Source organism: Coturnix japonica, chromosome 1, assembly GCF_054131305.1.
Source record: "Coturnix japonica strain WE chromosome 1, WE-NBRP24, whole genome shotgun sequence".
Classification (NCBI taxonomy): domain Eukaryota; kingdom Metazoa; phylum Chordata; class Aves; order Galliformes; family Phasianidae; genus Coturnix; species Coturnix japonica.
This window is the reverse complement of record NC_140663.1, coordinates 91,055,854-91,342,564: the sequence shown is the minus strand read 5'-3', so window position 1 is coordinate 91,342,564 and position 286,711 is coordinate 91,055,854. Positions and strand designations below refer to the sequence as shown.

Genomic DNA, 286,711 nt, shown 5'->3' with positions numbered 1-286,711 from the left:
TCTCATATGGGATCATATATTGCTATAAAAAAGCAATCACAAAGACCTTAATTTTCCTACTTAAAACATTACAAGGCCTGTGCCTGCTAGAGTTAGCATTCAAGAGGAAAATATGCACAGTCACTGCCTGAGAACAGTCTTGCTGAGAGAAATCTTTGAGTCTGTGTTGCTTTTTTCTTTGTGCTCAGAACAATTTAGAGTTTAACATTACCTTATCTATCTCACTTCTGTATTTCAAGGCTGTTCTTTCAATAGCTGAGTTCTTACGCTTAGTTTGAGTAATAACACTAAAAGAAAACCTTTCATTTTCTGAGTTCCATTTTTCACTCCTAGCTGCTTGGTATCTTGAGCACCTAAATATTTATTCCACAGCAGTATTCCAGCTTTATTAACCAGTGAAGTATTAAAGGGATATCCTTCTTCTAGTATAACTACACCACAGCTCTAGTGTACATTAATGTACCTGCTGTTTCTCTTTTAAATTTGCCACTAACATTCTACACAAATGTATGAGACCAAGTAAAGCATTTAGTGTTTATCTAAACTAGCAGTATTTTACAGGCAACAACAACTGATTGGGTACAAAAATCAAGAGGTGCAGACAGCCTCATAATTGTGGCACCAAAAGTCGTTGTTATGGAAACTGAGTTTTCCAGGACACATCTGCCGATCTTAAAATACTTCATCATAGCTTGTAGCTGGAAGTTTGCAGCTGCTATCTACTTATAGTGTAAGAGCTTCCTAACAGTTTTTCAGATGTCTGTGGTATAGCCAAATACAGTGCAAAGTCCTCAGTAATTACTGTCTTCTAAGAGTCCAGTAGTATTTCTCCCAAACCATTCTCTTTTAACACATCTTTAAAGATGTTTCTGAATAGAAGCATAGCTTTTTGACACATATTTTTACATGCAGCAGTGAATTAGTGACTTGTTACTACCGTGATAAAATATGAAGGCTGTGATGGTTTCTTTTAAAATTAGAAACATGCCATACTTGATAAATTGGTAAACTCCATAATTTTCACTTGCATAAAATGGATCCCATACTGCATTAAACTATTTGAATGAATATAGTTCTTAATTTATCAACTAGATGCATACTTATTATTTCTCAAAAGGCAGAAAATTATGGAAAGGGCAGAGTCAGCAGCTAACTGTATACAGTGATTTCTTCTCCTAGAAAAGATATGACAGTCAGAACTTGTTTCCTCTTACTTCAGCGCCAAAATTCAATTTGTACCCATTTTTTTCCCTTCTTCAAAACCTAAAAACCCCTCTGGAAATAACAACTGCATTATATATACAAGCCTACAGTACATGATGTTATCTGGTCTTGGAACATGTGATTATTCATTAGACTGTAAGTATTAGACTTATGTGATGTGTTCTAGCTAAAAGATAATAAATAGGATATGAGAGAAAATGCCCTAAGGTGAAATCTTGGCTTCATTGAAAATCAATGGCAAAATTCCTATTGCTATCAGTAGAACAAAGACTTTGATGTCCATGTGAGAATTAAAATAGAATTCAATTTCTCACATTTGTGAGACCTTGTGATTATTTTATTTGGATTTAATCCCCTGTTACTTCCTCATGCAAAGCTCCAATTGAAATCTCTTGTCCTTTGCAATTAGTGGGATTTTTTCCCGAGGACAGCATTTTGCCAGCACTGCATGATTTGTTCTTTTTCACTGCTTATCTTTTGTCTCTTTTACTGTTTATGTTGTGGAAGGATACGAGAGATGTGTAGAATTTTGAAACTAAGTAAGATAGGAATGAAAAACACAACAGAAGAAGAAATTTAAACAGGGTTAAACGAGATTAAATTTGTATAGCTGATGTGAAGTTAGGGAATGGATGATCTTTATTCTGTCTCAAAGAATAATGCCAAAGCCCTTACAAAAGGGTTGACAGAGTGGGTTGCTTTTCCTTATGTCTATAGGCAACTCAGAGCAGATACTGGCTTTGTATCACACAACAACCCCAAGTCCAGCATCCTACTCCCTGCTAGCTGCATGTCAGGCTGGTGGCCAGGCAGGAGCTGGCTACTTTCCTCATTTGCCTGTTTACAGCTCTGGCCACAGACAACAAAGAAGATGGCTGAAAGGTGCCACCTTTATTGGTTCTAAGATGCCACAACCCTTACCATGGCGGGTGTCATCAGCTTGTGGAGCTTGAGGGATGATAGCATCCAAGGAGAAAGGTGGTATCTGAGGTCCTCAGGGAAGCATCAGTAGTGGTAGAATGTGTGAGGAACTATAGCACGTGCTGAGGAAAGTGCTCTGATCCAGGCCCTTGCAGTGTGCTGAAGTGTGCATCCACTCCCTCTTGTCTCAGGAGGAAACAGTTGGCAAACATTGGAAAGGGTGAAAAATACCAGGGACAAAAGATTTTCTTTATCACTCATCAACATTTACTTTTATTTTTGCATTTTGTGTGCCCTCAAGCCAGAGCTGGGCTGTCCTACAGGGCAGAGATGTGACCTGGCCACACTGCACTTCTCTTCAGGAGCATGTGCTAGAAAGCCTTCTGAAAGTTGGAAGGCTTTGACATTTAGCAGGAAAATTCTTGGTAGGTAGTGAGTAATTGAGCTGTATTGCTTGAGTATCTATGTTCTAGTATTTGCTTATATCTGGTATTATCTGCTAAAACAAAAATACACCCATTAAGTATTTATGCATAAATACTTATAGGCTAAGATCACATCAGATTAACTTTTCTTGAATACATTATATATAAATTGTGCTAATACATCTAGCTATAGGCACTTTTCAAAAATTCAAGTCACACTCATACAACTGCTTTTAAAGTATAAGCTGATGGTCTTTATATTGTGTCCATCAGAACAAAATTACAGCCTCAGTGTAGTAAAACTACCTCAATAGTTAGTTAAACCTACTTATTCAGGATTTATCTGACATATTTCTTACCTTTAACTACATCATCACAAAGAAAGGTTCAGTTGTCTTGGTCATTGAACACTCCTATAGACTAAAAATATGTTTGCTGATGCCATGTTAGAGGCTGGCTATAACTGGAGGCCACAAATGTTGAAATAGAATTTACCTCCCAACCATTATGAGACAGTTACATTCCTTAATATTTTTTCATCTCCTTAGTTCATATTTGTACAGCTGATTAAATGAAGGCAATGAAATGTGTATCTGACAAAATACATTAATGTTTTTAATCCATATATTAGCAGATACTCTGAAAAATGACACCTTTAATCTCTTGGGATTATTTATTTATTTATTTTTCCCCCTGTGGTTCACCCTTTGGTCAATTTTGCAGTATATGTCAGAAATATAAGTCATTATAGAATTAAAGTACAGGGATTTTACAACTGCTGCCAAAAAAGTAAGATGATTTATTTTTATGTTTGCTTTGCTTCATAGAATCATAGGATCACTAACCTTGAAAAAGACCTCTAAGATCATCTAGTACAATGGTCAACCCATTCCCACCTTGTCAACTCTACCATGGTCCTCAGTGTCACATCTACAGGTTTCCTGAACAGTTCCAGGGGTGGCAACTCTACTACCTCCCTGGGAAACCTGTAGCAGTAACCTCACCACTCATTCTGAGAATAAATTCTTCTTAATAACCAACCTGATTTTCCCATGGTGCAACTAGAGGATATTATCTCTCATTCTACCACTGTTACCCAGGAGAAAAGGCCAATCCCCACCTCACCACAGCCTCCTTTTGGGTAGTTGTAGAGAGTGATAGGGTTTCCTCCAAGCCTCCTCTTTTCCGGACTAAACAAACTTAGAATCTTAGAATGGCTTGGATTGGAAGGGATCCCAAGGATCATCAGATTCCAACCCCTCTGCCACAGGCAGGACCACCAACCTTCAGTTCTGGTACTAGACCAGGTAATCAATCCCAGTTGCCTCAGCCACTCCCCATAAGACTCCTGCTCCGAACCTTCCTCAGATTCACTGCCCTTCTCTGGACACTCTCCAGCATCTCAATGTCTTTCTTGTAGTGAGAGGCCCAAAACTGAATACAGTACTCAATGTGAGGCTTCATCAGTGTTGACCAAGTACATGGGGATGATCACCTTTGCTATTTTATTTCTGATACAAGACAATTCACTCTTTGCTATTTTATTTCTGATACAAACCTGGATGTCATTGGCTTTCTTGACCACCTGGGCACATTGGTGGCTCGTGTTCAGCTGACTTAACTAATAAACCCAGGTCCTTTACTGCCATGCAGTCTTCCAGTCACAGCACTCCAAGTCTGAAGCACTGAATGGGGTTATCATGACCAAACTGAAGAAGCCAGCACTTGGTCTTGTTGAAGCTCATGCAATTGGCTTCAGACAATTTATCCAGCCTGACTAGATCTCAATGTAAGGCCTTTCTACCATCAAGCAGATAGATACTTTCTCCCTACTTACTGTCATCTGCAAAGTTAATGAGGGTGCACTCTGTCCCCTCATTCAGATCATCAGTAAAGATATTAAACAGAACTGGCCCCAATACTCAACCCTGGGGAAAACCATCCACGATGTCTTGTCAGCTGGATTTAACTCCTGTCACTACCAATCTCTGTACCCAGCCCTCCAGCCAGTTCTTTATGCAGGAAAGAGTGTACCTGTCCAAGCCAAGGACTGCCAGATTCGCCAGGACAATACTGCGGGAGTATATACAGTGTCAAAGGCCTTGCTGAAGTCTAGATAGACTATATCAACAGCCTTTCCCTCACCCACCAGTCTGGCTACCTGATAACACAAGGAGACGACCCCATGCTGGCTAGGCCTGATCCTTTGGTAGTCCTGCAAATGTTGTGTGATCTTACTCAAGATGATCTGCTCCATCAATTTCCCTGATACTGAGATCAAGCTGACAGTTCCCCAGATCCTCCTTCTGACCCTTCTTGTAGATGGCATCACAGTGCCAAGTCTCTGGTTCTCTACAACCTTTCCAATTGACAGGACTCCTGATAAATAACAGAAAGTGTTCTGAAAAGCACTTCCACCAGCTCTCTCAGTACTCTTGGGTGGATCCTATCCAGCCCCATAGACTTGCAATTGTATAGGTGAAGTACTTGTTTACTGTTTACTCCTGAACTGGGTTTGTTTTGCTCCCCATCCCTTCAGCCATTTCACAGTTTCAAAACTGAACTTATAGCAGAGGAATCTGAATGTTTAGTCCAATTGGTAACACTTCTGTGTTAAAAAAAAAAAAAAAAAAAAAAAGCACTGCTGTGCCTTTAATAAAAAAAAAGTAGAACTACAAATGCATTGTTTTCATTGCTTCTTTTTTTTACATAGCATATTTTTTGAGCAAATCTTCTTGTTTCACTTTAGTCAGAACAGTTAGAGCTAGGATAGTACCTTGTAACCTGAGGGTTAGTTGCAGGTATTAAAATAAATGGTAGAAGTTATTTCACTCTTTGTAGACTGCTAGAAGCTGGGGGGGGAGGGAAGGTGGGAAAGGAAGCCTCAAAGAAAAAAGATGAGAAACATTCCCTATAGTCTCCATATACTTATCAGCAAAAAATGAAACAACACTTCAGTTTTTAGCTTTTGTTTTGCTGAAAGAAATTTGATAATGCTTTTGAGTGATTTGCCTGAACACAAACAAAGTAAGAGATTTTAAATCTGAATTTATAGCTAGATTCATATATGGGTGTGATGTTGAGTTTCTACATATAATATATTCATTATTTGTGTGAATAAGATACTTTTATTTAGGATGTGTTGGGCAAATACTCAAATAATAATGTGTGGTAATAAACACAGGACAACTCGGCTGTATTTTATATAATAACAAGTGTATTTTCCATTTATAGCATCAATACTGTTCTAAAATAGTTGTAAAATTAGGAAACTTGCCTGTCATTACCATTCTTTTAAGCCAGTTTTAATGCTGCAGGCACAGAACAGGTTGACAGCTTTGGGTTTTGGCTAGCCTACACTAACACATCAATGTAAAATATTTACAAAACTCTTTTTTTTTTTTTTTTTCCTGTAGAATACCTGAACTCCATGCCAAAAACAGCTAATGAAGAGTTGAGGGAATAGACCAAGCTAAATAAATAATACTACTGGTGTTTGATTAAAAAACAAAACAAAACTAAACAAAAACAAAAAGCAAAAAAGAAAAAAACAAAAAACCCTACGGATTAATGATTCAAACTAAACTCTTTAAAGTTAGCATTGGCTATAACTCTTACAGTATGCAAATTAAAAATTCAAAATACAACAAGTATTTAAATACATTATGATTATTTTCCTGTCTGCAAATTTCGTAACATTACTGAATAATTACTAAGTAGTTTATGTTTTTCTTGTGCATGTTATTTTACCAGTGTCATTGGTAAAACTTTCATTTTATACAAATGAAACCAATTGCTTCTTCTTTTTTCTTTACTCAGTATGAGATGGCATTAAGATGGTTAACTTTTTCTATTTATTTTTTTTTAAAATTTTTCTTAACTGTTTAAAGGAAGAAAGAATATGTTTCCCATTTGATGCACAGAGAAAAAGCGGAAAAACTATAATGACAACAGAATCAACAGGACAGATTCTAGCTGACCAACCTTGTAGCTTTTTATGATGGCACAACTATGTCAGTGGACAAAGGAAGAGCCACTGATGCCGTGCATCTGGACTTCAGTAAGGCCTTTAACATGGTTCCCCATAAAATCCTCAACAAGTTTGTGGATGACACCAAGCTATGCAGTGTGGCTGACATGTCCAAAGGACTGGATGCCATCCACAGAGACCTTGACAGGTCCAAGCAGTGAGACAGGGTGAACCTTACGGGGTTCAACAAATTAAAGTGTAAGGTCTTGCACATGAGTCATGGCAACCTTTGCTATCAGTAAGAGAAGGGGGGAGGGATGTAAGGATGGAACACAGCCGTGCCAAAAAGGACATGAAGGTACTGGTTGATGGCAACTGGACATGAGCCAGCAATGTGCCCTCATAGCCCAGAAAGACAACCATATCCTAGGCTGCATCAAAGGAAGCGTGGCCAGGAGGTCAAGGGAGGTGATCCTGCCCCTCTATCCTGCACTGATGAGACCTCACCCAAAGTACTACGTCCAGATGTGGAGTACTCAAGTATAGGAGAGAGATAGACTTGTTGGAGCACATCCAGAGGAGGTCCACAAAATTGACCCATTGAATGGAAAACCTCCACTGAGGCTGAGAGAGCTGGGACTCTTTAGCATGGAGAGGAGAAGGCTCTGAGAAGATTTGAGAGCAGTCTTTTGGTCTCTAAAGAAGACAGAGAAGAAACAAGGGGACAGAATCTTCAACAAGGGCTGGTGATAGAACAAGAGGAAATGGTTTTGAACTAAAAGGGGACATTTAAGTTGGAAATAAGGAAGAAGGCTTTTTAAGACATGAGTGGTGAGGCACAGGTGTCATGGTTTAATAATTTTGTAATTTTGCTATCAGTATTCCACATCATAACATCATATAAAGCATGAATAATTTTACTGAATCTGCAACTTACAGAAGAAGACTACATCTCCCAGAGAACAACATGGTCAGAGATGGGTCACAGGACCTGGACACTAAATTATCTCTGTTGCAGGCTAGACTGACATTCTTTCGAGTTCTGGAGTTCAGGGGAGTGTGTGGGAGCCTTCACCGTGTTGCCTAGATTTTACAGTAGGCCTCTTGGTTTCAGGACTCATTTCTCTCTCCTATTTTGCTTGATTCATTAGCTCAATTTTCAATTATATTGTATTATATTGTGTTATTCTGTATTTTGATATAGTATTTAGTAAATAAGTGTGCCTCCTTAGATCGTTGCAGCTGTTTTCCTAATTAACTTTTCCTTTCAGCCTAGGGCCTCTGCGGGGCCCACAGCCCCCTGTCACGGACGCAGGTAGATTTTGTTTAAACCGTGACAGCAGGTTTCCCAGGGAGGTGGTGAAAGCTCCTTGCCTGGAGACACCCAAGGTCAGGCTAGAGGGGGATCTGAGCAACCTGGTCTAGCTGTAGGTGTCCTTATTCACTGCAAGGCAGCTGGACTAGAATAAGTTTAAGGCTCCATTCTAACTATAACGATTATATTACTTTATGAGAATGTATTGAATCCAGGTGCAAACCAGAATCTCCCCAGAGTGTCTTATAGTAATTGACATATTATTATCAACAAATACACAGCATTGTGGTTAGGTTGATATCTAAAGACCATATAACTAGAAAGATTGTCACAGTTGAAAGGGATAATTGAAAACAAATGAAAATGCTCACCCATGTCCTAGGCTAGCAGAAAAACTCCAAAGGGAATAATCTCTAGAAAGAGATCCTTCCTCAGTCACAGGCAGTCCTTAAGTGAGGTCTAGGAGAGGTGGAGTGATGTACCACCCCTTCCGGTCACACAAATGAATGGCCTTAAATTCTATGAATTTTATAAGGAAATGGTATGTTTTTATATAATGGAAATTAATTTAATTAACGAATTTAATTAATTTTCTTGGTCAATTCTTTGTTAAAGGGTTAAAAATCCAATATGCAAAATAATGTTAAAAAAGCTGGCACAAGCTTTTGTTGTGTGGGACTTTTTGCCTTTAGAGAAATCTTTACAGAATATTCCTTGATGTTTGGAAAACAGATGGTATTTAATAAGCTAATCTTTATTTGCAATGATGAGTGAAAGATGATTAAATTTAAAATTAAATTATGTTTCAGAAGTATCTTGATATCTTGTTTTGCAAAAGATTTTATTTCTTCCTTGTTAAAATCCTAACATTAATCAATGATGGATGAATGAGTGTGCTATTAAGTTTTAAATTAGTTTCCAATTCTCATCAGCTGAAAACAGCACATTGTAAAAGAAGAATGGAGAAATAAGGTTAATCTGAAAATCATGCATCTGCTGCAAGTGTAGTTTTCATGTGGTTGTAAAATTGCATATAAAATTTGGAAACATAGTTTTAAGATTATTATCATTATGATGATAATTGACATACATTTTCTATCTAAAGCTAGAGCTAGCCAAAAATATATCAACATTCATATACTTAGTCTCAGAGGGAGTTAGTGAAAAAAGTAATAAGGATGATATCTGACTAGTTGTACCACAGAAATAATTTTAGTATTTGTGATAAAACTTAGTGGGTCAAACTTTTTTGCAGGCTACAATGGGTTGCTTATTTTCCAGAGGACATTCCAGTGATCAAAGGACTAGAGAATCCTGTTTGTTGCATAGGTTATCTTCTGTCCATGGCTGTTTAACTTTATTGTTTCTAAATCACCTGTGATGAATGTTACTATCCAGTTTGTGTAGTTTCTGAATATTTATAACAGAGAAAATTTCATGTTTTTCTGCTGGAATTTAATTATTTGACTATTTTGAAAGTGTACCACCTGTTTCATTCTGTGAAACAGAACCTATTTTTCAAGCTGCATTTCATTATTATTCTAACTGCCTTCTGACATTCCAAACAGTATAGGAAAATGCTGTGTAAATGTAAAGATCAGCATTGAGAAAAATAAAATAAATTACATGTGTATTTTTTCTCATGATTTGCAGCATCTGAGGCATGGATGTGGATGTGAATGATCCAAATCATTTATTACAGGTTCCAACATCCCTTATATACATTCACCAGTTTTCTCCTTTAACTTTCTCACCTGCATTTATGAATCAACAAAACATTACACAAACACTCCTTAATTGTGCATGCATGAGTTTATCCAGTCAGAGCCATGAGCTGTTCCTAGCCACGAGATCTTCCTCCAGTCAGGGTCATTATCACACAGCCATCACGCAGCTTACTTGACTTTGTTTTTCTCTTCTGGAGATGTCCTTGGTTCTCAGGATTGCTTTCTTATGCTGTTGATCTTGCTCCACAGCTGCTGCTTTGAATAATCTTTCTTGTATTCCCACAATGATATACAAAGGATGTCTGAAGAGCAGAGCATAAAGGCCAATTCAGTAGAAGTTTGGTCAGAAAACAGAGACAATACATACCTGAAAACTTTGTTACCAGATAAACAAAGATTAGAATTAGAGGTACTAACCAAATGAAATCTGAGTAAACATGAATGAAAACGTTCAAAATGTTAAAATCCTTATTTTTGAGTTCCTTTTTGATAAAACATCTCCATTTATAAACCATAAGAACTACTGTGAAATAGGAATTCTCTTATTCAACTGAAGAATGCATTTGACTTACACCTTTCAAGCATTCCAAGTATAAGGAATAGGCTTCATAGTTGTGCAGGAACATGTGTTATTTAGATTGCCTCACATAGAGGAGTTGGACGCACTCAAAAATATGAGCTGACTAACTAAATACATGCAGAAATGAGGTGTATTTGTGAGAGAACTGAATTCCTATTGTGTATTCTGGCTACAGGGACAAGAAAGAAAGCTGTTTTGTGACTGGTTGAAGCATAAAAAATTATACTATACCAATAAAATACAAATAATTATTAAAGAAGTTTGTTTTAGAGCTGTTTACTGATTTGTACTTTGTTATGACCACAATTACTTCTGAAAATCATCAATTTTTTAACTATCTTTACGTTAAAAAAAAAGTAAATGGTGGTATATTGCGTTGGCATTTGTTTTTAAATGAAATTTTCATCTGTTCTCAAAATATTTATTTTTGTAATAATAATAATAATCACTAGGATGCACAAGAGAGTCAAGAATTTGTAAAGTAAGTAGCTAGGGATTTAAACACCTGCTTTGTCAGTTGAAAAAAGATCTCCTTTTTGTGCACTTGAAGATCTAAGAGTGACTTTGAATCTTGCTGGCACAGGGATTGGAACAAAGACAGAGATGATAAGTTTTCCCTGTGGTATTCACTGGCAGTGACATCTTTCTGCTCAAAGTATCTGTCAGGAGGATATACACACACTTGATGTCAGTGAGGAGCTAGCAAGAAAGCTGGTGTAAATCTAGCATCCAGGATCTTTCTGGTGGTTGTGAAATAGAAGCCCTTTGTCTTCTGAGCGTTTTGCAAGAGTATTCTGGGTGGAGAAGGACACAGACTATGAAATCTGCTAATATTCTGAATGGTTATGTAAATCTATGCACTCAGAGCAGGAGAAGACTACTCTTAATTAAAAGGCTGGAACTGCTTAAAGCTCATATCAATGTGCCATTGGCTCCATAGTTTTGGTTCCTATGTGAAATTAAAGGCAAAGTAAACTTGTACTTTAAATTCAGCTTTGTTGGAAGTCTATCACAATGAAAGTAGGAACTTCAAATACAAATATACTTTCTTTTTCCTTACTTCCAAAGCTTTAAATCAGTGAAAAATGAACATAGCCATTCATGTTCTCTGCAGTGAAGAGAGCATAACTTAGAACGAAGCTGAGAAACACTTGTAAGCATCAGAGTACTGACCCTGATGGCATAAGCATGGCAGTATCTACCCATGGATTTGTCAACTTTTATCTGAAAACATAATCACTAGGGTTTGATACTTTTCAGTACAAATAATATAGAGTCCTGACTTTCCTGATGGTTATTGTTTCATGAAAAATGTGCCACTGTTTGTTTTCTCACCACCTTTTACTTAAATTCTCTTTTACAACCTGGAAGATGTTTTTTTGGGGGAAATGAAAATATTAAGAAAAAAATAGCTTAAATCTTTCATTTTCATTTTAAGAAATACCTTGGTTATTTTAAAATATTCAAAATATCTATCTATATAGGTAACTTTGGGAATGAAACTACAGAAATTGGATACCATTAGTGGGATAGGACAAACAAAATGAGGAAAAAAAAATCTGTCCCTGCAGAAATTCAAGGTCAGGCTGGTTGCGTGTATGAGCAACCTGATCTAACTGTAGGTGTCCCTATTCATTGCAGAAGTGTTGGACTAAATGACTTTTAAGGGTCCTTTCCAAAGCAGATGGTTCTGTGATTCTATTCTATTGTATGATTCTGTGATACAAAAACATTGAGAAAATAATGAATTACTCGCAAGAATAAAGTTCCAAGTGGTCTCCTATGCTTATAAAGGAGATTATTTTTCTACTGTAGTAGATGTACAGGATCTTACAATCTGTAATAGACAGTCAGTGTTTGAAAGACAAAATAAGGTAATTGTAAGAGGTGTGATGCAACTGAATAATGAATAATATAATATAATATTTTATTATTTTATTATTTTATTATTCTTTTTCATTAAGGAATGCATAGTCACCCTAAACATTAAAAACTGCCCCAGGACATGTTTTCTGCAATAGCTGAGTTATTAAAAAAAAAATAAAAAATCAATCAAATGATTTCCATGAGTCTGGCCTAGAACAGCAAACAATTTCAACTTCTTGAGTAAGCTAAAAACATAATATAGCATTATGGCTACAAGTTTGTGCAAAACACAGTTACCTGTGATCCTTGAGCACCATGCATTTCACCAGTCTAGTCTGGCATTAATTTGTGCATGTTTGGAATGTTTGAACTCTTGATTTCTATCATTGGCTAATTATATTTTTACCTAATAACAAAATAAATTTTATTTATACATACTTTTTTTGATACTTGCTGAGTCAGTGCTTCCCATAACTTGCTCTAACATCAGTTTTAATTTTTTTGAGTGATATAGGCAATATAGATAGAGACAGTACTACAGTCAACCACAGAAATGCTTGCCAAAAAGTGAAAAAAAGTTTATGGTGATGCTGGATTATTTTAAAAGTGAGAATTGTAATCTTTGAATTAAAGCTTTGATTAAGATATTTTTGGAGTAAGCCTTATTGTTATAGAGAAGCACAGGTAAAGTGAGAAGAACAGCTGAACAGATCTACTTTCACCCATATTTTTTGAAGGAAAAACAGCTTGCAGAAAGAAACATAAGATGGAGAAGAAAGACACTGCACATGCAAATATCTTCTCAGTGTACACAAATTTCTCCTTCTGAACTATTCCGAACCTGTGAAAATAAAAATAAAATAAAATAAAAAAGTAGTCTGAGAAAATTAAACAAATTGTGTATTATGTCTCCTTTAAATATTTCATTTCCTCTAAAGCTACTTCTGTTGTCTAACAAGAAATAGAGAATATGTTTCATTTCTATTTTCATGATTACTGGATGAAGTGCTTCCCCATTCCTAACTCACTTTCCAGCTGTATCTGTATGGTACATTGTGAGAGTTATGTATCCCAGAATCACATAAAAGAATACTAGAGTGAAACTCTCTGGTATGAGAACACCAGTCTCACAAGCTGTTCTTGATGGACATCCCTTAGACATAGCTGAGCTCAGGTAAGTCAGTGAACACTGCAGTGTAATGACCTGAGGAGGTATACAGACTGTCATTTGTGTGAGAGATGGTGGTAGTTCACTTGAACAAAGACTAATGTTAAACTAAGCCAGTAATACTTTTGTCATCAAATGAAGAAAGACTTGTTTTTGTGGGGTTTCAGTATATGAAACTCTTGCTGATTCAGTTTCTATCCTGATTCATGGCTGAAGCAAGCCTGAGAAGGCATTCCCAGAGAAGAATATTCCCAGTCCAAGCTGTACAAGCATGGCAGTTCTTGAAAACACTGTAACTAGGACTTTTTTAAATGATCGCTTGTATTTTAGGATTTTTAGTATGGATTACATAATCTTGATCTTCAGCAGGAAATAAATATGTGTGCCTGAAAAACACTCCTCTTTGAAAAGAATATAGAGGATCAGGTTCATCTTTGAAAAGCCTGTTCACATCCCAAAGATCAAAGCAGAAGTCTTGCGGCATTTACTTTTCTCATGTTTGTTGGGTTGAAACTCAATATCAGAATACTAAAAAATATTGCAAAGGAAATTTGTAAAAACTAAGTACTACAGTAGCAAGTATGCAACCCACAGATAAAATCTCTTTGTTTTGTTCATTAAATTTTCTTAAAATCTTTATTTACGACTGAGGTTTCCCAGTTTCTATTAAAATGTTACCATTGATAATGACAAGTCAATAGCAGTATGAGAAACATTAAAACCATCATTTTTTTCACATTTGAGATTCTGTTACACTGATTAACTTAGTCCAGTGTGGTATTCTGCAATCTTGTCACTCTGAATGCATTCAAATGCAATTTTAAACAGAGATTCCTTCACTTCACCAGCAGTAGAACTACAAAGGCAGAAAGTTTCCTGGGCAATTTCAATTCTTGTTTATTAGGTGAAGGTATACATTACTAGGCCATCTTGAACACAAACTCAGTCCCATCTTGCATGCCTGTGTGCTGCAGCCTTTGTTGCCCACTGTACTGTAGTTCACCACTTGGGGACCTCCTCTCTCATCTGGGTGTTTAGAGCCTGCTTTTTGTGATTCTTCCAGACATTAATAGACTTCACTTGGATTTATATAAAGTTCAGGGATATGGGACTCTGGCTAGCCTTGTGATGTTCAGAAAGATTATGTAAGGAAATCAGAATGACTGACTGTACGAAGCCACACGTGGATTTTGATGTCTTGTACTTCTCACCATATACACAAGCTGTCAAGCAAGGAAAAAACTCTGTCTTTACATTTCATGTATCTCTTATAGCTCCAGCATCAGAAAATAACAGCCCTTTGTGAAACAAAACCCCCAAAAAACTTGTTTGCTTTATCTGTTCCCTGAAACCAACTAATGTGCAGATGTCCTACTGTCTGATCAGGATGCACATCCAGAATTTTCTCTAAATTATATCTTAGAGGTAGATGTTTTGAGCATATGCTTATATGCAAATCTGAGTTCACATTCAGCACATATTGAACTTTCTACCTTTGTCATGGTCTGTTTCCCTGTGTGCCTTACTGGATGAGTTCTATATGGCCAGAGATTACTCATGTTAAACAGTCTAGAAAAAGTCATCTGTGTAAGGCTAGAGTCTGGGAACACTCATTAGGCAGCTGTAAAGTTTTATGCTCAGAGTGATAAAAGAATGCTGTTTGCTGCCCTATCTCATATTATTTTATTCAGATGTGATTCTAGTCTACTTCAGTAGAATATTCCTTATAACACAGCGCTGATATTAGAGCTAGGTAAGTCTTATTTTTCCCACCTGAGCTAAGAGCCAAATAGCCATAACCAAGGCATTCTCAGTGGAGAGAAGGTGTGGGGAACAAAAAAAAAAAAAAAAAAAAAAAAAAAGAGATAACAATTAAAGCTAAGAAAATTGGAGCATATCTTCTTTTTTTACTCACCTGTGCAGTAAGATGTACAGTGCTGTTATATACATATGCGTACATCTGCATATGCTTTCCCTGAAATCTCAGAGGCAGTTTTTATTCAATTGTGGGCAATCCAGAGATGATTTTTCTTCTGCTGACTGAGATCGGGCTCAGTGCTACACAGGAGATTAAAGCTAAGATAATGATAATCCATTACAGTCTGAGAATCTATAGCTTGTCTGTGCTGGTACAGCACTGATGCTGTAAAGCCTTTGTGCCAGTGTCTCCCTGTTGACTGATAATATGACATCAGCTCAGAAACAAACACTGTACATAGTTAGTATACATTACACTTTAAAGGCTTTATCCACCGGTGGATTTCTATAAAATGCTGATATCAACACTGATACTGTTTTGTATTGTGTTAAAAAAAAAAAAGATTGAGACAACACATTTAAACCTGACAATACAACTCAGATATATCTTAGAAGCATTCTTTTTTTATGAAAGGGCAGTTTTATGTTTATCTCTATTATTATTTTATTTTTCAAATATATGTGGCTTGATTGAATTTGTCCTCAGAATTTAAATCTTTCTTCTTCATATTCTGGACTAGATTAAATTGTGAGTTACTGGTGTGACTCCTCTATAAGCAAGCATGGTTGGAAATTACATACCTGGGGAGCTAATTAGAATCAGTTGAACAGTGTTAAAACCAGCCAAGTATTTAAATTCTTCTGATTCACAGTAAGATTCATTTTCTGAGATCTATCACTAAATGGGTATTAATGGCTCCTTGTGCTGCCAAGCTTGGTCACTTGATGGGCTTAATAGTCTGTTAGAAGCTATTGGGTGTCTTTCCAAGACCCTGCCCATCAGATAAATATATTTGTCCATGTATGTCCTTTTCCAAGGTCTGGGTAGCAACGCAGAAATGCAAAGAGGGACAGTTTGATGCTGGGTCACCTACTACATTTCTGTAAAGAGATATTTCATTCAGCTCTGAAAGGCAATTTATCTTCAGAAATTACATTCAGGTGTCATTTGGCATGCATTTCAGATGATTTAGGCTTACCACTTTCATAAGTATTCGCTAATATAGTTTGAAACCCTACTATATCCTTGGCAGGAGTAGCTACATCTTGCCTTCGTTTGCAGATTTCTTTATTCTTTTTCCTTCTGTTTGCTATCATATCACATCTTTTTATTCAACGTCTGCCTTAGATAAGCTATCAGCAGTTACCAGGGCCATGTAAGAAACATGACCTGCTTGCAAATTACATCTCATCCTGTGTAGATGTACTCTTCGGGCACTGCAGAGTACAGAGCTTAAGACCCTTCTATCAGGTGCCTGTGGTTTCTGCTGGGGAAAAAAAAAAAAAAAAAAAATACAATTCAGGTACTTAGTAGAAATCCCATATGCTCAGTTTGAAGCCAGGGAGATTCCCTGCTGCAGGCATGACAAATCTCTAACACCATCAGAGCACTCCTACAGTGTATGTCTAATCTCAAATGACCAGGCTTCTGCAAAATACATTCTCTCACAGCAAAACTATTAACCTTGATTTAAGGGAAAAGCCAAGCATTTCTCTAGCAGCTGAGGATGAGTGTGTGGGGTATGTCTGATAGGGTGGAGGCTTTACTCTAGAGAGGATTCCACAAGGAGTGTCCCCCTAGTATCTTCTAGGATGCTGTGGTGAGAAGGCCTGGGACTACCACCCGGGTGGTGTGGTATGGTTCCTCCCTAACCAACTTCCTCCCACAGCAGCAAGATAATCAGGGTCAGGCAGTGGATGGGCCAAAACCCAACCATCCCCAGCCACCACTACAGGCCCAAGCCTGGGCAGGATGGGTAAGGACTGAGGTGGTTCCTGGCTTGGTGTGTTCCAGGACTTCAAAACAGCTTGGGAATTGCTTTCAATTTTCAAAATAATTAGAACAGTCTAAACATCTTGGAAATTACCTTCTAATATCCAAATTATCTTGCAGAAAAGTTATTTTGTGTATTTGTTTTCTGCTTTTTCATTTGTTTGGGGTGGGAGGGGAGCGGGAAGAGGAAGGTACTTCTCCTTTATACTGGAAATCCCAGCAACTCTTCTCTCTCGTCATGTGTTAGTGTTATTTAAGGAAAGAAAAACAATGACTTTGTGGGTGCTATTTCTGAAGAACAATATTAGAAAAAAGACCATTATGTCCAACCTCATTTAATTACCCATTAGAGATGATCTATAATGGAAGTAAAAGTATATATATATAAAGTATATAGATATATAAAGTATAAATATATATATATATATAAAGAATCAATTTGAAAGGCACAGACTCTCTGAATTAGTGACTACAGGTTTAAAGAAAATATCATATATAGAGTGGATAAAAAAATAAACTTATTGTCTATTCACACAGAGCTAATTCTCTGTAAATCTTTCCATGCTTTCTAAACAGTTGTAAGCATGGTTGTTTCTTTGGACTCCTGTAAAACCTCATACAGTATCTTTGACTTCAGTGAAATTATGATTGATTTGTTCATTTTAATTATAAATATTTTCATAGGTAAGTGTAAATACAGTAATGATGGCGGGCATGCTTAGTCTTTTTTTCTTTTGTTTTCTCTTATACTATTACTTTAGGAATGAGTGGAATTTTCTGGGATATGCAGAACTGATTTGCCATGGTGCATCCATTACAAGAATTTACTATTATTACACAATACTACTCACTATGGTATATTGGAATGTGTATTTGTTTTGTTTCTTTTCCTTTAAACAAATAGTAAAACAGATTTACTTCCTATCAAATGCATTGCCCTGACGTAACAACAATAATATTTAGGGCAGGCTATGGTATTTCACATAATTTAATAAAACTGGAAGGATCATGTTTTTGTTGGTGGAATTGCTTATCAAATTTAACTGTTGATTTACCAGAGGTTTACAAGAGAGAAGCTGAGATTACTTTTTAATTCTGATGAGTAAGGAGTTTACTTTAGTCAGGTGTGCATTATTTCAGCGGTTGATATATTTACACTTAAAATTACTATGAAAATTCCATATGTACCCAGTATAATTTTTAATTCCCTTTCTGGGAATTTAAATAAGTCAGCTTAAAAATTCTTTAAAATATTTACATAGGCTGTGCACACTTTTCATGCTCCAAGCTGCTGATTAGGCATTCCATGGAACCAATGTAAACATTCCAAGCAGCTATAAGGGGTTATTATATACATGGGAGTAGTGAAAAAGCATCGCATCCATGTAACAGTCAGTCATGTCAAAAAGCATACAGCCTGGATAATTGACCTGTTTGAAGTGTGTCAGACAGAGACTGGATCCAGCAAAGCTCAAATCCTCACACTACAATACACAAGTATTAAAAAAGAAATGTAAAGGTCCATAACAACTTTCCATTTTGATTTTCAGAATCAGATATTTCAGAATGTTACACCAAGTTCTAAATAAACTAAAACTTTTATTTCTATATATCTCCCTACCAATTTCAGTTTGCTCAAAACTCACTTGTGTTGGAGAATAGTTTGCAACAAGAGCGTCTGTAGAAATCAGAATTCAGAATATCTCATGCAACTGAAAACCACTCAGAGAAAGCAGTAATCACAGAAAATTGTTTGCAGACTCTGTAAACGGCAAACTCATTTTATCAGTCTGACTTCCTTACAGAAACAAGCATGCTGTTCTGAGCCACAGGGTCAAACTGTCATTTTCTCTTCATTCTCCAAATAGATGTATGAGAATTAGAGAACTTGAAATAACTTCACAGGGAATTAAACCCAAACAATTTCTTTATTTCATTTAGTTGGCTACTACTAGAAGCTTGAGTTGCTTCATAAAGATTTTTGAGTAATAATTCTGCACTATTTTCTATATAGTGCTTAGTATCTTGCCTAAACAGACACGTATATAGTTTGATAGGACTGACTCAGAGCTTAGCACAGTATAAATCTAGGGGCAGTTCATTTAAACATAATCCTATATCATTTCTGTAGAGCTGGTAAAATGAAAATTAATAGTGATAAACAATAAAGTGATAATGTACATTAATTTTAGGTTCCATTACTATTTTTGTGTTTGTTTTTCTTCTCAGAAACAGTATTTTCAGATCAAATTATCATGCTTTTGAAGGATAAATTATTGCAATATTACTGTGGTAAACTATACTCAGTCTTTAGTCAAATGATTTCTGTTTTGTTTTTTTTTTCTCCTAAGTGACCGTTTTCCAACAGAATAATAACTTCCAGTTATCTTAACAGAACACCTTGAATTAGAAGTACTAGCTAAGTCCATCTAAAATCAGTACTTCAGTATCAGTACATTTTGGCATTGTAGCTAGAAGCTTGTGTTACACGCAGTTCTACACATGCATACAAAAATGTAATAGTCAAAATCTGAAATTTGCATCTGCCTTAAAATATTAACACTGAGAAAGTTTGTTACAACAAAAACCCTACTGCTTTTGGTTTTTTTTGTGTTTGTTTTTTGTTGTTGTTGTTGTTTATCTCAGTAATATGAATTACATAAAGTCTTAGGCTTCTTGTGTTTTACCCTTAGGTTTTTTACGTGTGCATATCTACTTGTATCTTTTGGGAAAGCTTTCTAATGTCAGTAGCAGTTAGGCTTTTAAATCACCTAGTCTGAGTTTTACTTTGTTCTTGATGATATAACTTAATAGTTTGTTAGAAGTTTATTTATGAACATATACTGTACCCCATCGATACTTATACCACCTCATAATACTCAATTTTGGAAAGCAATTTATCTTAAGATTACTTTTCTGCTGTTATAGATTAAAAAAAAAATTCTTTTGCAATCTGCATAGACTGTAGCAAGTATCAGCAAAATGTTTTTCCTTTTATGGTTACAGAAGCAAGTAACTGATGAAGCAAGAAAAAATAATAATAAAAAAAAAGAAAAACAAACCAAAACAGAAACATAATCATCAACAAAACAACAACCCAACAACTTAATTTTGCATTAACAAACTGGGGACAGAATCTGTTGATGTGTTGTGTTCTACTGCCCCAGAAGAAGACTAAATATTGTACTGGGTTAGCAACTTCTGAACTTTTCCATTTATTTTCCATATATTGCTATGTCTCTTCAACTTTGAAACGTAAGAAATAAATACGCTTAGGTTACTTTATGCTTGGTATATATATGGCAAATGCAAATTTTCGTAACTAAAGCAAGCTAAACCCCTCCAGTACTATAAGATGGAAAACTGACATACTGGGAGCTGCTGTAGCTGAGAAGTGAAACCTGGAGGTCCTGGGAAGGCGGGGGGGGGGGGGGGGAAATCACCAAGTCAGCAGGAATCAGTTGAGCACTCTGGCAGTGTCCTGAGCTGTATTAGCTGGAGCATGGCTGCTAGACTAAGAGAAGTGATTATTCCCTTTACTGAGATCTTGTTAGACAATATGAATGTATGGAGTCCTTTTTATTTAATTGCCTCCTTATCCAAGTACAAGATACACATTAGCAAACATGATACACATGAAGCTCCACCAAGCTAGCCAGGGTTGGAACACCAGCCCTGTCAGCACAGTTTAAGGAGCTGGACATGGTTTGTGTGTAAACTAACATCTTCCAGGCCACAGCAGATGTAAAGATATAGCCAAACTCCTCGCAGCAGTGCCTGGTGGGATGATGAACGGCATTATGTGGAACAACGAAGATTCAGAGAAGACATAAGAAAACTTATCTCTATGAGGACAGACAAACATGAGCTGAACCAAAAAGGTTCAGTCTCCCTCAGTGAAATCTTTCAAAACTCAAGCTGACAAAGCACAGACCAACCTGATCTGTACAGTGACAACAATGAAAAGATGATAGTAAATATCCAAAAGGTTATTTTCAGGAAAAACTCACTTGTATGGAGGCCTTCAGTCTGCTGGGAAACACTGAAGCAATCTCCACTAAGCAGCAGTCTCTAAAAGATGCTGCCTTAGTGGTGGTCAGCCCTTAAATGAGGTCTAGAGGAGGTAGAGTTAAGCTTCACCCCTTCCGGGAGCACAGATAAATTACTCTCACCTGTGCTCCCACAGCTGACCTGACACTTGCCTCAGCTGATTAATCAGAGGTTCGGGCTGTGATTACCAGTTTCCCATACATAGTCAGAGTTCAAGTTGGACCTACCTTGAACAGAAAACTGGAACAGAGGTCTAACTGAGATCCTTTGCAACCTAAATGATTCTATAACTATGTTGTCTGAAAATAGCAACAATGTACAAACCCATAAAATTGTTTCCCATGTTAAATTGATTATTGCATTAACTTATTTTTCCTCCTGACTTAGATGAAAATAGTGGGTTTCTTGGTTCCTTCTGATCTACTTCCTAAAAAACAAGAATAAATATGTAAAAATACATGTTTCCTATCTGTCATATTTGTTCATCACATGCTTTGGATATTGCAGATATTCATCTATTCCACTTAAATCTTGAGAGAATGTGAAACAATCTGCCCTTTTAGGGGCAGAGTTATGTTTCAGTGCTTCTGAACTACTGTTCAGAAGCAACAAAGTGTAGGGGTTTTTAGTTTGTTTATTTGTGTTGTGCTTCTAAAGAAAGTCTGCCTTTGTTGTAATCTAGAACCACAAAAATCAGGGGTCTTGGCTTATGCTCCTCTGCAGTGACCCTTGAAATGAACAGAAGCATGGCAATGAATTGCAGAAATGTCTGCAGAGAAAACTGACAAATGGTATTTTTTGAGATCTTTATTTATAGGATACGAAAATCTGGATCCCAAATATATCAAAGGCCCAGGAAAAATTATGTCAAACTTTTGAAGTTTGTTTCCTCTGACCTTTCTACTTCAGACTTGGATGATCACTTGAATTTAATAAGGAATATTTTACCTTGATACCTCACCTTTTATGTTTAAATTATTACAGAACACTTCATAAAGCTGTAAATTAAATACTAATACTGCAGTAAATGTATAAGTAAATGTATCAGCAATTGTGCACTCATCTGTGGCTTATGCTCAGCTATGCACTTTAGAATTTTCTTTATTAAGAGGAATGTTGGCAGGGATTCCTAAGTCATACTCTAACCTTTGAGAGAAGTGCTTCATATTACTGCTGGAACAGGACAGACTTTAGAGACAGACAGTGACTGTCTTTGCAGTCTACCTTCTCAAAATAAAGGATGACACTACAACTCTATATGTCTTGATCACACCTACACATCCAACTGTCCATGAGATTGGACAGAAATGTAAAATACATTTCCACTGCTGACACAAGCGGGAAAACTGAACTTTTCAAGTGCACTGTTTTCAGGCTATCTTAAAGTGCATCTTCCCCTTGACACCCACCTCCCTCCACTCTATTATGCAAATAACTTATGTTTTAACTATCTGAAAAAACTAGGCCTAAAAGTTAAGAGCTCTGACTCATGTTAGTACATCCTACTTCATCATTCTACTCTCAGTGGAAAAAAGTCTTTTTCTGAGCAGCAGAATAGATCTCTGAAGAAGTTGTTTCTTTTGTGTGAGTGTGTGGTTGTTTTTTTTTTGTTTGTTTGTTTGTTTTTGTTGTTGTTGTTGTTGTTTTTTACTCCTCCATGAAATATAGAGCTAAACAGGATAAATTAACATCAGCAATAATGCTTTTACTTAATTGGGATAATGATTACCTTGATTGGTTCTTTAAGCTGATTTTCTGATCTCTTCATCCATTACTTCTCAGGGATATGGTTTTAAGCTATGACACAATTTATAGTAGCCTTTTATATATTGGAAGATGGCTTATGAAATTTTTTTGTTTACCAACACTGAGGGCTAGTTATGCTCTTCCTTGTATCTCGGATGATTGTGATATGAGATTCATTAGAGTCTATAGAAGATATCTGCAGTGAATGTTCTGCGTGGCTTTTTAGTTCTTTTGATTATAATCTAGTTCTCACTCCATCCTTCCGCCCCCCGTATCCCTCCCACTCCCAAAGGAAAATTATCATCCCTTTCACTGTGCTTATTGTAATAACCCAATCAGGTATGCTTGAGAACTTGGAACATTTCTCCACCTGTCACCTGGTAACAGTATCACAGAACCAGAGAATCACAGAGGTTGGAAGGACCTCTGGAGGTCAACCATTACAATCTCCCATCTAAAGCAGTTCCCTAGAGTGGATTGCACAGAAAAGCATCCAGGATGGTTTTGAATATCTCCAGAGAAGGAGATTTCACGATCTCTTTGAGCAGCATGTTCCAGTAGTGATCTCTAGGGTCCAGGTTTCTCCTAGTCTAACTAGTCCCTTGGACTCTCCAGTAGTAAGGCTGAGCATATGTTCATAATAGGCAAATCATGTTGTATAATTTACTAAAGCACTGAATTTAGATAGACTAGATTTTTCAATCTATTGCTATCACAGTAATTATTAACAGTACATAAAAGTCATTGGAAAACATCTCATGAGAGTTTATGAAGACTCGGGGTTGCATTCTGCCCTGTTCAATTTTGTCCTTTCTTGAGTTTTATTTTCTATACGCAACTTTTTCACTTGGGATGTATCTTGACTGTATCTTAATTAGAGAAGTTCAACAAAAATTTAAACAATTTATAGAAAGGCAATAATTTTATAGTTATTAGTGGAGTGGTTAACAAACATTGATTTTAACTATTTTCCCCTATAATCCAGTTTGGTTCATCTTTCTTTCAGCTACTCATGCAAAATATTTAATTCACCAATAACTTTGAGGACATCCAGCTAAGACTGTCAAAGTTTTCAAGTCCCATCTGACTTAAGGTATCATGATAAAGTTCATCCTTAGACTCAGTATTCTGCAACTTTCATGGGGCTGACTCAAGAGCTAACTGAGCCTTTGAATCCACATATACAAAAAATATGAAAGAATATTTCAGGGGATATCAAAAGCAGATAGCAGATCACAGTTGAAACTGTTCACATTAATATATGCAACTAGAGTCCACAGGAATACAGTAATTGTAGCTGCACAACAGCAGGAAGAATTTGCTGAATGAAATAATTTCAAGTGAAAGCAGAGTAAAAGTATAGTAAGTAAAAGACTAAGAAGTGGCCAGGCCTTATTTAGAGTAAATTGTGTAAACAGTCCTATAGCTGAGAGATTCATAGATTCTTCTGGGCATCCCAAGGCATTGTTTGTACGGAGAGATGTGTGCAGATTATTCTCACTGACTCCAATTCATTCTTCTTTCTCTGCTAGCAAGGGAGCTACAGCTGTGGTTTGATCTCTGGTTTGGTCTGTGCAAGACCATCATGCTAAATTGTGGCACACACAAGAACTCATGTTGAAGGCTTAATTTTTAAAGCCAAGACTTTGACAGGGCTCTAAAAGAAACAGCAAATTTACATCAGTTTTTGGATCATTGATGCACTTCAAGATTTAAGATGGAAGATTAATTTGTAATTCCTGTGGGGATCATACACAGACTTCTGGAGCACTTGAACTACTGCCAGCATCACACCCAGTATAGAGGGTTCAGTGAACTCATATTTTGATATGGTACAGCAATTACATATTCTTAAATTCCCTAAGGAATCAGGGTATCTCACTGTGATCCTTATAGTAACTCTGATGTGCTTGTAGATTATCCTCTGGTCTGAAACCATCCTGTGTAATTAATGAGATCATCACAGGGTAACAATTAAGTGTATTTTTGCATGTTCAGATTGCAGAAGCATGACAGAATGGCTCTAGAGACCTGCTCTACAGATAAATAACTCCCATCTTCAAGCTGGTCAGAGACTGTTCCTCAACCACAGAAGTGCTGGGGAGAAGAAGAAACAGAAAATTTACTTCTTAGCTGCAGTGCCTGTTTCTAAACCTGTCAATTGCATTTTAAAATACAAGTATTTATTTGTATATGCTAAAACTCTTTTGCTCCATTAAAATCACAGTGAGCATCCTGCAAATAAAGCTACACAAAGGAAAGTTGACAGCACTCTGTCCTTAAGAAAGAAGAGAAATTTAGAACAGGTGCAGCATTATGATCTTTAGAATGCTATTATGGAAACATGAGTAATGTCATTCAGAAGGTTAGCCATCTGCTTTCTGAATATCTGTCAGTGACGTAGGAACAGCAATGTAAAAGTGATGCATGGGGGGTGTCTCTGAAGTGTTTTAACAGAAAGCCTGTGCTTTTTGTGAAGAAAAATATGTTCCATTTTCAGTTTGTTTTTCATAGGTGTGTGTAGAATGTCTGTTTTGTAAACATTGTGAAAATTATTATAGTGTGATTTAGTTGTGCAGTTTGCATCCTATTTTATTGAGTTTTAGCACAACTTCTTGTGCAAGATGAAATCTGAAAACTAGTCTTTTTGTGATGGAGGGTAGTTGTATTTAAATTATTTATGAGAAATAAAATATTGGAGTGCCTTGAAATTCAGACACTAGCTACAAATATTATACTTTCAGACCCTCAGTTGTGACATAGGCTATAAGTTGATCCATGAGATGTGGGTTAAGTGTCAGCTCATAAAGAAAGAAAACACAAGAGGAGGACAAATTAACTTTAAAAAGCAGCAGAGCCTATTGGTGAGAGTCAGCACTTACAACAGCAGTGCTATACTAGATTTATTAACAAGCTATTTGAAAATGACAGAAATACCGCCCCTTAATGTTGCAAATAACAAGTAAATCTGTCTTTACAGGGACTAAACATTTTCATTATCATGCAGAGGATAAAACCTTCCTAGAAACTGACAGGAAACAAGGAAAAGTAAGTAACTGCTTAGAGACATGCAGCAGAAAAATAAATTTTAACAAGGTCAGTACAGAATTCATATAGTGCTGTAAACACATCATCAACAACAACAGCAACAACAACAAAAACAAAACAAAATAAACCTGCAGACACTGCTGGCTGCCAGGGATACAGTAGTCACATCAGCCCTAAACTCCTATTTAAAACATAGAAGATTCTAGAAGTGTTTAGTGAGTGATAATGAGACTCCATGTATATCAAAGAGACTCAAAACTTATATCAAACAATGTAATTAGGCACTGGAGTGATAGCAGAGGAAACAAGCCAACTGTGGGTGCAGGAGATAGAAATCAGACCATGAAAAGCAATTTGGCTCGCTGTGCTGGAATGGAAACACTTCAGGAGGGAAAATGTTAAATCTTTTCGGCTGGCTGATGAAGTGGTCTGCACACAATCTGACCACAGAGATCAGTTCCACAAAAGGAGCCCTTACCTGCTATTATGTTGTACAGACAGGACAATCAGGAGAGGGAGTTTATCACTTACACTTTCACAGTCTCAATTACTGGGAGAAGCACCAAACATACCTTCTGCAGGAAGCAAAGGCAGACTCGGTGCCCAGAAGCGTGATTCATTGCTTTGCTGCAGCTTTCCCCAGCTTACAGGTATAAAGTGCTCACCATAGCGACACGAGCCAGTCCAGTGCCAAGAGAGAAGCAATCAAAGCAAAATCTTAGCAGTGCACTGCACGTGTATCCTGGGGCTTCCATCAAAGCCAGGAAAACAAAAAAAAAAAAAAAGAAAGAAAAAGACTACCTACCGAGTACAAAGTGGCTGCTTTTCGTTATGTAAAACAAATGAGAGGTAGTGAAGGGATTATATAGTTAACAAAAGAGATGTATTGCATGTGCACAGAAGAGTTCAGTTAAGTTTGATATAAATAGAACAATTGAACTTGAATGTTTGGCTGCTCAACTTCAATACTCATGTAATGCAGGGTTTTGTTCGCATAATTTCTGTTGGTTGCATTTCTTCATTTTTACTGAGTCTAAAATATACCACCTACCTTCTCTAACTCACCTCACTATTTAAGAATGAGGAGATCTAGCAAGCTGAAAATTAGATATAACACTAATAAATAATTAGCTGACAGAAAGCAGAATTATCGCTTGATAGTGTGAAACAATTAGGCAGGGAGAATAATCCATTGTGGTGTGCCTTTGGATTTCCCTTCCCTAGGATGAGAAAAGACCCCAAACAAGAGCACATTACTAATTACACTATAAACATCAGCATTCCTTTTCTGGAAAAACAAACCAACCCATAGTAGTATATTATATTTGGGCCAGCTCAAGCAGTGATGCTAGTGACTGATGCCTGCTTCTGCCAGGGGTTCACTAGAAGTCAAGACTCCAATAATACATGGGAGAACTAATCGAGGAGAATCCTAACTGACATGTGTATGAAAAGGAATTAAATAGGCCAAATAAGTACAAGATTTTTTTGTGAAGCATGGCAATGAATTTTCCCTTTATATTGTATTTATTTATTTATTTATTTATTTATTTATTTATTTATTTTATGGGGGAAATTTCTTTGATTTTTCATGCAACTGTCATTTTTTATTCATGCCCACAGATGCTAGATGTGGTTTGGGCCATTGTGTCAGTTTTAAATTTAGCTCATTTGTTAGTTCTGTTGCATGTTACAAATTGATTATGATTACACTGCACAGTGATTATTCACAGGTTTGCTAGAAACATGCCCATAATTGCCATACTGTCTACAGAAATTATATGAAACAAATAGAATATTTGAATTAAATCCTGAATAAGCCAGACCCAGAGTAGATGACTTTATGAAACTAAACCTAGGATGGAAATCAATAGACACAATATCTATCTTGAGCAGTCATTCTACCATGTGGTTCTCTCTAAGGAAAATGTTTAGAAGAGGTCAATATGAACATCATTTTAAAAGTGCGCAGCCCTACTGGATGTGTAAGTAATATTTATTCTTACTTTTTTCTATTTTTATTTTTTTTTTCTTTTAATAACTAACAGTATATTAACTGCCTAGTTTCCTGACGGAAGGGAAGTAGTGAACCTGGAAGACACATTTAAAGTGAAATTATGACCTCTGACTGATTTTGGTCAGTCAGAAAAGCCATTTGTTTGCAAAGGGTATAGTGGTGATAGGCTAAGGAGCATTAAGACTTACTATGTAGAAAATATAAACTGATAATATTTTAAAAAAAAAAAAAATTAAAAAAAAAATCTGGAGTTTAGGAGAGAATGGGGGAAAGATGGCAAGTGAAAAAGATGAAAGCATTGTAATAAGAAAATACAATAGGAAAGATTTGAAATTTGGAGGAAAAGGAGCAAAAATGAGAGAGAAAATGGAAAGCCTTAAGTCATAGTATTATTTTTCTTTGAAGACTATAATTTAGTAATTTTTTTTCCAGTCTCTGTTGTCCTCTCAGTTGTGTTCATGCAAAGGACTGTTAGAAGGCACAACAATAACCATTATGTCCTGAATATTAAATTATATCAAAATTATTGTTGTCCTTCATGCTTCTGTAAACATAAAAATTCTGCCTGAGTTCGTTTAATACAATAGAAATAAGACCTTTTGTCCACATGAGATAAATTTCTACTGTTAGTTAATACAACTAACACTATTGCGAAGCTGAGGTATATTTTAAATGCTTTTTTGTATCCCAAACATACAATTACAAAAGTAGGAAGCTCACCATGACCTTATTCTAGAGTCAGTCTAATGCTATAAAAATATTAAGCGTCATAGATGGTAGTGTATCTTCACAAAGCACTTAAAGATGCAGAGAATTTGGCAGATGGCTCACAATATTTGGTAATTTTCAGAATACTTTTTAAAAAAATTATTATTTTTTTTTAAGTCCAGTTACATGGGAATTGCACAAATACAATTACAATTGTGAGATGAATGTCTGTTATTTACATTATGTGTACATATGTATATTTACTGGAAGCATTAATGTATTATTCTCAAATGGAATACTGAATTTGTATTGGTAGGTGCAGGAGTGTGTCATTCAAAATTGTTGACTATCAAGCAGTTAAAAATATTTTTCAGAATCTCTATCAGAAAAAGTATTTAAATACTGGAATCTTCAGGAATATAAGGTTTTCTTCTGTCTTGGAGAGGAATTGATACATAGTGAATCAGGTTATTTTAAAATAAAAAATGAAAGAAAACACAAACTAGTTTTCTCCACTCCACAAAAAATATCACTATATACAGTTACTTGCAAAGTGGAAAATTTTATCTGTTTATGAGTATTCAATGAGTATCATTTTTATTTCTCTGCAAAGATGCTGAGGTCTAATGGCCTAGCGCTATGTTTCTGAAATTCTTTAAATAATGGACTGGGTCCTTCTGGCTGATTTTCCTCGAGGATACAGTTGTAAGGTATGCTTTCATTTCTATCAAGATCAGTTTAAGAGGCTTTCCACTTCTCCACTTTCCCTTCGTGCTGGAAATAACATTCCCTTCAGCTGAATCAGTGCAGCTCTCTCTGTGGCATCATTTATACAGGAACTTATCACTTATTCCTTTTTCAGAGCATTCTCTGGGAAAACACAACGTCTAGAAAACAACTGTTTAGAAATCTTTTAAACAGGATTTGCCACCAGAGAAACTGTCATATGGAATTTCACCCTGGGATCATCTTCTTACTCTCAGTTCCTACTGACTGAAGTCAAACAGTTTGTTGGAGAGTAAGTGGAATGCGATGTCAGAGGAAAGAGACAGGCATGTTGTGTACAGTTGTTTTTTTTTTAAGCAACCCCGAGGGAAGTACACTTCAAAGGTGCTTTAAGATTTGTGTAAAATACAGCTACACATTTTTCTGGGGAAAAAAATGTCACAGTATTTTGTTTGGGTTTGTTTCTTTGTTTCTTTTTAAAATGAAACAGATCTTAGAAATGACAGAAAGTTGGTTTTATTTTCATGATTAGGAAGTGGATAAAAACAACTGAAAACAAAATGTTTATTCCCCCTCTACCTCTGCCAGTGAACTGCAAAATCAGTTTTCACATTACAAATGTGACTGAGTGTTAAAAAATCCCCTCTACACTGTAAAAGAGTAGAATAGAACAACAGTGTGTGTTAGAAAAGAAAAACACTGCTGTGTGGCCATGCTTGTTTTAAAATTAGTCCATTTTGTCTGCTTCATTACACATATTTTGCTTATCAGATAATTGTTCAACTGTCTGAACACAGTCACTCTTTCTATTAACAAAATTTAAATTGGAATTAACCTTGTTCCAGCCCACAGTCTTTTATAAAGAACGATATTCATGTCTGTAGACTAATTGCACTGAGAAAGTTCACCGCAAAGACATAATTAATAGTCCATAATGTTTGGGAAGGTGACATTTCCTACTTTCTTTGAACTCTCAGTTTGATATTTGAAAGTCTGTATAAGGTACTGAATCTAGGGTATTTAATCTGGAGTGGTGTCTAGTTGGTAGTTAACTGAACTTGCTTCCTTTCCCTTAACAGCAATAAAACAGAAAGGACTAATTACCCCTTTTATAGGTGCAATTTGAACTTAACACTCAAGAGAGGACGTGAGTGGTAAACCACTGTTATAGGCGATTTCACCATCTGTACCTTAAAATTGTAACTATTGAGCTAGCAAAATAATACTTACTGCCTTTTCACAGAAAAAAAAAAAAACTAAACTTTTTTTTTCTTTTTTTTTTCTTATTTTCCAAATTGCTGGAAGAATGTGATAGTGCAGTAGTGTTTTCTGGTTCGCTTTAAAATCACTTCCTTTGAATAAACACATATTCAATTTAATCGGTCATTAGTACTTAATTGAAACTCATTCACCTAATGATGAAGATATATTGATATTTTTGTGAGTTTAATGAACCTGTGTGCATTAACGTATATTTTACTTCAGCCCATCTGAAGACGGAAGCCTTAGGAGCTTTCTGCAGAAAAAATGAAAATGATTACTTTTCTATATATAGCAGAACTTATTACTGTATTTTTTTCCTATGATCAAGCAAGATTTCTGAACTTCAGCAGAATCCCTTAAGCTTAATATAATTTATTATTGCTATTTTACAGTTAAAGTTGTGGATTTCTGTGTGTTTATCTATGTTTATATCTGTTTAAATAAATGAGAAACTATTATATTTACATATGGTTTCTAAGAAAAATTTTTTGCTTTACTGGAATTGTCAAAAAAAAAAAAGGTGAAGAGTTGTCAGATTTCACCCTCTCACTGCTCTTTCTCTTCACATACATCAAATTCTGGGGCCCTGAAATAGGTGAAATTCTCTGCATGCATTATTTTCAAAACAATTTCAAGCTCTCACTCACAAATTTTGTTACGCATTCTGATGTTTATTGCCGCCAAGTACTCCTCATAAGCACTGCCTGAAGTGGTACAAGTTTTGATGCCATATAGTATGGTTGTGGCTACATAGCAGCTACATGCGTTAGTGTCCCGAAGAACTTTCTATACTGAGAAAAGCTTCATTTTTGGCACTGCGTTTCCTCTTCCTTTTTTTCTTTTTTTCTGTTTAGTTTCTCTCGCTTCACACTTGTCTTCAGTAGACAGACCAAGCAAAACTGTATTAAAATAGGGAAGTCAGTGATTGTCAATATTTCTTATAACACACACCATTGGGTATTTTGGGAGGAGACTAGTTCTGCTTTAATGTCTCACAGGATTAAAAATAGTAATAATTCCACATCGTATAAAGAGCTCTTCTTTGCTCTGACAGTATGTAAGTACTGTTCCATCCATTGACTTAATACATAGTCCAACAAATAGCTCTGATTGTGTGATTTTTTAAAAGCATTTCTGGAAATACAATTGAGTTTTAAAAGGCTTTTTAAATTCAGATAACAGTAGCTTGCAAACTAAAATACTGTTTTTTTTATTTGGGGGATACATACAAATAAATAATTAAAAGTAAATATTTTTCTAAAAATCTAAAATAATTAATATCTACTACTAGTGTAGGATACATTTGGAACAGAAAAGATGCAATTTGATTTTGAGCTTTCTGCAAAGCTTTTGGGTTGATTTTTTGAGAGGCAATTTCATGAAGTCGTGCATTACACATGTAGCTCTTGCTGTTAATATTGTTGGCTCAGTCACTAATGTCTTTAATGTCATTGCATTTTTTTATATATATTTTTACATATATGTGTATTTATATAAAGGCCATGTAATCTTTCATAGTCTTAGATGATTTTAAAACAACACTTGGAAATGCAAATTTTACTAGAATTCTTTAAATGTGTGTCTGAGGTTTCGTTTATTTTGAAAGGAAAACTCACTATTCAGCCTTGAGTGATCTCCCAAACCTCAGTAAACCTGAAGTCCATTTTGTACATGTGTTTTAATCTCTAGACCAGTAAACTTAATTACATGGTTTCTTACCACTTCACTGCATGAACCTAATGTCATGGAGAAAAAAAAATAAATCCTTGATGAACTTAAAGAATGCTTGAAGAGCATCTTAAAGCAATCTAGTATTAGAATAGTATCTTTAGATTTATTTCTTTAGCTCATTATAATTGCTTTGGAAAACATAAGGTGTTCCACAGAAGTAAATATGTCATTTTCTTTAAGATAATTTATTATTGACTCATCAAAATATTCTTTGTGACTCTACGATAATCAATACATTCTGACAGTATCTGAATGGAGATAACTGTGCTGTCTTGAAATTGATTAGAAAAGAAACTGTCTAAAAATAAGGTGGTTTTGTGAATAATAAGACCAGATGACCACTGAAAATCTTGTCAAAATTGTGTGAATTATTTGAAACTAGAGTATGGAGAAATGTCTTGGTTAATTATCATCACTTTTAAAAAATTCATTTAAAAATATCAAAATATGAAATTCAGATTTGACCCCATTTTTAGCTAACCAATTTATGAAAAGTTGTCAGAAATATTTTTTCTAGTGTATTTTTAAAAATATCACAGACATTTCTAAACCAGTAAGCAAAATCTTGTTCACACCAGAAAGAAAATAAACAATTGACAAAATGTCACTCCTTAAATCAGAATAGTTCATCAGAATTTGACATAGCTGAGGGCAGTAGATGATAGACAGCAGACAACATGGCACTAGATTTAAAACACTGGAGATGGGGAATTTTTTCCAGGCCCAATAGTGTTCTTTCTTTCTATTACACGTCCAAATATTCCATTTTATTTATAAATTCTGCCCTAGGACAAAGCTGGATTTCTGATGATTTACATTGCTTCAGAACACAATGCTTGCCAATAGTGTTGGCTGTTGCTTCCTACCATGGACCATAGTTCTAACATGAGAATTTAATAGGAGATAGAATAAAACAAGTTGAAATGGAAGACAGAGTAATTTGACCAGAAACTTTGTCCTGAACTGAACTTTTTTTTCCTCAGAAAATCTGGGTATGGAGAAAACTAAGTCTCAAGACGGCACAGAAGGGGATTCAAAAGGCCGTTGAACATAATTTTCCATTTTTCCAAGTGTTTGTCTTGACAGTTTGTTTCTGCATGATCAAGAGTGAATTAAAATTGCAGCAACCTTGCCTGGAAGTTGGATTTGTTATGCACAGAGGAACATAAGATTCCCTTCCAATCAAACACAGACCCTAACATAGCCAGCCCCAAAGTACATCATCCTCTCTATGGTGTCTGCCATTTGGGTAACCATCACTGAGTTGTCTCATTGGGAGTATTTTACAACTTCAAATTAATCTTCATTGGGCAGAGATACTGAAAAAGCAATGATTCTTCATAAAAGATGTTTCTGAGAATAGCTGGGCTTGTCCTGTCAGAAGTCGAGTAAATGCTGTGCTGGAGATGTCTCTGTCTGTGCTAGAAAGAAAGGGTACCATGGGAAATCTTATGCAGTTCCTCCATTGACACAGGTGGGGATCACTGAGTTATCTGGAGAGGAACATGCCATCTGAGAGTGTATAAAGTAAAAAATGTTCTTTGAATTTTCTGGTGTCTAGGAGCTGAAGGTTGGAGCTTTTCAACAGCTAAGCCATTTGCAACATATCCTCTGTTAGAGCTATCATTTGTACAAGCCCATGCTGCAGGCTTTCTTGCACTGAAAACCAAGATGATATCTTTTCTCTAGACCAGTGTTTTATTTTGTGTAGACAGAATGCTGAGTTGCAATTGGCCAGTAGGTACAAAATTATTTCCGGAATGACCAAAAGCAGAGAGATGCATGTACGTAAATATGTATTTATGGGCTTAAATAGATACAAGGCCTCACTTGTTGGCATGCATCTGAGAGACAGGCAAGTTTTAAAATTTGCAGATGAGTATTTTTTTTGCAAAGTATGTGAGAAGGCTGTTCGCTGCAGCCTGTGGGAAAGAACCAAAGACCCATTCTAGACCAGGGCAAACATGAGGAGGAAGCATGGCAGAGAGGAACTGTGAGGGACTGACCATATCTCCCACCCCCCTGCACCACTTGAAGAGAGGGATAAGCAGAAGAGTCAAGGATGAAGGAGGGAGTTAGTCTGGGGAAAGAGGAGATGGAGGAGCATGGTGGGAGGGCTTTTAGATTTTATTTCTTACAATCCAAATCTGCTTTTATTAGCAATAAATTGAATTACTTTTCTTCAAGTCAAACCAGTTTTGTCCATGGTAACAAGTAAGCGATATTGTTTTAATCTTGATCATGGAGCTTTTCATCTTATTTTTTTCTCTCTGACCACTTGAGGAGAGGGTCTGTGAGAGTAGATGTGTGGATAACTAATCAGTTCACCACGGAATGAAATACAAGCTTGCTCTGGATTAATCTAAAATAAGTCTGGAGAGGCATACCACCATAAAGGCCTAAATGCCTTTGTATGATGTAGATAGAGTAGAACATACTTCCAAAGAGTCTAGTAAATCAACAGAATTAATAAACAATCATAAATTCTAGAGAAGCCATCTTCTGGCATGGCTAGCAGGGCAAGGGACATGACTGTTTCCCTCTACTCTGACTTTGTGAGTCCCCATCTGGACTACTGTGTTCAGTCCCAGGGCCCCGAGAACAGGAAAGATGTGGAGATGTACAGTTGTTTCCAGAAGACAGATATGAAGATTGTCAGAGGGTTGGAGCACCTCTCCTGCAAAGAAAGGCTGAAGAAGCTGAGCTTGTTTAACTTGGAGAACAGAAGGCTCCATGGAGAACATGTTGCAACTTTCCAGTACTTGAGAGGAGTTTATAACTAGAAGGGAGTTTTTACATGGTCTGTATAAGGTAATGTCACAGCTGCCCAGGGAAGCTGTGGTGCTCCATCACCAGAGGTCCCGCAGGCCAGGCTGTCTGGGGCCTTGGGAAGTTAAGCTGGTGGATGGCTATTCTGTGCATGGCAGGAGGTTGGAATTGGATGACCTTTAAGGTCCCTTCCAACCCAAACCATTCTCCAGTTCTGATTCTTTAAATAAAACTTCAACATTTTATATCCCAGTCTCAAAGGACAAGTCTGAAGGGTGGCTATAGTTTATTACTTCACTTCTTAACGTGTAATTCACAGGATTTTAAAGTGGTGAAAAGATATTTCTTTTTCTTTGAAGGGAAAAGATATGTCTTCCACAATCCTACTTAGGGCCATAAATATGCTAGCAGGCAGTGACACTCTTGGCAAGACATCTAATTAAATTAATCTTATTGAAGAATTCTAGCTCATCTTAATTTAAGTTATGGTCAGAAAAATCGTTGCCTAAACGACTTCCTTAAATGAAATTGTGCTTGAAATTGTTAAAATTATGTTTTTGTTTTTGTTTGATTTTTCTCTAGGAATGTTCATTTGTTGTTTCAGATGACATCTTAAACCAAATTTAATTCATAAATTGTGAAATGAACAGACTGAAAAAAAAAAAAGAAAAGAAAAAAAAAGTAAAAATACTAAACAAGTAAATATGGAAATTAGTATTCCAAAATATGAGTAAAATAAGAATGATTTTAAAAATAAAAAAAAATAATAATTTTTAAAAAAGGAAGCAGCTAAATGTTCATTTTTCTTGAAAATAATATTTCATAACAATCATATCAACATTAAGAAACCTTGCTTTCAGGAGTATTTGACATACATAGTTAATAGTAATATTAACAATAATTTTCTAACTTGCACTACTGTAACTTAAGAAATTTTAAAATAATTTGGAGGTGAATTTCCCCTAGCGTCTGTGTTATGAGCAATTGTGAATAATTCTTCTCTTTCTACCTTTTCTGCAGAAAATAGAATTCAGTTTATTTTCATCATACTTATTCTCAACCTTTTTGTAAACTTGAGAATCTTTGTATTCTTTAGCCACTGTAGGAATCTTCTAGCAAATCTCATTATATTTTGTGGACCATTTCTAACTATACCGTGCCTTCTGAAATGTAGTGAATCTGAGGGCTGCAGAACTGCCAGTTCTTTTTACCACATCATTTTTTCATTTAATTTGTGGGAAAATAATCTATTTATGCCATTCCACAATGAATGAAGGTTTTTATTTTCCTTTGCTAGTAATTGTTATTTTTCTACTAGTTTCTCTAATCGCATTGAGCACTGCCCTTTGGAAACAAGTACATGAGGTTAAACATGCTTTCAAGTTGTATATTAACAGCATTAATGGCCTTATACGCAGGCATCTAGAAATAAAAACATGCTCATATATATAGAAATGTAGTAATTAGACAACTTTCAAGAGATTTCTGTTTCACTCTGCTGTCAGACTTTCCCAATGTTTATGCAAGTCCATGATTGCAACCCCCAAATAATGATTTCTTTATATAGAATTATGTTTTCAGAATATGTCTATCTTCACATCTGCACCCAGATGTCTAAAGATTCTGTTCAGATTCAGATTTCTATGTTACAAACATAGACATTGCTTTTTTGTGCCTTTATATAGCAAGTCATAATACTTTGCACTCTTCAGAGGTTTTGTTACAACAAATACTGCTTTTGTAAAGGAAAAATAAGGTTTTTCTATATTTCTTCCTAGTTTGTCTATTTCCATTGCCAGCACATGATTTCTAAGATCATGTATTTGGGAAGTAGTCTTGATTTGTATGAGCTTAATAAACTGAGATTTAAATGTATTAAAACTACCCAAGCATGTCTAAGTAATCTGAGACTTCTTTAAATGTAGATAAGAATTTAAAATCTCTGAAAGGGCAAAAAGTTCTGTGAAGTTTGAAAAACAAAAACAGGAAACCCTATATATGTGTTGCAGTTATACTGAAAGCCTTAAAATTGTATGTACATATTTGGATGAATAACTGAAAATGTGCATCAGAATGACTCTGCTTGTTCCTTTTGAGGCTGTTATAGCTAATCATAACCTAACCACAATCGCATTTTTCTTCTCTGATGCCTGTAAGGGAAAGTGTGAAAGAGTGTGGGTGAAGATGTGGTATTTGAGTTTGTTACTGGCTTTGGAGCTGTGTTTAAAAGTTCCAAAGAGCAGAACACTCTGTTATGTACAGAAGACTGTGCACTATTAACAAGTTCAGCAGCATATATATATTGTTTCCTTTGACTACATTTTCAATCTGCTATAGGAGAGGATTTAGAGAATTATGAAAAGTGGAATCTCTGCTTGAAAAGGAGTTGTTGAAGGAATTAAATTAAAAGCATCAAGAGGGAAGAGACGGCTCACGACTTTATTTGTTTGCTTATTAACAGTGATACTGTAAAAGCAGGACTGAAAAGCTCGGCCTGAATTGCTGCTCTGCACAAAATCATGCAGAAGGCCCTTACCTCTGAAGAGTTTCTAAAATATCTATTTTATTTTATCAACTCCCATGGACCCCATAAAAATGTAAGTTTCTTAAGGATATAATCTTCAGCACTACACAACAAATGAAAACATCAGGAGAAATCAAGACCCAATATCCAGTTACTGCTATAGAGTCAGGAAATCTATGGCATAGCAATAATAATCCTAGGAAGCAGACCACAAACTATGCTCCAAAGAAAGGGAGGGAAAAAAGAGAAGCAAAACAAACAAACAAACAAAAACCTTCCAACAACAGTCTCTTCCAAACTAACATAACAAGACATCCATCCTATCCTTATCTTTAATCAGGCAGTTAATTTTTGTGATTATATGAACACTGATAGAAAGATAGGAAAGGGGAGCTTTGAAAGAAGAGAGAAACTTCTGCTGATACTACTTGCTAAGTGGGCCTCTGGATTGGTTGTTATTTTCTTTGGTTGATTCATGAGGACGTGTATGCTAATCCTTAGCTGTAGTGATACTGGTTGCTTTCGTTAGCTGCTTTGAATTTCTTTTGTCCAACCACAGACGCCTCATGTGAGATCTTTTCTGGCGGATTTTTGAGACCAGAGCTTGGGTTTGAGTGCAAGAATAAACAGCCATGCCACCCTGACCTACTGCTGTTAAATCTGCAGTAAGTCTGGGTCTATCTTCACAGACAATGTTTGCAGTCATTTTAGTTCTTTCCACTGATTCACACAAGATCTGTCAGTTGCACAAGAGCTATAAATACCACAGATAATTTTAGAGTAGAGCTGGATCCCAGACACGAATGATTAGAAACAGTGCACCCCTCTATTTTCTGGCTTTCAGATTTTTGCTATTCAAGGTGATTCTGGAACCCAATACTGCAGATAAGAGATTTAATTTCTTCTTCATTTTTTTCTGTCAAACTTCAAGAGGTAGCAGAGAAAAGGAAAGCTTCATAACCCCTTGTCTATGAACTGAATTCTGTTTAAATTGAAAAATAGAGGCAAGTCATCACTACCACCTGAACTGTGTCCCAAAGTTCCCTTGAGTCTTGGATAAGGGATTTACCAATCTAAGCATGAGGTTAATTGACCTGTGCTTCATATTCATTATGAGTGTATGCTTTAGCACTGTGGGCTCAAAAGTAAATTCATATCTAGTATCTAAGCATTCACCATCTGTCTTTCAGGGCTATATATGTCTGCAGTGACCCTGTATGGGCACATATCTGAAGTTCACAATCTGACCTCATGTAAATACTTATTTAATGAATGTGGGGAAAAGTCACTGTAATGAGGATTCTCAAAGGTATTGCAACAGTGCTGGATATTGTACAAGATCCTGGATATACAGTCCCTTTGCAGTTTCATTAGCATAATTGGAACTGGAAGTTACTTTAGTTCTACTCAAATTTGGATTGATTATATAATTGGACAATAATAGTAATGCTTAACACTTTAATGGTACTTTACATGGTCAGAGAACTGTACAAACATTAACTAAATAATCTTCACTGTGCCCCGGTGAGGTGGTAATTAGAGATGGAAAAAGTCCATTACTAGATAATAAAATTCCATTCTCTTGCCAGGGCAACATACATTCACCCAACAGAGGACATAGCAGATATTAAACTACTGCTGTGTTTGATCCTTCCTTCCCTTGTGACATTATTTCAATATCAGGCTTCCCTGAGACTGTAAAAGGACTTTATAAAGTTTTAAATAAGTTGCAGCTAAGTGTTCCTTTTTCATGAAAGTAAAATGGACTTTTACTGTCCTTCTCCTTGCCTACTTTCAAAGTCGATAGAAAGCAGTATATCTGATTCTCCTCAAAAGGAATAAGGAAGAAGATGAAGCAGTTTAAAGATGGGTTAGCAATCTCTAGCTTGGAATGAAAAGAGATAGGAAAATCTTGTTTTGCCTCTCCAGAGTAAGCTCCCCTAATACTACCTAACTGCCAGAAGTTCAGCACTGATGGTATATAAGTGAGACATTTCAACAGTAACCATATAAAATCTCTTTCCATCACCAGATGCTTTGATATAAGCACTACTCTATCATTATGTCCTGTATTTCATCAGATTTCTAAGGTTGCAGAGCTCACTGGATGTTAAATAGCTCAAGTTACAATAATCAGTACAAGGATAACCTTCACTGATATCAGTTTTGACTTTTTAGTACTGTTTAGAATGACAGTTTTGTTGACAATTCCTATACTTTGATTATATAGTGATCACAGAATCATAGAATCATAGAATTATAGAATCACAAGGTTGGAAAGGACCTGCAAGATCATCTAGTCCAACTGTCTTCCCATTACCATTGCTACTACAAGCCATTAAACCATATCTCATAGCTCCTCATCCAGACGCCTCTTGAACACTGCCAGGGACAGTGACTCCACCACCTCCCTGGGCAGCCATTCCAGTGCCTGACCACTCTCTTACAGAAAAAGTTATTTCTTATGTCTAATCTAAATGTCCTCTGGTACAACTTGTGGCCATTTCCTCAGGTCCTGTTTGTTGCCCAGGAGAAGAGGCCAAACTCCTCCTCATCACAGGCTGCCTTCAGGAAGTTATAGAGTGCTAAAAGGTCTCTCCTGAGCCTCCTCTTCTCCAGACTAAACAGCTCCCAGCTCCCTGATCCATTCCTCATAAGACTTGTGCTCCAGACCCCTCACCAGTTTTGTTGCCCTTCTCTGGACATGTTCCAGGGCCTCAATGTTTTTCTTGTAGTGAGAGGCCCAAAACTGAAGACAGTACTCGAAGTTTAGCCTCACCAGAGCTGAGTACAGGGGGATGGTTACCTCCCTGCTCCAGATGGCCACACTGTTTCTAAGGCAGGCCATAATGCCGTTGGCCTTCTTGGCCACCTGGGCACACTGTCGGCTCATGTTCAGCTGAACATCAACCAAAACTCCCAGGTCCCTTTCCTTTTCACAGTCCTCCAGCCACTCAGCCCCAAGCCTATAGCGCTGCACTGGGTTATTGTAGCCAAAGTGCAAGACCTGGCACTTGGCCTTCTTGAACCTCATTCCATTCACCTCAGCCCAGCAATCCAGCTTATCTAGATCCCTCTGAAGGTCTTTCCTACCCTCGGGCAGATTGACACCACCACCCAACTTGATATCATCTGCAAACTTACTGAGGGTGCATTCAGTCCCCTCGTCTAGGTTATCAGTTTGTTCAATATGAAGAACAAATGGAAATGGGATGAACTGAAAACCTTGGTTACATCTCAGATTTGCAATATTGTTTGTAGATAGTTACACTTGGTGGGATGAGTCCCGCAGCTGGAGTGCTGGGACAGAGGGCTATCAGCTGTTCAGAAGACATAAGAACAACAAGCAAGGTGGAGGTGTTGCACTGTACATAAATGAGAGATCAGACTATATTGCCATTACCATTAGGGACGTTGTGATAGAAAGCCTCTGGGTGAGTGTTAATGGGGCATAGCAAAGCAGATGTCACTGGTGTCTCTTATCAACTGCTCATCAAATATGATAACGCAGATAAGCTATTCAGTAGGAACTTGGAGGAAATCCTGGGCTCAGTCACTTTCATCCTTAGGGGAAACTCCAGTTTCCCAGGCATAAACTGGGAATACCATCCAGTTGTAACAAAGCTGGAAAATTCCTAAAGTGTGTTGAAGATAACTTCCTGTCACAAGTACTGAGCCCATCAGGAAAGGAGTCTTTCTTGCCCTGTTTTCAAAGAACAGGAAAGTCCTTGCAGGAGAGGCAACAGTGGGTGGATGTCTTGTCCAGAGTGGTTGTGTTTTAGTTTGAGTTCAAAAATATTCATATAAGGAGAAAAAAGTCAACAGAGCTGCCACCAGGCATTTCTCAAGAAGCTAGTTATAAGCATCCCTTGAGAATTTGCTCTAGAAGGTTAAGGGGTATAAAAGAGATTGTCACTTTTCAAGAGCTACCTTTTAAAAGCAGGAGCAGGAACAGGCAATTGCACTGCACCACAACTCAAACAAGTATGGCAGAAGATAGACCTGCCTGAACAAAGAATACTTCCCAGAGTGAGGGCAGGAAAAGAAAATATATGACCCCTGGAAGCAAGGTCTAGCCTCAGAGGGAGAGTACAGAGCTGCAGTTCATATCTTCAGGATGAACACAAGAAAGGCCAAAGGCCAACTTGAATCAACACTGACCACTGCAGGGTCTGACAAGAAAAAGGACTTTATCAAGTATGTCAACAGAAAGAGAATGGTCACTTAATAAGGAAAGAGGATAAAGACGGAGACTTTGAATGCTTTTTTTTTTTTTTTTTTTTTAACCTCAGTATTCAACAAGAATAACAGATGTTGGTCTTCCCAGACCTAAGAGTTGGAGAAGCGTGACTGTGGGAGCACTGACTTTCCATGGAAAGTCAGTGGAATTGTAAGGGAAAAATGATTGGGATTCAGCCCAGAGAGCTGAGCTGAACCCTTCTCAATCACTTCTCAAAGGCCACAGGAGTTTGAGGAGGCCCTTGCTGACTGGGAGCCAGCCAACATTAATACCTATCTACAAAATGGGCATGAGAGAAGACACAGGAAACTGCAAACCTATTAGTCTCACCTCAGTCCCTGGAAAAGTTATGGAGAAGATAGTCCTCTGGAATACTGAAAGAATAAAGCTATTGTCTGACATATTCAATGTTCATTAAAGCGAATGTTCTGCCTGAGTAATTTAATGTCCTTCTACAATAAGTTGACCTACCTGGTAGATGACAGGAAGGCAGTGGAAGTAATGATTCTAGATTTAAGTAAAGCCTTTTATACCATCTCTCATGGCATCCTTCTGGACAGATTGTCCAACTGTGAGATAAGCACATGCATGTTACATGGTGTGATGAAGTGATTCAACACTTGAGTTCAAAGGATTGTAGTAAATGGGGCTACATCTTGCCAGTGAATGGTCACTAGAAGTGTCCCCCAGGGCTCAGGTTCTAGGGTATGTCCTATTTAAGATTTTTATCAGTGATCTGTATGTAGAAGTGGAGTGCATCCTCAGTAAGTTTACAGATGACACTAAATTTGGAGGTGTTGTTGACTCCCTGGAGGGACAAGAGGTATTTCAGGGACATCTAGATACATTGGAGTACTGAGTAATCAGCAGTGGTATGAAGTTTAACAAAAGAAAAAATCACGTTCTACACCTGAGATAGAGTAATGCCAGAAACACTCACAAGCTTGGTGATGAGTAGCTGGATGGTAGCTCAGCGGAAAGGAACCTGGGGATTCTGGTGACAGTCAACTCAACTTCTTTTTAAGCTATGTTTAGCAATGGTGTGATCTCACCTTGAATATTGAGTACAATTCTGTGTTCCACATTATAAAAAGGATATGAAGGTTCTTGGAAGGATCCAGAGAAGGGCAACAAAGTTGCTAACAGGGCTGAAGGCACATCCTGTGAGAAGAGGCTGAGGACACTTGGGTTGTCCTATCTGGAGAAAAGAAGCTGGAAAGTAACCTCACTGCTCTCAGAAACATCCTGAAGAGGGGAAACAGAAGGAGGTGCCGAACACTGCTCCCCGGTAGAGGGACAGGATGCACAGAAATGGCACAAAGCTGTGTCGGAGCAGGTTTGGTCTGGAGATTAGAAAAAAAATCTGTACTGTCAGAGTGTTTGAAACATTGTAATGGGATGCAATCCATAAGGACTTAGGCTTGAGCAGTGGGTCCAGGCGAACATCATTAAGTTCAATAAATACAATCATGAGATCTTCCTTCTGAATCAAGGCAACCCTTCCTACCAATACAAGCTGGGAGATGAAAGGAAGGGGCACAGCTCTGTCAAAAAAGACCTGAGGGTACTGGCTAGACATGAACCAGCGCAGGGCAAGGGAGGTGATCCTGCCTCTCTGCTCTGCACTAATGAGGCCTCACCTGGAGTACTGCATCCAGATGCTGAGTCCACAGCACAGGAGAGATGTAGACCTGTACAAGTATGTTCAGATGAGAGCTAAAACAATGAGGGATGGAACACCTCTCCTATGAGGACAGGCTGAGAGAGGGCTCAGCCTGGAGGGGGCTCCAAGGTGACCTGTTAGCAGCCTTTCAAAATGTGAAAGGGAGCTACAGGAAAGAAGGGGCAGACTCTTTAATGGGGTCTGTGGTGATAGAACAAGAGTAAATTGTTTCATGCTTAAAGAGGGTAGATTTTGATTGAATACAAGGAAAAAGTATTTTACAGTGAGGATGGTGAGGCACTGGAGCAGGTTGCCCAGAGATTTGGTTGATATCACATTCCTATAGGCTGGGCCCTGGTCACCATGATCTAACTGTACATGTCCTTGTTCACTGCAGGGTAGTTGGACTAGATGACCTCGAAAGGACCTGTCAAACAGGTCAAACAAATCTAAGGATTCTATGATTCTATGAAATACAAAGTAGGTAAAACTTGCTGGCTTCGCAATGGCTTAAGAATTTATTTTCTTAGCTCTTGGTGAGAAGGTAGACTTCAGAAAATCTCTGGCAAATTTATTTAGATCAGTGTTTTAATTTCCTAATATTGGTGCTAATAAAGAGGATTAGATAAAAACCTTTATAAATTAGCATTAGGGCTCATGTTAATCCATGAGGATTCCTTGAATTTTTTTGCCTTTTTACAGCTAGAAAAATAAATAAATAAATAAATAGTAATAGCTTTAAATATGAATATACAGCTTCTTTTAGCGTACTGGCTTTTGATGCATTTTAGCAACTCTAAATCTCAAAGCTGACAGCTGTAGGATTTGGGTAACTGAGGCTCTAGGTAATTTTCCAGGAAGATCGAAGTGGAAAGTTAGGCAAGTGGAAGCTGGAAAACTGGGAGCACCTATCTGACATACTGTTCTGTTGATAAGAATGAAAGCTTTAAGGTCCTTCAGTGAATATTTTTCAAATAATATTCATTACAAGATCAACAGAAATCATTATCTGTGAGTGCAATAGCACTTCTAAACAAAAAGCTTGATTTTTCTGTTACCATGGTTTTGTTATGATTGTTACAAATCTGAAACACTATTTCCTTTCTAATTTGGTGTAAGAGCAAAATCACCTGAACTATTAACTAGAAAACAACATAAATTTGAGTCATGCTTGTAGTCAGATGTAGTTACAATCTCTATATCTTCTCTGTTAATGTGAAGTTCTTTCTCTCAAACATTTTTGGGACCAAGAGCTTGTTTCTATCAATCAAGTGCCTTTGAACAGAAGCTAGTTACATCCATGGTGTAATTGTGGTTATTTCTTATCTCTAATATTAATGAATAGTTTTAGGCAATGATTTGATTAAAAACAAAACAAGGAAACTGTAGAAAACTTGGAGAAAATGAACTGAGTTTGCTTAAGCCAACATTGTAAGGATAATGAAAAAAACATCTGTTACCATTGAAGTGAATCATCAACCACAAAATGTGAGCTATTGTGGTTTCTTACATTTTTTGATACATCTACCTTTGAGTCAGCAACAGATAAAAATGCTAGTTTGAAAGAGGCATTTTGCATTGTTTTAGTAAGAAAGAATAACCTTGAATTTAGGCAGTGCTTTTTAAAATTACTACATGACTAGAAACCTTGACTAAAGTTAGAACACCACTGAAAAAGGACTAATCAAACAGAACCAGATAGCATGGTTTGAAAAACTTAAAATTTCAGTATTTTCAGATTCTTGGCAACAGTGTGAGATTTCTTCCATCTGAAAAAGTTGCAAAGCAAGGCGATGTCTTAATTCGCCTAGTAGATTACAGTTAAACTTGGAGGATAATTCAGGCCACCAAGCTATTTCTCTGATACAATGCATGCTGGACTGCGTTGGCTAAATCTAATATCTTCAGTTGGAGCTTTACCATAGTAGATGCCTTCTTTCTTCAGCATAACTGAGAAATATGAAAATAAAAATTATTCCAGTAGATATTAGAAATGAATAGAAGACAGAAAGGGCTGTACCAGTTTTATATCTTGGACAAGGTAAGTGGTTTTTTTTAGGTTAGCTGCCTAATTTGATAATTATTATGTGTAGAACAAGCTTCTTCACCAACCTGCAGGTGTTAAGTCATCCTGTGGGAATATACCTATCAGTGATGCAAGAAATGAATAACTTGAATAAGTTTTGGCAGACTAGAATGAAAATTTTAATAGTTGCCTGAATTGAATCTTGATAGCTGTAGGGCTACTATGATATAGAAAAGTATAAAATAAGTAATACCAAGGTCATATCTCGTTCTTCTGAAATTACATTATATAATAAACTTGAATGGTTCTATTCAAAACAAAATTTATATAATTTTGTATACATAATAATATTTTCTTTATTTTGATAGAATCACTGCACCTGATGATTTAACTGCAGATAAATTCTATGCCTCTTTTTATCAGACTGTAGTTAATGTAAGGTATGCTTGTGATCTACAACTGGAAAAATACTGGGGACTGTGGCTTCTAATTTCTGAAAAATTCAAATCCTGAAAAAAAATTGCATTCAGTTTCCTTTCAACTTTTGCTGACATTCATATTTAAGATTGTTATATCTTAAATGTATACTTAAGGTTGTATTTCTTTAGTTTTCTGATTGAATGAAAGTGTGTAGGAATAGATTTGTACATTTGTGTTTGGAAAGTGTCACAATTATAAGCAACAGTGTAAAGGATGTTTAAATTCAGAGGGGCTACAGAATTTCAGCTTTTTCTTATCTTCTATAAACATAGGAAAAAGGTGAAATTTGAGGACATTATGTGTGATAAATTGATTACTGCTTTTCTTTTTTTTTTTTTTTTCCCCTTTTCTTTAATTTATTTATTTATTTTTGTCAACATACACTGGAGGATATACGTTGTGTTGGCAAAATTTCTGGAGGCTTGCTTGTCTTTTTCCATTGGTTGACATCATTTAGTAAATTTTAATGAATAATGTTTGCCTCCAGGCCAGTATCTTAAACTTTTCCTTTTTGTATCACACAGCACCATATTTCAATATTCATGAAAACCAAAACAACTTTTGAGTACATTGATGAGAAGGACTACTAATTTGACTGAGATCACAAATGTCTGTTATTCTTAACAGAAAAGAATATTTCAGATAAGGCTCTTATTTGAGAAACTGTAATTTATACTTTGTGGATTCAGTTCTCTCTTGTAGGACTTAATTACTAGCTTTTCAGCTCCAACCTCATTAAAATTTTTCTTTGCTTTGGATTTTGATAAGTATTATAACAGTAAATGGGGGCAAATGTGGAATGATTGAAGACACAGTGACTTTATAGCATTTTTCTTGCAGCTAAGAAAAAATATTTTATTAGTTGATCCATGCAACTGCACTGTATGCTCTTTGATATTCCTTGAGCTGCTAGAAAGATATCTCCCTTCCTATAACAGCTCAAGGAGACGTCCTTTAACTAGGTGTCTCTGAAAGCACTGTTTACAGGATTGAACCTAGTGTGGTACATCTTGTGATATGGCTTGACAGATCAAAAAAATAATGATCTCACCATCAAAACAACAACAACAACAAAATTTAATATTAAATTTTATGTAGGTCTCTCTGAAAGCAATGCTTCCTATTTATTTCAATAGAAACTACAGCAAATACAAAGAGCACAATAATACTAGTTGATGGAGGAAATTCTCGGCTATAATATATTCTTTCTGAATGCAATCATTCCTCCTAACTATGCATTTTCACCAGTGATGAACAAAGCCTACATGCCACACTCATAAAAGTCTGCACCAGAGGAGTGGCACTCACATCTGAAACACACACACACACCTGTCAGTATGCTGCACTTGTATAAATCTGCATAGATGTATTGAATGTAGGTTGTCTTTCTTGTTGCTGTCATCATTGCTGAAATGGACCACCTATTGTCTCACTCTACTCACATCCACTATTTGGTCTCCAGAAACATTCAGCAACTGTCAATGAATATGAGTAGATGCAATTTTTTTTCTGTATGAAGGAATTCAATTCACATCTTTGCTTGTCATATACCATTCTATCGAACTGCCCCTCTACTGCAGTCTGTCACATGGCAACAAAATATAGTGGAATACTGGTGGGAAGATTCCATTCCACTGCTATACCACCAAAATCCACCTCTGATTTAAAAAAAAAATAAAATAGGAGACAGTACTTTTGGAACAGCCCTTATATATGAGCTATTTGTAAAGGGACAGACAATATTTGTTTTGATATCTTCTGGTTTCTAAATCTTTCATCATTCTCAGCTGAATTTGCCATAGAAATTGCTGTTTTTAATTTAAAGCTTACATTCCTCTAGTCTCCTGGGTTATGCCAAGAGCATAACAATGCTACCCTGCATGGAAGATGCGCGCAATAGCTGTTATTTTTTTTTCTTTCCAGTGTGTAGGATGTGGTGCAGTAGGTAACATAGTTCAGTGCAATGTTTTCTTCACTGTGTCTGAAAATTTACACTTGAAATCACATCTGATATATTATGTTTCAGAAAAGTAAACAATAGAAAAGTATGTAGAATAGCAAGTAACCTGAACTGAAATTGCATTGCAGATATTTCTGCATTGTGTAGCAGATCAGTAAGATGCTTCCTGGCAGTATTTCTACATTCCTGGTTTTTATTTCTTGATAGAATTATTAAAAGGTTCTTCTTTACTGACCTCCAGCTGTCAATAATGACCACTGTCAGTATTTCATCTTATCATTTTCACTTAGTTACTGCAATAGATCTGCAAACATACATAGATGAAATGAGGGATTGAACTGCTTTTATTGAATTCTATTTTGAGCACTGCTGAAGATAAATTTACAGAAAGCTCCACAGAGGTTTGAGTCTTTCCTGTGGCTTGCCAGATGCATTTTCCATTCATTCCTGACAACTAAATACTTCAGTAAAATCCACTTGGTTCTGTGGGGGTGAAGAAGATATTTTATAAAAATTCATACAGAAGTGACTAAACTAGCCACAAAGTCACAGCTGATATCACGTACACAGATATTCTACGTAAAAAAAAAATAAAAAAGAAAAAAATAAAAAAAAAAAAAAAAAGAAAAAGAAAGAAAAGATACCTTGGGGCATGCACATAAATTTTAGCAATTGATGTGGTAGTAATCACTGAAAGTAAGGTAAAATTTTAAAGATTTATTCCATTTGGCATTGCAGGGATATGTACTATATATGTGGTAGTGTGGTTGTAAACAAGATTGTTTCCCTCACAGTATATAAATATGCCCTCATATGTTTTCAGGCAATCATCTGTTGCCTATTTGGTTATTGACTTTTTTTTAATGCTAATAATCTCTTGGCTATTATCCTCTGAATATTCTAAATAGTAGGCAACAAATGAGCAGTGGGAAACACATCCCATTCTCCAGGCCCCTATTAGTGCATTTGCACATCTCTGACCCTAATTCATGGTTTTGAAATGCTGAATCATTAGCATAGAGTCCTGACTTTTACTTTTTCAAGCTGAAAAGCACTTGCAAAAAGTAGCCATCTGGCTTTGGCATAGCAGATTGAGACATTGGCTGCTCAACAAAAAGATGGCTTCCAGCTCTGACTCAGCTGTGCAGTGTAATTAAAGGTCTCAGGAGTTAGCAAAAAATGTGTTATAAAATTCCAAAGCTGAAAATTGCTTTACTAAACTCCTACCATAGGTTTGTGTCGTTGTTAGTGCTGTAAGAGATGCATTATAAATTGGAATGAACTAAAGACACTACCACTGATGAAGCTTCTCAGTCAGAAAAATGAATTGATTGCATAATGAATATTACTAAATCTCTTCTTGATTGATTGAGTCTTTGTCATATGCAACAGAGGGTTTAATGAGAAGGTTAATGTGGGTAAAATTGGTCCTTGATGCTTTTTTGTTGCTTGTTTCATCTAGGCCAGAAGATTACTAATAATTTTGCTTTCCAAAATTTCTGCAATCAGCCAGCACAACACAAGGTGACTTTTGAATCATCGTACTTGTAAGTCTTCAGTTAGAGGAGCAGGATAATGAAAATATTTTCAAGTATTACTCAAAATTTACTTGAACGTATCCTAAACTAAGACAAAGAAAGCCTGCAGTTGTAACTCTCTTCTACCATGGGAGAGTTATGTTCAGCATGAGAATAACTGTAGGATGGACTGATATAACAAGCAATGATGCTACTCTTCCTTTTGCTTCCTCTTTTTCAGTGAAATGAAAGGGCATCCAGTACTTTAAAAATGTGATAGCTGTCTGGAATCATAGAAATGATTGAGACCCAGAAGCTTTCCCTGTTTTGTTTCCTGCTAAATTCCAACACTGCATGTCAGCAAAGGTAATTAACCTAATACTGACTATTCTGTGTATTCTTATTGTGATCCTGACAGACCTAATTTAGTACTGACAGCACTAGAAGGATTCCCCATTTAACTTGTTGTCCCATTCTCCTGATAGCTCATTAGTGAGCCCTGGCTTTGCTTAATGCCTGAAACACAAAGAGTAAATTGGTGTGCATAAATCATTCACTACCTTCAAGGGACAGAATCTTTTGGCACATTCCTGGCTTATATTTCCTTGATTTTCTGTTCAGTGAATTTAGAGACCAATTTTGGATTCTCCCTACAGGCAGACTCTGTGTCTACTCTGGTATAACAAACACTGAATTTATGTTAAAGTAAAGCCATATTACTAAGCAAAGTGTTTAACTGTAGTCTGTCACAAAATAGAATTGCATCTGTGGCATTCAAAAGCAACTGGAATAGCCTCTTCACCGATGTGGTGACTGTAACAAATAGTAATGATGAAGATTTCTTCAAATGGAACATCTTATTTTCTTTAGGATATTATCAGCCAGAGAATCTCTGCATTTTCTATTATAACATATAGCTGTTCCTAATGTATAAACGTAGATGAATTTTGAATAGTACAGGCTGGTATTACATGTCATGTCAAAATGGATTACAAAGCCCAGTTAAAATGATAAGAAAATCTTGGAAATTGTAATTAATCAAAGTAATAAGAAATTTTAAAGTGCACTGTTATCATTGAGCAGAACAGTTAGCTCAAGCTGAATATGCAAACATACTGTAGTAAAAGTTAAAATCTTGACATTGAGTACATTTTTGTTATAATTAAGGCTATATTTCACTTTCCTGTAGATAAAAATAAAATATGACAATTAAAAAATATGTAAATGAAAAATGTTTTATGGTTTTAATATGAAGGTTACATATGAACAGTTTGCGTTTCTGGCTGTTAATAATAATATGATCTTCATCAGTAGCGAGTCTGTGTGGCTGAGGAACACTTATCTCGCAAATTAATTATATGTATTTAAGAAATTGGTATCTCTAAACATTATACACACAATTAGATTTAGGTATAAATCTACCAATTGTAAGCTGCACTGAACATAATTATCCAAATTTGTGTATGTGTCTCAAAAGTAACTTGAAAATTTTGTGACAAATAACATATTTCAAATATAAAATATTTGATAAAGAATACATTTATGTTTACTGGATAGAGCTGAACTCTCTCTTTAGTTTATATCTAATGAACAATGCTAATTTAACCTATTCAGAGAGTTAATAACACGAACCTTTAATAATTACTATGTATTCCACTCAGTATTTTACATGTTGCTTAGATTAACATGTATGAGAAATTCATTTTTTTTTTCTTGTTCTGCTTTCATTGCAGAGAAATTCTTATGCATTAGACACTGCTACTTATGTTGATCTTTAATAGTATTATTCTAAATGGATTCTTCTAAAATGGAGCTGACTGTATCAATGTACAAAATACAGTGGAGTTGGAGATAAAGCTACTACTGTTGGTTGGTCTGTGGTGGCTCTTACTGCCTGATGCCAAGGCCGTTACACTTGAGCACTTGTGAAAGATTGAAGCTGAAAGCAAAGTGAGTTTATCTTCGTTCTTCTCTGTTGTTATTATACTTTTGCCTACCACTCCTCTTCCCAAAGAGTAGTGTCTCTTTGCCTCTCTGATTATCTTATAAGCAGACCTACTGTAATGCACATATGGAGCACATCCAGAACACTGAGATGTTATGCTGCCTAGTGTAGTTTGCATTTTTTATTCAGTTATTTACAGTCATTTTATTTAAATTATATTGAGATTCCATGAATGTTCAAGAGCAAACCATTTTGAAAGAAGGGAGACTAAGGTGATGTGGTATAAAAACATAAGCTTTAACACTCACTATGATCAAATGTACTGAGGTTCACATGACACTACAATGACTAGCACTGTAAATGAAAGTAGTAAAACAATCATAGGATCTCTTAGGGACCAGAGGTGAAAGTTGAGAATAATTTCAGCAGGAAAACTCTTACTCTGGAATAGAATCTAGAGGAGTGCCACAGGCAAGTAGCATGACTGACAAAGAAATATATGTATTTGTCCACAAGGTCTAGTGAATTCCTTCACTTTTAGCTTCTTATTCTGAGTCAAATGCTGCAGAGTTGGGAGCCTCTGTATCTTTTGAATCTATTGCTGATACAAATGTTTGTTGTATCTCTGGATATTTTATATAAAGTTTAAAGTGGGTGGAAGCGCATTAACAGCTGGTGGTTTGTGAGGCACCAGTGGAACTATTTCTATAACACATATAAAAGAAAAAATCTAAGGCATTTCAAGTCTAATAATAATAAAGAATGAGGTACACTACTCCGTTAGATGCATTTTTGTTGCTGTTGTCAGCTAATTGATAAGTTTATGCTGTACTACTTCTGTTTGGTTTTGATTCCTCCCAGCCCATCAGTAAGAAAACTCCTGACAAAAAAGAAGTTTTCTTGCTTTCCTAAACAAGTGGTATAAGCCTTAAAGGTTGTCTAAAGAAACTTCCAAATAATTTCATAATAATATTTTGTAAAGCATTAAAGACAAAACACTGTAATTTCGCATGTGACTGAAGTGAGCCTTTGCCTGTCTCCCTCCCTGAAAATGAACAACTTGTTATAAAGAGAGCTCAACAGATTTATGTCTCAGATGCCTCTTGTTTCATTCTCATGGGCTTCTTCCTGAATGTGGAAAGCTGTATTGATTACCCCAGTGATCTACCAGTCACTTTGAATAGACTGCAGGCTTGAACATCAGACAGATTACATTATTTTGACCAACAGTATAGAACACTTTAAATTGAGACTCAGTTTTGTAAGACTGTAGCACCCTGAATGTCTGTATGAAATACATAAAATAAAGTCTCTGTGTGGTAACTGAAATAAATAAAATTTTTAGAGCCACAGGGCTTCTCTTTGAGAGGTAAAGGACTGAGCACATTTAGAATGATCTGAGTGAAAGAACAACTTCATGAAAACTCTGTCAGGATTACTCTCTAAGAAAAAAAAAGAAAAGAAAAGAAAAGACATAGCTACTTTTCCACTTATTGTTCTATTGTTTTCTACTGTCCATAATTTGACCACTGTAATAAATAAAATTTGATTCCTGTTCCAATTGGAGAAGGCTGGGTTTGATCTGAAAATAAGACAACTTTCCATTTTCTTCAAAAAGCAAGCAAACAGGGCTAAATGATAGCTTACATTCAAACTCAATTTTTATTCCTACTTTGTGTCAGCATTAGTGTCTCTAATTGCATATGGAGTATTCCTGAGAGGAAATCCATTCTCTTCCTTGAATTAACAACACAAGTAATAATGAGCAGCTGCTTTATTTTTCTGGCTTCCAAACAAATATAAAGGTTCCAGAACTTGTCGACATAATTTTGATAGTATTGTTGCCCTGCCCTCTTTTCACTTCTCATAACAAATATACATCAAGTGGTGTTTCCAAATTTCCGGGTCTCCTGTTTTGGGAAATGATTTTTTGTTCTTCTTTTTAGGCTATGTTAATTCCAGAGCATTTGCACGAGATTTTTCTCCTGTTTCACAACCCTACTGAGTTTTAAGTTAAATAACAAAGAAGTTAAAAACATGGTGATAAAACAAGTAAGAGTTTTTACATTCTCAGCTGCAAATGGGGACCAACCGACCAACCATGTAAAGAGTAGGCAATCTATTTTTTTTCCTTTTTTCTCTTTTTTCAGAAGGAGATTCCCCTTTGTCTCATCTAGTAGCATCATTAGCAGCACTGTCCTAGGTTTATATGCTTCAGATCAGACTCTGGACTCCTTTTCTGTTTCAGAATGTATTAAATGTAGTGTAGGCATGCACTGTCATGGCTGATCTGGCATTATTTCAGCCATCCACACTCAGTTATTTTCATTTGCTTGTGGGCATCTGAGGCTAGTCAGGCCATTAAACTAAATGTAAAAGTAATTGTGGTGGCTCAGTGGTTTCATCATGAGAGTGTTATCCTACTTGCCCAAACAGTTGACCGCATATCTTCCTAGAGATTCAGGAGACAGAAGGATGAACAGTGACTTTCCACTGTGGTTCCAAAGTGCTGTGGCAGGGACACTGCATGGTAGAAATGAATGACACATGCCAGTCAAGGTCTGGGAAATTACAAGTTTTCATACTATAGAAAAGGACAAGCTAAAATGTATGTATATCTACAAAGTCTGGGACATTCTAATCTAAGAAAAGTAATGATCTCTAAATTTTTTTGTTTACTTATATAAGAAGGCATTACTATCAATTACATATAGAAAATTAGATTGGTAATTTTCAGAAAAGTTTATATGGTATGCCTAGTACATTATGAATTTGATATTTAGTGGTACTGCATGGTTTCTTCTGTGAGAGTGTATTGGCAGGTTATTCAGGGATTTTTTGGGGGGAGAGTGAATAGTATACATTTTTAGAATTGCTTCTGTTTGGTTAAAAAATAATGAAAAAAGACAAAAATACAGTATTTAATAAAGTCTGGTAAATTCAGAGTAGGTCAGTTTGATCATGTGGCAGTGGTAATGAAATAATTTTGAATGCTTTTAGCTTGTGTTTTGTTCTTCTTGCTTGTTGGTTCGTTTCTTTTATTGCGTACATAACTGCATGATGTTTGCTGCCATTGAGGATGGGCTATAACAATTAAGAAAATTTGAGAACTGTGGATAGTTCTTCCATGTTTTAAAGAAAGACCTTTCATTTAAATTTCCCTTCCACGAATAACCATTTATCCAGCTGCAGGAGTATGTCCTTCCTGTCTATGTGTGACAATGATCCGTGAAATAGCAGCTGTTGTGATATGGGAGACATACAGAAGAGATGTATCAAGTTTTTGCTCTGAGATATTATCCCCCCTGATCTCTCATGGTATCCTTCTGCCATCTTAAACAAATGTTATCTTAGACTGAATCTGTGAGACTGATCTCTAACTTTAATAGAAGCTGATACACAGAACTACAAGGGATTAAGAGAGCCAAGAAAAGAGAATTCATTTTTTGCAGCCTCATTAGATCAGCCGTTTCAGAATGTGTCTGGAATGTTTGGAAGCAATAGCAGATCACAGCGCAGATCACAGAAGCAATAGCATATTGCTCTACCTGTAGGTAGAGTTTCTCTTTGATTTTAATGGTCTACAAATTTACCTACAAAATTTGGTATTTGGTCTTGTAGATCTTAATAAAACCAAAGCACTTTGCCAGGTTTGACCTAATACGAACTGAAGTCATAAATCACTAGAATTATAGGAACAAAAAATGAGTGGAATTGCTTTAGATTTTTTCATGGGTGAACTTCAAATTTCACATATTTCAGGCACAGATACATCGTCAGATTGCAGCCTTTCTTTATAAAAATTGGAAATGCAGTGCTAAACAGTGTTCTCTCTAGACAAGAGCAGAGATAATCAGACTGCCAAAGTGAGTAATCTAATCCCATCCTACTTCAGGTAAAATAAGAAAACTATAGTTAGGGATGCAGTGTCAAGTGTTTCTTCACGTGGAAGTCTGCAGAGCACTGAAAAGTAGAATACCACATGGTGGGTGGGGGAAGAGTTTCATATCTGCGGGCTCTATGTATCTGAATACCAGAAATGTTCAAACAGAGTCCTGAAATCCGGACTATGCTTCTTATGAGCACACAAATAGTAGGGATATGACCTTCAAGATACACTTAGAAATTGTATCTTGAAAGTACACTTCACTTTCAAAAATGAAGACTTTTCAAGAAAGAACTGTCACCCCCTTTTTCTAGTAATATATTTTGTACAACTGTTGTGAACAGCCGTATAATTATTTGAGCACTATGGAAAAAAAAAACCACTTCCTTTTGGTCTACCAACTTAGTTTTTGTGTGCTAGCCTGTGGTCTCTGCCAGCTGACTGAAATTGATCAGGACAATTGATCTGGTTTTCTACCTAGTCTAAGATACCTTATCCTCTGATAACAGCAATTTTTTTTTCTCTAATGATGATAGTTATTCACAGCTGCTACCCTCTCTAGATGCTTGGCAGCTCCTTCTCTGTCATGCTGAGAGCAAACAACTGGTCATTTAACTGAGAGACTACTGGGTCCCATAGTAGAATGACAGCTAAGCACCAATTGTAATCAGTGAAACAGTTTATCCATCTTTGATTCTGAGAGGAGTTATTTCTTGACATGACTAAAGGGGAAAAAAAAGGGATGAAGAGTGGATGGGAGTAATTGTTTTGTTACCCATAGCATAGACCTCCCTGCTCTCTTTCTAGAAGAATTCTGTAATTTATGGTTGCTGGGAGAATGTGGTCTGGTTGTGCATGTATAATGTATTTTTATTTGTTTAATCAGGACCATTAAATATATACTTTAGATTCCGAAGTCTGTGTACTCTACCTAGCTAGAAAGACTGAGTACACCTGCTCTAATTTGTTCTGCATCCAGTGCTTCTATTTCTACAATGGTAGAGAACGTTTACTGTCACTTAAACTCCCTAAATAAATAAATAAATAAAACAAAAACAAAAACAAAAAAAACCCAAACAACATTGAGTTTCTAACTCTCTATCCCAATCACTTACTCTCTTGTCAGCAGTAAACAAGCACAGACTGTCAGAACTGATATACTGGAAAAGAGGCAAGGGTGCTTCTCAAAGCCATTGTTAAAATACCAGCTCAAAACTCATCTTGAAAATACAGGGAAATGTAATTAAACTTTCTGGGTTCAATGAGTTTGTTTTTTTTTCTTCTTAGTAATATGAGTTAGTTGACCTAACTTCCTTTAATGTTATCAAATCAAGAAAAGGAAAAAGACATCCCTAAGTAGAACAGTAAGATAGCATAGCTATGTTATACACTGTACCTATAAATATTTACAGTCCACTTCTCTAATGAGATTGCAAGGCAACTGAAAAATTAGCTGGTTTCTTTATTTCTGTTATGGAGCATTCACCTCCTTCATTTTGCACATCTCGTGGTTTTGTCATGGTAGAATGGTCTTGAAACTGCATCTCATCCTGTGCTGTAAGCTGTTTCTATTTGGCTACCTGTTCCTTACTTCTACTTTTATCATGGTTGGTTAGCCATTTCCAATTCCACCACTTGTTCCTTGCTACTCTTTCCCTAATCACTGGTTGCTCATCAAGCTGTTCTGATTACTGTGGTTTTACTAATTTCTGTTATTTCAGCTCTTAGAATACATACATTGCTGAGCATTGACACAGCCTTACTGTATGCAATATCCCACTGTGACTTGCTGGAAACTCAAACACAATATCTCACTTTTCTTTTACTAGACCATACCTTTGCATCTGCAAAGTCATTGCTTAAGGCAATTATTTATCTGATTAACAGAGTTGTGAGCTAGACATGATTTTCCTATTCTCTTCCAGATTCAGACTGGAGGTCTATTTCTTCAACAAATACCAAATACAATGAAAGAGTGCGTGTTTTGAAAGGTCACATTTTCTTGTACCTCCTTTTCTACAAATTAGATGATTGTTCAGAAGAGTCCTCAAGCTCTCATGTTCTCTGAGAATCTACTGAAATTTTCTTTGGGATTTAGCCATCAGGTTCAGATGAGAACACTATGTCACCACTCTGCATCAGTAGAGTTACAATAATGCATAAAAGAGAATGAATGAAATCCCTAATCCCTAAACACATTTTGGGCCACCAGAGTGTGGAATCTCTTAATCTGCCTCTTTCTTTCTTTTATATATTCTGTGCAAAATTCTGAAGGCATCTGTTACAAAAATAAGGTTCCACCTAGTAAGAGTCAGAAAAAGGAAAGCAGCTTCAGAATAAATTACATAGCCACCAGATTTAGTTCACTCTCTGAATTTCTCATTAATCTCAACATAATCAATAGAAAGAAATCTTGTATTAATAATACAAAAGTAGACATAGTCAAAATGTAAAAAGGTGATCATGGAAAGGAGCTCACTTCAAATGGCTGAAACAATAAGGAATAAAAATCTTTATTGTAGGAAGATTAAGTATGGTGATTCAGTGGTGCATCTGACTGGCCATAACATAACATATTGAGGGCAGATGATAATATTAGTCAGTTTAAGAATAACAGAGTTCAGTAGCACAGCACCACCACTCTAACAACTCTGTGCTCTCAAATAGCATCAGTAAAAATGCCCTGGCCATATTGTTATCACAAAATATCAGTCTGTCATCCCTCTGACAGTCAGCACATCTTGGTCTGAATAAAAGTAGTAACGTTGTTTGCTGAGGAAATGTACTCATTTTTGAAGGTTATTAGCTTTCAGCTCCAAATTTGTTTTGCCTGGGCTATTATGGGAAAATTGTATTTGCCTTCCTGGAAGAACAGTAAGCACTTGCTTTTCATGCCATTCAATAAAAATCTATGCAAGTCTCATTAGTGCTATGATGTATCATAGACTTGACACATAGATCTATGTGATACTCCCTTTCAAAGTACCCCAAATCTGTAATGGATTCAGATATTTACAGTTCATCACAAAGAAATATATTCCCTGAAAATTAGAGTTATCTGCTGAGTAACATACATCTGCCTGATTTACATGTGCTGTATCCCCAGCTCTGCTAGCTAAAAGTACCTTTTGTTTTTCCTTACTTTTTCAGTAAGAGATTATCTCCAGATTCTGTGGATATGTTGTTTATTTGTTCTGGCTCTGGTCTGCACATGCTGTGTAGAAAGTATCTGTTAATTCCCTTTCAAAGTGAGAGCAAGGTCTTTCTAAGCAAAGGCTAGCAAACATGAGCTCTGTATGCATAGTAATAGGAGTAGTGTTCTCTGCATCAAACACTTATACTTTTCTGAGAGATCTCCTTATAATGCAGGTGCTAAAGGCATTGACTGGATCCACCATTTTTCTTGGTATGAGTTGCCTGTGACAACCATTGGCTATGGACTGTAAACTTGACACAGGCAACTGATTCTGTCTAGATTCGAGAAAACTCTGAGCTTTGAGCTCTGGCAGAAGGAACATCTCATTTCAGGAGCTCAGAGAGGAGAGGAAAAAAATTCGTTTCCTATGTGTTGTTTTCATGACCCATAAGGAATATTGAAAAGAGAGCTTGCCCGACCTCTGACTGTGATAATACTTAGCAGTGGAGAGCTGTATATCCTATTATCTGTCAATGGGCTGAAAAAACTGAAACAGATAGTCCTTTACGAAGTGTCGTTTGCAAGAAGTCATATTTTTTGTATGCTCATGAAGATACCTTAAACAGTTTAAGAAATACCTTTTTTTAAAAGGCAGTACTATAGAAGTACATTGAGAATTCCTGTCAGGTATCAATAGAAACTGCTTTACGTAAAAATCACTGAGTATCCGGATGTCATTGGCCTGTAAGATAGAGTTTGGTGTTTAAATACATATATGCACATACATATATATATATTTAAACTTGCTGCTACGCTGGCTGTAAGGCAAATAATCCATCTTGAAAAAACATTAATTTTCATCACAAAGTTCTTGCCTGTTGATAACTTTTTCATCACATTTGACTTCACTGAGTTTCTAAGAGCAAAATATACATTTTATTGGACATGAGATTTAATAACTCTTTAAAGCTAAATTATATCTGGAGTAGGAATATGCAGTATGACACGGGTATTTTGAGTTGGCTACATCTCTCTGCTTGGAGGAAATACTGTCAGTCACTCCTATCACAAACCTTGTAGTTTGTGATGAAGTCACTCAGAAGTGTACTGGTAAGCACATTTATCAAGTTCCTGCCGAGAATCTGAACATACTAGGATTCTGAGCTTTAACTCATTCAGCAGTAGCTCCATTAGACTCATGCAGAAAGGACATTTAGCATACTCATTCACAAAAATGTAGCACTTGATCAATTACTGCTAGCCTGACCTTGAAGTCTTAATTTTTAAATTGCTTTATACCATTCCTTATAAAGATGACATTTGCTCACAAATTTCTCTGCATTCCTTATTCTCAAGTTACATCTCACTAAAGGAATAGAAATTTTATTATGGCAACTTACTATCTTGATTTATAGGTTCCTTATATAGCTCAAAGACTGCCTTTGTTCAGGACATTTAAATTTATCACTGAGGTGTAGCAAATAGCTACAAATGTGTGATCATTTACTGTCCTGTAAATGATCGTATTTGTCACAATGACTAGATTGAGCTGTGAGGATGTAACCTTGTAACCTCTGAATGTTGGATGCTCTCCATCGCAAAACATGGTAGCAGAACATAACTACCAACTTCTGCTTGTACTGAATGAATGTGACAACATAGTAGCTGTTAAATAAGGTGTTACTTGCATTAGAGAAATGGAAAAGGAGCATTTGTGAGTAAATGTGAAGAAATAAATGAAGTCCAGCCTCAGATGTGATTTCTTCCGATTCTAGCTGTATTTTTTTCAGGACTTTACAGGCACAGAAGACTTGAAATTTATGTTCATGTGAAACGCATGTTGATTTTTCCCTGGTGGGCAATATCTTCCACACTCCTTACTCTCTGTGAATTTACCTTGGCAATATAGTCAGGGATGAAGTTACTATTTCTTGCTTCTGGGTCAATATCAAGCAATTCTCTTCAAGTGATTTTCTCTCGGTTACCTCTATATTTACTCTTCCTCAGATTCATTGTTTATTCCATTTTGTGGAACTGTCTTTTCCTTTTCTGTTTCTTTGGCCTTGAGTGGTCTTTCTTCAGCATCCAAGGTGAAGATAAGGACCTTGGCTATCCCTAAAGATCTGAGTATTTTATGCTACATTAGGCAAAAGACCAAATGTAGAGCTATCCACATGTATTTCCTGCATTTTCTCTCTCCCTTCCCCATCAAAAAAGATGAATCACTGCACAATAACCCTGAGGTCATTTTCAGAGTTAGTAGCTCTGAGTTTTTGAGAGTTTTTGAGTTTTTAGTAGCTTTTGAGTTTTGTTTCATCATCATCCTCTGCCCTCCCTGCTAGAGACTGAGGGAATTGTCACAGGATGTTGAGAGAGAGAAAGCGAGAGATATGGTCAAAAGCCTCCAATAGGACAGTGCACTGACTGTGCTGTCTGAAACAGTAGCTTTAACTGTATGTAGCAGATACCATTCTGGAACTGTAACAATACCCCTCTTCTTCCCTAGCAGATTCAGTCTGTCATTTATCAGGTAAGATATTATATTTGTTGAACTTACTTGTGGCTATGTGAGTAGGTACTAAGCTTATGTAAACTGCTACCTGTGCTTAATAAAGAGCATTTTGAATCATTTTAAGATTACCTTGGCTATTCAAGTCTTGCCTTCTGAATATATTGCAGCTATGGAACAAACAAATCTGAATTTCCCTTTAAAATTTTATCAGAGACATAGGTTTTAGAAGTCACTCGTTTTCTCACAGTCCATGAGCACCATCCACAGGATGAAATGCACGTTTTTGTGCCACTCGATTTCTTTGACACCGTGGTCCAGAAACAATACTTATTTCAAGACAAAAACCTGAAATGAAATTACATAACCCAATTTACTTTTGATATTGCTTAAATTACAACCAAATAGGAAATTCTGTCTCTCATCTAACCTTACCCTTTTTGCTTAAACTGGCTCATCAGTGAAAACATCATTTAGATCTCTGAACAGCTGACATGGCATTTTTAACATCTTATGGAAAGTTAATGATAGAAAATATACTAGAACTCTTTTCTCCCATGAAAATGATGTATCTGTGAACTACTTTATTTCAAAGACAATTCTAATGTATTTATACAAATCACACTACTTTGTTGAAAGCAATTGAAGAAATATTTGTTTGCCTGGGGAGAATTCATAGGAGGTTAAAACCATGAACTTGTGCATGTCTGAGTTATCTAGCTAAGATGACAGCCAATAAAAGCCAATTTTCCAAAGTAAGGTAATATTCTTTAAGGTGCCTGCTCATGTAAGAGAGTGAAATGTACTGATTTTGTCTAGAACAAAGTTAGCTTTCTTCATAGCAGCTCATATAGTACTGTGTTTTGGATTAATGACCAGATCAGTGGTGATAGCGCATCAATGTTTTAATGGTTGCAAAGGGCTCACACAGATCCCAAGACTTTTCTGCTTCTCACACTGCCAGCAAGGAGGTGGGGGTTCACAAGGAGCTGGGAGGGGACACAGCCAGCACAGCTGACCCAGACTGGTCCAAGGAATGTCCCACACCATATCACAGACTCACTGAATGTCAGAGATTGGAAGAGACCCAGAAATAAAAGCTGGGGGAAGGAATGAATGAGGGAGGACACTTGGCATTATGGTGTTTGTTTCTCCAAGTAAGTGGTGTGTATGTAGAAGTCCTGCAAACTCCTTAGACTTTTCCTACCAATGGGAAATAGCAAATGAATTCCTTATTTTCTTTTGTTTCTGACCACTGATTTTGTTTTATCTGTTGAACTGTCTTTATTTCAACCACAGGTTTTCTCGCTGTTATCCTTCTAATTTTCTCCTCCACCCCAATGAGAGGGGAGTGAGCGAACAGCAGTGAGGGGTTTAGCTGCTCCCCAGGGTTAAGCCACATCTGAAATCTGCAAGCTGAAGGGAACTTGCTTATTAAAAGGTAACTGCATGAACTATTGTAAAATCTGTCATCATCTTCAAAAATACCTGTGAGGCAATATTTCCTTGAACATTTTCATGCTGTGAGTCCACAGAGAGAAATTACTTTTAAAACACTTTTTGGTTTTTTTGTGGTTTTTTTTTGTTGTTGTTTTTTTTATTATTATTATTATTATTTTTTCCAACATGAGAAAATAAAAAATTGGGGTCTTCTAGAGAGTTATAATCTATTTTGAAAGATCCCATATCATTAATAACATTTGTACCATAGCTCGGGAATCACTGGCCTAAAAATTTGGAGAGCCTTCTGCTATTGCTTGCAATGAAACAAGAGACAGACAGCTGCTCAGTGTTTCTTCATTAGCAGAAGTTAGCCCTGACTTCTAATTTCCCCATTCTCTGTACCCCACTGCTTTCTACAACTACTGTGTTTTATTAGCTCACTCAAAACACAGTTTTTGCCTCCTCTTTAAGTATAGTTGTCTGCTTTTCTACTTCTGCTTGCTGTGCTGTTCTGAAAAAGTTGGTAGGTAAAAATGCTGAATGACCCTAAATCAGTAACTTCCAAATATTTGCTCATTCTTTTGATCCTAGCTGTATTGTATCCTAGTACAATCACTACCACAGTGTGTAATTATATCCCTACTGTCCAAATTTTCCCCATGCCATCTAGTTTTTGTATAGGTAGACCAAGCATATTTTGTCTAGGTTACAAAATATGTTCCAAAATGTTGCAAAGTAAAAGTGACCCATGTACTTAAAGTACATTTTGAGGTAAGAGTGGGGTTGATTTTGTTAGAATTCTCTCAGAAATGTTTAGTTTTGCGAAAGCTATGCCAAGAGAGCATAAGACCAATAAGAATTTCAGCTACTCAGCATGCCTTGCAGAATTAACCTTCCTCAATTATATTCTGTGCTCTCTGATGTAAGTAAGGTGGATGGGATGGAATTGCTTAAGTGCAACTGAACACACACATAGTAGTAATACAGTTGTTAAGACTGACCCAAGAACAGTGTATTTTGATGGTCTGATTTCTAGCTGAAACTGCAGGAACAGTAATTTAAGATTTGATGGATTATTAAGCAAAGGTGATCTGGGGAAGAGTGCAGGAACAATCACTGTTGGTTCCATAATCTTATTTTACAGAGCAGTAAAATATCCTCCCTGAAAGTGTGACCCAGAAATCTATGCTATATTTTTATTGTCAAACTGCTGGTTACCGTCTCACAGGTCAATGCTTAAATAATGCATCACTTTGTAGGTTATTCTCCCTGCTTCATTTCTCACAGACAGTAAGTTCTGGTATCATAGGAGTTCTTTGTTTATGCCATTAATCTCTATTAAGTTCACTGTTGAAAATGGAGGATAATGCTAGATGGTGGTGGGAAAAAAAAAAAAAAAAAAAGGTTCAACAGTTTTAAGTATTTTTCTGTTCTTCTTTAGATATTTTTCAGACTTTTTCTTGAACAATCTTTATGAAGCTAACTTATTAGACTAGCAGCTCCTTGTGCCTGATTATATGGGGTTTTTTTGTTGTTTTTTTTTTTTTGTTGTTGTTGTTGTTTTTTCACTCTGCAGCTTTAATTCTATGTTAAACAACTATGTGAGCAACTCAGTTTGTTGGGAACTACTGAGCACTCAGTGAGTTGATATCAACACGTATTAGAGTGACTAAAATGTATCACTTTCTCATTTTCATATACCAGTCATTACTGATACTCTCACATTTAGCTTGGAGCTGTTTTGAGCTTGGGAGTTCTTTTATATATTTGCTCTGAATTCACTATAATAAAATGTTGGCTCATAGTTAAAGATTCAGAATGCAATAAAGGTGATGGTTAACTCTAATAACATCCAGTCCTAGAAAGAGATACCACTTCCACTATCATAGGGAAAGGCTTTGAAAGAGAGAAATATGACTTTGTAGGGGACAGGATTTAAATTAGAGGTGATATGCCTAGTGTTAAGTTCTATACAAAGGATGTACATGGGGGTAAACAGCATAGCTTCTTCTGTATCACCAGTACGCAATAAAATGGCTATCACTTTAATAAATAGAATACAACCACTAAGAATTCTGTCAGCCTGAGTTTCTGAACAAGCTGTATTTATTGCCGGTTCAGATACTGACGTGATGAGAGGTCATGTCCTGTTCTGAAATGTCATTAATAACCTGTGTACTGCTGTATGCTGGGGGGAGGAACACTGGCATTATTTTTAACATGGTCCTTTAAGAAATTTTTGGCATAAACATCCACAAATGACACGTCTCAGGCTAGTCTAAAACATCAAATTCACACTCAGCTACTTGTCTTGACTAAAACCAGTTTGGGAGTGATGGAGGAGGTGTGATTTGCACAGACATATTTTCAAGGCAGCTATGACAGCACATGGCATTATGTAACAAAAATGCTGATGCCTTCCAGAAGGTCTCATTTGAGAGTTAATCTTCAGCAATGACCTTCCCAAATCTGGCAGGGAATATGAGCCCATTGAATACTAACCAGCTTTCAAAGCAAGGACAGGGACACTGCTGGAGGAAGACCTAAGACAGTATGTCCTCTCTATTTGCTGAGTTTAAGGAACAGGAAGGGAAAAAATAAATAAGTAAATAAGTAAATAAATAAATAAATAATGAAGGAAAAAAATTCCAAGGACAGATTTATTCACAGGAAGTAAGCAACATGGGGAAGTAAGCAGCATGGTGCATTATAAACATGTTTAGTAGGTTACTTGAGAGCCATTTCAAATTTTTATAACATGATATGCCAACTTCTGCTCAACTTTGTGCAATGCAAGCTTTACTGCAGCAGTTCCAAGGGTGCCTTATCTTGCTTTTCCACCCGGTCTGTGAATGCAAGAATCATTAACAGCTTCACAGACCACATGGCTCTTGCTTCTAATTCTAACTAATAATGTAGTTAATGTGAATGTTCAGAGCATCATTATTTGTTTTAAACAAAGTAAATACCATCTAAGTACCAGAGAAATATGAGGTCCTGTTTTACATAGTGTCCATTTGAATCCCTCCAATTTACAGGACAATGTAGTCTGTAAATTAAACTTATATTATGAACTCCTTAACAAAAATAAAACCACACACATCAAACAATGCCTCATCAACATGAATTCACAAATTAATCACTTCTTTAATTCATGAAGTCTCTCACAAATTCTCAAATTCCTAACTTGTAATTTGCATGCCTGTGTACAAAACAGTTGCCTGGGCAAAACTTAAGTGTGCTCATTCTTCCCTCCCTTCCAGTATTGCACCAGGAAGCTTGAAAACCTCACAAGCTGATCTACTTCAAAAGCTTTTATGGGTAGGATGATGTATTTATATCTGGAAATTCAGTCAATGAATTCTGAAGAAACTTCCACACTATTACAGTGCAAGAATGCAGGAGATGATAGCTGCTAGGTGACAGCAAGGTGCTAGTGGCAGTGACTACACAGTAACATATTCCTTCCTGTGCACTGAGTCTTGCCAACCCATTCCTCTGACTCTGATCAAACAGTTCATCCCCTAGTGTCCATTACAGACCATAGCACAGAATGTGTTTTAGGTCAAAATTGGAGCAGGCAACCAGAGGACAGTCATAGTTATGTAGTCATAACGTGTAACAGTAACTTGAATTCTGGAAAGAGAATGCTTACAGAATTGACAAGTTGTGTTGAAAAGAACTTAATGTAATGTAATGGCTAAGCAACTCAGAAAGCAAGAATACTGAGCCAGAAAGACACTGAAAAAGAAAGAAAGGCAGAAAAAAATGGCCCTTTATTCTTCATGGAAACACATGGAATGAAATTGCATACGAAATTCAGGGTCTTGTCACATTGAAAATATGACTGAAATTTGAAGATAAAATCAATCGTTTTCAGCAGTCATGTCAAACCATAGCTCATTCCCACTGTACCTACTTTTCTTCAGTACTGAAGTGAATGTTCTTGCTTATTTGCTTTGTTCACTGTCATACATTTTTGTTATCCTTATTATTTCTTAACACCCAGTGTAATACCCTGTTGTTTATCTGTAGCATCATAGATATGCTATTAACTGAAATTTGAGATACATATCAAGTAAGATTTATAACTGTCTACTTTTGTTTCCCAATTCCCATATCATGACCCAATTTCCTTAAAACATACAGAGTTCTGGAAAAGGGGGAAAAAAGCTTTCTTTTGTATCCGTGAGGTAAATATTTCTTTGGTGCACTTTTGTAGACAGTAGAGAGTGTTTTTCATAATCTGATCTGTCATTAACAGAGAAGCGGGGAAGGATGATAAGATCCTGAAAAAATGAAATACTGCCAAGAATTTTAGATTAAATTGTCTTTGAAATCCATTATTTAGATGTGTGCACATCTAGCATATGACTTATTAATTCTGTGTAAACATAAATTTTTGTTCATTCTGTTCAGTAACACTAATCCTATAATTTTCTTTGGTCTATTATATCAGTCTTATTAGTAGTATCTGTCTGGACATCATAGTAAATATAGTGTCAACTATGAGACCTAGTTTCCATGAACATAGATGCGACTGACACTGAAGATCATCAGGTTATTTAAATACTTGCGCATTAGCTTGAATAATTTGTTTACCAAGGTTCCCCTAAAGAATCACTAGCCAAGGAGAATGAGCAGACTCTCTAGCACTAGTGATTAGTGCTCTATTCTATTTCCACTGTCATCACATTTCCAGAAAGAATTCATAGGGAGCTTGGGGGAAAAAGTATGAAATGCTGTAGGCTGTGCTAAATTGGTAATGAATGTGCAAATGCCCATCTGGAAACCTTTAGCTTTTCAGCTAGTCAGCAACTGTTTATCTCAGCAGGTGTATCATATATTCCATTTTGTATGAAAAATATAAGTAGTTGTTTGTAAATTTTATCACCTCATGTGAACTCTATGCTGTTAATAATCTTCAGAGCGGAGATTATAAGGGCATGCACTTTATCAAAGGGTAGCTCAATCATCACCATATTCCTGCCGAGTACCTGAAATAACATTCCTGTTTTCACTGCAGTGATAAATGAACAGTTTGTTCATAAGTTAAAGAACCACACTTGTCAACCCCCAGTGGAAAAAGAAAAAGCATTTTCAGTGCCTATGGATTGACATGAAACCAAATGAAATAAAAACTTACAAAAGCAGCCATAGATTGTTGGCTATTCTAATGCATTCTCTATTCAAATGAGATATACGAATGATGTTCTATTGACATCTTCTGTTGCTCACCTAGGAGGAAACTATATATAATCTCTTAACACCAAATGTTTATTTCAAAAGTACTAAACAAAGTCCAGATACCTTTTTCAGCCTTTTCAAAAACAAAGCCATTTTTGCAATGGTATTCCACTAGTATTCCGTAACTCAAATGTCACAGCTGACCCTGGAAATTCTGTCCATAACTTCCTGTAAGAAATATGATGCAATAATTTGTTCATGACTTCTTAGAACTTTTGTGAGAAATGCAGCAGATATGAGTCACCATGGCCAATGCCTGCACATATATGTGGGTTTGGTTTTGCTTTTTGTTTCTATTGACATATACTTACCTTTTTAGGACAAGTACTTTTTTTTTTTTTTTTTTTTTTTTTTCCCATCTCTTGCCTACTTCTCAAAGACTGCCCCAAAAACTAATTTATACACTCATTTAAACCTCTCCACCAGTTTTGGTATATATGAGTTCACAGTTTATATTTGAATGGATGAAATACTGTTATTTTCCCTGCAATGACCACAGGGATCAAACTTGTTAATAGTTGGCAAGACACTAGTGATGTTGCTATAAAAGCAGGGGAAGGCTTGAAGTTGTTTGATGGGATAATTCTGTGGGGGATAAGAAAAGGATGAGTAAGACAGTTAAATAGTACCACTGCTGTTAAAGAAATGCAAACTACTGTACTTTTCTGGTCTGATCTAATTCATTCTCCTAGAATCATGACTGACCATATGTGTGAAGTCCTCTCTTCCAGTAGCTGTCTTAAAAAAGATAATTTTACTAATCATTTTCCATACCTGCATCTTCTGGATACAGTGACAAAAGTAACCTGACTGTGGAAGAAAAGCTTCTCCTGCTGCCTAACTACAGTTAATTATAGTGGGTTTAAAAGATACATAAAGTGTTTGGTTTTTTTTTTCATTATATTTTTATCTATTAACTTAGCAACAATCATCTTTCCTATATAGAATCAGGTATCTCTGTTTTTTCATCAGTTTTCTTTCACACTGTAGGGATTTGATGTTCTAATGGTTACTCCAATAATTAAGATAAACATTTATATCTGAAACAGAGTATATTCTTGATGTAGCCAATGGGGAAAAAATAAATAAATAACGATATGTGAATATATTATCATCATACATCATTTAAAGAAAGCACAAATAAAAATTGGCTGAACTGTGAGTGTTACTCTTTTGCAAATGAGTTAGCTACTGCTTTGTTTTCATTACTGTTAACATTTTATTTGCCTAATAATGAATTCTTGGCTTTACACATAAGATCTGGTCCTTTCCCTCATAACAACATTTTTAACCATTCATACTGGTGATGTGTATACAGCTATTAGCAAAAAAAGAATAACAAAACACAGCAAAATTTGAAGTAAAATCAAGGTGTAACAAATTACATGCACAATAATGGATGAAGACAGCAGATTTCACTTGCCTTCACTGTAAGTAAAATTGAACCCTACTTTAAAATAAGTCTGAAGAAATAGAGGAGTAATAAGAAGACACAACTAGATCCATGAATTACAGAAGTATTGTTTACAAACTGGTGGCTTTTTTTCCCTTTACTGTGCTTAAAATCAAAGCCTTTGTTGTTAATGATGGCAGTAACATCAGAGATTAGAGGAATAATTTTAGGTCACTTATGGCTATTTAGCTCTCAGTTTTTCTCATACAAAGGTGAAGAGTAGTGAATCAAGCGTCTTTATGTACTAATTAATTACTGTGTGTCTGCCTAAGACCCTTTTATAGTGAGAAAATACGATAGAATATTTCTTTACCTTTTCTTACTCATTTTCCTCATGTCGTTCAGTGTGGTTCAATGTGAATGCATAGAAATGAAAAAAGAAATGGAAAAGTAGGGTGGAATTTATTTTGGAGCTTACAAATGACAGTTACAGAATTGCTTGGGTTGCAAGAGACCTTAAAGACCATCCAGTTCTAACTGCCATGCCACAGGCAGCGTTGTCCCTACCAGCTCAGGCTGCCTAAGGCCCCATCCAAACTCACCTTGAGTGCCTTGTCACGGCTTATCTAGGTTTACTTGTGCCCGTGACAGGGGCCACTGCCCCAGAAATGAAGGGAAAGAAGGGAATGGACAAAAACAGTGGCAGCAATCTAAGGAGGAAACTCATTTTACTAAATATGATATAGGAATACAAGATAACACAATGTAGTACAATATAATTGAGGCTATAATATAAAAGAGAGAGAGAGAGAGAGAGAGAGAGAGAGAAAATCCCTGAAAACCGGGAGGCCTACTGTTAACTCTAGGCGATAGGGCTGGAGCGCAGAGATGACAGAGCTGGAACGCAGAGAGCGAGAGAAGAAGAAGAGAGCATTCCAGCCTCGGAGCGAGATTATATATGTCCTCCTCGGGTGATTCATCTCTGGCCGTGACGTCCTCTCGGATATGTAGTTCTCCTCCGAGAGCTGAGTACTCGGGACGCTGCCATTCCACGGAACTGGAGCATGAACCTTCCACACTTCCACATACCCTCAATTACACTTTCTTATACCATCAAAACAGTTTGTCCCATTCAAACACCTTTAATACCCTATAACCTTCCCTTAGCAATCCATATCGTTCAGTTAGAAACATAAACTTACTTTCTCTTTAACCCTTTCTCCTTTGTACATGATTCCACTATTTATACCCTCAATTAATGATTCGTACTGCATATGATGTTATGGTGTAGAATATTGACAGCAACAGCACAAAACCATGACAGCCTCCAGGGATGGGACACCACAGCTTCTCTGGGCAGCTGTGCCAGTGCCTCACTGCCTTCTGATGAAAGAATTTCCCCTAAAATATAATCCAAATCTTCCCTTCATTAGTTTAAAACTAGTCTCCATTCACTAAACTTGGAACACAGTGATAACAGACGAAATGATCTTGGAATAGGACAAGAAGGCTGGAAGAGGACAATGTAAAAGTGGTGGAGGATGCACAGGGCTGAATTCTGGGCATTTTTATTGCTATGAAAAAATTGTCCGGAATCAGTATCAGATCATTTCTTGTTCCTGTACATGTGAAATCAAGAAATGTAGAGAGACTTCCTTCTTTATCACGTGGCACCAGTTGTCCAACATGAAATGTTAGTTTTCACTATCCTAAGTTTTTTTTTTTTTTAAATGGAGATGAAAGCAAAATGAGTGGAAAAACAGGAACAGACAGATGTATTCAGAGTTCAGATGGATTCACTTATCTTTACTTAAGATGAAAAAGATTTTTCAAGCAGAAATTTAATTATTGAATTGAAAGAAAGGGAGGAAAGGAGGGGAGGAGAGAAGGAGGTAGGGAGGGAGGGAATGAGGTAGGGAGGGAGGGAGGGAGGGGGGGAGGGAGGGAGGGAGAAAAAGGAGGGAGGGAGGGAGAAAGAGGGGAGGAAGACTACCACCACAAACCAGTCACGTTTGCTCTTGTGATTAAAATAGTTTCCTAAAACCTATGTGGCTGGATCAGTCTCAGGGCCATAGCTAGCTCTTATTTTGTTCTGCCCAGGAGCAACAGTCTAACTAGAAGTCTCACATAACTTTGTTTCCCATCTACCTCTGTTAAGCTTCAATAAAAAATTGTGTAGAGAAGACTATGTTTAATTGTGCATGAAATCACCACCATGCAGGAGATGAAAACCCTTCTGAGATCTTTTTTGGACTGTATAAACAAAGTTTGCATAAATATTTTTTGTACCTGTTTTATTCATTGTTAGAAAATGTGAATCATTATAATCTGTTGTATTACTCCTTCACATGCTTGGAGTTGATAGAAAAGAAATATTTACACAGGCAGTACAGAAGCAGAACCAAGATACTTGTCTCATCTTAATATGCAGTACTGAAGGTGAAAGTTAGTGTTTCAAAATTATCTCCATTTCTTTGAATAATGATAATAGTAATTAGTAATAATAATAATAATGTTAGTTTTGCTGCCTTGACCATCTTTATCAAGAAGATTTCCACATAAATAATTTTATTGAATTTATTTCAGTATGTTACTGTATTTCCAAGGATTTGAATAGTCTTGCCAATACCTCTGTATATGCATGACTTCATAATCAAGTATTTCATGAAGCTGTCTGGAATGCATTGTTTTTTTCTCAATCTTTATATAGTGAGGAAATCATTTTATCACAAAACAGAAATGTTCTCTTATAGTGTGAATGATTATCAGTTTTCAAATGGATGAAGTTATTAAAAAAAAAGAGTGTAATTACTCAGAGAACAAAATGTAGGATTTTAAGAATAAGCTGAACAATTTCTGGTAATTGAAGATTTTATTAAAAAAGAATGTTCATTTTGCAGTGGTTTTCTAAAATTTCATAGAACCTGTAACACTAACAAAACAGCAACACCAGAACCCTAGAGAAGGAAATCAACGATGTCACTGTCAGAAATATACTTTATTATTCACTGCTTCCAAATAGTGTAGCTCAGACTGAAATCTATTCTTTCTATTAAAAATGCATAGGTTCAATATAGGAAAAAGAAGGAGTAAAAGAGCAAATCACTGGAACATCCTGCAGATTGTATAGCTGCTTAACCACTGGTAAATTATGTACATCAGAAACACAGCTGTCTGTGGGAATTTGACTGTACATTTTCCCTAATTCTAAGCTCTTAGGCTTGGGCACTAGATGCAATGCTAGGAGCAGCGATAAGGATGCCGTTTTCAGCACTGCGCCCTTAAACCTGAGTTTTGTTTTGTTTGGCAGTTCTGTTTTTTCGTTCCAAAGCACGGAGGATATAACGAGATTGGTGAAGAGCAACACTGCCCTCCTGTGGTCGGATTGCTTTTATACAGAAGTAAACATCGACTCTGGAAATACTGGATAGGCCTATTCAGCGCCTAGAATTGTATTGTTAGTAAAACTGCATGCATGGGACTGAGAACTTCAAGTTAGGTTTATAATATTAATGATTAAAAGATTATCTTACAGAAATATATAAAACAGTTCTATGCAAGATTAAAAATCACTGGAAAACAAAAATTGAGAAAACAGTAACATATCAACTGTATAGTGTCAGTAAAGAAGATGGCATGCTCAGTAACAACATTCATCCAGTATTTCCGTGGCCATTTTGCAAACATGTGTTCTCCAGCACATCAGATTCTTTTTAGTGAAACATACACAGAGAGTGCTGAAATACCCACTCTAAAAATAATCATGATGCAATTTAACTAAAAAATGAAGCACTGCTTTACTGAAAGCCAGTTCTTCAGACAGTGATATGCCACAAGCACATATTTCTCTCATACATGCAGCAGTAATTTTTATACTACACTGCTTTGAGATATTGAGTTACTATTATGCCGGATTCCACTCAATTATTAGGACTACGTAGGCTACATAGGCTGGCTGTATATAGGCTAATGTCAGTAATGTTGTTGCAGATCAGATTTATCTCTTGTTCCTGTCCTGAAAGATGTCAGCTACAGAACAGGCTTAATATTCCATTTGTTCCAAGGAGACATTTGAACTCTTTCTGCTCACAAAAATAAAAAACCTCTTTCCATACTTACTTACACTACCTCTTACATCTACCATTATACAATGTGATATGTTAATGCTGACATTTTTAAAGACCATTACAGGAAGAAGATACTCAAATTCCATTTATATTCCAAGAAAGTTGTTTAACCTACTCCTTTATACCAGTGTTAAATGTCACCTTACCAACTACTCAGATCATGGGAAATGAGGGAAGGATAAGGTTATGCAGTATATCTGCACCTAGCACAAAATCTATATATATTTCAGTCTTTAAGTCTTTCTGAACTTACATAAAAATATCAGTGCTAGTGCCCCAGGATCCTTAAAAGAAAATAAGCACCTGGCCTGATTCTTTCTTGCTACAATTTAAGAGTATTGTTTCCTGCCCCAACCATATGATGAGCATATTATTTGCTTTATCCTTGCAGTATCATTTCAGATTTACAGCAGTGTAAGAGATTATTCTTTTATACCATTGACTCAAAGCTTGCTGAAGGACACAGATGACTAAGTCCAAGCAAGTCCTGGTCAAGGCTTGCAAAATCCTTCGTCTGAGGTACACAGATGGACGAGGACAGGAGCAATGAGAGAAAGACAAGCTGCAGATTAATGGCCGGGAAGCAATCTTTTTGGTGCGCTCATCTTGAGGAAGGTGGCCGTCTCGGGGGGTGCTTCACATGATTCTTATCCAAGCACCTGGAGATGTCACGTGGGCAGGAAAAAAGGAGAATAAAAGAGGGATCAGCAACCATGACAAGAAGGTTTTTGACATAAGATTCCTCACAACCTGAAGCCTGCATTCTGAAGAAGAACAAGAAGATGTCTGTCATCAGATCCCTCTCTATGGAAGTCCTGCTTGTTGATGGACTCTATTGGGCCTACTACCTGAATCTTGCTGCCTCCTCCTGGACTTACTCTGCAGCTTCTTCCTGCTACCCACTTGTTACCCAAAACCAGCCACACTGCTGCTGCTCTCTCCCTGTGCATTTGCCTTGGACTATCAGAACAGAGAGCAATGAGACCGCTGCTGGATCCTAGTGGACTACCCCCACTTCACACAATTCCTGCTTCTTTTCTATCTTCTGCCTTCCTTTCCCCATCACCCTAAATTGTCTATCCTCCTTTTCCCCATCTTCCTGTTTAAGATTTGTAATGAACTGGTTGGTTCAACATTTGAACCGCTGTTTCTCAATCTCACACCAGGTATACATATAGCAAAGAACCTTGTCTCCCTCCTATAAATTGGAGTGAGACAAGCAGTTTGATGTGTTTTCCTAAACTCACGTATTTGAGAGAACCTTCTATATTTCATTCTAGTTTGCAATTTTGAGACCCCAGATCTTCATAATGGTTTTTAATTACCTTTGATATCAGTGCAGAGACCTTAACAGTGACAGGTAGAGCAGGAGAAATAATTTCCTTGTCGTGCAATCCTAGATGGTTTTCTGACTGTAATCTATTAAGATCCAGAAATAGGGCAGCCTAGAGGACTGGGGAAGTGATTGTTGTGCTTGGTTCTGGTGAGGCCACACCTCAAATATGATGTTGTTTAGGGCACCTCACTGCATGAAAGACATCATGGTGTTGGAGCATGTCCAAAGAAACACAGTGAGACTGGTGAAGGGTCTAGAACATAAGTCTTATGTGAAGCAACTTTCTCTCCCTCCTATAAATTGGAGTGAGACAAATAGTTGTGAAGCATTGGAACAGGATGACCAGTGAAGCTGCTGAGTCAGCATCCCTGCTGCTATTTAAAAGATGTGGAGTTGTGGTGCTTAAGGACATGGTTTAGTAGTAGACAGTAGTACAGTACCTGGAGCACTGTAACAGGCTGCCCAGGAGGGTTGTGGAGTCTCCTTCTCTGGATATATTCAAGACCTGCCTGGATGCCTACCTGTGCAGCCTGGTATAGGGAACCTGCTTTGGCAGGGGGGTTGGACTCAATGATCTCTGGAGGTCCCTTCCAACCTCTATGATTCTGTGATTCTGTGAAGTCTCAGCTATTAGACACACACGCTTCCCAGCTCGAGCAAGGAACAACAACATATCCCAGATGGTCTAGTGGTTAGAATTTGGCGCTCTCACCCCCACGGCCCAGGTCTGATTCCCGATCAGGAAATGTCATGGTCAGGGAACCATCCTCTGCAAAGTCCTCTGGGATATGTAGTTCTCCTCTGAGAGCTGAGTACTCAGGACGCTGCCATTCCACGGAACTGGAGGATGAACCTTCCAATGATCCATACTGCACATGATGTTATGATGTAGAATATTGACAGCTACGCCACAAAACCGTGACAAAAGTTAGTGGTGACTTGGTGATCTTAGATGTCTTTTCCGACATAGATTATTCTACAATTCTATGGACTGCCACTTATCCTTTGTTCTGTAGTTATATTGTTTCTACTGAAATACAATTCTTATAATAAACTTCCACAGGCATTTTTTCAGTTACCAGTCCTTTCATGTCAGCCTTCTGACAAACATTTTAAAATGCTTTGTTTCTGCATAGCAACATTTATATTCTGAAATTTTTTCATATAAAACAGGGACAAAAATCTACTTAAGTCAAAGTCAAAGTATCTGACTGGCCATATGATCTCTTCTATCCTACAGAAAATAAAATAAAATAAAATAAAATAAAATAAAATAAAATAAAATAAAATAAAATAAAATAAAATAATAAAATAAATAAAATAAAATAAAATAAACGGGGTATATATATATATATATATATATAATATTATTGCTTTTTTATTGACACTTTATTTTTTTTACAAGTGTATTTTTCAAGCTGTTAGACCATTTTTGCCCATGCATAATCTCTCTGGCTTGACAAAAATTCCTCAGAGGGAGGACCTTTTATTCTTCTTATTCTTCACTTAGAGATTGACTTGACATTACCATGTTCCTGACAGCAATAACGTGGATGGCTTTCCTGATTGTGACATAAACTCACATTTCTTGTCTGTCCAGATGCCATCTGTTTTACATTAAGAAAAAATAAACAGTGCATTTGATCTTAATTTTTTGATGGGTCTTCAAATCTGCCATCATATCACTGTCTGCTAAGTATCATAGTTCTCTCAACAGATTTCCATTTCCCCGGTCCATCTTCTCAAACAATAAGCAGTCATACTTGAAACCTCTATACGGCAGAATCCTTTTTCTTAGCATGTTCTCTATTTAGTCGTGCATGCTGTCTGTACGTTACAGAGAGGACAAAAAAATAGTATGACTGAAAATACTTAGCTTTAAGCTTATGTTTCCATGCTTTACTGAATCAAAGCTCAAATTATACATCAAGTTAAGTTTTCTCAATGATTTTCAAAATGCTGTAGTAATATGGTTCCCTCAAAGTCTAACTTGTTTAGTCTTCATAACCATGCACAATATTTTAAAACTATTCTACACTGATGGGTTGTCTGTCCCATCCAAAGACTTTTTAAAGCATGGCAGTAAACAACTGATTTTAGGAAGACTGATCTGCTGAAACAGCATAGATTTTATGTGTCTTGGCTTCTTTTTAAACATTGACAAGATTTTAAAAATAATCTAGTATTTTTGTAAGTGCAGAAACTAAACAATATGCATTAGTTTGTTAGGAAATCGCTTTTAAACATGTTTTCTTAACACGTTAATCATTAAATATAAAGTATTTAGGAGATTGTGATTGTATATATACTTAATATATCTCAGAAAGCTGGAATAAATACAGTGAAATAAGACTTGAAATATCCTGCAAAAATGCATAATGTAGCAAATATGCTTTTTGTTTTGTTTTGTTTTATTTAAATATATACGTAAGCACTATCCCCTAGTGCCTGCTTCACAACCAGCTAACATCAGTGGTATCAGTAACACTGATGTAAGTAAGATGCTCCTTCTGTGGGCTTTGAATCAGGCATACTGGCAACCATTTCTCACGTTGACCAGTTGTTTTGTAAGATTTGTTGACATAATTCCTAAAAAAGGGAATAGGCCATTCTTTTATTTATATGTATAAAAGATATAATATACATATATATAATAAACCGAAGCTTAGCTAATCCTTCCAGATATTAGAACATCTGTCCATCTTGGGGTAATAGATGGGGGCATAACTCCTTGCTATCTAAATGGTAGTATTAAAAATAAATAAATAAATAAATAAAAATGAAATAAAGAAAGAAAGCAATGAAATTGAACCTGCAACTCCAGGAAAGAACATTTTGGTTCTATTATTCTGCAAAACTGCAGGAGGACTAACACAGCCTGGGGAAGATTCTGAAATGAATTATCCTTAGCTGCACTTTCCCTTATGGCTGGATTCCAAAGCAAAGCACTTTCCTTCTATTCACTATAAATATCTTTTCTTGTCATCTCCTAGTTTATTTTACATTAGGGACATGATCAGCTTTTATCTGCTCTTGAAGATCCATTTCTGACAGAAGGTAATGACATTTTGAACTTTTTGCCTTTGCTATCACTTCAGATTTTTTCACGCAATGAAATTGGTCTTTTTTCCTTCCTAGTTTGCAGACGGTGAAAACTGATGTATCAGCCTCCTTCATGTTTCCCATTGGGTACCAAGAAATGAAAAGGCAAAATGCCTGGTCTGAAGGAGATCAGGAGACAAAAATTCAACAGTGTTGTTTTTTTCCTCAACTTTTTGTTTAGCTCGAATTTCATGTTTTCTTTGCCAACTAGGAAAGATGGAATCACTCCAATAACATTTTATGGGAATTTCTGAACTACCAAAGTAGCACTGCTGTTGATGGAGACAATGCTTTGCAATTACTTTGGTTGCTTCAAATAATATAATGTCTACATTCAAGGGAGCAGTGAATTATTCAGAGAGCTTGAAGGGTTTCCAGCTTCTGGTTCCCTCTATAGTTCACTAAAGAGAAGTAGCTGTACCAAGTAAAGCACTTATGTTAGGTAATCTGCTAATACTTTTTCTGCTGACTGAATAAAGAGACTGCCAGACAGTTTGTTGGCCTGGATCAACTTCTGCTGCTTGGAAACCAATGGCCTAATTTAGTCCCTGTGACAAGGTTAGTTGTCTTTGCTAGCCAGATTAATACATCTGTTGGTATTTAGGCTTCTCTTTGGGTCTTGTTTGTAGGGGACCTTTAAACTGGAACAAAGCATGATGCAGACAGTTTCATGGTTTAACAATTATTTATCATTAATACCCACAAAACATGGCTGGGAGCTGTTGAGTCAAGCAATAGCTTGCTCACCTCCCCCAGCAAAGCATGGCAGAGCTTTTGCTGACAAGGTTGGTATTATTCCAGTGAGTAAGTGTCAGCTTCCATGGTATTTGATAGATGGGCATCTAAACAGTTGGAGGTCAGGGAGAAGCTTACAACAGACCTTACCAAGACAGTTTACATCAGTCTTAATGATGCAGAGTTTCTAATTTCTCCTCAGTAGCTAACTATTTATATTTAGATGTTCATTAGCAGAAACAACAAAATAGTTTATCCTTTTCTCACATGCAAGTTCAGTCCAAGCAAGCGAGTAGGCACTATTGGGATCACCAATTGTATATGAGAAATTTGATGGACTCTTAGAGGACACAAAATAATGATTATCACAACTAACACTAGGTAACCCAGATGACCACAGTCACTGCTGAGCTGACAATGGAACTCAAGAATTGAAATAGCTGTGGAAATGAACTGTTATTTCATCCTACTAGAATCCTTGCTCAGACGAATGCTGTTCAAACACAAGAAAAGCTTTATGCTAGCAGTCATGTTGTTGCCAATTAGGGAAAATACTGCAATTGTGTGAATGACTGAATGGCTGGTGAAACACTTTGATAAGACTGTTTGAATCTCTCATGAACCACAGTCTTTGTAGAAGACCACAGAACTCTTCTACTGATGATGCTTGACCTATGTGTCTGTTCATCAGCACCAGAATCCCCTGGATCATCTGCCTTTCTACATATTGGCATTGGTAGGAAGTATTAAGAGTCCATACACTGTGTTCTAAAAGCAGTTTGGAATTGTGGAGTGGATAATTACCACACTCTGACCTCTCTTCAGTGATGTCTCGGTACAGTTGAGCCAGTGCAAGAAGTACAATTATTATCTGATACAACCTAATGAAAACAAATATATCTTATGGAGAACCCAGAAGGCACGTAGAAACCATAAAAGGTTTTATGACTCAGAGAAATATGTGTGGTACTTTGTAATAAGGGTTGCAGTTCATACCAGCCAGACCTAAATTTGCACATTAGCCCTGTGAGTAACATCCATGGTCTTAGTACAAGTAAAAGTACCAAGCATGTTGAAAGACAGCCTAATATTCTATTAAATATTATCTTTGGGCACTGATTATATTATAGAATGAAAAATTAAGCCAAGAAGTGGTTAAAAGAGATAAAACCAAACCAAACCAAACCAAACCAAAACAAACCCAACAGATTAAACCAAGCAATATTTTATTGGAGAATAAATTTATAAAATGTAGAAGGGAGATTTCCTCATTAACTGTTAATATTATTTTCTATTAAATATTTTTTCTAGTTCTTGTATAGTCAAATTATAATCACTGCAACATAAAGCAAATCAAAACTAAATACAGTAAATGAATGTAACTAATATTTTATTGCATTTTTTGGAAGTTCCAATGTTACTAGGAGATATAGGGTATGTAAATCTCCCACTTACTAGTGGGATAAGAAATTTTAAAAGGAAAATGAAATCATTAATGGAAGACCCTATTGGATTAGCAAAACGGTTTGATTAATTCTTGGTCATCTTAAATTCATAGAATACCGGGACTTAACTTAAATGGGAATCTGCTTTTCGACCCCTTAGAAAAACATAGTTCCCTGGGGTGGGAATGGAATAACTGGTCCAACTTTAGAAGAGTCATGGTTCATGATTCATATAAATTCCCTCCACAAACAGACTTGTACAGGGGAGGGAAAGGGAAAATCAATCATTTGTGCAGTTCTAGTAGCTGCTCTTACTGCTGCTGTAGTGATCCACAACCAGCAGCACATGGCAGAAACTCAAATTATTCAGTCCCTGCAGGGTCAAGTAGAAGATCTTAGCGAACAGTTAGAGAAAGAAAAACATTCAAAAGTCCTCCTTTAACCAAGCCCTTAGAGAACAGATAGCAAATGAGAGGGAAATTAGTGCCAGCTGCGCAGGTATTGACTTGTATCCAGGAAAAAGTCTGGAGGATGAGAGAACCCAAAAAGACAAACTAGAAAACATGGTGACTTTTCTTTGCCCTCTGATAGAAACTGGACATGAATATGAAGAGGGCGAAGGTAGGTATTCTGATGTCAGTATCAAGGAGGTCCCCTATTCTGCTACCAGGCTGGCAAAATTAAAGATTTTGGTCTCACTCCTAGGAAGTCAGAGAAAGAGTATGTGTGGAAAGTGTGGATGTCAAATCCTGTTGACTGAAAAGGAATCTGAGGGTTACCTGGGGAACTGGAATATTTTTCACTACTGGCAATCATTGTGCCCTGTGGTCCTTTACTCAAAGTGCTGCATACTGGGACAATTACTCCCTGGGACAACCAATTTTAGTTGATTTGCCCCACATTGGTTCTGTCCCTTTAACCCTCAAAGAGCATCTTAACTCTGGAAGACTCGAGATAATGAGGGGAAAATGAACAAAATTATCCATCTGGATTTCACCTACTTTTTGACCTTGGTTCATTTGGGAACAGAACATTTATTTTTCTTTTCCAGCTATGCCTCCCATAACCTTGGTTCCTCTGGAACCAGGAAGTTCTCTCACTTTTGTTTTCCAGATGCTAACGAATGCTGAATCTGTTGCTGTGACTCGCAAGTTCCCTTCTCACCCTGCTCCTTTCCCTGAGATCCCTGTGGTATCATTAGTGTCACTGTTTTAGACAGGTATCTTCTTCAGATTAATATTTGTAATTGCTTATGCTGACCCTATCACATTCGCTGACTGGTCATGGTCCCATGTCCACACTGGACATACTGGGCATATGGGACCAAATTCTAATTCTAACAGGGGCTTAACCTTTCAACTACTGTTCAGAACAGTAATGAAATGTATTCAGGAAGTAAGTGGGGCCAGGATAGTGCTGGCCAACTCCCCCAAGTACTGGAAAATGCAAGATGAAGAATAAAGGTAGGGTATCAGATGTAACAAGTATTATAAGAGCATTGCAACAACCCTGCAGTCTTCCTTGTCAGCACTGGGAACCAACCAGCAGTTCTTATCTAATGTATTATCTCAGTGGGAAAGAACAAATATAATAGACCACCAGTTAATTGTAGATGCACTTGCCATAACTCAAAATAATGTCTTCCTAGCTCTTAGTTGTAGAAGGTAAAGGAAATGCTTTACCCACTGAAATTCAAAAGGTGATCTTGGACAATGCAAACCCTATAGCTAAGTTCCCCATTTTCCTCACATTCCTTAGGATTACAATCTCATTATTCATTGATTCAAGACTTATTACCTGTTTATACCAGGATGAATTGTACAGTGGTGAAGAAATTGTTATTCTTAATAATAATCATATATATATTAGAGTATGGAAAATAGTGAGATGATTAGTTTTGATAAATTATTATTGTCACCCATCAAGTCTTACTATTAAAATAGTTTTCCTATATTAGAAGTGTTTCATAGTCTGGTGCAAAAACGTAAAAAGGGTGAAAAAGAGGGGAAATTGTGAGCGGTAGATTGTGCTTTTGCAGTGGAAATTTCCAGTATTCTTTATGTAGTGTAGGATAAGTTTGTTTTCTTTCACAAAGAAAGCTGCTGAACTGAGTGAAGTTGATACTAGGGGATTCTGACCTGAGTAGAATTGGCGCAGATACAAAGTAAGGTAAATATGCAGGGTGGGGAGAGCCTAGCACAGAATAGAATGAATGTGCTAACTTTTGGAAACATTGCCCTCCATATAAAAGTAAAGAACATACCTAAAAGCAGTAGGTTGGTAACAGACCTTGTATTGTAGTAACAGCATCAAGAAGACTGTGAACCTGAGACACTCAACCAATGAGTACCAGGAGAAGTATTACCTATGTTGGACCCAGGGTATTTAACAGAGTGGATCTCACTGACGAGGTGCGCAATTTCTCCCTTGTCTGTAGGGGATGTGTGCCCATTATTCCAATGATGTATAAACTGCTGTTCATAAAGATCTTTGCCTGATTAGAAATTTTTGATTTGGAGCATGTCTCTCACATTTAAAAAAAAAAAAAAAGCTTTTAATAAGTAGTTATCTTAAGTAATCAATAATAAAATAAAAATAAATAATAAAAAAACAAATAATAAATAAATAAAAATAAATAAATAATAAGTAATCAATACGATTGAGAAAAAAAAATACTTTATCACAATGAATTTTCTTGTAAGTTAGAGTTGTATATCTAAAATTAAGAAGCACCAGTACTTTACCAGTACCGGTTCGTCCGAATAAATAAATACAACTTTTACTGATACACTACTTTTCATCACAATCATTTCAATAATTTATGAAACATCTCTGGTCACGTGTCAATACAATTACATCTCATATGTAATGAAATAGATAAGGGTTATAACTGAATATTAGAGGAAATAAAATCTGAACAAAGTCCAAACTTGTCCATCTTAGTGTTAAAGTTCACACAACAGTCAACACTCAGTCAGTTCCAATTTCCTCAGTGGCAGTTTGCACTGCAGAATTTGATATATGCATGTACAAGCACTCTGACTGAAAAATCATTGCCCTTAGGTTCAACCATCTGTTAGGAGTAATGTGTACTCTAATACTGCTGAACAACCCCCAGTCAAAAGTGGCTTGTCTGAAAATGGTCAGGTGTATCTAGAAAGTACGGATCTAGGAGACTACTTCCTTGAACTTATAGGAATATCCACGCTCTGCATTTCTAAACCAAATTTGCTGAATAAGAGTATTCAAAGCTTCTGGTAAAATTATGTGCTTTATAGTAACTTCAGCTTTTCTCTGACACAAGGTTTGTTGTCCTAAATTCTCAGCTGGCATTTTCAGAGGAACACAGATCAAAGCACAGCACTCAATTTTCAAAAGAGCTCAGTACTTAAAATGCAAATATAACCTGCTATGCCCCCTCTGTGAAGTTTGAAAGCAGTTTATGTCATTAGATTAATATAACCATAATCTGCTGTTTGAGTTCTGAAGAGATTTCAGCCTGTCAAAGGATGACTGGAGCACAACTGACTGCCAGCCAAGTACTCTTTCCTCATTTGCACCCTACACAACACATCTCCTTTCCTTTGGCTGTTTGTCAGAATCCAAATCCATACTTTCTGTGACAGTTTGGAGCTAAGAAATGTGCTGTCATCTACTGCCTTAGATCAGTAACATGGGCTGTAAAAGCCAAAATTAGAAGAGATTTTGCCTGTGTTAAGTTTGGTTCACTATTTGTTTTTAGTGGTTTTTGTTGTTGTTGTTGTTATTTTTACCCATAAAGCCACTAATAGATTGGGTTTTAGACAGGTTGGTTATGCTCTAAGAAGGCTCTTAATTTAACCCAAATTCTAAAATTCAGTCAATTTCTATGAATTAAAAAACTTAGGCGAAATTTATCTGCCTATGGAAAAAGTTCATTTTTCTCCTGGTTTTAAAAGGCTAAAGGAATATCTTGATTAAAAATCCTTTAAAAAAGCAGGTGGAAAGAATCATAGAATCGGTTGGGAAAGACCTCCAAGATCATCCAGTCCAATCATGGATTTGCATCATCCTGTTCATAGTAGGGCATCTTTCTTATCCTGAATGTGTAAAAGAACAAACTGTAAGCTCTTCTTATAACACTCTAGCTGACTCCCCAAGTGGACATTCAGAGCTTAACTATGTTGTCTGGCATATTACTGTTAGCTGTTAAGTTTGGTAGTAAATGTTTGAGTAATAAGATATATTCTTTTCTTGTATTACTGATTCAAAATAAAACCACAAATTACCATTAACAAGCTCTTAAAGGGATAAACAGAAATGCCTTTTTTCTAACACGCACTTAAAAATAAATCACTGTAATTACAACAGAGGATCAAACTCACTCATCTGTGTGCTCTGTTGCTAATGCATAAAATCAAATAAAAACATATAATACAGAACTACACTCATTTTTCAAGAGACATGGCAGATATCTTCAGTTTTTTATTAAATTTGATCAAGATTTGTATACTAAAATACATCAGTGCTTGGTTATTGGCTAGACTGAGACTAACCTTGCAAGTGCTTTACATACTGAAGCTTTGGTTATATGTTTTTCTCTTTTACATTAAACATTTACATTAAACATTTCATTTACTTGGAAACATCTTAAAAGAGAAAAATGTATAGCATGCAACTTTTATGACCTTTTCACTACAGATGTATATACCTCTTGCTATTGATGGCCTTCTTTCCTTTGTTTGATGATATCAAAAACACAGTTGCATTCTGACAACAATTCCTCAGAATGTATGTATGTATCATCTTAATTTCTGAATATTAACTTAAAGCTGATTGATTTGTGACTAAAAATATTTATTTTTCCATTCATAATGAGAGAGGTATGAGAATGGGAATCACATTCATTTCTCATTCATCCAGTTCTCATTCCCTGTTAGTTCTGTGTAAAAATCTTGTGCAACCCGAAATAATGTGTGGAATTTTTAATGTGCATTTATTGGTTACATTTGATCTGTTTTTAACCAGTCTTTTTACTTAACCAGTCTTTGTATTATGTTTCAGAAAGACCTAAAAAATTAATTGCTTTTCTCATTTCAAATTTCTGTTTTACTATAATGCATATCAAGTCTGTCATAGTCTATTTATATTTGTATTTAAATCCTTCTATGTGGAACAGTTCTGTATCTCCGTTGACAGGTTTTCATCATTTTTTCTGTACTAATTCTGATTTCTAAAGAAGAAGAATGAGACTGAAAGCCTGTCATTGATTAAAGCTATGCAATTTAAAATATAATTGTTAGTATTTTATGTGCTGTTATATCTGATATTTGGTAGTTTTCCACACTTTGAGTAGATATTAAAGAACTCATCAATACTTTATGTAACAAGTTTTAAAGCTTTTTGCCTTTTCAGTATCTTGGGAGCACTTAAATTATTTCAAAACAGATGATAGTCTTATTTTTGCAGCACTTATAGTGGATGGTGATTAACAATATCAACACAGTGACCAAAATTTGAACTCCTGGTCACATAGTTCAGCACAGTTTTATGAACCTTTGAGAAAGTAATTACATGCTTAGTTGACCCCATTTTTGAAATCCAAGAGCATTTTCTTCATCCTTCTGCTATTCCTGTTAAAATAATTATCACAAAGAAAAAAAGAAAAAAAAAGAAAAAAAAAAAAAGAAAAGAAGAAGAAGAAAAATAAGGACACTGTACACTCTTTATTTTATTTCTCCATCATCTTGTCAAATATCCAGTGTGAAAAGTTAATTTGATGTAAGCTAAATGGAGCTTACATCAAATAAATAAATAGACCAGAGAGGTCTAACCCAGATGCCCTTTCAAATGTATTTAAAAGCATATAAATTATCTCTGCTCAGTAGTCATTTCATGGGTCAAGTATATAGGATAAGAAAATAAGAGTTATCAAATCATTCAGCTACTGAACTTCTGATCTGTTTCATCTTGATTGGGGTCATCTTGAAAGATGTACTACAGTTGTTTTCCTATCATCCCTTTCCTCCAAAACACACAATTTGACAAACGTTAAAACAAACCAATAATTGTTGCCTTTCTGATACATTAGGTGTAATGTGTGATTATCTCAAAGTATTTGGCACTGAAGTAATTCTTCTATCAATCCAGTTCAGCTTTTAATGAAAAGGAGCAAATTGAAGGCTAACTGTTTTTGCAAGGGTGTGTTTGATATTGTTAACATCACAAGTATTTTAAAAACATTTCATTTCACTTCATAATAGGTGTATTTTGAAGGACTAGACATGCTTACACTTGAAATATTGAGCATTAGGTAAATGTTTATCAGTGCTCTTTTACAGCTTATCTGGCCTCAATTTTCTCCTCATTTTTTGCACTATTTAGAAGAGTGAACTGCAAGGATTTCACATTTCTTCTAAGTCATACATACTCTCTCTGACTTGCGTATCAGTTTCCTTTTGCTTTGGATGCTGTGATCAACCAGAAATAATGTCTGTGAGATGGGAATGTGGCATAATAATAGAGGTATTTGAAAGATTTTTTTGTTTTTGTTTTTGTTTTTATCAGCCTTTATAAAACCTCAGTCAGCTAAAAGGGATGTCATATTCAGAATATTGCTACACAAGAGTACAAATATTTCATAAAAACAAAAATGGACTTTACATAGATTTTCCTAATCATTCCAAAGGCTTATGGACAAGCTATTTTAGTTCTTGTAGTATTTATTATATAGATTAGAAATAATTATTGCTTCTTCCAGAGTTGTAAAAAAAAGATCAGTTTTAAATATGTATTTGCCTAAGAAAGCCAGAGATGTAGGAAAATTATCTTAAGACTAGTACTTTTAAAGAATTTGAATTTAAGAGAAATAGGATCTACTCCCAATTTTCATAGTTAATGACCTTTTAAATATCTTCAGGTAACTAATCTGCGAAACAGCAGAACTGCTGATATTTTACAATCTGTGGTCAATAAAATGATCAATAATTAAAATAATTATTATGAGATACTGGTGTTGATGCTTTAATTTTTATTTTGATACAGAAATTTCCATTTTTCATGCTGTTTTTTATTGACAACCTTGGAAAAGACTGCTGGAGACTGCACAAAAAGAGGATGGTGCATTTTTAAGGACAGCTTTTCATTGTACAACATATACCATATTAAAACAAGTGCTTTTTCCCCATACTGATTATTTATATATCTGCAAACAGTTTAAATTCAGCAAGCATTGATGAGTGTCAGTGGATGCAATTTTTCCATATAAAGGAATTCAGTTTTGCATCTTTGTTTTATCCACACTTCCACGTCAGATGCCATTTTGTCAGACTGCCCTCTGCTGCCTCCTGTCACAATATGTAATGGAATATTGGTGAGAAGGTTCAGCCTCTACTGCCATATCACCAGCAACCAAGAATATTGTATGCATGTTTGTCAGGGCCTGTTTAACAAATGCAAGGCTGAAGGTGACAGTTTCCTGGATCACATCATTACTGGTGACAAGACATGTTGTTACCACCATGAGCAGATGTCAAACATCAGAACATGGATTGATGACATGAATTTTCCCATCTAATAAAAAGTTGAAGATGCAGTTCTCAGTGAGTAGTGATGTGCACTGTCTTCTCAGTTAGGAAAAGGGTGATCCTTCTGGATTTTGTGGAACCCAGACAAACCATTAACACTACATCAATTGCTATATCACAGCACTGTCTAGGCTAAAAGCTCGATCTTTCAGAGTCAGCCCAGAGAAGAATACAACCTTTCTTTTTCAACATGATAACACCAGGTCCTGCAAAAATTTAAAGACTGTGGAATACATTGCTAGCGTTGGCTGAACAATCACCACATCCATCACATAGTCATGATTTGGTGTCTTTACACTTCCACCTGCTCAGGTTGATGATAGATGGACTGTGCGGGCAACATTTTCCTAGCAGCAGCAGCATCATAGCAGCTGTGAAGCAGTGGGTCACCTTCATCGGTGCAGATTCTTACAAGTACAGCATGCGGAACTGTTGTTCCCTGCTCACAAAAGTGCATGACAAATGGAGATGTCTATATTGAAAAAAAGTGTTTTCTAGCTGATAATTTGTTCTACCCACTAGTGTTATTGCACTTATTGCATCTTCTGCGGTTTCCAATGAAAAAGAAAAACCTGGAGGCATCACTTTTGGAACAGCCCATGTACATCCCATCTGTTTATTGATAATACTTGCAAAACTCTATTTCTTGTCAGCTGTGTATATGTAAGTTCTCAGGTAGTGTCTCAGAGCAAATTCTACTCTGAGATAACTCTGTGAGGAGATCTTCATACTGCCAATAAATCTTCCAGTGTGAGGATAACTACGTAAAATCAACTAAATTTTCAACAGCTATTATTCCGCTGTATATGCAGATCACCATTTTGGACAGTGCTTAAGGATTGAAGGGAGAGCAATGTCCAGCTACCTCCTCTATCTTCATGTCTTGGATGTACCTTAACCTAAAGAAGTTCTACATTACCTAAGCTTTCGAACAGTTGACTTGTTACATGATTCTAAAATCAGAATGCTTATTTATTTATTTATTAGTAGTTCAAACTAATGGCTTCATTCTGAAAACAGAGACGTTGTTCTTTTGTACCTTTCACTTGACTAAAACATGTTTTTCCTGAACTGCTGCTGTTTCTGATCACAGAATCAAGTCAGTCATTTGTTGAAAATTTTTATGTCCTGCAGCATGGTAATTTCACCATACATAGTCCAGTGTTTTAAAAATATCTTTAATACTGTATGAGCTTTCAAAATCTTGTGAACTTGCCTAAGGACCTCTAGATAAGAAATAGCATCCCAGACAATTGAATATGGAACAAGTTCTTCAGACTCAGTTTTCCTGGAAGTGGATAAAAAACAGTGTGTAAACAAAGACTGTGTAGTCCTCTGATAAGTAACAGCTCCTCTGCAATACTAAGTCTTGCTGAGCCAAATAAATTCTAGAAGATGTTTATGCCACTTTTAGTCATGCAGTTTTATATAACTGATTGCAAAAAGAATCATGCATTTTCAACTGCTAAAGATTCTGTTAATTAGTAAATGAAATCCATATTTTTCATTTTATACAAAAGTTTTGCACCTGACAGACCACTACCATATATATTTCTCCTCCTCAGTACAAGCAGTCGGAAGAGTTAAAGGTAAGCAATATGTAAGGGTTTTATTTTGAAATACAACATTGCTGGAAGTTGTGCTTTCCTATGAGCCCCCTTTTATAATTTTGTTTATGATGTAAAAACAAGCTCATAGTCTGATTCTGCACTTTCACTGCAGGTCTATTGATTCAGTCCTGCCTTCCTGTGTGGAAGTCTGCACAGTAAAAGGGACAAATCATCTTGACATCTGAAAACAGCTGCCGTAAGAAAGCCAATTTCCATTTCATTTAGATAGCAGAGGGCAAGTCTGTATAGGTAACCAAAATATTTTTGCACAGATTGTTAGCCATTAATAGAATGTCAGGCATTAGGTACATTTGCAGATATTAGAGGTATTATCAGAACACACCATTCCCTCCTTTCTGTGCCAGCAGACTTATCACTCTGTGCTGAAGAATGATTAAACAAGAAAATAAACAAAGTCCAATAAGATCATAAATCCCATGGAGCTGCAGATGTAGATGCAATATAAACCAACTAAATTGTGAATCTTCCTCACTGAAGGTCTATTTCTTTGAAAATGGCCTAATCTAAAATGTCCCTAGCATGTCAATACTAGTACTTCTGAAAAATGATTGATTATCAATACTTAAATAAGTAACTAGCTTTAATTTTGAACACTGTTCATAGAATATTTACCTTTATAACTTTTTAACTATTTTTAAATTATAGAGTTCACAATGGGCATGACAAAACAAGAGCTTAGAAAATGACATGCAACTAATTTCATTAGTTTTCTATTTGTAAATTGTTTGGCAATATAATTGAATATTGTAGTTTATTATTTTTATATTAATTGCTTCAGTGTATAATTTCTGTGCTGCAGGTAGCTCATGGCTTGCAAGTGTTCACAGCTTGCAACACGGTAGAAACAATCTCTCTGATTTTGTAGTAACACTGCCCCCTCTGTTCTGGAATGGATCACACAATTTCATCATTTTAGTTATATAATAACTAAACAAATGTAATTTTCAGGAGTCCTATCAGTCTGTAGAAGACATGAAAGTGAAAAAATAAACTTTAAAATGATATCAATAGAAAAAAATATACACCTAGTATTTTAGACAGTGAAGGAGGAGGAAGACTAATAACTCAAAGAAGGATAAGAGAGTAGGAGTGAAGTCAATAGACTTCCTTGTCATTAAAAAAACATAGAAATGGGCTGACAAAAGCCTCATGAGGTTCAACAGAGCTCAACAAGAGTAAATTCCAGAATAATCCTTGGTACCAATAGAGGCTGGGAGCCAATCAATTGGTAGGGATGTCTAATTGCTGTCTTCAGCCATTTAAGCAGTAATTTCACAGAAGATGGAACCATCTCTTTTCAGAAGGGCGTAGTGAAAGGCTGAGAAGCAGTAGGCATAAATTGCAGTGAGGGAATTTCTAGTAAGACATAAGGAAAGAAAATCACTCTGCAGACAATCTAGCACTGACACAGATGGTTTTCCAAAGAGGTTCTGGTCTTCCATCTAGAGATATTCAGAACTTGTCCGGACATAGCCCTGAACAAACTAATCAAATTCCAGTCAGCCCTTGCTTGAGCAGGAGGTTAGACCAGCTGTCTTTCAGAGGTCCCTTTCAGCATAAACTCTGCAGATCTGATTCATGACTTATGGTAAGCTAGTGTTAACACTGCACTGAAGTACTCCCACCTAATTTTACACAATTTTACATTTTACACAAATGAGTATGAGAAATTGTGGAGTGTTATACTCTTTTTTCATCAGCTTATAGCCGTACAGACTGTAAGATGTTACAGTTGATGAATGAGAGCTCACTTAATTACTACCAGCTCAGCTTGCCTCTTAATTACTGCTACCAGGATATTTTTGCCAGCCAGACTTGTTTATTATTATTATTATTATTATTATTTCCTTTGTAGCAGTCATAACTGCAACTGGAGACTACCCACGATAAGTTTTGCCTTTGGCTAGAGAGGAACAAATGTTAGTACATGTACAACTTGACCATCATCACACGCAAGGTGCTAGTGAAACACTGAATTCTAAGTGATCACAACTTCATTTACTTCTCCTTTGATTCATCTTCTTTGGGCATCAATTACAAATTTAAATTGTAATAACATTTGCATGCAGTAGTGTTTAGCTTTTACTAAGGTATAGAGTGTCAATAATACAAAGTCAAAGCACACAAAATGCGACAGAGGAATCCATAGTCAGTTTGTACTCAGCTCCTCAGATTTTGGTGAGGAGCAAGACAGGTTCTAGTATTGTTTCATACAGCATGGGATATTTTAGTGGGTTGACCTTTTACAGCCACCGGACTCCAATCAGTCCCTATCCCAACCCCTCTCCTCAACAGGACACTGTGTGAAAATAAGACCAAAGATCATAGAATCATAGAATCACAAGGTTGGAAAGGACCTACATGATCATCTAGTCCAACTGTAGATCTTGTAGGCTGAGATACAGTCAAGAAGATCACTCACCATTTTGGATTTTACGTGGGATTGACAGCATGCATAAAACAGGAAAATAGGGAAGATTTATTTATTTCCAATTAAAAATAGACTAGGATGGCGAGAAACAAAGACAAAACTAAACCACCTTTTTCCCAACCCATTTCATCCCAGGCTCATCTTCTTCATTCCTAACTTCTGTTTCCCTCAAATGGCACAGGAGAATGGGGAATGAGGCCTGCTTTCAAACCCTTACAGCTACTCTCTGCCTCTCCTTCCTCCTCACACTTTTTCCCTGCTCCATTGTGGATCCACCACAAGTTGCAGTTCCTGCCAGAAACCTGCTTCTGTGTGGGATCCTGTGTGGCTGCTGTTCAGTCCTGGATTCTGCTCCAGCATGGGCTCTCTTTCATCTGTGACTTCCTTCGGGTGACATCCATGTTCTCCAGCGTGAATTCCTCCATGGCTGTAGTGTGGAAATGTGCTCCACTGCAGGCTCTCCATGGGCTGCTCTCCCCTGGGCGGCTGCCATTGGAGCCTGCTGGAATTGCCTGTGATGGATCATATTGACCAATTTTTTTTCTTTTATTTATTTTTTTTTATCTGGGACAGAAACTTTAACGTTACCTTTCTGAAGAGATTTCTTCATTTTTTGCTTACCTTGTTCAAGAATATGAATACTCAGAAATGTTGTAAAAAAACCTATTAAGTTTTATAGTGTAATTAATTGATAGGCGTCTCCTGTAAATAAACAACTGTTCATTCCAACCCCTGCAATTCTATTGTTCTGTGACTCAGCTGAATTATTACTCTTATTTTCAGGTAATTTCTATCTTATGTCAGTCCTTAGTTAGTACAAGCTTTCAGGACAGAAATGAAGCTGAGAAAATCATCTCATGAGAAATACGTTCCTTTTAGTAACTATGAAATTTTGTTTGTTTCTCTGCTTGCACTTTTTGTGTGTGTCTCTGTGGGGCTGACTGTACTTTCATGGTTAGCAATCAAGGAGTTAGAACACAGTAAGTACCAACCTTCAACTTTTTCAGGATATCTTCAGTAGAATTTTAGACTTAGAAGAGAGTACAATTGTCACTGTAATTATATTTAATGTTTCTTAGTATATTTCTAATGCTTTTGGCTTGGTTTTTTGTATGTTTATTTTACACTTTCCTCCCTGGATATTGATCTAGACAAAATAAACCAAGATAAAAGCATTAAAACAAGCCTTGAAGCAAGATGAAATGAGAGAATTTTCAGGTCATATAATTTAAGAGATGTCCTTGGAATTTAATCCAAACTTTGGTTATTCAGTCATATTCATCAAATAGCGAACATAATATTTCAAACTATGAATTTTTGCTTTTTCTCTATGTTGACTCTTACAGGCATTCATAATCCACTGGAGTCTCTGGAGAATTTTAAAGTGTCCTAGAATTCTTTGCATCTTTATTTATTTATTTATTTATTTATTTATTTAATTAATTTATTTATTTATTTAAAACTTGTTCATCTATATAATTAGGAGAGAGATCCTGTAGTAGGCTGTCATCTCCTAGCATAATGTAAAGTTAATACAAAGTACTTCTTAGAATCTACTCTATGCACATAATGCGATAAAATCACACAACTGATGTTTGAAGTAAACTAATTTTTTTAAAATTTACATAGGATGATGTTTAGATGGAATTGAAATTTTAGTTTAAAGATTTTTTTTAGATTTATATTAACTGTGCACTTCATCAGGAATGCTGTGTCTGGTTCTGGGCCCCCCAGTACAAGGGAGATGTTGAACTTCCCAGGTGTCCTTCCTTTAGAAGACACACTAGCATTAGTTTCATCATGTATGAATAATATTTTTAAGACATTTTAAAAATTACATAGGACATAATTTATTTAGAAATGAAAAAAAAAAATTTAAAAAAAAAGACAACTACTATTTAGAAACATCTGTTTAAGTAGATATGCAGCTGTAAGGATAAATGGCCTTCAAAAATCCTAAGGTAACGTAATTACTGGTTGATATTAGGAAATTAGTGTCACTAGGTTGTGTCCCTCCATCACAAGTTGTTAGCTATCTTCTCTTTTATTTAAATTCATTCTTGGATGTTAATGCTTTTAATCACATTCTAAAAATACCCTTGGTAATATATCTGTTAAACAAATGATATTTTCTATCATTCACTTTAATTCAGCTCTTATTGGAGATTTTCTGGTATGTCTCTTTATTCATTATATTAGACATATCTTCACATGCTACAGAGATTCACAGAATCAGGGAATGATTTAGCTTCAAAGGGATCTCTGGTGATGGTCCAGTCCTAGAGCTGTCTACCCAGAATCATGTGCGGATGGCTTTTCAATATCTTCAAGGATGGAGATTCCACAGCCTCTCCAGGCAATCTGTTCTAGTGCTCAGGCAACCCCACAGTAATTCTATTGTTTCCTTTAACTGTTCACAGTGCTGCTGGAAAGTTCAGCATTTAGTGTGAAATTGAAAGTAATGAGAACCAAGGACAAATTGCATTCACAGTGTTTATAGTTGTTATACTTCTGTCAAAAAATGATCTGACACTTATTTATTGGCAAAATATCTCTTTATACAAAGCAAAATAGGTAAAAATGGTTTTGATAATATATTTCTTTATATTATTGTAATTATATTGTATTATTTATAAATATTTAATTATATTTTTAAATAATCTAGCTCAAAATGCTGGAAATAGTCATGGCTACATAGGAACATTTAAAATAATTTCTGGGACATCATTCATTCCTGCTTTGCAAGATAAATCATCAGACGACTTCAAAGTCCTTGCCTTTGATGTTGAACACTTGGTAAGAAGCTATTTGTATCTGGTTAAACCAAGAGTATGTGGTAGCTACGTTAATTTCCTAACATATCCTATTGATGATGCTTTTTTACTTTCCCCAGACTGTCATTTTTAGTATGTTATGCTTGATCAGAAATCATCATAGAATCGTAGAATCACTGGAATTGGAAAAGACCTCTAAGATTATCCAGTCCAACCATCCACCTACCACCAATATTCCCCCACTAAACCATTTCCCTTAGTACCACGTCTAAGTATTTCTTGATCACCTCCAGGGACAGTGAATGCACCACCTCCCTGAACAGTCTGTTCTAGCTCCTGACCACTCCTTCTGAGAATTTTTTCTAATAGCCAATGTGAACCGCCCCTGACAAAAACTGAGGCCATTCCCTCTTGTTCTATCTCTAGTTACTTGGGAAAAGAGCAACCTGTTTGACTGCCACCTCACCACAGTCTCTAGAGAGAACTATAGTGAGTGATAAGGTCCTTTTCTCCAGACTAGATAATGCCATCTCCTTCAGCTGCTCCTTTCAAGACTTGTGCTCCAGATCCCTCCAATTTTGTTGCCCTTCTCTCAATACATTCCAAGGCCTCAATGTCTTCTTATAATGAGGGGCCCCAAACTCACACAGTACTCAAAAACGGTGGCCTTACCAGAGCTGAATACAGAGGGACAATCACCTCTCTGCTCTGGCTGATAAAACTATTTCAGATACAAGCCAGAGTGCCATTGTCCTTCTTGACAACCTGGGCACACTGCTGTCTCATGTTTAGACAAGTGTGAATCAACATCCCCAGGTTCATTATATTCTTTCTTTGTGAAAATCAGTAAAGCATCAAGGAAGTTTTGCTGATATGAGGTATGAGGAGGGAAAATATATTAAAACCATGAATGCAGTGTGCAAATAGGTATATTTTTCTTTATTTTATCAGTTAAAAATTTCTCTTTCCTATACAGATACAAGAAATCCTTCAAGCAAGTGATCTGGGAAATAAATTTGAGAGATGTGAAATTTTCCAGTTCAAGTAAGTAAAGTTAAATTTGCAAGTTTGTTGTTCTTCCCATCTAGATGAAAGTTCGGGACAGAGATTTTCTGTTGGCATAAGCTGAGATTAATGGAAATATAGTAATAGGTCCCTATGGACTCAGGTCCAGTTAAATCATATCAGTTAAGGTATTTGCTAGTGGAGCTGTCACTTGGCACCACTTAAAGCTGTATCCTGTGTGTCCTAAGGAATACATAGCATAGGTAGAGTAAGACTGGGTTAATTTCACTTCTCAATATTCTGTTATATTTTTTTGTCCTACAGAAGGCTACCAGGCAAAGCAGTTCAATAAATGCAGTGAAATCTGTGGTACTAATTCAGCCTTCAGTGTTCTTCACATGGCCTTGAGTCTACACAGCAAATTTAATAATATACCCCATGTTCATACAGTTCCAGAATACACTTCCATCCTATCAACAGCATTAAATGTTATAAGCTCAAGGATAAAAATATGCTTTTTTTTTTTTTTTTCTCTCTCTACAGGAATCCTGAAGAAGATAATGCAAACTTCAAGACATCTCAAACAGGGTAATTACACAGAAAAATTTTTGCTTAGATGTGAGAAGGAGACCAGTATTTTACTAATAGGATGAGGATGTTTAACAACTATGATTACATGTATGTTGAAAATGAGAAGTGGATTTGAATCAATAGATTGATTGTAAGAGTGAGGTCATAAAACAAATTACTTGCAAAGATGGATTATGATAACCTTATGAAGGATTTTATAATGCTATCATATAATACTAAGGGAAAAGAAGTAGGCAGCACATACAGTCTTTTGTCTCTGTGAAGATGGATCCAAGTAGCAAACTTTCATTTCTGCAAGTAGAATTAGACTCAAATCAATCAAAATTTTTCACTAAAGATAGAAGCATGTCTGAGCTAGTTGCTCAAAACTCCTATTATAAACAAAGGGGTGGGGGTAGTTAATTTTAGGGTTTTTTCATCCATTATATTTGGATACCTTTTCAGGAGAAGATCAGTTATGCCCAAGAACAACTTGTTTCCTTCCATCAACTGAAATGGAAATCTAGACATCTGTCTTCATTTCTGCTTTGAAATAACACTGGTTTATTTCAAAACTGATTTTCAAGTTGACTCTGTTAAAAAGGTGTTTATCCCTTTGGGCAACCTTGTTATTATTTGACCTTTAGAACACTCTTAAGTCATAATGAAAGCAATAAAAGCTTTTGTTTACTCAGCATGGCCTAGAGGTTATCAGAAACAAGAAATTAAAGAGGAGAGTTTTCCCTTACACTGCAAACTGTGCTCAATCCTTCAGCACAGCTGCAGGCCATATCAAAAACACTGCTGAATATGTTTCAGTTTGACAATATAAACACTTGGGAATAAAAAAAATACACACACTTAAATCTAAGTAATTGAAAAAGTATATAACTTTAGTATGCATCAAACTTTGACTTCAATCAGATACTTCCATCTAGCTACAAATATTGAATATAATGATAGTGTCTAGATAAAGTAAGAGACTGCAAAGAAAATAAAACTTTGGATAAAATTAATGCCCCATAGAAGTTAAATAAAATACAACCACTGATTTCAGAGTATCTGTGGTTACAGCCTTTATTGTTTACTTATAGAAATATAGGTAATCACCCAGCAGATCCTTGTAAAACAGAATCCATAGGGAATGTTTGCTACAAAGTCGTGACCAGTTTTTGTTATATTTTTATACTGTGAACATTTCAAGGTTCAACATCAATATTTTAGAGATTAAACTAGAAGTCTGTTCAGCAATGAATGAACCTACTTCTTTAGTTTACTCCAATTCATTTTCATTGCAATAGTATCAGTGCATTTGGTTTTTTTCTCCTACAATTGATGTAAGAGTTGCAAGGGAAATAAGAACAGTTTCTCCAATGTTCTAAGCTACCTAATAATGTAGAGCTTTTCTTTGCATGTTATATTAATGATCCATCACTTTATGATACTTTGAGTGGAAATGTCAAAATATCAATAAGTCAAATCACAGATTCACTCCATTATCCTGCTTAACTAATCACTTTCTGTTTTATATTACTAGCGTTGTTGTGATCTTCGGCCTTTATCTTACCCAGAGAGTAACAACTGAGAAAATAAAAAATGAGTTACTTTCAGGTATCAACGCAAATGCAACTGATCTTTCTCAGACCTTGAAAATTGATGTGAACAGCATACAAATCACAGGTAATGCTAATGTAAGTCCTTGAAAACTGCAGTTAATATGAGCAACAATTTTGGATCCTAACCATCAGAAGAACTGTTATGCTTATGGGTGTTCTTCTCCATTACTCAACCTACATCAGCAGATGAAAGAACTGTGTTAAATAGAAAATACAAATCTGTTTAGCATATGTCCACTATGGGGAGGATAAAGGGCAAATTAGGGATTTCCCCGTCATAACCACCCAAATGCATCTGTTATGCAGCATAACACTTATAATTTTGTCGTCCCTCAGATTAATGAAATTAAGCCTTGACTGTATTTCAAAAGTAAATGCAACTAACAGTTTGTTTTGCTCAAGAATAACAAAAGTGGTTCAGCTTCACAGTGAGTGAGGACTTGTTTATTGAAAAGATGTTCAAAAGAACAGAAAACTAATACAGTGTGTGAATTCTGGAGAAGGATGCCCAGGTATCAGATTTCTCTGATACCTAGGTAAAGTGAAAATGAGAAACAAATGATGCATCTTTAAAGACTACATGTTTCAAATTCTGGAAATACTCAGATACAGTAATTTTATTCTAGTGCATTAAAACTTTGCAAAACCTATGAAGTCCAGTAAAGTCAATGAGAATCTTTCGTTTGACTTCAGTAAGCCTCAAAATAGGTCTACACTAAGTGTAATGATAACAATCAATTTGAATCCTTTGAAGTGGAAGTTAATTGGCTGACATTTGAAGACCTGATAGAGCTACTATTAAGTAGCTACTGATTGCCTTAAGAGGAGTAGAACATTTGTTATGCAACATTTCTTGCTCTGTTCTAAAAGGTGCATTTCTTGGTAAGTACTTCAAATATTCAAAGGCTAAATTCAGAGTCTTGACATCTTTATTTCTTTTTACTATCTGCAGCACATTTACCAAGTTGTTCTAAATAGCTACACATCATTATGGGAAGCAATTGCTCATTATACTTCAAAAATGCCTCCAAAGGAAATTATGAAGAGCTTTTTAAAAGGTTACATATCTGTCGATGAATTTTGAAGCAATAAAACCTTTCTTGATAAGCATCATTAAAATGTCTCTCTTCACGTGAGGTATCATCTGCCCATTCTATCAGGAGTGCTGCAATAAAGTAACAACTGTAACTAATGATCCTAAGCATATATAGCAATTTTGCTTCCAATGTCTCAGTATATTCTTCAGTACAAACTTTGTTTCTTTTTCATATCATAGAGGGAACAAGCTGTAAAACCTGTGATTTGCTCCAAATAAATTTCTGTAGTGACTAAAAGTAACTTTCTGCCTTGCAAATAATTCCAGATTAATTTTAACTAATTTATCTGATCTAAATACTGCTTTATGATGCAGATGCTCTGAAAAGCTCCACAGTATAAAAGAGTCAAGACAGAGATTTCCAAGATAAAGACATTTTATATGTGGGATAATGAATAGAGATTGATGATTTAAGGGAATTAAGAGACTTTTTATCCTTTGGAAGGCCAGAATCTGAGAAAATAATGTGAAAATATAGAAAGGAGACAAGCAGGATACTGTTAGTGATACACAGAAAAAACAGCCTCAGCTCTTGAGGATTTTTTATTGTGTTTTCTCTCTATTTTGTATAAAAATAGATACTTTACTATAAAAGGAGTTCATAATGAACTTGCTTTCTTTCAGTGGCTGCTGAAAATCCTACTACTACAATAATGCCTTTAACTTCATCAGGTCAGTATCCTTCATAAAACAGAAACTATTTTCTTTTTGCATCTGTACAGCAGAAGAATCATAGGACTTTCTCTTCAGCTGGTATAGTTTAAGAAAGCTGCCTTGATTGTACTTGGGGGTTGGCAAGATTCATTCAGTGATAGCTGCCCTTCATTTTTTCTGAGCATTTGAGAAACCAGGGATCTGAAGTCTGTACAAAAGCTGTAAGTTTAATCTGAGGATCAGAACAAAAGATAAATCTGTCAACCATCTGAGTCACAAGCTGATGTTTTCATAGATTCAGACAGACTCACATACTATGGTTACTGGTATACTGAGCAATGTTAGTAGACTTTGATTCAGCTATCACTGGAAGACTTGTAATTATAGCGAACAAGGCAGACACATCTCTTTGTGTCACAAGCTGGCACAGTAAAAACCAACCAAACGTAAGCCAGAGAGATTAGTAGTATTATATGTCCTTTTTAGCACAAGATAGAGATGCACTTATTACTTACAAGTTGCCACATACAAATTATCCAGGGCATGGTACTGAGTCAGACACATTGTGCAATTAATATGAAGATATACTTGCTACATATAGATCTATAAAGATAGGAGCCAACTATTTATCAGAAGCCTGATACAGTTAAGCCTATTAACGCATATAGTCCAAAGTATACAGTTGCTACTCTTTATTCCCAATGATACCATTAAAAACTGATAATACACTGATTTTCTCCTTCTATCACTTCCTCTGGCATGCTATCTTAATGTCACTTTGAGTCCTAAGGTCAGTGTTCCCAGTCCATAGCAAGAATAAAATGAGAATGAGGGGGAAGAAGGCGCTGCTGTTATCCTACACTGGAATTGGAATAATATTTCTAGCATAGATTCCTTACTTTTCTTGGGTCTCCCTAAAATCACAGAATCATAGAATATCTTGAATTGGGAGAGACAAGGATCATTGATTCGCAGAATCACAGAATCACCAAAGTTGGAAAAGATCTACAAGACCATTCATTCCAACCACCCACCCATCACCAATAGTTCTCACTAAACTATGTCCCTCAACACAATGTCCAAAAATTCCTTGAACACCTCCAGTGCTGGTGACTCCAACACCTCCCTGGGCTATTCCTAAATACAGTTATATTTATGTGCTTGCTAATACCATCAGCTTTCTTGTTCTTTCTTAGTCCCAAGCCCACATTTTACTGTATGAAGTATGTTATATCTGTTGGAATTTGGGTTTCCTCTCTCTGTTGATCCTAAAACCTACCTTATCCACCTCACATGTCCCATTAGTGAAATTGCTCAGTAACTGAGCATGTATGCTTTGTATTTATACTACCAGTGCCTCTGTCACTGGTGCCTTTGCTTTTGTAGCTTGTATGTGCACATTTGGCAGTAACACATGTAACAGTGCTATTTTAATAACCTTCAAGATTTGTTTTTTTAGAAGAGTCTAGTCATGCATGCATCTATTAAACAGTTATTTCCTCCCAAAATAATGATCCATTAAATGAGACATCAGGACATAAATTAGGTAGATATGTACACATATAATATAATACTTCACAAAATACTGTGAGGCTATGAGTGATGTTCTCTGATGGATGCAGCTGTGAGAAAACAGTCCATCCAGCTGCACCTTCCCTGCACCTCCTCTAGTCTCTCCTCTGTCTTTGAACTCTGCCCTCAGGTTTGCTGCAATAAAATGGTCCTGAATGGTCCCTAATCCATTTACTACAAAATGACTTAGCTTAGTTTAATAGTGTTTGCCAAATCAGCATGATTTGATAGAAAATTATTAGCAAATCCTCTTGTATGTGTGTGCACCAGTAGGTTTGAGTAGGAACATCTAATAAAAGTTAACTGTCTCTGTTGTCAGTGATCAGCAACTACTAACAGCAAAAGTGATAGATGATAAACTATAAAGACTTTACTACATTTCCCACTTTATTCCTGCTAGCCTATCATCTCATGAACTGAAAGGGTCCACTGACTGTAATGACACATATTTTAGTGTTGATATAAGTAAAAAATGTACAGAAGCATGCTAATACAAATTTGAAGAGGAAAAAAGGAGAATGTAGGAACTGAGAATGTCCAGAAACATCCTCAATAAGAGAAAGATTGTTATTAAAATATCTCTTGTAGAAAGGTATGTGGAACAATGATAAGAAAGTATGAGGCAGAATGTTTTCCAACTTACTACCACTACTGCATGTCTACTCAAATACCTACACAGTTGATTAACTGTAAAAATGTAAAAGCACATACATGTAAATATGCCAGTATGTAAATATGCAAATTCTACACAGATTTGTTTTTCCTTATACTGTAACCACTAATTTGTTGAGCAAAGTTATTTATATGGAGAAGTACCTATATATGTAGTAGAAATTTTGACTCCTCTTTTTTCAATAGATTGTGTGAGTCTAATCACACTAGTTTCTCTGGCATCAACTCCAGGTCAGAACAGGGAGGGGAAAGAGAAAACAAGAAAACATTATTGTTATGTTAATAAATTTTTAAGAAACATTTTGAAGTTATTGCAAATGCACAAGACTAAGTATAAAAGACTGTAGTTTACAATAATTTTGGTTTCCTTATTATTTCTCTGAAATTTGTTTTGATATATGACAATCGGATTCTTATCACTTAAACAAAATCATTACCTGAGCTGGGGTTTTGAGATACAGTGAATAATGCAGATCTCATAACAGCAGATTAGTAGCTTCATGTTAATGCCCAAACAACTGTAAGGGTACTTTACATTCAGACAGCAAGAAGTAAAGTTCTAACCCAGGGTTGTGTTGATACAGGTTCAAAACAACTAACAACAAGCAAGGCTGCAACAACTTCAGGTAGGTAACTTCACATGGAAAGAAGCAGGGCGGTTTTATGAAATAGTCTGAGATCTTAGGATTACTCTGTTTCTGTACATCTTGTTTTCACATTAATTCTTGCATTCCATTCCTGCAAATACAAAATATGCAGGTTTACCTTTGATTTGACTAGAAAGACCTCTTCAAAGAGACTATACATGTTTTACATGTTATACAAATGATGTTTTATGTATACTGATATCCATACTGACTGTTCAATTTTGTTGCATGTTATTTCTTAGGGTTTTTAGAAAAAAACGGTAACAAATGCTGACATTACTTCTGATCAATGGAAAGCCAAACCTGTTTGAGTTGTTGAAAACTTCCCCTAGTCTCATAAAATGGTGAAATATATATTACACTTTTACCATTTTTAAAAAGGTCTCATTTATTTACTGCCATTTCTAAGTTGACTTCAGCAATCATATTGCAATTAAGGGTAAATTACTGTTTCCAGAAGAAGTCAAAATGTTTTACTAGAAAATGTTAATTTATTTATATCCAGTAGATGGCAATGCTGTTTAGTTTTATGAGTTGAAGAATTAAGCTATAGTAGATTATGTCCTACGTAAACAGTGTTTTCTTCTGTACTGGGCAAAGCATATTCCTAGATTACTGATAGGGTTTTGTTTCTCTGTCTAGAGTGAAGACTTATCTTTATCCATCCACAGCAATTAATTTATTGACACTATCACCTCCATCACTTGACTGATGTACTTTTAGTTTGATTCATCTACCAACTTTCAAAATGGCAGCTCTCTTGCGTTTTGCTGCTAACACCAAAAGTTTTTATTTGTAAACCAGTTTGAAATGTTACCATGCATCCAAACAAATTTCAGTCTTTGTCAGTTTTACATACACTTATATCAAAAGTGCATTTGCTTAATCAAATTACAAAGAAATAATTAATTTGAAAATGTATTTAATATATTGCAAAAAAATCCCACAAAACTATTTAAGTAGAGGAAGGAGATGATAGGAATTCATGGAGATTTTCTTCTAGTCCTGCTTAAAACATAATTTTAAAAAATATGCCGCTTCTCATACCATTTTCTACTCTGTGCTAAGCGTTTCTTTTTAGCATGTGATATTTCATTCCTGGCCTCTAAAAATGCAGTTTTGTGAAACACAATAGAGTGGTTGGTTTGATTTATTCTGGGGTAGACAAAATTAAGTCAGTTTTCTATTGTAGTAAAACTGCATTGCTGCTTTATTGTTATTGCTGTTTTCCTTTCTATTTCAGTTGAGGGCTCACCACCTGCTGAAGTTTGTGATGATGGAGTAACCAGCATTGAAAAGGATTTATTTTGTGATGGAATCTTGGACTGCCCAGATGGTTCAGATGAATCTGAAAAAAGATGTGGTAAGAATGTAAATGTATTTATAGCAGTATTTCTGAGCATACTTAAACCTGTCAGTATCTTTTAAGTACTTAATAAGCAATAAGCTGCATAATGAAGACCAAATTAATTCTCCTAAAAATAATAACAATGTTTAAGTGTTATAACATTTATCTTGTAAATGCAAACAATTCTGTTTAAAATTTTAATTTATGAATAATATGCTAAATATATGAAAAGGAAATAGCACAAGGCATCTACATTAATATAAAATGATATAGATATATATAGAATATGATGTTTAATATTTATTAATAGCTATATAATATTAATAATTATAAATATATTTAATAGAAAATATAAACAAAATCAAAATCTTATGTGAAGTTTTGTGCTAGTAATATCAAATATGTTCTTTCCAAAAGCAAGCGTTAAGTCGCATTATCCAGTACCAGAAGTTACTTACTGTCATATTCAGAGTCAGAAGAGAAGTTTATCTTTTAATTCCATTATTAAAAATATCATCATAAAAATACTACTAACAGATTTTCACTATATACTAGATATACTTTGGTTCGGTGATATTGTATCTTACAATACTTTATAAAGACAATGTATTCTTGCTAATCATCTCCTCTCTGTCACTAGATAATTGTTTTTTGCATTGTGCATAGAAAAATTAGGCAAGAACTAAGCTGATATGCCAGATCCCATTGTAAAGTTTCTGGAGTAACATTAGTTGTAAAACATCTGTTTGACTTTTCCTGGTAAAATCTCCTATGCTTCAACTAAAAATGTACTCTCTAAACTAAGGATATCCTGAATTTAGTTTTTAATTAGATTTATTATTATTATTATTATTATTATTATTATTATTATTATTATTATTATTATTATTATTTTAATGTATTTTTAGTAAAATTATAAAGTAAATTAAAAGACAGTTGAAATTTGCTCTTTGTGAAATGATTAAACACAGCTAAGGATTCAGAGAGGTTGTAACTGTTCATACTGAACAGAGAGGAATTTTTTTCATTTTAGTGGTAACAAACGTCAATTTTCAACCTTTTTGAAAGTTTGGGTACTGTTCTATCAGAAAAGTTGTATTCTGTGAATCTGTATCACACATGAAGGGCCACCAACTCTCTCCTGCCTCCCCATCCTCAGGCTAAGGTGGTGTGGCAGGGGTGTCTTGTAGCAGCATTTTGCAGGCAGAACAGTTGAGTGTGACTCTCATCATGGCACCTTTTGTTGGCCACCTATTTCTATTTTGTTACACTGGGTGCTAAGAAATGGGACTGGCACAAAAATATTTAAGTTGCTGGCACCACAGTGAGAAATGCAAGATGATGATTTGTAGCACGTCCAGAGATGGGCAACAAAGCTGGTGAAGGGTTTGGAGTACAATTCTTTTGGGGAGCAGCTGAGGGATCTGGGATTGTTTAGTGTGGAGGAGACTCAGAGGAGACGTTATCAGTCGCTAAAACTCCCTTAAGGAATGTTGTTTTGAGGTGGGGTTTGGCCTCTTCTCCCAGATGATAGCAATAAGACAACAGGGAATGGCCTCAAGTTGTGCCAGGGGAGGTTCAGGTTGATCATTAGGAAAAACTTCTTCTCCAAAAAAGTGGTGGTGTCTTAGAATAGGGTGCTCAGTGAGGTGTTGGAAATGCCACCCCTGGAGGTGCTCAAGAACCATGTAGACATAGTACTGAAGGATGTGGTTTAGTGGGCAATAGTGGTGATAGGCAGACAGCTGGGATACACAGTCTTAGATTCTATGATTCTACAATGTGAACATGTGAACATTTTTACAGATAGTAAACTCTAGGTGACCCTGTGTGAGGTGTGCGTTGGACAAGGTTCATCCATCCAATCTCAACTATTCTATGATTCTGTGAAACTCTTACAACCAAAAAATTACATCCTTCACCCTTACCTAATTTTCCTGATTTTTGTTTGTTTGGTTGGTTGGTTGGTTGTTGTTGTTGTTTTTGTTGTTCTTGTTTTTTGTTTTGGTTTGGTTTGGTTTTTGGTGTAGAATAGACGAGTAGCAGCAAACACTGTCAAATTTTACCAAGGAGTCTGTTACTGTGTAGGAAAATACAGCTTCTTGATGGGAAGGTACATTTGTTAATGACTGTTGCTCTTCACAGTCTCAGCTCTAGCATTTTCTTGCAAAGAAAACTTTTTAATGTCCTGGGAGATGCTGGAGCAATTAGCTCCCTGAGGTGTTACTTAGAAAATACAGTTTGGTACTAGAGGATTCTGGAAAACTTATTTCAGTTCCGCTGTGAAAACATATTTCTGAGCTCTCCTGGGTAAAGTGGTGGAGTCAGTCTAGCCTGAATTCTCAGAAATATGTGAAATGCTGAACTCTGATTTAAAAACAAAGAAGCAAACAAAAGATCAATATTTTTAAGAATTTTTGTACACTCATTGCAAGCCTGTTTTTGAAGGGGGCTGACATGCTGACTCTTGTCAGAAGCAGAATCTCCTTCAGACCAAAATGTTAATTGCAGACCAGCTTGTTACCTACACCTTTCTGACTGCAGCCAGCTGAGAAGGGAGACTTAGTAAAAACTGTGGAGAAACTGTCCTTCAGAATACTTTGAATATCCACTGAAAAACATCAAAATCTCTATTTACCTTAACAGCTGCGTCCAGCTGCTTGATCAGATATGAGGAGGTCACTCTTCATTGGGGGAATCTGAAGGTCCTAAAGTAGCTACTTCAGGGGCTGGGACAGCACAACACCAGAGTTATTCAGTCATTCATTTCTACTGTTTCACTGTTGTTCTTAAATGGAGGTTTGGTTTTGATATTTTGGTGAGGTTTTTGTTTTTTATTTTTTTTTATTGTGAATTATTTTATTTATTTTTATAGCTAAATTAAAAGTGAAGGTCCTTATAATCATTAATAACCAGTAATATTAGTTTCATAAAAATTAATCCTTCTGGCTACTGTGAATGATTAGATTCAAATTTATAAGTTTTGATCATATTTTATGAAAGTCATTACAACCCTACCTGTTATAGATGTGAATTTAATTGATACTTACTGATATTCATTCACTTGAAGTCAAAGTTATGCACACATGATTCAATAGTGCCTTGAAGGTTGCAGTTTAGTTTGAGGTATGAATAGTGCTTGAGCAGAGTTTTTCAACCGGGGTACAGCCTCTTACACACAGAGCTTTTGGATATGATTTGCATCTGTCCCTGACTCTCTGCCACATAGAAATTGTGAGTACCCTGTTCCTTTTGATTGAACATATTATTTCTTGATCATAGCCACATTTCACCAGTCACCAACAAATATGCACAACCGATCTAAACATCTCAGAATATGAATGCAATTTCAAATAGGCAGAAATCATGAAAGAAATAAGTTGTACTTATGGCTCACTTCACTGATTAGGATGGGCTGGTACTATTTGTTTTTACTGATGCCTGTCATTTCCAAGCAATTCATTCAGTTGCCATTAGATTGGTAGTTTCAGTTCACAGCCTTACAGAAATACCGTTCTGGCTGAAGGGCAAATGGTTGCTCCATAATGCTTATTTTACATTTTCAGTCTAAAACTTATCCACCTAAAAACGTGAGTTTTCTAAATTTATATATTTAGATTTTTTAACAGACTTAGCAAAACTAGTGGATCAAATGGCAATAAGCCATATGCATATTTGGGATACCTGCCAACATTTCTAACTCTTCGATATTTCATTTATGTTACATCCCTAAAGTAGATTAGTACAGTCATATAAAAGCTAAAATTATCTAGATTTTCAGAAGTACTTCAGTGTCTTACAGTCAGATTTATAGCTGATACATGATTCTTATAAAATACTCTTTAAAGAGTATAAAGAGTACTAATAAGTACTCTTTCACACAGTGGAGTCACAACCATTTAAAAATACATTTGTGTTTCTATGCTGATGATTTTTGTCATGTTTATAATAAATTCGTAGTTTTAAAATGTAGGATTTGAGGAGGATATTTAATATTCTTTTTTGTGCATTAAACAGAATTCAGGAATGTTCAGCATTCTCAAAAAATGAACAACTTCATTCTTTGCATTTATTGATGAAAATTATCTTGAAAGATTTCTTTCTGGCTCTGCAATGGAGTGCAGTAACAAAAGGCCATTGGAAAAGTACAGTTAGCAATTTCAGTGAAAGGGTCTCTAGAGAAATGCAGAAGTCTGAACAGCATCTATTAATAATAGCCTGCACTGATGAAAAGCATCCATATAGCATAAGTATAAGGAAAAGGAGACTGGAGTCTGAGCCCAGGAGCTGTTTCAGACTCTCATCTCAATTATTATATGTCTAGGCTAACATTTTGTGATTACCTACCTCACAACATGACTAGAGTATTGAGAGTGATCAATCATATGAAAGCCAGGAAGTAATATACTAGCCTGTCATATTAAATCTGTGGACTTGATTTGACCAGTTCAGGGAGCTTCTCCCTGGAATGCAAGGATAACAGGATTAAGCCCTCCTAATACACCCTGTATACCACATGAATAAACAAAAATGGACAGAAATATGTCAGGAAACAGTGAAAGTAATGCCTCTAAAAGATGTCTTCTGTCTCATTAGGAGAATAGCTAAGGCTTCTCTGAGGTCTCCAGGAAACAGGAAAAGTGTAATTATTTGCTACTCTGCCAGTTTCTTCCCACAACTGCAACCTCCCTGCAATGTGGAAGCACTAGGAGCATCATCAGGTTCTTCCTGAGGGCTTGCAGCTACTTTCCTAGTCATTCCAGAGATACCAAGCATTTAATATTCCTTGACAGTGGAGAGCAACTTAAGAGCTTTTGACTTTATCTCTCTGTCCTGTTTCAGGTTATTCAGTATCTCTTAGGAGGCACAAAGAAAAAGGAAAAGAAAACAAAGAACAGAAAGTAATTGTTGAGAAGAGCAATACATAGTCATTATTTTTGTAAAAGCAGCATGTTATAGGTTTTTAATATTATTGCAGGTGCTAAAAAACTATAGGTCAGCATATGTCTTGCTGGCCAGTTATTAACAGTACTACTGTTTTTCACACTTCACACTTCAGTGCCACACACTTTTCTTCTTATTATTACACTAATTTTACTCCCCTTACACTAATAATGACATCAAGTAGGGAATTCTATTTTGCGTTGTTTGTTACTACTTCATTTATTATCTTTCACTGCCTTTCCCTTTCTTTGTTCATGGTATCTGTTATTTCTTCCAGTCCTTTCCTGTGTTCCTCATACCTGTTGGTTTCTACTTAGTGACTGCATGTGGAATTAAGTATGTTTACACCTGAAATTCATCCCAGGAGTATAGCCATGAAGTTTTGTTCATCCATAACTGAAAACTAAGCTAGTAGTTATGTTTTTTAAATGTCTCCGTTAAATATCTTTGTTAATAATTATTTCCTTCTCTCTAGTATTTATATTTTATAAATACTGACTTTGGAGTTATATCCATACTATTTTCTCTGTCCTTTAAGTTAAAAAAAAATAAAAATAAATTAAAAAATTGTACGTTTTAGCACATTAGTGAAGACAGGGAATATACATATTCAAATGGACAGAAAAAGTAATTCTATGCCTGCTCCTAAACTTTAGTCAAACCTGATTAGAAGATTATACAGAATAGAAAATTTCTTTCATAGACCTACTTTCTCCATGTACTAAAGACCATACTGCTCTGGTTTTCTCCCAAAGACCATGAGGATTGCAAAATGGAACATGCTAACGAGTTTCAATCCCAGCTTATTCTTGAGTCCTGTCATTGTTAGTGAAATTCATTCTACATGGCACTTACTAGCATAGTATCACTGAACCTGACAGAAACAAAGCCTGATTTTTATGTTGTGTTTGCTGCAGTGATAGTCAGAAAAAATTTTACACTTATCGAATGAACAGGCAAGGAGTACTGGTTTATCATTTTATGCTATCATTTCCCAGAGGAAAACTACAGTCAATAAAATTTCCATTTAATTTTCAATATGATTGATTATTCATAATTTGAATAGCTGTAGGTGTGATTTCATTTCTGATGTTAATGAAAAGCTATATCTAATTTCTGGTTATCAGCCTCAAATTGATGAACTTGTCCTTTACCTCTTCAGCTAATCATGTATTGTACTGATTATAGCATTATTTGAAAGCTTTCTCTGATGCTTTCTTAAAAACTGAAGGAAAACCATCCTCAGATGGAATCTTTGCATCATGTTCAATGAGGTGCCGCCAAGGTTTCAACAGTGTTTCAGTGTGTTTAGAAATGAAATAACTTTGCATGGGTTAAAGTTTCCAGTCCTGTAGAAGCTTAAAAATATGATCTTTTTAACTAACTGATTTTTAAACTGAGCATGTATTAATTGAAATAGCAACACCAAAACTATAAAACTAATACAAATATTTTGAAAAAAATACATCATGATGAGGTTTGGCTTAGATTAATGACTTGATTGCTGACAGGATACAGAATATCCACTTAGCAATTTGAGTAATTAGTAGTATGTAAGGTAAGGAACCAAGGAGCTCATAAAGGCAGAGAGGGCAATGTCAACCATATCCCTTCTTGATATCATTAACATGATATCAGATTGTTTCTGATAATCCAGACACATTATCCTCATTTAAAAATAGCAGTAGATAGGAACTACTAAGACAAGATTCACTTTCTTTAAAAATGTAAAAAGTAAAATGAAATACAGTTGAATTAATCAGATACTGCTGCAGGTTTTTAATTAGACTGATTGATTTAGACTAGCTTGGATTAGTTGTGTTGTCTCTAATGTAATTAAAATGTCTATAATATTGTAGTATTTTGAGATAAAATAATCACAGGAATTTGAATTTGGAGTGGGGTGGAAATGTGTTTTAGTTTATCCTTTCATTCTTGCTCACAAGGTATTTTCTCAGTAATAGTTGTAAACAGATATTTAAGGTCACTGTCCTTTTGACACTGCTTCTATTTTTCAAATGGCATTTTGACAAATGTTCTTCATTATATTTTTTCAGCTACGATTTGTGATGGAAAATTCATGCTGACCGATTCCTCTGGGTCTTTTCACTCTATGAATTATCCAAAACCATATAATGCAAATATTGTTTGCCAGTGGATTATACTGTAAGCCATATTCTGACAATTTTCTACCTAACATTTGTTCAATTATGAGGTGATATTGTTTCCCATATATCAACCCTCTGTCATTTGTTTGTATTCTCAAATACCATGGCATTGAAAATATGAAATAGCACTTTATCCTTTGTATTCACATAGTTTTTCTTTAAAAACCTGCAAACCCAAAACCAACACTAATAATGACAGTTATTATGTATGATTCTAATAAATCTGCTGTGCTGCATGTATGTACAGGAATGTAATTGTAAGCTAACAACAAGTCATACAACTCAATATAACTGCAATGCATATATTAGAGTATATAGGAGCCTTTACTTACTAACTTTATAAGACATCACTATTTTTAAAAAGTGGTTTTCAAGAATTCCCATCATTTAGGGGTGCAAAGTTCAACTGAAAATTATTTGTATTTGAGGTCCTAATTCATCTAGGAATATTTTTAAAGTTCATATATATCATTAAACAGCACCATAACAGCACAAAAGCTCTCAGCTAAGGAGGTGGAATTTGTTTAATCAAGCATACACACCTACAGCAATGAACAGCTACTTTACTTTGACACTCCAGGTTCTCTTTATAGTCCAGGAAGAAGAGAAAGGTAGTTATAGTATGTGATAAATCTCATCCTAAAGTACACACCTAAAATAAGACAGGTGATTAAAAGTCTGAAGATTCTAAAATCCTCAGAATGATTGCCAGTTCAGAAGTTACTGAACTGAGAGGCAGTGATTATGCTGATGGCTTTATACTAACAACCATTCTTTGACTCTGAGAAGTATTAGTTTGGTAAAAGAGTTTCAAAAGAGATTAAGGAAATACTTTGAAAATTGGATAAGATTTGAAATTCTTCCTTCCAAAGGCTCCTTTGACAGCTCTAGTCTTTGAGTTCATTGAGTACTTACGTCTTCGCCTTTACACTTCTGGAAAAAGTTCTCTTTTTTCTTGTTTGATGGAATCGCTCCTTCTGTTAACCAATACTTACACCACAGAGGTTTTAATATATAGCGTGTCATAAGCAAATCACAAGACTGTGTAGATTTTACAATTTCACCCCTCTAATTTTTCCATGAATGAAGAAGTTTCCTCTCCTTTCAAAAGTAAGAGCAGTATGTTGAATATTTCCCTGAAATATTAGCTCCCCTTTAACTTTCAGCAAAATGTTTCACCCTTTTAAAAACAAAATTGTTTACCAGTGGATAAACATTAAAAAAAAGAAAAAAAAAAAAAAAAAGAAAAAAATTTCATACTTCTTTACTAAGCAGAACTGATAAGTACCAGCAGATTGCTGCTTTAAGAAATGATATTTACTGTCTCTCTCAATTCTAGAAAACAACAAGTGATGATAGAAGAAGCTGATTGTAATAGCATGATAACACTGCTTTACCATAAATATATCTATTTAAATATAGGTTACTAAATGTTTCTGTAAAAAACAAAATACAGTAACATTTACACTTTTGTTAAAATAAATGCTTTAAACTTACTGGGTGATTATTAGATTTGATAACATATTTTCAAACAATGTTTTTGAGATCCTCAAATCTTCATGTAAATTTAAAGAGGCATTTAAAAAAGGCCTCTTATGATAAGAGAGGATTTACAAGAAGGATTTAAATCTGTCTCTTTTGAAAAATTTTGATGTCTTACTATTCGTACTGATATTGATACTCATATTCATATTGATACCATCACACTACTTTTCTGACTTAGAGAATTCTGCCTAAGCATCTAGATATTATTTATCAGTAATGTATTCAAAAGTGATTTAGAATTAATGAAACACAGAGAAAAAAATGACTGTCAAACTGAATATTCTCAATTTTTAACAGATTCAGTTCCTAAAATATACTTGACTCCAGTGAGTTTAGAAATACCTCTACTTTTACAAAAGGTCAATGCACTATTACCTCTGCAATTCTGCAAACTAGGAGTTGGTCAAATAGCTAATGTTAATTACCAATCTTGATAGACATTATTTGAATTGTTTTCTGAACTGAATGTAATTCAAGCATACAGTGAATTTGTTACATTATTATTATTTTTTTAAGTATTTTATTTCTGTTTTATGTTTCTGCTTTCATCTTAGAGTCCCTCAAGGGTTATCCATTAAGGTGAACTTCACTTCTTTTGATACAGAAGAGTTTATGGACAACTTAAATATTTTTGAAGGTATAGGACAACACAAGACTTTGAGAGGTAAAGTTATTTTTCAGCTAATGTTACTTTCCCATTAATTGAGTTAATGTAGCAAAAGGTTTTAAACTGAAAAAAAAATCAAAAATAAAAAAAAAATTGCACATGTATGTTTAAGTGAAAGAATGAATTTGTGTGGAGCTTTCCTTTTAAATTTGATCTGGATATACTTAACCATTCTTATGCAATGGACAGATAAATGCTTGCCTAACATGTAAGAAACAACCATATTTTAAAGGTTTTATCTGAGCAATATAAATACCTTGACCATTGCCATGACTCTTTAATGTCTTCTGTAGTGAAATTAAAATAAGCCACTTAAACTGAAGCTGATGGGATGAGTACTATGGTACTCTCTGCAAATTATTATATGTGTGGCATTACTAACTCAAATCTGGAGATCGATAGTGAAGATACTGCAGGTATATAATTAATTTCTCTCTGTATTTTATTTTGGAAAACTAGGTTTCTGCCCATTTTTCACTAGACTCAGTTTATCCAGCTGAATTCCATCACAGATGGAATACATGTACTTAAGTTAAATATCTAAGTCCAAAATCCTTCTAAGTCAGACATATCTTAATTATGTATTCACATTTTGGAAGCAGGAAGAGAATGGGAATGTGACGTAGTGAAAGACACAGAATACAGAAAAGAGAAACAATACTCCTTCAATACTGCTCTGAATCCACTTTAGGATTTAAATTTCTGTGGGAGAGATTGCTACAGCAATACTATTTGCAGCAACTGTTAACTTCCACATTTTGAAAGGCTGCTGTGAGAGCGACTGGTAATAGTGTAATGATGTAAAGATAATCTTAAAGATTGTCCTTCAGATGGTTTTGTAAAACATTGCAGTTAAAGGGTACATCTCCAGTAGACTCTACATTTAAATAAATAAAATAATTTTATATTAATTTCAAAATTTCTCCTCAAATGTCTGTAAGCATATTTACTAATTACTAAACTGTGAAAGTATAGATAACATATATATTCAGTATTGTTAGTACAGAGTTTTAGAGTGCATCTGTACATCTTGAGAAAATTTGCAGCATAATAAGCATGTTTATGAAGATTTATGAGGATTTTGAATATCTTATAGTACAAGAGAAAACACTCTCAAATTCAAAAGAGCTTTTATCATAACAATGCCAGGGTTTTCATTTTACATGGGATTGATTTCTTTCTGACTAATTTTCTTTCTGTTTTCAGCTTCTCTCTCAGGATCTAATCCCGAGACAGTTCACATTTTTTCTCATGAGGTTACAGTCAGGTTTACATCTGATTATTCTGGAAACTACAATGGCTTTAATGCAACATACACTGCTTTTAATGCAAGTGAACTAAAAAGTAAGTGTTCTTTTTTGTTGTCATTGTTGTAGTAGTCTGCATTGCATGATGAGATTATATTTTCAGTTTTATAAAATGGAAATGGAGAGAGAAGCAGTATTTTCTAGCCTCAGTCCTTCACCTTGGCCCACACTGGGAAATTTCATCTTTTTTTACAGATCATATCATTGACTTCAGAATGACTGTCTACAGTCATACGGGCCTGGAACTAGCAATAGGGAGTTGACTTACAATGTTTGTGCTCTAAAATAAAATAACAAAACTATGGCTATATTTCCTTGAGATTCCTTTCGGCAAGTTTTTTCACTAGCAAATACAGTGTGATCACTGCTGCTAATCATTACTTTGTTATCTCTAGGCAATACCTGTTCTCCGGGGTTTCTCGTGTCCTACCTCATTGCCACAAATAGCAGTCCTAAGTGGTAAAACAAATCATCAAGGAAAATACTGCTTCAGTGTATAAATATTGGGAAAAAAATATAAAAAATAAAAAAAATTAAAAAATAAAAAATCCAGATGTAATAAGTCTTCAGTGACAAAATGCAACAATACAACTCATGCTCTGATGTACCTTAGTAGTTGTTAAAAAACTTAGATATGGATTTTGAAGTGAAGATTGCTTCAGCTGCTAAATTTTGAGTAGAAATGAATAGGGAATGTGACTAGAGAGGGGCATGCTGCAGAAGAAACTTCCAAAGTGACACTAAATTCTTGTCATGTGGGCTGATTTGGAATTCAAGGTTCCATGAAAAGACACAGAGCAAATTGTGGAAAGTAATGTCTTTCTGTATGATCAGAGAAGAAGCAGAGAACAAAGAAAGGAGCATTACTGGTGCATGAAGCACATTACTTACATATTGAGCACATAGCTGGTGGCTCTGATAGGAAGCACTTTTAGCTGGAGCAGCCTGAATTGTGGCTAAGAGTCTTGTTCATCTGAGACTTATTAACAAAGGATTAGGAAAGAAGTTTGATGGAGGAGTGCAGCCTTCAGGCCACCCTCAGTGGCAATGAGCTGTTGACAGTAAAAAATAAACATTTCAGTGAGTAACGATGTTTCTTAGAAGAGTGTCACCATGGACACCAATTTTCAAACACATTTGAAAATTTATACTTTGTCACTTACCCTTATGTAAACCTGAGAAAATATTTAATATATTTGTCATTTTTATTTACTAGAGCTTCTTATTAACAGATTTTGAGAGAGTCAATTGTACTTTTGAAGACGGCTTTTGTTACTGGATACAAGATTTATATGATGATTTAAACTGGCAAAGATATCAGGGCCCTACCTTTCCCTTTATGAGTGGTCCTGATTTTGATCATACATTTGGAAATGCGTCAGGTAAGGTCAAATACGAATTTCCTTCAGATTAAAGGAAAAGCTAATTTTAGCTTATGTTATATAAGTCTATGATGTTTTCTTTAGAGAGCATGCAATTTTATTCTGCCATAAAAATGATAGAGAGGTATCAGACAAAAAGGTTTATGCAACTCATTTTCATCTTATGTAAGTACACCAAAACAAAAACTAAAAATAAATGAAATACATGAAGTGATTATAGTATGAAGTATTGAGGATTTTTAACACTGTTTGAAGTCCAAGGAAGATATTTCTATTTTACAATAGCATTGTAGGTTAAAATATTCCTTCTTTACCTCAAAGGGAAGAAAAAATGTATTATTTTTTTACCAAAACTAATTTTTCATCCTTGTCTACATCATGACAGTCATAGAATATGTTTTATTTAAAAAAGGTAGATCTGTGTGGAATATAGGGCTTCTTTGTTCCTAGTTGCAATAACAATTTTCAATACACATACGCACAACAAACTCCAGGAACATCTATGGCAAAATAACTTTATCAAAAGAGAGATCATATCATGCGTGGATTCCAGTTAAAGAGACAATACTGACAGGAGCTTGAATGCATACCATGAGTGCTTTTTCAGAAATTGGATACAAAATTTTTCTAGTTCAACAGGCAAACCAAACAATCTAACTCAACTGATTGATCTGCCCAATTAAAAGTAGTTAATGTAATTTGGATTTCACGATCACCATATATATGCTATGTTAGACAAGTGGATTTTACAGTGACAAGTATCTGGAAAAACTGCAGATTACTCTGGCAAAAGTTACTCATGGGGAAATGAAAACATAATTCAGCATGTTATTGTATACAAATTATTCCTCTCTCTGAGTAAATCAACATTTTCTAAATAATTTTCAGAATACCATTTGTGCTTGCTATTATTAATACTACTTTTAAAGAGAAAACAAAACAAAAAACACCTTGCTCTTGTTTGAAAAAAGAAAGTTCTCTATTGTCTAAAATGTGCTCATTATATTGCAGGATTCTATATTTCAACCCCCACAGGACTTGGAATTCAAGAAGGAAGAGTTCGAATTCAAAGTTTGCCTTTGATCTCTTCAGATCCATCTTGTCTAAGTTTTTGGTAGTTCTACATAATCTCTACATATTACATTTAGATCCCAAATATATATTTCTTCTAAAAATAAAACCAAATAATATTTACATATAAATTAGTTCAAGTCAGTGGACTACCCTACATCTCTTTAGACTTCCATGACCAGTCTTAACTTCTGAAACTTACTCCATTATAGGTTTGAGTCTTACAGTTAGCTTTGATGTATTCTCTTTTTCACCCCATACCCAGCATTTATTTCTACACAGAAGTATAAAACCATAAAATTTTTTGTCACAAAGCTTAACTAAATACCCACAGAAAATGTGGCAAAACACCAAGTAAAACTTTCAGTTTTAATCATGACAAATGAAACTCCAAATATTAAAAAGTTAGATATTACTCCACAAACTTTCATTTTGCTCTAAAAATAGAAAACTTTGTTTTTACTCCTCTAGGTATTACATGTACAGTCCTAACATTTACCGTTTACGCGTTAGCATAAGAAGAGAATATGGTCTGGAAAAGATAATTTTCCAGAAAGAAGGAAACTATGGGAAAAAATGGATTTATGGACAAGTAACTTTAAATGAAACATCTGATTTTAAGGTTTGTTAAACATTCAGTTTTCTTTAATTTATGTCAATTTTGTTCCAAATGAACCCAGTGATCCACAGCTCAAAATTTATTTTATCAGTATTTTGATGGCTTATCTTGCTATAATAATTTTTATCAATGCAAAAACACTGTCAGAAAGATGCATTCACTGCCCGAGGAAATGTATATATCTGTGACCTGGCTGCATCACATTTCTAGCAGATGTGTGTTCTGGGGCCTCAAGAACAGAGTTATAATACTTTACTTATACATGCTCTATACCTATGCCATATAAATTAAAGACATCAAAATGTCTTTTTCACAAATGCCTTGGCAGCAGGATTTCTTTAAGTACATATATAGTAAAACACAGTAATGAACATCAGATAAATTGCAGTTTTTAATGTAGATAAGCCATAAGATCATAAGGTTTGGATTGGTAAGTGATACAGAATGTTGTGTATCAAAAATTACACTAATTTATATGTAAGTTATGGAATACTTTCAAATTATGATCATCACTTATATGAAGTTCCTGCATTCCTTATAATGATCCTCTCTGTTTGCATGGTAGGCATTTGTGTTGCTGAGAATCCTGTGTCATCTCTGATACTCACCTCTGAGTGTAGCACCAACTCAGATTATAATGGAAATTAGTATTCAAGAAAGAAGACAGAAAGGTCTAGAATAGAAAGATAAAATGTGTTTCATCATATATATATATACTTTTTTTTTTTCCCCTAATGAATTTCAGGTTATATTTGATGCCTTTACAAAGATGGCTCCAAGTGAGATAGCCTTGGATGATATTAGCCTGACAGAGGGAAAGTGTAATGAAAGCAATTATGTAGAGCCAACTGCATTTCCAATTGCCACTACAACAGCTTCGGTTCCCAGTAAGTAAATACTAAACTACTGATGATTATCAGTTCTTCCTCTTGTATTTGTGTTTCTGTGACTCAGAATTTGCAATAAAATCCCTCCGGTTTTAAAAATTCTCCAACATTATAAAATTAACTTCAAAATAGTTGTTAGGCTTGCTGCTCATGACTCCATTCGTAGCAATAGAACTGACAGATTCACGGCTTAAGCTATCAGTACATTATCTTCCAAGACTTGAAGAGTGAAATACAAGTTGTGGTAGTTCCTTGCTAAACCAAACTTCTGTTTCACTCCCCTTCAAAAAAGCAGAAGGAGGAAGCCACATCTTGGCCATGAGGAAACCCCATCTTGGCAAGCTGGGCCTCAGTGCACATAGTGTTTGTTCAGAAGGACAGATGTGTTTATAACAAGAGTCCTGCCATCCCCTTTTCCATTTTGTTTTTTTTTTACTGAGTGTGACACCATACAGCAGAATGGAATATATCTTTGGTTAATTTCGCTCAGCTGTCCGTGAAAAGTTCCTTCCCTACCTCTTGCCAAGTGCCAGCTTACTGGGTGGAGAAAGCCGTTATGATATGCCAGCACAGATCAGCAGTAGCCAAAATATTGGTGAAGTATCGACTGTTCTAGCTACAAGGCAAAACACAACATTGTATGGGCTGCTTTGGTGAAAATTTAACTCCACCCCAGCCAGACTCGGTAAAGAATTTAGAATTTATTTTGCTGATCTTAAACTAGTAAAACTTCCAGGACAACAGTAATGTGGAGAGAACAAAGAAAGAGAAGGATAGTTACTTTTGTATTTGAAATTATAAATGATTAATAATGACAAAAGGGTTTGCAAAGTCACATCAGAATATCTCCATAGGTCTCAACAGCATAAGTTCATAAGTTCGCCAAGCTCTGAGAACACATGCACAATGAAAAATCCAGTGCTCAATGGGATGAAAGAATAATAGTGCCAGAACAGTTTAAGAATGATCCATATGACTGTTTAATACCCAAAACTGAAGTATTTATCTGGAACAAGGCCCACAGTGAAAGAGATCTTCCAATATGCATTTGGCCATGTTGTTATTTATTCTAGATATTGTTACATTAAGAAGGAAAAAGAGAGCAGTGTTTGGTTTGTAAAAAATCTTACTAGGAAAACAGAGAAGACAGAGTTAGGAGTTGGGATTACAGGAAAAATAAAACAAGAAAGGACTTTGTCTGCCTGATCTAATGAGTGGTTTCAATATTTGAATAAATTATTAATGTGCCAAAACCAAATACTGACTTTAAAAGGCTTCACAGAATCACAGAATCATAGAATCACAAGGTTGGAAAAGACCTACAAGATCATCTAGTCCAACCATTCTCCTATCACCATTACTATTAGCACTAAGCTACTAAACTATATCTTGTAGCACATCAAAATGACGCCTCTTGAACATGGTCTTGCTTTGCTCAGTCTTCTCCCAGTGGTGAATAGCTGCTGGCTCTAGTAACACTGGATGGAGCTGTTTCCCTGCTATGAGTAGTTTCATTTCAACTCCCATAACTGGTTCCTTGGCCTCCCTTCTGAATCTCAGAAATTGGAGGAGCACCGATTTTCCTTGTGGATCTTCTCCACCTCAATTGAAAGTTAATGAAATAGAGGAATTATGTTTCTACATGTATTAATCCAGACATACATGTCACAGGGTCAGTTAGAAGAATCTCACCTAAGCAAAATATGTAAAAAAACCTTTAGGCATCATTTTAAATCTGGAAAATGCACATAAAATAAAGAAGAATAATTTCATACAATGTAAACAGATTCACATATATTCAAAAACTGATGCAAATACATTCAAAGTACATCCAAAAATGGATACTAATATGAAAAGAGGTTGTGGCAAAATAAAAATATGATGAGGCTTTGCAACATAATGTGGGAGAGACACAAACTTTCTGGGGGGGAAACAAAGACTTCCTGACCTATTCTCAGAAGGCTTGAAATCATTAAATCAGAAAATATGTTCCAGAACTGCCTTCTGCTATATTTACTGTCCCTTAGGAGGCATAGCTAGTTGCTCCATTCAAAGAATAGAGCTAGTAGAAGTCTAAACTTAAAAAGATAGAAAAAGACTATTTGCACTATGTTCATATTGATGCGCTATGAACTAATTGAGATTCTATCAAATCCATAATCTCTAAATCTATTGCATTGAACAGTCAAGGAAGCCAATTCTTCTGAATGTAAGAGCAAAAGTAAATTTTAGAACACTGTTATAAAAAGGGGCTTAAAAGTCCTACAAGATGTCTCTGTTAGCAAAATAAAATATTATTAGCACTAGTAATTACAGTCAGGTATGAAAAGTAAGTTTTGGAATTTGATTGCAATTTTCATTAAACTGTTGGGAAGTGCTGATATATGCCACCACCAGCACTCTTCCAGGTTGTGTGGGTAAATACAGCTTGTAAGATAACTTTGATCAAATGATTAATGATATAAAGTATCTGTAGTAAACTATAGCTGAGTGCTACTGCCAAATGCCATAGAAACAGTTTTCAAACTATGGATCTCAACCCAAAGTATAGTGTTGAGGCCTGAATATTTAAGAATGGAGTGTTCATGTGGTGTATAAATATAAAATGAATAAGAGGATCCATATTGTTCTTCAATATGGTGTAAAAGTGCCATCTAAGCAGTTCCTGAGGAAAAACTAACTTGATTGAATTCTGACTAGCTGAGGCATGCTATGTATACGCTGCCTGTAACCTGCTGAAAAATGTCAATATTATCAATCATCTTCAAAGAAGCATGACATTTTGATGGATGTGGTGCAACTTTACTAACACTGATGATTTCACTACAAATGTCACATCTATAAACAAGAGATGAAAGAATTTGCATTGAGCCAATTTTCTCTGCTAGACGTAGAGCTTCAGTGAGAAACAGTGGTGTAATTCACAGTGTCACAAAAGCTCATTGAAAAACCAATATTTTTTTTGCCACGGTGAGTGGTATGATACAAACCACAGTATGGAAATTACAGAGTAGATTCCACGCTTTTAATGTGTGTCAATATAAATTAATGTTTTGGCAAAAGCAGAGGATTTTTTTTTTCTTTTCTTTCTTTTTTTTTTTTTTTTTTTTTTTTTCTGGAAGGGTTATATATCGTTTTCTACAGTGTTGAGAAAATCCTTCATTATGCTAACTGAAAGAAGCATGATTATTGGTTTTGATTACTGTTTGGTTCTCTAACGAGCATCTGGCATTTGATCCAGTATAACTCCATATAAACTCATGTTTATTTTAAAACAAATTTTCCATGAGTAAAATCAACTGCTTCCATTGTTTTTCCATGCAAGAAAAATAATCATTATTGATATGCCTTACTCAACACTAGATCAGTTTTCATCATGAGCTTCCCAAGGCCAGAGATTAAGAATTTTCTTTTACACTGCTTACATCATCAGATGGTATGGCTTTGCTTCACAGACACTTCGTACAGCTTCACAGTAGTTCTGTGTCTCTTCATATGAGCACTAATATTTCATAACAAAAGCCAGTTTAACATTTTTTTGTTGTTAATTGTACTTACAGAAATTTTCTGTCATTCTAAGCCATACAGCTGAAACATAATACACATTAGTGAGCTGCTTTCCTTTCATAGAGTTCAATTTATCTTTCCAGAAGTCTAATTAAAGTCCTGTAAGTTGAGTGTGATAAGAAAGTTCTTTCTTGTATTTAGGAGAACTTCCTCTGAGTGAGATGCAATTGTCAAACTTAGAAAGGCTTGTAGATTATGAGGTCCTTATGCTAGTGCCTCACAGTATGTAATTCTGACAGACACATCAAGACTCAATATGTAAGACATAATGGAATCAATGTTTAGCCAAATTGTGTGTTAACAAAATCACATTTAATTAAAGGAATAAAAATAAATTTAAGAAAAAAATTAGAATTCTTCTGCCTTTACTTCTATTTTCTGAAAGGTCTGGAGGAATAGTGTTTATTTCTGAAAAAATAATTGAGAGAAACTAAAGTGGGCAAATGTGATGTTATTTATGTTTAGCTGCCATGAACATAAATAACAAATCTCAGTTTAAAGTAAAATTTTGATCTATGAATTAGATGCAGTTTGGATGTAAACCAATTTTATTTACTATATCTTGAAAGAGAATATTGAGTGTGTAAAATACAGTTAATAATCTGTGTTTGTGTGAGAGTGTATGTATGTGTGCATATGTATATCTGGAATATCTGCTTTTAAATAAATGTTAATTTCACATATAATTGCTTATGCATGTATAGGATAAAGATCTTTTTTATATTGGAGAAGCTGTTTCAAGGAAAAAACAGATAGCTATTTGTACCATATAATTATGGTTGTAATTAAAAACTTTTATGCTCCTGATGAAATAAAAATGACAGTATATCTTTTTAAAGTACTTATATACTATGTATTTTATGCTCAGTCTCTCAGCTGAGAATGTATCTAAAAACATCCCCTAATAGGAAAATTATATATCTTATTATACTCAATCTTTTGATGTTCTGTTAAAATATATGTACAAGCTTTTGTATATTGTGCTGTCAGTAGGGTAAAAAGGCATCATCGTAGGTATCAAAGCATATAAGGTAGAAATGGTAAGCGCATTGTTTTAAAATAAAAGTTTAACATGAAAGTTTCATATCTAATTGATGAATTAGATGGTAATAGTTGCAGTAATAAAAATGATCAATACAATTTAAAAGATTATGGAATTAGAAAATGTACTGCTTTCTTACCAAAGATGAACAGTGAAAAGGTAAAGACTTGAACAGGTTTTTTTAGAATTATTTGAAGATTTTTTCAGATAAGATATTGCTGTCAAGAAATTATCCAATAAATTCTAATGTTTGCAATGACAGTTCCATATGGTCTTGCTGCAAAGTATTTCCTGTGATTGACAAAATAGGCTTTATACTTCAGTATCTCTGTTAATGCCCCAAAAAGTTTGGTCAAATAAGCATGGCGTACATGCTTATTCATACATTAAGAGGGAAAGGGGAGCTTTCTGTCTTACATATTAATTTTCTAGCTTTTAAATTAATTGACTGTTAAATTACAAACTTTTTCAGCCAGTTTTCTGTCATGTGTACAGTTTGCAGACCAGTACTCACCACATGAAGGAAATTATGTTATTCCAATGCCTACATGTGGAATAACTTTTCATAACACCATTAGGAATCCAGATGTACACCTTGCCACTAGCACTTCTCTGACCAATAGTTATAGGTAATGAAATGGCATGAATTAAATGGGTCAGCAAGTCTGACTTCAAGACTGCAACTAATAAGGACAATGAAGTTCTTACACATCTTGCTACTCCAATGTTCCTTACTGGGATCGTGACTTCTCATAATTCATTATTCAAGCTTTATAACAATAGCAGAATAGCTGGGTACTTATAGTGATAACATTAAATATCATCCTCATAAAATTACTTTTTCCAAATTGTCTTTGAAGACAACTAATTGCAACAGTAAGGCAATAGATGAATTATATATTTTTTAAATGTTCTCTTTTTCAGCTGACTGTGGAGGTCCAGTTGAACTCTGGGAACCAAACAGTACATTCAGCTCTGAAAATTTTCCAAACAATTATCCTAATCAAGCTTCTTGTAAGTTATTCTTCTCCCAGTCTTCAGGAAAAGTTTAGTTGTATAAGGGTTCTAAATGCACTTTCCTACTGTCAAGCCAAAAGGATTTTAGCTAAATACAGTGGGTTCTTTTTAACTAAACTCTGTGTATGTACTTAGCAGAAGCAAAGGAATCTTGTGCTAGTTGATTAAAAGATGATTATAATGACCATAACCATTACGTTTCAGACTGGCTGGTCGCATCACATCTTTCATGTCAAATATTTTTATGTCAGTACAACAAAGCGCTGAACGTTTGCATTTTAACATTTCATTTCAATGTATTTGCCAGGTTAGTAGCGTAGTTATCACTTCTATTAAATAGTTAAACTTTTTAAGGTGAAAGAATGTAAGTATGCATTTTGAAAGGGATTACTTCTCTACTGAATGTTTCTTTACATATTGGTGAAAAGACAGCATTATTCTACTAATGTTACCTAATATAGATTAAGCTAGAGTTGGCAAAAGTGAAAAAGAAAATTAGACTTACAATGTTTCGAGGTGATATGCCATGTGCAGTTGATGGATGAAGCAAGGAAGAGAACTTTGCTGTTTCTTCTTAATTAAATTTCAATTATTTATTATTTCACCTTTAACTGTAGATTTGTGTTGTGATGCTAATCACAAAAAATGTTATTCCGTGTTTCTGTCCCATTTGAGATATGGCTCTCATTTTCAGGTGTTAATTTCACAAGTTCCCAGATGACATTGTAACTAGCAAGAAAATATTTTTCCTTCTATGAAGTGAGAAAAGTGTTTTATATTGTTTATTTATGACTTTGCAAGATTTCCATAGTATCCTCACTTACTCAGAATAAATATGGTAAGGGTGGATTAAACAGAGGCAAATACTTCTTCTGTGACTAATTTGAAAGGCAGTTTTAAGCTTAAATTCAATTTTCAAAGGTATTTTAGAGAACCAGAGTCAATGAAATTTTAGGTCTGGACAGTGAAAGTTGCTTTTAAAATTAAGATTTAAACTTCTGCATCTTTTGGGAGGTTCTGAATATTGCTGCTGAGATTTTTTTTTCCTTTAACATGAAAATTACACAGTAAACTCTAAAAAGAAATGATGTGATTTTTGTGTGTGTGTTACTATTTTCTAGGTGTATGGTACTTAAATGCCGAAAAAGGAAAAAACATTCAACTTCATTTTCAGGTTTTTGATCTGGAAAATATTTACGATGTAGTTGAAGTCAGAGACGGCAGAGGACAAGATTCCTTACTTTTGGGCAAGTAACACTTATGTGTAGTACTATGAATGCAGTCAGGTCACTCAAGCAAACTGCCATCAGTTCCATCTGATGTAAAGGAAATAAATTATCTCTTTCTTCATTTCTTCATATTAATGTGTCTCAGAAACTAGGAGAAGAACTTGAGATAACATACGGTATGTGACATTGCATTTCCAGAATGTTTGTAAGCACTCAGCTTCTCATGCATCCAAAAGAAAGAAACTTCTCAGTAAATAAGATAATTTATGCTTATGGATATCTCTTATTTTCTGTATTGATGTGTCAAATTAGGGGTTGAGCTTTGGTCATTGCAATCTTATTGCACTTAGTTTTGAGAAATAACTGCATTCATGTAGTAGCAGCATTTGCATTGAATCGTAAAATATTTCAAAATAGATCTGAACAAAATAACATACATTTGTTCATGTTCTCCTGGAAAATAGCTGTCTATACGGGAAACAACCCATTGCCTGATATCTTCTCTACAACAAACCAAATGACAGTAACTCTCTTTACGGACAAGTTTTCAACAAGAAAGGGATTTCTTGCAAACTTTACTACTGGCTACCATCTAGGTAAGTGTATGATCTCCCATCTTTAAGAGCTTATACCAAAGTTGAAATACAATTGAGTGCACTATAGGAGGTGTCTCTCTGTCCATAATTAACAAAAAATAGCAAAAAGTTAAAAAGACTTGCAGTTTTCCATCTGCATTTTATGTTTTCTATTAAAAAAAAAAAAAAAAGCAACACTTGTTACTTTACAAAATTACCTATTGGTCAGTATCTGTACCATCTCTCATTCTCTGCAACTGTATGGAAAAAAGTGACTCATTATTTTGCTTGATAAACCTTTCAAATATTAAGTGGACAAATATTAATGATTGTTTATAAAGGTTCTGTCATTCAATCACTTTGTCACACATTCACTGGTGTCTTCTGAGCTACAAGTGTGTACTGCTAACTCATGGCCAGCCCTTTGTGGAGGACTCCCATGTCATGCTCTGCAGGTCTATTCTCAGTGAGTTCTTCCTCCAGTCTGCACACACATCTCCCTCCCCAAGAGCAGTACTGAATCCTGTTAGGTTTACACATGCTCACAAGCTTCTCCAAGTCCGTTTGAATCCTTTCCTTCTGTTGTTTCAACTCCACTACTTTGTTTGGTGTCCTCTGCAAACTTGCCAGTGGTACACTTAATACATGAAGGGTCTCGGAAAAGGTACTTTTATATATTTGGACAGCATTGCTTCTGGTCCTGGTCAGACCCCTGATGAAATAATTGTGTTTTTTCTTGAATGCAATTAGACCTGTAATTTGCAAAATTCAGAGACTGTCTCTCCAAAAACATGCAAAATTGTGCCAAATACAAAAGTATATGGAACAGCAGCATGCTTACTAGTACAAATCCTTATACTATCTCTAGAACAAATCTTGTTGAAACTAACTAAATGTTTTGTGTTACTTCTGTGGAAGTCTGACAACAGAAATAAGAGAAAAGCATTGTGTTTGGAGATGGGTGCAGTACCATTCATGTGCATGAAGAGAAAGAAAACAAGAATCTACACTTTTTTTTCCTTTAAATATAAAGACAAGCATCTTCTGGCACATTAAGAAGCTACAATTCTTTTACAGATTAGCAGTAACACAGATATGAACTTAATTAATATCTGAACAAATCATAAGCATTGATTTATTGTTGCAAAATAAACTCCCTTTGTACAAGACTGAGATGCAGGTTTACATCGGCATAAATCCATTCTACTGCTGCCTTTTCTTCCTTCTCTATCTCATTTATTAAGCCCAACAGTGCTGACTTCTTTCAGCTGGTTCAGCAAAAAATGAACCTTTGTTGTAAAATGAGAATTAAGCTTAGTAAGGCAGAGTTCTCAAAGTGGCCATTGCCAGTGCTGCTTAAATATATTAAAAGGTTTTCATTTCCAAAAGAATTATGCTTATTGATGATCTTTGCAGCCAAAGGACGCATTCTAATTTCATTAGCCTACAGGTTCAAACATAAAAGCATTGACATTAAGTGAATTTTAGAAGAAAAGATTTTTCTTCTCATTTTGTTTTTCAATGAAATATTGAGATATAGAATAATTTGACTATATATGTGTTTTTTTATAATATAAAATATGATTTTTTAAAAAGCGGATTTGAAATTATTGTTCTCATCTAGCCACACAAAATGATTTCTGTGAAAAATCTGGCATTTTTCACAGCTATTCCAAGTTAATATGTTTAGAAATCATATTCTTTTGCATCCATGTTACACAATAGTCTATTCTGACTGTCAAATGAATAATTGTATATGGATATTAAAAAATCAGAAGTTGATCAATTGTCTTGCCTTAAATAAAACTTCCACATAATAAATTGCACCATTAAAAATACACCTTGGACACAGAAATAATTACAGTTTTATTTTTACTTTATATGCTATATGCATTCCCTTCTATTTATCTAAGAATAGTCTTTATTCTGAAAAAGCAATAAATGGAAAGGGAAGGCGAGGAAATGGAGAATAGAGAATTAAAGCAGAAAGGCATTAGGAAAATGTCCTGTGTACAATTCAGCCAATTTTATTTTCAAGTAAGCTAAATGATCAGAATTGAACCTAGAAACTACAATTTCCTTTTCCTTTCCTGTTCTCCTTTAGGAGCTTGTGCACCTGAAGAATATCAGTGTCGTAGTGGAGAGTGCATACCATTGGATAACCTTTGTGATAAGCTACCTCAATGTGAAGATGGCTCTGATGAAGCAAAGTGCAGTGAGTTTCCCTTCATACATAGAAAAATGATGCATGTATATTTAGTAAGTGTTACCTAGGCAAATAGGCACAATAACACAGATTGTGTAAACTAGTGCAACCACATGAAAGACATACAAATTTACAGATCAGTATCTGTCAGCTTTGTCAGGGATAGAAAAGCAAAATCTATTTTTGAGCCAGTGTAATCTGGTGGAAATTTCTGGTAAAGGTAGGAAGTTACTCTATGCTTAAACTTGTGACTGCTTATAATGACCTCAAATACAGCGAAAACTCATTGCATGTTGTTGCTTATATCCATTTAATATTTCCACATTTTATCAGTTTTTCCTGCAATTAATTTGAGATTAATAACAGTATAAATGCTGTACTGTGGGCTAAGGATTAAATCTTCTTGACAGAAACTCTCAAATACTTCTGTGAGTGGGAGGTTAAAGAGCAGCACATAGCACCCTCCAGACTGCTTGGACTCCACCTCATGCAGGCATTGCCACAGGGTGAAGGCATGGCACAGCTACAAAAGTGGTACCTATTGCTCACTGTGGATGTGCAGATTCCTACAACAGGGAAAGCAATAGTTACTGTTGCTTAATCTTCTAATAAAATGGTCATTTCCAAAATTTAGGTTTACAACATATGGCTTAATTTCATATAACCTGGAAATAATATTCCCTAAACAACAACTTAAATGTAAAAGTGATGTTAAAATCATGTTGGGCTTAGAGCAGAAACCAAATTACTGTTCCTAACAAAGCGCTTTTCTGACAATGTATTACGGAACACTAATAGGAAAGTTAAAAGCAGGGTTTAAGCTTAATACATCATCATCTGCCTTTGTTTTAAGGACTTAAGTGCTTCAGATATGTCCTTAGATGCATGGCGACAGTTCTTATTGATTTCAACATCTTTTATATGCATACATATATGCATGAAAGCCTAAATTCAGTCTTCATATTAATGCTTTAACTATTTTGTTGCAATAATATCCTGCCTTTTAAAATGAACAAAATAAAATCTAAATAAAATCTGAAATAAAATTTCAGCTTCTTGTTAAGTGAAGAGGACCTAGAAAGTTTTTTCCAAACATTGCTGAAGAAGATCTGGCGAAGTTACCATCACCTACATTAACATTTTGTACATTGTCCCAAAGATTTATTTTGCCATAGGTTGTCTATTCCTTCTTAACAAATTACCTCACATTAAAGGATTGACAGAATTGTTTCCAGAAACCCTTTTAATCCAAAAGTTGGCTGAATTGATCTAATCTTTAAAATAAACTAAAAATTTAATTAGATGCCATCACATCCAGTCTTTTTAGTGTCCAAAATACTTGTTCCTTTTCCTTAACCAATTTCAATTTCTTATCACACCTACCATTTTAAACAAGACAAACTGGCATTTTCAAATATTCTCAACTTCTGAAACTCCCCATAAGCAGCAAAGACATAGCAAATGTCTTCATCTGGAAAGTTCTAAAGTATATAAACTTTTTAATTAAATACTTTTTGAGTGCTCAGTAAGTCTCTCATTGCTTAACAGAAGTGTGTTTGGAGATGAATGTGGAAGTGATGAGGAGGAAGGAAGAGGAATTATGTTTTAAGTAGGGGAGAGGAAAGGTGTCAAAAATAATTTGGAGAAATCTCACACTGCAGGCAATTCTGAGATTTTTAATAGTGCTCCAAAATTTAGTGTAATTAAGGTTTTCCATTAATCTACTCCTATATTCTGCTTCATTCATGTGCTCTGTGTTTCAGAGAGGTATTTCCAAATATTTATCTATTTGTTTGTTTGTTTGCTTGTTTGTTTATCAGTAGGCTTTAATTATTATGGAAAAAGCAGTGGAAAATAGTTTTCTAGAGAGCTAATATTATTTTTTAAAAATCAGTAACCAGTAAAAGACAAATACCTCATCTTTTCTTTCTTTACTTCATGCTGGCAATAACCTCGTGCTATAGCTCATGCTATAGACCGGATTCTGTTGACCTTCTACTCCAACTTCCTCAGTCACCATGCCAATGGCATAACATTTTTCACCACATAATTGATGAATTTACAATTTTTTCTTCTGAATACTCTCTTTTAGAAAAAAAAAAAAATGATGGAAATATTGGTTTTCACAGAGCTTCATTGCTATTTGTATTATTTTAACTTAAGCTGCAATGAAAGTGAAAGTTCTCATAGCAAATGAAACTGGAAAATCCTATTTTTTTGTTAGCTCTGATTTTAAACTTTATTGCCAGTCATTGGTTGCTGTTAAGGCTAAAACTTCACACAGCAGTTGGAAATTACAGAGTCCTGGCTAAGAACAAACACTGTTTAGAGTAGATGGAAAATGTATTATTTGTTGTCTTTTCATGAGACACTTCCAAAATACAAGCTATGAAACTGTCCTTTGGTAGAAATATAGAAGAAGATAATGCTTCCTCCCTATAGGAATGCAACATCCTGGGCATGCTGGTTTTATTCCTGTTGTAGTGCATCTTAACATCTTTACTTCTTTTGTTCTTTGCTAGCAATAATAAATCTGTGCATGCTGCATAGTTTTTTGTTGGGGGTGGTTTTGCTTTGTATTTTGATCACCTGTCTAAAATGCTTCTGTTCATTTTGGTCTACAGTGAGATTGCTTAATGGTTCTGCAAGCACTGAAGGACTGGTACAGGTCAGGATGGGGAAGGCATGGCACCTGACATGTGCAGATGATTGGAATGAAAAACACTCAGACAGCATTTGCCAGCAGCTGGGATTAGGGTGAGTGAAAATATAAAATGCTCTTGTAATTTGTTTGAAGCTTTGCTGAGTTTGTGAATTTGGGTTTTTCTCATCATTTTAGTGGTATTTTACCACCCATAAAAACCAAAGCAAGCATACTTTTCTGAAGTAAATGAAGCGCCCAATGAATAAATTCGTACATGTCATAATGCTTATTTTTACATCATTCATCACTGTACTGCTAACTCTGAATACAGCAGAGTAACTACTGGAGAACACTGTGAGACCTGTGTGGAAGTGTTAGCGTTTTATCACTTTGTCATCATTTATATCCTCATTTTTGTGAGAACAGCACAAAATTAAATCTGGAGAAAACAGAAGACTTGGCTACTTTACTGTCATGCTGATATTCATTTCAAGTAAATTCAAGGTAACCACTTGAGTACCCTGTAACTGGGCTACCAATATGTATCATTCCTATCATCAAACATGAGTTGTTGGGGTAGGAAACTATTTCTGCTGAGGTGTGTTTGGGGCTGGAGGAAGGAGGGAAGCATAATTGAAAAAGCAGATTTGTATTCAGTTGCTACTGTTCAGCAGAATTTCCAGGGAAGAGGTAAGGAGAGTTTAGAGCAGTAGTGTTGTATTTTTACAAAAATTTATGACCCAAATTCTGGCCCCACTTACACTGCATGAAATTTCACTGCCATCCAATGAATAATAAATGTCTTTGCTATAGTGCTGAGGATTTTGGGGAATGTAATTTACCCAAGTAATAATCAAATGAAATTCTTAGCTTGCAGTTTATTATGTTGCTCTTTAATGAAAGTAAGATGCCTGCAAATGCCTGCCTCATAAATTAACTGTAGAAATGACAAAGGAGGGTAAGGAAAAAGACATAACATTATTTGAAAGCATTATTGAACCACTGAATGAATATATACTGTTTTAGTCTTATTTCCTTTGGTTAACTACTGCTTTTATATACGTATCAGATGCACAAATCCTCACTGTGATATAGGGATGTAGTTATCTTTTTTATGCATGTGTATAAGGACATAGAAAGTATGACTAAGCATTCTTCAAGTCAGATATTTCATTCATTTACAATAGCCACTTCTATCTTCCTTTCCCTCTTTATCCATGTCTGCTGTTACCTCTTTTTCTTCTATAACTTTTGGATACTAGTCATTTTGTGGTCTAATGATTTAGTTTATATTTCAGTAATTGACAGGCTTCACTGAACTTTGTTTTCCATGATATTTTCCATTAACATTTAAAAATTACTTATGCTGTTGTCTCAATAACATTCTGAAGCAAAATATTTCAGAGTTTGTCTCTACAATAATGTCAAGTATACTTGTCAAAAATAAATAAATAAATAAATAAATTCTTTTAAGATTCTTGGTTAGTTCCTTGTCATTCCATTGTTTTGATTACCTATTCCTATTGTTTATTTTAAAAAATAGTGTTTTTATACCTAACTTGCATCACATCTGACATCCTGGTTGCTACTTCTGTTAAAAAACCTGATAACAGAATGAAACCTTCACACATATGTAGAAATCCCTTAAACATCACACTATTCATACCTTCTTTGAATCTACCTCCTTGTAGCAGTTTATTTGTTAACAACTAGCACAATTTCTGTTAGTAAATAAATGTTTGTAATAACAGGTCTTTGGTAGGCTGTAGCTCATGCTGCTCTACTGAATAATTAGATAAAATCATGCATTATCAGAGAAAGAGGCTAAAGTTCATCTGGAATTATTTACCTTTGCTAATAACTGCTTATACATTCACTAGTCTCATTTACTGTTTATTTTATGAAAAGGAGTAAAATCATGCCCTGCAGCATATGATTATTATTTATGTAGCTGAGCTAGCAAGTGTGATGTTCAAACAGACTTTACACATCACACATCAGAATCCTTTTGCCTCCATTCTTCAAGCATGCTGCTGTTGTATTTGTTATAAGTGCCAAACAAACAAATCTGGAGTGACGCCCATGTGTCCATCTCCAGAAATATAGGGTAGGGAAATAACTCACAGATACTATTAGTGAGTCCAGATTAAAAGGTGCACAAAGTGGTGAAACTGAGAAACCTGAAGAATCCTTTATTCATCATGCACTTCATGACTGTATGCATGACACTGTCATGCCTGATTACTGTTTTTATTAGCATTACTTTCCTTCGAGCCGTCAGATCAGACACTGAACTTTCCACCACTGAACTTATCTGGTTTCTAACACATTTGTTTCTTTGGGACCAGTGTAAGCATACCTGCAGCCTGTTTCATTCATGAACTCATAAAATTCTTGAGAATTAATTAACTGAAATAAAATTTCATGTTTGAGATGCCCAGGTTACTTACATTTCCATTTAGGTCACAAGTGAACAGTCAGTAGCTATGTGCCTACCTAATAGAAATACCAGAGGAAAACCTTATGACTTTTGACTATCAGACCCAGGCTTTCCTGTGTGCTGAAATCCTATAAGTCATTCGCTGGGTGTAGAAAAGAACGTGTTTCTCAGTGTACTAAGGCCTTGTTTGCAGCCAGGATGTGGACAGTCCTGATAACTTGGTGATAGACTTACTTAATATCATGTCAATTGTCACCTGGAAACCACAGGAGTAGTTTCAAAGTTTACTGGGGGGATCTTTAGGTCCACAGCTTCACTTGCGTTCAGAAACTGTGAGCAACCTTAGTTTAAACCCCCTTAGAAGAGGCTTGTTTTCAAATCAAGAAAGCATGGAGAGGCTATTTTTATTTTCTATTTGCATGATTTCTCATTAAAATATTTTGTGCACGTAAGCACTTAGAAAATAGTTTTTCCATATGAATCCATATGTGAACAAAGCTTTTCTTTTGTATTAAAGAAAGTGTTCACTATTGACAATTTGCTGCAATACTTTAGTGTTGTTTTCTCATTTGTCATAAAATCGGCAGACAAAGCAGAAACACTGCCCAGTGACTTAAACACAAATAAAATGAATTACAAATATCCTGCAGCCTGAAAATTAAAAAATAAAATGAAAAAAAATGTCAATCTTTTCTAACATTTGTTACTACTTATTGTTACAGATCATATCAGAGACATAAATAGAGACTGAAACCATAAATACCTCTGTAAATCTTTAAGAAACTTATCCAAGATTATTCTGCAAATTCTGGCTAGAGAGGGCTACTTAATTTGTATTTTAGCCTCCTTTAGGCCATTTGTCACAGCCTTCAATACTTCTAACTGATCATTTTCATCCCCAGTGAAAACTCAAATTACACATCACCTTTAGGATCTGGCCCATGCTGTTAATCTTTCTTCCTTTTGAAATGATTTTGAAACTAGATTACTAGAGCTAAAATCTATCAAAATATGCCATTCTCATTCCCTCCATTTAAAAACTAACTGTATTTTGAATGCTAATCAGTTCTAGCAAAGCAATCTTATTAGAACATTTTGCCTTGAGTACACTAAATGCATGTGCTGGATAATGCCTTGAATCAAGGAATATTTAAGAGCTGTGACATGGAATTGCTGGAGCTGCAGAATGAACTATATTGCTGCTACTAAACTTCATTACAACAGGAAAAGCATATGATTATATACTTACATATATACTTATATATACTTACAGAAACACTCATTATTTATCAATATGTTAATTGAAAGATGAGCAGCTTGGTTTTGCAATCACTGATAACATTTAGGAATCTCCAGCTGTGTTCATCTTAGGAATTCAAAGAAAACAAATGAATCATATGAAATTACCAAAGGTTTTCTCAAAAAAAGGCTTTAGATTTTAGTTCAGAAAGATGAGGAAGCTAAATAAAGTAACTATTGATAAAGGAAATCTCAGAGAAGATCTAGCCGGTAATCCAGAAATATCAGCATTTATGTAGGTCGCTTCAAAAATAATACCTTTTATTTATTTCCACAGAAACTACAACAGCTAAAGAAACTAAACAGCACAATAGAACTACTTCATAGAGCAAATTCACAGCTACCAAATACTAACTTTCAACACAGTCACCATTATTAGCTGCGCATTTTCACCACTGATGAACAAGAGAATGCATGCTACACTCATGAAAAATCTGCACCAGCAGAATCAATCAATCCACTGTTGCTGTCACCATTGCTGAAATGTACCACCCAGCACTCCCTACGTTCATGTCAATTCTTTGGTTTCCATAAACATTCTGCAAGAGTTAATGAATATCAATGAATGACATTTTTTCCACATAAAGGAATTTAATGACACACCTTCACATCATCCACGCTTCCATGTCAGACACCGTTTTGTCAAACTTCCCCTCTGCTGCCAATGGTTGCACAGCAACAACATGTAATGTTGTAAACTGTTGAGAAGTTTCAGCCTTTACTTACATACCACCAACACCTGTCTCCATGTATTAAAGAAACAGTATTGCAAACCATTCATTGAGGCACAAAAGAGGATAAACTGATAATTTACTTTCGCTAAAAGAATTGTTTTCTCTGTATTTTAATATCATTGTAGCACTGCAGTTCTTAGAAAAAGGTGAATGAAGTTGAAGGTGAATGTCATGTTTTAATCTGTGAAAGTTTCAGTCCTCGCAGATCTCCAGACAAATAGTCATTATTTCATTTTAAAAAATGCTACAGTGAATTCCGCAAACATCATCATTTCCCAATCAGTCATCTACCAATGAAACAGCATAAATTTCTAAAAATATCTATGTGTGTCTTTTCCTTCCAGGAATTCAAATATGTCATCAACCGTATTATTCACTGGAGATGGTCCATTTGCCAGCATCACCGAAGTAGCTAATCACAGCCTAATATTTACAAAGAAGTGAGTAGAGTGAAGGTGCTTCCTCATGTTGAGGATAATTGCAAGTACAGTGACTATGTTTTATACAGTAATTTCTAGTTTATGTTTATCTCAAGACTAACATGATTCTGTATGAGGTCTGGACCATTAAAATAGGTTTTATTTTTTATCTACTACTGAATTTTATGTATTATTGGGCAGATCACTTTTCCACATTCCATTCTTGTTTGCCTATTGCAAATTTTAATGGAGAGAGATGCTTGATGCATTTTTAGCATTCAGTATAATTTTATGTGACATTTTTATATATTTATTGTGGAAATGATTAATACTGTTACTTTTAAAATTCTTTTTACATACACGCTTTGTTTGTAAATGCTATTTATAAAATGTTTCTTATCTCTAAACTATGAGTACATCTGTCACGGGTTTCCTAGATTAACCTGTGTCCGTGACAGCAACACCACCAAACCATGAAAATATCACAACTTAAAAACCAGCAGAAGGATTAAAGTTGAGTGGTATTCCACCATGGCTATATAAGAGATGTCATTCTTGGTTCTCTCTAAAATCAACGGAGAAAAATAAGTACTTCCAAATTCTAATTCATCAGGCTGTCTTTTCTGGAATAAGATGAATCACATTTTGTAAACCACTGACTTTATCAATAAGGCACTTAGGACACCAGCCATATCTATGTTTAGACAAATTAATCTTGTTCGGAAATTATTCCACATGTCACTCTCATGTCATGTATCCATATTTAGAACTAAATCATTAGATGAGATGATCCTTGGAATGAATTACATCCATATCTTCCTCAGTCCAAATAACACCTGAAGTCCTTCAAACTAGCAGTGTTTCTTGTAGATTAAATGAAATGTAATGCTTGCACAGCATGCATTATGGTGGGGTTTACGGTACACCTCCAAAAAGTAGAAAGAACTGCCAAAATCAAATAAAACATTATATAATGATTTCAATTACTAAGTTTCTGCTTAAGAAGGTTTATAATAAACATTATCCTGGAATCCCACCACAAACACAGATGCTGAAATTTACTGTATAATTGCTAAAATTCTGAAATGATATTGACGATGGCAATAGTTCATGTTCTTTCAGGTTCCCTTTATGAGCATACCATGTGGTGACAAAGTGGGTGGGAATTCTTAATTTGATATGACGTATAATTGATATATATATATATAATACATACATTATATATGTGTGTGTGTGTATATATATATATATATATTATATACATTGTTTGTTCCATTTATACTCTGCTAATCCCAAATACTTATCATTTTTACTGGTTGTGAAAGGATCTTTTACAATTGAGATTTCATTGCAAGTTATTTTTCATTTTTTCTTGAATACATGTCTAAATAAAACAACCACAAGAGATCTTAAACAGCAGTGATTTAAAGATGTCTTCTGCTTGTATCTTTTAAACACTTAAAGATAATTAATGCAGGAGTGAATGGAATAACTTATTCATCTTAGCTGTATTTTTGTTGATGAAATGGATATCTGGATAGATATTTTTCATCTAGAAAACTGATAGGAATCATTTTACGGGGTGACAACATTAAAGTCTCACATGCTTTTGCAGTATGTGTTAGAACGATCACATAGATTTGATAATTAAAAAGTCAAATTAGAGAAGGTATTTCTCACATTGCCTTTGGTCTTAGTTTCAAGATACCTGAAAGTTGTGCTACAGAAACAGCATAACTGTTCTCTGATGCCATTAGGTAACAGATTTCTTGGCAGAATTGCTTTGTATGGGCCAAAATTCTGCTTTGAAGATACACATGACTAGATGCTGCAGGCATTTTTATTTATTTATTTATTTATTTATTTATTTATTTATTTATTTTGCCATTCCTAAGTGACACCATACTCACAGATTTCAGATTTCTGCCCAGCATGCTCCTTCACGGATGACACTCAGAGGGGTACATAGGATGGGTAGTCAGCAAATGTAGTATGACTCCACTGCCTTTTGGACTCTCCTGAGCTAAGCAAGAGGTAACTGAGGACTGGTAAATTGAAATGCAGGCATGAAAATGGTTTTCATACTAGAAACTTACTCCAAAGAGACAAAAAAAGTGGACTCTCATAAAGTACCTTTTATTAAGCAATTAGTAGGTACTGATGGTGGGAGGTAGACCCCATGGACAGGGACAAATCTGACATGCTGGATATTAGATTGGCTAGTTTGTATGATAATATACAGGGCTAGAGGTGTATTTCACTCTTCTGCACTCACCATAATGCAGATTTAATTAGGCAGGGATGGAGGGGAAGGTTACATGTTCTCGCTTGATCAGTTGTCACTCATTTCTTCTCTCACAAATAAATAAATAAATAAATAAATAAATAGAAAGCCAAATTTTAGTGCAAATGTATTTAGGAATGCATAATGCTATATTATGTTTAAAGAATTCTTCCTTTTATCTCTTTTAAAAAATGAAGTGGAAATGCATCCTGTGACTTATCGCTTAGCTGACTTTTTTTTTCCTGATATATTTCTGTGTGTATCCAATTTAAATTGCTAGCACACACACTGTCCCAAGTGTTCAGATTCATTACAAGCTATGAAGATAATCTTAAAACCTCTAGGTATCAGCAATGCTTGAGTAGTTTTGATCTGTGGTTTCATGCTCTTCAGGCTCTGGTTTTATATCTCTGCTAAATAATTCCTTCCCCTCTGTATGCAGCTATATATTTTATTGTGCACTATAATCTTAGTAGAAAAGATACAGTGATATCAAACTAACTGTTCCAAAATTCTTTGGTTGCACTGATCTCTAGTGGTAAGTTATTGAAAACTTCTCAAAAGATGGAAAAAATGACATATACAGTTAGAATCTTAGACTTAGAATCTGTCACATGACTTAGAATCTGTCATAGACAGATGACTCATTCCTTAAAACACAAGGGGAATCTATTTTTATGTCCATAATATATACCGCATCCATCAAAGAACAACATGTATGTTTCATCTTAAATATAATATAATACTGTGTATTTACAATTAATCTATTATCAGAGCATAGGACTGTGGCCAAAATGCTATATTTATATATTAGATAAACTAATTAACTTAAGTACTTTTTATATATATGAGTTACTTGGTGTGCAGATACTGGTGATTTAATTATACTTTCCTTCTAGAGAACATTGTTTAAACAACCTGGTGATTCATCTGCAGTGTAACATTAAACGTAAGTACATTTACCCTGGGAATGTTTCATGTAGAAATCAGATTGTTCAGTCCATAAAGCCTAATGTTTATAGTTTGAATTGAAAGGTTAGGAAATGGACTATAAAAGCTATACTTGTAATGATATAAACACAGCAAAATTTACAATCTTAACTTCTTTTCAGAGTTTAGTATACACTGGAGATGGGTCTATACTGAAAGCAAATATATATAAAAAAAAATTAAGATCTGAGGACATAAAACATCTAAATCCAAGTTATGAAGTTGCATCTTGATTTCAGCTATAAAATGCCAAACTCTTCTCCATGGTAATAGTATTTTTGAATAGCAAGTCAGGTAGTACAAAGACAATTTTTCCAAGAATTTAACTACTCAAATAAAGCATATCATTCTTCTACAAATCTGCATTTTGTTATTTAAAATACACGTATGCGTTTATTTTAGCTTGTGGAAAGCGCCTGGAAATTGATAGCAAAGGAACAAGGATTGTAGGTGGAAGTGATGCCAGAAGAAAGGCGTGGCCTTGGATTGTCTCGCTTCATTTTCAATACAGACCCATTTGTGGAGCCTCCCTTATCAATGAGGAATGGCTGGTGACAGCAGCACACTGTGTATATGGGTATGGTTCATTGTAATCATAAGTTAATGCATTCTCATGCTTCCACAACATGCAAGTATGCAAATGGTGGATGTCTATCAGAAAAGATGGGCTGAGGTATAATCTTTGAGCCTTTGGTTGATCTTCTACAGAGTAAATCATACTTTCAAAGCATCATATTGAAATCATTGGTAGGAGGCATTTTTTGAGGCTTTTTATATGTTTGAAATGAAATTATAACGGAGTCACAAGTGCATTTCTGTCTCCACTGACTGCAGGACATTCTGCTGACTAGTCGAGTTTCTTAATTCTGAATATTTAACTGAAACGCTAATTTAGAACTCCAGATGTCAGTCAAAAAGATAAACAGAAACCAATTCCATACAACAGGCAGACTGAAATAATGTTTTTAAAAACAATGAACTGGTTGATTTAAAAACTATCAAATATATACATTCACTAGTTTAGAAAGAGTTTCAAACCACCATAGATGGCTCGGAAAAAAAAAATTAAAAATAAATAAGTAAATAAATAAATAAATAAATAAAAGCGCATAGATTTACACCACAGCTGTCTAAACATAGCCTTTTCAACTTAGATAAAAAATTAAGGAACCAATTTTCTGAGTAAATGAGCTGAAGTATTTTCTACAACACTGTAATCTATTATCCCTTAGATAATTCCATAACAATTTTCTAACTAAAACCAATGCTAATTGCATTGTGGGCAGTCAGCAGTATTCTTTCCAAGACATAGTAATTTAGTTAATGCATTTTATTCTACTGCAGTGCTGTATGATTAATTCTTATAAATAATGCATTATAAGCTTAACATCAAAAGTCAATCACATACTTCTACAGAATGGATAAACAGATGGTTTAAGATAGTATAATTCACAAAATTGTAAGCGCATCTACTACATTCTCCTGTTAATTTGGGGAAATTGAGAGCATGCTACTTATTATAATGAGGTTAAAGATTTGAACTTTATCTAACATATTTTTCAGAATGTTCATTCATAATTGTGAATATTTCTTGTAACTTCCAGGAGACAATCACAACCATATACGTGGAAAGCAGTTCTTGGTTTGTATGACCAGTCGAATATGACAGACATTTCAACAGTAGTTCAATACATTGATCGAATAATTATAAATCCTCATTATAACAAACTTACAAAAGACAGTGATATTGCTCTAATGCATCTCCAATACAAAGTTCAATATTCAGGTAAGTGAGTTTGTATTTTCCCACAGAATGTATATGTTACTCTAAACCCTAAATATGCCAACCATATGGGGGTCATGGAATGGCTGTACATTTTGTACAGTCTAATTATTCTTGAGCCTATCCACTACTTCCTGGTTATTGTGTTCCAAAAATGATTTTCAATTAATGAATACTTTCTTTTCTAACTTCATAAAAAACCAGAATCCAGTAAAGAGATTGAAATTGATTGCTTATTTTGCATTCACAGATTACATACAACCTATCTGCTTACCAGAAAAAGATCAACAGTTTCTACCAGGAATTAACTGTTCCATTGCTGGCTGGGGTGCTATTAGATATGAAGGTGGGTAAATTATGCTGGAAAATTTGCTACTGATTCCACAGGAACTGCTAAGGTCACACAGGTTAGAGATATGCTCCTCTTATTTCCAGATAACTGGGGGTGTGAAGGGATCAGAAAGAAGAAAGACTCATGCTTCTGACAGTGTGTAAATGATTTTCCCCAGAAGCCAAGCATACTGAGTGTAGTGTGAAATGTACATTCTATTTGTATATCACATGCTCCAAATTTGGAGTCTCTGTAAAATAATGAACATGCAAGTTCACTACCATGTACAGTTCTGTATCCAAATTTTCAGAGTGGAAATGCATTTAAGTTTCAAGTAAGAACTAGCAATAGAAATGCTTGTAAAAACTAGAAATATGGAATCAAAGATACACAATGAATAGTGTGGAAACAATGGAAAAGATTTGAAGTCTTTAATTAGCTCTTAGATCTCTCTACAGTAAGTTCATAGTCATTGATTTTAGTAACTTTCATTTAATTACAACCAAATTCAGTCCCATTACGCAAATGAAAGACAGGATTCAGTTAATGAGCGCCATTTAATCAGTGATTGTGTTACAGGGGCATAAACCTGAATAATATGGTAGTCTGGCAAGGCTTCCTGCTGTTCAGTAACATGCCCACATGTTGGAACAAGAACAAAGCTATCAGTGTTCTGAACGTGTTATACATATTTAATGCAGCGAGTAAATGTACTCTGTATTTTCATCAGGTCCTACTTCAAATATATTGCAAGAAGCAGAGGTCCCTCTCATTTTAAATGAAAAATGCCAGGAGTGGTTGCCAGAATATACTATTACTGAGAATATGATCTGTGCAGGCTATGACATGGGAGGAGTAGATTCCTGTCAGGTAAGAATAAATGACTCATTATGTAGTAAAATGCTCTTTGATACTCCAGTCATTAAAACCAGGTGATCAATATATACAAATATTATTTCTATGCACAATATTTAGCTCTTTATCAGAACACATGTTGTAAAGATAGAAGTCTATTTTGTACAGTCTCAACACAAACAACAGTAGAAATAAATATGTGGACATTTTATGTACTGAGCTTTGAATAATTACTGCTGAGTAATCCCATTGAGGAGAGAGGAAGACTTTCAGCAAAAACGTAGCATACACAGAAATGAATAACAGGTAGGTAAAAAATCTCAAAAATGCTTCTTACGGTGAAAGGGGGAGAGCAATGATGTATTTCCCCAGAATATGTAGACTCTAGAAACATTTTATAAGCGGACACCACAGTATTTTGGAGAAGCTGCCTTTCTGCATTTATCTTATAGACTGCATCCTGAGACTTTCTCACTCCTGTCCATTCTAGCTTTGCTTTCTATGTACCGCTTTTCCTTGAAAGCACAGTGTTGGCCAACACTTAATTTTATTTCCAGCAAAGTGGAATCCATGGCATGGAGACTGACTGGTTCTTCTCAAGTCTGATGAGGAGCATCCTCACATAATTGCTATTGCTTTATTATCACAACCCTAAACCTAAACTCACGCACAGTGAGTTTGGCTACTTTAGACAAGCAGGAGTATATGCAAAACTTTCTAATTTGCCTTTCCCTCAATGTCTGTGACTTTCCTATTCTCCTCATGTGTTTCATCCCTCAAACCGATAAAAAATGAAAAAATTGTAGCACACTGTAATTTGATACAGAGCACAAGTGACCAGCATTGTGATCAATATCCATTCAACCATAAACAAAGAGGAACAAGTGAGTCCTGATACTGCTTTGTCCTCTAGGCTGCTGTCACAGCCTTTGAACTTTTGTAGATGCCCTAGAGTTATAGGCTGAAGTATTTTAATGACAGAGTCCCCTTAAAGTTCCCTTCATAGGGCCACAAGAAGACACCAATAATACTAATTGAATTAACTCACTTCAAACCAGACAATAAAAAATAGTCATTGTTTTCATTCTCATCAAAGCAAGACATTCAAAGCTACTCAAGCTGTAGGATGAATCAAATTTGGTCTCCCACACTCTATTGCATGAGAGTCCAGCCTTCTGACATGCCTGGGCCACACTAAGCAAAAAGGAATTGTCGTGGACCATGCATAAAATATATAATAAAGTTAACGTAAATAAGTAACAAAACATATTTTAATGTGTTTTTTTTTCATTAAAACATTAATAAACAACTACAAAAATGTAAACTTATTGGATGTTTGCCCTTGTTTTTGTGAAACTAATGCATCAGTGTGGTTCAAGGACAGTGATTGGCATTCCTAGTGAGTTCTCAAGCTGATCATCAGAGATTTTTGATGAAATATTTTGCTTCCTGTACTACATCCTGGACAATAGCACTTACCGCCAAACAACGATGACATGAATAAGGTGTGACTATGGAGTGAGAGATAGTTTTGTTGGATAAAACAGGTCTTACTAAAACCTGATAAAGAGACATGACCACATTTAACTTTGAGCTGAAGTTCTGATTATATCTCCATATATTTCATTTGAAAATTTGCAGGTAATGTATTTATGTCGACTTAAAATGGAGTTACAAATATACCAAAAAAATTAATCATTTTTTTTGGAAATCTGGAAACATAATCCCAAATCCCTCTCGAAACAGAAAGCACATCCACATATTTTTCACTGTTCGCAGAACTGTGTTTAGCCTATGTATTAAAATGCATGAAATAATTTGCCATAATTTGAGTTTGCCACAAGTTTCATTCCAAATGCTGTTATGGTTTGAAACTCAGCACAGATATGTTGATATGCATCTTGAAGACATGTTTGAGTCATTTAAATGAGCAGTGAAATCCACCCAAAATGCCTGACTATGGTCTGATGACGTAAATTGATTTTAGAAAAATCCCTTTTTTTTTTTTTATTTTATCAGGACACATTATATCTGCCATGAGTTCCATACACTGCTTAATAAACTCACCATCAATAAAAGCTTTGATTTTCTTACAGCCAGATTTGCTACCACAGAACTAGCTTTTATAACATAATTCAATTGAGCTTTCAAGTTTTTTTTAAATACGTTGTTGAGATAACAGAACTTTTTTCATTTTCACTATTGAGTCTTTATGAAGTATTTCTTGATATACATTGAACTTGGAAGCACACCTCTGCCTATAATGTCTTTTCAAATTCTAATCTTTGAAAGCTGACATGATCTCCTTGCTAATTAAGTATAGTGACATATTATTTGTCAAAACTGTGTTGTGCCCTCTCTGGGTCCCAGGGCTGAGTTGGGCAACTCGGCAGCGCAGAAGCACTGCCACAGTGGCATGGCAGAAGGACCTGCTCCATTACAAGCTGTGCCAGATCACGTGCAGCCCATAGGATGAGCACTGGACATGCTACTCTACTCTACTACTCTAATTCTTTAACGGCTAAATTATTGGGAAAGAGGTGGCAGAAAAAAATCTTCTGGCAATCTTGTAATCGTTTCCTCTAAATTTGAAATTATCAAAATTCTGGCAGGACAGAAAATGGAACTGCCTCTTAACTAAATAGATTCAGCTAAAAAATAATGCTACGCACTTACCCAGGTGTTGTGAAAGGTGAAGGGTTAAATGTACTTTGGACACTCTGAAAGCAATGCCTCCTATATATTTCCACAGAAACTTCAATAGACACAATTAAAGTATTTGACAGAGCAAATGTTCAGCTACAAAATACTGTTTTCAACACAGTCACCACCATCAGCTCTGCATTTTCACCTGTGATGAATATTCGAGTCTGCACTTCATGCTCATAAAAACCTGCATGGGCAGAAGTGGCCCATTTTTTCACAGCAGCTATGGCAGTATCACTGATAGGAAAACATTGCCCACACAGTCCAACTGCTGTTTAGTCTCCATAAATGTTCAGCAACCATCAATGAATGTCACTGGGTGACATTTTTCCTCAAGGAGAAACTCAGTGACACTCCTTTGCTTTATCCACACTTCCACGATAGACACCATTCTGTCAGAATGTTCCACTGCTGCCATCTGTCACATGCAACAAAATGTAACAGAATACTGGTGGGAATGTTCAGCCTTTACTGCCATATCACCAACATCTGTTTCTGATGCCCACCTGAGCCAAGATAATAAAATAACAGGTATTACTTTCAGAGCATTGCTCATATAATAATCCTTTGAAATTTAGTCCTGTATCTAGACTACTGATGAGAGCTGAAAATTGCAGTCTTGAAAGAAAAAGAAAGTAAATCGATTATTTCAAGATTTTTTTCTATATAGAAGAATCCATATTGATTACGTTTCTGATGTCCAAAGTATATGACACAATTTTTATGATTAATGATCAATTTCAAAAAATATCATAAACAAGCTCTGCTCCAGGCTTTACAATTGTACTCTTTTAACTTTTGAATTGCATATTGCAGGGAGATTCAGGGGGCCCTCTGATGTCTGAAGATGATAACCAATGGGTTTTGGTAGGGGTAACATCGTTTGGCTATGAGTGCGCACTTGCCCAACGACCAGGAGTGTACGTCCGGGTTGCTATGTTTGTGGACTGGATCCAAAAAATTGTCTATGACCTTGATATTCCTTAACAGAAACAGAAGCTAAAGACTGCAAGTAAGCTACTGCAGAGTAACAGTACAGACTGGCATTCAAAACTCACAACCAGGGAAAATGAAAAAAAAAAAAAAATGATTCAAAGTGCAGTCTGGTTTCAAATTTAGGAAAGTGAAACACTGATAACTAAAAGTTCCCTTCTTTATCAATTGAGAGGAACATTTCAAATGAGATGGATTTTATGCTTTGTTAAGAGTTTTAGCAGTTTCCTGTTTGCTTTATATAAGAGGTAAATCTGCCATCAGTCCGTGGTGTGGGAAAACAGCCTATTTGAGTATCACTGTATTAAATGTCTAGTGGGGGTTTTGTAAATTACGGCAGGGAGGAAGAAAAGAAGGAAGGACAGAAAGAAGGAAAAAAAAGAAAGGCAGAGAGGGAGGAAGGGTTTTTCAAACCACAGATGCTTTATCGAAAGAAATGGTCTAAGTTGTTAATTTTGGGATAAACTGTCACAAAATTGTTAATTTCAGGATAAACATGAACTACTTTTTATGATTTTACAGTACATTTCCCAATGTGCATTCTCATTTCAATGCATAGTCAATTCTTTTCAGTAATTGCCACGCATCAAAATGAAGGTATATGTTATCTGTTGAAACTGAGCTCATGAGAGTTCTCCTATTTTGCCTGTTACAAAAAGCTCTAAAATGAAGTTTGTAGATTATGAATAATGGTTGATCATGTATCATGCTGCTTTATAACTAGCAAACAGAATGTAACATAAAAGTTATCTCTGGTGTAATTTGTTTGCTTTTCAGTTTTTCTTTCTTTCAAGTCTTCTGATAATTCTTCAAGTAATTACAGATTTAGGCTTGCATGAAGCTTTGCAGAAATGTGCAATACTGCAGCTTCCCTTCATATGTATGTTTTAACAGCAACTGACAATAATGAGGATCATCCATTTATGGTGAATAAAATGTAATAGGGCTCATTTGATATTTTATGCTTTCTCTTTACTGGGGGCTTTTAATAATGAATTTGTGTTTTGTATAGGCTGTATCCTGATTCCCATTAACAGCAGTCCAAATGGTATAAAATATGGAAAAACAAACAAAAGAAAAGCAGTTCTATTAAAATCATTCTTATTGAAATACCTTAAATTCAGTGTTGTTTTTTTTAATGTTAGTGTAATGTATGTCCTTTATTTCTGCTTACAGATTGTAATCTTATGTCTTTTTCGTTCTATAGTATCATATGAAAACACAAAATGCATTTTAATTTAGTGCACATATGTATCTACATGTACTCATAGATGTATAATTTTTGTAAGGAGCTTATATACTTGTTATTTACAATGCTAAATGCAGATATAAAGTGCCTGGAATACAAGGTGAGCTTATAAACACAGGTAATTGAGAAAAAATATCCTTTGGTCATCACAAATAATAGGGAATTAGGTCCAGACAAAATGTGCAGATCCATCAATATATCTGTGACTGTAAGTCAGACAGATGTAATTAAGCCAGAGAGCAGACAATTAGTATTTTAGACTCTTTCATACAAACTACACAGTGTCATCTTTGCAAATTAACTGAAGATATTCATTTTATTGTGACTTTGTTTCTAAACTATTTGGTTGAGATAACACTTCAGAGCTGCTAACCTTCTCTTCAGTAGTAATCTTTTTTCTCCTGTTCATCTCATTCATTGGAAAAAAGTCAATGAAAATAAAGTGCGTTCTGCTATCAAGTATAAATTAATGTGGATGAAGCAATTACATTAAAATACTTAATTAAAATGTAACATGAATTCAGTAATATCTACATCACTGTTGTAAATGGCATTTAATTCTGCTAATGAAAGACAAAAGCCAAATCAAAGCAGATACAGTTACTAGAAGATCTGCTTCCCAGAAATACAGTAATATCCTTTAATTTATGAGCATTTTTTTGCTTCCCAAAATGCAAATAATAGATTTTGAGGTTTACATTAATAAACTACCACACTAGACTCAAAAATTTCTCATTATAAACTTCTATACAGAAGCATATATGTAACATACACCAGATAGTATAATTAAAAATGAATTTTTTTTTTTTGCAACTAATTTATATCAGAATAACCTTTTCCAAGAACACTGTAGCTTTCATTCAGCATCCATTACTTTAGCATGCCTATCCCATATTAGCTTGTGGTGAAACCAGTCATTAATATGTTAATACATGTGGGCAGCATGGATAATTTTTCATTTGAGTTAAAGGTCCAAGATATTTAAAAATAGGGTATGGAAACTTGATGCTACTTTACACTCGCACCTAAATAGATTAAAAGACTGAAGGAGGCAAGAAGAGCTTTCTATCTGCAATACTATTTGCTTGCAAAAGGCCAGAATCACAATGGATAAAAGAAAAAAATTACATTTCTTGAGGGAAATGGGGAATGGGGGCAGGAAGTACAATGTTTTTTAGTATGCCAAATTGAAGTAATGATGCCCATTAGAGACCTAGTAATATCTTTACTCTTCTTCGACAGTTCCTTGCCTCACACCTCCTGCAGCCATTTGTGAGATCAAGGAAGGTAGTGAGAATGTGGTCAGCATGAGCTGACCTACAGCTGTATGTAAATATCAAACTGCTTTGAAATGGCTCTAGTTGATGAAATCTGTTAGCTGAAATTGTTTCTTCCACCAGTTTGTAGAACTCAAAGTGGATATGAAGGACAAAGAGGGTTGTTTTTTTAGCTTTATTGTGTGTGTTATTTGTGGGGGTTTTTTTAACAGCAATTCTGTTTTCACTAATGTACTATGTCACATAAAAATCTATCTGCTTTCCTGGATTCTCTAAGCACACCAGAAATCCAAAGGAAGTAACACCATATAGTTCTACGTATTCTATCTGCAAGTGTGAAGCACTTTTTTATTTTTTTCTCCTTTTCTCTTACTGTTACATCTGTCTCCCTTTGGATAACTAGGGAAATCTAGATAAAAGAATTTGTATACATACGGGATTTATAGGTTGTGCATGAAAAATAATCACCACATTAAAGGTGGGACTAAGTGGTGTAAGACTGCGCAGTTTTTTGTGTGCACAATTTTTTACAGAGGACTCTTTAAGACTGTTTTGATTTTACCTGATATCTAGGAACTTGATACTAGGCAAAAAAAATATATGCAAGGAAACAGATTCCTTCCTCTTAGGTTGGCGAAATGATATAGAAATATTTTGTCCTAATTACTGACATGTGAAATCTAAGTTAATTATAATTAAACCATAGCATCCCATTTTCCATTCCTCCTTCACACAATTTAAGATTGGCCCACACTGATAAATACCCAGTAGTCACCTTTGCTCTTTTGGAAAGACATCTGAAGGTGTTTGCATTCTCCTGACTACAGCACAGAAATGTCTCCTGTCACTTCTGCTGCACCAATCACAATATTGGCTTCTACATGCCATTTGGAAATACAAAGTATGAAGAAATGTCGGCTCCGTAGTTTTAGGTTAAATATCACTCCTTCCTCCCCTGTTTTCTTGAAGGAGTTAATCCATAAAGATCAAGTTCTGATTACCCCAAACATTCCCATGGATGATGAAGCACTTGCCCACAGGTGTGTTAAGCATCATTTAGGTCATGCAGAGAAAAACAATCCTGGTTGTGATGATCATGCAAGGTCATAGTATTTTGTTTTATTTTTGATCACTATGAGGGAAGTTGAAGTAAGGGGTTGAGCAAAGAAAGTTGTGGTAAACAGAAAATCTACAGAATAGTGAAAGTAGGAATGGTAATGCTTGACCTGAACTACAGAAGGCGGATTCTTCAAAAAGGAAGTAAAAACATGGCATAACTTCAATTTTAAGATGCCTCCAAAAGAGTTTCAGTGATAGCACTGCACAACTAGTATTAGTGCCTTGGAACTTTTTCTTTTTTTTTTCCAGAAAAAATTGATAAACATTTGTCTCTGAATTTCAGAAGCTATAGTCAACTTCAGCAAGCACAGCGCAAGCTTTGCAAACCGTAATATGCTGTGACATCTATCCAGCTTCCCCCAGCTTCCACACAGCAGTAATTCCTCATCTGTATTAATGGAAAGCCTGACGAACTTGTGCTTTTGAACTCTTGCTGCAAACTGCTGCAAAAACAAGCCTTTCTTATACAGCACCAGACTGTCACCAACAAATCAGCTAGAGTGCTTTTGCTAGCACCCCGAGACTTCATCCTAATAGCACAGAAAGCTCTTAAGGAATCAAAGAGAATTAACATTAATGATATTAGTAATATTTTTTTATAAAGGACTTTAAATGAATCAGGGTTACCTCTAGATCTACCAATTAACACAATTATCACTCTTCTAGCTAAACCCCATTAACGCTGGCATCAATCTCTTAGTGCTGTTTCCAAGAAAAGCCATTTGTCTTCCTTTCGATCTATTATTCCTGAAAAACTACTATATTTAAATAATCTCTAAAGTCTTCATTTCTTAGATTTACTGAAACAACTGATGCTATTCTTATATTCTTGCCATTGTGATACTGAAATTCTTATTTTCTCTCAGAAAAAGTAAAAAATATTTTGCTTAATCACAAAGAACTGTATTCAAAGGAACCTCATTAATGTTTTAACACTTGCCAAGTGATTTATGTTGACCTTGGACGAAGAAGTCAAAAAGATATGGTGGTCACTCCTTGATAAAGTGGATTCATTACATGAGATCAAACCACTTTTGAATCCTTTAATTTTGTCACAGCAGATGAATGTTGAAAATGGCAGCAGACTCTGCCAGCAAACATAATTTATGTATACCAATGTAATTTGTGCCTGAGGATCAAAAAAGTGTTTTAAGTGCGCAAATAAATACTAAACAAATATTTTGTATCAAACATTTATGCAAAGATAAATAATTGTTACACTGCAAAATTGTCAGTTCCATGTACAATACATCAACTAGGTTACAATGCATAGGAGATTAAAGAAAACAAGGTTTTGTTAAACTACAAACAATCTATCTTAAAATTGATATACATTGTAGATATGCCCTCATAAAAATTTCAAATGCACTTTCATTTCATTACTCACAACTAGCTGACTTACATCTCTTAGCAAAATAAACACATATCCTTTATTTAGCATGGCATATTTTGTTACTGAATTAATAATCAAACATTATATAAAAATGATCTGAACATTTGCCTCAAGGGGGAGCTTACAGTTCATTCTTGTAGATCCTTTGCATTTTCAAGCCATTCCAAGCTAATGTTCTCAGACGACATTATAATACAGCCCAACTGCAAAATGTTATTTTTGCTTTGTTTTCAGTCAGTAAATCATTATACCTCCATGCTACTGTCCTTCCTAGGTGTCTTTGAAATCCACAGTGTGGACTGGTTCGGACTTGTTTTTGTTCTTCCTTTACTGAAAAATAAAAATATACACTATTCTCAATGCACATATATCTTTACAGTCCTGATTCATATTTGTGAGCAGATACAGATATTTCAGCCCCTATTTGAAGGCTTTATTGGCATAGATGTCCCCTCCACACCAGAATTATGCCCATGCTGGACCAAACTTAGTGCCACAGTGGTGGGCCAAGGTAAGCAACCGCTACCAATGTTACAGGACCACCATGTTTAGGAGAACTCCTTCCATGCAGTGACATGACTTGAACAGTATTTATTTTCCATTTTTCAGTTCACATTCATCCACACTTACTCATACAGCATAGTCTTTTCCGTCTTTGGCCAGAGATTAAGACCTCTCAGAAGGCAACTGTGCTCTATGAATAGGTGTGAGTGAATGTGTGGACAATGTTTCACCAGTGCAGTTCCCTTGAATAAGAGGATGCACAAGGGAAAGGAGCATACATGTCCCCAAGCCTATATCCATGTGCTTAAAGTCCAGCCCATCCAATCAGGCTACCACAACCCTGCCCATGTGCATCTAGAGGCTGCACCCCTGTGATCAAGACACATTAACAGGTGCCAGCTTAGCCAGAAAGCCTCTGCCCTTCAGGGCTTTACCTAATTTCTAATGAAGCAATGGGGTATGAATCAGACTCCAAGCAATGAATGTCCGGTAGAAAGCTTCCTGAGGCCTAGTTTTCATTCAGTGCCATTGACAGTAGTTTTTGTGAGTCTGGTTTTGTTCTGTAGGATTTTTTTTAGTAAAAAATATAAAATTCATCTAAAAGTACTTGCTCCGGAACACTGCAAAACCAGTCACACTAATATTTACAGGGTACCCTGAGGTATCTGTAGGTTGAAGGCAGTTTTTCTATGTGGCTAGCATCTTCTCTCATATGACTGCCACAATGTGCCATCATTCCTCGTTTAGATGACAAATAACTGGAGACTAATGAAAAGAACAGGAATGACATGAGCCACTGCAGCTGCATTTTGATAAAAATATTTTAGTCTCAGGCCAGAATATTTCATACTGATATACTGTATGATTTAGTGAAAATTAGAGAAGGAAAAGCAGCCTTTGTGGCACCACGTAATACTGTATGTATGTTGGAAGCCTGAGAGTCAAGATCCCAACAGTACTATACATTCAGTTTTACTCAGTTATTACTGGTGTGTAAATGTAAGCAAGTCTGGAATGATTTAAAATGCACTTTCAGGGAGCTGAATGGGATAGTAGTTTTCAGTCCCTCCAGACTTACTTCTGAAGCCCTATAAGTAATGCATTATTTACCTGAGCCCATTGGAATAATTGAAAAGACTCCTATGATTTCAGTGGACTTTAGATCAGGCCACAATGCTATAAACAAAGCAATTGCAATGAATCAAGCAGTTTAAGTACTTCTTTCTTTAACAAACTGATTCACTACTGATTTCCAGATTAACAGAGCAAAATCAAGCATATTTTTTAAATTTCTGATGAAATGCTTTGAATAGTGTCTTTGCTATACAGAAGGAAGAATTTCTAAATACCTTGGGCCAGATATATGCTAATCTTCTGTTAACCTAAATTGTTTTTCAAAAGCTACAGATCTATTTCAAGAAACACGTTTTAGTATAGAAGGTGCAATAAAAAGCACATTGGTGTTTTGATCATCAAATGCAATTGTAGAAACTGAGAAATATACCAGGTTGGAATTTAAACTTTCTGCAAGGCATTCAGATGATAATGGAGATGGGTCTTTGAAGCAGTTTCTCCTTGCTTCCCTGGAAGAAATGAAAGGGAGAGTATCTAAGCATGAACAAGCTGATCATTTATGCTGACTACAGGGAAGATGTTTTGCTTTGCCTTATTACTACCCTTTAAGAGCCCAACACCAGGCAAAATTAGTCATGACCTTTCAAGCTAGGCATGTCCTGGTTGGCCATGGATTGTGGCTTTCAGAGGAAAGGTCACCATGTTGTGGAAGCCTAAAAAAGAATGAGAAGTCAAGTTCATTTGGAAAGCTGGGGATCCCTCCTTCCCCAGCAGGACAGTATCCCTTTTCTAAAACTCCACACTGACCAGCTGATTAGTTTAAGTGGTTGATTCTTTGATTTTCTTTTGCTCAAGAACAATGTATATTTTTGATGAATCAAAATGATTTGCTAGGTAAGTCATATGTAGAAAAAAATAAATAAACATTTTTAAAAAAAAGATTTATCTCAACAAACCAAAATGCTTCATTTTTGGTGATATTGAAATATTTGCTTCTGATTTAGAGAAATTTTAATGAAATATATATATGTATATATATGTATATTTTATTGTCATTAAAAATTTTGGTGCAAGCCCATCTGGAAATATATATATATATATATTTGTTTATTTTTCAAGCTGGATTTCCTATATCTTTATGATTTTTACTTATTGAAAGTTCAGATTAATTACTTCTGGATAAACTTCTATAGCATCAAAGGCCTGATCAAAGCCCACTGAAGTCAACACTACAATCGATTTCAGTGGGCCATGAATCTCTCTCATTGTCCTCCTAGGACTATTTGAGAGCTTCCGCTTCTACAAGCTTTCTTTTTTTTCAGTATTAAAGGGACAAATTGCTGCTGAAAAAGATGTGAACATGCTTGTCATTACACTTACCAAGCAATTGAGGTCCTCTATAAAACTGCAGATTTAAGTTGTCTGTGTAATTGCTATAATTGCTAGTGTTATGCATAAAGTTGTTTTTTTTCACTTTTTTTACTTTCTTTGAGTTGATAGCTATTTTATTTTTAATAATAATTTATTTTATATGGCAGACCTTGTAATACTTTTTCCAAATGTTCGGTCCTCTCAAGAAGACATATTACTAAGGATCACTGTGATCATCAGTGTACATTAATACAGATATGAGCAGACTTTTACATTTGGAGTATTTTCTCACTTGAAATAAGTTATTTCAATTATTTGTAGAAAGTACTAAAAGAGAAGTAGGAAGAAAGAAATAAAAAGTAAGGAGGAAAAATTATTATTTTTTATTATTTCCTACAACTGTGATGTCAAATTTACCCATATTGCTGCACTTCAAGAGGGATGACAGAGCCTGTGACTGTTCATAGTTCTTCCTGTTATTTTACCAAAATAATTTTTATCCATTAAAAAGTAGAATCATAGAATGGTTTGGGTTGGAAGGGATCCTAATGATCATCTAGTTCCAACCCCCTGATACAGGCATGCCCTGTATCAGTGAGGATACCACTATTATTCCCTAAAGCCTAGTAGCTACGTAGGAGGCAAATCATGATAGAAGATGTGAAGTGAAACTGCTGACAGGAGCTCAGCAGATCAAATAGTCAGCAAAGATATCTTCTTCAAAACAAGTGAAGTAGTAGGTGCAATATTAATAATATTAATAATTTTGAGAGATGTGGAATTATTTCGGCTTATTTTGGAAAAGCCTGAAGGTAAATGTTCAGCTCTAGCAGCTGTAAACTGCTTGGATTTTAATGGACGATAATATTCTTATTTGCATACTTGGAGATAGATGTAAGCAGTCCTTCAGTATGAATAGTTTGCCAATGGAAACATGAATTCTGCATTGTCAGACCAGTTTCAATTAGTGTATTTTACCTTTTATGAAGCATCTGGAAACAGCAAGTCCCAAAAGCCACCAGTATTAACAGTAGTAGTGGTATAGTGGGTATTACAACATAAATTAGATTTGGAATTATACCTACAAGACAAAAAGTTCTCATTAAAGCCTCTCATGTTGAAATACTCTCAACCATGTGAGTAAAAGTCTGGAATAAACTATCAGAAATACATTACCTTACACAAAATAATTTTTATACATTCCTTCTATAGGAAAGTTATGAAAAGATGACTCAATAAAATCAATAATAAAATAGTTTCCCCAGTGAAGTGTAAAACATGACTTAAGGTTTTAAATTTTGACATTTTCATTGTGTGTCAGTACAAGATTTCCAATCTTGTGACTGAAAATTCACAAATTTAAAAGAATACATTTCTAGTCTATTTTTTCTACGATGCATACAACCCTTTGAGTTATTTACTCTTATGTATTGGATTCCAACTACACAGGACTGCTAAAGAAACAACCCCTGCTCTTTCTCCCCATTCCCCTTCAAAGACATATATTAAATGTCCTCAGCTAATATGTAGACAAATAAAAGCTAAAAGTGCTTCCCTGCAGATCCCTGAGCAAAAGAAGTGGGAAATGCTACAAGCTGTGACTCTGTTACCTGCCTAGAATAGAATATGGGGTTTCCAGCTTCCAGGAAGTGTATGTTTTTCAGCAACCATATACCAATAGTTTATAGCTATACACCTAATGTACATACTGTGGCCACTTTCTTATCCATTGTGCTCTTTTGAAAACATTTGTACGTGTAAGAATAAATGTGTATATTCAAGCTAGGTTTCTTTATTTGTATTAGTTTTTTAATTGTTTGTAAAAAATACTAGTATCATTTTCAAAATAGAGTTCATCAGTATATCCATTTTCCCGGATGTACAGTCAATTAGGGAACTGGCTCGAATCCAGACAGTAAGTGCAGAAGGGGAATGCCAACTTTCTGTAATACCATGCTGTGTAAGATCCTGAGTTGCTCCTCAGAGATGTGTAACTCCTTGAATAAGGCCATGCTACAAACCTTCAAGAACAGCAGGACTCTGTTCAGGACATAAATTGCTAAGTGGACATCCGAGAACATTAGAGCAAGCTCCCACTCAGCATTTAGGCATTCCTTAAAACACGAGGTACTTGAGGGATGCATGACACAGTGATTATTCTACAGATTTAGTGAAAAATCTGTACCCTATCTGTTAAGAAAAATTCCTTAGAGCCTTCTTCGTGATTCCCAGGTATTAGATATAAAAGATATCTACCATATGTTAGTTTGACTTGTAGGAGAAGAGGATAGGAGATAAAGAACCAAAGCTATCATAGCTCTAGAAGGAGATGCTCCACAGCTGGAGCTGGTGAAATGTTGGTGAAATCTTGTATCTTTATAGAGATCACTGGAGTCACAGCATCACTGCAGATATTACGGACTACTGAACTGCAGATTTGGATCAAAATTTGGGGATGTGTGGAAATATTTTATTTCCAGGGCTACAAATAGGACAAAATAGAACTCTTGAGCTGTTATTCAAAGTATTCTTCAGAGCACTTCCTGAGGCAATAGACTGCTCCAACAATAAACACTGACAATAATGGAAACTTAATAATTTAAATGAGCCAACTGTTAATGTTTTTAGTATACCATAAAGTTCTCATTACCTGTTTCAGTAGCTATTACATGATACTGATCTTCTGGTTTGTTTGTGTCATATGGATTTCCTGCTGGCACTGTTGGAAAAATACCTAAAAAGAATATCAGACCTTTTAGGAAATCAACACACACAAAATAGAGCTGTTACACTGTTTAAATATTTAGCCATAATTAAATTTAATTTACATTAGAAAAAATGAACTTTTTCAGGATTAAACTGATAGAAATAAATATGTAAATAAAATTTTGTTGCAAAATTGGGATTTCATCTGGAACAAGATTTACGACCAGAGGTATATTAGCTATTAGTCTCCAAGATATATTTTTCATATGTTCCAGTACTAGCCTATGCCTGATAAACTTATATAATTTTGGAGGTTCCTGTAAGTTATCTTTATCATTACACATTTATTACTGCAATTCAATTAAATGTTTCAAAATTTCTTACCGTAATCTGGCTCTGCTCTGTCTCCTAATTCTTTTTCTAAGACATTGTCTGTTAAATCAATATTTGAAATCAATCACTGAAGAAAGAATGTGTGTAATAAAATAGATACTTCCATTATTTTGTATGCAGCATCACAGAAATAGATTTATCCTCCAAAACAATAGCCACTTAATTTTTCAGCAGTCTTACCAAAGATTACTTGCAAACTAGAGTCAATTTACTTCTACTTTATACATTTTCCTCACCCGAGAAAAGGGCTACAGTTCATTCTAGTTCCAATGGCATCTGCTGTTATTGCAAAATCACTGAATCCTTTAATTTCTTGTGCTGACTAAAACTCTTAACATATCCAAAGTTTAATTTACTTAGATGATACTAAGACAATATAAGAGAGGAAATGTTCTTGATTAATACTTAAATCTATTCACTTTTTAATAATAATAAGTAAACAATGTCAGACTTAAAAAAATAAAATAAAATATAGTAATGAGTAGTGAATTCTAATGTTTCACATAGGGAAGTGAAATTACCAAGAGACAAATGATAGTATCACATTTCTTGTAATGCATAAGAAACCAAAGGAGCAATATTCATTGCTTTGAGCTACACTGCAGAGGTTTGCAGGTTTACTTATGGTGATTATTACAGCTAAAATTTTATGAAGGTTACAGAAATAATAGTCTCATATTGAAAGGATGAGCATAGGAGTGGACTCTGCATGATTGGTGGAATAAAATAATTAATGTCATGTCAATATAATAGTGCTACTAGCCTACAGTTCCAAGTGTCCTCATTATAACAAAACGCTGAGAGAAATCAAAGAGGCATAAACACCTACTTGAGCAAAAGGTTATGTTTGGCCATATGTAAAGAAATATATCAAAATACTACTAAAAATCTAATTGCTCACTCTAGACAGCAGACAAGGAGATGAGTTTTTAATTTGATAGCATAATCAAAGCTACAGAAGATGGCCAGGAAAAAAAATGGAGTTGCAACTATCGACCTATAGTGAAATTTAAGATTGTTGAATGATCAATTTGATTTAAAAGCAAACCAAACATTGCAACAGCAAATGTTTAAAAAATGAATGTATGACTTGAGTATTCTTGAGTGTGAATGAAGGACTGCCCTGAACTTACTACTACTTAATTAGGGAAAACTTTGTCGTGGCCACCCACAACCTTTCCATTTTCGCCTACACCATATACTCTAAACAGATGAGAATGTTGTGAAAAACAATACATTTGATAACAAAGTGAAATTCAGTATTTGTGTGCCACTTTAATACTACTAGTAAATTGTCTGTGCTTGGTATTATGAATAGCTGAAGGTGCAGTTATTACAGTTATTTGGAGAGGAAGGTAAGTTTTTTCATAACTCTTATGTATGGGTTTTAGGTAGCACACGTAGTTTTCTTACATCATGGTATTTACTTTAGGTAGTGAGAGAACTTTTATATACCAATTTATATGCATTTATACATCTATTCTTTTCCTCCATGTGATACAAAAATACATTTCAGGATAACAGTCTGTTTTGCTAGTGAGCACAATTCCAGCAGCTTGGAAGGTAAATAGCTACAATTTTGCAGTACTCTATTTAGCTACATAACAATGCGAATCTTATTAATAATCTATACATTGTTTGCCTTACTGATGTAACATTTTTTATTGTACTGGAGTAACATATTTCTATATGGTGAAAGAAATATAAATTTATTTTCATTGTTACTTTTACCACTGTGCTTTCTGCCAACCCAAAAAACCCAGCTTTTTTTTTTTTTAATGGAGAAAGGAATAGAAGTTAATAAATCTTTATCACACCATGGCTAGAATGGTAAGTAGTTTGCTACTGTGGAATGATTTCATTTACATTTCTGTGTTTTTAAAGTCATGCAATATTCTCATAACTGCGCTATTTTAATCCAACCTGCATTTTCTAACACAAAATATTGTTAATTTAATGACAAAACATGTTTTATTCTCTTATTTCAAATCAATTGTGATCAGCTGTAAAAGTGGTAAGCCTCATATGTCACAGTTCCTTGAATAGCTTCTATGACTAAGATGATCACTGATCGCCCTAAGGCAGATTTTGGAGGGTAGAGATGTTAAATATGTGAATATATCAAGCCTTCCAAGTATTTAATATTTGCTTATAATATTTGCCATTAATAATGTTGTTTTGGCAATAGACAGTGAGAGAACTGTCTATCCACCAAAGCTGTTGGTAGAAAATATAGTCTGGATCTCTACAGACAAAAGTATAATCTCCAATGACTGTGTACATCATGAATATAGAAAAAGCAGGTAGGAAATTCTACAGAATTTGGTAGGTTAAACAGCTGCTAAAAGTAGGTTAATAATTTCATATTAATTCTGACTTGCAGCTTAGTTTTTGAAAAGTGGGCACACTACACATTATTTGAAGATATGTGCATGATTCAATTGAAAATCATGGCTTGATTTTCTGTAGGTACCATAAAAAACTGTTACAGGCTCAACTTCAAAGTTTACTTTACATGTCTTTTTTCTGATTGCACAGCATTCTAGTTTATAGTTCACATTTCCTCTGCTGAACATGTATCATGCCTGAAGTACAGCTAAATTGCATAAGAATTGATTTTTCTGTCACCATCTGCAAATGCAGACTATTTTTCCTTCTGTTCTGGACTTTCTGTTTTCTTTCTTTAAGACAATACTGTTAGAAATAGTTATATGTAAGTTGATATGGAATTTCAGAGGTATGAAACTACAAGGATGGCTTAAATTTCTGTGGTAGAACTAAGAGATGCTTTGGCCATTCTATATGATAGCAAATAGGGGAAGGAGAAAATAGCTATTTAAAATAACTTTTTGAAGAATAAACTGAGCATATGTTAAACCAGTGTAATCTTGAGAAGGAAAGAAAGGGAAACTAACTTTGAAAAACCATTATTCTTGAACACAGATAGATAGTTTTACTTAAAAACACCACTAGCTTTGATAAATTGCATCTCCAATTAATGTCAGCTCTGTCACTCACACTCCAAAGGAATCTGTAACACTGGCAGTAATGCAGTAATTGTCAGCTTCCTTCACAAAACAAGAGGCAATTGTTTTTCTAAGGAAGTGTCCCATCTGTGAGAGATGATTTTAGTTTCACCTACCTGGGCCATACTTGCAGATAAAATTGTGCTTCATGTTGCATCTATCATCATTCCATTGATAAAGATATGGCCCTCCCAGTCCAGGGTTTGCAGTTGGCTGATGATACATGACAACACAGGCTTCGCTTCCACAGGAAGGCTCATCTGTATACCAATTTCTAGCAGTAAATAAATTAATAAACTTTCAAATTTTGACAATAAAATTAATCAGAATATCAAGAACAGTTAATATCAATTTAAAAATGTGACTTAATCTTCTTCAATGATTAACAGCATTTCTGTTAACCTCTATAAAATGCATTTAGAGCCTGGACTCCAAATCTCTGGATCTTAAAAGTTCTGATCAAAACCATCACTGTAGAAACAACATTCTGTTAGAAATAACACTGCTGTTTTACCCATTTTTATTTTTATTTGACTCTCAACAGACTCATTTGTCCTGAAGCCTGTGAGCTGCTGTTTTTCTGGCCTTATGCTTAACCACGAAATTAAAGCTTTTCCAAAAGACAAGTAGAAACAGAACAGTTTGCATTAAGCAACCTGCATTAATTTACTTGCTGGCTGGCTGCCTGACTTGCGGTGGCCAGTCTTGCAGAATTTATTTGAAATGGGAGCAAAGAAAATTGTAGGCTGCCATCCTCCATGCCACTGCTTCACAAACCCAAATTCAAAAGCCTTTCTCCCAGATCCCCTTCAGCTGAAGAAGTTAGGGAGTTATGCCATTAACTTCATAGGTTAGCAAGTGGCCCCCTTCCAACCCAAACCATTCTGAGATGTTATGATTCTATGATAAGATATAAATATATATTTTTAACAGGCATTTCTCTCTCCATTTATTTCCCTTATACCTTCTATAAACAACCTTATAGACTTACCTGAAGGGTGAAATACTTCCATCAGCCCAATGGTAAAGGTCAGGGCAAGCACTGGAGGTTGCCAGTCCATCACCACTTCTCCACAACCCAATCCAGAAATCACCATCGGAAATCCCAGAGCCTGACCTAGTGAGGTTCTGTAACATGTTTTCTATAAGTTGCTGCTCAGCTTCACTTTCCAAGCTCAGTAAAGCCCCACCATCCATTTCACAAGCTTGGCGGGCCTCCTGAAAGCCCACGCGTCTGGACAAGTCCTGGAAATAAGCTATCTTGTAGCAGGAGCGCTTGAAGCCACCATAGCATACCTTTTGACCTGAAAAAAAAAAAAAAAAAAAAAAAAAAAAAAAAAAAAAAAAAAAAAAAGTAGATATATGACAAATATGAAAAAAAAGAAAAATAAAAAATACAGCACATCATGAATACAGTGATGTAGGTGAGCCAGCATTTACTGCGCCCCTTCCCCTTCCTGAAAGGACTCACAGTAACACTGTGGCACTGCTAAAAACCTTAGCTTGAATTCAACATGGCTCATATTGTACAGTTACTGGAATCTATGCTTTCTTCTCACGCTTGTTAAACTTCCTGAGACACTGAAGATTCCCACTGACTTCTAGAAATGTTTATCTGCTTTTAATGACTGTACCATCAAGTCCTAATGTTAAAGCTAGAATCTGGAGGTTGTTTTTGTAATTAATGGGCCAACTCTACTTCTCATTGTTAAGTTCTGCTGCCCAACCTTGAGAAGCTGCTTTCACAATGACCTCATGGCTACTCTCTGCTATGGCATCTACAAATGCAATCCCTAAGTCCGCGCAGAAGGAGAACTCTTTTTTAAGGGTATCCAGTCAATGACTCCTTCATTGCAAAAAGGGATAGTAAAATCAAGAGGAAGTCATAAACATATAGGTACAAGTCTGACAGGCTAGTGTCAAGGAGTAAACAAGGAGTAAAACATTTGTCTGAAACCACCTGGAAGGCAATCAAGAAAATACGTGTAAACTGGGCTTTGCAACTGATAAGGATGCAAACCTGGGGGCTCAAGGTTTGGGGGTTTGCAGAACTGTGTACACTGATGATGGACTGGGCAAGGTTAATAACTGGGGAGGAACAGGGAAGGAAAGTCAGAAAGGGATAAAAAACAGTCACATTAAATGGAGGCTGTACACTTAGCTGACATAGCCCTTCAGGTAGTCACATTTTTTCTTAACTATTTCTCTGTGTATTATCACATTTCAACCCAAGTATAGGGATGGTCTCAGAACCAGCTCCTGGAGCAGGCAGGTTTTCCACTGCAGCCAGGTCTCTCTCACCACCAGCAGCAGGAGTGGTACCAGTCCTAAAAATCAGTTCTGGGGAGGCACCAGCATGAAATAAGGGCAAACTCCACGTCAGTGGCTGAAGCTGGGCAGTAGATCACAGCCCAGGTTCCAGCTACTAAGGGGCTGAGTGTCTGTAACTTAACTCAGTGTGCATGAGGTGTATGCATAAGTTGATCCAAAAGAAATACCTCCTGTTGTAATTTTCATAGAAACAAATAAACACAAAGAGCACAATGACACTATTTGATACAGCAAATTTTTGTCTGTAAAACACTATTTGTCAACATAGCCACCACCACCAGCTATGAATTTTCACCAGTAATGTAGAAGAGGTTGCTTGCCATGTTTATAAAAATTTGCACCAGCAGAAGTGATCCACTGTTTCACAACTGCTATGATGGTGTCATTGCTAGGAAAATGCTGCCTATGCAGTCCCTCTTTCATTGGCCCACACAGATGGAAGTCAGAAGGCACCAGATCTAGATTATATGGTGGGTGTGGTAGGACAGTCCAGCCAAGTCTGTAAATGTACTCCACAGTCTTCAGACTGGTATGAGGCATCATGTTATTGTACTGTAAGAAAGAGGTTGTCTTCTCCTTTGGGCTGACTCTGGAAGTTTGAGCCTTTCACTTAGTCAGCATTGCAATACAGCAGTCACAAGTGATAGTTTGTCTGGGCTACAGGAAATCCATCCAGATTACTCCTTTCCTATCCCAAAAGACAGAGCATATCACTTTACCCACTGAGGGCTGTGTCTTGAACATTTTATTCAATGGGAAATTATTATTTACTCATTTCATGGACTGCCATTTTGACTCTTTCTCACAGCAGTGATACCACATTTTGTTTCCAGTAAGGACCTTCAGCCTTCAGCTTCATATTGATTGAATATGTCTCAACAAACTTGCATATTCTTTCTTTTCCTGTGTGAGCATCTGTGGGACCCACCAGGTACATACTCTGTCTGTGATATACCAATGTTGCCACCATTGTTTCCAATGCACTAAAGTTGATATTCATCTGTGTATACCTCTGTTGTCACTGCTGGAACGTATCACCTTCACTCTGCTCACATTCACAGTTCAGACTCCAGAAACATTCAGCATCTATGAATGTCAATAGGTGCAATTTTTTCCACAAGGAGGAATTCAGTTTCACAACTTTGCTTCACACATGCTTCCACGTCAGATGCCATTCTATGTCAGACTGCCCCTCTGTTGCCATGTGTCACACAGAAACAAAACTGAATGGATTGTTCAACTTCTACTGCCATACCACCAATGTACACCTCTGAAGTTACAGGCCAACATGATAAAATAGCAAAGTAATCTTCATATTTGCCAGCAAACTTTAAGTTGGAGCACCAGTGACTGGTGAGGCCTCAGGTCTCAGCTAGGGTATCAAGCACACAGGGAGCCTCAGGGCATTAGTAAATGCAAGAGAGATGAGTGTGGGAGTGCTGCATGTGTGCAGCAAGCTTCAAGCTCAGCCTGAGAGTAGGTGACTCATAAAGTAGATAAGGATTCTGGGATCTGGGTGGACAGTGGGGCTCTGCCAGTACTCAAAGTCCCACAGACATGCATGCATGTGTCAGCCTGGAGAGTGGGTCCCACAAGCAGATGCTGTTGAAGGCATCGCCTTGTCTGCAGCTGTCTGTGTGGTCAGCCTTGTCTGCATGTCTCTCAAACATATGCTCAGTTTTGCTGCAGACTGAATGAACCTGCACACAGGAAAATGGCAGCCATGTCCACCAAGTCCAGACAGAGATCCCTTAACACAGCAACAGAAGCTCCAGACATTAGCAGATATCTCAATACTATTAAGATACTGAAGAATCCCTTTGATGCTTTCAGAAAGCACTGGATCTACTGCATTCACAGAGGTTTTCCCTTCCCTTCTTAGTTAGAACTGTGGAAAAATAACAGAAGACAATGACAAAATAATGTTTTTCCGTTCCAGTTCTTTGGCAGAGAAAGATGTCTTTTTCCTGAAAAGGAAAAACAATTATCTTCAACTAGAGAGATTCTCTAGAGCTTATTCAACATGTACAAAATGTGGAATGAGCAGACGTACTTAGCAGATGCTACTGAACTCCCATGAGTTTATTTGGTGAACAGAGGAATGGTGGACAGAGGAACATAAAGACAAGATCTTCTTGTGACTTTTAGCTAAATCTGAAAGTAACTTCTATTTTTTTATTCTCAAAGTGCAGTAGGAGTAAACCACAATTTTTTTTAATTTTTTTTTTTTTAGTGTTTACTGTGATTCTTGTGAACCTTCCTCAAAAAATCTGACAAAGCAGTGCAGGAACAAGAAAAATCTAAGGGAAGGACAATCTTGAGCCATCAATAAGGCTCAGTGACCAGTAAGAATCTACCTCCTAGGACTTACTCCAGTAATGTCCTGACAACTCTACAATTTGTCCTTAATCCCTCACTGACACTTTCCTTCATTCAGATAAGTGAAGAGCCTTGATATCAGTGAATGCACAAAGACATCTATCTAGGCAAGGCCGCTAAAGAATCGAGGGGAAGACCCCTTATTACAGATGCACATAAAATATGAGGTTTCTTTATATCACTTCTCTGGGAAATAAATAAATAAATAAATAAATGCACCTATTACCAAAATAACAAAGTGATTTTTGAATGTAGAAGAATGCAAGACTGAAAGCTGTATATGAAATAACAGCTCAACTTCTTATTCTGTGGTATTGTAATTCAAATTTTGCTGGTGTGATCACAAAACTTGTTTTCCTCAGGACCTTTGTCTCACTGACAAGATGGAGTGCACAGTAAAGGAGAATTCTGACTCATCACTGTGTGAGTGAGTGACTACGGCTTATTGCCAGAGTACACATATGCACATAGGAGTACAAATATCCAAAGGCTAGCGCTAAATTATGTAAGACACTAATAATCATTTATATGGAGATTGGACTCTCCCTGTTACTAAAGATTGAATTCAGAACTTTAATTCATGAAGTAGAAGCAGATTTATGGAGATTCCTTGGTCCATTGTCTTGTTTATTTTACTTCCCAGGCAGCTTTCAAAAAATATCTTTTACAGTTCTTCTCATTTGCATATATTTTTCTTTGACAATAAGTAGTAAATTATGAGCAAATTCAGGTAACAAAATACCTCTATCATGGTTTCGTTCAAGTAGAAGTGTTCAAACCACCAGAATCACTGGTTTGGCCACTTCAGATGTCAGTGCCTTTTCTGTAGCAACCTTTTCTGGGAAAGTAACCGGCTTTCCCTCCATAGCATCATACTTCCATACTCCCCATGCACCTGAAATGCTCTCTCATGTTCCATTCTCATGCACATTTCCTGTCCTTCTGTTACTGCCCTAAAATCTGAACTGAAGGACCTTTCCAACAGAAGAAATGGGTCTTCACTGGCCAACTGACCAAGCTTCTTCAGTGTGCTTATCTTCCAGTTAGTGTGTTGTTATCAGTCAGATGCTGAAAGGAGACTCAAATTACCAAATCACATGTGATGTTTCTGAGCTGCTAAAAAGCTCGTTTCCTTGAGCTGTAAGCTGCACTATATACTCATGTAACTTCAATACTGGACTAGTGTCAAGATCTCCTTCCAAACTGAAAAAAAAAAAAAAAAAAACCCAAAAAAAACCAAACATGTAAGACTGCACGAAGTGGGGAGAAGGCCACTGTGTATTTGTGATGCACAGTGGCAGCAGAACTGTACAATTAGTGCTACTGTAGCACTTGGTATGTACCTGTTTTATGCAGCCTGGTAACAGATTGGCTCTGTTAAGTACTCTCAATAAGGTGCCTTCGTGGGCGGTCCCGAATACAGAAACAAAGTACCAATCCATACCCTAGTGTTTATATGAAATGGTTAGTGAGTTAAAACCTTGAAGGATCATCAAGTCCAACTCCTGGCTCCACAGAGGACCACCTGAAACTCAACCCTATTTCTATCTGAGAGTATTGTTTAAACACTTCTTGAACTCCAGCAGACTCAGCACTTTGACCACTGCTCTGCTCCAGTGTCCTTTCACATTTGTTACTCTCTAAACAAAAGAAATGGTTCCTCCCCCTACAGGATGATTATTTGTGCAAGAATATACGTCAAAATAAAAATAGAGAAAACAGCAAGCAACTAAGAAATATCTGGGTTTAAGACTTATCCTTTGAGAATGAAGCATGTGATGCAGAGTAGTAAGCTTTCTGGAAGAAGCTCTGAATTTTTTTTTTATTATTATTTTTTTTTTTTTTCCAGTTAATTTAGTTCCTCTGTTTAGGCAATGACCCTCTCTGAATTTTTTCTTTCTTCTTTCTTCTTTCAAAGAGAACTTTTATCTGCTGTTGCAGATCTAGTTCAATGTGTTAATGGAAATCTGCAGTTATACTTTAATAGCTGGCAAATCAGCTGACATTTTAGTGTTCTTTTAAGAGCGTGCTGGGATGTCAAGCATTAAAACAGCATTTTTTACAGCTTTTTCTCCCTACTAATTTATGAACTACAAAGCAAAAATAATTCAGTAGTGAAAATGAGAGAATGGACTACACTATACAGCAGATAAGTAAGGAAACATTAACCATAGGGTTTTTCAAGCATCTTTATCAAACATCTTTATAGCAGTCAACACCCTACTGTTAACTCTAAAGAACCATTTGATATTTCTACTTTATAAATTTAATTCCAATTTTCCAATTACAACTGAATAGAAACTAGTTTTGTGAGTTGGAATTAATCAGACTTGGATACTGCTCAACATGAAAAAACACTGGTAAGTTAGGCTTTTGCAACCCTTTCATAAAGTCTACGCTAGGCTGCTTTAGTTGAAAAAGCCTTGAAGGAAAACACTGTTTCACCACAGCACATCCAGAATGAAAAAAGGATGTGAATGCATTCAGTCCTCCCTTGAGCATGGCACCAACGATCTGACCAACAAAATTAATAAAATTTAATAATTCATTCTCACTGTTATCTTTTTCAAACGTTCAAATTGGTATTTCACACAACCCTATCTAACTACCATGTGCAGGTGGAGTGCTTAAATCCTTTTGTGTATGGAGTCAGTCAGCTCCTTGAACCTCACCCAAGCAGCTGCCCTCAGACCTTGTTCAGAAGTAGGGTTAGAGACAGGTACTTGAATTGTTGCCATTAACACTCACATCACCTTTTCATCATCACCAGAGCACCAGTAAGTCTGCTGAAGGAGGAGTGCTGCATTGAACTGACAGAAAGAAAAACTGTTCTCCCACTGTTGCACTGCAGAACTACAAGGTTAGGTTTCCCCAGTCTTCTTATCAGGGAACAAACCTAGAGAAGTTTTTATTTTTCTCCATGTCCTGCACACATCAATCAGCCATAGCTCTGCCCCTGGTTCCTCAGCCCTCTCAGCCTTAGCAGTTCTATTTGCCTAGTAGTCAATAGAGTCTAAAAGGTATTACAATTTCCTAACCACATTTTGATTCAAAGATTGTGTATCATCTCAACTCACCCTTGTATCATTTAGTCTGATTTTGATGGAGCTCAGGTGCTGGTCATGTTTCAATATTTTATGCTACTGTTCTTGATGTTTTACTGCGTCATGCTTGTGTTCATCCAGTATACTAAACTTAATTTGTATTTTTGATGAAGCATCTTTTTTTTTTTTTTTTTAAGAACTTTTACTGTGATGAGATTTCATAATTATGCTGTCTATATTTATTTTAAGCACAAATTACTGTCTTCTCTCACATGGTTTATTATGCTGAAAGCACACTGTTCTCTAGTTTATTCAGTACTCAGCTCATATATGTTGCCCACCTCAAGCTCCAGAGCAGTTTAAGAAATTCAGTTTGCCACTAAATTTGCCACACATACTTCTATGAAGATCATCTATCTCTGTATTATTATCTTCATAGCTTTATCTTTTGTATCCTGGTTGGTACTTTTTCTCCCAATCTCTTAATATCAAAGTCTTCAGAGAGAAGAATATCTTCTTAATGATTTATAACTTTTTTATGGATTAAGGTTTATACCTAGCTGCCATAATAACAGTTTCCGTAACGTGTCTATATCTATATGAAAGGAAAAAAAAAAAAAAAAGGGAAAAAACAAAAAAAAAAACCACCACTTCTGAATTTTTTTAGTTCCCTTTAAGTGCTTACTTAAAATATGAAACTCACGTGAGTCTATTAAGTATCTGTGTTTTGGGTTTTTGTACAGGCAAATAGTCCATGTGCCTCTCATACTGACATTCGCACATAGGCAAAGTTTCTTGAGAGGAACAGCCTCTCTTAAGCAATGCTTGTCTATGAGGCAGAATTTTTACAACACTTTTCACGATAAGTGATAAATTATTAGGTATTAACATATGAAAACAGTAAAGGCATAGAATAGAATTTGCCTCTTTTATCTATCATTTTAAATGTGCTTTCTGTTCTCTCTCAAACATAGGCTGAGTAATCTGTCTTCAGCTATTAACTATCTCATATCACATGAATCAGAAAAGGTGATGACAGAGGCACTCAGACACCTGCCAAACACCAATGTCTAGAATTAATGCAACTCCTGCACAGAAAGAAAATGGGGAAGATGGAAGTTACAAGTAAAAAGTACTGTATCATACTGTTCATACTTACATTTAGTGCACCTAAGCACAATATAAAGTAACACAAGACACATTTCACCTCGTCTAGATCAGGAACTCTTTATTTTCTTATTTTGCCATGAGAAATGGAGTTTTCACCTACATGCCAGCCTCTACTATTTATGCTGTTGAGTTGCCAAGTGCTTTGGTGGACAGCGATTTTTCTTGATTATTTCTAAATAACAAATACTCTCAGATCCATAACACCTACGCTTTGATAAAACCAAGCAATCAGAAAGGGGACAGCTCTGTTTGTAAGGTGAGAATTATTTCCTGAATACTTCTTTTTTACACCCCAGTCAAATCACTGAAGCTCTGAAAGCTTCCCTCTCATTTAAGTGAAACCTACTTCTTGGCATCAAGTCACTTTTGCGTCATAAATTAAAAGGTCAAGATGTATTTAGCTTTTCCTGTAATAGCCTTTTTCTTTCTTCTGATCATGTGAACTTTATGAGTATATATCACAGAACTGATCATGGCAGACAGCCACTTCCTTGTATAAGGAGTCAGCGTACAACATCACAGGGGTTCATCATGTGCGCAAAGTGCCAATGTAGCTGTCAAGACAAGCCTCTAAAATTTTCAACTTGACTTCTCTTCTTTTCCACATTAAGAAGGAAGAGACAGGAATCAGGTCTAATATTCCCCCCTTTCTCTCTTAGATAGGTCTAGCAATATTGTCACTGCAAGCGACTGGCTTCTTGGCCCCACTATGCATGGTGAGGACAAAGCCAACTGAACATCAGCATCCACAGAGGTAAATTCAATAATAGACATTCATTTCAACATGACACTATGTGCATCGTCTCAACTGATAATAAGAAAGAGCTCGTTAAATATCTGCAATGCTTGTCAAAATATAATTCATGAGAAGTATTAATCGACCTTGTTAACTTCCAGAGATTTACGCAGGGAGACCAATGACAACACTCAAATGTCAATGAGGTCTATTTGAGCCTGTTCAGAGTAAGAGGAAATACAACATGTTAGAAAGACCTACACATCTACAAGTCTGCTCCAGGATGTAAATTATTTAGCCAAGACTTTAAAAACTGCTGAACTGTTAGCAGTGCTTTGTTTGGCTTGATTTTTCTTATTTTTCTGAAGTCTTCCATAAATGCACAAATCATGTATTTTTATATAGAATCATCCAGGCTGGAGAAGAACTTCAGGAATCATCAAGTCCAGCCATCAACCTGACCTATCAAGTCCTGTCACTAATTCATGTCCCTTAGTGCCATAAAGGGTAGTCAGGCATTGGAATGCACTGCCCAGGTAAGTGGTGGAGTCGCCGACCATGGGGGAGTTCAAGAAACGTTTGGATGTTGTGTTGAGGGGTATGATTTAACTGAGAAGTATTGACTGGATGATCTTCCAGGTCTTTTCCAACCATGATAATTCTGTGATTCTGTGATCCATAAAGATAGATCCAGGGATGGGGATTTCATTGGGCAGCATGTGCCAATGCTCAACCTTCTCCATAAAGCAATTCTTTCCATTGTTCAATCTAAACCTCCTTTGTCACAATTTGAGAACATTTCCTGGCATTCAACTAGTTGTAGAAAGAGATCACTTGAGAAAAAGAGCTAAACACCCTCCTCCCTGCAATCTACTCTCAGGTAGTTGTAGAGAGCAATGAGGTGTGTATATCAAAGCCTAAAGACACTAAGAAAACTCTATTTCAAACATTTCAGCTGTTTAACAAAAAAAGCCAAAGTACTGACAGAATCAATTTGCCAGTTTTCTTGCCAGAGTAACTTTCTCCATCAATAGTTTTCAGTGTGGCTGAAAAACAGGGAAGATTTTCTAGATCATGTTAAGACAAGCATAACATGGCAGCTAGTAAGCTGTTGTTAGCATTTTGTGAAATACACCTGACAGAAAATATATGGTCTGAGTAGCTCAGGCTTCATGTCTGCCTGCCTAGGAGAGCGGAGGGTATACTGATTCCCCTGCAGTCCAGCAGACATTTCCATATACACATCAGTAGATTGCTTCAACCAGATATCTCATAAGCATAAATTTATGCACTTCTGAGAGTTTCTGCCCATTGCTCATTTCTTATTTTAGTCTCTAGAAGGGAGCTGTTCATAAATCTTTAATCATTAAAATCATTAAAATTACTCTTCATCCGTTAATTTCCACAGCAAGCATCACTACTCCTACTCATTTTCAGTGAAATCTTTTTTTTAATGTTAGAGTCTTTTCAAGTATTTGTTACAAAGAGACCTGTACTTATGTACCTAAAATTTAAACAAGAATGTGGAATCATATTCATTTCCTTGTTTCATGGACTTAAAGTTGTGAGGTGTGATCACCTCACAATAATCTCTGTAAAAGAGTGCAATAGAGTGCTGATCTTTTTACCATAGTCTCACAATGAAAAGAGTTAACAATGGACAAAGTGTTACTATTCATCTTCTGTTCAAAAACATGGGAAAAAACCTTTCCATATGGGAACTTAGAACTGATTCCAGTTCACTTTGGGCAAAGATAGAAAGAAGCTTCATAAGGAAAGAAAAAAACAAATGTTTTTCCTTTTAGGTTGAAATATCATTTATTATATGATGAAATGGAGGTAAAGCATAACTGTTTACTTCACATCATATGTATGCAACACCAAATGGAAACAAATTGTTGATAAATCCAGTGCAATTTGTCTCAACTATCTTTACTAATTCACATTGTAGATGTCAGTATCTGAGCTGCTAACCTCACTGTGCAGACAACTGAAAATGACAAGTGTTCCTAGGGTGCATTGGCAGTATTTTCAAGACCTACATTAAAATTATATAATCACACTCTAAAAATACCGTATCTTTTTTCCTTCACTGTTTATAAAGCAATCCTAGAATCATTAGTTGTGTATTGCAGCTACATTTAGATGCTAATTACAAAGTTGTGCCAACTTTTTAGATAGAATTCATTATTTCTTCAGACCACTTGGAGCTGAAAGTCCTATCTTTTTTCAGTGATGGGGACATCTTCATCAAGAGGCTCCAATCATTTTGGACTATTGAGTGCCTAGTATGAACATGGGAATACCATGTAGAAGTGACTATCAAGTCATTGCTATCTCTTATGTCATATATAGTATAATACATTCTTTTAAGATCCATGAGTGATTGGAAAAGAGAAAGTCACTATGAGAATTAGTCTTAAATACTCAGTGCTGTAAATTTACAGAATACCTTAAGAATCAAAGCATGTTTTCCTGCAAACAGCTTATAAATCCAAAGTTTCATTTTCACATAATCAGGTCTGAACTACAGAGAAATAAACTCAAGGTATAGAAAATTACTTCAACAAGGCAAGAGATTATTTTGTACCAAGCTGCTGCACTGAGACAACACATTGGCCTTGTCTCACCAGGAGCAAGAAAAGCTTTGAAAGACAGGTAGAACATCCATCCTGTCCCACAGTCTGTGTACCAGAGCTCCCTCTGTGGTGTGTTCTCTTAAGCCTGTTCATCAAGTGGGATGCTGGGGCTTGGCAATCATGAGCATCAGTGCCCTCACTTGTCTTTCTTTACTGAAGTGGGGAATCTCCATTCCTGGAAAAGTGACATGCTCATCTGTGATAAAACACTAGAATTTTGCATCACTCTTTCACATACCATGAAAAGAGCTGCACCGTGGCCAACCTGCATAACTCTCCCCAAAGGCAAGGTAAGCCTTATATCAGGTTGAAATACAGGGGGACTGATTCTGACGTAGAAGTCCAGTTCCTGGAACTGTTTTAAGTACTCTTGTATATCTACTCTGCTGTGGAAGATCTCCTCCATCGTCATGCGTTTCAAGTCATCAAAACTGCACACACATGGCAGTTTATCTCAGGCTGCCCATAGCCCTATCCAACCTGGCCTTGAGTACATTCAGGTATGGGGCATCATATTCTCTTGATAAGCTGTTCTAGTAGCTCATCACTCTCTTAGTAAAGATTTATTTCTCTTTTATCTAGTCTAAATCCACTCTCTTGTAGCTTAAAACTATTACTCCTTGTCCTATCATAATACTGCATGATAAAGACTCACTTCCCATCTTTCCTCTTGGCCCCAATGAGGCGTTCCTTCTCTTCTACAGGTTGACCAGGCCCAGCTCCTTCAGCCTTTCTTCATAGCAGAGGTGCTCCAGCCCTCTGAATAACTTTGTGGCCCTCTGAACTCTCCCCAGAAGCTCAGGATCATTCCTGTACTGGACGGCCAAGGCCTAGATGCAGTCATTTCATATTATGTAATTTCCTTCTTAGGAACATAAAGTGTTTACCAGATGCATGTATCTATAACCAAAAATCGTAATTACATTTCCATTTAAGAACCCAGATCACTGACTAATCACCAAGAAGACAGTGGTCAAAATAGCTGTGTAAATAAAGAATTGCTAAAGGACTTCATGGGCATTAGGTACCCAACTTCCCTTGCAGTTCTCAAAGTCTTAGCAATAGCAGTTACCCAAAAGAATATGTTTAAAACATCCCAACAAAAAGATCCTGTACCACGTGGATATGCATTTCCATTAAAACCATCTCTATTATGGAACCAAATGCTCTGTTATGGAACCATTCAACTCTGTGCTCATTACAGAGCAACCACATGTATACCTTCTATAGGTAAGAATGGCAGTGTTCTTTCTAATAATATTTCTTTGATTTCTGTGCTAGCAATGTAGTTTAACAATAACAGTCCACATTACTAAGCACATAAAAAAGTTTCATCAACCAAAAATACTTCACAGACAAAATTCAGTTGTAACAAGTAGGCAGAGCCTATTCTATGATTCTATGAAAGCCAAGTGACCTGAATTGAATTTTGCCTTTTGAAAAAGGATTTCTTATCAGTTCATGGATATGTGACTCAATACCCAGGAAAATGCTTCAAAATATTTATGACTTTCTCAAATGTGATTATGAGCTGTGTGAATTAAAACATCTACATCCTTAAGGGCATATGAAGCAAACAAGCCTATAGTTTAGTGGCAACTCTTGTTGTTTTGTGACCCAAGAAATGTTTTACTTTATTTAGGATTTCACATATCCAATTATTTTTATACCAAAGTACTGTATCAGTAAATCTGCTACTGATACATTGCCACAGTGAAGAGAAAAAATGTTAAAAGCCAAAGAAATAAAGCAAATGGGAGCCATTAAAGTGTAATGTCTATGATTAATACATTGGCTGTTAAATGATTAGTAATAAGATTAGCTTGCATCTTTCCTGCCCAATAGATACTTAAAGTAATTGCATTTTGCAAACTGCATTGTCATCACTTCACGTTCCTCATGATGTCATGGGGCAGCCAGGCAGACTCAGCAGTTTCTCTGGAGCTGCTTTAAATCTGTTCTCCGACCATCAATTCTCTGGCAACACCAAATACTCTGGCACAGAGGTTGTGAGCACTCCTTGCAAAGCACCTCTCTAGATGCATTAACAACTGCAAACCACTTGTATTACTTCTCTTTAACAACTGTCAAACTTAAGATGGCAGAATTGCGCTTAAATATTAGTGTCTTGATGCAACCAATCAACTTGGTGATGGCCTAGGAAAAATTAAAACAAAAAATGCCCATACTTTGAAAAAGGAACAAGAAACTTTTAGCTGAGGAAGTGGCATTTTCAAAAGGTATACTCTTCCTTCTGTGCCCTCTTGATGCTGAGGGCAAAATGGCTGTAATCTGTGCAATTGTTGCTCAGACTGCTGCAAACTTACCACAGTTAATGGGAATCTTTCCACAAGTTTCAACCAGCACTCAGGTTAAGGTCAGGAACTTTTCCTTTTTTTTCTCTCTATTTTTCTGTTTTAAATGTGAGTGATAGGGATTATTGTTGGTTGGTTTTGTTTTTTTTTTTAACATATTTGGAAAACCAAGATATTTCCATCTCCTACATATTATGAAGATCAAAGCATAAGTTAACATTTTTTTTCAGAAACAGGTCTGTTTAAAATGATTGTTTGTAATTTTGAATGTGAGCCTGTTTAAGCCAAAAAACCAAGCCAGACTGAAGAGAGGTGGGCAGCACAGGTAGTCCATTACTTCAGCAGTACTATTTCTTTCTTGAAAAGTGCATATTAATCATTGTACATCCATGTGCATGTGGCAGGAGAGGGTGGGGTTCATGTGAGAAACAATGAGTCCTCCCCCAGTGTTGCAGAACACACTGACTTCAACTGTTACTGCCTAGTATGGATCCTCTTTACCTAATGAATACAAATTCAGCTAATATATCTAATAGGACACAAATGGTTCCTTCTGTAAGTGGCTTTAAATCCTCTCCCGTATTAAATTAACCAAGCATTAGCTAGAATAATAGAGTGGCATGAGACTGATTGCATGCTTTGAATACTGCAGTCTGTATTCTGTCCAAAACCTGAAGTCTTAAACAGACGGTATATGTGTTATATGCACTCTTTTATAAGCTGGACTTCTATTCAGTGTGCTGCGTATGTCACTGAAGTGTAGAAGATCCAGGTAGAAGATAAAGAGATGGGCTTTCCTCAGCCACACATGTACTCTTACAATGAGAATGCTAATGCAAAATGAAGTCCCATGGATGAGCAGTATTCACTGTTCCTTACAATAACAAAGTGCAGTATAGTATTAACATAAATAGTTAAACTAAGAGCTTTTCTGTATTGTAAATGACTGCAAAATTTACATTATAACAGAGGTGGATGAAATACTTTTGGGTACATCCTAGGCAGGAAAGCTTTTCCTAAATGTTTGCAGTGTTGCTACTTAGCTATTTTTTCCTGAAGGATAGTTTTGCATACACACACAGTACATCTGTTATGCACATGAGCTTGCTTCATTGGAACGGTTGGTGACTGTACTCCATAAGCAGTTACAAAGAAAACTATCTGGAATCAGAAACCTAATGCTGGATACCAAAAGCCCTGCAACAAACTTTCCTTGACCAGATGCCATTGCAGTCTCTGTGCGAGCTCATAGAAAAACTTGCATTGTTCTGCAAGATGTTTTTTTACCTGCATATACAGAGATTTGCACACTATTCGTTAACAAGTGTAATCAGGTGTCTAAATCTTTTTTTCAAATAGATGTAAGGATTTGCTTGTACACCCAGCGTGCCTCTAGCAGCCTGTTAGCTTTAGCTTGGAGGATCTGATCCGAAGCCCAGTTAAAAACTGCCTCTTCATTACACTTTGCAGCTTCTCTGCATATGAACCTGTGTGCTGGAAACACACAATGGGATCCCACAGCTTTTAACTAAACCTAATCTAACTCTTTGGATGCATATTTCCGCAGTACTGTCTTCTCTTGAGAGAGCTCTAGATGCACCCACAAAACTACCTGTGTCGTGTTCTTAACAGTTTGCTTCTTCCTCCCACCTGTGTTATAAAGAGAAGAAACATTCCTGCGTGGCCTCAAACATCTCGAGGCACTGCTGTTTCTCCGAGACGCTGCAATGTGTCCGTGCTCTCTTGTCCCGTGGACAGAATGGAGCTGAGTTAAGCACTGATGCTCATTGACTCAATCAGCCAAAAAAATCTGCCTGGGCTGGAAAACACCGCGATGGCAGGAACTGCTTTACTGCTACCGCAGAAGTTTGGCAACGGAACTTTCCGTCTCCCAAGACCCGCAATCAGAGCTGTGCACAACCTCCCCTCGGACAGCGGATGTTCGCTAACTCCAGCGCAGCGGTGAGAGCGCCCGCAGATGCACTTAGACGTACGCCAAGTAGCTCCGGAATGCCGGCACAGCGTTGCTGGCCCGCGGGATTACTTCTCCATCGCTTTGTCCCCACCTCTCCCCTCGGTCGGCTCCCACTCCCCCCTGCTTCCCCCGTTCCCTCTACTCACCGCTGAGGACGCGCCCGCCGAGCGCTCCGCACCCGCACAGCGCGGCAGCCGCCAGTACCGCGGCCAGCCCCAGTCCCAGCCCCATGGCGAAGGCTCCGTGCCCAGAGGCCCCGCTCAGGGCAGACCAAACCCCGCACACATGCCGGGGAAAAGCGACCCAGTAGCTCCTCGCTTCGCAACGCTGCCCGCCGCCGCCTCCCCACCGCTATATACCTTTAGAGGCGGGGGACGGGCCGGGCGAGAGGCCAGCACCGCCCCCCGCCGCCCCCCACCGCCCCCCTATCCCGGGAGTCGCACGGTGCCAGCGGCTCCAGTCGTGCGTGGATGCTGCGCTGTCGGGGCGCTCGGGGCGGGTGGTCGTGCTGAAAGCGAAAGCCTGACCCGAGCGCGTTCTGAAGCATTTTGTCTCTTTGTAGGTCTTCTGATCTGTATTGCCCCTGACAAGGATAGAAATAGGCTGTTTCCAATTTAAATATGTACATCTACATGTATATTAGGTGCATAGACTTCAAAGTCTCCTTTTCTCACTGCGCTAGAACATACTGGCATCAAATTCACATTAGCATCACTCTTAAAACACGCAGTGGTAACTCTTCTGGACCTGTTCATAGGACTGCTTCAAAGACCTCCAGAGCCATGTTGTCAAGGGCTTCTTCTGTAAATATATATCTGTAGATTTCTAAAGACAGATACTCTTTCCAGGCACCAATCTTTTACTTGGGTTCCAGCAAATGGCTTAGACAGATTACCATCAAGTTTAATGGACATCTTGCATGCAAATGATTTGATGGTTTGCCAGTCCACTTCATCTTTCTCAGAACTCAGCTAGAGACCATATATATGTGTGTCATATTTGTAAGTTATTTTCCCTCTGGATGTTTATAGCCAGGTTGCGAAGTCAATACATCTCAGATTACTATGGATTTTAAAATACTTGATGGATTTCCATCAAGTTGCTCTAAAACTACCTGAGATCAGTTTACTAGTGAAAAACCCACATGAAGTGTATGAACTGTAATGGAAAATTATTTCCAGTTCTGCTGTGTTTTGCCACAAACTTTTTCTTAATAACAGAGTTATTTATTTGTTTGACTGATGACTCTTGGTCTTCCATGTGGATTTTAGGGTTCCAAGCCAATAACAATTATTTTCTAAATCTATAAGTACACTGAGCAATAATCTAAAGATGGTCATACAGAACAAAATGTTCTGGAATAAAGTTACTTAAGATGAGAAATTGTGGAGCCAGAAGAAGCAGGGAGGTGACTGGAACCCTGTCCTCAGCTCTGGTGAGGCCATACCTCTATTACTATGTTCAGTTTGGGGCTCTTCATTATGAGAAAGATATTGAGGCTCTGGAGCATGTCCAGAGAAGGGCAATGAAGCTGTGAGGGGTCTGGAGCACAAGTCTTATGAGGAGCGGCTGAGGGAGCTGGGATTGTTTAGTATGGAGAAGAGGAGGCTCAGGGGAGACCTTGTAGCACTCTATGATCACCTTTAAGGAGGTTGGGGTGAGGTGGCAACAGGCAACAGCGATAGGACAAAAGGTAATGACCTCAAAAGTTGCACCAGAGGAGGTTCAGGTTTGATGTTTCTTGTTAACATTTCTTCTCAGAAAGAGTGGTGAGGCACTGGAACAGGCTGCCCAGGGAAGGGAAGTGATGGAGTCACTGTCCCTTGAGATTTCAAGAAATATATAGATATGGCATTGAGGGACATGGTTAGTGGGCACAGTGGGGATGCATTGGTGGTTGGACTAGGTAGCTTTGGAGGACTTTTCTAACCTTGATGATTTTATGATCTCCCTGGTATCTGATATTCAAGCATTTCCTCATGTAAGGCTGACAGTATATAGAAAGAGAAGAGCATGGCCAAAAAAACCTGTAACATATATAATGAATATTGGAGGTTGGGGCTGGGGAGGCAAAGTGTTGTGTCACAGGCTTTTAGCCTCATCTGTTTGTAACCTACTCCAGTCTTACACAGGAGAGAGTTCAAGTTTCACTGAATTTGAATCCCAAGTGATATCCAACCAAAATAAGTGGGAAAATAAGAAAAATGTTAAACATTTTCCAAAGTGACAAGTCTCCTTACTGTCTCAGAAATGACATTCAGGTAGTAAGAAATGAATTTCTCACCCATATTGGTGGAAATCTTGTACTGAATACCTGCCATAGGCACCAGAAATATCTTCCTCCTTTTCCTTAGGTCTTTTCAAAAATTTGTTTAACGATCAGTTCTTAAAGCAAGGCTGAAATGAAATATATTTCCACAGTTAAAGAAACTCTCCAGACACACACACCACCATCTCTTTTCCAGTGCAATTAAGAGCAAGCATAAAACAAATTCTCCCTTTAGTTAATTATGAAGCTTTTTTATTTCAGCTTGCTCTATGTGCATTTACTGGCCAAGATGCAGTGACAGTTCCTGGCATTCTTCTCATCTTTGCTGCACTTTTCATCATATGGATCTCCTCGGGAAAAAAATAAAATAAAATTTTAAAAAAGAAAACAAAAAACAAAACAAAACAAAAAAAAAGCATGTGGATGGTTGTGTTGTGAAACTGCATTTTTGTAGTTTGTGTCTGTGGAAACTTACCAGGCTCTTCATCTTACCTGCCGCCACTTGCTCCTTTCCCTTCTGCAGAGAGTGCTGAGCACTGCTATAAGACATAGAGGAGTACTCATTCACACCAGCTGAGGAGGTACCTACTGATCTGTCTTCCTATCTCTTTCCTAGTTGAAGTATATTTCTTTTTTCAGGAGAGGATAAGTTAAATTTCACTTAAAATAATTGATTCCCAGACCTAGCAACCATATAATTTGCAGTTGTTCACCTGGGTCTTTTAAAGGAGGAAAAGAGGAACTAGTTGGTTGCTTGCCACTGGGCCAGGTTTATAGACTTTATTAAACACTCATTCTGTTGATACTCTGGTTTTATCCTTAGTACATGTCCCATCTCAGAACTGTGCACAACTGTAAGGCTTTACCAGCCTGGAATTTTAACATATTGTGATAATTGTATTGCAACACACACACACACAAATAATAATTTAAAAAATAAATAAATAAATAGATATGTTTATTTCAAGTGCCTGATATCCAGGTCATACGTAACTCTAGTTCATTAAAAGTTAGGATAAATTTTATAAAGATTATTGCAACATCCTACTATCTCTTCATCCATGAAACAGCTCTTTGAAAGATAGACTGTTTTTTGTCCAGAGTCATTATTTTGTTGCGTTGCAAGGTTTTACTTCCTAATCTAGGGGAAACTGAATAAGAGGATAGCTTAGCTGAAGATAAAGCTTTCAAAATATCACTATCTTTGAATCAGAGGTAGGCATCTTTCTGAAGTAAATTTTACTCTAAGATAATTTAGACTAAAAGTACAGATAAAGAGCCTGAGACAAACTAGACTAAAGATAAATAAATGTCTTATCACAAAAGAAGATGGGTAAGCTTTTGTGCTTGTATTCAAAAAGATATTTACATCATTGGTTAGTGGTGGTATTCATTCTATGAATTGGTGAATAAATATGATCTTTATGTGATGGTGTTTTTTCTTCTTTCTCATCACTTTAAAGAACAGATTTAGCTAGTCTTTGAAAAAATGTACTATATACTAGCACTGATCAATTTTAAAACAAACCTAGAAGGGGAGGGGGGGGGGTGAAGGGGGAATAAAAAGAAGGCATATTGGAATAGTTATCCCTTCAAATACTGTTTAAAATATGAGTTAACGCTATGTACTCTGTTCATTTCTCATCAGTGATTATTTTCATTTTTTTCTCATTTTCCCAGTACTACCTAAAATTTTTCCGTCATTTGCCCATGACCCCAGATGATGTAGTTTCTATAGATGCCCACTGTGCAGTTGAAAGTAGGAGAAAAAAGTTTTGTTCAATCACTTGCATACTGATAATTTATTAAACAACATTGCTAGAGCTGTATCAATTTCATAGCCTACTGGCTTCCAAAAACAGTTTAAGCTACTTAGCTTCTCCTGCCAATTCTCTTGGTACTGTAATAGCATTATATTTTTATAGTTGTTTTATTATTATTATTATTATTAGTTTTATTATTCCTTAGCTACAGATATTCAGTACTTGAGGTCCTAAAAACATCTGAGAAGTTGTCAGATGTACCAGAGGAGGTAAGGGATTTTTTCACCTCCCTTTTGTTCACCCCCCTTCAGTACCATGTCAGGTACCACCTGCCTTACATTCGATGCGAGTCAAAAGAAAAGCAGGAGCAGAAAAGAGGAGAATTAAGAATATGTACTTCATTTGCTATTCAGGTGACTAAAAACATTCATCTGTCTTTCACAGTGCAATTGTACTTGGAAATTCCTGAATGCCTGTAAGAAGCATTTGGCACAGCTGGGGACAGCGAGTAGCTTGAGCTGTGATATCCCATGCCCAGTTTGAGGGGCACTGTTCCCACATTAATCTACTCAGCTCTGAAGCCAGATAATTTGGTGCTAACTCAGGTATTTCTGCATAGTGCTGCACTGCACTGTGTAAAATGCCACTGTGATTGTACATGCAATGCAGCACGACTGACAGTTACACCAAGCTCTGCCAGCAAGGACCAGAGTAATTTAATTTCCTTCAATTATAATCCATTTAGATATAACATATAGCAGAAGAAAGAAAAAATGAAAACAACAACAACAACAAAAAACTTTTAGATAAACAGGCTCTCTTAAAAGCTATAGGATATTTTTTATGTGCTAGCACAAAACTTGCTAATTCATAGGATTTTTAAGCATTCTTAAACTGTGATATCTTTTATCTATTAAAGTAACTTTTTTGTTTGGTTGGTTGGTTTGTTTTTTTTTTTTCTCCTTAAAATTCTATTAAAGCTAAATATTCAGCAAAATCTTCATGGCTACTGTCATAACTCATTAATATTTCTTGGTTTTTTATCAGAATAATCAGTAGAATGAAATTAATTTAGCCCAGTTTTCAAATCATATGCAAAATGCTAACTGGGCAGCAGAGATGTTGAGCTGAGAGGTTGTGGATATCTCATCCCTGAAGTAATCAAGGCCAGGCTGGCTGTGGCTCAGGGCAGCCTGGTCTAGTGGCTGGCAACCCTGCACACTGTAGGGAGGGGGTATTGAACTAGAGGTTCTTTTCAACCAAGGCCATTCTATGATTTCCATTCTATGACTTCTGTCCCAGACTGAGATCACAACATGTCCTGTTTTCAATACCAAAATGAGCACTTTGACAGCTCTTGAACTTTATTTTGAAAATATGTTCAAGGCAAGGAGGTAATTAAAAAGCATTGTTAGAAAATTTGTCTTTGGGTAAAAGTAGTAATTTCTCAGAATGCATAGCTTAGACAAATGTCTAGCCTCTGATTTCTCTGTCCTCTTCATCAAGGAAGCATCAAGTGCACAGCAAGCACCCAGCTTCAGAGTCCCAGTGGCCTCAGCTAGAGGAGATTGTTATATATCCTTGGTTGAACACAAACTTCTCTGTTCCTTTACTTGATTTGTCTGAATGAGATCTTAAATCCTAATTACTTATGTTCATCAAGTATAATGTAGCAAATTGAGACAGTAGAAGTACTGAGACTAATACTGTTCTTTCTCTATGTTAACCTGTTTTTCCTGTGTTATCAGAGACAAAGATGATAGGACCTCATTGGATGATATGGTTTGTATGTATTACAGATACCAGCACTATCCATATAAGGCATTCCCAGCATGACAGGTGCACTGCACATTTCCTTTTTGTTGTGATCTTTGTGGCTATCCAATCACAACTTTCGCTCATGTATTTTACCTAAATCTTTGCAGCTTGGGATTTTCTACAGACTTTCTGGGTAGTAAGTTCAGCAGTGTCATAGGACTCACTCTTCAAATTTCCAAACCCTGGCTTTACTGCTTACTCGTAAATTCTATTTTCAGAACTGAGCAGGAGAGGCTTGCCAGGAGTGTCCATCAAAAACCTTTGTGAATCACTGATTATATGAGAGGGAAGACAGATTTTATCTTGGAATTCTTCAACCATAGTTTTATTTTCCCCTAAAAATTGTACCTGTTTCTTAAAGCATGACTACTAGGCCAACACACTCATGCTCCCTTTCTCAACTGCTTTCAAGCATTTGAAAAGAAAATGTGATTCAAAGAAGATCTGCTCACCAATAAAGGCTGATGACCATTATGTCTGCCCAGCAATAGAGGTTGCTTGACAGTCTCTAGATCCTTATTTTACTGGTGGAACCTGAGCTATGGGTTGAGCTTTGCTGTACCTTCTTACTGGTGGGAGTATTTCCACCTCACTGCTGAAATAACTTGTCTATGCTGTTAGTTTTGATGATATAGAGATGTTACCTTTTAAGCACTTTCTTGCAAACTATTTTTTCAGTTTTTCTCAGCTTTATCAATGCTTATTCTGTTCCCCTGCTTTGTTATTCTAATGCAGTAATTCTGAGTGTTATTGCAAACCTGCTTCAGTCTCCCTCTAACACGATCTGTTCTTTGAGTACTTTCTTTGACACTACTGATACCAAGGCCTGCAGTTTATACTCCTTCAGATAAATCTGAATTACGCTCCATATACCCTGTAATGCTGTGAAAGGAATTCTTAGTGCTGATCTCCTAATAACAATGACATGACCATGCGCAGAACATTCTGTTCCCTGCCACGCCTTTCTTGTTCACACCAATTCACCAATAAGACTGTTTTCCTTTTCAGGATCTGCTGGTTCCTAATGCTGAGTCCTGAGGTCTGACCTGTTAGACCTCCCCTGCTATTCACTGGGTGGGACTTAGTTTTTCTTTAGCAGAACAAGGAGTCTTGCCAGTCAATCAGTGTCTGCTTTTGTTCATGCCTCAGTTTTTTAATGACCCAAGTAACTCTAATGCACTTGAGTAGAAGGAAAAAGTTTCACAGCCTTGCTCTGTGTCTTTATTTGTTCTGAGCAAGTTGTGCAATTTGTTACCAAATACTCAAAAAACAAAACAAAACAAAACAAAATACACAATAGTTATGCACCTTCTTCTGTCTCTTCCAAGCAGAAAAATAAAGAGGCAATGTTGATCATGGCAATTTAGAATCCCAAATCTATCTCATTTAAGTATGTGTTTTGATGTGTTCCTCCCAGCTAGGACAGGTCAGCCACATCCCTTATTCAGCCTACCTAATGTGTTTGCCTTTGATACAGAGAAAGTGAAAGATGAGACTGCACACTGCATTGACACAGACCAAACTACGGTCAAAGTCAGGCTGAATACACTCACTGTGCAAGACATGGCTGTGCATGCAGACATGATTTCTTACATCTCTGCTGACTGAACTGTGTGAACTGTACATTAATGGAGTGTCATGGCCAAATAAAGAAGGAATGCATGAAAAAAGGAAAAAAGACATCAGAAGCATAGATGAGCATAAATTGTCTTCAGTTGCTCTAGATGCTATTGCATTTGGTTGTCAGGAAATTACATTTCAACCTTTTCTTGCTTCACTTCTGATCCAAACACTCTAGCAATAACAATATTACTTGGAAAATGTTCAAAATTAAAATCTTGTTCTGGAGACAAAAATGCATTCCTTCTTTAATGGTCAATTCAAAGTTCCTTAGAAGAAGCTTCACACAGGAAGGTTATCTTACAATGGAATTATGTAGTTAGTATTTCTCAATCTTGCTTGAACATCCAGGTTGGCAAGGCCTATCTGCTTAAGACACAAACTGAAGTAAGAAATTGCTTAATCTCTAATCTGCAATTCCCAGCTGGTCTTTCAAAGGATGATAGCTTGAAACGTTACACACCCTCTCAACTCACGACATCCTAATGTGCAGTCAATTGATTTGATCTTTTGTCACTAGAGCTCATGTGTCCACTAATAAAGAGCTCTGCTCATGCCCAAGAAGGGATAATTTTGATGATATTCTGTAGTATGGTTTCTCTGATCTAGTCTTAAATAGAGAATGGCCAAGATCTCTAAGCATCTGATTCTTAGTCTACTCTGTACCCAAATAGCAGACAAGAACCCCAGAAAACTGAAGGACAATGATTAAGGACTTCTCCTTTAATGGTTTTGACCTTCCTCTCTGTGGGAAGTCTCCCATGGGTTCTCAGGATTCTGTACTGAGGATTAACAGTTACATGCTGCTACCCTTGTTCCATTTCTTCTCCTTCATTCACCCCCACTCTTCTCACATTTCCTGCATAAGATTGTCCTTTGCTGCCCTGACTTTATTCCAACCAGAAGTCCTGCAAGAAAAGTTAGAAGGGGTGGTAGCAGATGCTGTACTCAAAGGTATCATCTTACCGATTCAGCTACTGGCAATTGGATCCCAGAGCAGCTGGATTGCAGCTTTTCTGTCTGAGCAGACAGCGTGTCAGACTTGTATACCTTTGTGCTTTTTGTGAATAGATGCAGTTTAAAATTACGATGTTTCTGTAATGACGGTGGGTTGCTTGTGTAAGTACAACTTGGGAAAAGGGAATGAATGTGGAAGGAGAAACACTTCAGTTTTTTTTCAGTTGAACACAGAGTTCAACTGGCAGTTACCCACAGACAAAGCAAAACCTACAAAGGTGTAGACTTGTTATTTCCAGAACAGTATTTGGACTGTATGATGACCAACTTCAATTTGCATCTTACATTTCTGTACCTATAATGTTCCCTGTCTTATTTACTGTCTTTTTAGCTTTTCATTTGAAATATGAGACATTGTGATTCACTGATGTCATCTAATACTCTTACTAGAATCAAATAAGATGTGATGCTAAAGCACTGAAAAAAGCTAAACCTTTTTTCTTGTTACTATTGTAACCTAACATATGACACTAAAACAGTGATGTCCCTGGGTTTATTCTCTTGATCTACAGGTGGTAGTGTTATCCAGACAAAATGTCTGTTAAGGCTATCTACATCTTGGAAGATAACTTCTCTAATAAGGGGTAGCGTGGTCATAGACCTCTTCAGTTTGGAGAACTACCATGACCTCATAACATTCCATAATTCAAATGGTGGTAATAGGGTGTCAGCAACTCCTCACTGTTTCATTACTCTAATTCCTGGAGAGTTGGGATTAATTCAGTTGCAGTTGTCAAGTGTTTTGCTAATTAGACTCTGCAGCTATAAGGTGGCTGATTCAGCAGGAAGCAGAATTCATTTTCTTCAAGACATGCTGGTATTTCTTTTCACTAGCTAAGCTATCCTGTGATCCTCCCTACGTTGCAGAAGCAGGAATGCCAGATATAACTACGGTTCATGCATTCCCAATTAGATCTGATCGATACTGGGGATGCCAGGAACTTGGCTCTCATGCTCCTGTCCAAACTTGAGCTTTGGCCATTAATACTGTAGCTTACTCTAAATTGATTTGTTTTCCTCCTCCTTTCATCTCTTCCCCTTTTCCCTGCAAATTCTTGCAGTGAACCATTTAAATAAATAAGTAAAGACAATTAAAAGCGATCCACACAATACACCCTGCAGCAACTTATTTAACAGATAGCATACATGGAATACGAAATCATCCTCTAGGAAGTCTAATCAGTAGGTTTTGTTTCATCTTTAAGGAAAAGAATGGATAATCTTATTAGGCTATGTTATTGATTTAAAGTCTCAATTGTATTAGGAGCGGAAGGTTTTGTTCAAGAGATCTGCTAATATCACCAGCACAAAAATAAATCCAGAAACTTAAGTAATGAGAATTCCTGTATGAGAAAACTGATCAGTAAAAGATTAAAAGAACTTTCTATAGCTTTACAGAAGGAAAGAGGATATGATTATGTTCTTAGAGAACATTTGGCAAAGGGGCAAAGGCTACTTTTACTGCAAGATGGTATAACACCCAGGATACCACAAAAAAAAAAAAAAAAAAAAAAAAGACTAAAATTAAGCAAAAACAAATAGTGGCATAGCAAGAATGCCAGTTACACTTGCTACACTGAAAGATCTACATAGTAAGCTTATGTGCTACATTATATGGCTTAATGTATATAGAATACCTTAAGGATATCTGCTCGTTAATATGATTCTTGTCAAACTCTTTGGCTTCATGGGCTTCCAAACATGGAATGCCTTCAGGTAACTAGGACTGAATACCAAATGACAGAAAGTATCCATGAGTGGATGGAATGAAAAATATTTCATGTTCTCCTCAGAAGAATTCACTGTGGAAAACTGATTTTAAAGTTTATTGTTCCTCTGAAGTCTTCTGTTTTTTCTTCCACACACAGTGTAAATTCTTACTATTTAATTTTATAGATTACCTGTAGAACAACTCAAATATTAAGGAATTTATGTAATGAAACTGCAGAGTTAGTGTCACTGACAAAGCTACCACCACAGGGCAAGATAAATAAGGATTTCTCTTAACCTTTCACAATCATCTTTTAAAAAAATAAAAAAAAAATTAAAAAATTTTAAAAATTTTAAAAAATCACTTCATCAGTCTCTGAATGTATTTGGAGCTACCAGTGTCCTGCTAACCATGCAAATACACTACTTAACTGACACTAAAAGTTAACCACTTCTCATAGCTCAATAAAAGAAAGTAAGACAAGTAATTATATTAAAATAGAACAATAATTGTTAAAAGTGAGTACAAAATCAGACTGTGCAGTATATTTGGAGTTTACCTGAAAGCAGAAAAAGAAACTGTCACCAATCATCCCTGAAAAATCACATCACTGTGATCCAAATACTCCATTAGATCCAAATACTCCATTAGAGTTTTTGTTTAATTCCAGCAGGTTCCTTCACTGGTAGAAAAATCCTGAAGAAAAAATATTTTTTATACTTCATTTTAGGAAGACCCAAACAGCATCACTAGTTACAGAATATATATTGCATGCACACATACACAGACACATATTTTGTACTAATGTAAAGCAAAATATTGCCACATATTCTGTGCATACATATATATGTTACATACTAGAGCATAATACTCCCTACTACCCAGGTAGAGTGAGGATAGCTATAAAGAAATAAAGTGCCATAAACATCAGTTATCTATTTTAAAGAAAGAAGATAACTATTGCTTCTGGTGTACTGTGTAAGCTGCTGTGGACACAAAACTTGAAAAAAAATTGTCCATTTCATTTAGGATGTGTATCCATCTTTACTCTGAAATCTAAAGAGATTTAGAGATGCTTCTGATATGATAAGGAATGTTTGTTAGGTTGTAGTACCTTAACTTTAGACAAGTGATTAATTGCGGGTAGATGTGCATCCTTTAGGAGTTTTTCTTTATTTGGCTTGTGCGCTTTTGTATTTTTTGTCTTGTTCCATGTTTGGTTGGTTTTGTGGGGTGGTTATTTTTATTGTTTTGGTTTGGGTTTTTTTGGTTTGTTTTTGTTTTTGGGGGGTTTTTTGTTTTTTGTTTTTTGTTTTTTTTTTTTGTGGTGGGAAAAGGAAGCCAAAATCTTGATAAAGATATCTATACAATTCATCTTAAGTAAGTGCATAACTACTGATTTTGTTATTCCTACCTGATTTTTCCCAAAATATGTGCATTAATCTGTTTTCTTCTTTGTTTGAAGATTCTCCTTTTCCTTCTCCATGGATTCTAACATGAGACCAATTTGTTCTCCTATCCTTCACTGAAGCTAGGACTGGTCCCAACAGAACTATTCAATTTTATCCAGAGATGTAGATATCATGTGTTTCTTTATTGCATACAGCTTGATAACCATTTATTGCTGTTTGAGCTAGGACTAGATTTCTCACAACGGAAGACTTAGGAAGATTTTTCTATTTCAACACGTCATAAATCTTTTACTTGTTGAATCTTTTCCTTTGGATACTTCTTTATACTTTGGTCTTCTTTCCGCTTTGTAAAGAGAAAATGCTGATTACATTATTTTCCTTAAGGAAAGCACTCAACATTTTGAAAATGTTTGCCATAAATAATAGAGAAGAAAGTTACTTAGCATATACAAGGTGTATGTTTCTGTTTACTTAGAAGGAAGAAAAAAAATGGTGATTGCATTAAATGGAAAATATCTTAGTTATTGTGGCTCTTCTGGATGCCTGATATGGAAAACATATGAGTGTTTCTTAGTGAAACAGACAAAGGAAATGCAGCCAAACGTCTGTGCTGGAACTGTCCTAGAAGTAGTGGTCTTAGCTGGCAGAACTGTCAACAGTTATGCTATGGTGCCTAATGAGCTGAGGAAAGGATTGGATTTGGTCTGAATGCTAAAAATTTTCAATAAAAGCCATATATGAGCTAGATTATATGTACAGTGAATTTTAAGATTTCATATATACTTGCATATCCATGAAAATCAAGACAATTTCTGTATCCATTTATGAAATTGTGATGGAATGGACATGAGGGACTACTGGATGACTTTACTCTGTTCAGTATGGTAGTATATCAACCTAAGTTTCTGAAAATCTTTGTTACATTTAGTTATACACCACTACTCTGACATGTACTTCTCCTTCAGCAGGGCTTTGTATACTCTACCCCTGATAGCACTGTTAACATGTTTCAGTCCTTAGTAGCTGTGTACTTCTTTAGGTGTTCAGTAGGTGCACCTTCAGATGTATTACTACAGAAACAAATAGAAAAATATCAAGACAACAGTAGGATCCATATAAGTATGATCACTTGTCTGTATAAGAAGTAGCCAACTGTGCAAATCTTGTGAAGAAATACAATAAGGCTTCCTCCAGACTTCTAGATTATGGTTTATATAACAACCTCTATAACTGCAGGATTTATGTTTTTCTCTGAACTCACAAAGTTAATTTGTTGTAGAAGAATAATCCTAAGAAATTACCTTTATGCCATTTTTTTACCACGCTCATTATTTTTGTTCTACTTTGGTGCCTTAATACTATTTCAACTGGTAAACTTGAAAAGTTTTGTGAAAATTTTTCAATAGAAGTAGAGTCTTTTCTGATTTAGAGAGTGTTTAGTGAAAGAAAAAACTTCTGTGTTAATCTAAATAAATTTAGTTATCAGAAAGAATTTTCAAGTCCTTTGTGAAAGATTTTGCAGACATCAATTTTGCAGTCTGTATATGCAACTATCAAGTTAATTCTGTTGTGGATGCTGAAAATTGTTCATGAGACAGTAAATGAATGACTAAAGAATGCTTTTGCAAAATGTATTTTATGTGCCTTTATTTTGATTTTCTTTCTAGGGAATTTGATTGAAACTTTCATATGCATCGTGCAAAAGTCTATGCTGAATACTAGATGCCAAGTGTCTTGAAGCCAGTGAAAATACTATTATTTAGCTATTTTACCTCATCAGCATTCATTAGCGTGACACTGGTACTTGTAGGCAGGTGAAATCTAATCTAATAAAGAGGAAGGAAGAACTGTGCTGTGACAGACTCACACAGGAACATACATTACATCAACTGGATAACCTGCTAACTGTCTTGCCCTTTTATGGTATGAGGGAACCAGTCCCCATAACTGTTGAGAATTATGCCATGTGGATGGCATTCTTGAAAATTATAACATAATGAGTATTCTGCTTTTTAAAACACACTTCCTGAATAGTATTAAGTGAACAGTAATTAATTCTGGTAGGCTCTGAAGGGGATTATGAAACTGCTGTCTAGTCTATCTAATCAATTTATTGCATCAAACACCAAATAAAGAAACAGAAACGGGGAAAAATATTCTGTTCACAAACTTGGTTGTCTTGCACTGTGAATAAAAATATCAATTCCCCAAAGAGGAAGAAAATTGTGCTGCAAGTCTGCTGTAGCACTCATGGTACCAGAGCTAATATAATAAGAATTACTCACGTCATCTTTGAGAAATAAAGGAAGAGTACAAAGGTGAACTAAATGGTCAGAATAAGTACATGAGTTAGGGAAGGTGCTTCTCTGGAACACAGACTTCTGTATGCTGGGGATTTAATCTTGACAGTTTGAAACAGACTCTTTCTCATTTTATGTGTGCCTAGAAGTAATGTCCAAAGTGTGTATTTCATTTTAAGACACTATAATTGCTGCAAACTGTTTGTAATTAGGTCTTATTATGAATATCCTCTTCTGATACTATTTTTTTTTTCTATTGCCATTTGCCCTCCTCCTTTGCTCACTTGCTTATCTCTGCATATTTCCTCTCTGATGTTCACTTACACAGTTCACAAAGCTGAAAACCTGGAGGTCTGTAAGACCTGGAGTCCCCAGTACAAGAGAGATGCCAATCTCTTGGAACAAATCCAGAGGAAAGCCACTAAGATGATCAGACGACTGGAGCACCTCTCCTATGAAGAACGGTTGAGGGAATTGGGCTTGTTTAGCTTGAGAAGGCTCTGAGGAGACCACACTGTGGCCTTCCAATATTTGAAGGGAGCACATAAACAGGAAGGGGAATGGCTGTTTAGAAGGGTGGATAGTAATAGTACAAGGGGGGATGGTCTTAAACTGAGAAAGGGGAAGTTTAGGTTAGATACTAGGAGGAAGTTTTTCACACAGAGGGTGGTAACACACTGGAACAGGTTGCCCAAGGAGGTTGTGGGTGCCCCATCCCTGAAGGCATTCAAGACCAGGCTGGATGTAGCTATGGGCAGCCTGGTCTGGTGGTTGGCGACCCTGCACATAGTGGGAGGGTTGAAACTAAATGGTCATTGTGGTCCTTTTTAACCCAGGCCATTCTATAATTCTATGACTCTATGATTATATGAATGTTACTTGCATTTATGGTCTGAATCCAGGAAAATATGGATGGATCAAAGCCTAACCTTAGCAATAACCAAACCTCCCCTGTTCCACATTGCAAGTACATAAACATTCCCTATGGGACCCTTGAAACTCGAAATCAGTCAGCTGGATACCAAGTTCCCCAGAGTGCTGAAACCTTTTTTTAGCATTCAGAAGAGCAGCTGCCAGCTAGGCTTCCTCTCTTGCTCTTGCTCTAACAACAGCAAGAGTGTGAAGTTAATAAGAAACAATAGTTTTGCCACCATGGACAGGCTTTGGGAGATGCTTCACTTCTTTCTGATGGTTTTCAACATTGAGGAATTTGCCGAGCAGTAATTCAAGTTCTAATCCATAAAGTTAACAGTACTTTTTTTACATTGACTATCTGTGTTTTCTCTTTAAAGTAGTCTTCTCCCCATGGGGCAGGCATCATTTTCTTCAAGAACATACTAGCATAGGTGCTAACAGTAATGGATTGAGTTTCTGGGCAGTTCAGCAACATGAACAAGGAAGCTATGCACAAATCATTCCAGTGAAGAGCTGATGAGTATCTTAGCTTGCATGATGATTTTGCTTCTTTTTATCATTAGCATCTTGACTCCTTTTTCATTGCTAATGCATTGTACTTCACTGTCATAGTTGAAGCAGAACACTAGAATAAAATACTCTCTTTGATAAATTTCATCCACAAGATAAACAGCCTCCTTTCTCCTGAAAAAGGAAAGTGCCTGATAATTAGCCTTCTGACCTGTCTGTCACTGGGACATCAGCAGGCACTTGGAAGTCTTGGCAAACTCCTTAGCAGACAGATAAAGCATTAAAAACTGTTCTGTTTTTCTGTGGCCTTCAATGTTGACAAAACCTCAGTATTCAGACATTCCTGCCTTAGTGTTAACCACTTAAATAAAAAAGAACTTTTTTTTTCTTTAAGTTGTATACTCTAACTTGTGCAGTGTGTCATTTGACCAAGTAAACACAGTCTAAGCAACCTGAAGTGTTCAGAAGGAATAGAAATGGTAACAAGATGAACTACGTTCTGTACTAAAAGAGGTGCAATTGGGCCATCAAAGATCTCACTGCAACTGGAAAAATACATGAACTGGAAAAAAAAGTAGCTTGCTTTTCAGATTTAAGGATGGTCTGACAGAATTGGTAGTAATAAAATCTAAACAAAACACCATTTTGCATGTGAACCGAGTAAATTTGATTGGAAAGTTACTGAATCACAGCATACACAGAAGCCTGAGATCAGTGTGCTGTGGCATGGACATATGGCTTCAAGCTGTTTGAAGTACAGTAATCTGGCATACAATTCCTCGTGTACTATTACAAAGAATAATCTAAGAAGTTCTATATGAAAAATGAAATTAAAATGCCTACATGGCAATAGGAAAAAAAAAATAATAAAAAATTGAAGCAAATCTCTCTTATCATACTTCAGAAATACATCTATACCTATACATCTGCCTATTTTTGATACAACTATAATGCCCACTACATTTGGTATTTTGTTCCAGTGGATAACTTGAAGGTTCCTTCAAAATATCTGACAGAAGCCAGCCTGAATATTGTCTAGCCAATCATCTAGTGCATGCACTGAGACCTAACTTCACTATCTTTTTGCTGTCCAGGCTTTTTAACTTCCCAGAAAAGCATTTGAAAAAACAACTTTTAAACCTTCCAGCCAACTGCATTAGGTAGTCAAAGGATTGCTCTGATAATATAAGATTCTGGCTTGAACACAGCTCATTCTGGCTTAAGGTATGATGTCCAGATAAACAAGAGGATGTAATACGTAAATGTTTGTGGGTATCCATTTCACCTCTCCTACTACCTTCCAAAAAAATTATTTTATACCTTATGGTTTGAGGTTTCAATAAGTCTGGGTCTGTTAGGAGGTTGAAGTCTTCATTACTAGTTTTCTGTGGAAGCTGTACAAACTGTAGACACTTTTTTTCTGTCATCTCTGAAAAAAAAAAGAGAGACAGAATATATTTTTAACTTAATTCAAAGTAGAAAATAATTCAAATGGTAAAATAATCTAGGGTGCCTTAGAATAGTTAAAAACTGGCCTTTATTAGAGCATGAAAGCACAATTTTATTGGCTTACTTCAGAAATTATCAGTTACCATTAAAAATATCGTCTTATAGTATATTTCAAAGAATTCTATTACCTGTACCATAATATCTCAGCTGGCAAAAAGTTTATTTGATATATGTATATTGCTTTATTGATTTGAACATTACTCCATGATAGATTTATTCATTTAAATGACACCAAAAGTGTTAAATATAAGATTTCAGATGAAAAAACATTTTTTACTGGCACAGTGGAGAGAGGGAAAAAAAGCAGCATATAAAAACTGGGCATAAGCAATCAACAGTTGTGAAATGAGGCCAAATTAGTAAAGAAAAGCAGTCGCTGGAGCTTCAGCATGCTGTTCGTTTTCCAATCATTAAAAAAAAAAAGAACAAGAAAAAGCATGGAAGACTGAAAGCCTTGTTGGGAATTTTTCACTGAAGTGTTTGTAAGAGTATACTTTATTGCACTGTAAAAAAGGGAGGTTTTCTCCTACATCCAAGGAAAGCACGCTGCACTGTTTGCCACAGTTCTGTCTTCTTGTGTGCACTTCTAGGGAACACAGATGTGTAATTCATCATACATCATGCTGTGTAGGAGGGTTGAAAAAAAATTCAATATCTGTGGTTTTGAATGTTATCTTTCACAAAGCCTGAATGACTTTTAGAGTTAAATTTCTTCAGTTTGCTGATAGAGACAGAGGCCAGATCTTCCTTGCATGCATAACAAGATGAAGAGCTGTTCAGTTGTGTCCGTAGGAATTACTGAAAAGAGGTATATGTCAGATAACAGCTAGATATGTACAACACACTGACTTCCTTTGCTTTTCTTCCTTCTGTATTTTTTTTTTTTCCTCTTACGTCTTTCTCCTGGTTTTCTGTCACCACTCTGCACTTCAACAGTGACCACATGGTGTCATTCAGCTTTCTTACTATCTTCTAGCTCCCATCTCCTCCTTACATCCTTCTTGTTATTCTTATTGTTCCAGGGATTTCCTATTATTCATATCTAGTCTGTCATGATGTAAACTAGTCAATTAAAGTTTTCAAATGGACAAATATCTATTAGCTAAAAAAGATAGATAGACAGCTTTTGGAGAATAATCAGGATTCAAGATGCCTGGTGTATAACTCTTTGTGTTTCTTCTTCTTCTTTGCTGGTCATTTGTCTTCAGCAGCCAGGCAAATGACATTCAGGAGATGGTCAAGAAGTATAGACTTGTGATGCGTAACAATGAATAGACTACCGGAATCAAATACAAATATTTCTTATGTTTATCAGAGTAATACAAACAAATGCATTCAAAAATGATATCCTTTTCTTCAGGTGATCAGATCAAATGCACAATGGAAGTAATTGGTTGCTTTTCTGTTTTTCTTTTATTTTGCGTTTGTATTTGTTTTTGTTTTTTAATAAAAGTAATGATGAATGTTTCACCAAAAATTGTTTTTTCTGTTCATGGTTGTCACTCAGTATCTGACTGAAATACCAGACTACTATATCATTGGTTACTTCACTGACATTTAATTGAAAGTCAGCTGAAATAGTAAAAATATTGGAGCTTTATCACATGGATCAGAAATTTCATGGCAGTTTCATTGGAAACAATGAAGTATGTTGTTTAGAATTAGAATAGGTTTCATGGGTGACATGGTAAAAGTAGATAGACTAGTAGTTTGGAAGTAGTCATACATTACTAATTCTTACATGAACTTCCTGTCTAGGCTACATCAGACATGATACACCAAACAGTATCAGTGGGAGAGTATAGTATGTTATGGTTGATTTGACACTACCTGCTAGCAGTGGCTCTTTATTGGAAAATCTTGGCTTACAGGAAAATGAATAGGTTGCGTTGTTTTATTACTTTGCCCATGATGTCATGTAGCAGTAGCTCAGAAGATACAGGGAAGATTGTTAATTTCTGTTTATTGTTGCTAGAACTTTGCATGACCATAAGTATACAACATATTCAGAGTCCACAAAGATGGGAATGCATCAATCAAGGTACATTTTTGCTGTTGACATCTTTGAGCACCTCTCAATTTACATCATTCTTCACTGACTTTTCTCCCTCTTATTTGTCATCAGTTGTGGTCTATCCAAACACAGGTTTGCAAATCTGATGGACATGTAACCTTTACTTCTATATACAGATATGTGAATAGCACACTCTTCTGCTGGAGCATCACAGCCATAGTCAGCAGTCAGCATTTAATGTTCTTACACAGAGGAAGACAGAAATTTATTATATGAATTGGAATTAAATCTCGCAGGTGCCAACCCGTAGTTCACTGAAACTTCATGGCCAGCAGCCATGGAAATTGAATATCTCCTGAATAGGATGTTAAATTAGCAGGGCTGCTGAAGCAAGCTTGCTGATACAACGTTGTCGTATTTCAGTCTGTCAGAACAGTTTCGTGAGTGCTTTTGACAACAAGAACAACAAAAAAAAAAGATGAATTTCACATGACAGATCTCTTGTTTAGAGAGATGCGGGGTGATTAAGCTGTTAATACAGTTTTTATATTATTCCTTTAGAAGTATTCAAAGAGTACTTCTTTAAATACAGCTCAACATTATGTGGCAAAGGTTGAGGCACCTGTGCAGCAGTGAATGAAGACTATCTAAATATGAATGACTAATTATCAGGGAACAGGAAAACACTAGTTTTCTTTCATAAGTAAAATGGCTTCATCCTATTCAGAATAATCTGTTGGGAAAATAATTAGCATAAAGAAGATGGAGTTTTGATAAGTAACTTTGATGTTCATAATTATAGTAATTTTTGTATAATTTATTTCATTTGTGCTCATGTTTTATTTCAGCTTTCCCTTTCAGTAGTAAAAGCTGATATTAAAATTTAGACTAAACCTATCTAGATGTAGGCAGAAAAACTGTTCTTCATATGATAACAGTAGATTTAGCACAAACTTGCTGTTAGTATTTCTTTCCATCTCTCTGAATTTGTCTTTCCTACTACAACAAATCATTCAAATAATTGTCAGGAACAATCAAAAAGTATCAAATTTAACATGGCGTGGAACCAAACTCTTTTCACTTCAATTGTATAATTTCAATTTTTTTTTTAATTTTTTTTTTTCTAGATAGAAATGCATCATTCAAAGCATGAACAAAGAGATGCAATATTTAGACTGTTGTGACATCTGAACAATGAAGGAGGGGCTTCTTGGCTTGATTAGTACATATGAAGAAGTTATGTCTGCCACAAGGCTCTGAAGAATGACAGCCTGTACTGTATAAGCTCTTGTGCTTAGCGATAGAAAAATCTTGTTATTCTGTTCTTTCTATAAGGCTCTATAACATCTCTCAACTGAGAAATCTAATTTCTTACACAGAATTTCTTTACCCAAGAAATGGGGGAAAAAAAATAGTTCCGACATTAGTAATGCTTTTCAGATCCATTTAAATATGAGTCTATTGAATAATTGCCACATCCCTCCTCCTGTTTGCTATCTAAAGAATTAACTACTGGGTTCTTCTACTAGCTAATTTGGTGTTAAATGGCTCATATTGTTCCTCCTGTCAGGGAACAGCATTGGCAGCAAGGCTTTATTTCTCTTCTTTTCTGTTAATTCTAGTGTTTGCATGCATATGTTGTGTAGTGGGAATGCTTGTGTTTTGGGGTACAAAGGCACACTGTTTTAAAATAGTGTAGAGCTGTGAAGTACATTCTATCTTTTTTTTTTTCCAGAATTCTACCATATAGAAGAGGTGAACAGTCTTCTCATAGATTGTGAGGGTAAACTATACACCCAGTTGTTCCCAGCAACTTGAGAGATACCTCTTTAGTTGCCTGATTATGCTACAAGAAATACAGAAGTGTTTGAGGAAGAACTATTTGTCCTGTTGTAATAACGGAAGACTTTCTATGCAGTTATAATCTTGTTGTGCAAGAGAGAAAGAATATTGGTCTGTAGCTTCACCACATACCTACAAATTCGAACAAATCAGAGAACTCATGGCAGTTCCATTGCAGACAGACTATATACTGATGATGCAAGCAGGAACAGGTTATAAAGGAGAAAGGTACTTAGAAAAGCTGCACAGATGTGAAGGGGTGGTGTCAGAAAAATTCAGTTTCAACTATAGCAAAGACCCATGAGAGGCATAGGACAAAAAATGTTTCTACAAGTGCATTACAAGGTAACCCAGACCACTGCACTTAGTGCCAGGGCTCAAGGAGGAGAGATACCTCTGGATATTGATCAAGTCAGGGACAACTGGACCAATACAAGTTCATGGAAGCATTCAAGGGTGATAATTACTTGGTCTTCGAAAAAGGTCAAGTAGAATTTCATCCCAGTCACCCCTTACTTCAGTCCCATGGATTGAAGTCCCAGGATTGAGTGAACAGGAATAGTCCTGATAGACGAAAAAAGGGAATAACACACCTGTACTTGATTGATCATATCTAGAATACTGCATCCAGTTCATGCCTGTCTGTTAAAAGAAACTGTAGAAAGTTCAACAGAGTACCATCAACATGGTCAAGGGCTGGCACATTCACCCTGTGAGGAGAGGCTCAACCCTCCAGGACTTGTGCAGACTGAAAGTGAGAAATGACTGCTGTGGTGTACTTAAGCTGCCTGCTTATACCTAAAGAATGGTAACCAAGGAGGAAGATCAAGGCTCTTCACAGAGCCTGGAGAGTAAGAAGAGATTGGCATGTGTTCATAAGAGGTTCAGACAGGTGATGTATGTGAGAAGAAATATTTTCCTTGTGAGGACAGGCAGCTGGTAGAGCAGTTTTGCATGGAAAGGCTGTGCAGACTCTATGGTTTAAGGTCTTCAAGACCCAGCTGGACAAAGTCCTGAGCAGCCTGCATGAGTTTGAACCTGACCCTGCTTTGTGCTGGATGACAGACCTCCAATGGTACCTTTCAAACTGATTTATCCTATGGTCCAAAATATAGAGTTTGAAAAGCTCAGTCATAAGAAATCATACATATATTGATTTGTTAATAGGTGAATTCCATGAAATTCAGCATTTCTGTGGTCTTGATATATTTTTATTCATTGCAAATTGAGTACTTCCCCAAAATGTAATAGGAATAACAGGAGGCTAGAAAGATGTGGTAAATTTTTGATACATTTTCAAAAATTTGATTCTATTTCTGTTCTTTTTTTTTTTTTTTTTTTTTTTGGATTATTTAGCTTTCTGGGCATCACAGATTAGGAAAATAAAAAGTTCTATTGAAGACAGATTCTTTATAGTTTACTTTCCAGGAAAATAAACAAACAAACAAACAAACCCCATATTTTCTTATATTCTGTTTCCTATGTATTAGAATAAAGGACTTTCTGTCACTCTTCATAGAAGTCTACTGTTAAAAAATAAGTTCATGAAAATTGAATTAACATCCTTAGTAATCCAAATAGTTGCTATTTTGTTGTTGTTGTTTTATTTTTGTTCAGTTGCTACTGTAAGCAGTTTGCAGTGACTTGCTACTACCCTCTATCTCTTCCCTATATAAAGCTGTCATCTCAGTAAATTATCTGGACCTTTAAAATAGGAATGTCACCCCATTTCTATACAAAATGCATTTTTAACTTTCTTTTGAGGTATACATACTCAGGATACTTCTGCAGAACATTCAGTTCTATTTTGGCATTTTTGATGTTTGAGGCAAGAATGCTTTGATAGCACAGCTGTTTTCCTAGTTGTTCCAAATTCAGAACTCCAGGGATAAAGTTTAAAAAAAAAAAAAAAAAAAAAAAAAAAAAAGGAAATATCTTTAGGGCAGTAGACTGATATCAGGATTCTATTTAGTAACAAATAATTGGTGAGGCCCACACTGTATTTCCTGTGGTGAAGAATAATTTCACAGTTAAATTTTTTTAATAGAATGAAAAACTGAAACAAGGAAAATCTTAATCTGATTGCAATTCAGTCAACTTAATTTGTCAATTCAATATATTTTGTTAAGAAATTAATGATAAATCACCAACTACATTGTTTTTGTAATTTCAGCCGATGAAGTTACTGACACCAGTGTAAAAGCAATACAATGCAAAATATAAAGCCCAAAAATTCTGTTCATTTTCATTAGTTGAGTTGAAAAATGAAAATGTATGACAAATTGACATATGTGTAAATAAAAGCATTTTCAGGGCAACTAGTTAGTGAGTATGACAACAATATAAGAGAAATAAAGATAAGACAAAATGTTTCTAACATTGACCAAGATAGCAGGAAGAATTTGAAACTGATGTGGCAAATGGCCTTCTCTATAAGCTGCTTCACCACATCCATAATCCATTGCTTTCATTGGCTGTGCATACTGAACCAGAATCAATAGTTGCCCCACAGCTGAGAGTAGTCTTCAGTCACACAGTGTTTTGACTGTCAAGAAATCCAATAGGTAGAAAAGGGAGCTGTCATGTCTGTTCAGTTTCATTTGTCGGATTCTTCCCCTTTCTCAGTCTCCTAATATTTCTCCTAGATAAATTTTATTTCTACCTTCATATAATCTCTATTTCTATGCGTCCATTTCTCTTTTCTCCCCAAAAATTTCCAGCTTGTCCAAGACACCTGCACAGTAATTACTTTATCACCTTGATTTATCTTTTCTCCAAATCCTTATATTTTAATATTTCTATATCAAAATTACCTCTTTCTTTTAATTCAGCATTTTAATGTTATGCTTGTAATAGCACTTGAACTTCTAAAGTAAAAGCATTATACTCCTTCAATCTACATTGGTCAAATTTAATTGTATTATTTGATTTTTGGAAATGTTTATTGCATATGTTTTTTTAATGCTGTTTTATAAGTAGGATGATGTCTTTTAGACTATATTGAGACATCAGAATGGTCTGTTATTTTATCAGTCAGGAAAAATTCTGTAAAAGGCTGTATAATGTAGCTAATTGGAATAATAGATATTAGTTTCTTGCTTTGTTTCGTTGTAGTTTGTTTCTTTGTTTGCTTTTCTGTGCACTGTTTCAGTTTTACAAAAAGTGATATAATTTAAAGCCCTCATGCTTAAGGGCTGTGAAGGAAAATAAAACCACACGTAAAAAAGCTAATGTAGCATTATGCAGCAAAACACAAACAGGAATACTTCATGCCTAGAGTTATTTTTCAGGCATTCTGTGCTCCAGAAATTCCAGAATAGTTTTAGCCCTGTTACAGAAAACATGTGCTGTAATAAAGAGGTGTGAAATTTGAAGTAAATCTACAATGCAGAGAAAAATCATATATTCATAGAATTACAGAACAGTTTGGGTTTGAAAAGTCTTTAAAGACCATCCAGATCCAACCCTCACATCATGGAAAGCCACCAACTAGATCAGGCAGCCCAGCGCTCCATCCAACCCGGCCTTGAGCTCCTCATATAATGGAGCACCTACAGCTTCTCTAGACAGCCTCTGACAGTGTCTTACCACCTTTTTGAGTAAAGAATCTTCTGACAGCTAATCTAAATCTCCTCTGTATTAGTTTGAAGCCATTGCCCCTTGCTCTACCACTACAGGACTGCATACAAAGTCAGTCTCCATTCTGCTTATATACTCCCTTTAAGTACTGGAAGACCACAATGGAGCCTTCTCTTCTCCAAGCTAAACAAGTCCAGCTCCCTCAGCTCATTTTCATATGAGAGGTGTTGCAGCCCTTTAATCATCTTTGTGGCCCTCCTCTGGACCCATTCCAACAACTCAATGTCTTTCTTATACTGGGGGCCCCAGGCCTGGACAGAGTACTCCAGATGAAGCCTTACAAAGATAGCGAGGGGAGCAATCACTGCCTTGCCCTACTGGCCACTCCAAAATATACACAGGCAGAGAAGACAGTGTCTTTGACTGCAAGGTTCTGAGAGTACTACCTGTCAAAAATATTTAGCGATTAGCCTTGCTGAATATCTAAGGTAATAAAAATTGCACAGTATAACAACATTGTAGTCTCATAGCAAACCATTATTTTTCCTGATAACAAAAGATAAGAGATTCTTCTACCATGAGTATGAATTAATATAATTTTTTTCATGATAAAACATCATTAATAACGTATTTTCAATATATCTACTCTAGTTTAAACTTCCATAGAGCTGTATTTGAATCCTTAAGATAAAATTGAGACAACTCTTCTCTTAAAAGCAGTAATATTTTTCTATATAAACAGCTGCCAGAAAGCCACTATATTTTGATGTGTCTGTGTACCATTACTGTCATAGCCTGCATGCTGGATCTGATTGTAGATTTGTATTTGTGGTTGTCTTTTTGGTGGTAAATACCTCTTCCTGAAACAATTCTGAGATGCTTATATATGAAACAAGGGCTTTCACCTAGGTGATTCAGTTTTCTGTTCTGCTGTACTTATATTTGTCACAAATTAAAATATGGTGTCATCAAATTCATGATGCACCAGGAAACAACTTCTGTTGCTCTAATTTTCACAACCCACAAACAGACACAACTGGTTGAGTGAACTCCAACCTGCATTATGCACTTAAGCTCAGAAAATTAATCAAGACCCTGTTACAGTAACTTGTCCCTACACAGAAGCTATAAATTTAGAGATGCATTTTGTATTAGAATTTGACTCTACCTATCTTTCAAAGCAATTCTGAATTGCATGCTGTCAGACTGAACAATCATTTCAAATTACATGATTTATTATCCTTCTGTCTCCCCTGATTCAAAAGAAGGAATCTATTGATTTTTTTTTTTTAGGCCAATATTTATTGTGGTGTAAGGCATCATGATTGCTATTAACTGTGATACTGTATGGTCAGTGAAATAGCCAGTGTTATTAGTTAATGTGCAAGCAAATATCGACCAGTAATTTTCAAGAATAAATGTAATGGTATGAGACATGAGGGTTTATTCAGCATTTTATTTTAACAATCCAACAACTGGAGAAGATCTAGGAGTAGGAATCCAGCTATCCATTAAAATTTATGCTGTAATTTTCATCCACCTAGATTTGGCAAAATTGGTCTTGAACCAATGGTCTAATGAATTTGTCTTTAGGAGAAAATCAATGATATGCAAATATTTATTGAGTTGTCATCGACTAAGAAAAGCACCTAAAAGATTTAACAACAACAACAAAGAACAAACAAACTAACAACAATGTTTCTAATTCAAAGAGGAAAGCTTCTCTGCTATTTCACTAGAAACTGAGTTTGTAACTGATGTCTTTTAGAATTTAAACCTGGGAAACTGAGCATCAGATACATATTCAGACAGCTTAGCTGTTCTTTTTAACAGACGCCACGTAAATTCTATGACAGGGAGAACATACTACTTTTACTCTGTGCATGTGAGAGTATCTGTAACTCTCCTTCTGCCATGTACCACTGCAGCAACAGGCCTGTCAGCCTCTCGCAGTAGAAACTTACAGCCTGCTGGTTTTCAGTGGCATGATGTTCCTTTGCCTGAGTGAAGGCAATACCTCATGGGTTGCTTACCTGAGGTCAACAGTAATTGTTTTTATTATTTATTATTTTAACAGAGATTAATGCAGTTGGTAGCAAAATAAATAGGATTTTCCTGTTGCTATCAGAAAGCCACAGGCCTCAGGTTTGCCTTGGGCTGATCTGACTTTCAGAGGTGCCTGGATGCTAAGTTAATGGTTATGTCTTGTTCTGGAGAAAAAAAAAAATAATAAAAAAAAAGCCTAGATCTAAACTAACATAAGGAAAATCATACTTTTCTGACCAGATAATTATATACTTAAGTAAATCTTTAGTACTAGAGGGATTGTTTATTTGACAGTCTCCTTTCAGGAATAACTAAGGTCCTTTCTCAAGTCTGAGCCCTAGTATTAGATTACGTTGTTAAAGATCAGCAAGTGAGATCAACAAGTGAGAACTATTTGATACCTACCTTGTATCACACAGAAAATGGTGAAATAAAGCAGAAGAATAGCTGACCTCTTTACTGAAAATAAAATTATTTTTCTGATAATGTTAATCTATACCATAAAAAGTGAAAGATTTATTATCAAGTTACTAGGAAACACAAAGTACTCAATTAAGATCTGTGGTTGCATGTTTTTAATTCTTCATCACAGGCAACTCTTTCATGAATCACTCATAATTTACAAAATACATTATGAGACTATGCATAGCATTCATTTTCTCAAAGAAGGAATTAGAAGGAAGTCAATTATTAGAACAGAATTTATATTATTAAAGAAAATTATTTCCCATCAGTACTGTCAGTACTTCTCAGTGTGAAATTAGATACAGAGTAGACATATTCATTTTTCGTTCCTTTTGTTTTAATTAATGATGTCACATTGTAACCCAGTCACTGTGACTACATTAGCCATTGAAGGACATGGTGGAGGCTGTGCCAGGCCCTAGGGACAGCTGAGTTGAGCTGGGTTTTGCAGGCACCCCATGGCCAAGTGTCCACAACCCAGCCTAGCTGAGCTTCAGATATGGGAATGCCACAGAGGGAAGGGCTGAAAGCCCCAGGCTGTCCTTGAGGGATGCAATCTCCCAAGGACAGAGGGCTACAGGGCAGTTATCACCCTCCCCTGGGAACAAAGAGAGGGCAGCAGGAGAAGATGGAATAGTGTATAATGGAATTGTGAGATTGACAACAATAGACAGAAGGGGTAAATATCAGGAAGATATTTTAGTACATGTAGCTACTTTGAATTATGAATGAGGCCTTTCTGCATTGGATAGCTGGAGATATTTGACAGCTAAAATGCTAATCAGGCAAGCAGTGAATGACACACTTCCTTTGCCCATAACGATATTCTGAATGTAAGACTATTTACCACAGGCACTACATCTAATTTACATTACACTAATGTGTATAACTACTCATTAATTTGTTAGCAAATTTAAACCTATATTTTGGAAAGTACATATGCTGTGATAATTCTCCCTTTCTGCAACTAAATGGTTAAAGTAACCTTTTCCACCAGATAAGTTATGTAGTAAGGACTCTTCTGACATATCTTGCTGCATGTTCCCATGTATTCTTTGAAACGCAGCAAGACAAATTTCTTGTAAGTATTACAAATATTTGACTTCCTCGCTAACTCCAGAGCATATATCCTTGCAATTTGCTCAAGAGACAGGAAAACTACTTTATAACGCAGTATCTGAGGCACAGAAACTGTTATTTAAGAGTTCATGGAATTTCAGTAGCTCAGTAGTTTGTGCAGCAGAGTGGGGAAATGAAAGCTTGGTACTGTAAGACTCAAGGTTCAGATCTGTACTGTCCTTAACAGAGAAGCTTACTCATAAGGGTGTGCATTCATAACAATGATCAGAATACCAGCTAGGAGTTTTGAGAAGGAGTGGATCTTAAAAAGACATTGCTTTTGAATTATCATTTGTTCAAGAGAAGTTCACAGTCTGGTATTATGTAGTCAACTGCAAATGCAACTACAATGTACCTGTCTTCAGAACCCCTCATATGAGATAGTTCATGTCCAAAAAAATCATCTGCCTGTCATAAAGAGGGATGTTTTGTGCACTGAAATTTGGTAGTTTTTTGTAGCACTATGGAGGTAAAAAAATATCTAGCATTGACAGAAGCATTAAGTCACTGTTGATAAGAAAACATAATATCCTCATGTTGACAAGGTCTCTGGTGGTTGTGCATGACTTCATAGCTGACACCATCACTCTTCATCCATCCTTTCACCAGATTGCTTTGCTGACTGCACAGAATCAAATGGTTTTTCTTTCCCCTCACTGTGAAAGACACCCTCACATTGAAAGACGCAGATTCTCTAAGAATCATGGTGAAAAATATCAAAAGTGACTTTCTGTCAGGCCCCCACACACAAATGCAAAAGGTATACTAGTAGAATGCATTTGCTAATAGAATATTCCTTCTTTTTCACTTTGAAAGCTATTAAGTGTAACAGATGGCAGTACCATCAAACTAATGTAAGATAAGGGACAAAGGCTCATACTGGAACACCACTGAGCTGACTGATAATATTTATGGATCTGAAGACTATTTTTCTTTTTCTTTTTCTTTTTTTTTTTTTTTTTAAATGAACTTGATTCCCTTAATCAGAGAAGAGTTACTTTGAAAGAGGGTCTTTTGTCATCTGGAAGTCATCTGGAAACCATTCAAATGTCACAAAAGTCAAATTAAATGACTGGTCTTATTTCCGGTATGATATATTTCAAACCATGAGATCTCTTCATAGTAGAAGAAATTCTGGACTTTTGTTTACAGAAGAAGTGATTATTTCAAGAATTATCAGGTAAGAATTCTAAAGACTGAGTGAGAGCAAGCTGGAGGGGTTGGAAGAATCCTTTGGGTGCAAATATTGATTCACTTATTTGTCTTGCTTTCAATCCTTATCACTTAAGTAATGACAAGTAAGATTTAGTCATCTAAATTTTAGAGAATTGGCAGGCCACCTTTTTGTTTCAACAGAGCTGTTATTATGTATCTGAGACAGAGACTAGACCATCTAGACATACATCCAAGATGAGTGAAAATGTTATATTAAAACCACAATCCTACCTCATCCTTAATACACCTTGCTAAAATATTTTCCATACTGTAATTGTTGAGTTTTATTTTTCATATTAACCTCACTGATGGAAAATGATGGATGGGACACTGTAAGAACTTTAAATTTCGACAAGTAAATCAAATATCTTTGCTACAGAATCCAATCTGGAATGTAAACCTATTAGCTTTTTAGGATATCTCGCCAGTAGGAAATTATTTAATCTATTTATTTTAATTCTTCTGCCTGTAGGACATCTCTCTATGTCTTGGAAATAACATTTGACAAGGACTTCAAGATTATAATGTTAGGATTATAATAATAATTAGATCCATTTGCAGCATTTCCTAGTCATATTAAAATATAACAGTACTGTAGTAAGAACAATTCAGTGCTTGGAAGAAAGGGCCTGATTGTCCTTTTATGGTTGGTGCCAGATTCTCAGGTGGTGTAAATCAACATAGCTTCCAAGAGCTGGATAACTTGGCTCCTGTTCTTTATACATACTTTGTTTACAATACTAATTCCAAAGCATTGTGATACAAATTCTTCCCTTGGCAAATATATTTTTTTTCCATTTACAGGTTTTATTTCCTGAACTCTGTTTACACCAAAATTAAAATGAAAGGATTCTCTTTTTTACCTAAGCCTTAGTTTAATCAGTCAACACGTAATGCTGATTTAACACCAATTTTACTGGAAAAGGAGGGACCTTTTTAATTCTATATTGTCTCATGATAAATGCTATAGACCCTTTGGAAGTAGTGGTGATGTTAATTTCTCAAACAAACTAATAAGTGTGAGACATTATTTTCAATTCCACAAATATTGATATAGCCATTATAGTAAAATGGCCTTTTGTTTGAGGTCTGTCTAGGAGGCTTTTTGTATATTTGTTCATTCATGTAAAATGAAACATTGAGAAGAGGCTCAGGGGAGGCCTTGTCATTCTCTACAACCAACTGAAAGGAGACTTGTGAAGAAGTGGGGATAAGCCTCTTCTCCCTCATAACTAGTGATAAAATGAGAGGAAGTGGCTTCAGGTTTTGCCAGGGGAGGTTCAGGTAGGATATTAGAAAAAATTTCTTCTCCAAAATTTCTTCTTTCCTCCAGTAGTCAAGCACTGGAAAGAGCAGTCCAAGGAGGTGGTTGAATCACTATCCTTGGAGTTCTTTTCCAACCTTGATGATTCTATGATTGTATGAAATCTTCCAGAAGATGTAATGATGGAAATCGCTGAACTTTGGTTACTTGTGTTCCATCTAAACTCACTGACTAGTTTCTCTTTCATAAATCTTTCCTGGTAATAACAATTTATTTTACAGATCTGTCACTGTCTTTATTTAGAAACTGAATTTCTTATCTCCCAATTCAGAGTCCTTCACGGCTTTTAATTTAGGTACAATCCAATTCTGTAATTTTTGTTGCAGTTACGATTGTTTACTACATTTCTTCCTTCCTGAAAACCTTTTATGTATTTTCTAATTCTTTCTAAATAGCCACCTGTTTCCTGAGGTAAAAGGGTGGCTGTTTCTCTCCTTTCCTCCATTCTGTTCTGTTGCACGCAATTGCTTGTTTGTTTCACACTATCTGAAATTCACTGACACATTATGGCCCCAAGCATCTACTTCTCCCCTTTGACATTCAGGTAGGCTGTTTACAATGAACTGCTTGCTCAGTCGAGTGCATATTTTCTCCTTTATACCAGAAAAATATTTAGCAATGAACAAAAGTTGACCTAATGTAAATAGATAGCAACTTAAAAATCTACTTTTTCCCACAGCTGATATTAACTTATCCTCAATTCAAGAGCAAGCCTTTTCAGCTTGAGGCTTCTAAACTCATCAATGAAGTCTACCTAGAAAGCAAGTCATCATATTGACATAAAAAAGGCATGACATGACATCCACAATAACATATATTAATCCTAAAGGATAATGATGATTGTGGAACATGCAGTGTATTAACTGTGGGAAGTAAGGTCTCCCTCGGCACATATGACTCTGCTGGGATCATTTACAACCTTTTTGTTCTTTTCACATGCTACAGCACTGAAGTAAACCATAGAGAGCAGTGTGACTGTCAAAAGCATTATCACATTTTCATTGTAGTTAGACTAGAACTAAGATTGCTAAAGCATACTCTTAAGCTACTGGAGCATTTTGGATAGCTTAATATGACATCGTAAGCAACATCCAAAATAAAAAATTAAGAACTCTAACTTACCCCAAAGGACTTTTAAGTGCTTTTAATTATTTGGCCAGTTTCTTTCAACTGATGATGTCTGCAAAATGTTGTTGTGAGATGAACTATGACCTCAGTTATTTACAAACACTTTTTCCTAAGGAAATTTTCTTGAAATAATTATCTTACTTCTTTGACCTCCCAACTGAAAGACAATCTCTGACACCATGAAGTTATTAGATCAGAAAACAGTGCATTCTCTTGTATTTGAATGCACATATCACATTGTTTGCAAAATGTTATGTAGCTATAGGAAGAATCTGCAAATTTCATATGCTGTAGGTGAAATCTCATTTCCTTATCTTGAGCTGATGGAAAGACTGATGAAATACTAGTTTCTTTCACTGTTCACCCCCCCCCCCCCCCAACTCCCCCTCTTGGAGCTGCTGATTTGCTGATTTACAAAGTCCTACAAATCATCACCATTTAAGAATATAAACTTGCAGTGCAGTTTTGCTACTCAAGCACTTCAGAAACTGATTGTTATGGCTTTTTGGCATTTGATTTCTATGAAGCAGAACTGAAGTCACTGTGGTTAGAGATGAGAAATCCAAGCTTGGTAGGGAATATTAAAAGATATAGTAAAAATAATAACAACAATAATAATAATAATCTGCAAATTTCAAAGGGTTTCTCTGTAGCTGTTCTAATGAGCTAAGTCATATCTCACTTTGTGAGACCAACTTTCCCCTATTCCTGCATAAGAAATATTCCACAGCTTGAATAGTAGATATATTTGTATAGACTTAAAGAATTACTTATGTATTTAAATTTTTATTTTTATCTTTTTATTGTCTGATAATAGTTCATGGGAAGGATACAGACAAAAGTGACTATTAACCCAACCCACCCCTATTCTAACTCCTTAACTTGCAGATTACTGATAATGTCCTTAGCCTACTAATGTGTCTTGTCTTCTTTCCATGGGAAAAATGTACTGGCCAGCTGGAAATGTCATCAAATTGTTCCTATAGAAGCAAAAATAAGTTAGTTGGAATAACAGAACAAGATGATGATGTGTGGTTATTGTCTCTTGACATACCTCTCATAAGGCTTTGTAAAATGCCTCATGTTAAACAACAGAGGAGGTAGGATGTGGATTGATGTAGAAGGCTGGGACTGCAAACTCTTATCTCTCTAGCTTCTCTTATACTAGGTAAGTGGTCAACAGTAAAAGAAAGAACAAAATGACTGCTGTGATGCCATCCTCCAGAATGCTGTACTACTCCCTGCTGACTTCTAGATTCCTAGAACTGCCTGACCAGAGATCAGTAATGCTTCTTTTAAAATATTCACATATTCTAAAAAATTATCTGAGGCTTTCCTGTCCCATATGACATGAAAGATCAGGATTCACTTCCTAGGGATAATAATTAATTTACTTATTTATTTATTTTTTTAGTGCATATAGCCTTTGACTATGGCAGATATCTTCGATAATCATGATTTTAATGTTAAATTTGAGACTATAATGAGATTTTGGACTTTTTTTTGATACTTACCATGTCAGAAGGGAAAGAAAGTATAGAAAAAAAAATGCTAAATTGTACTCTTGTGAATTTTCTACATTTAACATCCTTTCTTTTCTGCAGATGTGTCAAGTTCAACTTGAGGTTCCATGACGTAATATTTAGGCTGGAAAACTATGATTTAAAATATTAGCTAAACTCTTGGGCATCTCTAGCTCAATCAAAATTGTTGATGTTCCTTATTAGCCTCTGCAGGAATGAAAATCTCTAAGATGGGAGAAGAACAGAAGATGCTTACAGAGGAACTTCGGAACTTCAAGACTCAGAACCACCAACTATGTGAGTCTGTGACAATAAAAAAATAAATAAAAAATAAATAAAAAGTCTATTTAATAGTTTGGAATAGAGTACAATCATTTTTACTCTACAGTATCTAGTAAAATTTCAGCACTGTGATTCACTGTAAAAAGGAAATGGGAGAAAGGGAAAAATGTAGAGCTTATGGAGATAGTTCAGAAATGGGCCATGAGGGTGATCAAAGAGCTGGAGTACCTCTCCTATGAAGACAGAGTAAAGGAGCTGGACTTGTTCAGCCTGAAGAAGGCTCTGGTGAGACCTCATCATGGCTTCCAGCACTTAAAGTGAGATTATAAACAGGAGAGAAATCAACTTTCTACATGCATAGTCAGTGACAGAACAAGGGAAAAGTTGTTTTAAACTAAAGGAGGATTTAGATTAGAAGCCAGAGGGAATTTTTTCATGGAGGGAGTGCTGAGGTTCTGGCAAAGGCTGTCCAAAGAAGCTGTGGATGCCCCATCCTTGGAGGTGCTCCAGGCCAGGTTGGATGGGGCCCTGGGCAGCCTGAGCTGGTGGGGGCAGCACTACCTATAGCAGGGAGCTGGTACTGAATAATCTTTGAGGTTCGCTCCAACCCAAACCATGCTATGATATTGTTTTTCATAATTTGCAATTAGTAAGGAAGCAATCCATATCAGTAAACTAAGTGAGAATACAGGGCTTTACTATTTACAAAGTAAGGATATCATAACTAAGGCAGAATCTAATGAAACACCTTCCACGTCAGTAGTTATGCATTGCAGATGGGCTGTTGCATAGCAATTTATGGGAAAGAGCAGTATAAAGGAAAATATGATACTATAAAAAATGATGGGAAAAAAATAGTAATGGGAAATTGAACTTTTCTTTCACCTTGTGACTAAAAACATTTTTTCACAATGGGACACCTGGTGTTCCACTAGAGTGAATTAGCAAATTGTCATTGGTGGAACATGAGAAAGGATATAGGAAACCGCATATTTTATTTGCATTCCACTAAAGATGATTAGAATAGCTTGTTCTATGCAATACTAATGTTTAAAGCAGAAGGAGAATTTTAAAAATATTAATCCCAAATCCCTAGGTGAATAGGTTATATGAGCTCCATCATAAGTATGGCAAGTACAGACAGGCCCATACCTTTATATTACTTACTTATGTTTTCAGGGAATCTTCTCATGTTTCAGCCACAATAATTTCTGCATCCTGCTTTTTATAACTGGTACTATTAATTTCCACAAGCCCTACTTTAATTATCTTTTGACAAAGATGGGGATAACAATTTCAAAGACTAAATAAAGGGTTAGCAATTTGCAAGAAATTAAAATGTCAGGAGGTGTAGGAGCATTTCCATCCTGCAGCAGAGACAGAAAGAGTGTAGTTGAATCTGTAGATTGCTGATCCATAGCTGCTAAGTCAGTTCAAGACTACAGTGATGCAGCAGTATGCGTAAGGAAACATTAGCTCTGAATAGCATCAACTTGCACAATATGAACCACTCATTCTCATTTGGTAGCACTTAATGGGTTCTGTGAAGTCTTCCTTGCTCAGTAAGAAGCCTCTATTAATTTTTAGAAGCATAAAGTCCATTGTCTTTCTTTTCTCCAATAAAAAGTTCAGGTATTCAGCTTAGAAACCTAGTTTTACTTTCAAGATCAATTAGGTCTGTGTTTGATGATAAATACCTGAGTTTGGAAACTAAGGACTAACTTTGCACTTTCAGTATGCATTTTGCATAGGGAAGCCACAATCAGCAATTGTGCAGTTATAAGTAGAAGTAATTAAACATTGCCAAGCCCAATATTTTAGATCAAAAGTATGCTTATTACCAAGATTCAGGATACACATTGGTTAATGCTATATTAAACATGGCAGATCCATACAGATAATAGGATCAACTCTTTCCAATCATTTTTTTTATTTTTAATTATCAGGTCTTAACAATTTTGATACATTATTTTTTCTTACAAATTAAGTATATGTATTGATACTTAATCCATTAGTTGATCAGTCTGTATTTTCAAATCACCCTAAGACCATTTATTTTTCAGATGTGTTTATTTTAATGTTTCTGTTTGAAAACAGAATGCCAGATGATAATCCCTTTTACTTTAGCAATGAAAATTGAAAGAACACTATGTAGTTGGAAGAGAGATCCAAGGGGATTTGTCTTCCTCATATATCCCTACCTCTGAACTTCCATGCTTTCTAGAGCAGAGGCAGTGCACACTGAAGTAAACTGAAAGTTTTGAACACCAAGTTTTTGAGCCTAAAAGAAAAAAAATGTTGTTTTCATTCCTGCTGTAGACATTTGTGTGGGATCACACAAAATATCTAAGTGAACATTAAATCCTATGCTTCTTCACTACATGCTCCACTTGTTTAACCTTCTGAGAAAGCAGCTGAAGCCTCCTATCATGAACCCTCCATACAATTCTGTACTAGGTGATACGCTCTGACACAAGGGCAGTGGGAAACACTTAAAATGAAGCTGTATCTTCAGCATCTACTTGGTTATGTCAATACTACATGAGGTATGTACTAAAAAAGCAGATAGAGAGGAATGCACCACTAGATGGAAGAAGGTAGGATGTCTTCTTGTGCCCTGGAAAGTTCTCAGGCCTTTACATTACACTGAATAGATTCCCGTTATCCTGACTGAACTTCAGTAGTGTTATCCCTCCACAAAGCCAAATAAATAACGGGTTGTAATGGCAAAAAAAATTGATGGAAGTGTAGTCAAATGGCCAACTCCCAAAACTATGAAATGAAATAGTCTTTCACAGTTGCAGAAATCTGCATTATTGTTGTGGAACTTAATTGCTGTACTGTGCTAGAAAAACAGGGAGTGACTGTCAAAAGATTAAATTATTTATTTGGGCAAAGTGAGAAACGTGTTCTTTGTTTGCTCCAACTGCTCTTCTGTGGTGCAAGTTACCTCACTATAGCTACTAAGGTATATAGAGTGAACTGGCTCAGAGATGTCTTTGAAAATAGCTGACAAGCTGGATGGGTTAGTTTTAATTCAGAAATCATGTCAGCTCACTAACTGCATTTATAAGACAGCTGCTCTGCAAAGGATTACTCAAAGATCAACTACAAAGGAGCACAGTCAGGGAAGGCAGAGAGCTAACAGGCAAAGAGCAGAGCAATCAAAGACAGGTTATTGTATAAAGGCATTATTTTACGTGTATATCTGAGGACTTCCGGCTAGAATCAAAACACAGTGATCATGTGCAGAAAAGCACTTGGTTAAATTTAAGCTCATACTGTTGATTTAATTTTCTTCAATGAAAAAACATCTAATAAGTTAACTGAAAAGTAAGCAGGCTTTGTTATATTAGACTAAGAGCTGGTTCTCCTGTAGCCAGAGCAAGACCACTCCATAAACTGTGGTATAAGGCTCATTTCACAATTCAGCTCGGTGTTCATGCTTCATGTTTTTGAGTTTTTGACTTTGTTCTAGTGACAGTTTATGATTGCAAAGTGCCCTTATCCTTGTCTATGAAGTATGAGGCTGGGTCTCAGACTATTCTCAAACCACATACCTACTGAAAGAACATACATAAATCAACTGAAGCTTTACTCAGTGCTGATTTATAGATATGTGGTACTTGCAAAGATTTTTTTTTCATGTGAGTCAGTGTTCTGAAAACTGGAATGAACTAGGTATCAGACCTGATGTCATGTGTCCTGCAAATAAAGGGTTAAAGTTAGAAGAATAGAAACTTAAAAAATAAGCTTTAACTCATGACAGAGTTTATGACATTATTCCAACTAAAGTGTTCTTGCTTAAATTGCTTGACAGTATTTCCTGGTAAAAAGGAAGGAAAGTGCTGAACCCAGGCAGATATTTACTTGACAATAACTACACAGTCTTTTGTCTGACAGGTTTTTAAGTGTAGACGTTTATCTGTACATTGCCTTTTCAGGTTGTTGGTTGTCTTTTTTTTCCACACTACACTTTCAGTAGACAGAACCAAAATGGGTATAGTGAATATTTTTCTAAATTACTCCACTTTCCCAAATGGATTCATATTGATTTTGTGAATGCATTTTCCAAACAAATAGTTTGCTCCTTCCAGCTAGATGTGCCAATCTTCAAATTCCCTTAATTACCATACATACAGTGTTGCAGGAGTCTGAAATAAAATCTAGCTGGTTGAGAACGAAGAAAGAAAATTTTATCAGATCTTGTGTTTCTTCAAGAAAATCACTGAATAATACCTGATTTGTTTAGATTTTCCCCTCCTTCCATGAAGTCAGCCCTCCCAGGCAAAATGTTTATATTGTAGCCCTTAGCGCCCAGCTTTTGCAACATCGCATTTTTGGCTCTGTGCTGAAACTATCATTATCCCCTAAAGTTTTATGTTTTGTATATGTAATGCACTCAAATCCTGCTTCTCGTGAGCTTCTAAGTTCCTTAATACAAGCTGCCAAAATCATAGCCTCACTGAAAATACCTTTTAAATTTTGAACACCTGTACATTTCAATTCACTGCTAGGATAAGGTAATAGAAACATCTAGCTAAATTTTTTTTCAAGGTTTGATTTGGCAGTACCCTACCTGATAAATATTGATGAATCTGTATTTGAAAGAACAATTCCTTGTGCAGCGATCTCAGCAGAAAGAAAAAGTGAGGTATATCATTTGGGACTGCAGAGCTCTACATCTCGCTATCTGCCACGTTCTTCTTGTCATTCCTTGCTTTCAATACATCTGTGTTGGATAGAGTCACTTTTGTTGCTTTGCTTTCTGTACATCGTATGAAGTGGATGTGACTGGGAAGAGGGAAAAATTCTGCTTTCTTCCCCTTGTCCCTTCCTTGTTGTACACTGGCTGAGATGAACCTTTTGGTGACTGCTGACAGTCATTCCTTACCTAGAAGAAGCAAGCAGTCTTTAGGGAGAGAAGCTCCTTCAGAATAGGTTGAGACAAGTAAAGAAACCAAATGGGAAATAGAGAAAAGAGCGGAATATGCAATAAGAATGTGTAATCCCAGAGAATATGAATACGCATTTCTGCCATTTCTATAGTAATTCTTTTAAGGCACAATGCCTTAGAGGCCTTGTCCTATTACCAAATTTTAGGAACACAGAACTTTGAATAACTTTCTCACCTCAGGTTTCATGTATGACAGTTCTGAGACAGATTCACAAAGTTTTCCTATGAATTGATACACAATGATCTGTAACCAAAGCACCAGCTAATATTTGAACAAGATTAAGACAGACACAAAAATAAGTCATTTCAAAAAGGAACTGTTAGCATTCAAGGAACTGATAGTTCTATCTAAAGTAAAAAACCTTCTTTTTAAAGTAATTTTGAAAGATTAAGTAATATAGATAAATGCTAGATTTGCCAGACTAAAAAATACTCCTTTAGATTGTACTAGAGGGAAAAGAGGGAGCAAAATACAGTCTTCTTTTGTGGAGAATGATGCTTTGGCCACTTATCTGCTGAGTTATAATGGTTAATATTGGGAATGTAGTTAATATAATTGGTTTTTTTCTTTAGTCTTATGACACTGATAGTCTATTGTAAGATCAAGAGCTTAGAGAATGTGACTCATCTGATTCGACATTTTTTTTCCTTTTATTAGGTTTCTAGTCAGTACAATTCTCAAGAGTGAGCTTGAAAATATGACCCTTTTATTAAATAATCATCAAATATGCAGAAAAAAATATATATTTTCTTCTTAAAATTAAGATAAAATCACTGGTAACTCTCTTAAAAATTGCAGCTGGCTGTACTGTACCTATTTGTTTCCAGTGATCACTTCCAGTTACTTTGTAGAGATCAATTAAAGAGAAGATAGCAGCTGTAACCTAGTGGAAAAGTAGTAAGGACTAATTTATTAGAGTTTCCTTTTAGTTGAGATCCAGAAGTCATAGAATCAAGGAATCATTAAAGTTGGAAAGACTAAGACTATCTAGTCCAACCATCAACCCATCACCCCCTTATCACTAAATCATGTACCTCACTCAGTGCCACAACCATATGTTCCTTGATCACCTCCAGGGATGGTGACTCCACCAAGCAGCCTCTTGATCATTTTGGAGACCACCATTTTGGAGAATAATTTTTTTCAAATAACCAACTTGAATCTTTCACAGCACAATTTAAGTCCATTACCCCTCACTGTTACCTGGGAACAGAGGCTTACCCTCAACTCAGTACAACCTCCTTTTTGGTTGCTGTAGACAGCAATAAGGTCTCCTCTGAGAATTCTGTTCTCCACACTGAACAATCCCAGTTCCCTGAGTCACTTACCGTAAGACTTGTGTTCCAGACCCTTCACTGGCTTTGTTCTTTGGGCTTACTCCAGGGCCTCAGTGTCTTGTAGTCAGGGGCCCAAAACTGGACACAGTATTTGAAGTGCAGACTCATCAGTGCCAGAGTTCTAGCCCTATAGCAGTCCTAATGAAGTATCCAGTAAGAGGATCTGTAAAAATAATAATTTCTTATCTGAATCTAAAAATTGTAAGAAAATAATCCCTTATTTTACACTGTGAGTATACCTATAAGTTCAAAAATTCAGCATTGACCATAACAAGGTAACATAGGGTTTAGTGATTGATGCTGGACTGCAAACTCTGATTGCAGGATTCAAAGCTCAGAATACTGATGGATACAATTTCAGCCACAAAAAAAAAAGTTGCATCATATTAGAAAATTAAAGAGAAAGTAACGTATGCTTAATAACATTTAACAGTTGGGTGTTTTTCTTTTAATATTAATATTAATAATAGTAACCAAACTAGGATCTGAAACATCTGAAACATACAACACATTGTATTCACTCAAATTCCTATTTTAGTAAAGGAATAATAAAGTAAAAGCAACATCTCTCTGAAATTATGTTCTGTGATAGGGCTACTGTCAGGAATGCACACTGCACTATGGAATTTCTTATGTAGGAGCAAAATAAGAGTAAAATAATAGCTTTTGGATTTGTGGCACTTAAGAAACATTCTGCAACACCATTAATAAGTATACTTAGTGCAGAAGCATGGTGAATGAATGTTGAAATTTTCCAGAAGACAACAAATAGAGTCAAATTCCAACTTATACTGAACTGATGCAAGTCAGTTTCCTGTCTGGGCTGAAAATCAAAGCAGGTTTTGATCCAAATAGTGAGCATAAATCAGGTATTCATCTTATGTAAATTGTACACATTCACTCCTTCTCTTTCAGTTATATTATTGTAATTATTGCAATTTCTCTTTCGTATACATACATACTTCACAAGCTGATCAGTTTAAAGCTCATCCAACAATATGCTCAAATCATTCATATCTTTAGAAAAAGCAGGATGAGTCATGTAGGTGACTGAAGTATCACTCTTGTGGCTGCAGTGACATTAGTGTTTAGTGTTTGGAACTCTAAGAGGATCAAAGTCCTCCCTTTTAAGGAGTTTCAATACACATTAGTGCTCTAAGAAATATAGGAAATGAGATATTAAAAAAAAAAAATTCAGAGAGGATAATACTTTAAAAAATAATTACAAAAGTACACCAATAGCATTGATATGTTTTATCACACAGAGCAATTATTTATTTAATTTATTTTTAAATAAATTTGCCATATCATCTTTACAAAAATATTCATCAGTCATAGGAGTATTATTATGATCTATTTCCAGTTTGAGATGTATTTTTCTGAAGCTGAAAGGAATGTGGTTCAAAATGAAAGGAGAATCTTTGTAAAGTGAATGGCATGTCACGGGAGAATATGCTTTTTAAAACTGTATATGGGCTTGGGAGTGCTTCTGGAGATCTGTGACTTTCAGCTATATACAAGGCTCAGCTGTTTCAAACAGAGACAAATCATGATTCTGTCATTCACTATGTTACATGTGCACAGATGTTGTAAATAATTGCTAGATTAGAGAGCATCATATTTCAGATTCCAGGTTCCATTTTAATTGAAATCAAAGTTTGGATCTCACTCTGAATAGTGAAACGTGGAAAATGATAGAATTGATGCAACCCAGACAATTCAATTGAAATGATGAGTTTAATATTAAGTCCAGGCTATAATAAAAAGTGCTTTGGTTTTATTCTCTGAGTAAAGAGGAGAACATTCAGCACATAGCGTGGCTGCCTTGTGGTTCATAGAAATTTATGAAAAGTAGCAGTATAATTAAAATTTCCATGTAATGAAGACAACCATTTTGATTATGGTGAAGCTTGATGGAACCTTCAGCATGACCTTCAACAGTGAAATAGACCATAGTCATGGCAGCAGCAATTAAATATCGTTATCTGAATTGTTATAAGTTAATCTGTTTGCTAATTTGGAATAATCTCATATGAAAGCTTCTGTAGCCTGTCAACAGCTTTTTTTTTTTATTATTTTTTTTTATTTATTTTTCAATAGACCTTATTTATCTACTTCTCCGATATTCCTCAAAGTCCTATCTTCTTGAAGAAGCTAGAAACAAATTTGTTGCTGCATAAAGCAAAAATGCACAATATAGTTGTCTTGAAGGTAAGCTACAAATGCATATGAAGGCTGTTGGACATGTTTTTCATTGTACACTACAAGAGTGAAAAACTGAGGGGGAATATTTAGTGAATGACTTCTCAGAAGTCGCTGAACTGGTCAAAGCTGCATATTCTGAGGATGATTTCCAAACCTGAAGAGGGTAATAGATAATAAATAACAGGAGGAGTTGTGACACATGAGTGTCACCTGCTTCCTTAATGGCATTCACCTGTGCCAGTGACAAGGATTTCCCAAGTAGAGAAACAACTGAACATAGTGAAAGCAAATCCTAAAGCACTCTGTTTTCATTGACAGTTCCCTTGAACTCACCAGAGAAAAATGAGAGTTTCTGTTCTTCTTGGAGGCCTGAAGAATGGAGGACAGCACCTGGAGATGCACATCTCTCTAAGATGCACTTTCCCTTCTGCCCTATAAATTCATCCCAATTAAACAGTTTCAATCAATGTCCTTCTAGAGAACTCACGTATCTATTCTTTTGTGAATTCTTTGGCATACCTTTGAAACAATTTTGTGCTAAAAGCTTCTGATGTCCTGCTTTTACAGCATTAAGATGACTGTTCCTGATTTGAGCTCATTTTGCCTAGCAGTGATGGTCATACTCTTTATATGCTCTCTTTAAGAAGCTCTCTTATATGGAAAAGCATTTTACTTCATACCACTAACAACCCCTCTGAGGCAGTTTATGGTCAATTCATTTTGATTTCTCCATTGTCCCAATTACAAGATAAAACAAGTCAATAAAGAAAGCAAGTTATGGAAGAGGTTAGAACCACATAATTTTAGGAAATGTACAGGAGATGCACATTATTTAAAGTGAGGGATGGAAACAAGTCAAGTCTTTGATGTATATTTTAATACCCTGTGCTTTGTTTGAAAGGAAAAGCTCTTGAAAATGTGAACTGAAAATTCTAGCAGCAGCTTGATCAGAGATAACAATCACTTGCTAAGCAGATAATATTTTTCCTCCTTTGAGGAGCTTTGTGGTCACATACTCATGAGAAGAAAAAACACACACATACAAAAAAACCAATCCTGTCATATTTAGTGTATGATTCATTTGGAGCCTTGCCAAGCACACTAGATGAAGAAGTTTATTACATTCCCTGAGCTTTCAACTGAACTGTTGCTTGTTGATATAGGGGAGGGTGTTTGGGGCAGTCTGAGTAAAGACAGGACAGGCTCCATACAGTAATTCTAAATATAATCCAGTCTATTCAAGCTGGTGAGAGGTGTGGTACCCATAAAAGATGAACAGGTCTCTCCACCTTTCTGAACAAGGTAGAATAGGGTAATGAATATGTTGGGAAGACACCCACTTTCTTCTCACATGATACATTACCTTAACACATCTTTGGCTTATTCCCAGATTTCCTTTCAGAGACAGTTCCCTCCTTGGAGAGGAGGGCTCTCATGCTTAATGCAGTCTCAGTTCTCCTGAGCTGTGATTTTAGCATAAGATCTGCTTTATTTTTCCCTCCACACATAACACATGGGTTGCACTAAAAGTGATGCCTCCTATTTTATTATACTGGTCCATGATGACAGAGATGGAAGTTGGTGGTATGGTAGTAGAGATTTAACCTTCCCACCAATATTCCGTTATATTTTGTTGCTCTGTGACAGATGGCAGCAGAGGGGTAGTCTAACAGAATGACGTCTGACATGGACATGTGGAAGGGATGGAGCTGGATTCCTCCAGGAGGAAAAAATATCAGCCATTTGACATTCATTGATGCTTGCTAAATGTTGATGGAGAACAAACACTGGATGTGAGCACAGTGAGGTGGTGGGTGGTGCTTATCAGCAATGGTGACAGAGACAGAGGATTGGTGCAGATTTTTAGGAGTTCAGCATGCAGGGTCTTGTTAAACATGGTGGAAATGCATAGTTTATGGTACTGGCTATGTTGAAAAATGGTGTTTTGTAGCTGAGAATTTGCTCTATCAACAAGTGTTATTGTACTCTTTTTATCTGTTGTAGTCTCTACAGAGATAAATACAAGGCATTACTTTTGAATCAATCTACATTGAAAAAAATGTGCAAAAATGTAGCCCTATGAGTCATTCACATGGCAGCACATGTAATAACTGCCCCAGATAGTGTATATGGATTTCTACCACGAGGGTGAGCCCTTTACAACATTTGCAGGTATATTACCACAAGTGCAATCATAAATATTTTGTGTATAAAAGTTTAATTCATATCCAGTATTTAATGGTGCTTTTGTTTGTTGTTTCCTTTAGAAACCTCATATGTATTTCTCATCTTCCAGAAAAGCAGAGGACAGCAGGAAGTCAGCATAACAGCATATCCTGACAATTTTTTTACTGAGCAGATGTTTAAAATACAGCAGTGTATAATGATGAAATACCCTAAAAAGGCTACTATAGCACTTCCAGAAGCCATTTTGAGAGTAGGGTGAGAGCTCCATAGTGGCTGTGTCAGTGGCTCTGGCTGCCATACAGCCTGCAAGTGTTTGGTCAGGCTTCACTTTCTGGTATGATGGAGACACCGCAGCCAGTGAACAAGTTATTTGGTCTCTTTGCTCTGGGAAGCCATGTGTTCCTCACATGCTGTTGCAAATAGAATGGAATAGAACTGTTCACTTAGAATAGACCTACAAAATCATCTATATCAATTGCTGAACCACTTCTTTCAGTGCTAGCCAGAAGTTAAAGTGTGTTATTGAGGGCATTGTCCAAATGCCTCTTGAGCACTCACAGCCACGGAATATCAACAACCTCTCTCAGAAGCCTGTTCCACTGTCTGACATTTCTCACTGTAAATAAATGTTTCCTAATGCTCAGTCTGAACCTCTTCTGTGCTGCTCCCTCATATTCTATCATCGCTTACCTGGGCCTCCTTTCTTCATGGATTTGCATGGAAAAGCAAGGTTGCCTCCTAGTCTCTTTTTCTTCAGACTGGACAGTACAAATGTCCTCAGTCTCTTCTCAAAGTACACCCATTTAAGCCCCTTTACCAGCTGTATTGCCCTCCTCTGGATACTATCAAGGACCTTAACATGCTTTTTATAATATGAACCACAAAACAGAACATTGTATTTAAGGTAAGGCTGCATCAATAATAAATATAGCAAGAGAACTAAGTCTTTTTTCCAGCTGGCTGTGTTGTGTTTACTGCACCCCAAAATGCAGTTTGCCCTCTTGGCTGTCAACACACACTGCTGATTCATACTGAGCATTCTGTCATCAGCAGCCTCAGGTTCCTTCCTGCTGAGCTGCCATACAGACACTCATCTCCTTTTTGTACCTTTGTCTGGCACTGTTCCATTCCAAACAGTGCACCCAGCATTTTCTTTTGTTGAACTTCATGACACTGGTGATTACCCAGTGCCCAAGTATATTTAGATGTGTCTTACATCTCTTTTTGGCTTTCTTAAGGATACAGTCATATAATATCTTTAACTTGAAGTAATCCATAAGGATCAACAAGTCCAGTTCCTGGTTTCACGCAGGACAATCCAAAACCAAACCCTATTTCTGAGAGCATTGTACTTCTTGAACTCCAAAAAGCTAGATTCCTCTGCAAGGCCTCTCATCTCTCCAGGGAGTCAACAGGATTTCCCAGTTTAGTGTCATCTGCCAACCTGCTGAGGATGCACTCCACTCCTGCATTTAGATCATAAATGAAAGAGTTGACCAAAACTGACCCTAGAATTGAGCCCCAGGGAACACTGCTGATGACAGCTAACCAGCAACAGATATAGCCCCCATAACTATAACTATTTGAGTTCTACTGTTGAGCCCGCTCATCACCTTGCAGAACGTGAACCTATTTATCTGACAGCTGAACAAATTGTGGAGAAGTATGCTGTAAGGAACAGTATCAAAGTCCTCACTTAAATCCAGAAAATTATGTGTGCAGCCTTCCCTTCATACACCAAGCAGGTGACCTTATCATAGAGAAAGATCAAATTACTAGGGCAGGAATTTCTGTTCATGGATATATGTCGACTATGTGTGATAGTAGTTTTGTTTTGTAAATGCCTCTTAAAGACCTCAGGAAAATTGTCTCCAGAACTTTCCCTGAGATTTAAGTTAGACTAATAGTTCAACCTCAGCTACCAATATTGAGTCATTTGTCCTTATTTTAGAGAAAGTACAAGCAATAATAAACTTGGGTTATTAAGAAAGCTCAGAAAGTGTTGCCCCTTCTTTACAAAAAAAAAACTGTTTATAAAATCAGGACTGTGATTTAAAAATAATTTTTCTGTTGAGCATTGGAACAAATTGACCTTTCTATTCATGTAAAATGGGCTTTGGCATTTCAACATGGTTATGTCGTTCTGCTATTATATTTAATTGAGGGGGTTCTGGCACATGTCAGGTTATAGAAAGCAGACAGAGAGAAAACCATTGTGTCAGTGAGTCTAGACTTCCACAGTCTGAATTATTTAAAAAAAAAAAAACAATCACTCAGGAGAAAGAACTTACTGGGACCATTGTTAGGTAAGTTGTTGCACTGTCCTTGGGGATGAAATGTGAGTTACAGAATTTAGATTCTCTGAGAACTGCTCACAAAATATAATAGTTTCAGCAAAAATGTACTCATTTGGAGTAGTGATGGCCAGAACCTAACTGTGGGTCATGCAAGACCTCTTTCAAGCTTGGAACTAGATATGATTTTTTACTGTTTTTCTGTTTCCAGCAATTTCATCTATGCAATAACAAAAAGCCAACTGAAAAAAAAAAAAAAGAAAGAAAGAAAGAAAAAATGGATGGCATATTAACAAAGAGCAACAACTGACAGTGACCTTACATAACTTCTTTAGTATTGCCCACAGTAGTCTATAACAAAAAGCTACTTGGGAAGCTAAGACTATGAAACAAGGTGGGTTTGCTCTAATATCAAGTGTGGTCCTTAGTTTTCACACCCAGCCTGTGTCCCTTCCTTGATCACTGTGAACTTGAGTAGTAAATCCCTCTCAGCTTAGATATTATGACTGTGATTTGGAGAATCTGCTTCAGTCCAGGAAGGAACTGTGTGCCTGTTCTATAATGTTCTCGTTTCTAAGTGTGTTAGATTATGGCTTTTGCATCAAGCGCTTTGCTGTCTAGACCAACTACTTGAAACTGTAAACTTGACTTTTAATGTAATTAGTGACAGAGCTGTGCTTTTTAATGTTAAAAGATTTCTTGGCTGCATTTCTCAACTTTTGCTGCTCTCAGTGTTTAGAGCCTGCACTGAACCTGAAAGCCCATTACTGACTGTCATCAGCAAAATAAGATATAAAAAAAATGCTGATGTATCATTTACTGCAACTGGAAAACAATTAATAAACTGGTTTTCTGCATTTAGTAATTAAAATTTAATTAATTCATTATGGGTTTCCAGAAAGAGTGGCAACTCCTTCAATGTGTTTTACTTATTGTTTTAAGGGTCTTTGGTAATCATCACATGAGAACCTGAACACTGTCTTCATATGCTTCCCTTTTTCCTTCCAGCTAGCACATGAACTAAGAACTGAATCAGTAGAAATTATGCTCAGTGCTGATGGCTCATCTATTTCCTTTCTTTGGCTGCTTTTACAAGTAGGCAAAGAAGGTGCTGACTTGGCGGATTTTAGAGCCAAGACTTTTTAAGACCAACTAGTGATTTGGAGTTCTTATGCTTTATATGCCTGGCTTGAAACACTATAGAGGCAATTGATTTTCAGAGGAATGGCACTCAGCACTTTGTGGAAATCCATGCACTTTCTAGCACTTTCAGAATTATTGGTTTCTTATAAAAATCTCAGCCCAGGTCTTTGACTTCAGGATCTAGCAGTAAAAATCCAGGTGCATTTTTGCTCCAGTGACTTGGAGGGTTCAGGCTGCCAGAGCTGTTTGGAGGTTCTCATCTATTTTCACCTTCCTAGTCTTTTGTTTTCTGCACTATATGGGAGCTGGGGAGAACTAACATAGCTCTTATTTCTCTAGATAAAACTGAAATCCTTCATATGCTGCTTTGTATCTCTAGAATACTTTGAAGTTCAGTCCGAGGCCACAGGTTGTTTGGGTGGAAAACAGAATGAGAATATCTTGAATTTGTCAAATTTGTTATTTTGGATAGAATCATAGATGTATGCAAAGAAATGGAGAAGTTATATTTTTTAACCAGTGCCCACTTTAAGTTCATGAGCCAGAGCAACAAAAGATCGAAAGCAAGGCCACAAAACCAAAGGCATACTTATTTACACTCTTTTCTGTTGTACAGCCATTCATCAAGCTTTCTCTCTTGTTTCCTGGGTCATCAAGAAACATACTTGACTACTTTTCCCTCCCTCAGTATCAGTGTAAGGCCTTTAGCTTATCGGACAGTCTCACTCACATTATATTTGACTCATGAGCTTCAATTGTAATTATATTGTATTATAGTGTGTTATCTTGCATTCCGATACCATATTTAGTAAATTAGTTTGTTTCTCCTCAGATCATTGCTGCTGTTTTTAATTACTTTAAGTTCCCCTGTTTCCCTTTTCTAGAGGCACGGATTTTGTGAAATCCCTCCACCCCACTAGTCACAGAACCGAGCCAAAACAGGCCATAAACCATTGACAACCCCTATCCTCTGCTGCCATTATAAGAATGATTTTTCAGTATTTATGACTAAGTAATTCCCCATTTTTTTTACATTATTATTTTTACATTGTTATTTTTACATGTATTTTCATGAAAAATAAATTATTATAAAATTAATCAGTCTAATGTGAAATAATTTCATTCAATTTATTTAACTTCTGATGAAGCCATGTCTAGAAAATGGATCAATATTTTCCTAAGAATTTTGCTGATAATTCCATGCCATTGAGACTCAAGTAAGAAAAGAGAAAGAAACTGTAGTAGGAACTGTTCTATTTAATTATCAAACAAGCTATTACTTTTGGACAATAATAAAATTAATAAATATATGAAACTCCCTGATTTTCCTCCAATATATTTATATTGATATAAAGTTACTATTACACACAATATTCTGTCCGGCTGGACCTCCAACATTTTGGTTTTTGTTGCACACCTGCTATCCTGGTAGTAAGTTCATAAAGGAAGGGGAAAAAAAAAAAAAAAAAAAAATGAAAAAGATTTTTTAAAACTTTTTGTGTCTGGGAAAAAAATAATAATAATCACTGTAAAGACCCATAATATTGCTCACTCATAAAAAATACAAGACTATAAAGAAAAATAACCTTATTGAGTTTTTAATGCCTCCCTTCATATGAATGTCTTTGATCAGACACATCTGGTACCTTTTCAAGTATCAAAGCTGGTTAAAAGAACTAAACAAATCACCAGTCCTTTTAAAATGTTGACTCATAAGTCAATGGAATTAAAATAGATACTCATCAGTTCACAGAAACTTTTAAAAGGAATCCAGACACAAAGGTGTCTCCTGGGCAACAGTTAATGTTGAAGTGTTTGCCCACTAGTCAAGTAGTGAAAAGCAAGTCAGTGGTTGCTAGCTTATCTCAAAAAATATATTCTGAGTGCATCTTCACTTTAAAAAGTAGTTTGTCAATAAGAGCCAATCAGACCTACAGATTTTCAACACAGAAACGTTCACTTTCCAGATAATTTGCCACCAAAATTAGCATAGATACTATATTGCTTACACTAAGCAATGGGAAAGACTAAGATCATAGATATCATAGAAAGTAAGAATATTCACTGTTGGGTCTTAGAGTACTGAGATATGGAAAATTCAAATGATACGTAATTAACTCAACGTCTTTAATTTGACAAATTAATACTCTCCATCACACAATCATTTGAATGGGTAGTTCATTGACTATTTACATGGGTTACTACTGATAAGACAAGGGGGTTGGTTTTAAACTGAGACAAGGAAGGTCTGGGTTAGATATTAGGAGGAAGTTATTCAATCCAAGGGTGGTGATGCAGTGGAACAGGTTGCCCAAGGAGGCTGTGGATGCCCCATCCCTGGAAGTATTCAAGGCCAGGCTGGATGTGGCTCTGGGCAGCCTGGTCTGGTGGTTGGTGACCCTGCAGATAGGGTCACAGGGGGGGTGAAACTAAATGATATTTGAGGTCCTTTTCAGTCCAGGCCTTTATATGATTCTCTGATTTACATGTAGTGACAAATTGTTGCTGAGAGTATTTATTGAGAAATATCCGGGGGAAAAAAAAAAAAAAAATAGAACTATGAAGATTATATATTTGAGACAGGGAAGAAGAGAAAGAAAAAAAAAAATCTCTGGTTATATAAAGTAAAGTAAAATTTGGATTTAAAATAATTTTTGCCAAATCTACAAACTTTAATCACAGATTACCTAAGCAAATTTGTTGCAGATATATCCTGTGTTATACATTTCCTAGCAAGTAATATGTAAGAGCTTGGTAGCACCTCAGAATGATAATGCATTATTTTTTAATCCTATGAAATTGGTGTGAAGTAAGATAGCAACAATTTTGCGGATCTGTTATGCACAATATGAAAAACCACACAGCTGAAACTGAGACAGATAAGGGCAAGTTAAGTACACTTTCTTTTCAGAAGTACTCATGCTCTCCTTCTGATAAAATTGGCCTGTATAGAATATCAACAATTGTAAAATTGCCATAAATTCAATATTACTTTGACGTAAGCAACATGACTGTGACCATATTTTATAGACATAACAGTGACAGAATATGGGTTATGAAATTATTGTATTTTTTTTCTCTCAGATAAAACGAACCTGTTAAATAACTAAGAAATATATAATTTTGACAGAGTATTTATTCTTTTAACATGATTTCAGACTTACAGGGATAGGTAATATAATGTCTTCATACAGTCTGGCAAATCAGTTCTACAAAGGACTTGTCAAACTAATGTTTCTCAAACATCTAAGAGAAAAAAATAAAATAAAAATATTCAATATCTGGCAGTATTAGAAGCAAATATCAGGACAAAGACTGGAGTGATACCTATGCTGAAGTTGTTTTCTTTATCCTGTTCCAGGACACAAAGGCAGTTACAAGCCATTTGGTTGAACAAAGACTTATACTCACATATGCTGTTAAGCTGTCTCCCTGAGTATCTGCAAGGAGTAAGTTTGAGCTCATATTTTGCTACAGTATAGGTAAAAATGTATGTCAGACTACAGTGTAAAAACACAGTAAGACTGTTTTTATAGTTATCATAGATGGACACCAAGAGAAGCAGAATACAGGTGGGATATGAAAGTCTGTTTTGCTTTGCTCTGAAAAGGTTGCAGATGTGACTTAAATGTCCAAACAGTATGCCCCTGAAGACTGGCAATAGCCACATATGTGACAGCAAAACATGATTCAGCTGGTCTCTTATCATATGTTTTAAAGAATTTATACACATCCAATTATACATATATTTTCTATTTTGTTTTCATGTCTGAGGTACAATCAATAAACACTATAAAAAGTAAACTGACCTGTTTGCCAAGTTCAAGTCAAGACAGAAAACAAAAATATTTTTAATGTTGACATTTTTGTGTTAAAATATAGCAACTGAATTTATTTATTTTTTAAATCTGCTTTAATCATTTTCATTATTTTTTTTTTACCTTTGCCATTTACCTTTTTGCTCTGTATTCCCTGACTGTATCTTATTTCCTATCCAATACTGCTCTCTTCCCATTTTCTCAGCTGATACTACAGTCTTGTTCATAATGCATGAAGGGAGAGAGAGTTTGAGGTGATCTCTTCAATGAAGAGAAGACAGGCAGCATTGCCAGTTTTGATGTGATTGATGTGTAAAATGTTCAGCAAGTTGAACAGTTGAACTATAAAACTTCACTTTTTAATAATCTTGGTCAAAAACTTTTCTAAGTCTGTCATCTTGCCAAGCCTCCAAAATGTTACCATGTATATTTAACGATCAATTACAAGATGGTAACACAAAGTCATCAGAAAGATAATTGAAATTAACATTCATAGAACAAACCAAAGATAATCAATTTGTGTGAGTCAATCTGGTCAAACAATCTGGTAAAAAATAGAGATAAACTTCTGAACTAGTATTTCACAGGAACAATTCAGACTGTTCAGGCACAAAATGTATGTAAGGCTAGAGAAAATGAATGAGGACAATAAAAGAAATGAATCCCCAAATCTGCCATGCTAGCTCACCTATGCCAGTCACTGAACCTGAGCATCCTGTTTTGATGAGCTGTGCATTCAGAAGACTAATACATGCAGCAGCTCTAGTCGAGTGTATTTCATCAAGTAAATACTGCAGGTGGTATAATCAGAATTAATTCAGTTACACTGTGTAAGAGGCTGCCAAAACCGTGCTTGATGGTTCACTTCTTTGCTAGCAATTCCAGCAAGTGTGTAGCTAGTACTAAGTGGCTTAGTGGCTGCTGCTGTATGAGGAGCCATAAGAATATGCTGAGCTTTGTAAATGTGTCCATTTTATACAGTCCATTAAATTTACACTAATTGATCTGCAAGAAAAAGCAGCCACCCATTCTATTACCATATTTTCCAAGTGCCTTTTAGGAACCAGTAAAATCAATATGTTTCTGTAAATAAAATGGGAACTATATCTGTGTGGCTATAAATTTGACAAACAGTTGGCAAATTTAAACTAATAACACTTTAATAAAATACACATCTGCATATCAGTAATTATTTCCCAGTGGCCAAAATTACCTTTAAAGAAAATAATATGACCATGAAAATGAATACTTTGTTACTTTCTCTTATGAGAGATTTTTTGGCTTCTGCCTTTTACCATTTCCTAAATGTATTATAATGGTGTAACTTTAATTATATTTTAATCATGTTGGGAAAAGCCACCCTCCACTTAAAGACCTATGAACATAGATGAACAGGTGCCAATAGTCATCCGGTAGCTGAAGCTGAAAGAGAAGGAGGCTGGTTTTAAGTTTTTCTAAGATACCTGAGCTTAGCTCTGTGCACCAAATATAGCAATCAGCAAAGGAGCTTCATCTTTACTGCGCTAGATGTGCCTATACATAGCCATACAAGTTTTCTGTAGAAGAAGTTTAGTCCTCTTAGACTGAAGATTCATGCCTTTTCTTCAGGCCCAAATACAGTCATGCTTTAATGAAATACCTCTTAATGAAATGACAGCTCTGTCAATAAGCTCCCCAGTGGTGGTGTTCAGGCTGTCTCTCAGATACATGTTGATTGGTCCTACCAGTCTCTGGAGAAATTCCTTAGATATTGTGACTAGTCTGTTACCTCTGGCTGCCCCGACTCTGGTGGCCACATCATTTCAAAGCTACTTATGTTTCTTCTTTCTTGACTTTGGGGGAGATCATTCCAGTTCATCTGTAGAGTGTCCACATAAGAGAGTCTTGCCATCATGAACCTACCTGTTCCTTTGCAACCTTCGCTGACCATCACGATGTACTGCTGGCATCCAGGAATGAAAAATCATCTCAGGCACTTTTATGTCAGTTTCTCTATTTTAGTTTTCTATTTTCTACACTCTGAATGTCTCCAGTGACCACTCTAGTTTAACATCCAATTTGCATCCATTTGTAGCTGAAGAAAATAATTATCCCTGTGCTTTCTTTCAGCATGTAATAAGTCTGCCAGGTGCCTTTTGGCCACAGCACTAATAAGTTTATGGGAAGTTTCATCTAAGGCTGGCCTCTCATAGATAAAACTGCATTTTTTTTAATACTAAATGGATGAAAGCCAAAACTACCTGCTTTGGGTGAAAGGCATTTTGGTTTTGCCCGCATGCCTTGATATTCAAGCCACCAAGCTGCAGTTCTGACCATGTTTTTAAGGCTCCAAACTCCACTTTGAACTATTTAGAGCCTTTTTAATTATTCTTTCTCTGTTACAATACCTCTCTGGTGTTAAAACATCACAGTCTCTATTAACACCTGCAACCTGGGAACACTGAACAGTTTAACACATCAGTGTTTTTAATATACCATGGGTAGCTACATTACAGACAAATGACTTGCTGTTTTCATTTCTCTCTTGTTCCCTTTTCCAATATGTAGAATTTAAAGTTGTTTAGCTGTGGACTTGACAGGCTTAGAACAGGCATCTCAGCATCTTTCATATTTTCAATACTACCAATTGCTATGCCTTAACTATTTTTCCGAAAGGGAAAAATACAATTTCTGTATTCATCCTACTCAACCAATTTCAGTTGTTGAATTTTCCAATGAAATTCCTTGGACAATGAACTGAAACAGCTGTAAGTAGGAAAGGTACTTTTCAAAAGGTATAAAAAACATGCTTAAACAATTGGTCTGATTTTATGAAGTAACCAGGAAGATCCACAGTAATAATTTAGGCAGCAGCTACCTACACAGTATTGTTTTCCTTGTAAGTATTGTATAAATGTAAGATAAAATAGGTTGTAAGATTACTCCACTTTGGAGGCTGGGAAGTTCTTTTTTTCATAGTGTTTCTTAGAGGCAGAAGAAAAGAAGCAGGGGAAGATTCTTAAAGGCAGAAATTAAGAACCTGAAGTGGGAGTCTTGTTCCTTTGGCATTTACTTTTTTGGAAACTCAGCTATCTTTTGAAAAACATGAACTGCCATTCTGGAAGTGAAGCTTCTTAACAGAAAGAATAGGCAGTTACGCTTGAACCAGGCAATGTTCAACTTCCATGTTGTTGCTACAAGTCTATTATCTTCCTAGGCCTTTTGCTTCATTGCCTGTGTTGCAGAGAAACTACAGTTCAGTGTTCATTTTATCATAACACCTGCTGGCATTGTTGCACGTGCATCCCATGCTGTGTTAGTAAACATTTGCAAAGTGATATAATGTTTGTTGTAGCATCTTTTTTCACACCATTCATGGGGGGTTTGGCATATTGCATGTAAATGGATTTCTACTACATCTCTGTGTTGTTACTCTTTTTCTGGTTATTTTTCATGTGAGGTTTTTTTGTTTGTTTGTTTGTTTGTTTGTTTTTGTTGTTCCTTTGTTTGCTCTTCATCTCTACTGCTACAAGCCCATTGTAGTATTTCTAGTTGTAGTAGGTACTGGTTATTTTTCTTAGTGGGCTCAGAATTTCCACTGTAAGGAAGCGAGTTCAGTATTCAGAAATCAGGGATACTGGGGTGGTGACTTGGTTATGGGGCTTTGTCTCACAGGTAGATAATGCAGACATGACAGTCCTGATGCCTGCTAAATTAGAGCACTAATCACTCCCATTTGCAGCAGCCTATATTCCTTTTCTTGCCAAGTTATAATGGCTTCCTAATTGATTATTTCTGAATCTTTCAATAGTTTCTTTGTGGGTGACTTATCTGGTCAAAGGAGAAATCTGCAGTAAAGGTATCTACAGCAGTGTTAGACAGTTAGAAAATAGACATTTCTAGGGAGTATTTCAACTTAACCTAAAATGGGTTTCTGTAATAAGTAAATCATGTTCTGGAAGATCCCATTTCTTTCAAGTGAGTTTATGGTTCATGGAGACTGTAACATCCTAGGTATCTGAAGCCAGGTGAGAATTAATGCCAGCCTTTAAATCTACCTTGATTTCTGTGAAGAACTCAGAAAGATTTACTGTTTAATTTTACTTCTCTAATGAGTCTTTCTGTGTTTCCTCTCAACTCTTGTGCACTTCAATTTATTTGTTTTTTTATGGAATGGAGAATCTATGCATTTGCTGTTATAGACAGCTTCCCTTCCCATTAAAATGAAAACAGTTAAACGTGAGAGTCTCAAAATCAAATTTCAACATAAATTTTCTAGCTATTTTCCATTTTGAAAATCATTTCTATTTCCATAACTGAGCTGTTACCCTCCTCTATGTGCTGGGGAAGATAATGGATCTGATCAACCTGGAATTTGCTAAGGTCATGTGGAGAGGATTTTTGGTATTTAAAGGAAGGCTATAATAAAGAAAGGAACAGAGTCTTAATCAGGTCTGTTGTGATAGAACAAGGGGAAATGGTTTCAGACTAAAAGAGGAGAGATTTAAACTGGATATAGGGAGTAAGTTTTTTACAATAAGAGTTGTGAGGCACTGGGACAGGTTGTCCAGGGTGGTGGTGGATGCTCTGAGCAACCTATCTATCTATAGCTTTTCAGTGCAGGGGGGTTGGTCTTTAAGAGCCCCTTCCAACTCAAAGGATTCTATGATCTCAGTGCCACCTATAATTTAAAGGTGCAGCATGAAGTGTTGTTTCAGTTCTCTTCAGCTGTGCTTCATGCTTCACAGAATATTATTCTACTCCATCTTAGGCATCACTGATACTAAGATCACTAAGAGATCTGCAGGATAAATGTTGTTCTTTGCATTATTTTGCCTATCTGTACTATTAACAAGTTAGTCCTAAAGTTTCACAGGTGAGGTCAACCCAGTGTTTGAAATAGAATCAGTGTAAGTGAATTTCCTGTGAGAGTTGTGCAGGTGTTGAGACCCCTCCTTACTGAATGGACTGAGGGACTTCCAGCCCAAGGAAAAGGAGCATAAAAAATGCCATTTCTTTTTTCTAAAATACAAGAAGCAGAAAAGCAATATGATCAATATGTTTACTACCTAGAATTTGAGCAGTCCAGCTGACTACTTTATCTGTTGCAAATATGATGAGAAATGGGGAAGAAAGCTCTAGAATACAAAATGAGACAGGTTGTTAAAAATAAACCAGCAGGAGCAAAACTATCCAAGAGGCAGTTCGGGTCTGGGAAAAAAAAAAAAAAAAGAAAGAAAGATACAGTAAAGGCTATTGTTGTATTGTTGTTTCAGCTCCAGTTTTAAATATTCACATTTGGATAAGCATTCAAAGCAGAGGTCCAGAGTCTTCCTTGAGTCTATTTAGGTAGAGATGCCAGCAGTGGATTTAACAATCAATCAGCAGTCAACACAAGCCAGTACAAATGTAATGCTTCTATTGAATTTTCTGTAGGAGATATAAGTAAGTTGAGGTTGATGGTTCTCTCTCTCTCTTTTTCCTAATTTAACTGTTGGAAAATTCTCAGTGTGATGCATCTGTAAATAAGGAAATGTGCTGCTTAGTGGCAGAAAGGTATTAAAACCTTTGTATTGTGAAAGCAACTGATAAAGATTCCAATCCAGGTTGTGTATTTTTCTTTGGCCTGAGTGTAAATACTGAAATGGGAAGCATTTTCTCACTTCTTTAGAATGACCAAGGCTCAGTTTTGGCTCTGAATGTTTCAGTTCCAGCAGACGCGTTACCAGAAGCAACAGTCTCCCAGAGGGGAAAAAATAAATATAATAAATAAATAAATGTTGAATTTCGTGACAGTGAATTTGGTTTCATTTTACTGAGGTAAAATGTAACAGCTGCACACAATATAAAGAATGACACAACTGGCAAAGCCATCATCACAGCTTGCAAGGAGGCCACTTTACAAATAAACAGCAAATGGTCAGAATGTGAGCCTCAAGGCTCAGTCAAGAAAGGATGACACTGGCTGCTAGGACAACATAGGCAATATTGGGGGATGGAAGATGAACACAAAAGGCTTGAGAATTTAAATGTTTGTGAATGAAGAAGAAACAAGGGAAACATAATGGAAGCTCTCTAAGCTATGAAACGTGTAATAGGAGCCTTCAGAGAACAGAACCAAGCTCTTTTTTTTTTTTTTTTTATGTCCAGAATGCATCTGAGGAAGTACAGCCTGTGACAACCATTGTAGATACCATGGTAGCCAGCAATGACTAGGGCTGAGGAACTCAGCAGAAATGAGTGCCTCCAGGTGTTTGAACTGCTTAGGTCAGCTCAAGAGGACAGCTTTTTCTTAATTATCATAATAATTCACCGTCTGGTGGCATATGCTACTACTTCTGTGCATGGTATCGTATTTTAATTGTTTCTTTATTTTTTCCTTTTTATAAAAACTATACCTCATTTCATAAAGGCAGCAGTGCCTGCAATTCACTTTGAAGTTCACCATTTAGAAAGACATTACTGTTTCAAATTACAATACTTTGTCATACTCATCAGTCCTCAGAAAATAGCATTATGTGTGGAAGAACTACATACTTAAGTGACAAAACATTGGAGATGATGAAGATAACTCTCATAGCAGACAGGACCAAGAAAGCAAAGCACAGGAAGATAAAAGGATGGGAACATGTGATGCTAACTGAGGAGATGCAGTGAAATACATGCTACCCTTCATTTGCTAATCATTATATCAATTCACGGTGAGTTTGTACTTTCAGTTCAAGGATGAGAAAAAACATCAGAATCTCACCATATGAGACGTGGTATGGAAAACTCCTCCTTAGAAAGTATCTTGTTGCTTTTTGGGATTTTAACGTTCACCCACATTCCTGGTGTCAACACACTTGTTAAAGAATCTGAATTTTCTTGGACAAGTATCACTTTATACTCTTTAATATGTATTCTGGGGCCAAGTCATTCTCTGCTTGCTCTTTGATCTTTACTTTGCTATACTGTGCACCAGGGATGCCAGAAGCAATAAATTTTTGACATTATGAAACAGCATTTTCTCTGGAAATTCTGACTTTGATTTACATAGGCAGGGCAGGGAACCAACAAAAAAAAGACACAGAGCAGAGTGAGCAGAGGTGGTCTGTGAAAAGAAAAAAAAAAAAAAAGAAATAGATGAAGCTGGAAGACTGATATAAAATACTGTTTTTCACTTTTCCAATCTTTTAAGATCTTTTAACCAGTGCTGTTCTGTACTGTTCCTCAAATAAAAGACAGGGCTGAACTTTCTGTCCATTATGCTGTGACCATCTCATGCTTCTGTACTGAATCTCTGAGACACTTACCAGGTGAACGCTAGAAAATCAGAACTGGCTCTAGGAGACAAGCTCCCACGTTTGTGGGCTGACATCTGACCAGCACTAGGACAAAGAGGCATTTGTATGCATGGCTTCTTCCTATTTGCCTACCCCTACAAAACCTACTGCAGACGTGTTTCAACTTGCCATATAAACATCACTTTTTTAATATCTACTTATGTTAAATTTTCATTTAGAATAGTTTTACTGGAATCAAAGTATCTGAAGATTTAACTTAATTTCTCTTACAAGTTTTTGACCTTTCCAACTTCATTAATTTAAGACAAAGTGTGTGTGAAGTTTCTTAAGCACTGGAGGATAATGAAACAGATATTCAGACAGTAGCCATCTGAAAACACTGATCCATTTTCCTGGCCAGGAAAGAACAGTAAACCAGCTCTGTGTTTCCCTGATTCTGCAAGTTTCCCAGCATTAATGCACTCCAGCACCAGCTCACAGTGCAGGCCTGCTCTCTTTTCCACCAATAGCCAGCAGTCTCGCAAGGCTGGCAGCTCCCACTGCTGGAGTCCAGCCAGGAGTAAAGTGTCCCTGGCCACCATCCTTTCAGCAAATGGTGGGGATAGGAAGTGTACAGGCTCCTGAAGCAAGCTCTTGAAGGCTCCTGAAGTGGGACAGAGTACTCCGGTTTTGGGTCAGACTTGACCCCCAAAAATGATGAAAAACCATGTCTTTGTACTCTAAAATTTCTGTACTGAGGAACTGTAGATGGTCAACATAAGAGATAAGAAGTGAAAAAAAAAGGTGCAGAATGTCTTAAGGATGTTTCTTTTAGATCTTCACATGAAGCAAGATCTCTCCTGATCTTAACAATCTGTAGAGATGACAGTGGTGGCCATGTAAGCAGCATGTACTCAGTGATGAGAACTATTACAAGTACACAGCTCGTACACTAGCCATCATAGCACAAGACAGCCTGGTATGGAAATTCCTCCAGCTTGCCCAGAGCTAGTACATCAGAATGGTACACTTCAGAATACTGTAAGCTTGCTGGCTCTCTGAGGGACAGCATGGTCTGAAGATGTAGCACAAATTTAACACAAACAAGTGCAATCACAGCTTCATTTTTCCTAGATGTAGCAAATAATGTGGGATCCACAAGTAAACCTACTTGCATATTTGCCTGCAGTTCTTTCATTCTTATGGAGAAAAATAAATCAGATATAAGGGCACTTCTAGCAGCACTTCCTTACATTCATGCAATTTCTTTAGAGGACAAAATATTACTGCTTTTAATGCTGTATTCTGGAGAAAAAATAAAAAAGCTCAATTTCTAACAGTATAGGTACACATATTCCATTATTTCTACTGTGAATTGTCAGTTACTAGTTAAAGTGGCATTTTCCAGGTGAAATGTGTTACAAAGTAGATATATGTCAGTATGATACTTAACAATAAACTTAGACTAAGACAAAATACAAGTAAGCAATTTGTTTGCATAAGCAGATTCTCAATGAACTGTGATAAAATGCATCATTGTAGTTAAAGGGGATAAAAAAATTCAAACTATTTGTCAGAATTTTATCTCTTTGTAATAAACCTATGTTCTAGCATAAATGGAATGAAAGACCCCCAAATATACCACAAGCCAACATTAATGTTACTCCACCATGTGGGATATTTAAGCAGTGTACGCCTAATATCTCTGAGCCTTGTTAATAATAAGCTAAACTTATTGCTTCCATAGCCAGGCTACACACCAGTGATATTACAAACCATGGGGCAGTTCATTCTTGAATTGTATTTTTTGTGCACACTGATAGAATTAAGTGCCACCCATCCTCAGGAAAAATTCTCTTAGGTTTTAGTCATTCTCTTGTTGCTGTTATTGTTTGGTTGGTTGGTTGGTTTTGTTTTTATTTTTGTTTTGTTTTGTTTTGTTTATTTTGTTTTTTGTTATAGCAAAATTTCAAGTGAGAATGTAGTTTTCAAAATGCTTCTTTTCTGTTCCAGCTATGCTTATTTTTAGTATAAGAAACAGTAGTCTAGTGTACCAAACTGTTATATGATATCAGCAGTTCTCCAATATATTCATTCATCTACCTCTTAGCTATCCCTACAGCTCTTGGTAAGCCACTCTGGAATAAAATCTGGCTTGTAAAGCAAAGGGAGGTGTTTATGTCTAAATATATTTTTATACAGTTTTGAATACATTTATATGCATATGTACACCTTTACTAGGAGAGTGGTTAGGCCCTGGAACAGGCTGCCCAGAGAGGTTGTTGATGCCCCGTCCTTGGAGGCGTTCAAGACCTAGTAAAGGTGTATGTTTGGTGGCCCAGCCAGGCAGGGGGGTTGGAACTACATGATCCTTGAGGTCCCTTCAACCCGGGTCATTCTGTGATTCTGTGATTCTGTGATTCATTCTGTGCACATATACATAGGCAGTAAATAGTTTAGATGGGATATTTCCCTCCTTTTTGGATAGATTATTAATTTACATAAATATCTTCCAAAATAATCTAATACACCGAAAATTTTAAGTATGACTTCATTCAATATGCAGCCTTTGATAAATACTGTAGACATTTTAAAATTACTTAAAAGAGGTTTACAGAATGACAGATTTTGCACATTTTTAACATTTGAAAGTTAAAATATGTGTTTTATTAGGCACTAGTAGTACTCTTTCATACTGATTCAAGAGTTGGCTCTTTATAGATATTTTCTTAGTAAATCCCCACAGGTTCAAAAATATTTTTAACACATTCCTAACTGGAAAAATGTCACAATATAAATTTGTGACTTCTCCTTTCCTATGGACATGCATTAGTAAAGCAACTATTGAGAATAGTCTCTGATGCTTTCTAATTACATAAAAACATTTCATTGTAAAATATAAGGTCTTGTCTACTGTAGGCAGATGAAAACCTGTAACATGTGGGATCCTCAGATTTCTAAATACCTTTGTTGTCAGAGGAAATCTGTATTTTCAAGTCACCCTCCATATCAGCCTATGTATTCTTCAAAGGTTTCTGTCTACCTTTTGAAGTACACTATCCATACCCAACGCTAAAGCTTTTCTAAGTGGAGACTGGCAGCTGCAAAAATAGACTGTAAATCTAGTTTCAGCCAGACTGTAAGTAGATTTAAAGACATATTTTAAAAACTCCTGAGAGCCTGTCTTGATTACTGTGCCAAGAATTTCTACCTTGACATTTTCACTCAGTAACTCCACTCCCTAGCGACCCAGAAACCTCTCTGCTTCTCATTACCTTCCCCTTAATGCTTCTTAAGAAAAAACAGTGCTGGATAAGAAGCCCCTGATGTGTACTACTTCCAATGAAAGGCTGGATCAAATGGTCAATTTTTTATCTGTTGATAGAAATACAAGCATTCTTTTCACATGCTGCCATACTGATAGTAATAGAAACAAGACAAAGACACTATGCTTTACTCTTTAATTCTATTATAGCAAATGACTGCTGTGGGCTGTGTTCTTCCATTCTTACCTGAAATGACCAGAAACTTGTTTTGTTATTCTTGTGAAGCACACTTGAATATTCACTCAGTAGCACTTTGAAGGTCCAAAACATTAAAACTAGTGAGACTAGAGAACACATCTACTTCTGTATCTTTAGATATCAAAATGCTTTATGAAGATGGTAGCCATAGCTACTCCATTAAAAAAAAAATGTAAAAAACAAGGCTACAACACAGCACTGTGAAACCTCTTCAAGGTTAAAGCTATCCCTGAGCTAATCAAACACATGAGTATGGCACATGAGTATGAGTAAGGAATAAAACCTTAGAACTCAGATGCCCAATGAGCTATCACATCAACAAATCCACAATAATTTTTAGCCCATGGCATCACAATTATATTCCTTCAGCTGAAAGGTTTTTTATTTGAAAATCTCAATTCCTAGTCTTCCGAAACCAAACCTAGTACAGCCACTGTCAGGCTTTTCTTTTTAGAGTATCTGCTATTCTAGAAATTATTTTGAGACACATTTTTCCTGTGTAGAGGAAGATGGCATTTTGTAATGCATGTAAGGTTGGCTGTGAACAGGAAAAACATATAATGACCTCTGTCTTTAGCATTTTTCTAAAATGTCTAATTATTCTGTGTTGTATCATCATAATAGGTCTTCAAAGGAGTGATGTCGTATAACTTTGCGAAATTTGGGTCTCTGGCTTTTTCAAAATTGATAATAGGTAAATGCCAGTGCTGGCAGAAGACTTTCTTTCTTCCTGGAAGGGTATTTCTTTATTTTATTTTTGATGTATGTGAAGTAGCAAGAGAAAAGAAAGCACAAAAAGAAACTCTGAATAATCCTGTAATACTTTCAAAACATATTTGGTAGTTGATACAACACTGAGGTATTTTTTGTTTTTTCTAAAGTAATAGGAAATTATTACTTTTAATACCTCTGCCAGTGGCTTTCAGACTATGTTTCTCATTCTTCCCCGATCAGTGTTTCAAAGGAACAGTTCCAGATCCCTTCTTTACCCTCAGTGATTCTCTTTTCAGGAATAATGATCTAGTAGAACTGTATGGCAGTGTAGGATTTATCTCAAAAGAAATCATCTGTAAGTAAATAATTTACAAGAACTTTATTTTCCTGTTTATAATTTATGGTGGGATTTTAATGTAAATATGGAAAAAATAAGTCACTTTCTTTTTTATAATCTACGATTGTCATTATAGGATGGTTATCACAGTGTTTAGATTATGTTTTTATTATTTAGATGGTCCAGAATGCCTTGTGTTAATATTTGCATGTTGTTTTATTACTGGCGTCACAATGCCTAAGAAGTGATAGTGAAAATTAATTATTGATGAAGAAATTAATTACAATAAGATTCAAAGACAGAACAGTAACATCTGGCTTCATTCTTTATGATTTCCATTCTGATAGGGCTATAACATCTAATAAAATCAATCAATGATATAAAATAAGCATTTTAATTTGTCCTGAGAGAAGAAGCTGTTAGACTAGAACTGTCTTGTCTAAGTCTGCTATGGAGTGTATTTATCATATAAAATGTTGAGTCATGTGGAAGTAAAATTGCTTTTCCCTTTAAAAAGATTATAGGACTGGGTACATATGTACACGTGTGTATAGACTCCTGAGCTCAGCCAAGGAAGCAGGGTAGGAGCAGGGGAAGAAAAGAACCTTAAGCATATTGGTAGAGCTTGCTGTAAATAGGGCAACTGATTTTACCAAACCCAAGTGAGCTGCGTTGATTGCGGTTTGAGTGCCTTGTCCTGTAGCATGCAGAAATTCATGATTAGATGGGATCTGAACCTGTACACCCACACAATTTTGTATTGGTGACTTACTGGGAAACAACAGGGCTGTGACCCCAGTGCTCTTATGTCTACACTAACAAATCAGGACATAACCATCCTCATTTCAATAAGTTTCATCCAGGGCTTCAAACGATGCTAAATTTAAGCATATTTAGAGGCCAGCTCTCTTGATAGTAGTCAATTTAAAATGTTGAGTAACAAGCCTAAAATGATTTCCTGACTTAAGGATAGGCTAAGAATGAAGTCCCTGTGGCAGAAAGTACACACATTTAATAATTTAAGTAGCAAATGACCACAAAAATAAGGAATGTGACACATTCCAGCATCTAGAATACCTATTACTGATACAGACTGTAAGTAGGAGACTTTGTGAGGAGGAGGATTCAAGATCCATGATCTCTATATTCCCAGAAGAATGCCCCATAGAAAAATAGCAGATTTTAAATGTCCTTTTTCTAGGCTATGTGTTGCAACACAGTCTGCAGGCCTGCTAGAAAATTTTCCTTATTCAGCATCTGGAGGTGTCAGCTTCAAAAATGATGTTTAAGCCCAGCGTCTTAGCAATTAGACCTCGATCCATTAAGATACTCTATTTAAGAGATCTTACACCCACTCGTTGCCCCCTATCCCAATGCAGCAGCAAGGAAAGTAACAGGGCTCTCTCTAAGTTGCATGCATTTCACCTTAATAATATATCAAATCAAATGAGCCCAGTTCTCACCTCCACAGAGTTAAATGGATTTCATATTTGCAGAAATCCTTTGCACTGCAATTGATTTTAGGATTTCCCTCATTTCTTTCTTAAAGTCTTCAGTTGCTCCTGGCTTTCTTCTGCATTTTATATTTAAGGCTTTATTATTGTTGTTGCTATTACTGTTTGGAAATTTTCCAGTCCTCATTGATTGCTTTTGCATTGCACAGAAAAATGTGAATTCTGTTCCATTTCCACTAGAGATGCCGTATCACAGCTCATGAGCAATATGTAACATAATTCATGAACATGTCTTCCTCAAGTATTTTCCCTAATATGTAAGTCCATTTATCGAACAGTTTATGATAGGTGGAGGTTAAAATTCAAAGTCTACTTTTCACTGTTTTCTAATGGAGTATTCAGGATTATTACAATTAAAATGCTTTTTCATGTTGAAATTTCCTAAGCTTTTTATTTCAGAAATGGAAAAAATACTCAACACAAAACTAATACTTTTTCCTGCATTTAAATCAATCTTCTTTCAATGACAAATTATTGTTTTTTATCCTAATTCATTCTGTAGCTATATTTATATGCAGAGTCACTGTATTCAGTATATCCCATTGTTGGTACGTGCTTGAAATTTTTCATTTGAATGATTCTTAATCAACTGGTGAAAATGCACAGCAACTGGTACTATTGAACTATCTCAGGAGGAATACAGAGATGATCAAAAAGACTTAGCAGTTAGCTGCTTCAGTCTACAAATATAGCTTTTTGTAGTATTTTTATAATTTATTTTGCCAAAGTGCAGTCCCCCACAAAAACAAACAGAAAGCCTGCAGAGCTGGTGTAGTTAGGAGTAAGCAGCTCATGAAGCTGTGCTGCTTGAAAACAGTACTGCTGCTAAAAGATATAATCGGAGGATCGCAGAATGACAGAATGGTTTGGGTTGGAAGGGACTTCAAAGCCCATCAAATTCCAACCCCCTGCCATAGTCAGGGCTGCCCCCCACCAGCTCAGCTGCCCAGGGTCCCATCCAACCTGGCCTTGAGCACCTCCAAGGATGGGGCACCACAGCTTCTCTGAGCAGCTCTGCCAGCACTTCACCACCTGCTGAGTGAAAGAATTTCCTCCCAACATCTAATATAAATCTCCCTCTTTTATTTTGAAACTTCTGTACCTTGTTCACTATCTGATTGGGTAGAGTCAATCTCCAAATTTTTATAAGCTCCCCTTTTTTTCCACTTCATTTCATGAAGATGCATCAGGACTTAACTTGTTAAAAAGCACAGTCTGTTTTAGTCAACATCAGTGAAAAGCTCCCAGTTTTGCTGATTGTTTTCCTCTGACTTCTAATTCATCAGCTGCATGACAAGGTGGAGTCCAAGATATGACCAAAACATTGTTCCTGAACATACCTGTTCAAAAGAATGTGCTGTGTTGCAGTGCTACAACTCTGCCACAGTTTATATACCTTTATATCAATGTTAGATTTCAGTTTGTGTCAGTATTTTTGTAGACATGGCTAATAAAACAGTAAACAACAACATAAATTATTCTATTTTCCTGTGCTTATTGAAATTAGGATCCTGAGTGGTGACATCTATTATGAATACATGAAGAATACAAATTAACTAGGGAAATGTTTAATTTTGATTGGATTCTTTGACTGTACTAGCCTCAATTAACTGCCTAGAGGATGGCCACAAAGATGATCAGAGGACTGGAGCACCTCTCATATCAAGAAAGGTTGAGGGAACCGGGCTTGTTTAGCTTTGAGAAATGAAGGCTCTGGGGAGATCTCAGGTTGCCCAAGGAGGTTGTGGATACCCCATTCCTGGAAGCATTCAGGGCCAGGCTGGATGTAGCTGTGGGTAGCTTGATCTGGTGGTTAGTGACCCTGCACATAGTAGGGGGGGTTGATCATTGTGGTCCTTTTCAACCCAGAACATTCTATGATTCTGTGATTCCATGAGTTTGACAACTGACAATAGTTTAATGACTATATATCATATAATACCTAGAGGGAATGTATTGAATGTTGAAAAGTATTCTCTGTGGCAATTACCAGTGGAACAGTAGATACTGTACTTGGACATGCTGATATTTTCACCTCCATCTTCTAGCATTTCCTCCTCACTAGAAGAAGCAATTACTTGTAACCCAGCTACAGGAGAAGGAACAAAACAGTCACTGAACTGTCAGGTCCTCAGTGGGTCACAGACAGGCACACACAAAAAAGCACTTTAATATAATTTGCATTTTCTGTAATCAAAATGGCCTTGGGTGAATAGACTGTGCTACAACTAATCCTAAAAGCTAACAAAATTAAAAAAAAAAAAAAAAAAAAAAAAAAAAAAAGTAGGGTAAGCCCTACAAAAATAATCATATTAGAACTGAACTGATATTTTATTTTTAGGAGGATCCATTTAACATTCTGAGCCTTTACGCTGCATTTGTTTCTTGCTTTCAAATTTTTGTGAGGGTTAATATATATAAATGTATTTCATTTAATATTTTAGATAAGAATTTGAATTTGGTATCTGTTACATATGGTGAGGCTCATCATAAAATTGAAATAATGGCATTTTAAATTAAGCTTTGCAGAAAGGTTTTTTGTAAATATTTTTGAAGGCTTCAAAAACTGTATACATTAATAGGTGTGTGTATATATATGAATGACTAACTCTCATCTGTATCCTGTGGGCAATGTAAAGTATGCTTGTTTTCCTGAACAAACATACTGGTTCAAGTATACCTGAATACCTGATTTTCTCATTCATAAACCTAAAACCATATTTAGAAATTTTAATCTCCAGAGGCAAAGTTTTATTCAGTGAAATTCATCATTTTTAAGAATTATATTTTTGTCAAATAACACAATACTGTGTGCATTCAAGAAAGACTTTTTGCATGTCCTCCTAGATTGCTTTAGAAATCTGATATGCAAGTTGAGTAGACACTGTACTATTATACCAGTTTCTAGGCTCTGTAATCTTTTAATAGCCTCTTCAACTGTTATCTCTTCTGTTCTTAATTCCTCATTTTACTGCCTCAGTAATCTGATTCATGGAGCAGGCAAATCTCTACCTTCCACACTTTTAAAAGTCAGTGCAATAGCAGCTTATTTTTCCTTATCTTTTGTGTGTAATTCATCATTTCTTCTTCACAGGATATTTTAGCCAAGTTTTTTATGTGAGCTTTTTTTACAAAAGTACAGCAGAAATGTCTAACGTTGATGCTAGCCCATAACCTTACCACAGTGTGCTACCAGGTCTCAAGTGTGCTCAGGTCTCAAGACTACTCAGGCTGCCACTGAAGTACTGATTTATCAGAAATCAGGGACTCTTGTATCAATTCCAGTTCCTAAGTTTACTAAGGGCCACTCAGGTGAAAATATACCTGAAAAATATCTGCTTAAGATAATAATCACCCTGCTCACCAAGAATGCAATTGCAGTTCTCATTAGATTTGTTCAGACTTTGTTTCATGTCTATATTTCAATTCCCTTTCTCCCTATACTACTCTTTTCCATGAAGAATCTTCTAGTTTAATATACAAACCAGATCTCAGTACTGCTCTCTGGACAGTACAGCTGCTGTCCTCTACTCCTTAGATGGTTTTTAGGATTATATTAAATGACCTCCATGGATCCTTTACAGGTGGCATTTTCTTGTGCTTCTCCAGATACCAGTAGCAATTACAGTCATGGCCATTAGCAGTGATGAGAAAAGGAGCCCAAAAATAAATTTTCCTGAGGCTAAAGCTAGTGATCAATCCAGTGGTGAGCAAATGTGATGGGAGTCATTACACTGACAGCATCAGGTAATGTATCAAATGTATAGAGCTGCATGAGCTCTGCAGAGATCTGTGGATTCTCAAGTGTCTGCACTTCTCTGTTTGATGTAGGCAAAAATCACCTGTCAGTCATCTGTTTCAGAAAAGAAATGTTGAAAATAACCAGAAAGATGTAGTCTCTTTGTTGTCTTGCAATTCCACAGGTGAAAAGTTGTCTGTCTGCTTTACGAGTTGTTCGACACTTGCTTCCAGTCATGAAGTCTGCATCAGTTTTCTTGAACACACCTCCCTCAGACTTGCTAAAACAACAGAATCTAATCATCTGAAAAATATGAAGCAACGTCTATACGAGCTACTTACATGCATGTATTTAAAAATGCCACCATTGCACTCCAGTTAAAACATATTCCTCTGTGATTTCAAACAATTGCTAATGCCTAACTTGATTTTCAAGTCAAAGAACTTCAAGTGCTATTACCTCCTGTGTTCAATTAAATTTGTCTGCAAATATTGCTTAATTCTTTTCCAGATTAGATAACTATCTGTAATAAATGTCTTTTAACTGTGCTTAAATTCTAGTATTCATCTCTCTCTTTTTAATATGTTGCATTTATTTTAACAGAGGCACATTTCTTTTGATGTTATGCAGTCTGAGACTGAAAGCTCCCAGATGCATTATGTGCATCCTATTCTGTTATTCTTCATATTTTGTGAAGTTTTCTCAGTTCTTTTTTTGGTGCATCCCAGGCTTTTTCCTCACTATTTTCTTTTGAAACTTATATTCAGCATAAACTAACTTGTGATATACATTGTTTGAATGCTGGTGAAGCAATCTCATAAGAAAATCTTCTGCAGCACTTGAAGATAACTGCTAACATGATGCTTCCTATTCTCAGAAGGGAATGACTTCCAACAGCATTAAATATCCCACGCAGGATGTAAATAAAATGAGCTCTTGGCATCTAGTTTTTTCCCAACTAGTTGATGTGCAGAATGAAAGGGCAGTAAGAGCAGATAGCAACAATTGCTGCGACAGTCAAGATGCCCCCCACTCATAATCCAGCACCTAGCAGTGTACACACTGGCAAATGGGTTTCGCTGAAGTGATGCTAAGAGGTAAGGGCAAAATTAGAGGCTGTTGCTGCTACTGTGTAAGCTTGTAAGAGGATAAGGCTGGATACGAGTGTAATCATTCCTTGTTAAATATTTCAGGAGGACCAAGGGGCATGGATGTTTAAGGAAGAAGAAAGTAGTTATCTCTGGTTTGAAAACAGATGGAGAATCAAGGATGCAGTGGGGGGGGGGTGGGGGAGAGAGTGCTAGAATTAACTTCACTCTTGCAATCTCCATTCATTCACTTTTATTGTCTGTATGTTTCATCATAGCCTCAGTTTTGTCAGAACTTTTTCCATAGAGTGTTTTCCCTTTAAATTGAGCAGAATGGATCTGCTCTGAATAAGCTTTAGCTTTACAAACTTCTGGACTTTCTCAATCCATCTGCTGAAAGGTATGTAATAACTTCAGGAAGAGTAAGAGTTATATCAATCATGAGTGCTTCTGAGTGATGTTAGGTATGTTACTCAACCAATCATTTTTACAAGCATTCACTAGACGTGTCCTTCTTGTTTTCTAGTTGGTTGACTTGTAGACTGATAGATTTGCAGAAGTGCTGAGGACTCACTGTTGCAACTGAGGTTGGTGGTATACATACTTTAAATATTGATTTACAAGCAAATCAGTGGAATATATACCTTAAATATTAATGTATAATGCCATGTTGAAAGCAGCACAGCCACTATCCTGACCCTGGATCAGTAATCTTTTAGAGAAACCCTAGGAGGTGAGTTTATATGTATATATACACAAAGGGCTTAGTAACGCTAAGTTCTTCAAGAGGTCTCTTACTGATACTAAAGTTTACAGATAAACAATTTCCTTCTCAGCCTCAATTGTCTTACCTGCAAAAAGGAGTCCCTTATCTCACTATGAGTAAATCTAAAGTTTATCAACGTCAGAGAAACATTTCAATACTCGGAAGATTTTTTAATAAAGCATATATGACATTCAGAAATTAAGATGAAATTAGTGATGAAATGGATTATTTTGATTTCAGTGTTCCTGTCTGACGAGCATTTAGGAGAGCATGTTGACCTGAAACATAGAAAGAAGATTGATGCAGGCATCATATGGAAAAGAAGATGAGTAATGACAATGGTGTTTGCAGATAGGAAGCCATGAATGGAAACTGTAAAATTGTTCCTAATTCCCAAAAGGATTTTTGTTCTTTTAAGACTTTTCCAGGGGAACATTGATGTCTGGAGAAGAGAGCCATGGAACAGACACTGGACTGTGCCATTTGCTGGTTTCATCTCCATGTGCCTCAGTGGTACTTTGTGAACACATGGTGCTTCTCAGTCTTCTACTTAAATGTGCACATCTCTCTGCTCTTCATATATACTTAATTTAAAATTGTTTTTTATGTTGTCCTCAGAGATTTTTTTTCATATCTGAGGTATATGAGAAGTAAATGTTTTGGTCCTTTCTATGGAAGTGCACTTTTCCAGGGATCTCTTTCCTGGTAATGATTTCTGCCAAGACAAATTTCACAGTACATAAATTCTGCTTTGTAATAGATGGCTAGAACTGAATAGATATTTGGCTTTTAACCTCTAACCTCATCAGCATTAAGAAATAACTGCCTGCCAATAAAAAACATGCAAATGCCACAGCCACTTTCCTACTCTAAAGTGGACTAAAAATGGCTTTCAGTATAAAGGGACAAATGATGGTCTGTTACAATAGTTACAGCATTCTGCAACAGCAGTGCTCTTTTCCTGAGTGAGTGATCCCTAGAGCTGCAGTAATAATTAATTGTCCAAAAGATCTATATGTAACACAGCTGTCATAAATATACTGGTAGGTTCCTGTATAACCTATTTATCGTCTTTGCCATAGTCAGCCTCATTGGCCAGCATCTGGCCACTGTCATATACTTTTGATACTGAATGCAACAGAGAACAGGCTGAACAGAGAGATAAGGGCTGGGGAGCATCACCTGTAGACTCCTTCTCCTTCTTCCCCACAGTTGTGTTATTTCTACAATCTCTCAGCAGTTCTGGCAGGAGAGCTTTCTCTAGGCAAAAAGAAGCGTGAATGATTACATCTGCAACAAATGGAAATGTATGCTTTATGCTCTCAGCAACTCTAAACTTGGTCCTTCCTTTATCCATAGCCTGTACTGTCTTTTATTTCCTTACCTAATCCTACTACACTTGTATTCACAAACACATATGTGGACATACTTATCAGCATCAAATCCTCTCTCTGCTTTGCAGAATGAACAACTCACATGCATGTTCTCCTCACTGGGTTTGTTTGAGACTACAGATTTCCCACCCACCTAGAGCAGGTTCTCATCCCCAGGTCACAACACTGTGCTGTCCATAGTGTCACCTTCTGTGTGATGGGATGTCATTTGCTGATCTTCTAACCTTTCTCAGGCAGTTCTGGCTGCTTTATTGCTGCCAGTTCCAACTGGACTGCTACTCAGCTGTTTGCTGGCAATGCTTGACAGCAAGAGGGAATACAGTTATTCTTTATTACGTAGCTGATTATCTCTGCTATAAAATCAATAAAATATGGGGCTATTGATTAAGAGGCCAGGCAATGGAGATATGAAGAACACCAAGAGTACATTCCACATGCACTTGGCTTAGATATTATTCTTCAATGTACATCCTCTTCTGAGTGACCTCTTTGCTTTATCATAGAAGAAACTGACTTGGATTTTATCCATCCTGAAATATAGTTATGGCAAAATTGTAAAATAAGAAAAATTCTAATGCAATTGCATACTGATTTAAATCTATTCCTCACATGAAAAAGTGAAATTCTGAAAAGCAGCTTTCAGCTGGGATTTATCTCCAAATGTGCAGGATATACAATTAGGTGAGTAATGTTCTTGTTGTCCACTGTGCCATTTAACTCCCAACAAGTCCTTTTTCTTCAAGTAGAACTCTTTTCATAGCTGTCACAGCAATACATAACAGAGCTCATTTCCTAGCTTGACTTATTTCATACAGGATTTGTTGGTAATCAGATGTAGCTGTACATACATAAGCTGCAGATCATATGAATTTGTCATCTTTGTGTAATGCTTTCACTCAGCAAAGACTAGAAATGGCAGGAATGAAGGAGCAGTTCACATAGCTCCGCAGCCAGCTGAACACCTGAGTTAGTGCTGATAGGCTCATTGGAGAGCAAACCTCACCTGGCAGAAGGTCAGGATTGGAAATTCTAAGCAGGAAACAGAGAGGTGATTTCCTCTTCTACAGAATAATGTTTCCAACACCTGAGCTTGATTTACTGAAATAGAGATAAAACATTTTGTAGGTTGCAAGTCCTATAAAAGTGCTATATCAATAACCCTACCAGTTCAAATACCTCCCCTAGTTTATAATTTACTTTTAGGCAGTGCACCACTTTCCATTTTAAAAGAAAGAAAGAAAAAAAATATCAGAAAGAAACCAACCAAAATTAAATTTCATAGGCTATTATTATATGTAGCACAAAAGGTTAATAATCTGTTACTACTATTTTCCAGTTCTCTGGGATCTATGGCAATAAACAATTCAACACATCTTTATGTTTTGCTCAAAATATGATATTGCCAGTACTTAAGATTTTGTTATGCTCATAAAAGTTCCAGTCTAGTATCCCAGCTGACTTCTTCCTAGAAAAGAAAATCTCTACAACTCAGAAGACAAGTGAAGGGAAAAAAAAAAAAAAAAAAAAAAAAAAGCATCTTTCATTATTATGTTTCATAAATCAAGAGACCGTATCTGTAAATACAAAATGAACAAGCAATTCTTACAGATATTGTTAGATTTACAGATGCAAAATTAGGCACTAAGCATTTTGATGAGCTATCCTTGATTACATTTAACAGTTTTTTGGGGGTCTAAGTTCTTGTACACAGAGATCCGGCATTTCAGATACCAATGATTCACATTCACATCAATTGTATACATTCAGCTTAAATGGTGGGGGACTTTCTATGGTATATTTATCATAGACAGAGTTTGAAAATAGTTTATTTGCCTTAATACGTGTGTGTATTTCTAAATACCTTGGAGCTGATGCTATCAAGCATTTCAAGTGAAGGAGGACTGCTGTTTTGGAGATCCATAAGGCACCTCAGTGCCTACGAAATCTGTTGAGTAAAGCTTATAATGCAGGTGGAAGAGGCCGCATATGGATCTGATTAAATCACAAGGTTTTGGACTAAGACTTTATGCAAAACTATGCTTTATGGAAACCAGATTATTTTAAATTCTTTTGGATTCCTTAGGAGACGATACAAACATTATTTGTTAATTAGTTAATTTAGATTAGAGATTCAGTAAACCAGGTACTGTTTGAGCTTCACAGAGTACATCATGGTGTATGAATATGATCAGATGAGTTTGGTAGAGGAAGAACATAGCATAACTAAATACTAGAGCAGGGGCTGTCCTTTGTATTTGTCAAGTCCTGTCCACATAGCTGAGATGTATCAGCCCAGACTCTTAAAGTGCTAGCATGCTACAAATGTTAATACAATATACTCAAGGACAGTGTAAAGATGTACCAAAAGTCACCTATTAAAAACATCTAGGTGGGCACCCCGCTGCTATGATACCTGTTTCGCTGCGGTGTGACCATTCAAGGCAATTGCCTTAGAGATAGCAAGGAGAATGAAAGAGGGAATGAAAGAGGTGACTGTGTCACCTACTGTGGCCAAGGTAAGATGAAAGCAACTCCAGTGTGTATCTTTCTCCCATGCTTAGTATAAACAAAATCTAGCTCTGTTAGTCATATTCTCCTAAGGCAGTATTTCTCCAAGCTGACCTTTCAAACTCTTGTATGCATGAGATCAATCACTTTGATTTTGGAACGCACTTCACCCATTCATCCTCCCTGGAGAAACAGTACAGAATAATTTGAGAGAATTATCCAAACAAGCCAAACAGATGTTGTGGAAAGATTTCCTCCCACTCAGTCATCTTCTGTCTGAAACTTATCTCGTACTTATCATACATGTCCCTTTCCATTTGTCAAGCATGTTAATTTACTTCTTAAATATATATCATTTAGCTAGTACTGGAGACTTATTCCAAATATTTTAGTGAGGGGATTAGAATAAAAGCCAAATTTTTTATGTGCATGCACATGAAATTTGAGATAGTGACAGACAAAGCACAACAAAAATCCAGTTTTACCAGCAGAGCACAGTTGAGTTGCAGACTTCAGGAACAAAGTTGAAGGGACAGTGCTGCTACCCTTGAATGTAAATTTATATTGTAAGTTTATCCATTTTACATATAGGTACTGTTTCTGTACTGAGTTCTGTAATAACGATGATTAGCTATTTGCCAGAAATAGCTAATAATGCCATGCATCATGGGCTATTTAGCTCAGTAAGATATCCTGACCTTTTTGATTTCCATGAGAAAGTACAGTGAAATTCAGTAGAGCCAGTCCTTCCCAGCAGCATATGAGAGTTGTTGCAATGTGCAGGAACAAAACAGTGCAGCAGCAGAATGACAATCCAGGCACATTCAGACTGGAAGAGATGATGGATTGGCCCATTAGTGTTTAGTTTCGTTGCTGAGAAGTCAGTGTTGTGCTGCTCTGTGATGTGGCCCTTGTTCATCACAGGATCTGTGCTGTGTCAGTGAAATAATTTGATATTCACTGTCTAACATTCGCCTGATATTACTTAACAGTCAGTGCTTTCTGGTATCAGACACCTTCTATCAGTTTAAAATGTTGGGCATATTAAAATCATAAATTCCCCTCACTCCTATATCCAGATCTTTTTCTGCTGCCAAAACCTATGAATAATTGTATTCACACTGTTTCATAGTACTGATGAGAGAAAGGGTCACTTGTAGTGAAAAAACCTAATTTCCTTTATAAAGCCAGTTTTACTACTAGAAATTGAACAATGGCCATCTAGTCATTCCTGAGGGCAGAAAAGTACATTAGAAAATGGCATTTGTTTTAAATAATTTATGTTCATATTTCATGGAATTACAATGGCTTCTGCTGTCTTCAATTCCTGCCATCTATCTATCTATCTATCTATCTATCTATCTATCTATCTATCTATCTATCTATCTATCTCCCTCTCTCTCTCTATATATATATACACGCACATACACACTGATTAAACTTTCTGAGGTAGATAAAAAGTTAAATAGTCAAAAAAGAGAGGGATTGATTTGTGTCTTACTACAAAATTTGAATCTTCATTGGAAATACAATGAAGCTAAGGATTTTCAGAACTAGGATTTAGGTTTTCATATCTTTTAACTGTAGATATAAATAAATAAAAAGGGGGGGGGGGGGGGGAATTCATATCAGGATTTTTATGGAGATCAAAGATGAGTGAAATTTCTTATGCTTTAATACTGAAGATACAAAATTCAGAAGACTTAAAAACAATTGCTTTATGACTCAGAAACGTATTCCCCAAAATGAGCTTCGTAGCAGAGAGGAACATGAGTAATTTCAGACCAAAGATAACAGCATAGCACCTATGCAGTCCACTGTTTTTTCATATTCCAACATATAAAACAGCTGTGGTAAAGTAATACTGAATGTCTGAAGAGGTCAGAATTTCTTCTTTCATGACCTAGTCTACAGTATGTGTTGATTTTAAGTTGATCTCCTGGGCTTCAGCATTGACACAGTAGTGCAAGAAGCACTTTATAAAAATTGCTTTCTGACAATAAGCATAAAATATTGCATGATGCCATATAAAAGTACTATGGACTTTGCTGCAGTGTGGTATCCTCAGAAAACTAATTTATTCCAGGAAAAGAGCTGAGCTTTTTTCTTCACCTGAGATAACTTATTCAGAGTTCATTCAGGTTCCATCACACAGCACTAAACCCTACAATGTACCGTGTGGGTATACTCAGCACTTCTTAATTGTCTGCATATCTTCTAACAAGCACAGATAACAACGTTGTAGGCACCACTCGTATAAGTAAGACCTTCATTACATATTTTGCACATACATTACAGTGCTTCCTGCCTTAGACCTGCTACAATATCAAGGCACAAAACAAGTTAAGAACTGCAAATGATTTTCCTTAGAAAACCTATATGCTTAATACTCTTCTTTTTTAGTTTCCCAATTATTTGACAACTGCTCATAAAGTACCTGTTTACTTACTTTAATTTAGTGATATATACAAATCTAGATGTCATTAATAAATGGCTTTTGCTTCCAGATTCTGTGGAATCAGATTTAGACTGAAAGAGTAGTGAATGCACCAACTTAGAGCATATTTACACTACTCACTATTTTTAAAATAAATTATATTTAAAAATAATATTTAAAATAAAAACATTTCCAAGAACCTATAGCAAACATTTATTGGATTTGCTGGTATTTGAAGCAGTATGTCACACTATTAATTTTTGCTGTGCATGGAAAAGACTACTGCAGGCAAAGGAGAGAAGCAAAAGAGATTTCCAGAGCACAGCAATATTTGTATGTATTTTGTAATGCTTTTAGATTCCTGATCTTTTTCATGAAAAGAGAGCACATTCTTTTTTCCCCTGTACTTGGTACACTGGTGGTGGCTCATATCCTTTGCCAATAATGATGTTACAGCTCTCACCAAATAGGTTTCTAACATTTTCAGAAGTGATGGATACTGCTGGTTCCTCTTTCTGACGCAGGTGAGCAAGTGAGAAAGCATAAAGGGGATTTTACTTCAACTTCCTTAATAGCCATCATGCTCATCAAAATAGTGCAGATGGGGCACAATGAAGATGATCATTTGCTACTGGTAAAGAAGAACATTTCCACTCTAGAGGTAGGATTCTAGGCCAGTGAAGTACAACTGTGCCTCTAAAGACTGGTTACGCTTCAGTGCATTTTGCATAGCTACATGCTAGCCATGAAATTACACTTTGCTTCAGAACATCTCCTTATGTTAGCATAACAGGACTGCTGGAAACATCAGTGTCAAGCTATAAAGCATCAATCTTGCCTGGAAATCTTGATTGCTTTCTTTGTCAGTTAAGAAATTAATAAGAAAAGTGAAGACTGTGGCTTTTCAGGCTCAAGAGAAGCCTTTAATCAGTGTGTCATGAAATCCTATTCTCAGAATTATTTTATTTGGTTCAGATAAGAACAGAATCATATAGGTCAAAAATCAGCTGAAGGGCTATAAACCATTGTGCCAAATGCAAAATAGAAAGTGAAGGGATTTTTCTTCTTGAACATCTCCAGAGTTCAAGTCCAGAGCAGCTATTTAAGTTCTACAAAACTACTCATTAATAGACTTCAGGAAGGACAATAAATTAAGTAGTGATACTAAATTAAGGATACACTGTAAAGGAGTAAGAAGGAACATGCCAGGCCAAGGCTCTAACTCACAAAAGCCCTAACAAGGTGCCTAAATTGGCCAGCTCTCACAGACTTCAGTTTAAGTGTATGCTTAATGAAGTTGCATTCCTAAGGTTTCTATTCTCTGACCCTCAGTCTTCTGAGTCCCATTGTCCCTTACGTGCTGTACATTCAAGGGAAGCAAAAGGGCAGTCTCACAGACATCAGAGAATGGGGTAGCTGAGGTTTGAGTTAATGCCAAATGCTTCTCCCTCCTTTCCCTTCTCTTCAAATCTGGTAGTCCCTGTACAGCCATAGACTACAACAGGCGTGGAGAAATGAGGCCAGCTGGAGCAAAACTGGCAAGTGGGGTGGCATTTTCTCATGCAGAAAATACATTGGAACTTAATGATGCTTTTCAGAGCCAAGAAAATGCTGCAGCAGAAGGAGAATTGCTAAAGTGAAACTAAAAACCATGGTGAGGAAAGAGTGGTCAGAGTTGCCTTTTTTAATCTGTTTGCAGTGGGAAACATTCCCTGCACAGAGCCAAACACAAAGCCCACACTTAAACAATTGGAAGTCAAGTTTGAATGTCTCTTCGTAAAAGATATGCTGTAAAACAGCTGATAACCTCAGCAGTTTTGTGTGAGATGGGCACACAGGGTTTATTTTCTTCTCAAACCTGTTCCATGTGGGTGCAGAAGGCATGGTTTTGAACTCACTCTGAATTACATCCCAATAATCGGGCTATGTGGGACTGGATGGAAACTTGCTCAATGGAGTCTGAATCTTCTCCAGGATAAGGAATAAATGCTAAACTTCTTGTTGGCAAGGTGGAGAAGCAGCCCAAAATAAGTCCAACATTTATTGCTTTTGGATAGTACGATTGTGCAGAGTCTGATGAATGTAATACATCTTGAAAATCTCTGTGTTTACAAAAGAGCTGGTATCCACCAGAGCCTAAGAACAATTGTAGGTAAACTAAGTGGTTTCCTGGATATGTATGTCTGGAACTCCAGATGAGATAATGGATGTCAGTCTAAATCACTAAGCACACCATCTTTATATTATCTCCTAGCATCCTAATGTAGCTGAAGTACTTAGGAAGCTTGTTCATGATGTAGTGGTTATTAGTGTAATCAAATTTAACATTCAGCTTTAGGTGACAATGTTACCCTAGTCTTAGTCTTTTTGTTTGCTTGTTTTCAGGTTTCTGTGACTATTTGAGTGCTTTGACTTGACTGTTTCCCAGTCATTATAGAACACTCTTCTTTTTACCCATCCCTAGACTCTGTAGCTCTTACTAGAACACACTAACATGATAGTAATTGAATTTTTCCTGAAAAAAAAAAAGACCATGAGCATTCCTGTACCAAGTATCATCACAATACTTAGAATATGCATTTTGATTTAACGTGGGATTCTTTACCTCTAAATACAAATGCCTTGATGGTATCGTATTAAAAAAAAGACAAAAGTATTCCATTTTAGACCAGCTCAAAACGATGCAGTACTGAGTGCTGAATGCAAGCCAGTATGGCTGGGAAGCTAAGACACAGCCTCTTACCTTATTCAGCCATTGGTCTACTAACAGTGGGCAGCTTTTCTTGATCAAAAAGTCCAAGAGCTGTTTTGCTACCACTTCATAGCAAGGAAGATACTGGAAGAATGGTACACACAACCTTTCTCCATTTATGCATATGTGCAGGGCTAGCCACAGTCATGATCTCATGATTTCGGTGGCTGACACAAAGCCTAACACAGAGCCTAACATGTCATCTATCTTGCAAATGCATATATTATTTAAACAAAGTAGAGAACAGCCTACAGTCGTTTGTCATGGCTTATAAGAAAAAAAATAGCCCAAGTTAGTCTGTGAGCAGTAAAACTAATGATGCCTGATGGGTTTTTATCTCAGTCTCTCTATTGTGATTTTCTGATTCCTGCTGAAGGGTGAGCTCATACTCATGCCTTTTCCTCAGTAGGGATGCTGACTGCAGACAAGTAACATCTCTTGCCTCTATTCAGCCTCTTGAAGGAACTTAATGACTTAATATCATCTCTTTTGTCAGATTTGATCAAAATCAGACAGGATATTCTAAAGATATTCAAAAGCGGAGTAGCCATAGACACACATACATGGAATCATCACAATAATGCAATTTCCTGATTAAACCAGAATAAAAACAGTCATCACTTTAAAAGACTGTGCATGTAAGATACACCTCATATGTTTCTGCTTGAAATCTAGGACTTGCAGAAAGATTTTCAGATATGTTCCTAACTCTACTTCATTTCATAATTCAGGATCCTGTGTTCTCCAAGAATCTACTATCAAAAATATTGAAATATTTAAAGCTTCGAAAGAAAATCTTGCTTGGATTATAATCTTTATTTTATTTTATTTTGAAACTTAGAATAAAGTATATGTTACAATGTGCACTATAATTATATCTGAACAATCATATCTGTATCATGTTATTATGTTATAATTAAAACTTTAACTACTCCTACCAGTTAAATACTGGACAAGATGCAATCATTTTTGTCAATCATATCAAGGTAGAAGTCTTCATTGTTCCTGTCAGAAACAGTGTCTTGTGCATACAGGCTAAACAGTGGCTGAGATAAGCATCTGCAGCTGGACCTAGCTTTGAAGGATGGGAGTGAACTCTTTCAAAGCAGTAACAATGCCCAAGATTTCCCTCTGAATCCATTCAGTACATTTCATTAAGACCACAGATACTAAAAAGAATCTTAGCTTTTATTTGAAACAATGTGCATTTCCATTCCTTATACCTACCCAAAAAAAACCCCTTACTTAAAATAGGAATTTGTCTTTGATCTTTTTTTTTTTTTTTTTTTTTTTTCCAGCTGCTTTCACAGTTTGAGGAGTTTCTAAATATCTTTATCTGGCACTACTTCATTCACCAGAAGCAGATGATGTTGTCATAATACCTGCCTAGAGACTGGAATAGATGTCATTCCTCGTGACCAATTACACTGCCCTGTATTTATGGTGAGTTACACTCTCCACTGCTTACAGTGTCAGCCCATGTACCTAGGAGCCATTTTTCATCTCCCCCTGGATGGCAAATGTTCTAGGTAAATGCTTGCTAATAACTGTAGCATCATCTCTCATGTTGTAGCTCTAGAGGAAAAACATAATTTCTATGTTTTCACATCAGCTCAAGAAATTTACATCACTGGGCATATGAATGTTGATGTGTAGTGTGCGAAGTTCTTTCTTCTGATTGATGTGAGATTGATACCATGTTTCAGAAATAATAGCTGTTCTGAAGCCAGTGAGGCTATGTCAGTTCCTCTGTGGTTTAAAGGAAATTAAATGCAGCCCCGTGTTCCCCAAGCCAGGCACCATGATAGCACCTGGAGGCCTGGACTGCAGTCATACTGCTATAGCACTAGGCATGTTCAAGCACACAATGCAGTATAGTCCTCTCAACACATAGAGCTTGATGTCTAAATGCAAGTGCCATATTCAGTTGTATTTTTTTTCTAAGGAAAGCAGTAGAATCAATGACGGGGCTAACAATAACATCTTCAGAAACAGATTAAAGCTATGTTTAATTTTGTGACCCAGCAAAATCTTCCCTGTCTAGAGGTTCTTAAAATATTGTCACATTCTAAAGAAAACTTGCATGTGCTGACACCAAATTGTGGGAAAAATCATTTCTCCCATAAAATACAGAAAGTTGGCTCTTCAGAAGACTTTTAACGAAGAAGCAACAATATGCAGTTTATGAGAAGTAACGTAAATTATACCTGCAACCCATTAAGCTCCCTTTTGTTAAGAAGCTCTGAAGTGCTGATACAGTTCTGGTATCAGCAAATCTGCCATGTTATTGCAGTTATTCATTGCCCACAGCAATTCAAGAGAAAATTAATTAGCATCACCCCACCATAAATCTCAACAGTATTAACTAAAATGCCAGTTCTGTAATCACTTTCCATTAAAGCCAAAAAATACTAATTAAAATTGATTTTTCCCTGTGCTTTGGTAAACTGCTGCCAGTACAAGGATCTCAGCAGTAATGCTGGATGAAGGGAGACCTTTACTTAAGTGAATTTTGTACATTGTCTTATTCCCTTTATAAAGATAACAATGTGTGAAGGGATAAAGGCTTTGAGAGCAGAAGCTGACAGGTTCCATGAAGAAGGAGAAAAATGTGAAATCACTGGGGAATGTAACCTTATTAAAACTGTAATATCCTATATTTTCAATCTGGGCTATCTCTGTCTTTCAGGAAATTTCCTATTAATACACCTCCATCAGTAAGTCATGGAAGATTCTTTTAATGAATACTTCTGGCCATTTAGTGATAATACTGAATATAGATCAGCCAATTTAGCTTCAGTGTAGTCATCTCCTAATGGTTTTTCTGTACGCTGGAAAATTAACATAGAGCAAACCGATTCAGTTTAGTTCCAGCTTGTCCCTGCACACTTCAGGAGACATGAAAAAAAAGAAGTCTGTTTTAATGATTAACTTCCTCATTGTGCAGCACAATTCTCATTAAAGAAAACGAAGCAAGAGTACTGTGAAAAGTATAACAACTTGTGCTGTAGTTAAAGACCAGATCATGTTGCTTAGAGTGTCATGGTCAATCTCAGCACTGAAGTTTACTAACATTTTCAAAGCTGAATTTGCAAGATTATAACTTACCAACAGTGTGAAGACTGTGTCTGAATGACAGTCTGTTCTTAATGGCAAATAAAGAACAAATCTGTCTGTTGGGCAGTACTTTAACAGCCAAGCAATCAAGAAGCACTGGAATCTTTACATTCACAGATTTATTCCACTTCCATAGCAGAGTGAGAGGCAGGAGCAGTAGTAGACAGTCTGTCTTAAGAATAAACATCCACTTCAGCAGTGGGTTTTACTGATACTTCCTGATATTAGAAAGCTGTTGAAATATGGCTATTAAATATTTCTGCCCACTGTCTGTTGGCTGCAGACAATTAGCTGGATTTCAAGCTTTGGAAAGTAGAGGATATATGCACAGCCACACTACCATCGGATGAAAGGGGAGTATAGAGTTAGTTTTCTAGTAAACCTTGGCCTATAGTGAACACACTCCCTTTTCCATGATCCTACCCCCTGAACTTGATGGCTTCTTTATTTTCACTTTCAGTTGGCCACTCAGCTGACTCACCTAAATCTGTGTTTGGCATCTCTTTCCCATCCCTGATACTCATCTTGCTCACTTTAATGTCACTTTCATAATCCAAACCCTCATCTCAAGCAGGTTCAGCACAGATGATTTAGTTCATGGCCCTGTCTGAGCTTTCTCAGCCTATTCTTGCTCACTTGACTGATCTTTATCCCAATCTCACATTTGATTTTAACTGCTCATGCAGTGTCTTTCCTGGATCCAAATTCCCAACAATCCATGGTGATGTCTCCTCAAGGCCAAGTCATTCCTGAAGGGAGCTTCATTTACATGAACAGTTTCATTTATTCCTGCTCAGGCACTTCTTGATAGGTAGCTTAGATCCTTCAAAAGTAAGTTTTTAGCCTGGGCCCTCCTGTTATAATATTCATTGTCTCCTCCAGGATGACAAACAGTAACTACTTCAGCCAAGAGTTTCTCACAAATCCACTCCTGACTGTTAAAGAAGCAAAATTTTGCTCTCCATAAATGTTTTGTTAGGAACTGATTATCATGGGCTCCCTACAAATGCTTCTGTTTCTTCTCAGCTCAAAAAATTGAAAGGATATTTCGTACATCAACACAAGAGTATGTAAAAATCAGCATTCTAATGAAAGATTAAGTATAATGAATGTAATAACATTTCTACTTGCTTCATCTTCTCATAACTTGTCTACACCACTGTTCCTGTTTCAGTTTTACTACCTCAGATATACTGAAGGTATAATCATGGCCTAGAATTAAATATAAAAGTGTCAATGCCAAGGATTTAATTATAACATACAGCAAATATAAAATATTTTTTTTCTGAAACTGATTCAGATAAATGTATAGAATAATAGTAAGAAAAATCTTCAGTGCATTAGACAAGAAAGAGAGATTGCTTCAATTCCAATCCAGTGCATTTTCCAAATTTCCAATACTAGTAATGAAAAAAGGGTATATTTTCTTCTAACTGCTCTATAAAGTGGGGATATAATCTCATCATACAGCTTTTCCATTTGCCATCAATTATTTTGATGAAAGCAGGCTAAAGCTATGCAGTGATCAGCAACAGAGATTAAATAGACTTCAGTTCTTATTACAAATCTTCTCTTATCCATTTTACTGGCTATAGTGTACCCCTACTTTTTGTTATAGGTCTGATAAAAAAACCTTCACTGCTTCACATTTCAATTTTCAAGGATTTGTTACATTGTATGTTTTTCCTATTAAATATTATTTCTTTACACTAAATGTAGAAAGAACTAGAAAATATATTAGAGATGATCAAGAATCCTTTTGAAGGGGGAATCCCTTCTCAAGTGCATTATATGAAACTATGGATAGTAAAGAAAATCGCTCAACCAGTTCTGCATCATTAAATTATCTCTCAGCAAGAGTGGATATGTCTTTACTATAGGCCTTACTATTTTTTAAATAACAGCTGATTCTACTGCTGCTGTCTTGCACTGCCATTTCAGTTCTGCTTCAGAATTATAAAACCAGTCAGAAATTTCAGTCACTTCTTAGAAACATTTCTGGAATCTGAAACTTGTTAGCAATGTACAAGTTATTAAGGAATTAATGTAAAGGAAACTTGTTGTGTCCAGAAACAACCTATTGCTCTGAAATGATGGTAGAAATAATGGCATGAAACTAAGAATGATCAAATAAAAATTTAATAGAAGTTAGAAGTTAAAAACTGTAATGAATGATGAACACGGCCATCATATCAAATTCATGGTTTTCTGTTAATGACATTTTGTTAACATTATTGAAACAAATAATATTTCACACCACTGTAAACTCAGCTTTGAAATATTGACATTAAAACACCTCCAAGAAATTAACAAGTCCAGTTCTCAGACTGCACTGATGCAGTAAAGCTAAATAAAAATTAAGTAAAAACAGCATTGTAAGAAATACCAATACCTGTTTGCAGTCAAATTGATTTTCTTCTAAATGAAAGTTCTGTTTGGAATTTAAGAATTATCTGTTTGATAACTACTCCCCAGAATCCACGTTGTCACTGAGTAGGATATTGCAAAGAGCTAACACAGTTCACCAACAGTTAAAAAGTTGAATATAAGGCAAATATTCTTTGACAGCAAACCTTGGCAATGAGGCCTAATTGGAAAAAAAAAAAAAAAAAAAAAAAAGTACTCTTGCACCCATTTTTGGTCTCTTTTCCTCATCCAACTATGCTTCAGCAATTACTGAATATGGCATTTTGAGGGCTGCTGCAAAAGTAATGCTTTCTATTTTTTTCTGTATTAACCCATAACATAAGAGGTGGATGTTAGTGGTACTATAGTAAAGACTGAACCTTCCCACCAATATTCCATTACATTTTGTGACTGATGTTAGCAGAAGGACAGTCTAACAAAGTTGTGTCTGGCATGGAATTGTGTATGAAGCAAAGGTGAGTCACTGAATTCCTCCATGCTGAAAAATTGTACCCACTGACATTCATTAATGATTGTTGAACGCTGTTGGAGACCAAACAGTGGATGTGAGCACACTGAGGCAGTAGGCAGTGTGTTTCAGCAGTGGCAACACTGACATAAAAGACAAACCACATTCCAGACAGCCATGTACAACTGTCACCACAAAATGAAGTGTCAATCAGCTCATTCATGTGAATTGGTTAATGATAGTGCCTATGCTGAAAAATAGATTTGTAGCTGAGAATTTGCTTTATTGAATAATGTTATTGTGCTCTTTGTATATATTGCCATGGAAATAAATATCAGGCATTAAAAATACCATTAAAACCATTAAAAATAAACATCCTTTCTTTACCTTTTTTTTTTTTTTTTTTTTTTTTTTTAGCAAAGCTTAGAGGCTGCATTTATACAATTAGATATTAAAAACATCCCAGTTTAAATCTATAAATCTCCAACTTCAATATCCAGAATACCACTTCTGTTCTGGTTAAAGCTGAAGCTGTAGTAGCACCTCTGCAAGTGCTTTTAACTGGCCTTGCAATTTAACACATCCTTAATAATGATTATTTTTATTCTTTGTGTAGGTCAATGGACTGCAGTTGCTCAGAGCTGGGAAATGCTCTCCTGAATGAGTTCAACCATTTTTTAAAACCTCTTAGCATGAAAACAATACCAATCCATTGCCAAGACCTTAAGTATCTGCTATTAAATCTTCCTCAGATTTGAAGGCACCCATTATTTTGCACACAAAAGCTTTCCTAAAAAGAAATGGGACAAATTCACCTCAGGTGTCAGTTCATAGGGCTTCATCAAGGATTGATTTTGTCAACATGCCAAATAAAGTAATAGCTTTTCTAGTTCACCCAGGATTTTGTGCTTCATTTCAAATACTCTGTAGTTATTTTAACTTCCAGTTGGAAAAAAAAAAAAAAAATCTCATTATCATCTTGCTTGTACTGATTCTACAAGAAAGAACTGAGACATAAGAAGTAAATTTATACCTACCATTTTAGTTAAATATTAATGAGGAAGCTCAAATCTTGTTAAATACCAAAACTGCAACAGCCTTATTTATGCTTTTATGCATTTTCAGTAGAGCATTCAGTGATGGAACTATTTCATGTCCCATTCTTCATTCTCTTTCTTTTATTCTCCAGTGTAAGGGAACTGTATAAAATAAAATCAAAGAACTGTGTATTTCTGTGCTTGTGGATTGTAAAGGTACATATGGTTCTGAAGAAATTCAGGCTACAATGTGAGCTCTCCCTCTAAAAGTTTTTGAAAAGCTGGACTCTTATTCTTTTTGTATGACATACTGTCGAGAGAGGGATCTGTCAAACCAATGCCATAAATTGGTCAATCAGGACCAAGACTCAAGTTGAAGTGTTAGAAAGAAGGCATTCCTAAGTACCAGGGCTGACTGTGTGAGGGATATGCTACTCCTGTCATCCATAACTTGCACAAATGTCTTTAGCTGATATACATTCAGAGACTTTCCTGGAGGTACAAACATATTTAATAATTGCTTTCACAACTAACAGATCCAATGGAAAACAACCCTTATCTACTTGATAACTCCCTTATCTGCTTGACATGAGGAGTATATCACCATTATCTACCTGATACAAAAACAGACCCTTCCCACTATCTAAACCAACTATGGGGTTATCCATCAAGGGACTTATCAAGCTTAACATCAATACAAAAGGCATAGTTTATATAAGTGTGTGTTTGCTTCAATAAATCGTCATTTTACTGCTCACCCCCTTGGTGTCACTTCAGTAATTGCCCTAGCTGTGGGCTTCTAGAGAGGCAAGATCGTAAAGTCATTAATGATCACAAAGCCTTCAGGCAACACATGGTGTTGAGAAAAAATATTAACCCTTACAAACTAGCCACATTTTCAGTATCAAAGTCTTCTCATACATGTATGTGTTGCAATTCTAAACTACACAAGAAATGCATGATGCTAGACAAAGTCTTTCAAAATCAAGATGAGTTTCTAAGAGCACTGAAAGCTACAGAAAGTGTTAATCTTAGCGCTGTGTAAGGTTATAGTTACACAGTACCAACTGTGAAAATTGAGTGGCTTTCAGCAAAGGTAATTTCAACATTATTTAAGCCTCTGAGTCCTCTTGACCCAGCCAGCATCACCTTAATCATGCAGAGACCCAAGTTCATCCATGGACTGTTCTTATCCAAATATTATTCTGAGGAAAAATCTCTTTTTGAGAGTCAGCCAGAAGAAGATCCATAGTATGGTCTTAGTTTCCCTTCACTACTTCTTGCATGTTGCATTCTTAGTAGGTTTTTATCCATTATATTCTGTAGCCAAGGGCCTGACTCTCCTTTGAAGTCAAATGACATTATCTAATGGCCATCAGAAAGAAATGTTTCAAGAAATTGAGAATGATGAGAGGAAATGTCTACCCTCTGTCCACTGGCAGCTGAGGTCATATATCACTGCCAGTAATGCATTTTTGTTGCTGTGTCCTGGCCCAAATCCAGACTGTGCCAGGTCGAGAAGATTAGTTATGATTAGATGATGTTATAGTTGGCCTTCAGTTGTTTTCCATCTTGCCCACCCTTAGCAATCAAAATACATGGTTGGTTAAAAAAAAAAAAAAAAAAACAAACAAACAAAACAAAAAATCACAGATCTTAGAGGGTTCATTGTAAGATATTTCTATTTCTCTACTTCTATTTATATTTTTGATGTGCATTTCAGTCATAACTGCCACAACAGTCACTAAGGCTAGAAGTTTACATTAAAGAAAAAGAGATAGAAAATGAAAGACTTACCTGGTCACGTGACTTCAGAAATTATTCTTTAAGAAGAATTGGACCGTAATTTGACTCAGACAAAAAAAATAAAAATGAACATTTGTCACATAGTTTCTATTTTCTAAAGCCCCTGAAATCCCGTTTTTGCAACTTCTTACAATCAGAAGCTTTGGTATGCTAGAGAAAGAGTTATTGTAGCATTTATGATTTGCTTGCAGAAATTTATATATATATATAACAAAAATGAATTTATTGCTATCAGATATCCAAATCAAATAAACTGGAGAAATCTAAAAAATAATGGGTGTCCTGTTCCTCTGATGGAAGCTCATCCTTTTATAAGTGTACTTTGATACTAATCAGCTTTGTCATGTCTACATTTTGCACAATCTTTATGACTCAATTCTTAAGATTAGAATGGAAATATACTATGAAAAATTTTCAAGGATAACCACAGAGGGTGAATGTTTGAATAAACAGATAACTAAAGCTCCTTGATGAACTAGTATTTTATCTATCTATGAAAGCATTCAGGACACGACGTTTTGCTGCAAAGAGTATTTTCTCCCCCCAGTCTGTGGTTTAAAAACATACACAAGAATGACAATAGCAAGGATGTTCATTATGTTTTCTTGTAGAAGAAGGGGGAAGGTAAACTGGAGTCAACTGCTCAGAAGGTTCACCCAAGAGAAGAATGAGTCTCTTTGTCCTAAACACTGTAGACACAAGGGAATCTGTAAAAAATCATGCCATGAAATTTCATGAATAGCTGAAGTGACAAGAATGACCATCATGCAGTTAAGAAAAAGGAAAATATATGTGTCAGCAGCCATCCAACCTATTACAATGGAAGAAATAGATAAACTATTGCAAGTTCTGGAAAAAATAATAATAATAATAATAACAAATCAAAACTAAATGAAAATACTCAGAATAAACACAATGAGTTGAAGGGGTGGTTGTGCCTCAAAAAACACATTTTGCAGAGCTATCTGTTGATCTTGATAAAGTACCATTTTCCACAATGAAAATACTATTTCAAATAACACTAACTTGCTGTTTCACCCAAAAGTCATAAGTGAGCAACCAATGTACTTCTCAGAAATTCAATCACAGTCCTCTCTGTAGCTGTGAAGGGGTTTTTGATTCCACCCCAGTGAGAAGAGCAGCACTTTCAGAAATCATTTGCTGGACTGTGTTTGACAGCAGAATGCCATATAAATCTGACCTCCCCATATATTTGAAGCGAAAAGAAGAAAATATAGTGGATCTTTCCCAATTGGTAGAAATATATTCATTTGTTGCCAAAATAATATTTATTTTAAATTGTCTGGACTTCCATTCTGAGCTTGGGAATTCTCCAGAAAATAGAGGGATATGTTCATTTATTTATTTAAAGGAAATACACCTAAACCTGTAGCATGCTACAATAACTGTAGTGATTTGGCACAAGAAACAGATATCTGAAAGTCAGCAAAGACCCCGTAGGTGCACTGTTTGTTCAGATTTGCTTTTTCTCTCTTTCCTTGTCTCCATTGTACCTGCCTTTGCAGTCAAGGAGCACGCTATCCTCAAGAGAGTCTCAGCACCTGGGCATAAAGTAGTGAGTCAAGCATGTGATTTCAGAATAATTCCACATTTCCTTAATCCAATGAACTGCAGTCAGTTATACCCTAAACTTCCAGCATATTTTGGTGCACAGGAATATACCCTCACATTCAACTTGGCAGCTGAGCATGGAATAGTAGAACAGTGACGCTTTAGAGGATTGGGAATGGTGAATAAACGGTGCTGGAATATGCAGACATATTTCTTCAGATTTCAGTAAACAGAAATCTTTCGTAACAACTTTGAATAAATGATTAATTTTGATTATTAGTCTGTGTTCTTTTCTGGCTCATTATGGTTTTACCATGAAAATCCTGAGACTGGAGGTGCTTAACTGCCTCCTACAGAGCCCACAGCCCTTGCAAAAGATAAACCTAGGCTAACTTCAAATCCTTTCATTACCTCTGTGTTTCATAAGCAAGGAGTTAGGCTATGTAGTCTAATATCATTACCATGCTTTTCTTGGGTCAGTTTGGCAGATTCATTTCACTAACTTTAGATTTCCAGAAGTACACTACATATGAAAGAACACTAGTTATCTAGTTTCCCTTGAGAGCCTCTGGAAAGTTAGGAATGTCTCAGCAGCACTTCTACACATCTGTATCGTGTACTTACACTGGCAAGGGATGAATCACCTGCTGGAGGTGCATGTACCTCTTGACAATGATTCATTTCAGCCCTGAATAAGCTGAAAAAATATCTTCCACCAGATGTTTCATTTTTGGACAAGCTCAAATAAGTCTGATGAATCCCATCTGAAAGCACAAAGCTTTACTGTTTATTTTGCTATATTTCAAGTCAGATGAGGAAGAAATCTTACTTAGTAAGGCTGAGTTCAGCCATTGTCCCCAGTGGTTTCATTTTATGTATACGTAACATATTTGCCTGCTTGTGTGAATGGTACAGGTTATGAGGAAGATAATTCAGTGGCTCAGAGGGTACATATATCATGCCTTTATGCTGAAAACAATCTGAGACAGAGCCTTATAGCTGGCTTAGATGCTTGTAATGTCATTCATTGAAATGTTTTATGCCATGAATATAGCTGAAATTTGTAAAGACAATCAAATTAGCTTATAATTTCTTTATTTTATTTTCCCATATTTTATGCCTTTGATGCCATCTCCACTCCTTTATAATAACAGACCAAAGAATTTTCTTATGCATAAACGTAGAATTTTTGGTAGCCACAATAGTAGCAGACATCAGTAAAAATGCATGTATATTTTCATTGTGCCCAAAATACAAGAATCAGAATTTGCAAACAGTAAAATTTAAGTAAGCTGTGTAGCAGCAATTCCTTTTCTTCTTGGTCTTAAATTAATGTGGATGGAGGTAAAACAAAGCACAAATGGAGGCAGAACAAATGAGCACTTAAGGGATACACAAAAACAAGGACTCCTACTGAAATGATCTGTTGATAAAGGAACTTGAGAATTAAACATGAGACTCTGGACTTCACATTTAATTCATAAAGCATGCTACCACAAATATAGGCATTATTTCGTTTTCATGTAACACAAATGAAATGCAGCAATGTAGCCACCGTAAAGGGTTCCTGCCAAACTTCTCATTGAACAAAATGGAAAATTCACACTATTTGAATGGCACAAGAACATGCATCCAGTGAGCCTGAATTTCATTTTATTTAATGCTACTTTTGCTTTTAGTGGTTTTATGCTTAGTTAATACACTAAGAGTCAAATCATGCATGACAGAACAAAAGGATATAGCAGGAATCCTCAGTGTAAGAGAGCTGCAACATTGGCTTCACGGTCTTCAGGAGAAGACACCATTCCTCCTCAATGAATGAATGGCTAGCTCGTTTGTCTGCCAATACATATATATATACATGTATATAAAAATAAAAACCCATGCAATAGTCTGGTGTTTGCACTTAAAAACATGCAGCAAAACCGAGACTTATAACATCCCATGCTCAAACTAAAGGATAAAGTTTCATAAGCAGTGAAGAATAGAAACTCTGAACCAGTTTCAACTCAGTCAAGTACAAATCACAGTTAGTTGATGCTCATTTTTAAAGCATTGGTCATAAGAAGTTTTGTGAATGAAAGAGACTGTTAGGACAGGTCCTGAATCTTTCGCCTTTGTACACAGAAAATACTAATTAATTTCTGAGAAATCTAAATTACAGAGGCGCTTAATTTAGTCTTGTAAAAGATGTTCACATAAGGTAGGCTTTTGTATTTATTTACATGTTTAAAGATAGAAGTGCTCTGCAGATTTTCCAGCAGGCTTAATTAAGTAGGTTGTCTAAATCTTTACAAAGTCAGAAACTTTCAGAGATCCAGGCTAGTTGGTCTTGCTTCAGAACTGGAACTGTCAATCTCTTAGAGCAGAACAATAGAAATAAAATGTCTTCAGCGTAACAGAGAAATACTGTTTGGAACAAAACCAGAATCCATGCACAGTAAGACTTGCAACGGCTGTTTGGAGAGATTTTTTATGAAACAGTGAAGAACAAGACCTTCTGGTGTATAATTGATACAATTGTCAATAACATAATTTTTAATTTTTCCATTGAAACAGCCAAATTAACAGAGGTACAAGTAGGGGCAGAGACAGAGACAATGGCTACAATGGCAAGTCAAAGCAAATAGGAAATTTCCTTTCCAGCTTTACTGTTAGAAAATATACACGCATTGCTGTTCTCATTGAAAGGTTGCTTCCATCTGTCTGTTACTTGCAGAGCTGTGGATATGAGGTAGGTGCTTCCAGGTCCAACTTCTACCAGTTCAAAACATTTCTGTATGTCATAAGCTTTGCTAAAACACACAAATACAAGAACATACTCAGAAAATTTAGGCTGTCCAAGACCATCCTACTTTTTGGATTTCGTGGCACAGCCTTAACTAGGACACAGCTGAGAAGTGACACAGCAATTCGCCCATAACAGTCCCTCAGCTAGGCAGCCTCACATGCCTCCCCAGGGAGCCACAGGTCTCTGTCAGTGGCAAGTTTGTCTTTCAGGCTCCTTCCCAGAAGAGGAAGGACTTCACTTGCATTTGAATTGCCAAGTTTCTCTATTACATACACTTCTGGAACTGCAGTTGATATGAAATGATAAGACAACAGAAAAGATGACAGGCTGTGTATCCAAAATGCAGTTGGCAGTTTGGTCATGATAAATACAGAGTTCATACTTCTGCACAGAGCTCTTAAATTCTGTAGGTAGTTGCCACAAATCATCACAGAGGCAGACTCGCTAAAAGAACGGTGCTCAACAGCAAATACTAAAGTTTTCTTATAGCTAAGAGTTTTCCTTACTATGCAAATCAGGGGAGAAAGTTCTTGGGTTTCTTTGTTTTATCTTGAGGGCAATAAGGTTCTTCAGTATAAAGGAGTTCTGTACATATCCCGGCCTTGTACCAGTAGCAAATGAATTCACTCTAAGAGCCAGTGAAAGGCTACTTAAGCCTTCAGAATAGAAGCTCTTAAATGCTTTGCAGATAAGCTTTAACTACCTTGCAGATAAAACCAAAAGGAGAGGATACAAAATAAATAAATAAATAAAAATAAAAAAGCTAGGAATGCAACATATTTAAAATCTCTTGATTCTCTAGTCACAATGTGTTAACAGGCTAATTACATTCAAAGCAGTGAAAATTGTTTTGTGATGACAGCTTGGTACATTAACCACTAATGCAGACTATTTCTTCCACTCCTTACAAAGATCCTTTTTAGGTTTCTTTTCTCTTCTTCTTTGCAATGAGAATTACTGCAGACATTTCTGTTCACTCTTAAAAGGATTCAGAAAAATTGGTACTTGCAATCTGCACATTTTTTATTGTCACTTCTATTCACCTAAAATTGAAGTGAGATGGCTGAGACAGTGCAGGGTAGTTTCATATAATCAGCAAGAAAATCATTCAAATCATTCTCTCCAACCTATTTTACCCAGAACTATTTTGTCTTGAACATATCTCTTTCACAACGCTTTCTCAAATAACTCCCTCACCTCATCACCCAAGGAAAGCAACATCAGAGTTGTCAGATTTCTAATAAATTCACACAGATATGACCAAACATAAAAGTGACAGTTCCTGTCATATGCATATGCACGTGCAAATGGCTAGAAAAGTAAGTTAGGACGTGGGTTCATGAACCCATTCTGAAACAGAAATTGTACAGACCTAGAGACTCCGGACTGGAAAGCCATTTGCATTGCCAACACACCCCGTACTCACAGGCGACAATTCAGCAGATATTCAGGCTATAAGAGCACCAGTCCTCAAATGATTTTTTTCAACATACTTGATGGTGTAAACTGAAATGAAACAAAACATAAACAGAAGACAAATACAAATAGAAGAAAACATCAATATTTATGAGCAACTGTATACTCAGAAGGAGATCTGAACACACTCATGGTATCACTTATATTTCTGAAGTAGTGTTTCTTGCAGTCATCTGCTCTCCTTCACTTAGCAAATGAGACACACCAGAGAATCTTATTTTGAGCTAATCAAGCCCTTAGGCTATGCCTGTACCAGTAAATAAAGGCACAGGCTCAGGCTGAAGCTCTGACCTGCAGTTATCCAAAATGCTCACAGTTGTGTGCTCCTCAGCAGAGTTTCTGTCTTCATCACCTAACACTTTTACAGAGTCATGAGTATGCTTGCAGAAATACACACAAAAGGGGCTATTTCCAATATATTGTTTAGGAGGGTGTCTACCTGAATTAGTTCATCTACTGTCCTCCCACATTACACCACTGCAATTTGCACTATTAATCCTTTAACTCACATTGTACTCTCACATTGTACCCCAAGGCAAACAATAAATACTCTCCAGTGTTATGCACAACTCAGCCTTCACATTATTTCAGATACTTCAAACTGAAAAACATAATTATTCATTTGTCTTAGGGCCATAAGCATGAATGCAGCCATGTACTGCCACTGGGTTAAAGGACAGAGAATGGTCTCTGGCTTTTTTCAGTGCAAGAGTATGAGCAGTTTACTGCATATTTCAATCAGTTGCGTGTAGTGCTGACTTCTTGGTTAGAGGACCAAGATTTTTTCCCTTGTTGTTTGAAAATCCCAGCCCCAAACTTGAAGTTGAGGAAAGCATGATATGGTCACAAAGCAAAAATTCCATTATTGCAAACCATGCTGTTGCAACACCTACCTTTGAGTACCTATTATGCATGCAAATTCCTATCAGCAAGAATGGATTACAATATATGATCAGTATATTGAATTAATATTACTATTCTTAATAGCTGCAGAAATATTTGGATGTAGTTATGTTTTAGTACATTTCTCATCTTCTCAAGTCCATTCACTGACAAGTTATTCAGTGACTTCATTATGACATGTCTGAACTGAGACCTCATAGTTTCATTATAAATCAATGTAAATTTTGGTATTTATATAGATGCTTCCATCTTTAATACTAATACTATTACACCATCCCATGCTGATATTCCCATCTTAAATATTTATGACACTATGTCCTCTTGTTAACTTCATTGAAGAATGTGAGATTCACAAAAATTTGAGGGCTGTGGTAGTTGCCAAAATATTTACACCATCACTATGAGAATGTCCTTACAGAAAAGGATGTAGCAGTTGCCAACACTTTTAATGCCATGTGTTCACCATCTGAATTACAAGGAAATAGCCTTTATATATCTTTCTAGGGTCAGTTTCTTTCACTGGTCAGATAAGGCTGTAAAGGCACCAAAATGGTTTTATTCTGTACATGCTTCAGATGAACATCCAAAAACATAACACTACCCATCACTGTGCTTGCATTAAATATTAAACCTGGAAGCCAGACACTGCTGCTCATTTTGTGCTCTTATAAACGGCATGATTTTAATAGCTTCCTAAACATTATCTCAGATCTTTATTTTTTCTTGTAGGGAATGGGTAAGCTATGAATAATTCCAAATCCAGATTCAGTAAAATATTATACTGTAATAGTCAGCATAACCAGAGTGGCAGGCAGGAAGGAAAGAATAAAAATAATATCAGTAGGTTTCTTTTATCAAATCATCTCTTATGCTTTCCAGATGGGAGCAGGAGAGTAGTTCCCACCTGGTTATAATTTTTACCTTTTTGATATAATTTAAAAGAGTATGAAAATAATGTGTATCTCTCCAGACACATGTGCTGAAATGCAACTGTGAGATAATACTAAACCCCACCTGAGAAAACACCTCATTTTCTGACAGACACTCTGAAACACTTCTAGGCTTAAGAAATATGTGTAAATCATTGTTGAATTAGTATTAAAAGTAGAGTGATAATTATCAATTGTAATTGTAATTGTAAATAAAATATAAGCATCATTCATGTACAATACTGAGAGCATTGTGGACTATACTCCTCAAGAGTCAGATAATTTACAACTGGAAAACCTCTCCCATGGAAACATGCTGCAGTCAATTTGCCTGCAATTGAAAATCAATTGTATAGGCATTTACTAAGATTTGACAAAAGTGTGGCTTAATTATCTGAGTTCTGCCTTTTCTACTCCTCAGGTTTTTGTTCGCTTTTTTAAAATCATATCTGAAGAGTTAAAAATCTAAAGAAAGTATGGTAGATCTCCAAAATTCTGGTCTTCCTCAAAGAAAGGCTGACATCAAAGAATTACAAATTTCTTAAGAGTACATTCCAAGGGGAGAAAATGAGTAGCAGCAGTCCAAGATGTTATGAGGCCAGTTCTGTACTAAATAAATTTGTATTTTAGTCTTTGAGGTAGTTAAGTAGCATCAAGCAAACTCCAAAGTTTGCAGCTTCATTTTCTTTTGCTACACTGGTGATACATAGCAGTTTTTGGCTTTTCTTGCTTATCAGCTGAGGTTTACCAAAATATATCAGTCATGATCTACATTCAAACCCAGTTCTCAGTTGAGACTTTCAGAGGCAATGAGGCCATCAAAATGTACAGCATTGATCTGATCTCCAAGGGACAGAGAAAGTCCAAACTAAACCATTAGACTTCAGATAGACAGGGGCCTAGAGAAGCAGAATGATGATGAAAAATGAATCGAGCTTATGTGAGTGCAGTGCATAGGAGGATACCATATAAGAGGTTGATGGTAACAAGTAAAAGTTATAAGTAAAAGCAAGTGCCTTTTGCTGTACTTGGTTAGTAGGGAAGAAGAGACCTGCCCAAGTCAAGGACTGCAACTGAAAGCACACCTGCTTTTTCATTCTAAATTGGATGGAAAAGAAGACCCGCTTACTTGGGTACTTCCATCTGTGTTAGTTTTCTTGAGGACATCAACATGAGATATTGTAAAGAATATCACAACCCCAAAGCCTTTTTGTGGGACTCATTATCTTTGATTACGTTAACAATGAATGTGTAAGATTTATAATCATATATTGTAAAAAAAAAAAAAAAAAAAAAAAAAAAAATTAAAAAAAAATCGTAGTAGAAGGGCGTATGGGGAAATTAGTAAGTGAAACAGATGGCTGTAATGTATATCAAAGTGAGTGACTTAAAGTAAATAATTAAAGTAATGAAATTATCAGTGAAGATTTTTCATTAAAATTCTAATAAAAATAAAGGAATGGTTCATGATCCTTAATCTTAAATCTAATTAATATTTGCTGCCAAAATTGACTGAATGCTTCTATTTATCAATGTGCCCCTGCTATGAAAATGAAAGCGATGGAAAAAAATAAATCTTTGTGAGTCTGGTACTCTGTTTTTGAAAACCAGCGCGGGTGGACTCTACATTATCCTGTTATTTGAATCTAATCCAGCATTTCAACGCATCTTCTAAGAAGTCAAATATCTGAACTACACTGAAAAAAGTCATGCTAAAGTAATGATGAAAACAGAACAGCTGTAATAATAACATAACATTCAACAATATTGGTTAAAGAAATGGTAAATGTGTGGTGAGAAATGTGAATTACATATAGGTACACTGATCATGGACAAACTTTAGCATATAGCACATTACCCATCACATGACACATGGCAGTTACTCTGGCAGTCATTTCTGCTTTCATAACTGTGTTAGCTCTTAGTTTCAATAAAAGTAGTAGCTATTTTAAGCATCCAACTGCTAAGCAAAGATTTGGGTAATGTTTGAACTGAGTCCACAGCAACTGATGTGAGAGAGAAGGCAAACGTAACTATCTGGGAGAAGGGCAAAAATAAAATGGAAATCATACAGAAGAAAAGTCATGGCCAGGGGATAGTTTAAATGGAGAACTGAGCCAACCTCACAGCTTGCTTCCAAGACCAATTTCAGAGTCAGACCAGCTCAGTTCTGTTTATCTAACCGCACCATCACAGAATTAAGGGAAAGGAAGAAATGCTGATGGAGAACAGGTGGTGGCAGAGCGAAAAAAAAAATATTTTCAGAAATGTCACTAGGAATTTGGGCAACACTGAACAGATCCTTACTAGACTTTCCAGCAGAGAATGGGTTTGCTGGTTTTTATGTTTTTTGTTTTGTTTTGTTTTGTTTTGTTTTGTTTTGTTGTTGTTTTGTCTTTTTTTCCTGGATGTGTGTTTTTGGAGAATTGTTTAAATAACTGACAACTGAATCTTCTGAGACTTCTCTATATTATTCTGAAGCTCAAGCATTTACTGTAACCTGGCAATGAATAATGTGTGCATATTTAAAGGTCTCACATAGTGTTTATCTGATGAATTCAATGAACATTAAATATCAAGAGGATTTTCCTTGTGAAAATAGCCTAACCTTCCTTTTAGAAACTCTGAGTAGACTGAGGTCTCTTTATTTATCTTTAATTCACATAAGATTGTCCTCTCCTATTTTCTACTAAATAAAAGTAGAAAGTATCTGGAAAAAAAAAAAATGTGCCTTGGGGTAATAGTGACCCTTTTTTGGACAAATCTCCCTTCCTTTCTTAAATAATTTTGCTGATGTGGTGGTATTTGTAGCACAAAGCTATTTTTATATCTAGAGGGAATCTGGAGAAACAATTTCATGTTATTGCTAGGAAAAGCTTTGTCTTTTCTCATTCCTATGACAAATGCCTAGCAGATGTGAGAGGATTTTTCCCTCAGAATATAAATGACGATGCTCTCTCTTACTTCATACAATAGTAAGAATGAAACCTAAAATACATGTTTACCGAATCCCACCTGCATCATACCCCCTTTCTGGTATCATGCATACCAAGAAGGTGACACCTTCAATTAGCACCTCAGCAGCACCTAGCAGGCATGTGAGCAGGGAGGTGCTTCATATTTCATTTGCAGTTCTTTCTTCATTGCTGCTGAATTGTACCTCAGAAGCTGATACAGAAAATGAGAATATTTTTGTGGTGTTTCCTTCCACTAAATCCCTTGCACTGTTAATCAACAGCTAAAGACAAGCAATTTTATATAGCTCTGTCAGCTTTTTTTTAAGCCTATGTTAACTCAGGTATGAATTCGCTTTTAAGATATTGCTTTTCTGATTATATTGGAATAAGTGTTTAGCAATAGGTACAGAAAACCAAGATTTGGTGGGGAAAAAAACAACATCACACAGCAGGGGTGAAATAAGCTGCAGCTTCATGAAAATTCAATAGCATTTACATTCTATGGTCAACTTTATTAAATATTGTTTCAAATAACAAGATTCCTAAATAATTCATTGTAAAGGTAGCATCTGTGAAACATCCTTACAAACATTTCCACATATTTTCATTTCAACCTAATTTAAGATAAATGAGGATGAACTTATCAATACTGGAGAAGCATAAAGAAATGTTGCTGGGAGAACTAAGTGGGGAGATCATGGTGACTGTCCACCTCACCGAATACATACAATGTCTTTGTAGAAACATGCTAAAATGTAAGTTCTGAGTACAAGAAGAAAATCTTAGCCATTTCTACCTTTGTTAGGGACATAATTCTCAAAGGTATACAATATGATATCAACCAAGTCTTTGGGGTTGTGAGAATCTGCTTTACCTGGGTGTGCAGTCACTAAAGCAGCAGCAGGAAGAAGGTAACATATTGAGGCTGTAATTCAGCAGTACAATAATTTTAATTTGAAAATTCTTTACTCTGGATTAAAAACACCTCAGTAATAGAAAAAATATCTAATCCAGTATAAAATCATTGTCACGACTTGTGTTTCTTTAATATATTTGTGTAAGTTTAGTATACCACAAGGCTTCCTGTGAGGTCAGGTGTTGCCTGTGCATTGTACTATAAATTTAGACTAAACCAGATGTAGTTTGTCCTCCTGCATCTGTCATGGACAACCTGCTGTCTCCTTCTTCCTGCTGCACTTTTGCTCTTTTTTATTTCATTCCTTTCCATTTCCCTTCCCCAGCCCCTTCACTTCACTTACCCTGTCTCGTCTCCAGTACTCAGCAGACCATATCTTGAACCAATTCAATACAATTTAAAAAAGCGTTCTTTGGAGGGAAAGATGGAGATTTTGTATTGAATTCTTGCTCCATTAATGAGATAAGCTGGTTAAAATACTGGAAATCTCAGCAAGATGTAGGATAAATGACATCTTGTATTTGAGTCAAGCCTCCTCTTAGAGCTGGGTAACTTCAAAATCAGATCTGCTTGCATAGGATCACCCCTATTTGAGTTTAAGACCCTATTGAGGCTCTTTAATTCTGTGTATATATACTTTAAAAGTCAAATTCACAAAGGCATTTCTGTACTTAATTCTCACCTGGGAGAGCTGTACAAGTTAGGCATCTAAAAAGTTTTGAGTTAGATAGGTAGACACTACCTATAAGTTCAACTAAAGGGCTGCAGTCAGGATCTGTAGTTGATTTCCAGCATCAGAGACTGAGGGAGGTGAAAGCAGACGGGAACACTATTTGATAAACAGAAGCCTGTGAAATGCACTTGCTGGAAAAGCTCAGGATTTTTTTCCTGGTAAATGTATTAAATGTTGCAATAACATGAGATACTGTCCAGTATATGTTCACTTAGGAAAAAAAAAAATAATAATAAAGAAATGTAAAAGTAGAGGGGGAGGGAGGACTGTGGGTTGCTTTTCAATATGTGTTTATCCCAAGGCCCAGCACTTTACCAATGGAAATGCCTAAAGCTCTTGCAAGGTTGATGGCAATTCAAGGGGAAGGAAGAAAAGGTGCACAAAGGAGAAAAAAACCTCACATCTGCTCTTGATTTTTTTACTCCAGGAAGAAAGAATCTCAAAAAACTGGAACATGATCCCCATTCCAGAGATGTCCTTCCTTTAACTGGCAAAGGAGAAACTTTGTCTAGAAACTCCAGCTTGTCTCATGCTGACAGGGGCAAACCATTTTACCTCATCTGTATGCTACAGCAACATTGTAAATTAGTCTGTAAAATGGGTCTGGGACTAGGGAGGCTGAATGTGCCCCAGTGGATCAGCTCTGACATATGCCTGAACAACAATCCTATTCCTAGTAGTCATCAGTACCAGGTACGTTGGAGGAAAGTGAGATTGCTGAGGAAGGTCAGTGCATGGCATTTTCATATGTATATCACAGAATCATAGAATTATAGAATCACAGAATAGCTCAGGTTGGAATGGACCTTATAGATCATCTAGTTCCAGCCTCCATGCTGCAGGCAAGGTTGCCAACCACTAAATCAGGCACTAGATCAGGTTGCTCAAAGCCCCAGCCTGCAAGGCCTTGAATACTTCCAGGAATGGGGCATCCACATCTCCTCTGGACAGCCTGTGCCAGCGCCGCACTACGCACACAGTGAAAAACTTCTTTCTGACATCTAATTTAAAACTCTCTGTTTTTAGTTTAAAATCATTCCCCCTTATCCTATCACTGTCTACCTGTGTAGAAAGCTGATTTCATTCCTATTTACAAATTCTCTTTCAGTACTGAAATGCTGCACTTATGTGTCTCTGGAGCCTTCTCCAAGCAAAGCAAGCCCAGCTCCATCAGCCTGTCTCCACTGGAGAGGCACTCCAGCCTGCTGATCATCTTGATGGCCTCCTTTGGACCTGCTCCAACATCTCCACATCCTTCTTTTTCTGAGGGCCCCAAAGCCTGGACACAATTCTCAAGGTGAATCCTTACAAGAGTACCTCTTACAGAGCAGAAGGGAACTTTCCCCTCCTTGCTACTGGCTACCCTTCTTCTGATGCAACCCAGAATACAGTTGGCCTTCTGGGCTGCAAGCACATACTGCTGGCTTATGTCCAGCTTTTTGGAAAAGAGCAGGATCTCCAAATCCTTCTTGGCAAGGTTGCTCTCAGTGAGTTCTTCTCCCAGTCTGTACATATCTGGGATTGCTCCAGCCCAAGTAAGCACCTTGCATGTGGCCTTGTTGAACCTAATTCAGTCCACATGGAACCACTTTTCAAGCCTGTTCTGGTTCCTCTGGGTGGCATCTCTCCTTCCTATTGTGCCAACTGCACCACACAGCTTGATGCCGTCAGCAAACTTGCTGAGAGTGCACTCAATCCCATCACCCCTCACTGATAAAGATGTTAAAGAGTATTATTACACCTCCCCATAGAAGAAGGTTTACTGTGCTTTTAGATTTATTGGGGTTTTTTTGTTTCTTTGTTTTCTTAACGTGTAAAAATATCGGAGACACACAAGAGGAGCTTTCCCCAGAGGTTTGCTTTTAAAACCACCTAGATAGCAGAGGTTGCAGAAATACATCAGTTTAGCCTGGTGAGAAAACCCTATATCTGAGCATGCTTGATTTATGAACACAAATCAACCTAAATCAGCCACACCGGCCGCATCACTTACCAGGTGTATCAAATCTGGTTTATCATATAACACCGCATTGCGTCCTGAGCAAAATTTCCCACCCCTGAGAGGAGAAAAGAGGCTTCTCTCCAGCACGGGAGGCGGCCGCCAGCTCAGCAGCCCAGGAGCCGCGCGGTGCTGCTGCCCTCCTGCGGGCAGACGGCGATGCTGCGCTCCTGGGCTGCTGGGCGGGGGGCTGCAAGGAGAACATAAGGAAGCAGCATTTCATTCCTAAGTTTTTCTCGTAGAATAAATCCAATCCGTTAAGTGCTCTCTGCTTCACTACGGCTGCTCTGTGCAAAACAACGTGATTCTGCAGTACATCCATACAACACGTTGGTTCATTATTAAATATATGATTTAACAGCATTTCTGTCTTCATTTCTGTTACTGAGCCTCAGTAACAACTAACTCAATGCACATTATCCTTCCAAATGATGTTGCCTATTTCTGAGAGTTTTGTTTAGAGGAACAACGAGGTCCATCTTTTCTGTAGGTAACTGACCTATAAAGATGTCAGAGACTGATTCAGAGTGCTGACATCTCCCCAAATGTTTTAATTCCGGGAACACCTACACTTTCGTAACTCAAATGTTCATATTACTTCTAGTGTGAGAATCAACAACACTTGTGAGAACCACAACACTTGTGGCTTCAGGAAACTTCCTTTTCCCTTCCTCTTTCCCCCTCCTCTTTTCCCTTCTCTTCCCCTCCTCTATGTTTGTAGTTCCTGCTTCTGGAGGAGGAATATCAGTTCAGAAGAAGTGTGTGAACCTTTTCCTGGGCTGGTCACTGGAAACAAAGCAAGAAAATCTTCCTCTTGAGCTGTTTCTAGGCCAAAAGTGTCACCAGTTAGTTGCAGCCTTACCTTGGTATTAAATTCCATGCAAATAAACCACTGTAGTACTAGACGCGGGAGATCCATATTGTTTTTAGACTCACCTCCGGCATTTTACAGCTGGGATGTCCTGAGGAACTAATTCACATAGTCCATACTGGACTACAAGTAATGCAGTGCAGTGCTAAGTGGGTTAGCCTACAGCCTTGCTGTCAGTATAAATGTTTGACAAAATTGATCCAACTCTTCCCTATCTCCATTTCTGTGTGAAACCATAAGCTTTACTCACCTCTCCATTCACGGGGAACTTGCAGTATCATAGAATCACAGAATGGTTTGGGTTGGAAGGGAACTCAAAGCCCACCCACCCCAACCCCTGCCATGGGCAGGGCTGCCCCCCACCAGCTGAGGATGCCCAGAGCCCTATCCAGCCCAGCTTTGAGCACCTCTGGACATGGGGCACCACAGCTTCTCTGGGCATCTGTGCCAGTGCCTCACAAGCCCAGTGAAAAATATAAGAACATTAAAACTGTGAATTTGACAATATTTAAGGTCACTGACATAGATACCAATTGTGTGAATTCACAGAGAATGCTATCCTTCTGTGTGAAATTCTGAAGTCTGGAATGTGACTCTGCACTGCTTAGAACATATTTCTGAGTATTGCAGAGAAAGAAATAACAGATACAATTAATATTCATTGATCATTAATATATAATGTTAAGAGATTTCTCAGGTTATTCTGTTAACTGAATAAATTGAATCCCATTAAATTAATTTAAGTGTGTTAGCAGAAATGAATTGCTGTGGTGCCAAAGAACTACTTAAATAAAATCTATTTTCTCACAGGAGTGAAATGAGTAACCAGCTTAGTTATCCATACAATCACTAGAGGGCAGAGCACAAGTTGCAAAGCACAGAAGAGGATTAATAAAGTCAACAGCATTGCTTGGGTATCACAGGCTTTGGAAGTCATCCCTGTGGATTTTAAGTTATATTTTTAGAACTTGTATTTTTTCTTACTCTCCTTTCTTACTATTATCCAACACATCCTATATGCATGCTTAAAATGACAGAAATCAAGGATTAAAATATTTCTATTGATAGCACCAGTGATTTGGTTGAAGAATTTTGATCAGATTAAATACTAATCTCTGAATGAATTAGTCTTAATTGACTGTTTTAAACCACAGAGTTAATTTTGATCATCATTTATATATTTATTTATTTTAACTGATCAATTTGAACTCATTTATGGTTGTGCTGATTTATAGTATTTACAAAACATTTAAACAGAAATAACTAGTTGTGCACTTTAAAAAATAAAAATAAACCCACCTGTAACTGAAAAATAATCCTACTTAAATGTATAGGAAGATTTAAACAATTATTCCTCACCACCAAACCTATATGCAAGTTGTTATATACACTCATACACACTGATAGCTCTGCAGAGAAGATTGTGTGTAGTAAGTATTGAAACAAAGGGAAATAATATACCCTAATTTAACAGATCAACTTTGCCTTTTCCTCATTTTCTCTATAAAACTATGACTTCCTCTAGTGACTTTTAAGAGACTTGTAAAATATTGATAAGCTTTGAGACATCAACATTCAAAAGTGTTTGTTCTTTGGCGGTTTTGCTTTTGTTTGTTTCCTTACTTTTTATTTAAAATACATTTCTAGTAACATTCACTTGAACAATGCTAGTCCTGTGGGGAAAAGGCATCATAGCTAAAGTTATAAATAATAATCACTAAAGTATCTAAATTAACCAAAACCATACTATACCTTTCCTTTAAAGCTCCTGAATGAAATGTTCACTTCATTTTCTTAGAGCTCTGAATATTTCTATTATGTGTATATACGAAGAGGGCTTCTGATTAACAAGAGCAGAAATACATCTTAGAGGATCACAGATGGTTTGTGATAGCATGGAAATCTGCAGTCATTTCTTAATCTGTTCTGCTGTAACACAGAATTGCTTATTTCAAACCTGATTGCACCACTTTGCATATACATAAGTGCAACTTCAAAAATATATATCAAAGATGTAGGTAAAAAACACAAACATCTGTCCTGGTTCTCTAAAGTCTGGACATCACATTTTGATAAAGCTCAGTGTAGAAGGAAAGAAGTAACTCACAAAGCTGAGTTTCAGGTTGGCAATTCTCTGAAACTCAGGCAAAAACCCAACCCCAAGGAATCAAGAGGTGTGAGTCCTGTGATAGAACACATAGACAGATATATCCAGCCAAGCATCTTCTGAATGCACCTACAATTACAAACAACAGAGCTCTTACTACCTCAAATCTGGTCTTCAGAAAACGTGTATAGCTCCATCCGTGTTTTAGCACAGCCCAGCCCGATGGTGACAGTTCTGTATGAGACTGTGAGCAGTGTCAAGGACATTTGGAACACAAGACCTACAATTTTCCAGTCAGGATTTGGGTTTTAAACTCCACAATGTGCTTAAAATACTATGTATTTTCAGACAATATATATATATATTACATGAAGAGCTTTGCTCTGTTATGCAGTGCTATTTAGAAATATGATGTGAAAAGTCCTGACAGATCATGCCAGGGTGAAAGTCCTGTCTTTCTATGTAATATCAACTGTGTTGCAAGTGATGTTGCATCTCAAATTTTTGGGGTCTGGAAAGAACAAACGCAGAATTGAGATTGTTTTAGGAGGTGGGTTTAAGTGGTTAATGAATAAAATGAGAAAGCAGGTGCCATATTTCACAACCAGATTAGTGGCCCGCCTACAACCTTCTGCTTTGCTTTTGTTTCTGTTTTTTATTCTCTTTCATTAATTTCATGTACAACTTCTTGTGTATGTATATATATATATACACAAAGCAATTATATAAATATTCAAAGCAATTTGGCATGACATATGAATCCAGGAGTTCCTTGGATCTAACGTTGAAGTCAAATCTTTAACCCATGTATCCATCCTCTGCAATGGTGACAGAGAAGAAGAAACAAAAATTATTTGGCATTCTGTATGGTAGTCCAATCCTGTGTGTTTGCGCTTACAGGGTCTCATTAGATGGATCTCATTCCATGTTCTCTATCATCCTGGAACGTGTTGGTTGGCCAACCAAACCAGTATCAAACAGACTTGCAGCTTTGTATATCAGCGGTACACTCCATAATTTCTATTGTGTTTTATGCTAGAGATTTCAGTACTCTTTATTATCTACACAACCACCTATTCTATGGTCCAGCTGTTGCCTACATTATACAGAGAAGTGTGACAGAGATTAAACCTGCCTTGCCTGTTCAGCCATTTTCTTGAGAAGAATCAGCATTCATTCATAGAACAACCAATCATTAAACTGGAATTTACTTTATACTAAGGCAGTGCTCCAACACCACTTTGTGTGTGCCCTGCCTTTGTTGACCAAGTAATTATTAATTTTACCCACAGGAGGGCAGCAAGAAGCTGAAAATCCCGCATGATTTACAGTCATGATGTTTCATTGAGCTATTCAAACTTCTAATTTACATTGCAAAAAACAGTCCATTTAAAAGTCTGCTTTTTGGTGTAAACCTACACGAGGAGTTCAAACACTGTTTTTTTTTCCCCTGAAACTTAGATTTATAAGAAAATTAATTATAAAAAGTTGAGATATTTTACTTTTTCCTTACTTGACAGTTTATACTCTTGGGCATGCCACAGCCTGAAATCAAGGAGTCTCAGTCTTCCATGTGGAATAGATATTCTTGTTTTTCCTTCCATTTTGTTTTAACAACAAAAGAGATGCAACCAACACAATTAAGACTACACCACATTCAGACCAAAAGGCCAACAGAAGCCCAGGAATCCAGGCCTGCCTTTTGCAAGGCATCAAGTCAGATAAAATGGATCCTTGGAAACTGCCCAGGAATCCTAAATGCTTTAGCCTAGTCTGTTCTACTCCAGCATCAGATATTTTCTAGAGACATAATTTGAAATTGGGAGAAAAATTAAAATATCCCCACAAAAGCATTGTGAAATTCCTGAGGATATCCATTATAGAAGGCATTTTTCAATATTATTCAGTTAACTGTACTTTGCAGAGGCTGACTGATCCTTTGACCACTAATGTTTAGGTTTATTTTAATAAATGTGCCTTCATAATCCCAGTTCATACTGTTGTTCTAACATCAAGGGAGAAATGGAGACATTATGGCATGCAGAGATAAAATGTTTAATCCACTGAGGATTATTAATGCCCTCGGTTACATAAATATGCTTTTTGAAGACAATTAGACAGGCAGGGGATTGTTCAAATGGTTTCCACCACACTTTATATTTGCATCCAGTTACTTCAGCTTTGTACAGTATTTTTAATGAAAGAATTTTAGTTTTACTTGTTCTGATGAAGCCCAAGTTCAGTCCAGCTCAGATTCTTGCCAACCACACCTCTCATTTCTCTCAGCAAGTTCAGGCAAATTTATGGTATACTTAAAAGGGTATTTCTTAGGAACATGTTCGTAACTCATAATTCATTTTGTAGATGCTGACACTGAAATTCCACTTTGCAATTATTGCTGGCACTTTACATCTAAGCATCTGACTTATTCATCAATGGATTCAGTCACTTTGTAATACTTGATTTATTTTCCCATTATCCTATACACAAGCAAATAACATCATCTTTAAGTTTGCCCCTGCACTAGAAGAAATTTAGCAATAAACATTTTAAAATGTGTTTTCTGGCTGGTAATGACTGAGTCTGTGTCCCAAAATCACTGCCAAGCCAGGAGGGAGCACTTATTTACTGGGTTTGGTCTGACGTTTCTCAGTTTAGGCAGCAGCATTTGAAGTTGCATTGTCAGTGGAAAATACAATAAGCTTAAGTCCAAAAGTACTGATCCCTGTTAATGAATCCACAAGGATGTCAAACATAGTTTGCCCGGTGCTCAAGTGCACGCTCTGACATAACTAAAAGTGGGTACTTTCATCAAGGAAGCCATCTGAAGTCCCCATGGGGCTTTACTGTCACAATGTCAGTGCTTAGCTGCAAGTATGCAGGAGCTGCCACATCAGATGACACAAGTGGTCTGTCTGGCCCAACAGCATGTCTCTGGCAGGTCCTGGCACTAGAGGACTCCAACACATCTCTGCAGTGGATGTTACAAATAACTTAAATGATTCTATGACTCTAATTTTTCCAGCAAGAGTTTCTTCTCAAATTCAAGTATATGATGATTTCCACAGTAATGTATGACTTTGCATTTCTAACATAAAGAAGGAGTCTGGGGTTTGCTTCTACTTCTACTCTCTTTTAATGTAGCTTGTGAATATCTTTGTTATTCTTATGATAAAAAAAAAATAAAATGTTTTTTCTCCTGTTTTTAAGCAACCTGTGTAAAAGCCTGCATATTATTACATTTGCTGACAAGTTACATACAACTTGTGTCTGTGTGCATTGTGTTTGCTATTTCTGAGCTATCACTTTTTATTTTAGGAGTGGTCTATGTTTCTATATATTAAATATACCATCTACCATTCTTTATTGTACAGTATGTCTCTTTTAAGATTTCTAATACCTGCTTCCTGTGTAGTCTAATGCATCCTAACATATTCATTCTCTCTCACACTGCAAAAATTGTGTGTTATAGCATTTGCTATATTTGTCAGTCAGTATTGTTTTAGCTTGAAGACACTGATTGTGGGTTTTGATTTTTGTTTTGGAGGTGGTGGTGGGTTTTTTTACTCTTTTGACAATGTGACTTATGATGTCATAAGCAGAAATGATGAAGTCCGTGGAGCTATACAAAGAGCTAACTTAATGAGGGAGATTAATTTTATGTGTAAGCTGATCCAAACAAAAGCTGCATAACTTGTTTTCACTAACATACTTACTGTTTTCTTCTCAACATGATGGTAACTTTTTTCTTACTCTCCATTCCTCATCCCAGTTGAAAACAATGGAATTTTGCAGTTCAGGAAAGACTGGATTTCACTGTTCAGGTGCAGAAGCTGTTGATTCCCATAAGTAACAAGGAAAGTATATTATCTGCATTCTACAAGCACAGAAACTGAACCATCAACTGTGCTTCAAAAGATTATTCATTAAGATAATCTAGGTTCAGGAGGAATGAATCCATACGATTTATTGGCACCTGAGTTAAAGACTGCTTATACTGAAATCCAGTTCTGTTTCACATTGTCATTTATGACCTGGTAGTTGTAGCACAGTGAAACATTAGCAGATTTGCAGATAACACAAAATGGGGAGGAGCGGATGATACATCAGTGGTGTGTGTTGCCATCCAGACCTCAGCATGTTGGACAAACAGGTTGACAGGAACCTCATGATGGTCACCGTGGAGAAATGCAAATTCCTGCACTGGGGAAAGGATGACTCCATGTACTCATATATACTGGGTGCAATCCAGCTGAAAAGCAACTCTATAGAAATGAACCTGGGGATCCTGGTGGATGTCAAGATGCATGTGAGCCAAAAGTCCCTGCCACTTAGAGTGCCACAAGAATACACTAATGATATCCTAGGCTACATTAGGCAAGACATTGTCAGCAATTTGATTGAGGTAAGCTTGCTTTCTCCTCAGGTCACACTCAGACTGACTACTGGTTTCAGTGCTGGGCTCTCCAGCATCCAATCTAGGGCCACTAGGATGGTGAAGCAACTGGAGCACCTCAATTATGAAGAAAGCCTTAGCAGTCTATGAAAATATCTGAAGGGAGTATGCAAAGAGGACTGAGACAGACTTTTCAGTGGTTCCCAGTATGAAGACAAGAAGCAGTGGGAACAAACTGAAACACACGAGGTTTCCTTTAAACACAGGAAGTACTTCTATACTCTGTGGACAATAGAGCACTGGCTCAGGTTGCCCAGAGAGGCTGTCTTGTCTTTCTCCTTGAAGACAAACAAAAGCTGCCTGGGCATGGTCCTGGGCAACTTGTTCTGGGTTAGAAATTCTTCATTCACAGCATGGTGAGGTACTAGAACTCTGTCTGCCCAGAGAACTTGTGGATGCCCCAGTCCCCAGAAGCATTCAAGGCCAGGCTTGATGTGTTCCTGAGCAGTCTGATCTAGTGGTTGACAACTCTGCCCAAGGCAGGGGGAATGGAACTAGATGATCTTTAAAGTCCCTTCCAACCTAAGCCATTCTATGATTCCATGAGAATCTATGATTCTACCCTGCTTGGGCACTCCCCCTGAACTGTTCTTTAATGCAAATAAAATTCACACTCATTGCTCAATAGCTTTTTGAAGCACTGGGATACCTAGTTCCATTGGCACATGTGCCTGGAGTCGCCTAAGTTGTAGCAGCATTGTGCATATAAGCATCCCAGACTAAATGAGCCACAGGCCTGGATTTTCACTCCTGTCAACTTCAGAGCCAAAAGATAATAATGTCACAGCACAACTACAGTATTATTACACTGATGCAACAGAGAATATCGAAGGACAGAAACTCTGTTCTTTTTCCTTTGCAGGGAAGTGTTCTGATACCAAACTGTCTCACTTCATTGGGAGAGATACAAACTTACAGCCTCTCAGTAGGAGGAGGAACATAATCCCAGCTTTTGTTACTGTGGTGAGAATTTTAAATACTGAGCTACTAGGTTACAAAAAATATCACCATATCTCTCACTTTACATACTCTTTATTAACAGTCTCTTTTTCATCAGAGTCCTGGAGATAGCTTAAAGAAGAATGAAACTTGTGATACCCAGAATAAATTGTTTTAAGTCC

The 286,711-nt window shown here is 36.1% G+C and overlaps 2 protein-coding genes across 11 annotated transcripts; one reads left to right on the top strand and one right to left on the bottom strand.

The window, feature by feature from the left end:
* The first annotated feature begins 43,823 nt into the window (after positions 1 to 43,823).
* Positions 43,824 to 146,114, top strand: TMPRSS15 (transmembrane serine protease 15). Of its 3 annotated transcripts, XM_085547602.1 has the most exons (27): positions 92,116 to 92,326; positions 94,012 to 94,142; positions 95,097 to 95,164; positions 95,669 to 95,713; positions 97,233 to 97,375; positions 99,032 to 99,079; positions 101,890 to 101,931; positions 103,196 to 103,315; positions 110,302 to 110,410; positions 112,512 to 112,621; positions 113,831 to 113,968; positions 115,164 to 115,313; positions 116,325 to 116,427; positions 116,856 to 117,006; positions 117,749 to 117,890; positions 123,424 to 123,513; positions 124,638 to 124,763; positions 125,210 to 125,341; positions 127,425 to 127,535; positions 130,151 to 130,283; positions 134,988 to 135,083; positions 138,246 to 138,295; positions 138,739 to 138,913; positions 139,941 to 140,122; positions 140,370 to 140,465; positions 141,181 to 141,320; positions 144,828 to 146,114. In XM_085547602.1, exons 1-27 carry the CDS (start codon positions 92,182 to 92,184, stop codon positions 144,996 to 144,998), a joined length of 3,147 nt encoding a protein of 1,048 aa, XP_085403728.1. In that variant the 5' UTR covers positions 92,116 to 92,181; the 3' UTR covers positions 144,999 to 146,114. The 3 variants fall into 3 exon arrangements, with proteins under 3 accessions (XP_085403714.1, XP_085403722.1, XP_085403728.1); XM_085547588.1 differs by lacking the exons at positions 92,116 to 92,326; positions 125,210 to 125,341; positions 127,425 to 127,535; ... (6 more) ...; positions 141,181 to 141,320; positions 144,828 to 146,114 and adding exons at positions 43,824 to 43,912; positions 49,361 to 49,422; positions 49,657 to 49,781; positions 62,191 to 62,332; positions 65,598 to 65,655 and having other exon boundaries at positions 124,638 to 124,876; XM_085547596.1 differs by lacking the exons at positions 92,116 to 92,326; positions 125,210 to 125,341; positions 127,425 to 127,535; ... (6 more) ...; positions 141,181 to 141,320; positions 144,828 to 146,114 and adding exons at positions 49,288 to 49,422; positions 49,657 to 49,781; positions 62,191 to 62,332; positions 65,598 to 65,655 and having other exon boundaries at positions 124,638 to 124,876.
* A 3,714-nt stretch (positions 146,115 to 149,828) lies between these two features.
* On the bottom strand, positions 149,829 to 176,034 carry CHODL (chondrolectin). 8 transcript variants are annotated; one of them, XM_015880623.3, is made up of 8 exons: positions 175,852 to 176,034; positions 160,108 to 160,420; positions 159,233 to 159,390; positions 156,082 to 156,129; positions 155,642 to 155,725; positions 153,970 to 154,072; positions 152,051 to 152,129; positions 149,829 to 150,372 (listed from the first exon to the last, which is right to left on the bottom strand). In XM_015880623.3, the coding sequence occupies exons 1-8, from the start codon at positions 175,934 to 175,936 to the stop codon at positions 150,370 to 150,372; spliced, it is 873 nt and encodes a 290-aa protein (XP_015736109.1). In that variant the 5' UTR covers positions 175,937 to 176,034; the 3' UTR covers positions 149,829 to 150,369. The 8 variants fall into 8 exon arrangements, with proteins under 8 accessions (XP_015736109.1, XP_015736099.1, XP_085403778.1 ...); XM_015880613.3 differs by lacking the exon at positions 152,051 to 152,129; XM_085547652.1 differs by lacking the exon at positions 153,970 to 154,072.
* Between the last annotated feature and the right edge of the window lie 110,677 nt (positions 176,035 to 286,711).

Bases quoted from the DNA above. Each gene is read 5' to 3' on its own strand.
- TMPRSS15 (XM_085547602.1), top strand. From the start codon at position 92,182: ATGAAGCTGAGAAAATCATCTCATGAGAAATACGTTCCTTTTAGTAAC. The intron at 94,143-95,096 runs GTAAGAAGCTAT...TTTCCTATACAG, and splicing joins CCTTTGATGTTGAACACTTG to ATACAAGAAATCCTTCAAGC. The intron at 117,891-123,423 runs GTAAGTAAATAC...TCTCTTTTTCAG, and splicing joins TACAACAGCTTCGGTTCCCA to CTGACTGTGGAGGTCCAGTT.
- CHODL (XM_015880613.3), bottom strand. From the start codon at position 175,936: ATGGGGCTGGGACTGGGGCTGGCCGCGGTACTGGCGGCTGCCGCGCTG. The intron at 155,726-156,081 runs GTAAGAAATTTT...TATTCTTTTTAG, and splicing joins CAGAGCAGAGCCAGATTACG to GTATTTTTCCAACAGTGCCA. The intron at 150,373-153,969 runs GTAAAATACACT...TTTATTTTTCAG, and splicing joins TTCCAGATGCTTCATAAAAG to TAAAGGAAGAACAAAAACAA.